Source organism: Erpetoichthys calabaricus, chromosome 4 (assembly GCF_900747795.2).
Source record: "Erpetoichthys calabaricus chromosome 4, fErpCal1.3, whole genome shotgun sequence".
In the NCBI taxonomy this organism is placed as follows: domain Eukaryota; kingdom Metazoa; phylum Chordata; class Cladistia; order Polypteriformes; family Polypteridae; genus Erpetoichthys; species Erpetoichthys calabaricus.
The window spans coordinates 1,980,886-2,228,587 of NC_041397.2; the positions used below are offsets into that span (position 1 = coordinate 1,980,886).

At 44.3% G+C, this 247,702-nt stretch overlaps 3 protein-coding genes across 6 annotated transcripts; all 3 read right to left on the reverse strand.

The window, feature by feature from the left end:
- Nucleotides 1–13,867: 13,867 nt before the first annotated feature.
- LOC114641480 (interferon alpha/beta receptor 2-like) lies at nucleotides 13,868–119,780 on the reverse strand. 4 transcript variants are annotated; one of them, XR_007934757.1, is made up of 10 exons: nucleotides 119,421–119,780; nucleotides 107,121–107,268; nucleotides 103,166–103,272; nucleotides 101,145–101,268; nucleotides 93,623–93,798; nucleotides 87,788–87,942; nucleotides 76,280–76,451; nucleotides 44,560–44,675; nucleotides 38,712–40,083; nucleotides 13,868–14,091 (listed from the first exon to the last, which is right to left on the reverse strand). XR_007934757.1 is itself a non-coding variant. In XM_028790508.2 (9 exons), exons 3-9 carry the CDS (start codon nucleotides 103,215–103,217, stop codon nucleotides 39,424–39,426), a joined length of 1,455 nt encoding a protein of 484 aa, XP_028646341.2. In that variant the 5' UTR covers nucleotides 103,218–103,272; nucleotides 107,121–107,268; nucleotides 119,421–119,780; the 3' UTR covers nucleotides 35,624–39,423. The 4 variants fall into 4 exon arrangements, 3 of the variants coding, with proteins under 3 accessions (XP_028646341.2, XP_051782311.1, XP_028646342.2); XM_028790508.2 differs by lacking the exon at nucleotides 13,868–14,091 and having other exon boundaries at nucleotides 35,624–40,083; XM_051926351.1 differs by lacking the exons at nucleotides 13,868–14,091; nucleotides 119,421–119,780 and adding an exon at nucleotides 118,781–118,807 and having other exon boundaries at nucleotides 35,624–40,083.
- Nucleotides 119,781–129,056: 9,276 nt separating this feature from the next.
- On the reverse strand, nucleotides 129,057–175,153 carry LOC114641482 (interferon alpha/beta receptor 2-like). The gene is made up of 9 exons (XM_028790512.2): nucleotides 174,892–175,153; nucleotides 162,514–162,625; nucleotides 156,356–156,479; nucleotides 155,747–155,928; nucleotides 151,114–151,253; nucleotides 148,948–149,107; nucleotides 143,693–143,808; nucleotides 130,989–132,948; nucleotides 129,057–129,488 (listed from the first exon to the last, which is right to left on the reverse strand). The coding sequence occupies exons 2-8, from the start codon at nucleotides 162,572–162,574 to the stop codon at nucleotides 132,316–132,318; spliced, it is 1,416 nt and encodes a 471-aa protein (XP_028646345.1). The 5' UTR covers nucleotides 162,575–162,625; nucleotides 174,892–175,153; the 3' UTR covers nucleotides 129,057–129,488; nucleotides 130,989–132,315.
- Nucleotides 175,154–183,257: 8,104 nt separating this feature from the next.
- On the reverse strand, nucleotides 183,258–216,894 carry LOC114641452 (uncharacterized protein C21orf62). The gene is made up of 2 exons (XM_051926377.1): nucleotides 216,757–216,894; nucleotides 183,258–184,541 (listed from the first exon to the last, which is right to left on the reverse strand). Exon 2 carries the CDS (start codon nucleotides 184,525–184,527, stop codon nucleotides 183,862–183,864), a length of 666 nt encoding a protein of 221 aa, XP_051782337.1. The 5' UTR covers nucleotides 184,528–184,541; nucleotides 216,757–216,894; the 3' UTR covers nucleotides 183,258–183,861.
- Between the last annotated feature and the right edge of the window lie 30,808 nt (nucleotides 216,895–247,702).

Genomic DNA, 247,702 nt, shown 5'->3' on the forward strand with positions numbered 1-247,702 from the left:
GATAGAACATCTGCAGCATCTTACTGCAGATGTTGAAGGATGCCAGTCTTCTAAGGAAGTACAGGCGGCTCTGTCCTTTCTTGCACAGAGAATCAGTATTGGCAGTCCAGTCTAATTTATTATCCAGCTGCACTCCCAGGTATTTATAGGTCTGCACCCTCTGCACACGGTCACCTCTGATGATTACGGGGTCCGTGAGGGCCTGGTCCTCCTAAAATCCACCACCAGTTCCTTGGTTTTGCTGGTGTTCAGGTGTAGGTGGTTTAAGTCGCACCATTTAACAAAGTCCTTGATGAGGTTTCTATACTCCTCCTCCTGCCCACTCCTGATACAGCCCACGATAACAGTGTCGTCAGCAAACTTTTGCACGTGGCAGGACTCTGAGTTATATTGGAAGTCCGATGTATATAGGCTGAACAGGACCGGAGAAAGTACAGTCCCCTGCGGCGCTCCTGTGTTGCTGACCACAATGTCAGATCATTCTTTAATTTAATATTATTTATTGTATCAGTATGCTGCTGCTGAAGAATGTGAATTTCCCACTGGGATTAATAAAGTATCTATCTATCTATCTATCTATCTATCTATCTATCTATCTATCTATCTATCTATCTATCTATCTATCTATCTATCTATCTATCTATCTATATAATTATTTAACGGATTGAAGCAAAAATGGTGTCCTTATGTGTGCTTATTATGTAACTAGTCATTTGTAAAGTTTGCATTTGTGTCTGCAGTATATTCAGAAAGTCTTTAGACCCCTATACGTTTTTCACATTTTGTTTTGTTACAGGCCTATGCGAAAATCATTTAAATTCATTTTACCCTCATCAAGCAACACTTAATATCCCAGAATGACAAAATAAAAGCAGGATTTTAGAAAAGTTTGTAAAGTTATTAAAATTAAAATGCTTACATTTTACAATGATACATGTAATCAGACCCTATGCTCTGATACTGGAAATTTGTATCAGGTGGATCCCATTCTAATGATCATCATGTGACATCAGACAGACGAGCCCCTCTTCTGTTTACAAGGCCCAAAACGCCAGTGATCCTTACTCTCTGTAGCACTAGACATTCTGTGCATTGGTTGTCAGCTGTCAAACCCCCTGCCACTATCCACCACCATCACCGCCACCATGGTTTAAAAGAAAATCCAACCTGCTTGATGGGGGAGTAGCAGACTAGGTGGACTGAGTTTCAGAATACACGACTGTGTTTTACCAGAGCACGCTGTAATCCCCCCCCAACTCTCTAAGATTATGTAAATGAAGTCTGTGACTGAAAATCACTGGAAAACTTGTGTAATGAGACATGGCCTTAACGTGTACAACTTAAGGATGTGGGAAGAAACCCACGCAGGGCCGGATTAAGACCTTTAGATGCCCTAAGCACTAAGTAATTTTGGTGCCCTCTTACACTAGTAATTCAAAATATTAAAACAATAACAAACTAGAAAATAAAATTTTATTTTATTATCAAAAATTCTAAATTAAACAAAACATACTTATAGTAAGAAGGAAAATAATATTTATTTTTGTATGCTTCATTTTATTTTTATCTTAATAATTTTCTCCTACTTTTTTCCTTGAAAACTCTTTGCGTGTACGCCTGTGTGTGTGTGCATCTCTCTTTTGCGAGCCTGGAGCTCCTGTGTGTGTGTGTCTCTCTCTCGCACTCCTGTGTGTGTGCGCGTCTCTCTTGCTCGCTGCACAGGAAATGCTCAGCGAGAGACTGAACACGTACAAACCGAAAGGGAAGCTGGCTTGTTCGTATACCGAGTGTGTGGTCGTGAACCGAGGCAAAAGTTTGGCGAACTTTTTGGTCGTAAAACGATTTGTACGTGTACCGAGACGTTCGTGAACCGAGGTCTCACGATAATAAGGTTTAATTCTTTAATTAAGAATGTGTGTAAAAGATTTGCTAAATAATGAACGCAAAAGCCATAAGTAAATTAAATAATAAAAATGGTAAAAATTCATGACAGTTAAAGTCGTACGGCAATGTAATGCTGAGAGCGGTTATATGCACTAAAAACTGCAAAACTGCCGCCTCCATGTCGTAAACTAAACGACTTTAATTGTTATAGTACCGAGGGGCTGTGAAAATTGTCGTATCAAAATGAGACTAGGACCAAAATTTTCGTGAAAATCTCTAGTTTTTGATGAAGCAAACCAAATTCCAAAATATCAATTAGCGCAGATTTTGTTTCAGCTTTTTTGAAATTTTTTACATCTCATATTTAAGGATGTTTTAGGTCTCAAAGTGACTGCAAAGTGGCTTAAATGGCTCCAAATATTAATTTTATCTGCCATTTATTCTACGGACTACAAATTATCCAATCTCCTGCCAAAACCTGTAGAAATTGACTTTAACCCCAAAAATTGATTTAAAAATGTATTTTGTGCAGCACTGCTTTTCGATAAAGATCTGATCGCATTTTAATCATTACTTGAGGAGAAAATGGCATCCGAAATTTTACAAATTTTAACGTTTGGGGTCGATTTTAAAGGTTTTTTTTAAATGTAGATTTACCATTTTGATTATTAAATTTATTTATGGCTTTTGTGTCAATTTAGCAGATCTATTTACACATATTCTTAGTACAAGATTTGAAGAATATTTTGTGAAATTTTTGTTAATAAATCTTTATTAGTAAAAAAGTTATAAACAATTTTATCCAATAGTAATCAGCTGTACGATTTTCACTTTTACATAATGTAAATGAATTTAAAAATATCCAAGAATAGAATTAAATAGACTTACCAGAATATTTTTTCCTCAAACTGGGACGATTTTTTGTTTTTGCTTAAAACAGAAAATAACGCTTTCTATGCACTAGAAATTTATTTTAAGTTAAATAACAGATAATTCACGAAACACAACAATTACGTGATAATAATTTTTAATCAACTATTAACTATCCATCCATCCATCCATTTTCCAACCCGCTGAATCCGAACACAGGGTCACGGGGGTCTGCTGGAGCCAATCCCAGCCAACACAGGGCACAAGGCAGGAACCAATCCCGGGCAGGGTGCCAACCCACCGCAGGACACACACAAACACACCCGCACACACTAGGGCCAATTTAGAATCGCCAATCCACCTAACCTGCATGTCTTTGGACTGTGGGAGGAAACCGGAGCGCCCGGAGCAAACCCACTATTAACTATTATTTAAAAATATAAAAACATATTGTTTTGAAGCAAATTATTTTCACAATATTTTGACATAACATGGCGTTTAAGGGAATCACCATGAAACGGGAATTCCCCATTGTAGATGGCACCAGTATGCAGAACGCACCGTGTAAGGCGCCATCTACAAACAGTGACAGCGTAGGGAGGTACAGGGAGGGGTTATTCATTTTTCATTAAATTTTGAAAATGGCTATACATTTAATTAATTTAATAATTTATGTGATAAATTCGGCCATGAAAAATTTTTGTGGTGCCCCCTTTACCCTTGATGCCCTAAGCATGTGCTTACTTTGCTTATATGGTTAATCCAGCACTGAACCCACGTGAGGCCATTCGGATCTTAATGCTATTGATCATCTTCTACACCCAATCCATGCGTTCTGGAAACTTCTAGCGAAACATATGAGGCTTTTGCCACATTTTTTTAACCACAAAATGAATGAAATTAGAAATAACCTAATATGAAAAATGAATCTTGTGGAACCTCAGCCTGATCTTTTTTGAGAAGTAAATCCCATCAGTGGAATCGGTTTTCCTGAAGTCTGTTGAATAATCGAACAACTACAACTCCTCACTTGTGCCCTTGACCAGTCCAACAGGCCTTTTTAAAGAAGTCTCAGACATGCTTCTTGATGGAGTACTTGACATAAGTGAACTCATTAGGAGATACGGGGGTCTTCTCAGACTGTCTAGAGGATGCAGTAGTTAAACCCCTGCTCATGAACTTGTACTTGACAACTTTTGACCAATTTCTAACCTGTCCTTTTTAAGTAAAATTTTAGAAGAAGTGATTTTTTTTTGTCAATTCAATGACCATTCAAATAAACAATAAATTCTTGATACGTTTCAGTGGGGATTTTGAACAAATCCTACTACAGAAACTGCACTGACTTGTGGGGTCCTGAGGACACAGGTCATATGTCTGTTCTTATTCTCTAAGACTTGAGTGCAGCATGTGACACCATAGACCACAGTGTTCTTATAAATTGCATTAGTAAATGGGGCGTCTCTTAGGCAGGGTCTTAAAATGGATTCAATCTTATTTAACAGATACTTAAATTTTCTATTACAGTAGATGTGGTGAATGTAGTTGTGGTTGGTGACCCACAAGGATCTGTTGTATTTCCGTCTTGTATTTCTGAATGGATAAGCAGTACTTTCTTCAAGCTAAATAAGAAAAAAAACTGAACTATTAGTTGTTAGTAAAAATGACAATATGAGGGTAATTGAAACAAATGTGACTTCTTAGAATTAAAAGTCAAGGTGGAAATAAAGAATTTAGGAGTAATCAAGGACTCTGCCCTAAACTTTAAATTACATGTCAACCAGATTACTAGGACTGCATATTTTCATTTAAGGTACATTGCAAAAGTTAGACCTCTTATAACACTGCAAGATGCTGAGAAATTACAGTAATTCATAGTTTTGTTTTTAGTCAATTAGATTATTACTGTAATGCACTCCTAACTTGCCTACCTAAGAGAGACGTCAATGACGTCAGAATAAAAGAGAAAGAATTTTAACCAGAAAAAGAAAATCTGAGCACATCTCACCAGTCTTCGCGTCATTACCATGGGTTACTGTGTGCTTTAGAAGTTACTTTAAAATGCTACTTATGTTGCCTTAAATAATCTGCTCCTTGTTTTATTTTGGAGTGCCTGTCTCCCTGCACTCCAAGTCGTAATTCCAGATCTTCAAATGGTGGTCTGCTTATTATATTAAGAGCCACGTATAAAAGAAGAGGTGAGGCAGCTTTTTGCTCTTAGGCACCAAATATCTGGAATACGTCACCAGTTGAGATATGCCAAGCCAACCCTGTGGATCATAAAAAAAAAAAACTCCTAAAAATTAATTTTTCATTTGTCCTTCTCCTAAGTATATTTTATTTCTACCCATAAAAACTATGGGCAGAGTGGTGGTTCTGTGGCTAGGGATCTGCACTGGCAAGGTTGCCAATGAGCAAGGCCCTTAACTTGCAATTGCTCCGTCCTGGGTATGACGTTAATCTGCACCCATCCCTGCATGTCGGCCCTCCAACCTGCAGGGAAAAACTTGGGGGTTGGTGGCAGAATTGGCACTCCAGCCACCATAACAAACCTCCGGCTGTTCCACTCCATCTGAACTAGTGTGGTGCTGAGCTGTCACCCATTGCATGGCTGCACTCGGGTCCTAATCTGGATCCTGAGTTGGTTTGTCGTGTGGTGGGTGTGGCAATGCGCAGTATCAGCGTGTGCTTCTAACCTCTCATAAAAACTACACATGCATAGAATTATGAATCTGCACTTTCTATTAATCTTTACTCTTCTCTGTTTTCTTTTGTGGTTCTACTGGTGCCACCACCATCAGATCAAAGTCCTGTTGGAATGAAAGTGGACACCCCAACCTGCCATTAGACCAACAAAGAATGACTTAAGAACATTTATGTTAGGCAGAATGCCCACTGGGGGCTGGCCGCTATTTTGCCCTGCCAGACCCCTCCTACAGATCTTTTTTTTTTCTGTCCACCGTGGCCAACTGACCTCATCACTGGACTGTCATTTAGAGACTTAAAAAAATCTCCATTTAAGGACTCAGTTTCTCATAATTACAGCTCATCTGGAAAGTATTCCCAGCGCTTCATCACTTTCTCCACATTTTGTTATGTTACAGCCTTATTCCAAAATGGATTAAATTCATTTTTTTCCCTCAGAATTCTACACACAACACCCCATAATGACAACGTGAATTTGAGGTTTTTGCAAATTTATTAAAAATAAAAAAACTGAGAAATCCCATGTCCATAAGTATTCACGGCCTTTGCTCAATACTTTGCTGATGCCCCTTTGGCAGCAATTCCGGCCTCAAGTCTTGTTGAATATGATGCCACAAGCTTGGCACACCTATCCTTGGCCAGTTTCACCCATTCCTCTTTGCAGCACCTCTCAAGCTCCATCAGGTTGGATGGGAAGTGTCGGTGCACAGCCATTTTAAGATCTCTCCAGAGATGTTCAATCGGATTCAAGTCTGGGCTCTGGCTGGGCCACTCAAGGACATTCACAGAGTTGTCCTGAAGCCACTCCTTTGATATCTTGGCTGTGTGCTTAGGGTCGTTGTCCTGCTGAAAGATGAACCGTCACCCCAGTCTGAGGTCAAGAGCGCTCTGGAGCAGGTTTTCATCCAGGATGTCTCTGTACATTGCTGCAGTCATCTTTCCCTTTATCCTGACTAGTCTGCCAGTCCCTGCCACTGGAAAACATCCCCACAGCATGATGCTGCCACCACCATGCTTCACTGTAGGGATGGTATTGGCCTGGTGATGAGCTGTGCCTGGTTTCCTCCAAACGTGACACCTGGCATTCACACCAAAGAATTCAATCTTTGTCTCATCAGACCACAGAATTTTCTTTCTCATGGTCTAAGAGTCCTTCAGGTGCCTTTTGGCAAACTCCAGGTGGGGTGCCATGTGCCTTTTACTAAGGAGTGGCTTCCGTCTGGCCACTCTACCATACAGGCCTGATTGGTGGATTGCTGCAGAGATGGTTGTCCTTCTGGAAGGTTCTCCTCTCTCCACAGAGGACCTCTGGAGCTCTGACAGAGTGACCATCGAGTTCTTGGTCACCTCCCTGACTAAGGCCCTTCTCCCCCGATCACTTAGTTTAGATGGCCGGCCAGCTCTAGGAAGAGTCCTGGTGGTTTCAAACTTCTTCCACTTACAGATGATGGAGGCCACTATGCTCATTGGGACCTTAAAAGCAGCAGAAATTTTTCTGTAACCTTCCCCAGATTTGTGCCTTGAGACAATCCTGTCTCGGAGGTCTACAGACAATTCCTTTAACTTCATGCTTGGTTTGTGCTCTGACATGAACTGTCAACTGTGGGACCTTCTATAGACAGGTGTGTGCCTTTCCAAATCAGGTCCAGTCAACTGAATTTACCACAGGTGGACTCCAATGAAGCTGCAGAAACATCTCAAGGATGATCAGGGGAAGCAGGATGCACCTGAGCTCAATTTGGAGCTTCATGGCAAAGGCTGTGAATACTTATGGACATGGGATTTCTCAATTTTTTTATTTTTAATAAATTTGCAAAAACCTCAAGTAAACCTTTTTCACGTTGTCATTATGGGGTGTTGTGTGTAGAATTCTGAGGAAAAAAATAAATTTAATCCATTTTGGAATAAGGCTGTAACATAACAAAATGTGGAAAAAGTGATGCGCTGGGAATACTTTCCAGATGCACTGTATATCTCTTATGTAGGTATACATTATTAATTTACCTTTGGTACACTAATCATGCACTATTTTTACTTTCTCGTATACAAAGTATAGGGAAAGTACTGTAATTGTCCAAAAATTCAATGAATCTTGACGTTTTAGACCTCCCTGAGTTTGAAAACACCATTTTTGAAATTATGTGTTTGTGTGTCAACACGATAACTTGAGTATGCTTTCACTTTGGTCAACCAACTTTCGCATACAAGCATTTGGAAAAAAAACAGGTTTCTGTCATCTTTTCGGCTATTTCCGCTACCAGGAAGTTGTACTTTTTTTATTCATGCAGCTGCAGAGTCCGATTTACTCAGCTTTACTTTTATAACAATTTTCCATCCATTATCCAACCCATTGAATCCAAACACAGGGTCACGGGGGTCTGCTGGAGCCAATCCCAGCCAACACAGGACGCAAGGCAGGAACCAATCCCGGGCAGGGTGCCAACCCACCGCAGGACACACACACACACACACCAAGCACACACACTCAGGCCAATTTAGAATCGCCAATCCACCTAACCTGCATGTCTTTGGACTATGGGAGGAAACCCACGCAGACACGGGGAGAACATGCAAACTCCACACAGGGAGGATCCGGGAAGCGAACCCGGGTCTCCTTTTATAACAATTTTTCAATATATTATTAATTTGTTGTTGATGGTTCTTTAATGTACATAATATAACAATCTAATCGTTGTCTTGAGGTTTACTCCTCAAATATCCATCCCCATATCTGAGTATACGAGAAAGTCGAGGGGAGACCACTCCTGATTTTTCTTATGTAATTTTAGTTTTTCTTTGCATGTAATTATTTTTGACATGTTGTAAAGCACTTTGAGCACATCCTTTGTTATGACAAAGTGCCAGAGAACTAAATGTTGTGGCTGTGGTGAGTGGTGAGGGCCCGGGCTGTGGTCGGAAGACACGACTCTAGTTCTGGCAAATTAAATTGTTGTGAACCTTACTGAGGCCTGTCATTCTGTTTATTATAAATTTATTTGGGAAATTCTGTGGAAACGCAATTAGGGCTGAAGCCAGGAAGATATTCTTTACTCAGACAAATTACTGAGAGGTGGACTTGAAGCAGAAACCTTTAACAAGGATGTGAATGAGGTGTTGGGACAGCTTAGCCATTAGCTAAACAGACGAGTGACAAGTGGACTGAATGGTCATCTGTCATTTGTCACATTTCTTATGTCCTTAAGTTCTAAATAAACAACAAACATCTGTATGGCATCAAGAAAGCTAAATCTGTTAGGCAGTTGTTGGTGAGCTAATGCACGCCTACTGACATCAGCGGGTACCGGGGGTCTCCGTTTAACTTTCAGTACCCCCTGAATTCGACAGCGGCGAATAGAAAAGGCACCTATTTCAGATTTACCTGGGCGGCTTCTAAGGTCCTAGTCTTTGTGCCGCAATAACGGGAAATTGTGTCAAATCAGGTTACGTGAGTTACGCACGCAGTTAAATCAAAAAAGACTGCAGTTTCTGTCGCCTCAAAAGGAGTCGTCGACCCGTAATGCGAGCCACCAGCGCCACGCCGTGCTGTGCAGCCAACTGAGGCGTTTGGCTACGGGCTGTGAAGGCGGCAAAGCGGCTCCCGGGTGGATATTCGCATATGTCCCATCACCCCCCGCGCGCGAGTGGCAGCTCTGCCGCCCAGCCGGCATATCTCGGGGTACGCGCGCGCGTGCGTGCATCTCTACGGGTCAAGAAAGGGCACAGAATGGCGACACGTTAATGACCCGCCAACCCACAGCCTACCGCCGCTGAGTCCACTTACCTGATCACCGGAGCTTCGGATGAAGACAAGTGAGTGGCGGGGGCGTCAGGCTCGGCAGTTCAAGAGGAGGATTTTGCTCAGTCATTTCGATAGTGAAAGTGCCGGCGCTGCGGTGAGGCTCAGCGTCTGTCGGGGCGATGCTGGGCTTTCCGGTGTCAGGCGCTGTCGGATGCGAGTGGTGCGAGGTGGACTGGGGGTCTATCAGCCGTCAAAGGAACGACTGGACCTTGGAGATCAAAGAAAGAAAGAAAGAAAGAAAGAAAGAAAGAAAGAAAGAAAGAAAGCGAAACTTTTGTAATTCAGATGAACCGGCGTCTGATGGGGTGGCACAGTGGTTAGAGCGGCACCTCACAGCTTCAGGGCTCTGGGTTCAGTTTCCATCCAGTTTATGCATCATTGACTTGACTGCTGTGAAAAAAATGGATTTTTAAATATTTTTGAATCCTGGTGTTTGGGCTTCTTCAGCTAACTGTCCTCTGGTGAAAAAACACTACCAGAGAAAAGTCTGAACACACCCAGAAGTGTTCATGTTTTTGATAGAAATTGATACCTTTTCATCAAGATATCATTAAACTGATTTAAAATACAGCCCGGACACCACTAGTGTTGCTAGTGGCTATTACTGCTCGCTAAAATGACTGATTTATTGTTCAGTCCATTTTCAGCAGCCATTCCTTCAGAGTCTGAATGGCCGGCTCCCCTCAGTGACTCATGTTTGAATGCTACTTGGTTATTAGAGAAACCTTTGCCATTGCATTTGCACCACTGACACCTGCTATTCTCTTCACTTTTGTTACAAGGTTCTGGCAAGTTCAGTTCTGGGATGAGAAATGGCCAAAATGAAACAGCTTTCTCAGGAAACATAGATAGATAGATACAGTGGTGTGAAAAACTATTTGCCCCCTTCCTGATTTCTTATTCTTTTGCATGTTTGTCACACAAAATGTTTCTGATCATCAAACACATTTAACCATTAGTCAAATATAACACAAGTAAACACAAAATGCAGTTTTTAAATGATGGTGTTTATTATTTAGGGAGAAAAAAAATCCAAACCTACATGGCCCTGTGTGAAAAAGTAATTGCCCCCTTGTTAAAAAATAACCTAACTGTGGTGTATCACACCTGAGTTCAATTTCCGTAGCCACCCCCAGGCCTGATTACTGCCACACCTGTTTCAATCAAGAAATCACTTAAATAGGAGCTGCCTGACACAGAGAAGTAGACCAAAAGCACCTCAAAAGCTAGACATCATGCCAAGATCCAAAGAAATTCAGGAACAAATGAGAACAGAAGTAATTGAGATCTATCAGTCTGGTAAAGGTTATAAAGCCATTTCTAAAGCTTTGGGACTCCAGCGAACCACAGTGAGAGCCATTATCCACAAATGGCAAAAACATGGAACAGTGGTGAACCTTCCCAGGAGTGGCCGGCCAACCAAAATTACCCCAAGAGCGCAGAGACGACTCATCCGAGAGGTCACAAAAGACCCCAGGACAACGTCTAAAGAACTGCAGGCCTCACTTGCCTCAATTAAGGTCAGTGTTCACAACTCCACCATAAGAAAGAGACTGGGCAAAAACGGCCTGCATAGCAGATTTCCAAGACGCAAACCACTGTTAAGCAAAAAGAACATTAGGGCTCGTCTCAATTTTGCTAAGAAACATCTCAATGATTGCCAAGACTTTTGGGAAAATACCTTGTGGACTGATGAGTCAAAAGTTGAACTTTTTGGAAGACAAATGTCCCGTTACATCTGGCGTAAAAGGAACACAGCATTTCAGAAAAAGAACATCATACCAGCAGTAAAATATGGTGGTGGTAGTATGATGGTCTGGGGTTGTTTTGCTGCTTCAGGACCTGGAAGGCTTGCTGTGATAGATGGAACCATGAATTCTACTATCTACCAAAAAATCCTGAAGGAGAATGTCCGGCCACCTGTTCGTCAACTCAAGCTGAAGCGATCTTCGGTGCTGCAACAGGACAATGACCCAAAACACACCAGCAAATCCACCTCTGAATGGCTGAAGAAAAACAAAATGAAGACTTTGGAGTGGCCTAGTCAAAGTCCTGACCTGAATCCAATTGAGATGCTATGGCATGACCTTAAAAAGGCGGTTCATGCTAGAAAACCCTCAAATAAAGCTGAATTACAACAATTTTGCAAAGATGAGTGGGCCAAAATTCCTCCAGAGCGCTGTAAAAGACTCATTGCAAGTTATCGCAAACACTTGATTGCAGTTATTGCTGCTAAGGGTGGCCCAACCAGTTATTAGGTTCAGGGGGCAATTACTTTTTCACACAGGGCCATGTAGGTTTGGATTTTTTTTTCTCCCTAAATAATAAAAACCACCATTTACAAACTGCATTTTGTGTTTACTTGTGTTATATTTGACTAATGGTTAAATGTGTTTGATGATCAGACAAACATGCAAAAGAATAAGAAATCAGGAAGGGGGCAAATAGTTTTTCACACCACTGTAGATAGATAGATAGATAGATAGATAGATAGATAGATAGATAGATAGATACTTTATTAATCCCAAGGGGAAATTCGCATGTCCCGGGAACGAATCCACATAAAAGAAAGTGATAGGAGTGATCAATGAAAAATAATAGAAAAAATAAAAGGTAGAAAAATAAAGTCGTACACGTGAGAAAAAGCGCTATATAAATGTAAAGAATTATTACTATTATTAGTGTATCTTTCTTTTTTTACAGAATGAAAGTCATTCCATGTGACAGACTGCCAGGTGATGTCTTCATTAACTATACGCCAAATCCCAGTGTCATATGCAACAAGAGAAGATAAAGGGAAACAGTAGCATTATATCCAGAACTGAGCTACTCTAGGAGTTACAGAGCATGTCTACAGCTGACTGTACATGGGGCAAGCCTGGTAGCATGTGGCTAAAGGGAGGACGTTTTTTAACAAACAAATTCGCATGTGACCATCAGTAGGCTTTGCGCCGTAGGAACCAAGTTACCCGAACTATTCTATAACATTTCAGTAATTCTTTAACACTCTGATGTTATTTTTTCTGATCATAAAATAGCTCATTACGATAGTAATTGATGGGAAGGATTCATCATTAATTGCAGAATTACGGTATTTGAGGGTCCCTCTAGAGTGCCTCTTCCTCTTGCACAATTTGTCTCAAAAATTAATCAGCACATTATCATCTCATAAGTTTGGTATTTTTTCCATCCAGCCATTTTAGCTCTAGACCGTCATCAAGAAACTGTGACAGACAGACACACCGCCATCATCAATGTTTTTGGTATCAGGGTACCCTAAAACATCGAGATCCATTGAAAACTGCAGATCAAAATTTTTGACGAATCTAAAGCTCTTCCCCCCTAGATGATAGGTTATGGTGAGGGAGAGTGCAAAGCAAAAAAAAAAAAAAGAAGAAAATGAGAATTCTTTGTTGGGAAAAGTTTCTATTGAGTTTTCTTTTGGATGGAGCAAGCAGAACAAATGATAGAAAAGAAAAGATGAAAAAGGGCGGGGGGACTGTGAGGGCCGTGGCCAAACTGTCAGCTTGTGCCTCTTGAGGTATTCCATTGTAGATTTGGATGTGTGTTTTAGGTCATTATCTTGTTGTAGGACCCATCCTCATTTTAACTTCAGCTTTTTTTTCTACAGATGGTGTGATGTTTGTGTTATATCTGTGGGCAATAATATTGTACTAATAAAAAAGAAAGAAGACGGAGACAGGTTCATAGTGATAAACTTTCACAGGTCCTTTTACTAAGATCGTTTCAGAGTACACATCACACAGCCTTATAATTATTATATACTTTCTAATAGCTCCCCAATACCCATAATTCCTTATTACTACGGAATCCCCAAAGTCCAGACTTACAATATACTACAGTTTCCTTCCAGAATTTGCTTTTATTACTTGACTCCATTCCTCCCTTTACCAATGACATGCTCCCTGTGCCACTGGCTGCAACACAAACTCATGGCCTGACTGATCCACCACCATGCTTTCCAATCAGTTAGAACATTAGAATATTAGAACATTGTAGACGAGAACATGCCATTCAGCCCATCAGTCCTATCCACTTATTTCTTCCAAGAAAACATCAAGTCGAGTTTTGAAAGTCCAACGTCTTACTGTCTACCACACTACTTGGTTGCTTATTCCAAGTGTCTATCGTTCTTTGAGTAAAGAAAAACTTCCTAATGTTTGTGCGAAATTTACCCTTCACAAGTTTCCAACTGTGTCCCCGTGTTCTTAATGAGCTCATTTTAAAATAACAGTCTCGATCCACTGGACTAATTCACTTCATCATTTTAAACACTTCAATCAGGTCACCTCTTAATCTTCTTTTCCTAAAACTGTAAAGGCTCAGCTCTTTTAATCTTTCCTCATAACTCATCCCCTGTAGCCCTGAATCAGCCTAGTCGCTCTTCTCTGGACCTTCTCTAGTGCTGCTACAGTATGTCCTTGTTGTAGCCTGGAGACCCAAACTGCACACAGGACTCCAGATGAGGCCTCACCAGTGTGTTATAAAGCTTGAGCAGAACCTCCTGTGACTTGTACTCCACACATCAAGGCGCTATATAACCTGACATTCTGTTAGCCTTCTTAATGGCTTCTCAACACTGGAAGTCGATAGCTTAGAGTCCACTATGACTTCTAAATCCTTCTCATAAGGTGGACTCTTGATTTTCCAACCACCCATTGTGTATTCAGACCTCACATTTTTACTTCCTATGTGTAATTCTTTACATTTACTGACATTAAATTTCATCTGCCACAAATCTGCCCAAGCCTGTCTGCTGTCCAAGTCCTTCTGTGATGATATAACGGATTCCAAATTATCTGCTCATCCACCTATCTTGGTATCATCTGCAAACTTAACCAGCTTGTTCCTTATATTCCTATCTAAATCATTTATATTTATTAAAAATAGCAGCGGCCCTAGCACTGACCCCTGTGGAACACCACTCTTAACATTGGCCAGTTCTGATGAGTTTCCTCGAACCATCACCATCGCAACCAGCAGTTATTTTCCTGGAATTCGGCCCCCTTTTTACATCATACCTTTGCACGTTGTGGCCAAAAAGTTCAATTTTGACTTCATCAGTCCTCAGGACTTCTTTCAAAAATGCATCAGGCTTGCTTAGAAGTTCATTTGCACACTTCAGGCCCTGAAATTTCTGGCTAGGATGCAGGAAAGGTTTTCTTCTGTTGACTCTACCATGAAGGTCCTATTTCTTCAGGTGTCGCTGCAGAGTAGAACAGTGCACCCACCACTCTAGAGTCCACTAAAACTTACTGAAGGTCTTTTGCAGTCAAACATCAGTTTTTATGTTTCCTTTCTATCAATCCAGTTCTTTCAGAAAGTTTCCTTGGTCTTCCAGACCTCAGCTTGACCTCCACCGTTCCTGTGTACTGCCATTTCTTAACATTACGAACTGAGGAAACAGCTACTTGAAAACACTTTGCTATCCTCTTGTTGTCTTCTTCTGCTTGTTAAGTGTCAATCCTTTTATTTTTCAGAGTGCTAGGCAGCTGCTTAGAGGAGCCCATGGCTGCCGATGTTGGGACAAGCTGTGAGGAGTCCTAACGATAGATAGATAGATAGATAGATAGATAGATAGATAGATAGATAGATAGATAGATAGATAGATAGATAGATACTTTATTAATCCCCAAGGGGAAATTCACAAACTCCAGCAGCAGCGTGACTGTGAACAAGGCATAGCCCCCTAATAAGCTAATGAAGGTCTGAGACCATCTTGAGAAAAAGAAGGTGAGACCTTAAATATCTTGGGGTGCCCAAACATTTTCATTAGGCCCCTTTTCTTTTTTCGCAGCTGTCACGCATGGGCGTCCGAGGGCTGGGGAAAGGTATGCAATAATTGGCTGAGACAGCAAGGGGTGGACTTTGTCCTGTTGTTCTTCTTCCCTCACAGCTCAGAGAAGCTGCCCAGTAAGGGCACTTAACCCCGCAACTTCCGGAAGTTTCGCTATAAAAGAAGCGCCAACTAAGAAAAAGGCATCTTTTGCCAGAATAAGCCACACAGTGGAGGACGCGACTCTTTAAAGTCCTTAAAGAAGGAGAAATCCCTGATCAGGAACAAGTATGATTTTTTGTTACTTTTTCATTTTTTGTTTGTTTCGTCTCACGACGATTAAAAGGGACTGCCTGGTTGGCGTCCCAAAATTTCGACTGTTTCCAGTCTGTCCTTCCACCGCCCGACCACACAGTGAAATTGTACAAAACTTAAACAACAACACACTAATCTTGTATAAAATGCTGAAATGAAATGTGTCATCTTGCCTTTTGGTGATCAGCTCATCTTCTGCTCCCTTAACTATTCACAGTATCAGACATTTTAAGCAAGGGGGGCCCAAACATTTGTATGCCTGTCTATGCTATATCTGTTAATGCCCTCCAGTCTCCACCTCCACATTTTCCAAATACATGTTTTGTAGAAGAAGAAATGCAAATAAATGCTGCTGGACTTTAATCCATCTGACCAGTTGAATTCCAGGATGGCTGCATGGAGAGATAAAAAAACAAAAAGGCAAATGTCTGAAGTTTAACATGCAAGTCATCTCAAAAAGAGCGAAGAAAACTGGAGGATAAAGGCAACGAGCACAGGAAGTGAGAGAGGAAAGTGCTCCGATTTTAAAAAAAGAAAAGAAACTAAAAAGCTTCTACTGGAAAGCCCCTCATCGAGGTGTTTGGGCTGAAAATAATCGTCTTGATTTGGCCCAGCCGTCTCCTGTAATGGAAGTCTCTTACACGAGTGCTTTCAAGAAGCGGAAATATTTTAAGGACTGGTGGTGAATCACCCAGGGTCCCCTCTTGGAGTTCTGAGCCGCTTGTTTTCCAATGAGGACAGATGACCGAGAGCCATTCAATGGGCTCATGTACATCATCGAGTACCCTCGAGTTCTTAAGGAGGCTAGCGAGTACAGATATAAACCCTTGACACATATTTTTAGGATGTCACTGCGCACTGGAGAGATTCCGAAGGACTGGAAAATGGCAAATATCTGACAGGGCAGATCCAAGCAACTGTAGGCCAGTAAGCTTAACATGCATCAGAGGAAAATTAATAGAAGGAATTATTAAGGATAAGATTGAGCAACACATGGCAAGGACAGGACAGTCAGCATGGGGTCAGAAGAGGGAGGTCGTGTTCTACTAACAGGCTGGAATTCTATGAGGAGGCAACAAAAGGATACGACCAGAGTGGAGCAGATGATATTATTTATCTGGACTTTCAAAAAGCATTTAATAAGGTGCCACATGAGAGAGTGGGCATCAAACTACAAGAAGTGGCAGTTCAGGGTGTGGAGTGTACATGGGAGCAGAACTGGATCAGACACAGGAAGCAGAGGGTCATGGTGTGAGGAACCTCATCAGAACTGGAAGAGTGGTGACCAGCAGGGGGCAGTGCAGGGGCCACTGCTTTTTTTTAATATATATAAATGATTTAGATAGAAATATAAGGAACAAGCTGGTTAAGTTTACAGATGATACCAAGATAGATGGATTAGCAGATAATTTGGAATCCGTTATATCATCACAGAAGGACTTGGATAGCAGACAGGCTTGGGAAGATTTGTGGCAGATGAAATTTATTGTCAGTAAATGTAAAGAATTACACATTGGAAGTAAAAATGTGAGGTTTGAATACACAATGGGCAGTCGGAAAATCGAGAGTCCACCTTATGAGAAGGATTTAGGAGTCATAGTGAACTCTAAGCTATCGACTTCCAGACAGTGTTGAGAAGCCATGAAGAAGGCTAACAGAATGTCAGGTTATATAGCGCCTTGATGTGTGGAGTACAAGTCACAGGAGGTTCTGCTCAAGCTTTATAACACACTGGTGAGGCCTCATCTGGAGTCCTGGGTGCAGTTTGGGTCTCCATAAAGACATAACAGCACAAGAAAAGGTCCAGAGAAGAGCAACTCGGCTGATTCAGGGCTACAGGGGATGAGTTATGAGGAAAGATTAAAATAGCCGAGCCTTTACAGTTTAAGCAAAAGAAGATTAAGAGGTGACATGATTGAAGTGTTTAAAATTATGAAGGGAATTAGTGCAGTGGATCGAGACGGTTATTTTAAAATGAGTTCATCAAGAACACGGGGACACAGTTGGAAACTTGTTAAGGGTAAATTTCGCACAAACATTAGGAAGTTTTTCTTTACACAAAGAACGATAGACACTTGAAATAAGCGACCAAGTAGTGTGGTAGACAGTAAGAGTGTTTCATATGAGAAGAGCTCCATGGACCAGCAGGTTTACACAGCGAGCCTTTGAGACCCGCTGATATGCAATTACTGCATTGCTATAAAGGCCTGGCCTGCTCTTTCACTGACCACCTAACATTTTGTAGGGACCGCTGCTGGCCCTGGTGGTTGACATTATATGTTTAATATTCTGACACACGGCACGACGTAACAGGCCGTGGCACAGGACACCCTCTGAATGGCTGTGCCTGTCATTTGAAGAGCTTCATTTTGAGTTCTTTTGAGTTTATGTAACGTGAAAATTTCAAATAAGGAGAAAAAAGCATGCAAATAAATGCTGAAATCAAGTTTATAAATCAAACTGTTAAATACGTGTTTAAATATTTCCAATTTTCCAGTTCTTTTATTTCACAGGCCTCCTGCTTGAAAGAACACTAAACAGAACCCAGGATGCACTGGCATAACAGAGGATTATGGGAGATGTAGTTTGTGTTTGTTTGCAGCTTTTTTATTTAGTCAGTCAGTCAGTCATTTGCTAACCCGCTAAATCCTGAACAGGGTCACAGGGGGTCTGCTGCAGCCAATCCCAGCTAGCATACAGTGCAAGGCATTATAGTTTGGGTTTAAACAATTGTATATTGTATGTTTGTGTCTGCATGTATTGATTTAAGTTTAAGTAATTTAGTTTTTAGTAATTCACAGTGTTAATGGTCAAAGGTTACAGGCAAAGAATATTTCAACCCTGCACTTAATCCATGGCGGCAGCATTTGTAGTGACTTCGTCTGTGCCGAGCAAAGTGACACCTCAGCACTGTCTGGTGCCACAGTTAACAAGAATTCTTTTAATTTCCCAACATGCCTTTCACATAAACCTATAATAATAATAATAATAATAATAATAATTGTTTGCATTTATATAGAGCTTTTCTCACTACTCAATCCGCTCAGCAATTGCAGGTTTAAGGGCCTTGCTCAAGGGCCCAACAGAGCAGAGTCCCTATTGGCATTTACAGGATTCGAACCGGCAACCTTCTGATTACCAGTGCAGATTCCTAACCTATCTATCTAATCCTGCCAACTACGCTAAAACATCATCTATCTATCTATCTATCTATCTATCTATCTATCTATCTATCTATCTATCTATCTATCTATCTATCTATCTATCTATCTATCTATCTATCTATCTATCATTTACAAAAGGTGGAAAAAGTGATGCGCTGGGAATACTTTCCGGATGCGCTGTAGATAGATAGATAGATAGATAGATAGATAGATAGATAGATAGATAGATAGATAGATAGATAGATAGATAGATAGATAGATAGATAGATAGATAGATAGATAGATAGATGTTGGATTTTCTTCTATACATATAAACTGGCCGTCCCCCGCGGCTCTGCCTGTGTAGCAGTTAAACAGGACAAACAAACGGGTATCGCTAGCTGAGCGCAGGCTAAGTTCTGCTCCAGAACGTGGCGAGAGGTGGACCGACTTGAACGGAGGCTGGCACGCGAGTGACAAGGGTCCTGCCAGGCTCCCCACTCCTGACGTCACACTCCCCCCAACAAGCCTGCAGCCTCTCTCAGATTCGAGTAAATAAACCGGTACCACAAGCAGACTCTGATCCTTAGAATAATGAGAGAAGTCGCAAAATCAACCAGAACGTTCAAGCAAATTCTAGAAAAATCTGTGAAGTAATTCTCTCATGAAAAGTGGACAGACAGACAGACAGACAGACATTGGATTTTATATCCATAGAGATGCATGCGTTAATCTTAAAGTATGACAGTAGACCAACCCGGTCACGAACTTGATGAGTACGCTTACCTTTAAAGAAAACAGGCAAAGGGTAAGTAGAGGGACATACGACCATAACACAATGCCCAGTGGGCTTCCACGTGTCTTTTACTTCTGTCTGGCCACCGTGTGGATGTTTCTTTCATCTCCACTCAGGCTCTCTGAAGCCCCACCATGGTGACCACCAGGCTCTTGGTCACTCGTCTTACCAGGACCCTTCTCCCAGAATTGCTTAGTGTGGTGGGCTGGCCAGCCAGCCAGCTCCAGGAAGAGTCACAGTCGTTCCAAACGTCTTGCCTGTAAGAATTACAGAAGTCCATAATGCCGCGGCCTTCCCCAGGTCTGCAGATCTGCACCACAATTCTGTCTCTAAGCTCTGCTGGCAATGGACCTTCTATGGACTCTCCCCTTTTTAAAGCAGCTGCTTTCCAGTTTGAAGCCATCTGGCTCCCCCATTGATGTTGTCCCTCCTTGACTTCTTAAGGAGGTCTTTTCTACCGTGGGTCCTTCTATTCTTACTATTATTAATGGTAGTTTAACCTCTAGGGTGGTGCCTACAAATTTTAAACATGCTGTTGTGCTGAAAAAGCCGGGACTGGACCACTCTGTCATGTCTAACTTTAGGCCTATTTCTAAACGACCTTTGTTGTCCAAACTCTTGGAAAAAGTCATCTACACCCAACTGAAGTCCTTCCTGGACAAACAGTCGGTTTAAAACTCACCCCAGCACTGAGTCCTCTCTGTTTTTAATGATATTCTCTTAACAGTGGACTCTGGTGACTGTCTGCTAGTCGTGCGGCCTTTGACGTGATAGACCATCAGATCCTCATCTCCAGGCCAGAGCAGTGGGTGGGCATCGGGTTCAGCTCTCCAGTGGTTTAGGGTCTTATCTCTCAGATCAGGGACGTTCTTAGGCTTCTGCGTAGGGCCCTGACCGTGAGGGGGGCCACCGGGATGGCCCCGACTTAGTTTTTTTTTTTTTTTTTTGTCGTTCGGATTCATTCAGAGAGATCCACACATAAAATCATGAAATACCCCAATATTACCGGCCTTTACCAGATCAAGAACAAAATCAATATGTGACCACTCTGCATAGACACAAGTGTACATGTAGGCCTACTGGTCATCTAAGGCCTTTTCCGGATGTTTCATTAGAACACCTTCCTGAGCTACAGGGGGGCTGTGCTCCCCCATTAGCCCCCCCCCCCCCCAACCAGAGGCTTGCACATTTCTGAACTGCGCAGGACCCCCATACTGCTAAGAACGGCTCTGCTCAGATAGACGTTTTGGTGTCAGCATTGATGATTTGACCTCCACCTCTGTTGCCCTCCCCTGGTGGCTACCGCAGGGCTCCATCTTTGGACCTCTTCTGTTCTCCTTGTACCTGCTGCCACTCGGCGCTATTTTCCGTAAACACGCTATTTCCTTTCATCTTTATGCAGACGACTGTCAGGTTTATTTCACTCTGAAGCTCCCTCCCTGGTCCATGTTCTGCCCAGCCCCTGCTTGTTTGCCTTATTGATATATAATACCATTTATTATTGAGGAGCCCAAAATTACACAAGAAGTGCCGCAATGGGCTTTAACAGGCCCTGCCTCTTGCCAGCCCCCCAGCCTCGACTCTCTAAGAGGACCAGGAAAGACTTCCAAAAAAACTCTTGACGGGAATAAATGGAAGAAACCTCAGGAAAGGCAGTTCAAAGAGAGACTCCTTACCAGGTAGGTTGGGCGTGCAGTGGGGCATAAGGAGTTGGATGGCATTACATTTTAGACCCAATGGCACCAGCGGGACCCCCCACATCGGACCTTTCCACTGTGGTTCACTTTGAGAAATCCATGATCATAAATTTAGGTGTGAAAATGGATTCCACTTTAAAACTTGATAGTTGTGTGAACGCAGTGGTATAAATCTCGCTTTTTCCAGTCTGTCCAAAATCAAGCCTGTTTGGTCTAAACACACCCTTGAAACGGTGACACCGGCTTTTATAACGTCTCTCGTCTAGATGACTGCAATGCGCTTCTTTATGGAATGAGCCAGGCCTCCATTGCTCGCTGACAGTGGGTGTAAAATGCTGCTGCTCGATACAAGAAAGCGTGAGCACGATACCCCGATTGTGGCTTCCCTTCACTGCCTTCCAGTTTGTTTTTGAATCCATTTTAAGCTCCTCGTATTTGTTCTTAAATCCTTTCATGGTTGTGCCCCATTTTATCTGTTGGAACTGCTGCCCTGTTATGTCTCGTCACGCCCTCTCAGGTCAGCAGACCACATGCGTTTACGTGTCCCTAAAGCACGAAGCAAACTCCGAGGTGAGTGGGCTGTTTCAGTTGCAGCTCCAAAACTTGGGAATGATTTGGCGCTGCACGTTAGTCAGGCCCGTGACCCTGTAGTTAGGACATAGCAGGTTGGATAATGGATGGCTGGATGGATGTTAGTCAGGCTCCTTCACTCGCTGTCTGTAAATCTTACTTAAAAACGCACTTTCACCCCGTGTGAGACGTTGACTATCTGGGTACTTTTTATTGTGAATCTCTTCAGCTCTTATGGGTTTCTGTTTCTTTTACCCTTTGGTTATTGTGTGTCTGATATTTGATTGTACAGCACTTTGGTCAGCCAGTGCTTTAGAAATCAATCAGTCAGTCAATCAATCAGTCAGTTAGTCAATCAACCAACCAATCAATCAATTAATTAGTCAGTCAATCAGTCAATCAATTAATCAATCAATCAGTCATTCAATCAGTCAGTCAACCAACCAATCAATTAATTATTCAGTCAATTAATCAGTCAGTCAGTCAATCAGTCAGTCAGTCAATCAATCAATCAGTTAGTCAATCAACCAACCAATCAATTAGTCAATTAGTCAATCAATTAATCAATCAGTCAGTTAGTCAATCAACCAACCAACCAATCAATCAATTAGTCAATTAGTCAGTCAATCAACCAACCAATCAATTAATTAGCCAATCAGTCAATCAATCAATCAGTCATTCAGTCAGTCAGTCAATCAATTAATCAATCAGTCAGTTAGTCAATCAACCAACCAATCAATCAATTAGTCAGTCAATCAGTCAATCAATCAATCAATCAATCAATCAGTCAGTCAGTCCATCAGTCAATCAATTAATTAGTCAATTAGTCAGCCAATTAATCAATCAGTCAGTTAGTCAATAAACCAACCAATCAATCAGTCAATCAATCAATCAATCAGTCAGTCAGTCCAGTCACCTGAACTGACCACAGGTGGTCTTCAAACATCTCAATGATGACCAATGGAGTGGGATGCACCTGAGCCAAAGCCAAAGTGCCGCACACTCGTGTCGATGGGACATTTCAGCTTTTTATTTTGAATACATTTGTAGAAATTGCTAACTGCTATGCTGCTCTCGCTTTGTGAGTCTGAGGTGTTGTGTGAGGTGAGAACAAAAGAACTGAAACAATTTTAGCACAAAGCTGCGACATCAGAAATGTGTAAAGAGTCGTTGTGAAGGTGGTGTCTCTCTCTGTTATATAGCGCCTTTCACATCCGTTACAGAGCCCTAGCAGCAGCAGCAGCCGTCTGTCTGTCTGTCTGTTCGCTTTGCCTTTGCACCCAGCAGACCCCACAAGGCCCAGGGTGGCTCACAGTGTCATCACTTACAGCCTCGAGGCTCGTCCTGCTCTCTTCACGACTAAATGCTTTTCTTTTGCAGTCGTCTTCCTTTGCTGGCTGCTGCCCTTCCGCCGTCTCACCGCACATCAGGAAGCGGAGCTCTGGACGGGCACACACACTGGCGCACTCGTTGGTTACGTCATTAATGTTAACGGCAGCATCCAAATCTGAACTCCGTGAAAAAAAAACTTCTAAACCCACCCAGAGTGTCAGGGGGGGCTCATTGCACCCTTCAGCAGTCGTCACATTGGTGACATGGGACGGGTCACACGAGAACCCCCGGTAGAAAGGAGAGGTTTGCCAGGATGACAAATACAAACACTGTGTGAGGGGGTTGTCTGCCCAGTGTCCTCTTCAAATGAGCCCCCATTAGAAGCTGCAGCAGAGGGATTAGCATCTCGAAGGGGTCCGGCTAACTCAGAAACAAACACAAGAGCTTCACTGTGGCGTTTTTCTGTATAGCGCCCTCTCCATGGAGCTCAGGCTCAGAGTCTGCGACTGCCGTGGACTTGGAGTCCCACAACACGTAAAACCCAACAAGTTCAAAAAGCACTGGAGGGGGATGTCACTGTCAAACCCCGGCTAGTAGTAAGGGCCAGTGCCGAAACGTCACAAAATGAAAGACTGAATCTGCTCACAAGTATTCCAATCATTAAGAAGCTCTGTGGAGCACAAAGGCAAAAAAGGCAATCTGAGCGAGCAAAGTCCCAAAAACGGAATCCAAAGGAGGTCACACACGAGCGCATGGGAGGCAGCTGAATGAGAGTAATTCCACGCCAGACCAGAGGGTGGCGGTGTGCACAGACTCTTTCTCTCACGTCTCCGCAGACCAGTTACAGGGAATTCCCCCTTGGCCCCGATGACATCACTTCTGGTCCCGGCACCACAGATGACATCATTTCCGTTTCCAGGTCTATCGATGACATCATGTGCCCTTAAAACCGCCATCTTTATGACAAGCAAATCAGTTCTGTTCTGGACTCTCATTCATTTCATTTCAAACAGGTGGCTGCCCCAAACCTTTTTTGTGGCTTTTGTCGATTTTTGTGACCCAAACCGTATAACAAAGCACAAATAAACTCACCAACTGTGCCAGGAATTGTGGGAGACCCCCCCCCCTCCCAGATTTAAAGGGCGGAGGGCAGTGATTGGCAGATGGCCCCACCCCTTGAGGAACACAAGAAAGGCAGCTGACAGACGAGAGCAATGCACACAGTCAATGCAAGCGACGTGAACAGAAATAAACGACACAACCGTGAACACAAAACGAGACCCTGAACCCCAGCCATGGACGGGACAGTGACAAGTTCACAGGGGGACACGACTGCCAGCGGACAGACCCAGTGAAGCAGAGCAGAGCCATGTAACCCGAGGACACCTAGTGGAGACTGAGGGGAAGTGCACTTCTTTACTCAGAGAGTTGTGGGACTCTGAACGACTGACTGAACCACAGAGTTGAAGCCATTAGGGGGGACCTGGAGGAGAAATCGGGACTCTTCGCTAAACCAACAGGGGCCAAGTGGACTGAATGGACTCCCCTCGCTTGCCTTTTGTGTGATTAACATTAATGGAGCCTCGTAGGGTCTGTCAGCTTGGGACCAGAGCATGAAGTCAAACCAAATGACGGCGATACGATCACAACAACAGATTTGTCCCCCCCTTGGAGCTTGGATGATGATGATGATCTGCTCCTGTCCATCACAGAAGACACTCTTATACAGTCAACTGTCACTTAGTCCCAAGAGGCCACCACAAAGAGGACACAAACGCTCCACACAGAATCAAACTGGGGGGGTCCGAGGGTCCACATGGACCTGGGTGCTCAGTCTCGGTCCCGGTGGGCTGTAGTTTTTTGCTCTAACCCATTTCATTAGAAGTCAGCTGCTGCCCTGGTGACACGTCTGGGTCCCATCTTCATGTGAATGGGGTCTTTGAGTCCCCATTTTAACTGCTCCTCGGTTTTCTTGGCCAGCAACTCCGAACTTTCAATCCAAACATCAGAAGGGAATGGAAAAGTGCAGGATGGAGGATCACTGATCAGCTGGTGCCCACCAAACATCTGGATGACATCCTGGGAATGAAAAAAAACTGGACATGCCAGCATTAAGATGACAATAACATCAGTTGAGTCATCGACAAGGGTGGGCTTCTAATTAACAGACTGGGCTAGGACCGTGGGGACCCCTGAGTGCAATGTCCTCTTACATGTAGGCATCATATGATGGTAGTAAGCTAACAGCGGTCATCGTCACTGTAAGGCGCCTCATCCTCCCTGCCGTGCTCATCAGGACCAGGAGTGGAGAACGTGACCTTCACCAACTGGAATGCTGCTGCTTTGGTGATGCTGACCAGACTGGAGGGTCCGGCTAAGACCATCACTGTGTGGTCACCATACTGGACAGTGGTGGGCGAGCTGCTCAGAGCCACTTCAGAGTTTGGCAGAGGGTACCACCCGACAAGTGGACACGTCCCGAATACCAGTCACACCGTACCACCCAGCTGACCTCACCAGAAGTGGACGTGCTGCTCAGAGCCGCTTCAGTGTGAGGCTTCAATTACGCTGACCAGGCTGACCAGGATGGAGCACAATGTAACTGGATGGGTCCTAGCTAAGGCCAGGGGCATGGGGTCAAATGGGCCAACAAGTTACAAACAGAGAAGACCCCCCACTGGACAAGGGCCTGCTGCAGTTGACCTGAACAGAAGTGGATGTGACCCTCAGAGCTGGTGACGGTGGCACAAAGGACAAGTGGACAGGGTCCGGCTAAGATCCGTCAGCGTGTGGGTAGCGGAATGAGTGGATGACTTCACCATGCTGGGCAGCTCTCATCTGTGCTACTCGGAGCAGCTTCAGTGTTAGCTCAGCAATATATAAAGAGGACTCAAGTTTGAGACCCCCATGACCAGACCACCAGTGGACTCCAATCTGAGCTGCACTTCTTCTATCAGCCATTTAAAATTTCCCTTATAAGGTCACTGTGTTGCATGTCTGCGTCATCTGTTGGAATGACAAATGCCCTGCACGTCATTAGTACCCTTGCCAAAGAGATGAGCCCAACTACAGCTCACAATATTTATGCCGTCAGTCACAAAACGTCCTCTGTTGTCACTCTGGACACCTCGCCCATGTCACTTGGCTCGCCCGACAGTCGTTGTTATTTGCGCCACATTACTCTCCCACAACCCTACTCCTGACCACAGTGTATAACCCAGCGCACCTCCTAACCTCGCTCTGCAGGTTGGCAGCTTGGCTCCACTGACACGTGAGGGACGTTTTCATGGCTCACGTCTCGGGTATCACAGGCTGCAGTTGCACTCTGCTGGGCAAACAATGAGCCCTTAATGTGGGACTCGGGATGGGGCGGAGACTGACATAGAAGGGAATAGGATGTCAGACAAAAGCCCCCCCCCCCCCCCCCGATAATGTCCTCGTTTGCATGGTGACATGTGGGCGGGTCAGAGCAAAGAGAACACAGGTCTGACCCCGCCCCATCCTGCATTTCCTTGTTTTATACAGAGGGCACACTGGCCTAACCGAATCCTGAGCTCAAGACCCCCATGGTCAGACCACCAGTGTGAGAGTCAGTGGACAACAATGTGATCAGTACTTCTTCTCATGGCCATTTTATTGCCTTTTTTCCAATTTAAATTTCCATCATTAGGTCACAATGTCAGCTCTGTGCGCCACATGTTGGAATGGAAAATGCACTGCACTTTATTAGTACCTGCAAAATATAGCGGGTTGGATAATGGATGGATGAAAAAAACTCATTGGAATGGCAAGAGAGTGCTTGTGGGTGGGTCTAAAGGTGAGATAACTGTCAATCAAAGTCATCTTCAGCAAATCACATTGATGGGCGTGTTGTGAGTGACATCATAAGTCTGGTGGACTGCACTTCCTCTGTTCAATTCATTCCAATGTATTTAAGTAAAGCACCGGACCCATAGGTCACCACTGATCATGTGACCACTGGCAAGTGGACTGTGTCACTGAGGGTCATACAGGGAGTCAGTGGGGGTCCCTTTCAAGCAGACATGACATACTCCCAAGGTGATTCACCCGTACTGAAGGACCGTTTCCACAGATCTACCACAGAAGTGGACCTGCCATGGTGAGGCCCGATGCTATTTAGTGGCTTTTCACGCAGCACATTCCATATTTCTGTGCCTAGCAGGTGATCAAAATCACCGAGGGTCCAAAGGCGAGTCCGTGGCGGGTGTTGAACCAGAAGCCATCTAATGTTATATAGTGCCCGTCCATAATGAATTTGTATGATGTGAACAGCAGAATGGTTTCCTTATATCTGCACTGTGAAGACGAGGAAGTGAAACGACTCACTGAAGACAAAGAGGCAGTAGGAGGGACGGAGACAGCAATATATAGTGCCTGCCAATTGCTTCCATATTCCCACAACATGTGGCCTGGCAGGTGACCTAATGCCCAGAGGATCCGACAGGTATCGAGCCCGCATCTCTATGATGCTATATAGCGCCTTTCCACAGTAAACACTTTCAAGTTGCATTATTGGATCCGTTAAATTCCTTTACTAAGACTGACGGAGGGGCAGCGGGCAACGATGGGGAAGGAGCCAGAAAAAGTACACCTTTATATAGCGCCTTTCTTTAGGGAACACCATTCCAATGGGTGTCACCTGCACAGTACAATTGTTGCCATACTTCTACCACCTCATATTCACGGAGGGTCCCATGGGGGTCTGTGGTGGGTGTAAAACCAGTTGCCGTTTAAGCTTTTATAGTGCCTTTCTATAATGGACGCCATTCTAATTTGCATGTCTGTCGTGTGACAAGCAGCACGTGAAGTGACGGGAGGAGGATTAGAAAGTGGGTGCTGCTATATAGCGCCTTTGCATCCCAAGTTTCACCCATGCAGTACAAAGTGAGCTCCACTAAGGGTCCAATGGGGAGCCAGCGGCCCGTGTTGTACCAGCATCTTCAGAATCCTATATATAAATGTAAAGAATTACTGTATTATTATTATATAGCGCCTTCCCTCGGCACATGGCATGTCAAGCCACTTTACAGGTGCAGTAAAATTCCTTCCTGAAGACTTGCAGGGGAACAAACTCACTGAGGATCGGGAGACAATGGTGGGGGACGAGACACAAAATGGACGCTGCTATATAGCGCCTTTCAGTATCGTTAAAGTGTTTCAGCCACGGCAGGCCTAGCAGGTGACCTAATTCACAGAGAGGGGTCAATGGTGAGTGGTGGGTGTACGGCCGGCAGCCATCCCTTGTTATATAGCGCCTTTTCAATTTTAATTTACATGTCGGCTGTGTGAAGACTGGCAGGTGAATGGACTCGCCGAGGATGAGGAGTCTCAAAATGGATGATTTTATATAGCGCCTTTCAGCCACCAACACACTTTCAGAAGTGGTCTCCTTAGCTCACTGGAGGGGTGGGGCAATAAGAGTCGGTATTCAGCCAGTCATATAGCGCCTTTCCACAGCGGACACAATTCTGGTTCCTACCTGGTCACCCGACTCTGTTACAGTCGTTATGGAATTACTGGTGGGACGGAGCCAGCAGCCATAACCAGTAAGCCACACAATCAGTGAAAAGTGTGAGTGACGAGCGTGTGGCTGTGTACTCAGTGATGTGGGACGCTCAGCTGCCACCGCGGGTGGTGACGAGGACAGCTGTGCACCCTTTGGCCCCTTTTCGTTTCCTCTTTTTCTTTGCAGAGCCTTGTAGACGATGGCAGGAGTTAAAAACGGCGCAGCACATTCACTTTTACTTCCTCAGGGGTGCCCAGGGGTAACTTCTCAAAAAGCCCACCGGCCGTTGGTTTCCTGCTCGTGTTTTTTATTTTTTCCTCTTTTCCAACTTCTGCTTGCTCTTTCGTGTTCTCCGTCGGCCCCCACTGGACCCTCACAGTGAGGTCTGCTTTGCAGAGCGCCCTCTAGTGGCGAGTGCCACGTCACAATGAACTGAGATGAGAAGGAAACCTCGACTGGACGTCACGTCCGCTGCACTGCACTGGACTCCTGTGTCTCCATCGTGACAGCTTTATATAGCGCCTCCCACTGGACAGTGACTCTAAGAAAACACCTCGGCCCCCCGCTCTCCGTGTGCTTCACCACCAGTGGTCTCTTCTCTGTGTAGCGGCTATTTGCTCTGCCCCAGTGAGTGGACAGCACTGGGCTCCACAGGGACACTCGGTGATCAGGCTGTTGACCACTTTTGAGTTGATCTGATGGTCACAAAAATCCTCTTTAAATGTTCCAGTCACGTGGCACTTTAGAGCAAACGTCCATTTTATAGTTTCCTGTCCTACGCTAAGCTTACAAACGCAGTGCAGCAACTACAAATCTGTGGTGACCTCAATGTCGTGGCACAGCCACTCGGAGAGACCAACAGGACCAAACCGCCCCGAAGAGTGCGGCACACGGACCACACGTCCACTCCATGTAAAAGCTGCACTGGTGAGAACTTCTGTGAAATGAGGAAGATGAAGGAGTTTGATATGCAAGTGAGATGTTTCCACAAATAACTGAAGGCAACCTGAAGGAGCGCCGGGCCGACACATCATCAGTGACCAGCGGAGTGAAGAGCAACAGTCGCGGCCAAAAGTGCGGAGAAGGACCTGAGTGTTGGTGTTCACAGAGTCTGCTGCTTCAGTGTCTTTAGATCTTTCTGTCAGATGTTTCTCTGGTCTACTGAAGTAGAATGACAAGCAGCTCCAAAGTTTCAGAGGCTTTGATTGACAATGACATGACGTTTATGTGGCGTAGAGTCCAGATCTGCAGTGTTGGCCCTTCTTTCTTTCTCAAGACCTCTGTCTTTAAAGTGACCTGGCCAGTCCATGACGGACACACTGCTGATGTGCCCAGGAGGTCACTACAGACCCTCGCCAGCCCAGACACTCAGACTCCTCGCTCAGAGCCTCCACTGAAGATCACAGCATCGTCAGCAATGTCCAGATCAGCGAATCTCTCTTTTGTGTCTGCTCATCCGCCCCAATCACGGATATTGGTGAGTTCATGATTTTTTTGTAGCCTGTCACCCACCAGACAGTAGAAGAATAAAGCCCAAATACCTTTTAGGACAGGACACTGTAAAGAAGATCGTCACACGTCACCCCGAGTCTAACTGAGGCCTAACCGTATTTACAGAACATTCGGAGCTCAAGTTACATTCAAGGTTACAGCCGAGGAGGTTAAGAAGGCCAATGCGCTCATCAACTTATTTTTTGGTCTTTTCTTAGTTGATATCAGCTACGGTGGGATGATAAAGTATTGGACCCCCTCTGGAAGGCCACCGTGTTTCCATCTTACTTCCTCTGAACCTATAAAAATCACAAACGCAGAGTATCACGGTGACCTTTTATTTCTCTGTGTTCGTATTTTTGTCACATTTAGAGCTCGGTGAACTAAACAAATGCAAATTGACGGTCATGTTGGGAAAAACGCTGTTGAAAAAGTAATGGACCCCTTGACGTGACAACCAGTCAATACTCGGCAGCAGCACCAATAACTGCTCTCCATCACTTTGGATCGCCATCTACAAGCTTAGCACGTCTGGATGGAGGCCGCTGTTCCCATTCCTCCTTACAGAACTGTCTGAAGGCTTTCGTTTGTGAACTGCAATCTTGAGGTCACGCCACTCTGGATAGGCCTCTGCAAAACCTGGATGTGCGTTTTGTCAAACCCTGCTTGGGTTACTTTTGCCCACTGTTTCGGGTCACTGTCCTGCTGAAAGTGCTAGCGGCATCCGGGTCCCAATGCCATGGCTGACGTTTGAAGGTTTTCTTCCCAAATCTGGATATACTTCTTACTATCCGCTCTTCCTTCAATATGGACGAGGGGACCCAGTGGCTGCCCTGGAGAAGCAGCCCCAAAGAACGCCATGCTTGATGGTAGGTATGGTGTTTGGCAGGCCCTTCCACCCACCAGACCAACACCTTTGTGTTGAGGCCAAAAAGTTCATCTCATCAGACCAAAGTACACGACTCCAGAATGCAGGACTCTGGTCAAGATGTCTGTTAGCGAATTCGAATCGAGCTTTCAGATGGCATTTTTTTTTAGTAGTGGCTTTGTTCTGGCAACTCTGCCATGCAGCCCCTCGATATTGTAGTCTTGTGCCCATCCACTCCAGCTGCTGGTCACTGAGAGTCACCTTAGGATTTGCTTTTACGTCTCTGACTGGTCTTCTTGACATTTTCTTTGTTATTTTAACAGGGCGGCCTGACCTACGCCACTTCACGATGCTATGATGGCCTTCACGGTGGACACACTGAGGCTAAGGAGCTTGGCAGTCTTCTTGGCACCACTGCCATCTTTAAACTTCTTAATCCCAGTGGTGCCCTCGTCTTCATTTTTGAGGTTTCACCAAATCAAGCCACTGTTTTACCTATAGGGGGCTATGGAATAAGTTCTTTGTAATTGCAGTGTTTTAAGTAACCTGAACCTAAATAGTGTGGCGGGCGACCAGGTCCCATGCCCCTTCTATTGGGTGGTCCAGATCTAACTATGCAAATTTTAATGCAATAATTGCATAGTTAGATCTGGACCACCCTGTACTTATGTTCTAGGGGAGCAGCCATGGTGTCCTCAGTAACTCCCCTGGGACACTTGGTGGCTGATGATGGTGCCTCAGTTTCTCGCAGGGTTCCTTGTGAGATGGAGTTCTCCACAACCCTGTGTGGATCTGGGGTGGCCGCCAGGGGGTGCTGCATGGATCCCAGAGCCCACCTGGACATCTCTACAGGTCCGGGTGGGCTATAAAAAGGACCGGCAACCACCACTCGGGGCCAGAATTGGGAGGAAGAGGACAAGGTTGCCTGGGAGGAGTGGTGGTGTCAGAAGAAGGGTTGTTGCTTGTGTTGGTATTCCTGTGCTTGGCACTGTGTTGTGGCGTGAGGGTTCACGGGGAAGACGTGCCCTCCAGCTGAAGAAAAAATAAAAGTCCTTTGTGTTTTTACACGTGCCAGTCTGTGCCGGGTCGGGCGCTATAGCGGCCCATTTCACAATAGATACATTATAACGAGGCGATACCCTCTCTTAGTAAGAAATCACATACGAGAAAGTAACTTCGCTTTCTTTAACGACGGTTTACGTGCCATTACAGCCATGACAAGACCTTTGTGTAGAGTCTGCCATGTTCGTCACTGCGCTGGAAGGATTTTCAGGATCGGATGACGTTACCTCCCATCTGTCCGTCAGCTTCATAGGTGTGCCAGGCAATGTGCCCAGGCTTTACACCCCTTTCTCCACGTGCAGACCCCCACTTTGGTGAATCCTGCCATTCCAAACAAGGCAAAGAGAGGACCCAGTGTCACGCTGACTGTGACGCACACACACAGTCCACGTCGCCCACTTCACAGTTGTCCCTGTCTTGTCTTCTAATGTTTGCCTAGCAGTTCTAAATGCTGAGCCGCTGGGCGCTAAATCTGGCCTTGTGTGAGCTGTCCATGGGAGAAGAAGCAGATTTATCAAATATCTGCACAGAGCACAGTGACAGTAAACTTAAATTCTGATTACAGCCACTTGTACGCATTTCTCAGTCGTGTGTTCCCAAGAGCGGGCCTGAAGAATCACTCAGAGACCCGTCGGCAGGCCCCGAGGATTAACGGCTCGTCTGTTTACGCCTCTTCTCATTCCCCTTATTGCATTGTTAACAATCACACTTAGGGCTCCAATACTTGAATTCAACAGCAGACTTCACTCACATGTTGCAGCATAATTTGATTTTCAGGATTTTTTAGATGAAAATTGATTGTCCAAGAGGCCCTCATTTAACTGTAACGGTAGGAAAGAGAAAATATTACAGGAAAAGGAGACCCGTGTGGGTTCGCTTCCCCCCTGCGTGGAGTTTGCATGTTCTCCCCGTGTCTGCGTGGGTTTCCTCCCACAGTCCAAAGACATGCAGGTTGGGCGCATTGGCGATTCTAAATTGTCCCTCGTGTGTGTGCCCTGTGGTAGGCTGGCGCCCTGCCCACGGTTTGTTTCCTGCCTTGCGCCCTGTGCTGGCTGGGATTGGCTCCAGTGACCCTGTGTTTGGATTCAGTGGGTTGGAAAATGGATGGATATCACAGGAAATTTAAACTTTGTCTTGGGGCTCAACCCACCGTTCCCGTTGTCACTTCTCAGGATCAGAAGCCACTGTCGTCCCTTCTTGTCTTTAACTGCGTGAAGTAAAAGCCCTGGTGTGATTCCAGAAAGTTCTAAATCTCCCATCTTACAGCCCACTCGTGGCCTGATGCTTTGGCACAGCATGGCTTCTTCACCACACAATGGTCACATACAACGGGAACAAGTCCAGATTTTTCTGCCCATAATGATGGCTGGCTAATGAGCGGATTGCCACTCTCTTGTGCAGCGTGTGCAGAATTGGACCCCCGGATTAGAAAGATGGACTCTGCTTCTTCATGTGCAGGTTTTAACAACGGTGGGCTTTCTGGCAAGAGGCACCAACCAGAGGTAACTGGCATTTGGGTCAGGACTATCTCAGCCAAGCTTCATCTTCATCACGTCCCCCATGCTGGAAGCCATTAAGTGACTGATGAAGTGCTACATTTCAGTCTCCGTATGCTGTGGGCATAGAGACCAACATTAAATGGCAGCTGGCAGCAGTGTCAGGTTTTCCTAATATAATCGGAGTAACTGACTACCAGTCGTATTCCAATAAGGGTGGCGCGTGAGAATCACGCTGCTTATGTTAACTGTAAGCAACGATATTCCATTAACCCACAAGTCACCCGCCATGCCAAGATGAGACTGGCAAACGTCATGGTTCAGTGGCCTTGTGACAACCCGTGATTCATTTATTTTGAGGCAAAGTAGCTTAGGCAGAGGTCTTTCTTATGGTGCTGTACGTGAGGGGGGGGTAACTACCTGTGCCCTCAGATTTTCACGTGGGCGCTGCAATAGCAATCATGGCATTACATGTGCCAGGTGAAAGGGGCTACCCGCTCAGAGGCACAGCACGGCAGAGGAGAGGCACTACAGGGTGGTCCAGATCTAATTATGCAACTGATCGACTGACCACCATCTCCACGCCATTTTGGAATGCAGGGCAGGTGCTGTGAATTCTCTATGTAATAAACAAGTTATAGCGTAATGAAGATTGCATAATTAGATCTGGACCACCCTATACAATGCCATGCCATGCCATTCACACCCTTGTGGGCGCAGCTGTGGAGCTCAGCATAGGAGTCCTCAAAGGCAGGAGGGATGAGGTGGGGGTCACGACTGCCTGCATAACAATCCTCTACCCTGAACTCACTAATAAGGAGCTCTCTACCCACCTCCTGATGCCCCTCTCCATGCTGCACTAAAGCATACGTCAAGTGTTTCACCCGATTCCACAACAGCCACCACATCTCAGTCTCCAGACTTCATCTCAGATTACAAACAGAAAGCCATCCTTGTAGATGTGGTTTTTCCCCGTCCTGTTGCACTCACATCTACCGGTGACAAGTAAACTGCTTCTTCACGACGTGCGGTCAAACCATTCTCTAAATTTGATTTTGAGCCCAGCGTGTATTTCTAGTGACGGTAAGATGCTGCAGTCCACAGATTTGTGTTTCCTGGTGACACCCACGCTTGGGCCACCAGTAAAGGTTCTCTGCGTGCCTCTACTTTAGAGGTGACACCTTCTGTCTCATACCCTCCCTTTGGAGTTTGCATTTTTTGTTGCCCTTCTCCTGTAGCCTTCGTCTCAGCTTACATGGAAATCTGTTCATTACAGAAGTAGGAGTTTGATTAGCATGGCTGGTTCACGGTGGCCAGCAGGGTTAGGGTTAGGGGATGAGAGCCTTGCAGGTTTGGATATTTACAAGATTATAAATTGTGTATAAACGTGCATACGCCACATTTTATACATCTGAATTTTACTTTTGTTGTACGCATTTTCCTATTCTTTGTTGTATAAACACTTTCATGCATGAATCCATGCCAAACTTTATAAATGAGGTGGCAGAGCCGCACACAGTACTCTATATGAGACTTCATGAGTGCTGTGATATATGGCCGGCAGTTTATCCCGGCCAATACCTCCAAGCCGCCAGATGGAGCCCTCCCTGCAACATGGAGGTGCCCCGAATTCCAGCAGGGCATCATGGACCTTGGAGTTTTAATTCACAGCCCTGCTGGATACCATGGGGGCCGCTGCAGGAGTCTCAGGGACTTACATTTTCCATATAACCCGGAAGTACTTCCCAGTCATGGGAACAGAGGAAATGACGTACTTCCGGGCTGAAGAAAAGAAGAAGTTTTCATCTGACCTGGAAGTGCTGGGAAATCACACGGACTGAGGGATAGAAGCACTTCCGGGTCAGGAGATACAAAAGGACTGTGGGAAACCCCAGCAAGCTGAGCCGAGTTGGGTGGAAGGGTGACTGAGCTGCTGGGAGTGGAGGATTTGTGATCGATTAGTGTATTTGTTATTATTGGAGTATTGTGGAGTGGAGGGTGCTTTGTGCACATTATTATTATTATAATAAATAACATTATTGGATTTTACCTGGTGTCTGACGTTTGGTCTGAGGGTTCAAGGGGACGACAGCGCCCCCTGTCACAGTATGTTTTATAATGTAAGCCTTGTACCGCTCCCTCGGCATCGGACTCTACATCGGAGTAGCAGCATGATCAGCACTTGAATCAGAAGACTGATGGGGGCTCCGTGACCAACCCTTGTCCCCATTAACCCACCTCACTAATAATCTCAGCCCAGGCCTCGGAGATCAGTAATATAAAAAATGAGTATATTAACAACATGATTAACGACATACAGTACACAATTCACAGATATGTTACAAAAGCGTGTGGATGCTACACAGAGAAATCACCAATACAACGAAAAACAAATGTAAACTCTGACCTTACAGCCCAAATCCAAAGTTTCACTGACCTGAAGGACGTCACCAGCAAGCAGCCACAAATATAAAAGGCTGTTTGGTAACACGCCATCAGCCTTACACTTTCTCCTGCCACGTAATGGCCGTGCACTCCAGACCAGCACCGACACACACCTGCCTTCAGAGGTCTTGCGTCTCTCTTATGATTCCAGGAAGAACATCAGACTCCCAGCAGGAGCCTCACCTCTGCATTTCTAGCACTGGTTGGTCGCTCACTGCTTCTCCTCCTGATGTCCCACTTGTCCTTGGAATGCACGCGTGTCCTCCTTTAAAGCGTAGCTCCGCATTTTTCCAGTAAAATCCAACATTAAACAGCATAAACATTAAAGAGTACAAAATCGAAGGCAAGGCTGACTATAAATGCTTACCTTCCTTGACTTGTTAGCACTTGTTAATGGACTGGTCACCAATCTGGATGTAGATTGGTGACCAGTCCATTATGACTACCAGGCTCTTCTCATAAAGGCTGCTTTCAAGTTTCAGACCCCGTCCATTGTGTATTCAAATCTATCATTTCTACTTCCTATGCATAACACTTGACTTTTACTTATAAGCTGTCCAAGTCCCACTGTAATGGCTCATCTGATTCTTCACGATCTGCCATCACATCTAGTTGAGGGTGATCGTCAGACTTGGTCAGTTCGTTATTTATATTCCTATCCAAACCAAAAATGTATATTAGAAGTAGCAGCCTTCTCCAGCACTGCCCCCAGTGGACACCACGTCTAACACCACCTAATCCTGAGAAGTTTCCCTTTTTATTTTGTGAACATGAACCTCTCTCATCAAAAGCTTTCTGAAAATCCAGATCAACAATCCCATACGCACTTTTCTGATTGTTGGTTTTTGTTGCCTACTCATTGAGTTCCAGTCATGTTGACTGCTCATGAAGACACTTTCCCTTGACACATGATGCTCGATCTTTTTTAATTCATATTCATTAAAATTTCATTTATATAAGAGAATCCTATTTCCTAGTATCCCCCTTATGCGGTCATTTTTGAGAAGTACATCTCAATGATTTCTGTTTGTTCTCACTAACCCTCCTCCCTGATGAAGGTTACCTGGTCCTGGCCTTTCTAATCTAAGCAGCTCTTCTCTCTCTACAATTTCCAAACAGCTCAGTACATCCTTAGTGATCCCTGTTACTGTTGGAGGTAAGCAACTTCTTCACACAAATTCACGACTGAGTGAGTTACACGTAGACACAGATAAAGGAGTAGAAGTGCCGTATCAAACTCTAACACCTCCATGTTCAGCTCATTTCAGCGGCAGATCTCATACAGTACCTGCTGTACTCCACAGTCTCCCTCCCGATTAACCAGGCCTGGCAGCACCAATGCCACAGACTCAGTCTCCACTTTACCCGCAGGCCTAATCAGCAATTGCTTTAGCTATCTGCTGTCCATAAACGTGTGATGGGACGTCACCCACAAGGCCACGGAGCTTAGTTTCCATACGCTTGCTCTGACACTCCCACCGAGTCACTTGTAGCCTACATGTCGAAGGTAATAAGAGATAATGAATTGTAGGGATGACAGTTAAAGACCAGAGGTGAACGTTAAGACAGCGGGTGAATTACTTCTGGTCCAAGATAATCAACAAAGAAACGAATATTGTGTCTGCCGTTCATCTCGGAACTTGAGTTTGAGGTTTTCAAAAAGGCACTCCTTAACGTGCAATGTATCAAGGAGGTCTGCAAACTCTCAATTGTCCCCCATGACCTCCCAAACTACCATACAACTCCCCAACATCAATCCTCCAATGACAGGCCCCATGCTCAGTTGTGTGTTTCGCATATAGGAATATTGCATGGTGTATAGTGCAATATTGTAAAGCAAAAAACAAAACCGGAGACTGAAAGAATAGAAATTCAAGAGATGGAAATGCTGTAATGGATGCATAAGTTGAACAAAATATATTTAGTAGAAAAAAAGTAAATTGGAGGAGCTAAAAGCTTAGAGGGATATGGTAGATGATGAAGAAAAGGCTGAGCTGAACATCTGCAGAAACCATGAAAAATATTGAACTAAGGAGTGTATTGCAGATAGAGGTGATAGGGTAGAGAGAAAAAGGGATGTGATAGAGAAGGACATTAGAACAGTCGAGACGAGAACAGGCCATTCAGCCCAACAAAGCTCGCCAGTCCTATCTACTTATTTCTTCCAAAAAAACACCAAGTCGAGTTTTGAAAGACCCTAACGTCTTACTGTCTACCACACTACTTGGTAGCTTATTCCAAGTGTCTATCGTTCTTTGAGTAAAGAAAAACTTCCTAATGTTTGTGTGAAATTTACCCTTCACAAGTTTCCAGCTGTGTCCCCATGTTCTTGATGACCTCATTTTATAATAACAGTCTTGATCCACTGCACTAATTCACTTCATCATGTTAAAGACTTCAGTCAGGTCACCTCTTAATCTTCTTTTGCTTAAACTGTAAAGGCTCAGCTCTTTTAATCTTTCCTCCTAACTCAACCCCTGTAGCCCTGAATCAGCCTCGTTGTTCTTCTCTGGACCTTTTCTTGTGCTGCTATGTCCATTTTGTAGCCTGGAGACCCAAACTGCACCCAGGACTCCAGATGAGGCCTCACCAGTGTGTTATAAAGGTTGAGCAGAACCTCCTGTGACTCCACACATCAAGGCACTATATAACCTGACATTCTGTTAGCCTTCTTAATGGCTTCTCAACACTGTTGGGAAGTCGATAGCTTAGAGTCCACTATGACTCCTAAATCCTTCTCATAAGGTGGACTCTCCATTTTCTGACCGCCCATTGTGTATTCAAACCTCACATTTTTACTTCTTATGTGTAATTCTTTACATTTACTGACATTAAATTTATCTGCCCAAGCCTATCTGCTATCCAAGTCCTTCTGTGATGATATAACGGATTCCAAATTATCTGCTTATCCACCTATCTTGGTATCATCTGCAAACTTCACCAGCTTGTTCCTTATATTCCTATCTAAATCATTTCTATATATTAAAAATAGCAGTGGCCCCAGCACTGACCCCTGCTGGTCACCACTCTTAACATCACCCAGTTCTAATGAGGTTCCTCGCACCATCACCCTCTGCTTCCTGCATCTGAGCCAATTCTGCACCCATCTAAAAACATCACCCTGAACTGCCACTTCTTTTAATTTGATGCCCAACCTCTCAGGTGGCACCTTATCAAATGTTTTCTGAAAGTCCACATCAATAATCTCATCTGCTCCTCTCTGGTCGTATCCTTTTTGTTTCCTCCTCATTGAATTCCAGCCTGTTAGTAAAACACGACCTCCCTCATCTGACCTCACGCTGACTGTCCTGTCCTTGCCAGGTGTTGCTCAATCTTATCATTAGTAATTCCTTCCATTAATTTTCCTGTGACGCACGTTAAGCTTACTGTCATATAGCTGCTTGGATATGCCTTATCCCCCTTTTTATATGATGGGATGATATTTGCCATTTTCCAGTCCTTCAGAATCTCTCCAGTGTGCAGTGACTCCCTAAAAATATGTGTCAAGGGTTTATATCTGCACTCGCTGGCCTCCTTAAAAACTCAAGGGTAAATATTATCTGGTCCTGGTGATTTGTTTGTTTTCAAGCGATTTTTTAAGCGATACAGAAACATGTAGTGTTGATCAGGACGGAGCAACCAAACGAGCCATATAACCACTGGGCTGACCGTCATCTGGCTCATCTTCTGAAGAGTACCACAGGTCACCAGCACCTCCAGCACCAGTGACAGACCCCTCTGTTCTGTAGTCTGTACCAGTCACAGTCTCTCCGAGAAGTGACGCTTGCTCTGACGGGAGAACATTGTGATCGCTCCTTTCACTGTTCCCATTACATGCTTTTTGACCAGAATCTATTACGTCCTTATCAACATCTTCCAGGATTACTGAAAACAAAGGAACGTCCTTGAATGCCGTTATATCCTCACAGCTGGGCTGCTCCGGTTGCAGTTCCTGTTGTGCTAAATGGCCTTCTGACTTGTAGTCAACATTTGGGCTTGGCTGTTCTTCAGGCCTATGTAGCTCACAGAGGTTCTCAACCACCACAGAGAAGGTGCCAGTACTGTCGTCTCCATCTTCTGTGTCCACGGGCTCCATTTCCGAGGCCCTAAAAGCACGGTTTTCATAGCAGTCCTCCTGGTCACTGATGGCCTCCTCCCCATCACTGCTCTCCGTGGCCCAGCTGGCTCTCGGCTTGCAAAAATAGGAGATCTTGGAAATACAGGTGTCCTCTCCTATCAGGCATCTTTGCTGGTCGTTCTCATTTTGTGAAACCTGCAATGACACCTGAAGGGAAAAAAAAAGAAGAAAAAGCAAATTAAAGTCATCATGTCAGCAGCAGGCTGCAGTCCTCGAAAGAGAAGCAAGAAGAAGAAGAATAGAAAAGGGGAGAGACGGAGAGACAAGTGTGTGTCAAGTTAAGAGCAGAACCTCCAGTTATGTACCTTCAACTTCATACAATCTGCCAGCACTTTGTCAAGAGAGTGAAAACGTCTTACATTGTCGTGGCACAGATTGTGCTTGAGGGTCTTCTCGTACTGTCAGTCGGTCCCGGTCACTGCAGCATGGCAATTTGTTCCCCGGCTTATGCTGCTTTTCTCCTTTTGGTTATTTATTATTTTAAATTATATTTATGGTTGTTTTTGTTTTGATGTAATTTGTGTTAATATTCTTGTTTTTGCGTATTGTGTATTTAGGCTGTTTACTCAGGTTCATTGTTTTCTTTGGGTGCATCCCAAGATGTCACTGCTATGGAACCACCCTGAGCCTTTATATTTCAGGCTGGATGGGTAGTCTGTCCCTCAGAGGTAGTGATGGGCATTTTGAATTACTTTATTTGGTAAAGTGAGGAGGGGCGTGGCTCAAGGAGGGGGTGTGGCAGTGTGGCTGGAGCAGTTCCTGGGCATGAAGCAGCCTAAGTGCACAGGTGAGCGATCACCTGTGCCCATAATTAAGGCTGGGAGCTGCTAATCGCCACACTGGTGCCACGTCCCCCCACATGCAAAATGAGAAGCGCGAGTATGAGGGGGGGAGAAAAAAGAAGATGGAAAGGAACAGAGAAAAGGAATGGAGGTTAAAAGAGTGCTGAAGAGCAGCCTCGGTGAGGGCGATGTGGCCACATAGAGGGGAAATGCAGCACAAACAGGGGCCCCTCGAAGAAGAGCAGGTTGTGGCGCTCTAGGGGGCTGGGCTGGCCCCACTGATCACTGGTGTGGAATGGGATGAGCGGATGACCTCCCCAGGGATCTGAGGTACGACTGCGGGTGCGTGAAGGATGATGGGAGGAGTGCCAACCTCGGGTGGTCTGGCAGCGCTGTGAGGGGGTGCAGCTAGACCACCCGAGGTTGGCACTCCTCCCATCAGGGAGGAGTCCGGGGGCGGAGGTCAGGGGATGAAGTTCATGGCTGCAGAGTCTCTGCCGACTTTACCAGTTATGGGTGAACCAGGGAGTCAAAGAAGGAGGTGGGCTGGGATTTGAAGGAGCCAGTGACTGCATTGTTAACCTTCACTTTGAATGGATTTATTGATTGTGTTTTTAGATAGATAGATAGATAGATAGATAGATAGATAGATAGATAGATAGATAGATAGATAGATAGATAGATAGATAGTGTGGCACCCGGCAGGGGTTCATGCCCGGCCGGGATGCCCAGGAGGACCGGAGGAGGGCTCATGCCTCCTCCAGAACACGAGGGGGCGTCCGCCCTGGTTGCTTTGGGGGCCATGGGTACAGAGCTTTGAAGCTCTACCCTGTAGGGGCCCTTGGTCACCGCCAGGGGGCGCCCCGATGCCTTGGGAGCCCTGGACCTCAGCACTTCCGCCACACCCGGAAGTGCTGGAGGGAAGAGGATTGGAGACACCTGGAGGACTTCCGGATATGCCGCCAGAGCTTCCGCCACACAGGGGTGTGGCTATAGAAGCTCCTCCGGATACACCTGGAGTCCATCCGGGGTGGATAAAAGGGGCCACCTCCCTCCAGTCGGGGGCAAGAGTCGGGAGGAAGAAGGACGAAGCTTGGCGGAGAGTAGTGGAGGTTGGACCAGAGACTATTAAGGCATTGTGTTGTGGCCAAGGACTTGAGAGGTGATTGGTGCTGCGGCACTGGGATTGTGCACTGTAATTACAGTAAATATGAATAATAAACGTGTGTTGGGTGATAACATCTTGTGTACCTGTCTGTGTCCGGGCTGTTCCCCACAATAGATAGATAGATAGATAGATAGATAGATAGATAGATAGATAGATAGATAGATAGATTTTAATTTTAGTATAGTCGGCAGGATCATCTACATAGATAGATAGATGAAAGGCACTATACAATAGATAGATTTTAATTTTAGTATAGTCGGCAGGATCATATAGATAGATAGATAGATAGATAGATAGATAGATAGATAGATAGATAGATAGATAGATAGATAGATAGATAGATAGATAGATAGATAGATAGATACTTTATTAATCCCAATTCACATACTCTAGCAGCAGCATACTGATAAAGAACAATATTAAATTAAAGAGTGATAACAATGCAGGTAAAACAGACAAAAACTTTGTATAATGTTAGCGTTTACCCCCCCGGGTGGAATTGAAGAGTCGCACAGTGTGGGTTTATCCCCCACTATTCACTTGTTTTTATGGATTTATTTATTTATTTATGGACACAGTTTTTGGTTCTGTTTTGATTCTTTTTAATAAAAGCATGGGACACTTCTTACACCATCCCCTTGCTCCATGTGGGTTTTGTCCCCATCTGTCAGCTCATTCAGTCCTAAACTATCGACTGTGGGGGGTTCAAGAGGCACCCAAACTGGAAGAGGGAGTGTGTAGTGGACCCGCACCGCCACACTATCCTACAGTCACGTCACTGTCGAGTGTACCACGTTTTCATCTAAACAGTGGCCCACAAGCAGGAGCACTTTGTCATAAAAGAAGAATCACAAGGAAGTGTGAAGAATTCACAGAATCGGCTGTACATGTCAAGCTATGAATTTCATATGAATGGTTAAAGCAGAAAAGTCGTCTGTTGTCACATATTTGGCTCGATTCTTGCATTTAGGGAACTGCAAATTTTGCAGCTAGTAAGAAGAAAAAGCTGGACAGTTTGGTTTGAAATACAATACTGGTCAAAACTTATAGAAGCCCTAGTTTGTTGTTTTTTTTTTATGGAAATGCACAGAGCCTAATGTGTTAACGTTTCATGACGTCAAAGAACAGAAGAGATAAAAAATGTCAAATAAAAATATACGTCAAGGAATCGTTAAGTGTACAACATTTCCTTCCCATTTCTGATTCATCAAAGTAGCCTGCTCCTTATACTGATGTAACAGCCAAACTGTTTGGATTTCAGAATGCCAGTCACCAACTCTGTCTCCAGCCAAAGAACCCCAGACCTTCACACTTCCTCCTCCATGTTTGACAGTTGGTGTCACACACTGAGGACCCATCACCATCATCAACTCAACGGCGTACAAACACCCTGCATGATGATCTGAAGATTTCACATTTGGATTCATCAGTCCATAAGACTTTCCTCCAGTCTGCAGTGGTCCACAGCTGGTATTTCAAGGCCCCGGTTTGTCCTTTAAGGAATGGCTTTCTTCCTGCCACTCTCTCCCTGTCACACCTGCAACACAAAGTCTCCTCTTCACAGGACAAACTGAGACTTGTGTGCTTGAAGCTGTTGTGCTGTGAGGCGCCTGTGATCACACAAGACGGTGACCCTCAGAAACGAGTCTTTTGACTGGCTGGTGACTTTGGCTCTGCCAGACCTCTTATATCAGAGTTGCTTCCAGTTTCCCATTGCCTTTGGATTGCATAGGACTCCATTGTCCTCACCAACACTTGGATTGTTTTTTTATTTGCAATTTTTCTAAATGAAAGGCCTACCCTTCTAAGGGTGATGATGCTCTGTCTTATTTCATTGCCATTTTCTTGCCAATATCACTGGACTATTGCACTTCAGTGGGTGTAGTAACACAGTAGTCTGTTCCACCTCTGCTTTAAGACACACAGAGGGTTTTGAAGTAATCAACACAAGTTGGGACACCTGTGCAAATTGTGTGCTTCAACTTGCAAGGTCTCATTTACCTTAATGGTGGCAGAACATCTGTAGGTTGGTAACCTTTTAGTTGCTCCCTGAAGAAGGCCCATTTGGAATATTCTGATATTTCCTTTTTTCCAGTTTTTGCTAACCTAAACGTTAAAGTTAAACCTCTGGCAGTTTATGGCTTACATTTTAACTATTTTAGATCATTCCTCCCATTTCAACCAATTAAATTTGAAGAAAAACTGAGATGTTCTAAAATGTTGGACAGAAAATGTACAAATAGTTTATCTAACTATGTCTGGATGGCCTTCATACTGATATTAGCATCTGACTGCGATATTCACACATGTCTGAATCCAAAAGGATTAGACACTGAGGTAGGCTGGCACCCTGCCCGGGGTTTGTTTCCTGCCTTGTGCCCTGTGTTGGCTGGGATTGGTTCCAGCAGACCCCCATGACCCTGTAGTTAGGATACAGCGGGTTGGATAATGGATGGATGGAGGATCAGACACACACAGCAGCATCAGACTAAATGTGATGTATCTCTTCACACGCAGGGGGTGAGAGACAGAAAACTCAAGATGAAAGTGCGCCACAGTTCACTTGGCACTTTTTTAAAGCCATTACAGAACGGAGATTTTTCTAAGGTGGTGGTACATCTGGAACATGGAGGGCAGTGTACAGGATGTCAAAGACAAGAAACAATTTCTTACCAGCACTTGAGGGAGAGCTGCTCCGTCTTGACACAGGTAGCCACAATAGACAAGGGCTGCTATGAGCAATACGGCCAAAATAAGCAGGACAGCCAGTGAAGTCAGAATATAAGGAACTGCAAACAAACACATAAAAAAGATTAATATGAAAGGAAACGTCAGTGACAGCGTAAAGGTTCTGCAGTATGGTGGCCCCTGTGCCCTGCACTGCTTCAGCAGACTCCAACAACGACCCATCTGTGGTGCCCTGTTGATCTTTTGGGTAGCATATCTCATCACAGCACAACGGCTAAAATGATGTCAATGACCTAAAAATTAATTGTATATCCCAATAAAATGAACCAAGCACAGAGGTCAGAAAGAGTCCCAAAGGTTTGGGAGAGCCAAGGAGTCCTTTTGTAAGGTTCAAACTCATCCTAAAGTCCTTCTACCTTGGAGCAGGGGTAACAGAATTTGTAAACCTTACAGCAGAAAGAACCTTTGGGACCACCATGATAGTGGAGGACTCTAATAATGGACGGTGACCCTGCAGTCAAAACGAACCCCATTCTGGTATACAGCCACACTGGACAGCTACTGTATGCAAACTTCTTTATGCACTGAAACAAACGACAAGTACACGAAAATAACAAGAAGTAACCAAGTAAATAAGATAAACGTGCTTACCTACTGTACAATCAACTTCAACTTGCATGCAATCTGATGTGTTACGCTGCAAGGACATGACACAAGCAGAGAAGGCACCTGATGTCCTCCATTGACAAGTCTGCTACTTTGTGAAAGTTTTCTAGCTGTGATTTTATGCTTCAATAAATAGGAATCTCTGGCAATAAATCACTTGGAACAAACATACAGGCAAAAACGGTCCCATGTTTGTCAATGCTGTTGTTTTTGAATTATTTCTACTGCGTGATCATCTTGTTAGGAGCCCATGCTGACACAGCGCATTGCCACTCCATCACACAGCAAACCAACTCAGGATCCCAGATTAGGACCCGAGTGCAGCCATGCAACGGGTGACAAGTTCAGATGGAGTGGAGTAGAAATAGTATTTAGTATTTAAGTATTTTGTATATTACTTTTAGAATCAAGGACTTTGTTAAATGGTGCGACTCAAACCACCTACACCTGAACACCAGCAAAACCAAGGAGCTGGTGGTGGATTTTAGGAGGCCCAGACCCCTCATGGACCCCCTGATCATCAGAGGTGACTGTGTGCAGAGGGTGCAGCCCTATAAATACCTGAGAGTGCAGCTGGATGATAAACTGGAACTGGACTGCCAATACTGATGCTCTGTGTAAGAAAGGACAGAGCCGACTATACTTCCTTAGAAGGCTGGCGTCCATCAACATCTGCAATAAGATGCTGCAGATGTTCTATCAGACGGTTGTGGCGAGTGCTCTCTTCTACGCGGTGGTGTGCTGGGGAGGCAGCATTAAGAAGAAAGATGCCTCACGCCTGGACAAACTGGTGAGGAAGGCAGGCTCTATTGTAGGTACAGAGCTGGACAGTTTGACATCTGTGGCAGAGCAGACTCCTGTCAATCATGGAGAGTCCACTGAACAGGATCATCTCCAGACAGAGGAGCAGCTTCAGAGACAGACTGCTGTCACCGTCCTGCTCCACTGACAGAATGAGGAGATCGTTCCTCCACCACACTATGCGACTCTTCAGTTCCACCCGGGGGGGTAAACGTTAACATTATACAAAGTTATTGTCTGTCTGTATACCTGCATTGTTATCACTCTTTAATTTAATATTGTTATTATCAGTATACTGCTGCTGGAGTATGTGAATTGGGATTAATAAAGTATCTATCTATTATATAGTGCCTGTCACATCTATCTATCTATCTGATTATTGTCCTTGTGCTTTATGACGTCACTGCCCTCAGCCTTCCTTTATATTCATGGTGAGGAGTTCGATCCCTCAGTAGGTCACGGTGTGGTAGAAAATTCGGATCATTGTGTAAATACGGTTTAGAGATTTTCTGGTTATTGGATTTTAGCTTCTGTTTTTGTGGTTACAGTTTCTGCACTTTTTTGCTTTGCCTTTTAGGTCCTATTTTTGATTTTTCATCAAATTTATATAAATAAATGATTTATTTATAAAAAATACTTCATTTACACTTGTCAAGACACAGCATTACAGTTTCTCTTTCCCTTGAAGGACATTTTTGTTTATTAAGAGTGTTCTTTGAACTTGAATAGATTTAGCCCTAGTTTGGGACTATGCTGGGATGAACGTGTTTTCAGGAACCTCTTGAACTTGGAACCATCGCTAGACGTAAACTGAGATGAGCCAGGCAGAAGAGGACACACATGCACAGTCAGCAAGGAGTTGGTGCAAAGTGAATCAGGGCTGTTATTAAAAACCACAAAGTGTCCAAAAAGTGCTCTGCGACAATAAATAATTCATAAAATCCAGTGTAATTTGGAGGATAAAAACAAATCAAAAATCCAGATAAAACAGTCACTCAGGTCCTGGTAAAACCATATCTGGGTTAAGTTCCACACGTCTCCCCAACTCACCCCAGAGGGCCTTTCAACTGGTGGAGACGGTGACAGTTACTAACTCCTCTCCTGACTCCCGTCTCACCTGCCTCCACCGGAATCCATCCGGGACGTGAAAAGCCAAACATCTACTGTACCATAAACCATCGCAATGCTAACCTGGATGTCTGGGAATTTTGTTTGCCACCCAACTCCAGCACTTATAAATGGGGACTAATGATGAGCGAACTCCACTGCTTTCGCTTTGCCTCAAGTTCAGAGAAATCAGGGAATCGTTTGTGTGACGACGCGGGTTCTGCTCCATGCTCCCACTTCCTTTTTGGGAGCTCTTGAACCCAACACCATCGGTAATGTAACCGGATGAGCTGGACAATGAGGACACCAAACGAAGCAAGGAGACGGTGCAAAGTGCATACCGTGCTTTTATTAAAACAAACAAATCCAAACAAAACCAGTGTCCATAGGGAAGTTTCCATAAATAATCCATAAAACCAGTGAAACATGCAAACGTTTAAAACCAGACTAAAACGAGATTCAAATCCTGTAGCAGACATTTGGGGTCACACCAGCCAAGCACAGCTGTCCTTCCCAGTCTCTCCAGCTCGCCTAAGGCATTCTCAGCAGGAGAGACTTCAGCCGCTGCTGTCCTCACACTACTGACCCCAGCCAGAATCTTCCAGACCACTCAGGGTTGGTTGTCCTCTCGTCTTCCTTCTCACACTCATAGTCGTCTCTCGGATCCCTAGGGTGGACTCCTCCACGACTGTACCCACTCTACCATTGATCAGTAGGTATGATCTGTCCCTCGAGCGCCGATCCTTCTCTCCATCCGGGACCCCTGACCGCGCTGACCTCTCTCAACAACTAGCTGGCTTGCTTGCTCGTCCACTCTCACTCCCCAAGCCTTTTCTCATTTCTTTCCTTTCTGTTTCTCTCTTTCCCTCCTTCTGTGCCGGCCCATTCTTATATGGCTCCGTGTGCCTCAATCACGCACTGCAGGAAGCTAATTACACAATTGAGAACGATTGCTCCCTCACGTGCAGGTGCAACTCACCCCAATTACCTCTTCAACTCCCCGCGGTGGCACAATCGTGCACAGGGAGACTGACACGGCCAAATGGATTATTTAAAATCTGGCCTCTCTGTTGAAGCTGCGGACCCGCTATACCACAGTTTGCGAGTTTGAAGTCAATGGGGAAGGACTAACTGAAGTAGATTTGACAGGATTATAACAGTGCAATCATCTTTAAAGTGGGCTAAGGAAACATCTGCCAACTATAGTGGACCGATTAATGTGGCCAAAAAGGTGACCTCAGCAGTAGTGCCAACCACAGCACCATCGTGGGCATGTGAGATCAAAGAAGAAAGAACGCAGTCAGAGACGCACAGCTACTTATTTCATCAGAGCAAAGCAGAAATCGCAGTCAAAAGTCAGTTTGTTAATGGCAGAAAATTCAAAGAGGCGCGTCACGATTGAAGCCGCTGGCTCGTGAAGTCGCGCTGAATGCTCTCCAAACGGTCTGTGCTGATGCTTTGTACTTTTTCTTCTATTAAAAAGATAGAAATGTTTTGTAAATTGTTAATAAATCTTTTGTTTTTATTGTTATTTCATGGAGTCTCCTGTGTTTTTTGGGGGTCAGACTGCTTCAAGGTTAGTTATCATCATCTCCATGTGGCTACGCAAGCACAGGGCACACGCCTCCTACTCTTATACTGACGAGGAACTCAAAGATCAACCTGCACATTTGGCAACAAGCAGAGATGACTCGTTACGTATGCTGTATATATTTCTTACAAATAAAATTTGAGATCCTGCATTATTTACTTATCTCTTCTACTACTACAGTACTGTGCAAAAGTTTTAGGCAGGTGTGAAAAAAAGCCGTAAACAAAGAATGCTTTCAAAAATGGAAGTGTTAATCATTTATTTTCATCAATCAACAAAATGCTGTGAATGAACAAAAGAGAAATCGAAATCAAATTAATATTTGGTGTGACCACCCTTTGCCTTCAAAACAGCATCAATTCTTCTAGGTACACTTGCACACAGTTTTTGAAGCAGCTTGGCTGGTAGGTTGTTCCAAACATCTTGGAGAACTAACCACAGATCTTCTGTGGATGTAGGCTTCCTCACATCCTTCTGTCTCTTCATGTAATCCCAGACACACTCGATGATGTTGAGATCAGGGCTCTGTGGGGGCCATACCATCACTTCCAGGACTTCTTGTTCTTCTTTATGCTGAAGATAGTTCTTGATGACTTTGGCTGTATGTTTGGGGTCGTTTTCCTGCTGCAGAATAAATTTCGGGCCAATCATACACCTCCCTGATGGTATTGCATGATGGATAAGTATCTGCCTGTATTTCTCAGCATTGAGAACACCATTAGTCCTGACCAAATCTCCAACTCCATTTGCAGAAATGCAGCCCCAAACGTTCAAGGAACCTCCACCATGCTTCACTGTTGCCTGCAGACACTCATTATTGTACCGCTCTCCAGCCCTTCGACGAACAAACTGCCTTCTGCTACAGCCAAATAATTTCAAATTTTGACTCATCAGCCCAGAGCACCTGCTGCCATTTTTCTGCACCCCAGTTCCTATGTTTTCGTACATACTTGAGTCACTTGGCCTTGTTTCCACGTCGGAGGTATGGCTTTTTGGCTGCAACTCTTCCATGAAGACCACTTCTGGCCAGACTTCTCCGGACAGTAGATGGGTGTACCTGGGTCCCACTGGATTCTGCCAGTTCTGAGCTGATGGCACTGCTGGACATCTTCCGATTTCAAAGGGGAATAAGCTTGATGTGTCTTTCATCTGCTGCACCAAGTTTCCTTGGCCGACCACTGCGTCTACGATCCTCAACGTTGCCCGTTTCTTTGTGCTTCTTCAAAAGAGCTTGAACAGCACATCTTGAAACCCCAGTCTGCTTTGAAATCTTTGTCTGGGAGAGACCTTGCTGATGCAGTAGAACTACCTTGTGTCTTGTTGCTGTGCTCAATCTCGCCATGACATGAAACTGTCTTCCACAACCTCACCTTGGTAGCAGAGTTTGGCTGTTCCTCACCCAGTTTGAAGCTGTTTCTGTTTCAGTTAATGACTGTGTTTCAACCTCCGTGTGACATTGATGATCATTAGCACCTGTTTGGTAGAATTGGTTGATCAAACACCTGACTAGAATCCTACAAAATCCCTGACTTTGTGCAAGTGGACCTATAAGAATTGATGCTGGTGTGAAGGCAAAAGGTAGTAACACCAAATATTGATTTGATTTAGATTTTTCTTTTGTTTGCTCACTTTGCATTTTGTAAATTGATAACAATAAACAATCATTATTTATATTTCTGAAAGCATTCTTTGTTTACAGATTTTTTTTACACCTGCCTAAAACTTTTGCACAGTACTGTAAGTCCCAGTTAGAGAGTCTCTAATGTAAATGATCAGTATTATATACCGAGTGGGTGGTCTCACCCAGTGTTTACTGTTACAGCTTTGGGGGATGTTGTGCTGCCCTTGCAAAGCATTATGGGGCACTGGGGGGAAAAAAGGTCTCCTAAACCAGCCAGATTATCAGTAAATAATTTGACTAACAAGGGTGAACGTGAATGCAGCAGATTTGCTACAAATAACGCTTTGGTGAAATTCTAATGGGAACACTCCACTGAGCGCCATTCACATGGCTCCACTCACTAGGCCCGGCCACTCCTCTCTAATGCTCTCATGCTGCTGTTGCCTTCTGGTTTCCTCTCTAACTGTTCGATTCCCCAGCTAGACTCTGGATGGTCTTTCTTTCTTCTCCAAATCTCTTCCCATCGCCTCCCTCTCTGCTATGCAGGCTCCCTTTATAGACCCGATGTGTTGTCCTCCACCTGATCAGAAGTGTGAATAAAGCACGTGACTGACCCGCTGACATTTGCTTCCTAATTTGCAATCAGCCAAGCAGCCCTATAAACCTTGGAGTAATGTGTGCACATTTAGATGTGTACTTGCACCCGTTTGGAGGCTGCATGCTCCAGGACTCACGATTATTTAACATCGTTCTTATCACAATGAGAACTTACCTTTTGTGTTTGGGGTCAGGCTGCCTGGTATGAGGCTCCTTTCTGAAATACTGGTCTCGCTGTTATGGTATTTTGGGATCTGAACCCCTTTTTGCATGCTTTATGCTGCTCTATCACAACACTCTGGATGCCAGAGCCACACAAATAATGTATCGCTGTCATTGGGGGGCTGGAAAATCCACAAGCAAGTGTTGCATATTCTTAAAAAGCTCTGAATGTCTGCTTTTACATGTAATTGGAAATGTCATTATTACAATAACCTTGACAAGTGAGGGCCATTTGAGGTCAACAAGCTCACCAATCACATTCACCTCGCTTCTCCAAAATAATATCAAGTCGAGATTTGAGCGTCCTGCTGTCCAGCACAGTACTTGGTCACTTATTCCATTACGTTTATGATCCTCTGCGTCAAGAAAAACATTGTAACATTTGCGTGAAGTCTTCCTTTAGCCAGTCGGCATCTGTGTTCCCATGTTCATGTTGAAGATGTCATTTTAAAGCAACAGCTTCATAATTTTAAACAGTTCAATAATGTCTCCTCTTAATCCCCATTTGTCTAAACTGTATACAAAGGGAATACAGGTCAAATTCTGTTACAACGAAGTGCCAGGGACCTAAAATTTTTTTGTTGTAATCAGATTCTAGATTTGTCTCTATAGTGTTCGATTTAACTTGCGTCCAGGCGTTTGCAATCATTTCAGTTGCTTCTTTCACATTAGTTTCCAACTGTCTACAAGTTATGCTGACGAGAATTTTTATCAGCATTTCCTTGTGATAATACACTTTCAGGGTGCGAATGATGCCCAAATCCAATGGCTGAAGCACTGCCGTGCAATCGGGTAGGAAGAATTCAACACAAACATTATCTAAAAGTGGAAGCAGGCTGTGGGCAGCACTGTTATCAATCAGGAGCCGAATCATCCTTTTCATCTTCATATTGTGAGGTTTCTGAAGCGTGACTGCCACGTCTGTGGAGATTGCTTGCCTGTTGCCAGGGCAGAGCAACCTCAGGCTCCCAGAGCTGCAGCAGAGCGCTGTGGAAGAAAATCAGAAAACATTGCGGTCACGCTATAAACCAGGTTAGTGGCCAAGTAATACTGTTCCCTGCATCACCCATCGAGATCTTTTCGGAGTTGCATTGGCGGCAAGCCGCTGCAGCACTGTGAGCCTGTGGTTGTCCCGATAAACAGTCTTCCACAGACGTGGTGATCACACTTTGGGATGCTCTTCGGCATGTTGCCCTGTTGGGGGAGGTCCCAAAAGAGTTTAGAAACCTCACAACAGTGACTTTGCTTTTTCTTGAATGAGTGGCGCACAAATAGGAATGTTTCTTGAATGAGCATCTGCCATTTCTATAGGAGGGAGACAATGAGCTAAATTCTAATATTCATTCTTCTAGTGTTCAGAAGCCATTAAGAAGGCTAACAGAATGTCAGGTTATATAGCGCCTTGATGTGTGGAGTACAAGTCACAGGAGGTTCTGCTCAAGTCCTTATAACATATTGGTGAAACCTCATCTGGAGTTCTGGGTGCAGTTTTGGTCTCCAGGCTACAAAAAGGACATAGCAGCACAAGAGAAAGGCCAGAGAAGAGCAACTCGGCTGATTCAGGGCTACAGGGGATGAGTTATGAGGAAAGACTAAAAGAGCTGAGCCTTTACAGTTTAAACAAATGAAGATTAAGAGGTGACCTGATTGAAGTGATTTAAAATGATGAAGGGAATTAGTCCAGTGGATCGAGACGGTGACTTTAAAATGAGTTCATCAAGAACACAGGGACACAGCTGGACACTTGTGAAGGGGAAATTTCACACAAACATTACACAAAGAACGACAGACACTTGGAATAAGCAACCAAGTAGTGAGGTAGACAGTAAGACTTTAGGGACTTTCAAAACTCGACTTGATGTTTATTTGGAAGAAATAAGTGGACAAGACTGGTGAGCTTTGTTGGGCTGAATGGCCTGTTCTCATCTCGAGTGTTCTAATGTTTTTCAAATGTTGACGAGCAATAAGCAAAAAGGTATCACCAATAACCAGAGAAAGCAAACAAAGCAAAATAAACAGTATGAGGAAAGTTCGAAGAAAAAGAAAAATGTACAATGTGTGTGTTCGGGGATCGTTGTGCACCACTGAGCTGCGATCACAGAACTGACTGCTCTATGGACGATTCACTCAGGCATTTCAAGGTCTTTACGGCACTTCGTTGTAATGAAAGTATCTGCTGAACGTATTTCGTAGTAACAAAATTTCTATAGACTCTGTCAGATGGGGAAATTGTCGGGACCGTAAAAGTGCTTTGTTGTAATGGAAATTTCGCCATAACGGAGTTTCACCTGTATTTGATAAATAATAGAACGATAATAAATGTAATGCAAATCAGTGACATTAAAAGAGTTGCCACCCCGATCTGTAACATGGAACACACACGCACACACACACACACACACACAAGGGTTGCAAGTCTTTGAAAACTGAAGATTCATTCACAAGAAAATTGAAACATCCTGACACTTAAAACTGACCTACAAATAAATGTGTGGAGGTAAAACGCAGTCCACTGCCAGGGCACTGGGACTAAACTTTGTAAGTGACATTTCCATTATGCACTTTTGGAGACTGTTTGCTTGATGCTTGAGTTACTTAAAAAAAGGTTTTTGAAGATTACTGAATTATTTTCTGATATATTTGGTTTTATTTTCTTTTTCTGATGGCACTTTGTTTTCCACAGATGCCAACATTTTGTGATAAAAATAAACTGAAAGTTAGTGGCATGTGGTGACATCAAATGCACGGGTGCTGTAAAGGATGGTGCTGTGCACATTCACGTTGTCAGAGATTGTGAATTTTAAAAGCTTTGGTTTGTGCATTTCCTTGTAAAAGTTCTCCTCGTTAAAAATTCCTCTAGTGTACTTCACCGACTACAAATTTGGTTCAGGGTATTGTCCATCTTTTAGTGCAACTGATTACACTGGTCTACAAAAAATACTTTTTGTTTGCTATTAAGTTTTTTACACTGAATTAAGTTAGCACATCAGATTTTTGAGATACACAGCATTGCTGTTTTGACACTTTTGAATATCAATATATCAACACGATATCTGGAGTTTGAACTCTGTCCCACCAAAATTGTTTCAATGTGTTTATTCTGAAAACAAACCAGAAGACGATACCAGAGACACGTTAAAGAATATTTATGTCAATTTACCTCAATATAAAAGTGAGGTCAGCGTGCCCAAAAATGTCTGAGGCCCTCGCTTTTGTGCTTGTACTGCACATCCGTCTCTCTTTGCAAGAACCAACAGTAGTCACCCATCATGCTCGGAGTGAATTTTCCCCGATATCGGTTTTCCATCACCTTTATATCTTGATGAAATCTTTCCCCGTACTCATCTCTGACATCGCTTAGATTTGGTGGAAAAAAGTCGAGATGAGAATGTAAAAAATGCGTCTTCAGTGACACTCTGACACCCGTAAGCTGATACACTTTCAGCAGGTTCTCCACAAGCTCAGTGTAAATCTCTCAGTATAATTCTGGACAACCTGAGGGTGCTGATTCATGGGGCTTCAGTTTCCTTTTGAATTCATCGTCAAGCATCAGTTCATGGATTTCAGGGCCAACAAAAACACCTTCCTTAATATTGGCTTCACTTTCCTCAAGTCCAAACTTATTTCTTAAATGCTGAAATGCATCACCTTTACTGTCCAGTCACCCTAGTGGTCCAAGACCTGGAACATCATAACTAAAAAAAGAGACGTGCTGGATGAAAACAGTTTTCAGATTTGGAGTCAGCAAGTGAAATTTGTTAAAGGAGAGATGGAAGAATCCCAGTAGCAAAATGCTTGTTGACCAGTGTTACTGGTTTAAAAATTTTGACCATTTTTTGGACTTTGACTTTATCTTCTGGTCCTTATTCTAATTCCATTACAACTTTTTACCTTCAGCAGAATAGATTTCTACAAGGTGACATGGTGCACACACAGCAGTAGCACATCACTGAAAACACCCAACACCCCGCTGTTTAAAAGGAATTGAAGTGTCTTTGATATTCTAAGGTGGCCTTCAATGAAAATAATCATTTTAAGAAGGGGCTGGCAGACAATGAGGATGCGTTGGCTTCGATTTGCTTAGTCCAGGGGTGGCGAACTCCAGGCCTGGAATGCCACAGTGGCTATAGGTTTTCATTATAACCCTTTTCCTAATCAGTGACCAGTTATCACTGCTAATTAACTTTTTTCCCCATCACTTTAACAGCCCTGTTAGAAGAGTTCAGCCCTCTGAATTGATTCCTTTCTTCATTAAATGACAGCCAAGCAGAAATGAGATGTGAAACGAGCTAACAGATGACCAGCTAAACTGGGGCTTCAAACTCCAACCAATTTCACTCCAATCACTTTCTTAACGAGAAGCTGGTTCTTGCTGTTAATTAGATAGATAGATAGATAGATAGATAGATAGATAGATAGATAGATAGATAGATAGATAGATAGATAGATAGATAGATAGATAGATAGATAGATAGATAGATAACTTTATTAATCCCAAGGGGAAATTCACAATTCACAACTTCACAATTAAACCCGTTATTTAATTCCATGACTTGTTGCTGCTCTCATTCTGCCACACCGTTGTTTTTGTGTTCTTTCTAAGAGCACCGTCAAAATGTTTCGTGACCTGAGAGATCACCCTTACCAAGACCATCACCTCTCTTTAATTTCAGATATTGTGTGATGGGCACAGGGGAGCTGGTCATGTGGAGGCTTGTTTTGTGTCTCATTATTGTTTGGCTGCTAATTAAAGAAAAAGAAACAACTATGGGGCCTGAGTCAAGTGAATTAAAAGAAGTAATCAGCAGCAAAAACTGGTCACTAATTAAGAAGACAGTAAGAATGAAAGCCTGAAGCCACTGCGGCACTCGAGGCCTGGAGTTCGCCACCCCTGGCTTAGTCAGTAAAGGTTAATAAATCCTGTCATTGACTATGTCTCGATATGCTTCAGTCATCACTAGGTATTCCTGAACAAAGTGCATCACAGTTTCAGGAGGCGAATCCCAGAGCCACCATGGTCTGTGTGGCATTTCCACGATATCCTCTGGGTAATTGGGCTGCCTCCCACAACTCCGTGCTGTGCACGTTTGGTTAACCGCGAGTGCAAATTGGTTTGGCGTGAGTGAATATATGCTGGAATGTGTCATGTAATGGGCTGATGCCCACCCAGGCTTAGTGCTGCCTGGAACATTAAAACTCCATTAAATGTGGTTAGCATATTTGGATGGAATTTAGCATAAAGATTTTTAAATGTCACTTGTAGTCCTTTATGCCAAGAACTCTGTGTGAAGTGATACGATGCAACACGTCTGGGCATATCAAAATAAAAAAGCACAATTTCAATGGAGCCTTTATAGAGTAATACCCTGTATAGTGCTTGTGGTGTTGTGGGTCCACAGCCCTCTCAGTAAAGGCCAGTTTTTAAATGAATAATCACCGCGCTCGCGGAGTAGCGAGGAGGCGTGGTAGTGTGGCTGAAGAGGTTCCCGGGTGGACTCGTGCTGCGGCCGTTTCTCACGTAAGTGCACAGGTGAGAGACGGTCCGCAGCGTAATTGTTCCCGGGAGCTGTTGATTGCCACAGCTGCCACGTCCATTATATATAGAGAAACCCGAGATGGTTAAGGTAAAAGAGAACAAGAGAAAGAAAAAGAAAAGAGAAGGAAACGGAGGTTGCAAGAGGAAGCAGTGAGCGAGAAAGCCAGTGCTGGAGAGTGAGCGTGAGTGAGCAGGCTTGGGGCAGCTGAGCAGACAGCCTGGGTGTTTGGCCGACACCTGGGGGAGTAGTAGATGTGGTCGCTACGTTGAGATTACTTCGGAGAGCAGGAGTGACTGAAAGGTGGGAGACTCTGTGCGTGAGGCCGTGGGACTCGGGACTTGCGACGTGGTCTCCCCAGCGTGAGAGCCTTGGTCGTTGGGGAATCCCAAGTCACTGTCAGGAGGGGCCGACTGGAGCGGCAACTGACAGCAGAAGCAGACACTGAGAAGATCAGCTGCAGAGAGAGCGTCTCGCCTGTTGCAGGGCCCGCATTGGGAGAAGCAGGTGAGACGCTAGTTTAAAAGAAGCACCGGGCTTGTCATTGTTTTTTAAAAGACTGCTTCCTGCATTGCATTTTAACTTCGATTTTTAAAGGACTGTTTTGCCATTGGGGCGGCACGGTGGCGCAGTAGTAGCGCTGCTGCCTCGCAGTTAGGAGACCCGGGTTCGCTTCCCGGGTCCTCCCTGTGTGGAGTTTGCATGTTCTCCCTGTGTCTGCGTGGGTTTCCTCCGGGCGCTCCGGTTTCCTCCCACAGTCCAAAGACATGCAGGTTAGGTGGACTGGCAATTCTAAATTGGCCCTAGTGTGTGCTTGGTGTGTTTGTGTGTCCCCTGCAGTGGGTTGGCACCCTGCCCAGGATTGGTTCCTGCCTTGTGCCCTGTGTTGGCTGGGATTGGCTCCAGCAGACCCCTGTGACCCTGTGTTCAGATTCAGCGGGTTGGAAAATGGATGGATGGATGTTTTTTCTATTGTTTTACCTCCACATTTTGTTTTATTGGATTATTTATTTACTGAACTTTTGACACTGCACTGTTGCACTTTGATTTTGTTGTTTGTTGAATAAAGCAGTTTGCACTTTTATACATCATTCCCTTGCTGTTGTTGCCTCACTGTCTAGCTCATCTCGGTTATAACTATCGACGGTGTAGGGTTCAAGGGCTTCCGAACAGCGGATGGGAGCATGGAGCCAAACCCGCATCGTCACAGTGTTTCACTCGGCTTATCCACACTTCTAATACAGCATTACAAAAAAATAAAGATGAGGGACGTTCACACTGCACACCATTCTCATCACCTACCTTGACTTCCCCCTAGTGGCACAACGTAAAACTCCTGATAAAAGCTCAAGGCAGATCATTTTAGCTACACATTCTTTAAAACTAAAGCCAGCAGTTTTTTCCTAAACACAGAGTTGTGGGAAAGTGGAATAAACTAGCGAGCCACATAGTTGAAATGGAAGCCGTGACAATCTTTAACACGTTAATGAAACAGATTACCTTCTAGCTAAACAAACAAGTTTGATGAACAGAATGGTCTCCTCCTCTTGTTAAACGTATTCCATAAAAGGTAAGCAGATTTAATTATTAGACTGCCGAGAACAGACAAGCAGAATATTCATAAATCAATTGTTTGAATCCCCTCTACATACCGAGTGGTCAGAGCTGTTCACTTTCTCGTCGACTTGAAGGCTACCTACGATCTGTGAGGTACACCAGGACCCAGTGTCTTCTGGCAAACCCCAAAGATTACTGAATCCCAGAGGTCTACGTTGTATTTTAGCCAGGGTTCCTCTCCTGCTCAGGGTTCAAATCCTTGTTTTATGTTCTTTTTGTTAATTTTTAAATCATTTCTTTATATTAAGGTTTCTTTTGTTAATTATCTGCATTGTGTTCCACCACCGTGTGGAACTGCCCTACGCCCTATAAATCCAGAAGGTCTCCCCTAGTTCTTGGCGGTTCATTGTGAATGCACTCTGAAGTGGGTGAGTTCTTGTTTTTGTACATTTTTTGGGTTGTGCACCAAGTCTTTACAGTCATTTCACTCCCTTGTCTTGCTATATGGCTGCGAGACATGGATGCCATCCAGTGACCTGAGACGAAGACTCCTTCACTACTGTGTCTCTTCAGGGAATCCTTGGGCACCACTGGTTTGACTTTGTGTTGCTTACAAAGTCCCAAATGAGGTACATGACCTCCATAGTGAGCGGGCGTCAGTTACTGCACTACAGCTGTAGCTGCGTTTTCCCAAAATTACCCAAGTTGAGCAGCTCTAACATAAAAAATGGGATTCAACAAAATCCTGACACGTCAAACTGATTCTACAGACAAAATATCTTCGTTTTTAAAAGTTAAAATTTAAAGTAAAACAGTTCACACAAAAAAGAGAAAATTGAAATAGCAAAAACAAAAGAAAAGTTCTGTTCAAAGCTTAAATCTCGTTACATTTCAAATTGTTACAAATCACTTCAAAGCGTTTCTGAACCATTTCAAAACGGTCAGAAAACTGTATGCCTGTCCCGTTTCTATGTTGAAAATGGGTCTTTAAGTTTCTGAGTACTGGGACCACCTGCTCTAAACAACAACTGACTCAGTTGTCACACTGTATCTCAGTTATAGCAAGAAAGATCTCTCTCAGAATCAGAATCTCTTTATTAATAATAATAATTCATTACATTTATATAGCTCTTTTCTCAGTTCTCAAAGCGCTATCCACACAGGAAGGAACCGGGAAGCGAACCCACAATCTTCCACAGTCTCCTTACTGCAAAGCAGCAGCACTACCACCACGCCACCTGTATTGTCATTGTAACAAATACAATGAAATTAGGTGCAGTCCCTGCGGTGTCAAAATATAAATACAGGTGCTGGTCATAAAATTAGAATATCATGACAAAGTTGATTTATTTCAGTAATTCCATTCAAAAAGTGAAACTTGTATATTAGATTCATTCATTACACACAGACTGATGTATTTCAAATGTTTATTTCTGTTAATGTTGATGATTATAACTGACAACTAATGAAAGTCCCAAATTCAGTATCTCGGAAAATTAGAATATCAATTAAGACCAATGCAAAAAAAGGATTTTTAGAAATGTTGGCCAACTGAAAGGTATGAACATGAAAAGTATGAGCATGTACAGCACTCAATATTTAGTGGGGGCTCCTTTGGCCTGGATTACTGCAGCAATGTGGTGTGGCATGGAGTCGATCAGTCTGTGGCACTGCTCAGGTGTTATGAGAGCCCATGTTGCTCTGATAGTGGCCTTCAGCTCTTCTGAATTGTTGGGTCTGGCGTATTGCATCTTCCTCTTCACAATACCCCACAGATTTTCTATGGGGTTAAGGTCAGGCGAGTTTGCTGGCCAATCAAGAACAGGGATACCATGGTCCTTAAACCAGGTACTGGTAGCTTTGGCACTGTGTGCAGGTGCCAGGTCCTGTTGGAGAATGAAATCTGCATCTCCATAAAGTATGTCAGCAGCAGGAAGCATAAAGTGCTCTAAAACTTCCTGGTAGACAGCTGCGTTGACCTTGGACCTCAGAAAACACAATGGACCAACACCAGCAGATGACATGGCACCCCAAACCATCACTGACTGTGGAAACTTTACACTGGACCTCACGAGACATGGATTCTGTGCCTCTCCTCTCTTCCTCCAGACTCTGGGACCTTGATTTCCAAAGGAAATGCACAATTTACTTTCATCAGAGAACATAACTTTGGACCACTCAGCAGCAGTCCAAAGGCGAGACGCTTCTGACGCTGTCTCTTGTTGAAGAGTGTCTTGACACAAGGAATGCGACAGCTGAAACCCATGTCTTGCATACGTCTGTGCCTGGTGGTTCTTGAAGCACTGACTCCAGCTGCAGTCCACTCTTTGTGAATCTCCCCCACATTTTTGAATGGGTTTTGTTTCCCAATCCTCTCCAGGGTGCGGTTATCCCTATTGCTTGTCCACTTTTTCTACCACATCTTGTCCTTCCCTTCGCCTCTCTATTAATGTGCTTGGACACAGAGCTCTGTGAACAGCCAGCCTCTTTAGCAATGACCTTTTGTGTCTTGCCCTCCTTGTGCGAGGTGTCAATGGTCGTCTTTTGGACAACTGTCAAGTCAGCAGTCTTCCCCATGATTGTGTAGCCTACAGAACTCGACTGAGAGACCATTTAAAGGCTTTTGCAGGTGTTTGGAGTTCATTAGCTGATTAGAGTGTGGCACCAGGTGTCTTCAATATTGAACCTTTTCACAATATTCGAATTTTCCAAGATCCTGAATTTGGGACTTATTAGTTGTCAGGGGCGGCACGGTGGCGCAGTGGGTAGCGCTACTGCCTCGCAGTTGGGAGACCTGGGGACCCGGGTTCGCTTCCCAGGTCCTCCATGCGTGGAGTTTGCATGTTCTCCCCGTGTCTGCGTGGGTTTCCTCCCACAGTCCACAGACATGCAGGTTAGGTGGATTGGCGATTCTAAATTGGCCCTAGTGTGTGCTTGGTGTGTGGGTGTGTTTGTATGTGTCCTGCGGTGGGTTGGCACCCTGCCCAGGATTGTTTCCTGCCTTGTGCCCTGTGTTGGCTGGGATTGGCTCCAGCAGACCCCCGTGACCCTGTGTTTAGATTCAGCGGGTTGGAAAATGGATGGATGGATGGATTAGTTGTCAGTTATAATCATCAACATTAAAAGAAATAAACGTTTGAAATACATCAGTCTGTGTGTAATGAATGAATCTAATATACAAGATTCACTTTTTGAATGGAATTACTGAAATAAATCAACTTTGTCATGATATTCTAATTTTATGACCAGCACCTGTAAATATAATTAAGAAAAGGATAAGAAGAAATAAGGTGGAACACAAACATTCAACATAAGACCTTAATTGCACATGAACACTATTGCACAAGATGTCATCTATTGCACTGCTGCACTGGAGGTGATTAGGTGGCAATTCTCATACTAACTTACAGGGGGAGAAGACAATACCATTGTCTAGGACAGGGGTCCTCAATCAGGGTCCTGGAGGGCCGCAGTGGCTCCAACCCAATTGCTTAATAAGAAGCCCTTATTGCTCAAGTAACAATCCTGCTTCACTTTAGTTGTCTCGCGTGTTAAGATTTTGAACCCTTATTGCTTATATTAGTCTTAAACAGCTGTAGTCTCGGTTTTTAATTGCTCTTTATTAGCAATAACATGCAAATGACAAAAGAGACCAGCATTTCTCCATTTAGCTTGTTACCATTTACACCCGTGTGTATTTATCACACACTATTGGGTTTAATTAAATACTTGGAAGGAAAGTGAAGAGAAAAATGTGAAGGACTGAGAAGCATTTTAGCCTTCAAATCATTAGGATGATATCCTTAGAAAGGGGAAGAAAATCTAGGATACGAGAATTACCTGACATAGCAGAGTTAAAGCACTAACAAGCCATGAAATTAAATTATTGGCAAGAATTGCTTTCTAATTAAGCCACCGGGTTAGAACAAAAACCTGCAGCCACTGCGGCCCTCCAGGACTGTGATTGAGGACCCCTGGACTAGGACTACAACTAATACTGTATGAATTTAACTTAACTTAAAGCTTTAACTTTCTAAGACTGACTCTTACAATGGCCATGTGGCGCGATTACCCGAGGGTGATCTGGCTCACAGGGTCATCATTTTGGAGGACCGGAGTGGCTGGACCAGGCCAAGGGGATGCCCACATAACACCTGGTCATTTCTGGAGGGTGGGCCTGGACCACATGTCTGCCTGTGCCAACTGAGATCCTGAGCTGTTTTGTCGTGTGGTGGCTGTGGCAACGTGCTGTACTAGTGTAAGCTCTGAACCTGACCTGACCTGGGATGTGCCTTGTGCTTTTTTGTGAATGTCTGGATTTTTCCTCAAGTGACATTTGGATGCTTCATTTTAGTGGTCTCGTTTGGTAAGGTTCCCCAACCTTAATTGTTTATCTCAGTCTTAAACAGCTGAATTCATTGTTTTAATGACTCCTTAGTAGCAAGAAGATGCAAACCTACAAAGAAGCCAGCAGATCTCCACTGAACTTGTTTCCATTTACAATTGTGTGGATTCATCCTAGACTGTGGAGTGGTCTGCCAGCAACTATAAGAGATGCCCCTTCAGTCTCAGCTTTCAAAGACTCTCTACTTCAGTTTAGCACACCCTGACTAGAGCTGCTGATTAACTGTATAGACTGTATCTCTGTTATTAGTCATTAGCACTAAAACATAAGCAACATGAGAGTTCTAATTTGTTACTAACCCTCACCTATTCTCTTTCTCTCCTTGATACTCAAATGTGGCACTTGGTGCCACGGCCTACCTGCCAAGTTGGTAGAGGGGTCCTTTCATCGGATTAGCGCTGTTTCAGCCGTGGAATGGCCAAATGGGGGAGGCAGCTTGATGGCCGAGATCTCCAGGACTCTGAACAAATCCAAATTCTATTATGCGATATCATCTACTGTTAAATTCTGCTCCGTACTTGTAATATTTCTATTGTATTGAGGGTTACTTGTGTAAGAAGAAGGGCTGTTCTGTGTATTGTGTTGTGTTGTATAGACCCTCTTCTTTTGACACTCACTGCACACCCAACCTACCTGGAAAGGGGTCTCTCTTTGAACTGCCTTCCCCAAGTTTTCTTCCATTTTTTTCCCCCTTTTTTGGGAGTTTTTCTTTGTCTTCTTAGAGAGTCAAGGCTGGGGGGCTGTCAAGAGGCAGGGCCTGTTAAAGCCCATTGTGGCACTCCTTGTGTGATTTTGGGCTATATAAAAATAAATTGTACTGTATTGTATCCTGCACTGTTTGACCTATTAAAAATTTAATAGAAAAATGTGACAGATTGAAAATGATTGTTTTAGGCTTCAAATCATTTGGATGATATCCTTGGAAAGGAAAAAAAAATGACAATATAAAGTACCTAACATTGCAAACTAACACACCATGACATTAAATAAGGTCTGAGATAGGCAAGGATTGGTTTCTAATTATGTAACTGGGTTGGAACAAAAACCTGCAGCCGCTGCGGCCCACCAGGACTGACATTGCCCACCCTGCCCCAGGCCCTTTTGGGTGTCTAGTGGAGGATTTTTGATGGTTTTTCTCCCCCTAGTGGGCATTAATGGAAATGCTTTAGGAACATTTGGCACTCCAGTTCATGACAGCCTAAGCCGTGCCAATAATGTACAATTTGGGCTGCCTGTTCTTTTAAATTGATCAGCGTCAGTCGCAGGTCTCCTTGGCAGTGTCTGCCATATTTATAAGACTTCTTTTCAACTATAGAGTTGACACTCATTTTCTTACACTGGCCTTTCCAGAGAATTACCTTCTAAGACTCACTACAAAAACGGAGCTTACCGCCATCAGGTATCCCCCGTTTATTGAAAAGTAACTGCGGGTCGTTCAGTTGCAAGTGTTTGCTTCGTCCCAACTTCCCTTCATTTTCCTTCCTTTCACCCTCATTCCTAATCACGTTTTACTTTTGCCCTGAGACTCCTTTCTCAAACTTGAAATCATTAACTATATGAAATAATATAAACACACACAAACAATTAATAAATCACAGTTTATTCAAAATGATCGACATCATTTTTAAAATAAAACACCTTGGTGTTGAAAATGATTTTTTTCCATTGCTCAGAGACACCGGAAGGGTGCAGCTGGATAGTCAAGGGTGTCATTTTTTTGCAGAGAAAATGGACGCTGCTTGCTTTAATTTTAATTGTGACTTTGGAAGAGGGGCTCACCCTTTTGCTGAATGTGAAAACCAACACACAAGAATCAGGGTGACCACTTTTTTTTTTGCCGTTTTCAACACAACACTCATCAGTATGCGTCTTCATTTGACCAACACGTTAAGATCTGAAACCCTGGACTTACTTTTCTATACTGTGGTATATTATGGGGCAGTTTAGTAGTCCGCACTTCTGCATTACGGGTTTGGATTTCTGGGTTCAAACCACTCCCTGTGCGGAGTCTGAACATTCAGTTTATTTTTGTACAGAGCTCTTCTCTTAATCCGTCCATGTTATCTGGGATTCTGCTTTTCCTGACACATTCCAAATGCACACTTGACAATCTCAGGAATTGAAATTATCCTTAACATTTACATTAAAAAAAAAAAAAAAAGTGACATGGACTTGTGTCTACCGACGATTCCTTCCCTGCTTTCAATGCTGTTGGGCAACAATTCCTATAAAAAGTATTCACCCCCTGAACGCTTTCACATTTTACTGTTGCACAACACTGAAAATTTGTGGCTGGACTTGATAAAAGCTGCTCCCTCATCGTCACCATACCACGTGACAGAGCTTGAGCAGTTCTGCAAAGAAGAAGGGCAAAAAAAATAAATGACAGAACTGATCGAGAGAGACCTGTGCACACAAACTCCAGGCTGTCATGGCGGCCATCCACTACCTACCTACCAACTTGAAGGGGGTAAAAAACCTCTGTGGCTAATTATTATCTGTTTTATTATTGTAATTACTGTATATACTCGCATTTAAGTTCTCCCATGTGTAAGTCGGGAGTTGATTTTACCGTATAATTTCCTGGTATTTTATAAGTCAAATGCGTAAAACTCACGCTATTGGTCCAAGAGATTACGATATGCCAACGCCCACCTGAGAGAGTAACCACGGAGCACACGTCTTTTATTTCTATGTACTGTGCCTACCTGACCACACGGTAACACCTGAACTATTCTGCAGCGACATTTGTACCGCTTCGTGTATCTCACACCCTCATACACCTTTATTGTAAGAGCATCCCTTATCTACGATGGAGTGTTCGATCAGAAGAAAATATGAAGCTGGTTTTAAATTAGAAGTTGTTGAAGTGGCGAAAGAAATTGGTAACTGCACTGCTGCAGCAAACTTCGATGTGTCTGAGAAACTGATGCGAGAGATTGGAGGAGGCAAGAAGATGTATTTCTGAACGGGCATATAAGTCGGGGTCTGATTTTATGATCGATGTTTCGAATTTCAATATGCAACTTATACACGGGTATATGCGGTAATTATGGCCACTTTGCAGTGATCTCCTTTCACTTTAATGTTAATCTTTTTCTGCTCATCAGTGTCAAAAAAGCCAAAACAAGTGCATTTGGATTCAAATTTGTACAACAATAAAATGTGAAAAGGGGGTGAATATTTTTTTTTTTTATAGGCACTGTGAGTTCTGGCCATAATTTGACCCTCACTTGGACCACAAGAGTTTCTGAATGGTGTATCCTTCATCTTGCCTTTCATGTTCCCCGTTGCATAACATCTGAAATTATCGGGTGGTAACTTGAACCCATTGTGCAAGTCTGCTGCTGTACTTTTTAACCTTTCTGGCCTTTACTCTGGGCTCAGTAGGGGGGTCTCTCATCTCAGTAGTCCTGTTCTTGAACTTTGCTGCATTTGTTGACTACGCTTTGCCTAAAGAGATTGCATGCGTTTAGCACATCTGGACTTTGCCGGCGATATTTTATTTTTGCTCATGTTGTAGCCTCCATCTCAGTTTGGTTTACTTTGAAAGGGAAACAGAACACCAGTCAGTCTGGCAATTTTACCCCTACGATTTTTGAGGGGTCAAAAAAACACAACACCCTGGCCTACTAGCAAAGCTCATTCTAAGAACCGATAAAATGGACTGGAATGACTCAAATATCAAACAAACAAAAACTAAAAATAATAAACTAAATTAAATTGACATTTGAAAATGTAACCATTAAGATGAATGATTTAAGAAGTGAGCTAGAGATGAGCATCAAGAAGTTCAACTGAAACAATCAGTCTGATTATAAAACAACAAAGACAACTTTATTTGGGGGGCTGCAGTTTAAGTGGACCTTTAATATGCTATCAAAATGTCCTGCTATGGCATGATTAGCTAATACAAAATATGAATGCTTTTAAAATAATGATAAAAGTATTCAAGGAGTGGATGTAGGGGTGGTCCACTCCTAAAAGTACTTGGGGGTCCACATCAATGGCAGGTTGGATTGGTCACGTAACACAGAGGAGCTAAAAGAAAGGGCAGAGAAGGCCCTTTGTCCTTAGGAGACTGCATTCCTTTAATTCACATCTTCTACAACGGTGTAAAAATGTGAGGTCCAAATACACAATGGGAGGTCGGAAAATCTAAACTCCACCTTATGAGAAGGATTTAGGAGTTGCAGTGGACTCTAAGCTATCAACTGCTAGATGGATGAAGGCTAACAAAATGTCAGGTTATATAGCACCTTGATGTGTGGACCACAAGTCACAGGAGGTTCTGCTCAGGCTTTATAACACACTGGTGAGGCCTCATCTGGAGTCCTGGGTGCAGTTTGGGTCTCCATAAAGACATAGCAGCACCAGAAAAGGTGCAGAGAAGAGCAAACAGGCTGATTCAGGGCTACAGGGGATGAGTTATGAGTGAAGATTAAAAGAGTTGAGCCTTCACTGTGATGAAGAGGAGACCTGACTGAAGTGTTTAAATTGATGAAGGGAATTAGTCCAGTGGATTGAGATGGTGACTTTCAAACAAGTTTAACAAGAACACGGGGACACAGAAGCTTGTAAAGGGTGACATTTCACACAAACATTAGGATGTTTTTCTTTACACAGAGAACCACAGACACTTGGAATAAGCGACCAAGTAGAGTGGTGGACAGGAGGACTTTCAAAACTCAACTTGATGTTACTTTAGACTAGCTGTGCCCCTCGGCTCTGCCAGCGTCATAGTGAAAAAGGACAGTGAGGAGGGTCCTGCCCAGCTCTCCACTCCTGATGTCAAGCTTTCCCCTCCACTCAGACCCGCAGCCTCTGTCTCAGATTAGCGCAAATATAAATCGCTCCTGCAAGTGAACTAGAATTCTTAACACAATGAGAGAAGTCGCAAAATCAATCGGAACATTCAAGCAAATTATAGAAAAAAACCCGATCTAAATCCATTAAGTAGTTCTCTCGTTCGCAAGCTAAGCAGAGGTAAGGAACGCTCCAACACGTGGCGAGAGGTAGAGCGACTCGAATGGCCCCGCCTCCCTTCCCTTCGGCCACTGTGTGTCTCTCGGATTTGTGCAAATAAATCTATAGCGCAATGAGAGAAGTCGCAAAAATCAACCAGAATGTTCAAGCAAATTCTAGAAAAAAAGCCATTCAAAATCCATGAAGTACTTCTCTCGTGAAAAGCAGGCAGACATATACACAGAGAGATGTTGGATTTTATATAATATATATATATATATATATATATATATATATATTGGGTTGGACGGCCGGCATTTCAGTCTGGCCAGGACATCTCTAAACAGAAAGGAGGAGGAAGAGCAGGCTTTTTAGGACACTGCATCCCCCGGGACGCTAGGTGGCAGCTCCCCTGGATGGCAACAGTTCCCCAGATTCCCTCAAAGCATCCTGGGATGTGGAGTCTGTTTCCTCAGCCCTGTTGGGTGCCGTGGGTGCTGCCAGGGGGAGCTCACAAAGAACCTGGAGACTCCTACTATTATGACAACCCGGAAGTACTTTGGAGTCATGAGGACAGACTACTTGAAGGATAATGTGGCATTTGACCTGGAGAAGGAATACTTCCTGGTCATGGACTATTTAAAGGACTGGTCAGAACCCAGCAAAGAGAGCCGGAGTTGGGTGGTAGAGTGACGGAGCTGCTGGGAGGAGTGGAGGATTGATTGATTATTGTATTGATTATTGTTTATTATTATAAGTATTGGAGAACTGTGGAGTGTGTGGTGCTTTATGCACTGTATTGAAGAATTTATTAAAGAAATCTTCTTGGTGTTTTTACACGTGTGTCCTGGACGTCTGTCTGGTGGGTTTAGCAGGGCAGCAGCGCCTCTAGCGTCCACACTATGTGTGTGTGTGTGTGTATATATATATATAATTAGAGAAGAATTAAGTGGATAGCAGCAGTGAGCTTTGTGGTGCTGAATGGCCTGTTCTTGTCCACATTGTTCTAATGTTTCAACCTGGCAGTGAACTTAAACAGAACGATCCTCAAACATGTCACAGTGTGAGGGAAGGGAGAAATCTAGCAAGTGAACTGGGTCTGAAGGTGCCTTCTGGGTAGCGGACTCATTATTATATTAATAAATATCAAGTTAAGAGAATAATGGTGTCTTGACAGAATTACTGCTAGGGTTCAGTAGCACTATTAGGTGGTAATGGAGTCCCACAAAAGGTTTCAGGGGAAATTCAGAAATTGAGGCAGGAGAACAACTCCTGAATCAGCTCAGTGAGGAACATGGACCGCAAATTATGGGCCATGAAGAGAGATCCCTATGTGGGTGCATTTCCAAGACAATGTCAGGTTATATAGCGCCCTGATGTGTGGAGTACGAGTCACAGGAGGTTCTGCTCAAGCTTTATAACAGACTGGTGAGGTCACATCTGGAGACGGGGACACAGAAACTTAAGGGTGACATTTAACACAAACATTAGGACGTTTTTCTTCACACAGAGCACCACAGACACATGGAATATATGACCAAGTAGTGTGGTGGACAGGAGGAATTAAGGGCCCTTCAAAACTCGACTTGATGTTATTTTAGGAGAATTAAGTGGATAGGATCTGTGAGCTTTGTTGGGCTGAATGGCCTGTTCTTGTTCTAATGTTCAAATCTTTTGGCCCTTAGCCTGGAAAAGAGAGACAAGTAACCTGGGTGTCCAGTTCTAGACATTGGTTCACTATCACACAAGAGCTCTACCCAAAACAGGACTCTGTGTGTGAAAGGACCACCTTTATATTTGGGACACTGGAAAGCTCACCCAAGAGGCTGCTCCAAGACACCCAGTCCAGAAAGGAACAGAGAACCTCCACTCCGTAATTTAAAGGTGGCTTCCATTCATTGGGCGTACCGTGTTAAAGACTAGTAGATTACTACACTCATCCTAAAACACAAACAAAAACCGTCTTTGTAATGTGGATTCACGTTATCCTGTTTATTATTTTTGTGACTTTGCCAAAAAGACCCAAGAGTATTTCAATTTGTACTGCTCTATAAACACTGATCTCTACTTAAGACAAATCTGCTTACGAGAGTAGACAACATTTTTGCACTAACACCTTCACATTTTTCATCAGACGTTGTGTACAACATAAAATAGAATCTTTGTTCACTGGGTACTATTGCGATAGTGGAAAAAGTATGCCACCTACATAAAAACTGTACCAGTGAAAAAATAAAGATAGATGGAAATGCTGAAATCCTATACAGAATCAAGCATTTTAGTGGAAGCAAACTCCAAATCATGGAACCATTGATATGTGCTATGTAGACCTCAGTCCTGTTCTTGACATTTGCAGCAATGTACCCCATGATAGAGTGGCTTCTCATTCATAACATGCTCCTTTGCTTTTTCAGGGCAACCCTGTAGCTTCGTGGGGTTAATGGGGGTCACTATTGATATTCAGCAGGTTTAATAAATGCAAGGAGGAATGAAGGAGTCACATTTAATTAACTGACCATAACGGGGAAAGCTCTGGCCCAACTACCTCTTCTACTGAAGTTTCTGAGGAATTCCTCCACTTTTTCCATAACAAAATTAAAGATCTAAATAATTCAACTAACATAAATACGTCATATGTTTATCTCTGTTCTCCCACTCCATCCAGCTCCTTCTCTAAGTTCTCACCAGTCACATCTGCGTTTGTTAATAACCTGCTTTGTAAGATGAGGCCGGCCACTTGTGTACTGAACCCCATCCCCACCACACTACTTCAATCCTGCCTTCATGCCATAATCCCGACTGTTACAACAATAATAAACTCATCCCTTGACACTGGCTCTGTGCCGCTCACTTTTAAAATCACTTCTGTAACCCCAATGTTGAAAAAGTCTGGTCTTGATGCTGACAATCTTAACAATTTCAGGCCTATTTCCCACTTACCTTTCCTGTCAAAAGTTCTTGAGCGTGTTGTAGCTTCCCAACTCACCAATTACCTAACCTCTAATAACTTGATGTTACCCTTTGTCTGGTGTCAGGGCACAGCACAGCTGTGAAACTGCTCTGCTATTGGTAATCAATGATTTGATTATGGCAGCAGACTCTGGACAGACCAGCATATTAATTCTGTTAGACCTCAGTGCAGCATTTGACACTCCGGTCAGACATGAAATCCTACTGTCCAGAATGGAGAACATGCTGGGTATCTCTGGCACTGCCCTCCAGTGGTTCAAGTCCTACCTGACTGATAAGCAAGAGTTTGTTAGTCTTGGTGACAGCAGGTCCAGCTCAGTGCCAGTCACACAAGGAGCTCCTCAGGGCTCTGTCCTCGGCCCTCTTCGCTTCTCTATTTATAGTCTTCCCCTTGGCCATATTATCCGTAGCTATGGAGACTGGGTTATCATTTTTATGCAGATGACACTCAACTCTACTTCGATGTTAAAAGTGGAACTTCATCAGAGCTTTCTCAGCTCACAACCTGCCTTAGTGAAATTAACACCTGGATGGAGCCGAACTCTTTAAAATTAAACTGCAATAAAACTGAACTCCTGCAAATTGGGACTAAAATGCAACTTAATAAAATGAGCTCCTTCCCAGTCCATCTTGGCGGTGATCTCATCAGACCTGCCTCTACTGTAAAAAATCTTGGTGTCATTTTTGATTCCTCCCTCTCTTATTCCGCCCACATAAATCACATTAAGAAACTTTCTTACTTTCACCTCCGTCACATATCCCGTGTTCGCTCCTTCCTCTCCTTCTCTAATGCTGAGAAACTTGTCCCTGCTTTTATCACATCCCATATTGATTATTGTAATTCCCTACTGGCAGGTGCCCCTTCTAATGTTCTATCACAGCTCCAGCGTATTCATACTCAGCTGCAAGAGTCCTTACTCGAACCAGCAGCAGCGAGCACATCACACCATCCTGCTCCGTCTTCACTGGCTCCCTGTGTCTTACAGAATCGAATAACAAATCCTACTAATAACCTACAAAGCGTTAAATAACATCACACCAAACTACATCAGTGACCTTCTCCATCACTATGTGCCTGTCCACCCACTAAGGTCCTCTGATTCTGGCCATCTTGTTGTGCCCCACACTAATCTACATTCCATGGGTGACAGCAGGGCCTTCAGCTGTATAGCACCCAGACTCTGGAGTGACCTACCGAAATTAATCAGGTCAGCTGACTCCATGAATTCTTTTAAAACTCATCTGTTCAGGAGCTTTTAGCTCTATTTGACTTTATTACCCTTCTCTCAGTTTGCCTCGATGTCAAGATGCTCATGTAACCTCTGTGTGTGTGTGTGCGAGACCACCATTGATGTTGTCTGTTAGGCTTTTTTTTCTCTGAATTCACGGTCGTAATCTTCTTTATTTATTTATCTGGTTTGTACAATGCTATATACTGTATACCCCGCCGTTCTTTCTTATATTCTGTAAGTGCCTTGAGCATGGGAAAGGCGCTATATAAATAAAACGTATTATTATTATTATTGTTTCAGGGCGGCACGGTGGCGCAGTGGGTAGCGCTGCTGCCTCGCAGTTGGGAGGCCTGGGGACCTGGGTTTGCTTCCCGGGTCCTCCCTGCATGGAGTTTGCATGTTCTCCCCGTGTCTGCGTGGGTTTCCTCCGGGCCCTCCGGTTTCCTCCCACAGTCCAAAGACATGCAGGTTAGGTGGATTGGCGATTCTAACTTGGCCCTAGTGTGGGCTTGGTGTGTGGGTGTGTTTGTGTGTGTCCTGCGGTAGGTTGGCACCCTGCCCGGGATTGGTTCCTGCCTTGTGCCCTGTGTTGGCTGGGATTGGCTGCAGCAGACCCCCGTGACCCTGTGTTCGGATTCAGCGGGTTGGAAAATGGATGGATGGAACTCGCAAATGCATTAAAAAAAAAAAAAGTTATGCTAATTTGAAGATGACCCAGGTCTCTACTTTAAAATAGTTATCCTAGGCTAGGCTAACACAAAGAAGAAGCTAACATTGCTCCCTTGTGTGTTGAGGTACAAGCTTTTACACTATGACCGATGAGGAAAAAATTAGAAAGACGTTGCTTTATTAAGTATATTATAAATACAGTAATATGAATTGCTGTGAACTGACATATGGAAAACTTGGGGTGGAATGGCCAGAAATGTGGCCTGGCAGCCCCAGAAGACCATCTGTGAAGCACAGCTCACCAGTGTGTGTGTGTGTGTGTGGAGTTTCATGTTCTCCTGTGTCAGTGTATGGGAGATGCTTTAACTTTTGCAGCTGACAGACTGCAGGTAACATGGTTAAACAGAAGCACAGTGCATTCTGGACAAGTAGAGCAAGATTCTGATCATTTTGCGGAGTTGGAAAGTGCAGTGTTTGATTCCCATGGGAATCAGCCTTATTTAGTTCTAATGCATTAAGGACATTCCTGTCTATCATCCTGGCAGAAAGAAGGCCAAGTGTGTGCACTGGAGCAAGAACAAAGTGGGGAGACGCAGTGGGAGCCTTTTTTCAAAACCAGTTGACTCAGTTTTAGTTTTTAGTTAATTTGCTGCCTTGTTGCAAAAATGAAACCTTTGTCTTAGCCAAGACAAACACTTAAACAGAGTTCAGTGATCGCTAGGGCTTCCTTTCACAGACTTTGCTGCCTGCTATTCTCTTGGTCATTTTCCAAAGAGATCTGTCAGCAGCAAGAAATCTTTCCTTTCATTTTTCACTAGAATTACCAGAGCCTGTTATATTTGTACCTTTTGTGAAAGTGTTTCTTTGATATTTGGACTTCAGGCTTCATACATTATATAGTTTATGCCTACATTTTGTCAGTTACTACTACAATATGAAAAACATTTCTGTTTTAACAATGTGTTTACACAGATTACTGTAGAAACGGAACACACATGAATGCGTGTGTTCCAAATAACGATTTATTATTTCCACTCTAAAACTCCACTTCACTCCCAGATAATCAATCAAGGCCTGAGCTGGGAGAAGTTCATGCATGTTCTAAGTCGGTGGGGGGATAGAATAGCCGGCTGCTGGCAGCTTGTCTTTATCTGCAAATTTAGAGGACAAAGGACGCTGGCGGAGAGGTGCGAACGGATTAAAGAAGCGGTTTAAGGTGGGACGGATCTACAAGTTTTTTCGTAGGCTCTGGTAATTCTAGTGTTAAGGCTATCTGGGACTAAATGAAGACTGCATGAACCCACCCACCCAGGTCATGTAATTCTTTGTATTGCTTATGTTTGCCAAGACTGGTTTAAGTGCAAAGTCAACGCCTTTGTCTTAATTATTACCAGCGGGGCCGAGTGCTTTAGCTGCATTCCCCCTTAAGGGCACTTGTGGATAGCTGGGTGAATTCCTCTATTTGTAGTAAAAGCAGGTAGAAGTAAACCACTGAATGGAAAGACAGTCCCACTCAGCAAGCAACCTGCCATCAGAGGCCCCTCAGAGGGTTGACTAGGTGGGGTACAATACAGAGAGTGAGACAGGTAAGAAGTTATACAGTGCATCCAGAAAAGTATTCCCAGCGCATCACTTTTTCCACATTTTGTTATGTTACAGCCTTATTCCAAAATGGATTCAATTCATTTTTTTCCTCAGAATTCTGCACACAACACCCCATAATGACAACGTGAAAAAAGTTTACTTGAGGTTTTTGCAACTTTATTAAAAATAAAAAAAATGGATAAATCCCATGTCCATAAGTATTCACAGCCTTTGCTCAATACTTTGTCGATGCACCTTTGGCAGCAATTCCAGCCTCAAGTCTTGTTGAATATGATGCCACAAGCTTGGCACACCTATCCTTGGCCAGTTTGGCCCATTCCTCTTTGCAGCACCTCTCAAGCTCCATCAGGTTGGATGGGTAGCGTCGGTGCACAGCCATTTTAAGATCTCTCCAGAGATGTTCAATCGGATTCAAGTCTGGGCTCTGGCTGGGCCACTCAAGGACATTCACAGAGTTGTCCTGAAGCCACTCCTTTGATATCTTGGCTGTGTGCTTAGGGTCGTTGTCCTGCTGAAAGATGAGCCGTCGCCCCAGTCTGAGATCAAGTGCGCTCTGGAGCAGGTTTTCATCCAGGATGTCTCTGTACATTGCTGCAGTCATCTTTCCCTTTATCCTGACTAGTCTCCCAGTCCCTGCCGCTGAAAAACATCCCCATAGCATGATGCTGCCACCACCATGCTTCACTGTAGGGATGGTATTGGCCTGGTGATGAGCGGTGCCAGGTTTCCTCCAAACGTGACTCCTGGCATTCACACCAAAGAGTTCAATCTTTGTCTCATCAGACCAGAGAATTTTCTTTCTCATGGTCTGAGAGTCCTTCAGGTGCCTTTTGGCAAACTCCAGGCGGGCTGCCATGTGCCTTTTACTAAGGAGTGGCTTCCGTCTGGCCACTGTACCATACAGGCCTGATTGGTGGATTGCTGCAGAGATGGTTGTCCTTCTGGAAGGTTCTCCTCTCTCCACAGAGGACCTCTGGAGCTCTGACAGTGACACCATCGGGTTCTTGGTCACCTCCCTGACGAAGGCCCTTCTCCCCCGATCGCTCAGTTTAGATGGCCGGCCAGCTCTAGGAAGAGTCCTGGTGGTTTTGAACTTCTTCCACTTATGGATGATGGAAGCCACTGTGCTCATTGGGACCTTCAAAGCATCAGAAATTTTTCTGTAACCTTCCCCAGATTTGTGCCTTGAGACAATCCTGTCTCGGAGGTCTACAGACAATTCCTTTGACTTCATGCTTGGTTTGTGCTCTGACATGAACTGTCAACTGTGGGACCTTCTATAGACAGGTGTGTGCCTTTCCAAATCATGTCCAGTCAACTGAATTTACCACAGGTGGACTCCAATGAAGCTGCAGAAACATCTCAAGGATGGTCAGGGGAAACAGGATGCACCTGAGCTCAATCTGGAGCTTCATGGCAAAGGCTGTGAATACTTATGTACATGTGCTTTCTCAGTTTTTGTATTTTTAATAAATTTGCAAAAACCTCAAGTAAACTTTTTTCATGTTGTCATTATGGGGTGCTGTGTGTAGAATTCTGAGGAAAAAAATGAATTTAATCCATTTTGGAATAAGGCTGTAACATAACAAAATGTGGACAAAGTGATGAAGCGCTGGGAATACTTTCCAGATGCACTGTAGGTAACAGGTACATAGCCGCTTTTGACAGGTCTTCTCATTCCTTCATTAAGAAAAACAAACACAAAGAATATTAACTGGTACCTTTCATGTTAGGTGCATGTCACGGGTGATCTAACAACATGATAAAACAGTCTGTCGGTTATTGTCAAGCTAAATGTGCATGCCAGTGTGGCTGTACATTTTAAAGTGGTCTGCTATGGGTACAGGGATGTACCCCATGATAAAGTGGCATCTCATCCATAGCTCGTTCCTTTGTGTTTTCAGGGCAACCCTGTAGCTTCTAGGGGTTAATAGGATCATTATTGGTATTTAGCAAAGATTAATAAGTACAGGGAGGAATGAAGGAGTCGCATTTAATTAACAGACCATAAAGGGGAAGGCTTTCTCCTCTTTCACTTAAAATGAAAAACTTAAATATAAAACTCGAAAATGCAAAAAAATGTTAGAACATTGTTGTTTTCTCAGATACTTAAGTGAACAAAGCAGTTGTATAGAACTTCAAAAATCCCCACACCATATTTACCTTTGTCAGCTTCCTTCTCACTTGTGAACGCGCAGCTCCAGGATGAATTGGCAGCATTCCTGTTGGTATTAGTTGAGATTTGCACCAAAACACAGTATTCTTGTCCTGGTTCCAAGTTGTCAAATTCGGCAGTTTCAAAATACTTCCATGAAGGGTAAGTTTCATAAAATGTCTGTTGAAGAAAAAAGACAGCTAAGTGAAAAAAAATTGAAAATCATCAGGGTACTCGCCACACATTAACCTTTTGTGCAAGTGAGTGAGTGAGTAAATACTTAATGGGCATATTTATTTGGAGGTGTTGTTAGCTCTCTCATCCACGTAATAATTATGTTTGCTAATCATAGGACTTGTGTCAGTTCTCAAATCTAACAGCTAGTACATCCATCATCTTTTTAAATTAGATGTATAACAATAAATCAAAAATCATAACCACTTGTCAGGTTCAGTGCTAAACACATCATCATCTACATATCACCTATAAAGTGAGAAGGGAAGCTCGGTGAATGTGGACATGGAAGATAAGGTGTACTGTTTAGTCATCTGGCTCACAGTTTGAGGGTATAAAGAAGCCTACATGGTAAGATGATAATGGAGAACACACATTCAATTCTAGCTGGAGATCGTGACTGAATGCCCAATGTGCAATATAAGGCCCAGTTATTACCAGTTAATGAGCCAACAACACTACCAGGAACCAGAGAGAGACCCTCTATACATGGATGAGAGCATCCCATCCACTTAAGACCCTCCCAAACTGTAGAAAGTGAATGAGTGCACATTAATAACAACATCCATGCCAAAAAAGGTATTTTCTTTGTGTGACTCTGCATACCTAAAGAAGAATTAAATGCTTAAAATTTGTTGTTCAAATGTATTCATATCTGGATTAAACATTCTGGGGCTACGTGTACCACACATTCCTTTATGAGGTACATGCAAGTTGAAAGAAGCCCATTAATGTCCTTTTTTTGCAAAAAAATTAAATAAATTTTGCACACTCTTTGTTCGTATAGTAGTACAGACTGATAATACAGTCATATGAGAAAGTTTGTTAATCCCTCTCAGCCTGCATAATAATTGACTCTCCTTTCAACAAAAAACATAACGGTACGTCTTTCATTTCCTAGGAACATCCGAGTACTGCAGGGTTTTCCGAATAAAGATTTTTAGTGACGCAGTATTTAGTTGTATGAAATGAAACCAAATGTGAAAAACTGACTGTGCACAAATGTGGGTCCCCTTGTCATTGTGCTGATTTGAATGCCTGTCACTGCTCAATACTGATTACTTCGTTGATGAGCTTGTTAAGCCTTCATAGACAGGTGTGTCCAATCATGAGATATAAAGGTATTTAAGGTGGTCAATTGCAAGTTGTACTTCCTTCTCTTTGACTCTCCTCTGAAGAGTGACAGCATGGGTTCCTCAAAGCAACTCTCCAAAGATCTGAAAACAAAGACTGTTCAGTCTCCTTGTGTAGGGGAAGGCTACAAAAAGCCATCTCAGAGGTTTAAACTGTCAGTTTCAACTGTAAGGAATGGAATCGGGAAACGGAAGGCCACAGGCACAATTGCTGTTAAACCCAGCAGGTCTGGCAGGCCAAGAAAAATACAGGAACGGCATAAGCGCAGGATTGTGAGAATGGTGACAGACAACCCACAGATCACCTCCAAAGACCTGCAAGAACATCTTGCTGCAGATGGTGTATCTGTGCATCGTTCTACAATTCAGCTCAATTTGCACAAAGAACATCTGTATGGCAGGGTGATGAGAAAGAAGCCCTTTCTGCACTCGCGCCACAAACAGAGTCACTTGTTGTATGTAAATGCTCATTTAGACAAGCCAGATTCATTTGGAAACAAAGTGCTTTGGACTGATGAGACAAAAATGGAGTTATTTGGTCAGAACAAAAAGCGCTTTGCATGGCGGAAGAAAAACACCTGCTACCTACTGTCAGATTTGGTGGGGGTTCCATCCTGCTGTGGGGCTGTGTGGCTAGTTCAGGGATTGGGGCCCTTGTTAAAGTCGAGGGTCGGATGAATTCAACCCAATAGCAACAAATTCTTCAGGATAATGTTCAAGCATCAGTCACAAAGTTGAAGTTACTTACGCAGGGTTTGGATATTCCAACAAGACAATGACCCAAAACATAGTTGGAAATCTACAAAGGCATTGATGCAGAGGGAGAAGTACAATGTTCTGGAATGGCCGTCACAGTCCCCGGACTTGAATATCAGTGAAAATCTATGGGATGATTTGAAGCAGGCTGTCCATCAAATTGAACTGAATGGGAGAGATTTTGTATGAAGAATGGTCAACAAATACCTCATCCAGAATCAGACACTCATCAAAGGCTATAAGGAGGACAGCGTCCAGAGGCTGTTAGATTTGAAAAGGAGGCTCAACTAAGTATTGATGTCATATCTCTGATGGGGGGCCCACATTTATGCACCGGTCTAATTTTGTTATAATGCATATTGCATATTTTCCGTTAATCCAATAAACTTAATGTCACTGCTGTAATACTACTGTGTCCATAAGGCACGTCAGATATTAAAAGGAAGTTGCTACTTTGAAAACAAAAATCCAAAGAATTAAGAGGGGTTCCCAAACTTTTTCATATGACTGTATATAGCAACAAATACACAATTTATTTGCATACAGGATAAAAATTCAGTGTTAATTACATTTACTTAAAGGATTTTATTTGTTGTGTTATGGGTGGGTTCATGCAGTCTTCATTTAGTCCCAGATGGCCTTAAGTGAAAAATGAAAAGAAAGATTTCTTACTGCTGACAGAGCTCTTTGGAAAGTGACCAAGAGAAAAGCAGGCAGCAAGCTCTGTGAAAGAAGTCCTAGCGATAACTTAACTCGATTTAACACTGGAATCACCAAAGCCTACAAAAAAACTAGGAAACCTGGCCCACCTTAAATCCATTTGCACCTCTCCATCAGCGTCTTTTGTGTTGTAAATGTGTCAATAAGCACAAGCAGCTACCACCGCAGGAAGGGCAAAAAGCTCTCCCAGCTCAGGCCTTGATTATCAGGGAGCGAGGTACTGGGAGCTGTAGAGGGTAAATAATCTAGCGTTATTTGGAACACATGCATTTCAGGTGTGTTCCATGTCTACAAAGATCTATGTAAGTGTAGGATGACAGGAAATGCAAAAAATATTGAACACATACCTAAAAGACACAACTTTTTCATGTTTTGGTACTAACAACAAAATTTTAACATGAAGTGTATAATGTGTGTGTAAGGCATACAGGTGAAAGATGGCACCGTTTGGATGCAGCAAGAGGACGGGCGTCGTCCTGACAGTCAGTCTGCCCCACACCTGTCCTCCAACGAAGCTGCACGGCTTACAGAGCTCGACAAGGTATCGGGCAAAGTCTTGTTTGTGATTATATTTTGTGATGGTCTTTATATAAAAACATTTATATCTATAATAATAAAAGGCAAAGCCCTCACTGACTGACTCACTCACTCACTGACTGACTGACTGACTCATCACTAATTCTCCAACTTCCCGTGTAGGTGGAAGGCTGAAATTTGGCAGGCTCATTCCTTACAGCTTACTTACAAAAGTTAGGCAGGTTTCATTTCGAAATTCAAAGCGTAATGGTCATAACTGGAACATATTTTTTGTCCATACACTGTAATGGAGGAGGCGGAGTCACGTATCGCGTCATCACGCCTCCTACGTAATCACGTGAACTAAAAACAAGGAAGAGATTTACAGCACGAGTCACACGCGGGAACGAAGGTAAATGACGTTAATTTTTGACTGTCTTTTAATACTGTGTAAGCATACATATTAACACATGTGCAATTAAACGTGTGCATTTACGGGGTGATTTCTCAGGCTTAAAAGCTCACCTTTTATCAAACGCGGGAACAAAGGTAACTGATGTTGTTCACTGTCTTTTAATACTGTGTAACCATACATATTAACAACACATGTCCAATTAAACGTGTGCATTTACGCGGTGATTTGTCAGGCTTAAAAGCTCGCCTTTTACTAAAAAAGGTAAATGCAAAACTATTTTCAATCAGTTTATTGAAACGCTCCCGCTGCTGATTGCAATAACATACTCGCGAGATAAAAGTTTAATGAGAACACACGAGGTATAAACGAACCACACGCCGTGGCGCAACGTTAGGGGCAACAGTTTCAACCATTCTATGATCTGCTTCTCGCAACTGAAAGACGGCACATGGCGGATGTTAGCCGACTTGCTGACCGCAATGTTAGGGGCTTCAACTATGGCGCTGACGCCACATCTCAGTGCCAACACTTTGCAGACTCTACTTAAAAGACACGCCCTCCTCACTGGACAGTTAAAAACACCAATCAAACTAACGATGACATCAAGTATTACCCAATCAAAAGTAGGAAAGGAGGCATCTTCATAAAATGCGTGTGGGATGATTTGCATGAGACGCTGCTTTAAAAAAAAAATGATAAAAAAAATACGGGATAAATCCCGTCCAGTATTGATTCAAAACGGGACGCGCAATTTCATTCTCAAACGCGGCACGATTCTGTATTTTAAAGGACGGGTGGCAACCCTACAGTGCCAGGTAACCACCCATACAATCAGATTGTCATTCAGACTAGGAATGCAATGAATGTAATTACCCCGATCTACATACAAGGCGAAAGTCTTGCAACATTCAAAGATGATGGTTTGGGATAAGTACACCATACAACATAAAAGAGCTTATGAAGCCTTGAACCGAAAAAAGCAAGATCTCACAGATCGTAAAAAAAAAAATAGGAGGTAATGTCGTTTTACTCGCTGTACATTTTAGTCAAACATTACCAGTTATTCCACGAGGGAGACCAGCAGATGAACTCAACGCGTGTTTAAAATCCATGCTTCTCCCACGCTCGGTTATATGTCGCGTCTTCTCCGGTAGGTGCACCAAAAAATGTATACATTTAAGCATGTAATGGGCAAACAAAAAATGAGGTATACCCGAAGGCACTGCAGTAGTACTTAATGTAACTTTACTTCTTAAATGTTAATGTTTTACTGTTTAATAATTTATACGCTTCTTATATGTTGTTCAAATTCTTTTATCAAAATACCACTGACAGCGCAATGCACGATAACATGGAGTGAATACACCATACGCATCCGCCCACGGCTGCCCTGCTGTGCGCAGATAGGAGTTGATTCTACAATAAAATAAAATAAAGATAAAAAGAGTAAAACAATCATCACCCATAAAGCGTGTGTGTGTGTATATATGTGTATATATATATGTTGATATGTGGATGTGTATATGTATATATATATATATATATATATATATATATGTAGATATGTATATATATGTGTATATGTATACAGTAATCCCTCCTCCATCGCGGGGGTTGCGTTCCAGAGCCACCCGCGAAATAAGAAAATCCGCGAAGTAGAAACCATATGTTTATATGGTTATTTTTATATTGTCATGCTTGGGTCACAGATTTGCGCAGAAACACAGGAGGTTGTTGAGAGACAGGAACGTTATTCAAACACTGCAAACAAACATTTGTCTCTTTTTCTAAAGTTTAAACTGTGCTCCATGACAAGACAGAGATGACAGTTCAGTCTCACAATTAAAAGAATGCAAACATATCTTCCTCTTCAAAGGAGCAAACAAATCAATAGGGCTGTTTGCTTTTAAGTATGCGAAGCACCGCGGCACAAAGCTGTTGAAGGCGGCAGCTCACACCCCCTCCGTCAGGAGCAGAGATAGAGAGAGAGACAGATAAAAAAATCAATACGTGCCCTTCGTGCTTTTAAGTATGCGAAGCACCGTGCTTCATGTCGCTTCACGAAGCAGCTGCACAGAAGGTAGCCAACGTGAAGATAATCTTTCAGCATTTTTAGACGAGCGTCCATATCGTCTAGGTGTGCGAACAGCCCCCCTACTCAATCCCCCTACGTCAGGATCAGAAAAAGTCAGCGCAAGAGAGAGAGAGAAAAGTAAGTTGGGTAGCTTCTCAGCCATCTGCCAATAGCGTCCCTTGTATGAAATCAACTGGGCAAACCAACTGAGGAAGCATGTACCAGAAATTAAAAGACCCATTGTCCGCAGAAACCCGCGAAGCAGCGAAAAATCTGCGATATATATTTAAATATGCTTACATATAAAATCCGCGATGGAGTGAAGCCGCGAAAGGCGAAGCGCGATATAGCGAGGGATCACTGTATGTATATATATGTTTATATGTGTGTGTGTGTATTTTATATATATACAACACAGCAACACTCATAACAATGACAACACAATTACATTGACAATCATGTTACGTTATTTTTAAAATGTTTCCTTTTTTTTTTCATAACCTCTTTAACACACTACTCCGCTGCGAAGCGCGGGTATTTTGCTAGTGTTACATAAACGCTAGATCGAATGTTATTTACCTTGATTTATTTACGTATCTTCCTACAGCGTAAGGTCACAAGTAGAATGCAGAGCTTGCTGTGTTTGATCGACACAGGCACGCTGACGCAGTACAGGTGTACTGAAGTGACTTCAGCTGCAATGTCACAAGGCTTGAGCTGGGAGAGATCTATGCCCTTCCTGCAGTGGTGGGGCGATGGGATAGCAGGCTGCTTGCTGCTGATCGACACATTTACAAGACAAAAGACGCTAACGGAGAGGTGCGAGTGGATTTAAGGTGGGCTGAGTTTTTTCATAGGCTTTGGCAGTGTTAAGTGTTAAGCGTAAGACAAAGGCTCATTTTTGCAACAAGGTAGCAAATGAACTGAAAGGTAAAAATGAATAAACTGTGTATGAAAAAAGTCTTATTTAAAAAAAAAAAAAAAAAAAAAAAAAAAAAAGACACCCATTGCCTTTCCCCCTGGATTTTCACTCCTGGAAGGTGAACTTCTTGGTTGGCTGGGAGACCACAGCGAACACGGCACACTCAGTTAACATGTTCTCTCACTTGGAGGACTTGTGTGATGTTCAGGTAAGAGTTTCTTAAAAATATCATTAAGATTTTAGGACTGTTCACAATTCTTCTCCTGGATGTACGGGTGCACTCCTCCTATCACACAAACAGTAGTTTTGTTAGTCCAAATGCTTTCCTCTTGCTTTGGGATTACCTTTAATGCCAAGTGTCTTGTGCCCTGCTTTACAATTTGAGGCTCTGTCATTTGTTAATGGCCTAGTTTCCTGCTAACCTCTCACACATATCCTTAGTACTAGGGTGTTGTATCGTGTTAGCCATTATGAATGTAGTGAGAGGTCAGGCCCAATGACCCCTTTTATTGGCTAACTAGAAAGATTACAATATGGAGGCTTTCCAGGCAACTCGGGCCCCTTCTTCAGCCAAGAAGTAATTATCCTTGTAAGGATAGTAATGTCAATCCACTCTCTGAACAGCAAAATAAAACATTTATTGCATCTGTGTTTCTTTACTAAAACACATAAAAACGCCAGTTTATTAAAGATGATAGTGAAAGTGAAGTGACATTACATACATGTTATAACTTCAGGTGGCACACAGACAGAGAGACAGAGACAGACAGAAGCAGTTACCATCAACAAAAATGGAATAAATGACAACTTTGTGTTAAGAAGTCACTTGTGCAGTCCAATGTCATTTCACTAGTACTTGAGATGTATTGATAAGGGGGATGAGGCAGAGGAGGAACTTTGAGAAATGACTGCACCTTAGGATCAGCAAAACCAAAGAACTGCTTATTGACTTACAATGCAACAGAGAGCCTCTAAGTCCAGTCACTGTTCAAGGAGTGAATGTCAAGGCGGTCCACTCCTGCAAGTACTTAAGTGGTCCACATCAATGACAGGTTGGACTGGTCTCGGAACAAAGAGGAACTATAGAAGAAATGTCAGAGCAGGCTATTTTTCCTTAGGACACTGCATTCCTTTAATGTGGGTAGTGCCATCCTTCACATCTTCTACAACTTCGTGATGGCTAGTGTGGGGTGCTGGGCTGGTGACATCACGTCAAGAGAAGACCACCAAATCAACAAGCTCATTAAAAAGGACAGGCTCAGTTAAGGGATGCACTGTGGACCTCGTGGAGCAGAGAATGTAGTACAAACCAAGTGCCATTATGAACAATGCTGCACATCCTCTCTCTGACACATCAGCACGGAGGTCTTTCAGTCAATGAATTATTCAGCAGAAATGTGTCAAGAAATGTGACTGGCATCCTTCATACCAACCACAATATGCCTGTATAGTGCCACACTGTGTCAGAAGTTTTCTTTTTATTTTAAATGTTTCTTGTTTTTTTAGTTACTCTGTTGCGTGTTCAGACCTTAGATAAATATATATACACACACACACACAAACACACACTATCTGTTTATGTATTTATTTATTTAAAGAGCTTCTGTAAAAAGCCAAATTTGGGGACAAATAAAGTTCTCTCTATCTCTATCGATTTCTCCTACACCAAATTTTACACAGTGAAGTTGTGGTGAATTTTGTGAAACAGACAGAAAGACACCCATAATGTCCAATATGTGCTTCTCCACTTTCCTTAAGATTCAATCACATTCTGGCACATGTGGAGTTTTCAAAATCTGCCTCTGCATAAAGCCATCGGGTGTTACTCTGCCTGTACTCTCAAGTTCAGAGATTATAAAGCGACAGTACATGCTCTCTAGTAAAAAAGGATGAGTTCATGTAAGCCATAACTGGGCTCGACACAGCAGCACATTTAAAAAAAGAGAGGCGTCTCGTTCTTACTCACTGGACAGACGGCTGACCATTACAATGTTAAACAATAGCAGCTTTCCAACCAAAACACAAGCAGAAGCCATTTCATGGAGTGACGTCTATTTGAGTGATAGTAAGCTGAAAATCCTACAGTGTTACACAGTAACATTGGGATAATGCAACAATAAAAGACAGTTGAATTTTTTAAAAATATTTGTATTTGTAATACAGTGGTGGCCGAAAATGTTGAGAAGGACCCAAGTGTTGGTTTTCACAAAGTTTGCTGCTTCAGTGTTTTTAGACCTTTTTGTCAGATGTCTCTCTGGTGTACTGAAGGTGAATTACAAGCAGTTCAGAATTTTCAAAGGCTTTTATTGACAATGACATGACGTTTATGCAAAGAGTCCAGATTTGGCCCTTCTTTCTTTTTCAAGACCTCTGCAATTCACCCCGACAGGCTGTCAATCAACTTCTGGGCCCAATCCTGACTGATGGCAGCCCCTTCTTGCATAATCAATGATTGGAGTGAGTTTGTCAGAATTTGTGAGTTTTTGTTTGTCCACCCGCCTCTTGACCACAAGTTCTCAATGGGATTATGAAGGTCTGGGGAGTTTCCTGGCCATGGACCCCAAATTTCAATATCTTGCTCCCCAAGCCACTTTGGCCTTTATGGCCCGGTGCTCTGTCATGTTGGTCACTAAACTGTTCTTGGATGGTTGGGAGAAGTTGCTCTCAGAGGATGTTTTATTCAGGGTTGTGTTCTTAGGCCAAATTGTGAGTGAGAAGCAACCCCACATGACACGAATGGTCTCAGGATGCTTTACTAATGGTAGTGCCGCTCACCTTTTCTTTTTTCCCAGATGCCCCAAACAATCGGAAAGGGGATTCATCAGAGAAAATGACTTTCCCTCAGCAGTCTAATCCTTGTACCTTTTGTGGAATATCAGTCTGTCCCTGATGTTTTTCTTGGCTTCTTTGCTGCCCTTCTTGACACCCACCAGGCCATCCTCCAAAAGTCTTCACCTCACTCACACCTGCCTGCTGCCATTGATTCCTGAGTGAGCTCTGCCCTGTGGTGGTGGTGCCCGCAGCCGAATCTACTTTAGGAGACTGGCCTGGCACTTTGCTGGACTCTCTTGGGTGCCCTGAAGCCTTCTTCACCTCTCTATACTAACTCAATCAGCGTGACAGAGTGACCTCCAGCCTTGTCCTCGTCATCACGCTCACCCGTGTGAACGAGAGGACCACTGAAATGACATCAGCAGGTCCTTCTGTGGCATGGCTGACATGCAGTGTTTTTTTGGGGATGAAGTTCATTTTCATGGCAAAGAGGGACTTTACAATTCAGTGCCATTCATCTGTTCACTTGTCAGAACATTTTGGAGTCGCTGCAAAAACGGAGGCAGCAGACTTTGTAAAAAATTAATATTGGTGTCATTCTCAAAACTTTTGGCCAAGACTGTACACAGTTCAAAGTATCTGAAATTCAGATATGAGCATGACAGCCCTGATGTGCCTGTGACTTCCATCAAGTAGGAAAGACTTCACCTACGGCAGGTGACAGCACTCTGCTGATGGTGTCCTCGCTTTCTTCCACTACATGTCAACAAGGTGATGTAGTTACAGTTGACTTCACTGAATATTATTAAAAATGGACTTTTGTAGCACTGCCGACATTGAACGCATATGTTAGTATTCCTCCAATTTATAGCTTGTTCTTACAACTCTCCCTCTAACAGAATACAATACAATAGAACACTCTAGACGAGAACAGGCCATTCAGCCCAACAAAGCTCGCCAGTACTATCCACTTATTTCTTCCAAGAAAACATCAAGTCGAGTTTTGAAAGACCCTAACGTCTTACAGTCTACCACACTACTTGGTAACTTATTCCAAGTTTCTAACGTTCTTTGTGTAAAGAAAAACTTTCTAATGTTTGTGCGAAATTTACCCTTAACAAGTTCCCAACTGTGTCCCTGTGTTCTTGATGAACTCATTTTAAAATAACAGTCTCGATCCACTGCACTAATTCCCTTCATAATTTTAAGCACTTCAATCAGGTCACCTCTTGATCTTCTTTTGCTTAAACAGCTCTTTTAATCTTTCCTCATAATTCAACCCCTGTATCCCCTGAATCAGCCTAGTTGCTCTTCTCTGGACATTTTCTTGTGCTGCTATGTCCTTTTTGTAGCCTGGAGACCAAAACTGCACACAGTACTCAAGATGAGGCCTCACCAGTGCATTATAAAGGTTGAGCATAACCTCCTTGGACTTGTACTCCACACATCAAGGCGCTATATATCCTAACATTCTGTTAGCCTTCTTAATGGCTTCTGAACACTGTCGGGAAGTCGATAGCTTAGAGTCCACTATGACTCCTAAATCCTTCTCATAAGGTGTACTCTCGATTTTCAGACCGCCCATTGTGTATTCAAACCTAACATTTTTACTTCCAATGTGTAATACTTTACATTTACTGACATTAAATTTCAAAGACATTGAAATTCTAGTCTAAATTGAAGTCTAACAAAGAGGTGACGACCCCAGCAATACTTTAGCTATAAAACTAGTTTTAAAATAGCAAGGAATTTATTTTTATTTAATGTGTTTGTGCTTGGAATAAAAATTCAGTTGTTGCCAATATGGGTGACTGCAACTCTGAAATAAACCTCACCTAAACAGTGGAAGGCAGAGCCACTGAACAACATACAAACAGGCAACAGGACATGAGATCAATCCTGAGTAGGAAGTGGTCTTGCATACTGTATGGAAATAACTGCAGTGAAACGTATACGTATTAAATGTATGCTCACCTTTTCTTCTCCACTTTTCCTCCAATATACCGTGTAGTCGATGCTGTAGTAAGTGTCTTGAAGAGATTTCACTCCACTCCCTCTCGGAGAGGACATATTTAGGAGAAGACAACTTCCACATCCTGACAGAATTACAGAAGGTGGCCCCAAGATTGCTAGAGTAAAAATGTTACATTCAAGGATTAACAAGGTTGTTGTTTTTTTACTGCAGATTTTAATAAATTATTCATTGGTTCAAGAGATTGACTGCGTGTGGAATCAACAGCAGTACATCTGAACCACAGGCCAAGATTAAAAATCGGGTGTGGTCTCCCTTCGACTTTCTTGTATACTAAGGAGTAAACCGCAAGAAAATGATTATATTTTTATATTACACACATTAAAGAACCATCAACAACAAATCAAATTAATAATATATTGAACAATTGTTATTAAAGTAAAGTTGAATAAATCAGACTCTGCAGCTGCATGAATAAAAACTGAGTATGTGTTCAGGTAAAGTAGCACTTCTGGTTAGTGGAAATAGATTTCTGTCAACTTTTGGCCTATATTTTGTACCTAATACTTGTGTGCAAAATTTGGTTGACCTAAGTGACACCGTACAGAGGTTATCATGTTTACACACACATCCACACACACACACACAGATATACTGTAATTCCAAAAATGGTATTTTCGGACTCGGGGAGGTCTAAAATGTCGAGATTCATCAAAATCTCAACATCAAATTTTTGGAGGATTCCAATACTCTCCCTATACTTTGTATACGAGAAAGTAAAAAGCTCATCTCCACCGCAAAACTGCAGATTACTGTTTATTTGCCGTGCTGACCTCACCTATTAATAAATTCAAACTCTTCATTTTAATATTAAAAAAAATTGGACTGTTACAACAGAAAAACTCCTTTCCTTTATAATGGAGAGGTGATCAGAGAACTCCATGGGACCAGAATCTTCAGGGTTCTTTGTATGGAAGGTTACTCCTGAATCCCTAATAATTTACTTTAGAGGGCGCGCAACACTGGACTGAAGGCTCACAGATTTCACAGGAGCTAAGACACCGCCATGTAAAAAGGTAAGTACACCTCATGCATGAAGATCTACTGTATGCCTGTTCAAATATGTTAAAAAAAGTCAACAGTTCCTACATACTTTTGCATGTTATAAAGTAAAAGGGAACACCAGTGACAACAAGCCTCAGCTCTCATTTGGCATTCATAACATTTATAAATACAGTGGTGCCTTGGTTTGCAAGTATAATTCGTTCCGGAAATGTGCTTGTAATCCAAAGCACTTGTATATCAAAGCGAATTTCCCCATAAGAAATAATGGAAACTCAGATGATGATTCGTTCTACAACCCAAAAATATTCATATAAAAATGATTAATACAAAATATAAAGTAAAAATACATAAAACAAATGAAACTGCACTTTACCTTTGAAAAGAATCATGGCTGGTGTGAGGGAGACAAGAGAGGAGGAGGAAGAGGAAGAAGAGGGTTATTGTGTAGGACGACTTTCACTCTAACAGAATCGCTGTTATCTGTTGGCTCACTGGAATCTTTTTCTTTTTTTGTGACTTTAACAAGAAACCGATCCAATGACAGTTTGCTTTTGCCTCCTTTTGAGGATTTCGCGGAAATGTGACATTGCATTGTCGTTAAACAGATTCATCGTTCGCACACAAAATTAAAAAATGCTTTATGCACACACACGTAGTGACAATGCTGTAGTAAACAGGATACGCTCGTATGGATGTTGACTATACGACCGAGACCGAGCATGGGAGACAATTACCCACAATCCCGTAGTGAGAGAGAGAGAGAGAGAGAGAACCACCATCGGCTCAGATGTGATCACGTGATGCTCAGCCAACAAAACAAATATGTACTACTCATATTGGAAGACCTCACTCGTTTATCAAGTTAAAATTTATTAAAAATTTTTACTCATCTTGCAAAACACTCGCAGACCAAGTTACTTGCAATGCAAGGTTTTACTGTATCTTAAACACGGCCTCTCTTCCTGATTCACTGGCCCTGCCCGTCAATAGTCTTCAATTCAAAAGATCATTTCTGTGTGAATACACTTCTCTGATTTTCAGAATTGAATAAACAAACAGCATGCATTAACCCATTGTGAGCATACGACTGGATAACTTGTGGATTACGCAACACGAGTAATGTGAGATTTTTTTGATGGACGTTTTTATGTTGTTTGCTGTTAATCTCCACAGACACTCGTTCAATCAGAATGTTTGCCTCGTGTTGCCCATTCTCCATGTCAATATGAGATTAGATTTTCTTTCTTTGCCATTACTATAAGCAGCATGTGGTAAGTGACATAAACAATTTTTAGATTATTCCTTTAACAATAGATTAAACATGTTACAGTAATAAAACATTATTCTTGAGACAATGCACTTGTTCAAAGCCTCAGACACTGTCACACATTCACAAATCAGTAAAATACAAGTGAAGCAGCCATCTTTTACAGGATTTCCCAGACTTTTTCATGGCGAGCCCCCAAAGACTTTCAAAATGTGCTCGATGCCACAACACAGGGTATATGGCAACTACCCAAATAAATGTTTAACAGCCAGGGATGAAGTATACAGTGTGTATACAAATTGATAAACTGTGATTTTTTACAACACTAAGCCAATACTTAGGGTAAGAAATGAATCTAACTTACTTGGTCCTAGGATATGTTCAGAATTTGGATAGGACTGTCAAGCACTGTTGGTCAGAATGGCTTGTCATTTTCAGAATTTTTTTTTAATGTTCCAGTGTTCTAATAGAAAAATGGAGCTCTTATAAAAACAGTGCATCCAAATATGGAGAACATGCCAACTACACAAAGGTAATAACCAGGAACCCATCTGTCAAGAGTTGCAAGGCACAGAGCACAACAAGCTACCAATCAAATATCTGATTCTATGACACATTTTACTTTATTACAGGTCAGGTTGGAGTGCATGCACCGGTACAGCTCGTTGCTGCACCCACCACAAAACGAAACAACTCGAGTAACGGTCCAGTTCCACCCCCCGAAAATGACCATCTATCTGCCACAGTCAGGTGTTATGTCCAGCAGCTCGGGTCCTCAACCGTGAGGATCGTGTGAGCTGGATCACTCTCGGGTAATCACACCACATGGCCGTAGTGTCGTAACTGACGCTCACTCACAATGCCGGTAATGTGCCTCATTCGGGACTCCATGAGCAACTGCTCATTCAAGACAAAGCCAAACCAGCAGTACCCAAGGATTCTCTAAAGTGACACGCATGAAGGAGCCCAGCCTTCATCTCAGGTCACTGGATAGCGTCCATGTCTTGCTGAACAAGAAGCGCCAAGACTCTAAAGACTTGGACCTTTGTCCTTTTACAGAGATACTGGGAGCGCCACACACCCCTTTCCAGTGACCCCACGACCCCTCCATGCCAGGGGTGGCAAACTCCAGTCCTGGAGTGCCGCAGTGGCTGCAGGTTTTCATTCTGCCCCTTTTCCTAATCAGTGAGTAGTTTTCACTGCTAATTAACTTTTTACCCTTCATTTTAATAGGCCTTTGTTTAAGGATGCAGTGCTCTGAATTAATTATTTTCTTCACTGAATGACAGCCAAACGGAAATCAAATGTGAAACAAGTCAACAGCTGACCAGCTAAATTGGGGCTCCAAACTCCAACTAATTTCACTCCAACCAGTTTCTTAATGAGAAGCTAATTCTTGCTGTTAATTAAACTCATTATTTAATTCTATGGCTGGTTGCTGCTCTCATTCTGACACAGCAGACATCTCCATAACTGTTGATTTTCAGTTTTTTCTAAGAACATTGTCAAAATGTTTCGGGGACCTGAGAGATCAACCTTACTGAGACCTTCACCTTTCTTTATTTTCAGATATTGTGTGATGGGCACGGGTGAGCTGGTCATGTGGCATCTTGTTTTGTGTCTCATTGTTTGGCAGCTAATTAAAGAAAAAGAAACAACTAAGGGGCCCGAGTCGAGTTAATTAAAATTAAGGCAAAAGAAGTTAACAGCAAAAACTAATGAAGAAGATGGTTAGAATGAAAACCTGCAGCCACTGCGGCACTCCAGGACTGGGGTTTGCCACCCCTGCCCCATGCTCTCCCAATCCGTCTACTGGCTTCATAGGAAGAGTCACATGAATGTCACTGCCGAGGTAAGCAAACCTCTCGACGAGGTCAACACTCTCCTCAGACAGACACACTGCTGATGGCTAAGAGAGTCCCGATCAGAGCCTCCATCGACTCCGTGAAGATCGTCAGCAAAGTCAAGATCAGTGAATCTCTCTTCACCAACAGATGGGTCCACTGCCTGTGGGTCTCACGACCCTGGTCAACACCCAGTCATTGCAAGCAATGAACAGAGTAGGAGCCGAACACACCCCTGACAGACCCCAGAAACAACTGGGAAGAATGCAGAGGTCCACTCTGCACACCACAACACTCACAGTACCAGTGTGCAGGCCGGCCATGACATCAGCTACTTTGGCGGGGATCCCGCGATGTCTCAAGATGTCCCACAGGGCAGCTTGCTTAACTGAGCTGAACGCTTTACAAAAATCGACAAAGGCTGCAAAGAAATTCTGCCGATATTCGCGTTTGCACTCCATGAAAATTCTCAGTGCCAGGAGGATGTGGTTGATGGTTGACTTCTTTGGCGTAAAACCAGACTGCTCTGGTCACTGGTAGGTGAGCAAGTAATTACAGATCCTATCTAGGATAACCCTAACGAGGACCTTACCCAGCACCGAGAGCAGTGTTATCCCCCTGTAGTTGCCACAATCCAGGCAATCACCCTTCCCTTTCCAGATAGGGAAGACAAGTCCTGTTTTCCAGTCACTTGGGATTACACCCGATTCCCAAATGGAAGCAAAGATTGATTGCAATACCAGGAGGACAGCCTGACCACAAGCCGGGAGAAGTTCACCCCGGATACCACAGATCCCTGCAGCCTTCCCTACCCTCCGCTTGTTCACCACTTGTGCAATCTCAGTGATATGATCACAACTGCAGCGTCATCTGTAAGGACCGTTCCATGAACCTCTCTGACTGACTCTCCAGGGAACAGATTCGGAGGTGTGTAATGCTTCAGTTCTTCTGTAAGTAGCACGTGGGTCACTAGACCATAGATGGGGCGTCACCTGCTCACAGATTCCTCTATCTGCCCTGAAAGTCCTCCTTCTCAGTTCCCATCAAGCCATGCACTGTGACTCCTCTCGATGACATTCAGCGTGCCCTGCGAGATGAAACACCTCCTTCTGGGAACACCGGCAACACCAACACAACCATCATCAACCTTCAGGGTTCTTGTCACGGAAGGTCTCCCACATCACATTAGGACTGGCAGTCACACCAAAATCTGCAAGGTCCTCACATAAACTGCGTGAAGACTCATTAGAAACGGCCTGATCTTGAAGTCTGGTCAGGTCCAGCCTCATTCTCTTAGTAGATGGTCTCCTACTGGACCTAAGCTGGATCTTCAGAGTAGCAACACCAAGCCTGTGGACAGAATTCACAAACTAGCTACATCTGTAGACCCCACAGTTCTGTAGGAGTCTCCAGTGTCTGCCCACGAGGATGTGATCAATCTCCTTAACCGCACCACCAGTACTGGAGTACGAAGTCTAATTATTACACTCTGGCCGTTGGAACCAGGATCCAGTGATCTGCATCCCCTGACATTTTGCAAAGTCAAGGAACATGGAGTCACTTTCACCACGGACGCCAGACCCATGGGAACCCACACATCCTCATAGCCACTTTATCATAAACAGAAACAATATCTTGGCTGCCAATAACCCGTTACTTACTCTCTGATATGGGCTGAAAGGCGTCTGAATTCTTCCAGTTGGATTTGTGCGTTTTGTTAAATGCCTGAACACGACCTTTATAATATGACATGTCCTCAAGTCTTCCAGTCAGATTACATTCTGGCACATAGGTGACGTTCAGACAGTCTCCCACAAAAGACCAGTTGTTAAAGTCCCTATAAAAGATGAGCAACAATGAGGTTATTTATCACAACATTTTGCAAATTATAAAAGATATGCAGTTATATACAGTGGGTAGTGTCCTGTATTAAAGCACAAGTACTGAGAAAATGTTTAACGCTTTGCTTTTTATAAACTTGTTTATCTGTAATCACATATTTGGTTTGTTCAGGGTTTTGTGGTGTAAGCCCAGAAACTGCAGTCTGACCAATACAGTCAACTCACAATGAAAAGAGAACTGTATCTAAAGCAGCATACCACATCTGGAGGATGTCAGATTTGAGTGGCTTTCCACTGATGGATGTATGAGATCATCTAGAAAGCATTTTAAATGTCACTGACTATTGAGGTTTGTAAGACTACACACCCAGGACAGACATGCGCACCTCCCCAGCTAGGATTCAGATGATCCATGTACCAACAAAATGAATAAATAGATTAGCAATTTCTTTTGGCTTCCAATCGTATGCTACACCTCTTCAATTTATTTGCTCAGCAGATGCTTTTATCCAAAGCAACTGACAAAAGAGATGAACATAATGGGTTAAAAGATTAAAAGATAATATTCAACCACGCATCCCTTTTATCAATATACACAAAGAACGATAGATACTTGGAATAAGCGACCGAGCAGTGAGGTAGACAGTAAGACTTTAGGGACTTTCAAAAATCAACTTGATGTTATTTTAGAAGAATTAAGTGGACAGGACTGGCGAGCGTCGTTGGGCTGAATGGCCTGTTCTCATCTAGGCCAAATTGTGAGTGAGCCCACTCCCTCCTCACTCGTGGCTCCTTTGCTACCCTTCTTGACAGGCCATCCTCCAAAAGTCTTCGCCTCACTCACACCTGCCTGATGCCATTCCTGAGCAAGCTCTGCAATGGTGGTGCCTAAGAACACAGCCCTGAATAAAGAACCAAAGAGGGAGCAGCTTCTCCCAACCATCCAAGAACAGTTTGATGACCAACACGATGGAGCACCGGGCCATAAGGCAAAACTGAGAACTAAGTGGGTTGGGGAACAAAACATCAACATTTGGGGTTCACGGCCAGGAAACTCCATAGACATTAATCCCATGAAGAACTTGTGGTGTATCCTCAAGAGGCGGGTGGACAAACAAAAACCCACTAATTCTGACAAACTCCAAGCATTGATTATGCAAGAATGGGCAGCTGCCATCAGTCAGGATTTGGCCCAGAAATTGACTGACAGCCTGCCAGGGAGAATTGCAGAGGACTTGAGAAAGATAAAAGGGCCAACACTGCAAATATGGACTCTTTGCATAAACGTCATGTCATTGTCAATAAAAGCCTTTGAAACTTCTGAACTGCTTGTAATTCTATTTCAGTACACCAGAGAAACATCTGACAGAAAGATCTAGAAACACTGAAACAGCGGACTTTGTGAAAACCAATGCCAGATTAAGCAGACTTCTTGCATGCAGTGAATGCTATGAATCAAGCAGACGTCACACATATACACACATTTACTTTTAATCAGGTTATTAGTGCTGATATTTCAACATGGACGATGCTGTGGTTCAAGCTGGTGTCCCAGTCACACAGCATCATGAGCAGTGCCAGCCCACTTAATGTCTGCATGGAGTTTGCATGTTCTGCCCTCGTGCATGGTGTTAAGTGTGCAGAAATGTTGTTTTATAGTTGGATAGTTGAAGGGAATCTATAAACACTGAATTGCCAACATCTGTTTATTTCTACAAGCGTTGTTAAATTACATTAAGCCAATTTAGGGTCACAGGGACTTTCCCAGGTTTCGCATATTGTTCATTAAGTGAATGATCCAAGAAGTTGCTATAATAACGTTCAGTAATTTATGTATGTAATACGTTTGTCGAAAGTCACTATATATAGGTACATCGAAAAACTACCACCTTAATGAAAAGATAAGTGTCTGCCTGGTTGCTAACAAATATCAGAAACATTAGTAACGGTGCATTGTACAGCTACAAATGTTTGTGATGTGCCATCTGTTGGAATGACAAATGCAATGTGTGTTTTGCACACCTAGTGTGTCTCTCTGTCTGTTAATACTGTTATTAACACAGTTCAAGTAGGGACTTCAACAATACTTCCAAAAACAGTTTGGAAATGGGTAGATGTCATATAGTCAGCATTGGACAATATCTCTCTATTATAAAAGAAAATCTTGAGACAAGACAAGACTACTGCCAAGAGATTTTTTCAAGTCCCACCCTCCTCTCCACCATTTCTGGTTCACAGCCCACGCCCGCAGTCCTCTCACCTCTCATTCGCGTGAATGCTTTTGTCAGTCTCAGTTCCTGCTCTCTCAGCTCTTATAAATTTTTACATTTTCCTCACTTTAAGTCCCCAGTAAAAGAAGACTTATGTCCAAATCTTATTGAACAATTTCATCCTGAAGGGTTATCAACAGAAGAAATGAGTACACGGGCAATCCTAGCAGTGAGAAACGATGAAGTCAAACAAATTAATGCAAAAATTGGTTACACGTCAAACTGGTTAAATGTGTATCAAAAGACTGCTGAAACAGTTGGTAGTGATGGTGCAGAAGATGAAAACATCAACTTATAACATCACGAAGAAGATCTACAATCGTTAACACCGTCTGGTCTTACACCATCCGAATTACTGTTGAAAGAAGGACGCATCGTAATGTTATTGCGCAATTTATGTCTGAGTGATGGGCTATGCAATATGATGAGATTAGTTGTATTTAAAATTGGTCGAACAATTCTGACAAGTAAAATTTGAACAAGCGACAAGAAAGGTAATGTAGTACATCTTAACATGAGACACCAAAGGAGATCTTGATATGCCACTCATATTAAAACGTTTACAGTTTCCCCGTTAAAAGAGCTTTGGCTATGATAATTAACAAATCACAGGGACAAACATTTGAAAAAGTCGGTTTATTTATTAGAGAGAAAGAAACAAAATTCACTCACAAGCAGTTATACGTTGCATTATCACGATGCAACTCCAAACATGGAATCAAAATTAAATGCAATATTGACAAAGAGTTAATTCCAAAAATTGTTTTTTACTGAAGTTTTACAGTAAAAGTTTAAAAAGTATTTGCATGTTAATTTCAAAGCCAAGCAGAATGAAAATGTATAATGCAATTAATACCTCTAAAGCAACATGAAACATAATTTTCTTTCAATTAATTATGTTTTACTATTTTTTTTTACTCTAGTTAACTACACACTGTAATGTAAAATAGTTAGGTCTATTATGCATATGTAACAATTCCCATGAAAATAGCAATCTGTTTAAATTGTACATCCGCTTCCCCATACGCGAGTGGCAGAACTGTGAAGTGGCTGGCGAGCGAAGCAAGCAGGGGGCAGAGCCCCCTAGTCAATAATAAATATACTGTAAAGTGAGAGTATGTGTGTGTGTGTGGTGATCTTACCTCTTGCAAAGGGAAGCACATAAATGAAAATAAAAGCATTTTTGAAATTAAATAACCGTTTGCTTATCATTTATGCTGATCATAATATTTTATCATCAATTAACTCAGTTGGAATCCCCATTAATTATACTGAATCAGCCCGCAATCTAGGAGTTATCTTTGACTCTAGCATGTCATTTAAAGCGCATATTACAAAGTTGTCTAAATCAAGTTTCTTCCATCTTAAAAATGTTAGGAAATTAAGGCACTTTCTAAATAAACAGGATTGTGAGAAAATAATTCACGCATTTATTTCTAGTAGGATTGACTACTGCAATGCGGTGTTCACTGGATGTTCAAACTGTTCTCTATACAGCCTCCAGTTAATCCAAAATGTGACTGCAAGAATTATTACAAGAACAAGAAAATACGAACACATAACTCCAGTTCTTAAATCCTTACACTGGCTCCCGGTTAAGTTTAGGGCAGATTTCAAAATCCTTCTTTTAACATATAAAGCATTAAATGGCCGAGGTCCAGCTTACTTGTCTGAACTTATCATGACTTACAAACCCGAGCGCACATTAAGATCTCAAGATGCCGGTCTGCTTATGATTCCAAGGATTACTAAAATAACAGTGGGAGGTCGAGCTTTTATTTACAGGGCCCCTAAACTGTGGAATGGTCTGCCTGCTACTATAAGAGATGCCCCTTCAGTCTCAGCTTTCAAAGACTCACTACTTCAGTTTAGCACACCCCGACTAGAGCTGCTGATTAACTGTACAGACTGCATCTCTGTTGTTAGTCATTAGCACTAAAACATAAGTAACATAATCATTATAATTTGTTAGTAACCCTCACCTATTCTGTTTCTCTTCTCGGTACTCAAATGTGCCACTTGGTGCCACGGCCCACCTGCCAAGGTGTTTTGCCTGCCTAAGGTAAAATCATCTCTGATGGAGGATCGCAGGAATCGTGGGAAAAAGGGGTCTTTTCATTGGATTGGCTGGCCCAGCACTGTTTCAGCCATGGAATGGCCAAATGGGGGAGGCAGCTTGATAGATGAGGTCTCCAGAACTCTAAATATATCCAAATCTTCTTATGTGATATCATTTACTGTTAAATTCTACTCCGTACTTCTAAACTTTTTATACTGTATTGAGGATTTGTTCTGTTCTGTGTATTGTATTGTATTGACCCCCTTCTTTTTGACACCCACTGCACGCCCAACCTACCTGGTAAGGGGTCTCTCTTTGAACTGCCTTTCCCAAGGTTTCTCCCATTTTTCCCTACTAGGGTTTTTTTGGGAGTTTTTCTTGTCGTCTTAGAGAGTCAAGGCTGGGGGGCTGTCATGAGGCAGGGCTTGTTAAAGCCCATTGTGGCACTTCTTGTGTGATTTTGGGCTATACAAAAATAAATTGTATTGTATTGTATGGTGGTGAAAGTAAATGACATCAGAACATACTAACTGTTTGATTCTTCCATTTTTGAATATAGGAGACCCTTGAACGGTCACATTATCAGGGGAAAACTGAATTCTGTCAATGGCGGTAAAACTGTATGTATTAAGGTACAACATGAATGATAATTTGAGAGATTTAAACAAATCTGTGTTTCTAGACTTGCAACACAGTGTCTGTGTGGACATTTTTGGTTAGTAAAACAAAACTAAAAAAAAAAAAAATAAATAAAATTTTAAATAATTTTTATTGTAATCATTCCATACAAATAGATCAATTTATAACCAAACAAAATTGAAGACAGATCAAACCCCATCCCTGAGAAGGAGAGCTTAGCCGAAGGAGAATTGCTTAGGGTTTTTTAATAAGACAACAATAAGCAAAAGAAAGGGAGAAATAAATATATATGTAAATAAGAGACGGAGAAGGGAATTAAATGTGTTAATAGTTATGTCACTTATTCTAAAATAATATTGATCAGATCCTGCAAAACTAATAAAATCTGACAAAGAAAATAAAGAAATGAATGAAAAAGAATGAAACACTAAATAAAAACTAAATCTAGAAAATGGCAATAAACTTAAACTAAATAAAAATATCTTAAAAGTATAGAAAACCCTGCCTGAGGGAAACAGCCAAGTGCATAAAAAGTACTGCAGACCCAAATTCCTGAGAGATGGCACTCCGGTGGGGACCCACAGTGGGTTTGTAGTTGAAATTAACATATTATTTAAAGAATTAAACTTATCCTCTACTAGGACAGGTTTGATAAAACCTCTTTGAGTCACAAACAAGGCAGGAAGAAGCTTGTCCATTGTGCCTTTAATTACCTCTTTAGCAAATGCCGAAGAGAGAGCATTCACCACACTACTCTGTAACAGAATAGTCAAGGAAATCAGGGCAGAGGTCCATTTTGATAAACAACTGAATTTGCATAACATGTGCTGATTAACTCTTTAAGGGCGGATTTGGACTTTTATCGAAATGCAGGGACAGATGACAGTAATCAGCTGTAAACTGAGAAAATGAGCCATTACGCTTTAGTTTGACTCTCTTTGCTAGAATGAAAGTTAGCTTTGTTGATTTGACCTCAGTTCCCTGCACGTACCTGAGTAGCGAAGAGCAGACAACCTGTAAAATGGCATCTGCATCTGGCGTGAGACCAAAGCGAATGTGCAAAGCAAAATACTCCGTGGACAGCGTTTGGCATATTAATCGCTGAATCAGACTCCGATTTTCATGCAAGTGGTCTGGAAGTTGACATCAATAACAAAAGGGGGGTACCAGCATCAGCTGATCATGGTGCTGAACACGTTCGTGTTTCTGATGTGCCTACAGCATCATTCGCCTGGGTGGACTGCCACTTACGATAACAAGAGGTACAACCCAGATTGAGGTGCATTGTGACTGCCACCACTGCACCAAGACAGCCAGGCAGCTGGCCTGCCATGCATTCCTACTGGCCATCGAGCCGCCCCCATGCAGCTGCTGCAGCAAGAGATGCCAGAGATGCGTTGGCAGCAACAAACATTTATGCTGATTCACGTGCGACTTTTTTGGAAAACTATTCAGCCGTCAAAGAGTTAATTCATACATTTATGTTGATTGATTTGTTGATTTACACCCAAACGGCTTATTGACCTAAAAGTCTGCTGTACCACATTCTTGTTCTTCTCATATCTGTATTGTTCAGCTCGTACCCTTGAAATCTCTGCGTGTGGAACAACTGTCCAGTTTTATTGTTTACAGGACATCTGCTGATCTCTTAATTATACGCTTGGTGAATTACATCAACCTTCTCCTGGTACATCCTTGTCTTGGCTGTTCACTGCACCTTTATCTAGTGTCCTGATATGCCTGAACCCTTTTATATTTCCACGATGGATGCTATATTTCTGCGGTGGGTTGGCACCCTGCCCAGGATTGTTTCCTGCCTAATGCCCTGTGCTGGCTGGGACTGGCTCCAGCAGACCCCCCGTGACCCTGTGTTCGGATTCAGCGGGTTGGAAAATGGATGGATGGATGGATGCTATATTTTAATGTGGAATGCATAGCAAAATACTTAACTATTGTTACCTCCAAATTATTCCCTCACAGGTTCTAAGCAATGAATGGGACAAATGCTTCATACCAAATCATCCTAAACTTTTAATGACATGCAATTAGAATGACATATACAGTAATCTCTAAATTGAAAAATCTGCACAAAGACAATGAAATTGTGTCTATAAAGGTGCACATCCATTTGTAAGCCCAGTACAGTATCAGTTAAATACAAATAGAGCAAAGTCTAAAAATATGACAAAATTAAATTAAAATATGGGCAAAATTAAATAAATACACATATAGTGAAATGTGACAATAAATAAAAAAACGTTTAAATGTGTCATAAATTTGTATTGTATTTTATTGCTTGTGTGTATTTATTTAATTTCTTTCAGTAAGAACACACACACATACACGACAATGCCATGGAGAGCAAGGAGGATACCTTCGAAACTGAACTCTGTACTGGGTTGCTGCTGGAGTGCCTATGCCAGGATGCCATCTCAGGACATGTTCAAAGTTGCGAGAGTCAAAATACACATTAACCGGAGCTGGAAGTGAACCAAGTGCTAAAACATGAAAAAAAATACAGAGTTAATACCAAACAGAAATGTACACAATGAATCCACAAAAACATGCATGAGCATGAAGACATCTCTAGTGGAACTACACAAGGCCATACTGCTCCCAGTTAGATATCCTTCAAAGAAAAGACATCTGTACTTTTGCGTAAGGGTTCTGTGTGTAATGCTGCACTATTCTGCTTGATGACTTCGCTCCTGTCATGGGATAATCTGCCCACCTTCAAAAAAAAACCTGATCAATCCAAATCAAACTGAAAAAAGTGCCAGTTCAGGATGCAGTGTGTAGAGGAGTGCGAAGGAGAGGGCGATGGTGTGATGAACCTCATCAGAATTGGAGGATGTTGAGAGTGGTGACCGGCAGGGGGCAGTGTTGGGGCTGCTGCTAATTTTAATATCTATAAATAATTTGAATAGGAATATAAAGAACAAGCTGGTGAAGTGTGCAGATGACACCAAGACAGGCGAATTGGCAGATAATTGAGAATCCGTTAAATCATCACAGAGGGACTTGGACAGCAGATAGGCTTGGGCAGATGAAATTTAATGTCAGTAAATGTAAAGAATTACACATAGGAAGTAGAAATGTGAGGTTTGAATACACAATGGGACGTCTGAAAATTGAGAGTCCACCTTATGAGAAGGATTTAGGAGTCGTGGTGAACTCTAAGCTATCGACTCCCCGACAGTGTTCAGAAGCCATGAAGAAGGCTAACAGAATGTCAGGTTATATAGCGCCTTGATGTATGGAGTACAAGTCACAGGAGGTTCTGCTCAAGCTTTATAAACACACTGGTGAGGCCTCATCTGGAGTACTGGGTGCAGTTTTGGTCTCCAGGCTACAAAATGGACATAGCAGCACTAGAAAAGGTCCAGAGAAGAGCGACTAGGATGATTCAGGGCTACAGGGGATGAGTTATGAGGAAAGATTAAAAGAGCTGAGCCTTTACTGTTTAAGGAAAAGAAGATGAAGAGGAGACCTGACAGAAGTGTTTAAAATGACGAAGAGGAGTTAGTCCAGTGGATCGAGATCCTTATTTTAAAATGAGTTCATCAAGAAAATGGTGACACAGCTGGAAACTTGTGAAGGGTAAATTTCACAAACATTAGGAAGTGTTTCTTCACACAGAGAACGATAAACACTTGGAATAAGCTACCACGTAGTGTGGTGTACAGTGAGACTTTAGGGACTTTCAAAACTAGACTTGATGTTATTTTAGAAGAATTTAGTGGACAGGACTGGCAAACTTTGTTAGGCTGAATGGCCTCTGTATTCAGATTGTTCTAACATGTCAGTGAACTTAAACAGAACAATCCAAAAACATGTCTCAGTGTGAGGGAAGGGAGAAATCTAGCAAGTGAACTGGGTCTGAAGGTGCCTTCTGGGTAGCAGACTCATTATTATATAAATAAATATCAGGTTAAGGGAATGATGGTGTCCAATAGAATTATTGCTAGGGATGAACAGCGCTATCAGATGGTACTGGAGCCCCCCATAAAAGCTTCAAGGGAAATGCAGAAATGGAGGTATTAGGACAACTCCTGAATCAGCTCAGTGAGAAACACGGACTGCAAATTATGGGCCATGAAGAGAGGTCCCTATGTGGGTGCACCTCCATGGGCAGCAGGAGTTTATCCTAACATTTCTTACTTCACTGGTGGCAGTTTTGATGCTACCTGGAAGTTTTGGAAGTTTACTGACTTTATCAAAAACAAAACGTAACATTCTTAAACCTGCTAAATCAAATGTGTTGAATTCTGTCACAGGATTGTGTTTGTGCAGCGCTGCTGTTGACAAGGCAGGTCCGTCCACACCCATCAGTCAGACATTTGTCAAGTCATGTGTACACAGTAGGCTGGGACTGCTGCGATTTGAAATGCTTACCCACGGTTATGAAAGTCAATGAATGCACAAGAACTGCAATCAGGCTCTTCATTTTAGAAAGTGACTCTTCACTGTGACCGTCTCATGTCCCATTTTGTCAAAACCAACTATAATAACAAAACAATAAAATTAGTAAACACAAATATACTCTGAACCGAGTATTTCATATTACAACATAAAAGAAACAAGGAGAAACATACTGATGGCAATGAACTGAATTTTTAAGAACCGTCTTTGTCTTCTAAAGTACTTATCTTGAAAATGACCTTAAAACAATAGTACCAGATAGCAGTGTCGGGGGACGATACTATTAAAAGTAACATTTACATCACTCAGTACTGTACTTAAAAAAATTTAACTAAATATGTTACACAGTTACTTATTATAAAAGGTAATGTTTTACAGTTACTTTTGCTTTTCTTTTTCTTCTTTTGTTTGAAAAACTGTTCATTTCACAGTCCAGCATTTGTTATTAAATCCTAAACTCGTAAACCTTCATGAAACAGACCAGAAACGCAGCCAAATGTCATCCCTTTCTTGTGCTTCATAACGACAGCAGCATTCCTGGGTCCGGACCGGAGGAGGACAGGAATACCTGGAGAAGCAGTCTATAAAAAGCAGACCCCTGAGCTGCTCTTGGGGGAGCAGACACGGCACTTACAGAGCTGTGGAAAGCCCATCAGCTTCTTGCCTAATCACATATTAATCAGATTACTAGAACTGCATTTTTTCCACTTAAAAAATATAGCAAAAGTTAGGTCTCTTATAACTTTGCAAGATGCTGAGAAATTAGTTCATGCTTTTGTGTTTAGTTGACTAGATTACTGTAACGCACTCCTCTCAGGACCACCCAAGAAAGACCTCAATCCGTTACAACGAGTGCGGAATGGAGCTGCCAGAATCTTAACTAGGAAAAGAAAATCTGAGCACATCACACCAGTCTGAGCGTCACTACACTGGTTACCTGTGTCATTTAGAGTTGACTTTAAAATACGGCTGATGGCTTACAAAGCCTTCAATAATCTGCTCCATCTTATATCTCAGAATGCCGGTCACCTTACACTCCAAATCATTAACCTTACATCTTCAAATGAATGTCTGCTTAGAATTCGAAGAGCTAAACTCAAAAGAAGCCGTGAGGCAGCCTTCTGCTATTATGCATCTAAAATGTGGAATACCTGACCGACAGAAATTCGCCAGGCTAATACAGTGGAGCACTAAAAAAACTGATAAAAACCCGTTACCTGAACATGGCTTTCTCAGAGCTTCATTTTAGTGTAACCCTGATATTCTGATTATGCATGGAATTATCGTCTTTATCATGGATACGCTATCCATACTAACCTCTTATTTCTCTACAGTTCTTTTTTCAGTTTTCTGTGGTGGCACCTGATCAGGCCACCGTCCAGTCCTTACAATGATGGAATGAAGTCGGGGGTCTGATTTTATAATCAATTTTTCGGGTTTCAAGACCAGATTTATACGCGAGTATGTACAGTATCTATTCCTTCCTAATTCGTTTTTATATTTACTTACTTTTTGTATTATTCTTCTTTATCTTAACCAGTAACAACATTTATTTATATGGCACACTTTCATACAAAAAAGTAGCTCAAAGTGCTACAAGGTGCTCACAGAAGATCAGCCTCTTCTATGCCAACTGTGTTCTCCTGTTAAACAGCCCTGGACTAACCTGCTCTTACTCCTTTGCCATACCTTAGAGCTTCTCCCCATCCTCTGTGGCACAGATCCTACTCTGTCCCACAGACCCCATAAACCTGTGCTGCTCTATCCTACACCAAGAGCTCGCTCAGCAATGCATTAAACCCTTGGATCTCCTTAGCCTTAAAATGTGAGTGCGCTTTGGATAAGTTTTTTGGGGACACTTTAGAACAGGGGTGTCAAACTCTGGTCCTGGAGGGCCGCAATGGCTGCAGGTTTTCATTCTAACCACCTTCTTAATTAGTGACCTGTTTTTGCTGCTAATTAACTTTTGTGTTTGTTTTAATTAACTTCACTCAGACCCCTTTAGTTCTTTGTTTTTGTGTCACATTATTGTTTGGCTGCTAATTAAGGAAAAAAGAAACAAACAGGTGACCAGCTAACCACAATATCTGAACATAAAGAAAGGTGATGGGTCTCAGTAAGGTTGATCTCTCAGGTCAATAATCAGAAAATCAACAGTTTGGGAAATGTCTGCTGTGGCAGAATGAGAGCAGCAGCAAGCCATGGAATTAAACAACCAACAGGTTTAATTAACAGCCAGAATCGGCTTCTCATTAAGGAACAGCTTGGAGTGAAATTGGTCGGAGTTTGAAGCCCCAATTTATCTGTTGGGTCATTTGACGTCTCATTTCTGTTTGGCTGCCATTTTAGATAGATTAGATAGATAGATTAGATAGATTAGATAGATTAGATAGATTAGATAGATGTGAAAGGCACTATATAATTCTATATGATAGATAGATAGATAGATAGATAGATAGATAGATAGATAGATAGATAGATAGATAGATAGATAGATAGATAATGTTAAAGGCACTATATAATAGACAGACAGACACACAGACTAACTAACTAATCCCAAGGGGAAATTCACATACTCCAGCAGCAGCATACTGATAAAAAACAATATTAAAGAGAGTGATAAAAATGCAGGTATACACGAGAGGACTGAATCCTTAAAAACGGGGCTATTAAAATGAAGGAAAAAGAAGTTAATTAGCAGTGAAAACTGGTGAACTGCTAGAATGAAAACCTGCAGCCACTGTGGCCCTCCAGGCCCCTAGTTCGACACCCCTGCTTTAGAAGATTAATTTTTTACCTTTGGTTTTACAGGAGCTTTGTTTTTATATATAACTTATACAATTTTATATATTTGAGAAAGATTTTAAGTGAGTTGCATCACCATTTTAATAGTCACAGATAATAGGTAGCTGGGGAATCACTGACAGGGGTCTCCATCCTGACTTGCATCTCGAGGACACACATTCATAGTTACTCGTGCATCACAGAAGCCCCCTGGTCCGAGATAATTGATTTGATCAGTGAAGGTTACACACTCGTGGTTTTGAGACTCTGCTTTTTATTCACCGCTCTTTAGTCTCAGAAGTCTCAGAAGTCTCATTCAGCGATTCACACCCGTGACAAACATGCCTCTTCTTACATGGTCCTTCTGTGTCCACCCTTGTTCTCAAAGCATACACACCGCCTGGTCATGTGCCTGCTCGCAAGAGCAACTCACGGAGACCCACCCACCAACTCTAAGACCATGGCGTGTAAAACAGTTTGCGATGGTGGTGCGTGCGTCAAAACCGAAAAGAATAATGAAAAGTCAACGTGGCTCACAGGTGCATGTGGAGTCTAGCAGAGACGAACGCGAATGACACCCTGTGTTGTGAGGTGCAGCGTTCGAGGTGGTGGGTGTGGCTCTGCGAGTTTTCGTTGTATCTAATGCTGTAAGAGTTGGTGGGCGTGGCTGTCTTGCGTGCTTTCCATGGGTGGCTACTTGGCGGCGGCTTAGTGAATTATATATATATATATATATATATATATATATAGATATACAGCGGCTTGGTGGCGTAATAATAAGTGGTGCAATAAGGAGAGTGTTACCTGTGCAGAGCTTGCATGACCCTTCCCCACCCCCCCCGTATCCACACAATTAGGTGAACTGGTGTTGCTAAACTGGTCCCTCTGTGATGGGCTGGCACCCTCTCAGGTGCTGTCCATGCCTTGTACAGATCATTGCTGGGACAGGCTCCAGTTTCTTTGTGACTGTGCCCCAGATAAGCAGCTTAAGAAAAATCAATCTGCTCTCTGGTTTTTGCCTTCAAACCAACAACAGTCAGATGTTTTGCATGCACAACCATTTTTTCCACTGTCTGGTTCATGCTGTGTATTATCAACCCACTTGCAAAGCAAACTTCTAATAAATAAATGAAATGCAAATTACCTTTTTGTTTTCATTTTTCTTCCCATACATCACATTATAGGAAATGTCACCGCAGCGCTTCATTTGTTGTGGTTGAACTTTAACACGTTCATTTTTCCCCAAAATGCTTTGAACTGCAATGAAATGTTTGAAGGAGGCACAGATTTTGCTGAAAGAAACACAAAGAGAAAGAAATGTGGGTAAGCGCGAGTGATCAGTGCCAATGTTTCACAACACCCTTCAGGAGAGTCCCTGGCTTCTTATATTCATCCAAATGTCGGACTGTACAGGCAGGCCATCTTAATCACTGCAGACAAAGGCCACGTTTGTGATATTTGAGGATTACAAAAGCAGACTGGGCCAACCAAGACAAAAAGAAAAAGCAAAAGCAGGCACTTAACAGAAACCCGTAATTTAAAGAGCCCTATCTTTTACTAATGTATTGTGTTCAGCACTATGGGATGCCCAGGTTACGATGTACACCGTGCCTATACAAAGTCTTGGATGTTTCACATGCTATCGCTATAGCACTTTTAGAACATTAGAACACTCCAGACGAGAACAGGCCATTCAGCCCAACAAAGCTCGCCAGTCCTGTCCACTTATTTCTTCCAAAAAAAAAATCAAGTTGAGTTTTGAAAGACCCTAAAGTCTTCCTGTCTACCTCACTACTTGGTCGCTTATTCCAAGTGTCTATCGTTCTTTGTATAAAGAAAAACTTCCTAATGTTTGTGTGACATTTCCCCTTCACAAGTTTCCAACTGTGTCCCCGTGTTCTTGATGAACTCATTTTAAAATAACAGTCTCAATCCACCGGACTAATTCCCTTCATAATTTTAAACACTTCAGTCAGGTCTCCCCTTCATCTCCTGTAAAGGCTCAGCTCTTTTAATCTTTCCTCATAACTCATCCCCTGTAGCCCTGAATCATCCTAGTCGCTCCTCTCTGGACCTTCTCTAGTGCTGTTATGTCTTTATGGAGACCAAAACTGCACCCAGGACTCCAGATGAGGCCTCACCAGTGTGTTATAAAGCTTGAGCAGAACCTCCTGTGACTCGTACTCCACACATCAAGGCGCTATATAACCTGACATTCTGTTAGCCTTCTTAATGGCTTCTGAACACTGTCTGGAAGTCGATAACTTAGAGTCCACTGTGACTCCTAAATCCTTCTCATAAGGCGGACTCTCTATTTTCAGACCTAACATTTTTACTTCCTATGTGTAATTCTTTACATTTACTGATATTCAATTTCATTGTCCACAAATCTGCCCAAGTCTGTCCGCTGTCCAAGTCCTTCTGTGATGATATAACGGATTCCAAATTATCTGCTAATCCACCTACTGTATCTTGGTATCATCTGCAAACTTAACCAGCTTGTTCTTTATATTCCTATCTAAATCATTTACAGATATTAACAATAGCAGCTGCATCCACACTGCCCCCTGCTGGTCACCTTTCTTAATGTCATCCAGTTCTGATGAGGTTCCTCACACCATCACCCTCTGTTTCCTGTGTCTGAGCCAATTCTGCACCCATGAAAACATCACCCTGAACTGCAACCTCTTTTAGTTTGATGCCCACCCTCTCATGTGGCACCTTATCAAATGCTTTCTGAAAGTCCACATCAATAATCTCATCTGCTCCTCTCTGGTCATATCCTTTTGTTGCCTCCTCATAGAATTCCAGCCTGTTAGTAAAACACGACCTCCCTCTTCTGACCCCACACTGACTGTCCGGTCCTTGCCAGGTGTTGCTCAATCTTCTCCTTAATAATTCCTTCCATTAATTTTCCTGTGATGCCCGTTAAGCTTACTGGCCTGTAGTTGCTTGGCTCTGCCCTGTCACCCTTTTTATATAATGGGATGATATTTGCCATTTTCCAGTCCTTTGGAATCTCCCCAGTGTGTAGTGACTTCCTAAAGGCAAAGTGAATCCCAGTGGATCATAACTTGACTTTTCAATATTTGTTCATTTCAAAGTGAAAGGAGATCTCTACAAAGTGGTCCAAATGAATTACAAACCGTAAACATAAAATCACTGACATTGCCCTGAACTATAGTGTTGGAGAAAATGTTCAGAGGGTTTGCCGTTGAAGAAGACAGAAGTCCTGAGTTAAGTTTATTAGACTCGCTGTGTAAGAGCGGGCAGAGTGGTGGCTCTGAGGCTAGAGATCTGTACTGGCAATCTGAAGGCTGCCGGTTCGAATCCCGTAAATGCCAAAAGGGACTCTGCTCTGTTGGGCCCTTGAGCAAGGAAGGCCCTTAACCTGCAACTGCTCCGTCCTGGGTGTGATGTTAATCTGCATGTAGGCCCTCCAACCTCGGTTGGTGGTAGAATTGGCCCTCCAACCACCATAAAAAACCTCCCACTGTTCCACTCCATCTGAACTGGTATGGTGCTGAGGTGTCACCCGTTGTATGGCTGCACTTGGGTCCTAATCTGGAGTCCTGGATTGGTTTGTCGTGTGGTGCGTGCGGCCATGTACTGTATCAGTGCCTACTCCTAACCTGCGTAAGAGCCATCTGTTAGTTAGTTCGGTTATGTTCAATTGACAGAAATGTTCACATGTTTGCCTATGCTGTATATTAGTGCCTAGTTAATGGAAGGTTCTACTCTCACCTCCACAAACGAAGTTATCAACAGAATGTTCTAATTACTTCTTGCCACTCAGACTACAGAGGCCTCTTTCGAGTGAATCTCCCTGTACAATAAAACTCTTTTCACAATGCAGCCACTCGGCGGGAGTCTCACTCCTTCGGCCATGTTGGATAACAACACAGAATGCCACTGGTGAGAAGTAGGCAGTGTTTAGGAAAAAGGAATCCTAGCATTTGATTTGGTAGGACACGCCATGGCAGAACATAACCACAGAAGAAACAGAATCTTGGAAGTAAAAGTAGAATAAGCTGACTATTGCCTGGTGGGCTCGAGTAGCCAGTCGGCTGTTGTCGTAACTCCACCAATGATGCCCTCTGCAAGTGGACAAACAAGCCAGAAATGTCTCCTTACCTCAAGAAAACAGCACCAAGAATCTGTGACAGAATACGTTTTTCCAAGTTTACTTACGCTGTCACAATCACACTTCAGAAAAGCAGAAAGGCACATCGTCTTAAATCAAAAACTCTGCTACTGCTAAGTGAACGTATTCCGTATGGTCTGAGTTATTTTTTCCAAAATGGCACCCAGGTACCCAGTTGCTTCATTACAAAACACAAGGGCAGGCTAGTTCTTTTTAATCTATAAAATATCTTTCATATTACAACACAATTTCAAGAGGCAAAGAAATAACTGACTCGGAAAACACCAAACTTATTTTTAAGTCTGCTGAAGATCCCACAGAATCATCTCCCTATAATGTGTACATGTCAAGAAATTCAAACTTAAAGAAAAAAATGTACACAAACGCATCCCTGATAGATTTCAATAACCATATTCCAAATTGCAGGAACACACAAAACTAAACGGCAGCTGATAGTAAATCCCTTCTGTGGTGCCCACCATGAGAATCAGCCTTGTGCTGCAGGTGCTCCAAAAAGGTGTGAGGCTTCGTTCAAAACTGCCAGCAACCTTCTCAATGTTGAGGCCCCCAGTGCTAATGAACTAACTAACCGCTGTGCAGTCATCTCCTAATAAAACATCTGTTAACGCTCGAATACGCCAATAGCCTGCCACGTGAGAGCAGGGCACCGCCGGTTATCAGCTACAATACGCCCGCCCATTTCAGGACACCTTAACTTAAAGTAACACAAGCTTATCATCGTTACGCCACCAACACTGAAACATACCACACCAGCTTGGCGCACCCTTCTCTCCATTAATCTCCAGCTCTTTTCGTTAAATTTGCAGACTGCCCTTTCTCATCTGGCTTAAAACCAAAAAACTTACAAATAACTGGACTGCTTATGCTCTCCGCAAATAAATTAGCTGGCTAGTGACTGCCTTCATCTTGCCTACATCTAGAAATTAGTTCATTCATTCATTTTTTTTTGTCCCCCCTCACCTTTCCTCGATATGCGTAAGTAAGCATTTGCTGATCATCATTTCAAAGTGAAAAATATCATTATGGGCCAAGGCTGGAAAAATCACCATATTGCTAAAGACGAGCCTATCGGCAGATTCTGAACTGTGCTTTGTACGTGTAAATAAACAAAAGTGTGCTGCAGTACGAGGGTTTGTAAAATAAAAACATGTCTGTCGTGATAGATAGATAGATAGATAGATAGATAGATATGAAAGGCACTATATAACAGACAGATGCGAAAGGCACTATATAATAGACAGACAGACAGATGCGAAAGGCACTATATAACAGATAGATGCAAAAGGCACTATATAATAGACAGACAGACAGATGCGAAAGGCACTATATAATCGATAGACAGATGCGAAAGGCACTATATAGTAGATAGACAGACAGACAGATGCGAAAGGCACTATATAATAGACAGACAGATGCGAAAGGCACTATATAATAGATGCGAAAGGCACTATATAGTAGATAGACAGACAGACATGCGAAAGGCACTATATAATAAATAATAATAATAATAATAATAATAAAAAATTAAATAAAGGCACTATATAATAGATAGATAGACAGACAGATGTGAAAGGCACTATATAATAGATAGATAGATAGATAGATAGATAGATAGATAGATAGATAGATAGATATGAAAGGCACTATATAATAGATAGATGTGAAAGGCACAATATGAGAGATAGATAGATCGCTCTTTATTACACCCCCAGGGGGAATTTTTTTTTTTTTTTAAAAGAAGCTCAATAATAAATGATCATATTGTGTCAAACAGCCAACTCTTCACAAATACACACCATGATGACTAAAAAGGAAGAAAAAAATAAAAAGAAAAACTTCTGACTTGGCAGTCCCTGTAAGGCGATATACAGACATATTGCAGTTGATATATAAGGACCCCCAGTCATGTTTCTTAATAATAGTCATAATTAATTACATTTATATAGCGCTTTTCTCGATACTCAACCTGCTTTACACAGTGAATGGGGAGCCACCTCAACCTCCACTAATGTGCAGCATCCACCTGGATGACATGACGGCAGCCATTTTTGCACCAGTGCACTCACCACACATGAGCGGTTAGGTGGTGAAGCGGTGAGACAACATAGGGGATGATTAGAGGGTCAGAATGACTATGCCACAAAGGACAATTTAGCCAGGACATCAGGATACACCGTTCTTTATGAAGGGTGTCCGGAAATCTTTTGTGACCATAGAGAGTCAGGACTTCAGTTTTATGTCTCATCTGAAGGACAGTGGCTTATCTAGAGCGTGGTGTCACCATCACCGCACTTGGGCATTGGGCTCTGCATTCAGACCACAATGTAAGAGCCCCTTATTGGCCTTGCCAACACGTCTTCCAGCAGCAACCCAAGCTTTTCCCAGATGGTCTACCATCCAAGTATTGGCCGGACCCAAACATGCCTAGCTTCATGTGGATGACCTCTTCTGAAGTGCATGTGGTGTGTCTGCTGGTTGACACACTTCTGCAAAATCTGTTGGCTGAATGTCCTCGGCGTTAGTGTGCCAATTGAAAGAATGTGCAATGGCACTCGGTTTTGTCCTCATTCTCTAATCCTCTATTACCTGCAGGGGACCGAGAGTGTTTCCCATAACGGAGCCTACCCTTTTAATTAGCCTGTTAATTTGGTGGTCTTCTCTTGAAGTGCTCTGACCAGCCAAGCACACTAGAATGGCTACCACAGAGTTATAGAATATGTAAAGGATGTCAGGAATCTGCTCTTCTCCAGTGTGGCTACTAAGTCAGAAAGAGTCTGCACTGTCCTTTCTCCTCTTGTTCCTCAGTGTAACAAGCCCAGTCAATTTAAGTGGACCCCCAAGTACCTGTAGCAATGCACCACCTCCACACTCACCCCCTGAATAGACACAGAGGCTCTTTGGTGCGGTGAAAGTCAATAAGCAGTTCTTTGATTTTACTGATGTGAAGCTGTAGACCACAGGTGTCCAACTCTGGGCCTGGTGGGTCGATTTGGCTGCAGGTTTTCATTCTAACCCTTCTCCTAATCAGTGACCAGTTTTCACTGCTAATTATCTCCTTTTCTCTTCATTTTAATAGCCCTGTTTAAGGATTCAGTCCTCTGAATTGATTCTTTTTTTTATTAAATAGCAGCCAAACAGAAATGAGACGTGAAACGAGCCAACAGATGACCAGCTAAGTCGGGGCTTCAAACTCCAATTTCAAACCAAACAGTTTCTTAATGAGAAGCCCATTCTTGCTGTTAATCAAGCCTGTTATTTAATGCAAGGGCCACAGCAGACATTTCCAAAACTGTTGATTTTCTGTTTTTTCTAGGATGATTTGGTGACCTGAGCAATCAGCCTTACCGAGACCTCCACCTTTCTTGATTTTCAGATATTGTGCGATGGGCACAGGTGAGCTGGTCATGTGGCGGCTCGTTTTGTGTCTCCTTATTGTTTGGCTGCTCATTAAGGAAAAAGAGACAAGTGAATTAAAACAAAGGCAAACGAAGTTAATTAGCAACAAAAACTGGTCACTAATTATGAAGATGGCTAGAATGAAAACCTGCAGCCACCGTGGCCCACCAGGACTGGAGGAGTTTGACACCCCTGCTGTAGATGATTCTCAATTCAAACTCTCCTCAGACTCGTATCCCTTTATCAATGCATAATACAGACAGAGTGAAAGGCACTATATGATAGACTGATAGCACTTTATAGGTCAGTGAAGGAGTAGACACAGAGGCCTGTCAATAACCCCGCTGTCAAAGTAAAGGGGCTATATAAATAAGAGGTATTATTAAAGTGACTTTACCTTGTCCCCCTCGCCCCAGTGCTGGCTGCAGACACTGCAGGACAAGGCAGATTCTTTTATTTCCAGAAGAGTAAGTAAACACAAACCATTTCCAAATTATCAAAATAATCTAATGTAGTGGTCCTCAAGGTCAGTTTTAGGGACCCCCTATGTTCTAATTAGTTTTACCTCCAATTGATCTCATTTGATTAGCTGGTCATCTTTCCTCCTTTTCATTCTTCATTTAGAAAAGCACAGCACTGTGACTTTTACATTTATAAGGCATTTGAATGTATTTCTGTTTTTGCTATTGATGTAAACCCTTAATTCTTTTCTGATGTCTGCCTTTTTTCCTGTGTAGTTGCCCCCCTTTGTTATCCTAACTGTGACAACTGATTTGAAGCAGTGCGTAGGGCCCTACGATTTCTGCGATGCGGAAAACACGGATCACCGAATTAACGATTAAAAGCGGATTTTAGATTTAAAAACGGAAGGGGTGACCGTTACAAAACTTTCCAATAAATTAAACGATTGAATAATTTGTAGTTCTATCATTCAGGTGTTATTTTCTAGTTTGTTGTTTTTGAAGCGAATGCAATTCTTTGTAGAACTCCAGTCGTGCCCTCCGTCTCTCTGAGTGCCTCATTCCTGTATGTTTTCTCGTTAACGGCACGTGAATTGGCTCTCTGCACGAGACAGCAATGTCGACCCGAGCAGTATCAGATACCCTAACTATGTCTCAAAATCTAAAAAACGAGCTGACCTGCAAAATTGAGGGCACAACAACATCCCGGCGACTTTTACGAATATGGACACGTTTTACTGCAAGTTTTGCCAGCGTACCACAGACTGGACACGAAGATACGTGCAATGACCGGGTCAAATCTAAAACCCACTTCGAGAACAAGGTGCCGTTAAGATCAAAAAAGTGTCCCCCTTCAGGTAACAGCAGAGGAAACAACTAAATCGTCAGATACAAGACGTCAGTTTGTCCCCATGCGAGTCAGACATACCGCTCGAAAAAATGACGAAGACGCGTCCTTTCTTTATTAAGCATCATCGTAAACAAGGAGGCGCGCTGCCAGAAAATGAGAGCAGTCTTCGTCAAACTCATTGGCCCCGTGTCTTTGAACAACATATGGACGCCGTTCTTCGAAAGATTCATGGCAAGAAAATAAATTTATGTTGTAGTTAATGAGAGCACAGCGATAGGCGAGTAAACGTTTGGCTGTGTGGTGTAAGCAGTTCTAATTGTACGTAACGTATTTACTGTGAATCACTTAACCGATTCAATTATACAGTTAGAGTTGGACTCCGCCAGAGCTGCCCTTTGTCACCGATTCTGTTCATAACTTTTATGGACAGAATTTCTAGGCGCAGCCAGGGCGTTGAGAGGGTCCGGTTTGTTGGGCTCAGGATTGGGTCACTGCTTTTTGCAGATGATGTTGTCCTGTTTGCTTCATCAGGCCGTGATCTTCAGCTCTCTCTGTTTCGGTTCGCAGCCGAGTGTGAAGCGGCTGGGATGAGAATCAGCACCTCCAAATCCGAGACCATGGTCCTCAGCCGGAAAAGGGTGGAGTGCCCTCTCAGGGTTGGTAGCGAGATCCTGCCCCAAGTGGAGGAGTTCAAGTATCTCGGGGTCTTGTTCACGAGTGAGGGAAGAATGGAGCGTGAGATCGACAGGCGGATCGGTGCAGCATCCGCAGTAATGCGGGCGCTGCATCGGTCTGTCGTGGTGAAAAAGGAGCTGAGCCGCAAGGCGAAGCTCTCAATTTACCAGTCGATCTATGTTCCTACCCTCACCTATGGTCATGAGCTATGGGTAGTGACCGAAAGAACGAGATCGCGAATACAAGCGGCTGAAATGAGTTTCCTCCGCAGGGTGTCTGGGCTTTCCCTTAAAGATAGGGTGAAAAGCTCAGTCATCCGGGAGGGGCTCAGAGTAGAGCCGCTGCTCCTCCGCATCGAGAGGAGTCAGATGAGGTGGCTCGGGCATCTGATCAGGATGCCTCCTGGACGCCTCCCTGGTGAGGTGTTCCGGGCACGTCTAACCGGGAGGAGGCCCCGGGGAAGACCCAGGACACGCTGGAGGGACTATGTCTCTCGACTGGCCTGGGAACGCCTTGGGATTCTCCCGGAAGAGCTAGAAGAAGTGGCCGGGGAGAGGGAAGTCTGGGCATCTCTGCTCAAGCTGCTGCCCCCGCGACCCGACCTCGGATAAGCGGGAGACAATGGATGGATGGATGGAATTATACAGTTAACTAACCGCCGCAGAAAAATATTCGAGAACGGCACTGGTTGTTAACGGGTTAAAAATGATCAACGATGTTTCTGATTTAATAAACTTTTGGCCTGGCGGTGACGAGGCACGTGATGTCCACATTTGACTCTTCCGTTATAAACTCGGCCCTTCAGACCTGGGCAGAAGGGCAGGCGTCTCCTCTCCTCGGTCGCAACGAGCTCTTAAAAGCGGGTCTCTCTTTCGTTTTTCTAAAAGTGAAGTTCACCTTCATCTCAAACTATAGTAAGAGCTCTTACAACTCTGGAGGGGACTCACTGGCCTACTGCAATCTCAGCGTCATGGAGGATCTGGGCTCCTACCCGATGAATGGAACTGCAAAATAAGGTTCAGTTGTACTAGTGTGCCGTTTCATTAAAAGGAATGTAAAGTGCCATTTCATTAGGGTTTGTTTTGTTGTAGCTGCCGTTACTTCTTTCTTACAGTAAAACCCCAAAAATCCGAATTGAGGAAAAATAAAATGGTGAAAATCAAAAAAAAAAACGGAATTTGTGAAAAATCAAACGGATTCCATAGGACCCCAAGTGCAGACACCCAGGTAGATGACATGGAAGGCTTAACGGCTGCAGTCACTTGAGCCCCACTTTGGCGCTCACAGGTGTCGCAGTGGTAGTGCTGCTACTTTGCAGTAAGGAGGGTTCGCTTCCCGAGTCCTCCCTGTGTGGAGAGCGCTTTGAGTAGCGAGAAAAGCGCTATATAAATGTAAAGTATTATTAGTAGTAATGGATTTCCAGAGGTGGGCAACGTCGGTGGTCCTGAAGGTTTTTGTTCCAAATCAGTTGCTTAAATTAATAAACATTCATCCATTATCCAACCCACTATATCCTAACTACAGGGTCACGGGGGTCTGCTGGAGCCAATCCCAGCCAACACAGGGTGCAAGGCAGGAAACAAACCCCGGGCAGGGCGCGCGCATACACACACACACTAGGGACAATTTAGAAGCCGCAATGCACCTAACCTGCATGTATTGGACAGTGGGAGGAAACCCACGCAGACACGAGGAGAACATGCAAACTCCACGCAGGGAGGACCCGGGAAGCGAACCCGGGTCTCCTAACTGCGAGACAGCGGTGCTAAATTAATAAACAATGCCAGTCAATCACTGCTCTTAATTTCATGGCTTGCTAAGGTTTTAACTCTGCAATGTCAGGTCATTCTTATTATCGTGTCCCCCTTTCTAAGGATATCATTCAAATGATTTGATGCCATTTTCAGACCCTTCAGTTTTTTCGGTACTCGTGTTTTTATAACTCCGCCACTCAAACCAGATTGCGCTTCTCCGTTCACGGTGTTATACTTAACGATATTAGAAACTTCGCGACAGATATTTTAAAAGTAATTAAAAATCACATTTTACGTATTTTTGTTTTGTAAATAGGGTGGCGCAGTGGTAGCGCTGCTGCCTCGCAGTTAGGAGACCCGTCTGAGTTCGCTTCCCAGGTCCTCCCTGCGTGGAGTTTGCATGTTCTCCCCGTGTCTGCGTGGGTTTTCTCCGGGCGCTCCGGTTTCCTCCCACAGTCCAAAGACATGCAGGTTAGGTGGATTGGTGATTCTAAATTGGCCCTAGTGTGTGCTTGGTGTGTTTGTGTGTGTCCTGCGGTGGGTTGGCACCCTGCCTGGGATTGGTTCCCTGCCTTGTGCCCTGTGTTGGCTGGGATTGGCTCCAGCAGACCCCCGTGACCCTGTGTTCGGATTCAGCGGGTTGGAAACTGGATGGATGGATGGCTGTTTTGTAAATAAACTAATGTTAAAATCGAGGAGTGTTTTCTGTTGCTTGTGACGGGGTTATAGCACACGAGTGCCGCTGCTTCTGTTCAGTTTTCTTCCAAGTATTTCATTAAACCAAATAGCGCACAATGAATACACGCAGGTTTAAATGAAAACAAGTTAGCTTGGGGGGCTGCTGGTTCGGCTGTCGTTTACATCTTACTGCTAATGTAGCGGCTTTAGAATGGCTGCTGGTGATTTGGAAGAAGACAGACACAGCGATAGATAGATAGATAGATAGATAGATAGATAGATAGATACTTTATTAATCCCGATGGGAAATTCACATCCCAAATTCTGCCGTTTATTCTACAAAAGCGTCATCCACTTTTTTCTACAAGACAAGCAGTAAAGGGCACGGTCAGCACATGTAACGTTAGGCGCTCTCTGTCTCCTGCAAAAGCGTCCTCCAGCTTTTTTTTTTTTTTTTAATTAACCATATATACACAAATACGATAAATACAAATTTAACAATTGAATATAAACAGCAACAATGAAGGACAATAATTAACGTTGCAACATACCTACAAGACAAGCAGTAAAGGGCACAGTCAGCACATGTAACGTCAGGCGCTCTCTGTCTCCTGTAGCAAGCCAAACAAAATACCAATGAGGTTGGATCTCCGCTAAACCAAACACTTTTAAAATCCACTTCTGCCGACCAAAAGTGACAACAGACCCTCAAAACACATCAACAACCACGTGGTGTGATGTTTCCACTCAGTTTCAGACAGAAAAACACTCATTTAAAACTTGTCAGCTTATACAAGAGACGGAGAGCATTGAGAAGCACCTTACCTGCAAAAGCGTCCTCCAGCTTTTGCCAGGAGCCTGCTGTACGTCACATGTGCGTCCTATGGGTGTTACATTAATTAAAGCCCCCCCCCTGCTACAACAGACAAATAAGAACTATATACAACAGATACAATGATTACATTCACATTAAACAAAATTCACAATATATAAAACAGAAGAATTTCAGTATAAAAAAATATAGTTTTGAGAATGTTCACAATAAAACAAACTAACTCAGCCACACTAATAAGGAGTCTTTGAAGACAACAGAATGCAGCCGTTGAAGACTAAACTAAGCACTTTAAGGGATCGAAATCTTAAAAGAAGCAGAAAAACGTCACTTGGGCAATTAAGTTGTTTATCAGGAATGTCTGACTTCTCATTAAGCACTTTGTACGTTGAACACAGAAATTGGAAAATAATTACTGGCAAAAGAAGTTAGAATAAAAACCTGCAGCCACGGGGGGGTTTGGAACCCCAAGGATTGGGGTTAAGGATTGTATTATATGTGCATACAATCCCCAAGTTAATTAGGCAGCGCCCCGTCTACAAGTGCAGCAAGAGTCGGGTAATGCCCGTATTTTAAGTTCACGTAAGCCATTCGTTTCTTTCGAAAAGCAACAGCGATTTATCAAAAACGTACCTTTGTAATTATCCGGGCCGCAGCAGTTTCGCGTTCACTGCAATGCTGTCCTTAGCTGTCAGCCACACGCACACGGCGGCCTGAGTTTTGTGCCCAAGTCGCTCCGTCTCGTCTATGGCAGCTTGACGTGCTTGCAGACGAATCCCTTCAAGCCACTCGGGGTTCGCGGCGGCTGTTCACGAAGCATTCCAGGAGAAGTCGCCGCAGGTGGACACCATCGCCAAGTCGGCGCTCCCTCTGTCTCCATGCCACACGCACGAAATTGTTGTTTTTGTTTTCCTCTTGCAGCGCAGCTCACTGAAGCTCAGAAAATCAGCGGAGCGTCAGTCTAGGCAGGGCGCGCGTGTTGCGTCATCATCGCGGGGCAGGGCGCGCGTGTTGCGTCATCATCGCGGGACGGCGCATTCCCTCAAACCCGCGCACGTGAGGTCGAGCGGCGGCTGCTTCAGTTGTCAGTGTATGGAGGTCTCGGGCTCAGTAACAGAATAACGAGAGGCGCACGGTTACCTGCCTCAGTCCATACAACAGGCAAAAACAAAGCCGCACTGGACCGAGCAAAAGCCGGCGCACCGCTCGTAAGTGGGCGGAGCTGTCCTGGGCGTTCCCCTTCTTTCTCTGCGCCTCTCCTGGGGAGGGGGCGCGGTGTGAGCTGGAAAGCAACGTGACAGACGGGAATGGGAGCAGCGAGGGAGTCGCCAGCTTTCTGTTTCGATTCCCGCTCTGCTGCCTTCATTAACGTCCACTTGTCACACTCACGTTTGACGGGTTTGCAGCCCTTCGTATGTTGGCCTCCTTCATCACAGTTCCATGTCCCGACATACGCCTGAGAGTCACGGGCGTCCTCAGGAAATGACATTGTCTGTGACCCACAAAATGAAGGAAGGTTTATAGAGACTAATATGAACGAGAGGCACATTGAAACAGAATGTCAGGCTGGTAATATTAAAAGACAGACCTCAAGTTGGTAGAATTGGAAAGGCATCATTTTCCAGTAAGCAGGTCAGTTGGTGATGCACTGGCGTGCAAAAAACGGGCACCCCTAACTCAAATCGCTGTTACTGTGAATTGCTAAGCAAGTAAAAGATGAGCTGATTTCCAAACGGCATCAAGTTCAAGATGAAACATTTCTTTAATATTTTAAAGGAGATTTTTTTTATTATTATTTCCATCATTTACAGTCTCAAAATCACAAAAAAAGAAAAAAAGTTTGGGATCCCTGCATGGTCAGTACTTAGTAAGGACCCCCTTTGGCAAAGATCCCAGCCTGTAAACACTTTTTGTAGCCAGCTAAGGGTCTTTCATTTCTTATTTGGGGGATTTGCCACAGGCTTCTATTTCTGCAAGATTCTTGGGCCTGGAGGTGGGGCTCGGTGTCTGGGCCTGCACCCATGGGGCTCGGCCGGGCACAGCCCAAAGAGGCAATGTGGGTCCCCCTTCCCATGGGCTCACCACCTATGGGAGGGGCCAAGGAGGTCGGGTGCAGTGTGAGTTGGGTAGTGGCCGAAGGCGGTCCGATCATCGGCTACAGAAGCTGGCTCTTGGGACGTGGAATGTCACCTCTCTGAAGGGGAAGGAGCCTGAGCTAGTGCACGAGGTCGAGAGGTTCCAGCTAGATATAGTCGGGCTCACCTCAACGAACAGCATGGACTCTGGAGGCAGTCTCCTTGAGGGGGGCTGGACTCTGCACCACTCGAGTTGCCCCCGGTGAGAGGCACCGAGCGGGGAGGGGGTAGCCTCCCTCCGCCTTCGGGTGGGGGGACGGGTCCTAACTGTTGTTTGCACGCATGTGCCGAACAGCAGTCTGGAGTACCCACCCTTTTTGGAATCCCTGGAGGGGGTGGTAGAGGGCACACCTCCTGGGGACTCCCTTATTCTGCTGAGAGACTTCAATGCTCACGTGGGCAATGACAGTGAGACCTGAGAGGGCATGATTGGGAGGAATGCCCTCCCCCCCCAATCTGAACCCGAGTGGTGTTTAGTTATTGGACTTCTGTGCTCGTCACAGATTGTCCATAACGAACACCATGCTCAAGCATAGGGGTGTCCATTTGTGCACCTGGCACCAGGACACCTTGGCCCCAGTTCGATGATCAACTTCGTGGTTGTGTCGTCGGACTTGCGGCCACATGTCTCGGACACTCAGGCGAAGAGAGGGGTGGAAAAAGCTGAAAAGTAGGTTTCATCTTTAACTTTAGGCCTTTTGGGGATCAGCTCATCTTCTGCTCACTTAACTAATCACAGTAACAGAGATTTTGACCAGGGTGCCCAGACTTTTTCGTGCCGCTGTGCCCACCTTAATAAAAGGATAAGTGTCTGTGTGTCCTTCCGGTTGCTATGTCTCTGCCATTCAAACAAATGGTGCATTACAAACGTTTTCAGTAATAAAGTGAATTGCATTTTTTATTCCAACAGATGGTGCATCACAAACATTTTCAGTAATAAAGTGAATTGCATTTTTCCATTCCAACACATGGCGCATCACAAACATTTTCAGTAATAAATTGAATTGCATTTTGCCATTCCAGCAGATGGCACATCACAAACATTTTCAGTAATACAGTGAATTGCATTTGCCATTCCAACAGATGGCACATCACAAATATTTTCAGTAATAAAGTGAATTGCATTTGCCATTCCAACAGATGGAGCATCACAAACATTTTCAGTAATAAAGTTAATTGCATTTGCCATTCCAACAGATGGCACATCACAAACATTTTCATTAATAAAGTGAATTGCATTTTTTATTCCAACAGATGGTGCATCACAAACATTTTCAGTAATAAAGTGAATTGCATTTGTTATTCCAACAGATGGTGCATCACAAACATTTTCAGTAATAAAGTGAGTTGCATTTTGCCATTCCAGCAGATGGCACATCACAAACATTTTCAGTAATAAAGTGAATTGCATTTGTTATTCCAACAGATGGCGCATCATAAACATTAACACTGCTTTTATAAATCCCATGCCAAATGGCACATAATAGAGATATTGGCATTGCATGGTGCACTGCCAGAGTTAACACTGAGGTCTGCGTTGATTACATAGATTTCAACACGTCTGAGACGGGGAGCACCGCCAGTATACCAATAAAGTGACGAAGCCCAGGACTGTGAGGGCCCATAGAGTTCTATGGACTGTTATTTGAGAGTTCAGGTTCAGTTGCTTGTTCAGCAGTTGTAGATGGCCCTCATTTTGTCCAAACTTCTTAATAACTTTGTAGAGTCCATTCTTACCCTCAAGAATCTTAATTTAGTGAACACTCACCCCACACGCCCAGATCAATGTGCGTCTAATGTGTTTATCCTCAGCCATGTTTGTCTCATTGTGTTAAATGACCTTCATTCACGCAGTGTTCACGTGTAATATTACAGCAATAAAAATGCGGCTTGTCGAACACCAAAAAAAAGCTCCATGCACTTCAGCGAGTCCACCGTCTGTCATTCACGTCTCTAAAGGTGGTGTTTGGAAACAATTGAAGACTGGGGTCGCTCTGTCATTTTGCTTGGTTAAACTTCAGGAAACGCTGCTGCCCTCGAAAGTCACTTATTGAGGAGGCCATATGGAGGATGAGGAGAATGCTACCCGTTTAAGCCACTCCCCACCTTTAATATTTGCCAGACAGATGCCCCCCCTTCCACACTTGCAGCCCATTTGACTTTCCCAATATGTCGACTCACATTTACTCAGAGCTCATCCTGGTGAAGCATCTGTGAATACAACTGCATTGTATGAAAGGGGGTCTTTGCAGACAGACATGCAGACCTACACGCCCTCGTAGAATTTCAAACTTAACACAAGCCTGCTGAAGTTGCTTTCATGCGGACCGATGGTAAAAGACCCCCAGTTTGTGTTTGCCTTTGTTTGAAGGTGACCTCGGACCCCCTTAATTTACAATGCTGCTGCTCTAAGTTGCGGGATGCAGGGAATTGCAATGGGTGACCACTGTGGGTGTGAAGCTCTGCAAAGCCCCAGTGTTGAGATGCTGCCAACTCCATCATGATAAACGGTAGGGACGTGTGCCATTTGTCATCTCCTGCCACTCCTAAGCTTGGAGTCTGAGTGACATCATTGGGCATCACAACATCAGGACAGATGGCTCGTATCGTCCTATCAGTAACTGTGGGTGCGGCCCCCATGATGGTGGCAGTATCATTGACTTGTCCAGGATGGGCTCAAAGTTCTTGTCGGCCACTTGGAACCCCAGCTTCTTGCACGTGACCCAGTAGATGTAGCTGGCCACCTTGTTGCAAATGTAAGTATACTCAGATAGCGTGAGTGTTGTGTAACCTTATCATCATCATCATTTTTATTTTTAGTCAGTGTCTTTATAACGCTACTGGAAGAAGAATCTGAGGTCTGCAGATCCCAAGATGTTCTAACAAAAGCCAAGCACGCGCCTTACCCCGTTGTCACTTGGACAATCTGTCCCTTGCTGATAAAGTAGTGACGTGGGACACCCCATCCGGTCTTTGACTTCTCTCCCCGGGAAGAACTTTCTTGTGTGATTACCTAGAAGATCAGTAAAAGAGGCACCCAGGTGTTGGTGTTGGTGTTACTTCTCTTTAGGCTCTCCTTTATATACGACTACCAGCCTTAAAAAATCGGAATGCATTAACCATGAAAACTGGGCTGTAGTGGAGAAAACCCGATTGGCAGATGACTTCTTTTTTTTATCGTCGTCTGTTCTTACTAGCGTTGTACATCTGGCTGATGCCTTCAATCAAGGAAACTTTGCAGACATTTTTACAAGTGGCGCACACACTGATCAGCCACAACATTCAGACCTCCTGTCCAATACTGTGTAGGCCCCCCTCGTGCTGACCTGTTGAGGCGTGGACCCCACAAGACCCCTGAAGGTGTCCGGTGCTATCTGGCACAGCAGATCCTTCACGTCCTGTAAGTTGCAAGGTAAGACCTCCAAGGATTGGACTTTTAGTTCCAGCACATCCCACAGATGCTCCATCAGATTGAGGTCTGTGGAACTGAAGGCCAAGTCAACCCCTTGAACTCTTTGTCTTGTTCCTCAAATCATTTGCAGTGTGGCAGGACGTGTGATCCTGGTGAAAGAGGTCCCTGCCATCAGGGAATCACATTGCCATGAAGGGGTGGACGTGGACTGCAACACTCTTTAGGTAGGTGGTCCGTGTCAAAGTAACATCCACATGAATGCCATGATCTGAAGTTCACCAGCAGGACTTTGCCCAGAGCAGCACATTACCTCTGCTGACTTTCCCTTCTACCCATAGTGCACCCTGCTGCCATCTCTTCCCCAAGTTTACCATGTGCTGCTCTGGGCAAAGTCCTCAGATCCTGGCATTCATGTGGATGTTACTTTCACACGGACTACCCATCAGAAGAGTGTTGCAGGCCACGTCCACCTCTACATGGCAGCAGTATTCCCCGATGGCAGGGGCCTCTTCCAGCAGGATCACACGCCCTGCCACACTGCACATGATTTGAGGAACAGGACAAAGAGTTCAAGGTAAACCTGGGGAAAGAGGACGGATTCATCAGAGCAGGCCACCTTCTTCCATTGCTCCACGGTCCAGTTCTGACACTCACGTTCCTGTTGCAGGTTCTTGCAGGCCTGGATGGATAGGGGGTCAGCATGGGCCCTCTGAGTGGTCAGCATTGCACTGTGTGTTCTGATGCCTTTCTCTCATGGCCAGTATTATGTACAGTAGCTCTTCCATGGAATTGGACCAGATAAGCATCAGTGAGCCTTGGACCCCCATGACCCTGTTGCCAGTTCACCAGTTGCCCATCCTTGGAGCACTTTTGGTAGGTACTGACCACCACATACTGGGAACACCCCAACCTTCCCACTGCCCACCCAGTCATCCAGCCATCACAGTTTGGCCCTCGTCAAAGTCGCTCAGATCCTCATGCTTGGCCAACACATCACCTTCAAGACCTGCTTGTTCACTTGCTGCTGCCTAATATGCCCCACCACTTGACAGGTGCCATTGCAGCGAGATCATCAATGGTCTTCACTTCACCTGGCAGTGCCTTTAATGCTGTGGTTGATCAGTGAATGTGGGTTAAATGAGAAATTGTTAACACATCCATCCACTCATTCCTCCATTTACGTTCTCAACTTGTTTATTCCAATAGTGAGACCAGGGCAGCAATGGGCACAACACAGACGCCAACTTTGGGTTGGGGCGTCAGTGCATCACAGGGCAGACATCCAATTTTCAATGGTTTGACCAGTATTGGCCTTCTGTGGTCACTGCTATTGCACTGTCAACTGTCTGTGGTCCTTCTGTCTTTCCCACTTAACAGATGGCACAATCAGTGGTGTCACCATATTTTAAACAGGTAGGTCCATGCCAGTGGAGCACATGTGCGTGCCGTGCTATTTAGAGAGCTATTTGAGGGGCTTTGAGTGTGTCTGGTAGGGGGCGCCACACTCCTCAGTGGCCCTGCTAAGACTTTTATTCACACTTGGCACTGGTGACTTACAGGTGGGCACTGAACTGGCAGCCTTGAGGTTTACAGGCCAACCCCCTAACCGCTAAGCACTGTAAGCACCTACAGCTGAGAAGGTGGCTTCAAGTCCTGTTTGAAAGTGACAGACATTCATCCTATGTGCTCCACATTTGTATTTTGCTTTGGTTAAAATTGTAGTATAAGGTGCCTTATCATATTAATGGGATTTTGAGTGGCATGAAAGGCACTATAAAAACTGACATTTGTTGGATTGAGTAGTGAGGCGACCACATGGACACTTGCGTTTCATTCAGTCTGCTCCTTATTGTCACGTGACACTCGAGGTGCCCACTCGCCTACCGGTAACGGCGTCACATGGTCTGAGGTGACTGTTCCTCTGGCATTGCGTGACTCCGGCCTGAGAATCTGCCGCTGCCTTTTCTGTTAGTTTGCATAACGCCACATTTTTCTCATAAAACTTGAAAGCGGGCCGCCTGCGCCACCCACCCTTGCCTGCCGTTTCGTGGTTGGCATTTACAGTTTTGACTCATAAAGTGTAACGGCATCGTGGGGGCCGCTCAGAGGCACAAACAAAGAGGAGGAAAAGTGAGAGAACACTAACCTGTGACATCTTAAAAATGTGAAAATCAAAAAACAGTGCAGTACGATTACCACCATGTTTAGTGCCGCAGTTGTGGGTCAGCAGGGTATAAAGTAAGCTTAGGGGCGTAGTGGTGGCTCTGAGGCTATGGATCTGCGCTGGTATCCCGAAGGTTGCCAGTTCAAATCCCCATCACTGCCAAAAGAGATCCTACTCTGCTGGGCCCTTGAGCAAGACCCTTAACCTGCAATTGCTCCAGGGGTGCCGTACAATGGCTGACCCTGCGCTCTTACCCCAAGGGGTATGCGAAAACTAACAAATTCCTAATACAAGAAATTGTATAAGGCAAAATAAACAACAAAAAAAAAAAAAGTAGTGGGCTTGGCACACAGCCTGGTGATGCCCCAGGATTCACAACGACGGTGTGGACTGTGGGTCCTTACAGCTTAGGGTACTGTATGTTGGTCCAAATGTCTATCCACCTTCTGCGGTTTCTCTTGGTGCAGGGCAGCAGTCAAAGCACCGATGCCCAGACGTCCTTTTTCTGCTCCAACTCCTCTGAGGGGATACGGAGGTGTTTGCAGGCAATCCAAGAGATAAAGTCTCTCCAAGGTGTCCTGGGTCTGCCCTGAGGTCTTATTCCAGTTCCCAAGAGAGACACCCAGCGGACATCCTGATCTTCTTGAATGTCTGCGCTCCTCACCCTCTGTCTAAGGCTGACCTCAAATACCCCGTAAAGCAGGGGTCTCAAACTCCGCTCCTGGGGGGGCCCAGTGGCTGTAGTAAACCTTTTCTTAATTAGTGACCTGTTTTCAACATCATCTGCACACATGCTGATTCCGCCGGTGACAGAAGACGTTCCAATAAGTGGAATCAAAGAAATCCTACCATCTTGCTCCTTCTGTGCCCGTGTTCACCAAGGGTCTCACAATCACCCCTAGGCATTGTCAGAAAAGTCAGACAAGGATAAGAATTGTGATGAAGAGTCCCAGCCAGGAGTAGGAGGCCATGTTTGAGAACAAATGATGACACGATGTTATGACACCCAAGCCACAGAATGGCACTCATGATGACATTTTGTACTTTTCTGACACTAAGACTGAAGCTTCACCACACAGATAACAATAAACAATTATAACAATTCTCAAAGTAAAAGAGGAAGAAGGCAGACACAATATGGTGAGATGTTGGGCTAAGCTGCACATAACTGCTTCCAGTGGCCAAACTATGGGAGGGGGTCCCTAGACAAAACCCCCCCCAAACATGTTTCTATTTGATTTATGTTAAGTATCAGTTATTAATCATTTGAGCCACAGCCCTCCAAGTGGTCCTCACCCCAATGAACCTTACATCGATTTTGAAAATCTCAAGCAATGCTAAACTTCAAAATGGAGCCCCCCAGACAAAGCCCACAAAGAGTTTTACAATTTAAAAATGGCTGACGGCTTTGCCCACCCAGTTACTTCCATCCGCAGATACTTTGCAATTTGTGGCTTCACCGCTGCCAGCAACATCAAGAATGACACCGTAACGAGGACCAAGACGCACACACACACACACACAAGTTACGGGCAGTGAGTGACCCACAGCCATACGCCCAGGAGGATCAGCTTCTCACTCATACGCCACGGGAAGCCCCTCATAAAGTAACGGTTACCAATCAGCCGTGTCTATAAGTCACACTCACTCTTCCAGTGTTCCGGAAACATCTTCCAGAGTCGTGTGCCGTGATCCCCCCTTATCTCCTCTGCTTATCCAGTGACTTGGGTGGCTCTGCCTACTTTCTTGAACCCTCGTAGTCTCGTAAAGTGGAACGTGAAAGTTCCAGGGGTTTGCGGATGGCAGAGCTCAGTGCACCTGTGTGACATTTCGCTGTCAATCACCCATCCTGCTCCACCCATCTTCAAGGTGACACACCACACATCCACACTTGGGGAGATGATTTACACGAATGGAGTTTGCTTTAACATGACCTCGTGTGGCCTGATGGGCAAACGTATGAATCTACATCTTACCTCACGGGCTGTAGGGGCCTACAAAATTTGGGGCAGTGTTTTAAAAAAATGTTTGGTTGCGGCCTACACAAATCACTGCTATTGCAGAGTTGCAGTTTACCTGTGGCCAAAAAAAAGGAATAGCAGCAACACTTCCATTCTGTCTGCCATCACATACTGTATCTTCTTCTTGTAGACAGAACAATCACAAGCCATACAAGATCTGTTACGAACATTACTCCATGTCTGTCAGATCAACACGTCTGAAGGAGTTCATTGTTGTCCGGCCTTTCCAAATCATTCCACCTTTCACCAGGATGTGCGTGTCGATCTGTGCCTGAACACCACCTGCTGGTGACTCCTAGTCTGTTAGGACACATCAAGTGCTCACCTAAATCCTGGTGAGGTTTGGAGTAGCATCCTAAATTAGGAAAATAGGTCAAGTGCTTTTAGTGCCAGTCCTAAGGGTACCACCTGGTTTGCGTCACACTGAGTTTTTTGAGCCACTTCTGATTGTTTTCCAGCTCCGAGACGCTCGATAGACGCGGGCGCTGGCCGTGCTTTTATTTGTCTGCTGACAGATTGAGATGGCTTCAGAAGTCAGTGGCAGTTGAAGTCCATTTAAAGGGGTGCCTCGCTGCCTGTAGCGGGTAGTCAGCATTGTTAAACTCTGACGACCCCCCCTTGATGTACTTGTACTTTCATTAATGGCACCCAGTGGGTAACAGTGGCCACTCAGTATCATCAGAGTTTGATGATCTGGGGGTCTCCCTCAGTGTTTGGAGTGCATGCCTCTTTCATAAATGGTGCCCCCCAATGACGGCACCCTAGGCAGCTGCTTATGTCACCTAATGGATTGGCAGAAGGGAAGAACAGCAAAGAGATGTTGTTAGACGTTCCTGGATGGGGTTTGTGGTACAACCTGGAAGGCATCTTCATAGTCCAATAACTTTTTCCGTCTGCTTGATAGAATTTAGGAAGACCTGTCCTAAGATTGGCCTAGTTAAAATAGGCTCCACCCCCTGGGCTCCACCCCTCCCTCACTCCAGTATTCCCAGCGCATCACTTTTTCCACATTTTGTTATGTTACAGCCTTATTCCAAAATGGATTAAATTTATTTTTTTTCTTCAGAATTCTACTCACAACACCCCATAATGACAACGTGAAAAAAGTTTACTTGAGGTTTTAGCAAATTTATTAAAAATAAAAAAACTGAGAAATCCCATGTACATAAGTATTCACAGCCTTTGCCATAAAACTCAAAATTGAGCTCAGGTGCCTGCTGTTTCTCCTGATCATCCTTGAGATGTTTCTGCAGCTTCATTGGAGTCCACCTGTGGTAAATTCAGTTGAGTAGACATGATTTGGAAAGGCACACACCTGTCTATAGAAGGTCCCACAGTTGACAGTTCATGTCAGAGCACAAACCAAGCATGAAGTCAAAGGAATTGTCTGTAGACCTCCGAGACAGGATTGTCTCGAGGCACAAATCTGGGGAAGGTTACAGAAAAATTTCTGCTGCTTTGAAGGTCCCAATGAGCACAGTGGCCTCCATCATCCGTAAGTGGAAGAAGTTCGAAACCACCAGGACTCTTCCTAGAGCTGGCTAGCCATTTAAACTGAGCAATCAGGGGAAAAGGGCCTAAGTCAGGGAGGTGACCAAGAACCCGATGGTCACTCTGTCAGAGGTCCTCTGTGGAAAGAGGAGAACCTTCCAGAAGGACAACCATCTCTGCAGCAATCCGCCAATCAGGCCTGTATGGTAGAGTGGCCAGACGGAAGCCACTCCTTAGTAAAAGGCACATGGCAGGAAACCAGGCACCGCTCATCACCAGGCCAATACCATCCCTACAGTGAAGCATGGTGGTGGCAGCATCATGCTATGGGGATGTTTTTCAGCGGCAGGGACTGGGAGACTAGTCAGGATAAAGGGAAAGACGACTGCAGCAATGTACAGAGACATCCTGGATGAAAACCTGCTCCAGAGCGCTCTTGACCTCAGACTGGGGCGACGGTTCATCTTTCAGCAGGACAACGACCCTAAGCACACAGCCAAGATATCAAAGGAGTGGCTTCAGGACAACTGTGACTGTGAATGTCCTTGAGTGGCCCAGCCAGAGCCCAGACTTGAATCCGATCGAACATCTCTGGAGAGATCTTAAAATGGCTTTGCACCGATGCTTCCCATCCAACCTGATGGAGCTTGAGAGGTGCTGCAAAGAGGAATGGGCCAAACTGGCCAAGGATAGGTGTGCCAAGCTTGTGGCATCATATTCAACAAGACTTGAGGCTGGAATTGCTGCCAAAGGTGCAACGACAAAGTATTGAGCAAAGGCTGTGAATACTTATAGACATGGGATTTCTCAGTTTTTTTATTTTTAATAAATTTGCAAAAACCTCAAGTAAACTTTTTTCACGTTGTCATTATGGGGTGTTGTGTGTGGAATTCTGAGAAAAAAAATTAATTTAATCCATTTTGGAATAAGGCTGTAACATAACAAAATGTGGAAAAAGTGATGAAGCGCTGGGAATACTTTCTGGATGCACTGTATAAACATTAATGCAAGACAAATACACTGCAGCCCTCAAATGAACATAAAACACTGAGAATGATCACAGCAGGCTTCCACGGCCATGAAAGTGGCCTTTTTTATACCTCCTTGCAGCATTTAAATACAGGAACACAATCCGAGGGTATGGAACTGGATGAAGAGCGCGGACACTGCACTTACTTCACATGGGTGCAAATAAGCAAAAGTTTTTGAAAGTCAAAAGTGAGGGGGTGACACCCCCTTTGATGCCCCTGTGACACTGGGGCTGTGCAGCAGTAGATGCTGGTAATGGCACTTGTGAAGGATATGCTATATTATATTATATAGGCACTAGCACCTGTCATGTCATGACCAACAGGGGGCACTATGAGGGGCCAGGACTGTAATGAAGAAGCAGGAATCCAATTATCATGTTTTAAGATCCCCCAGCCACTAGGGGCAGTATATACTAACCTCACATGGCTACTGCTGTGTTCAGCCGGCCTGGACCTCACCAGATTATGTCTATGTGCAGAAACACTTGGTGCCACTAGAGGGAGCTTCACCAATAGAACAGCAGCAGGGATTTGTGAGGTAATCCAAGACCCCCAGAAGTAGCTCCAGTGGTCCATCCACCTTGCACACAGCCTTACTAATTCCCCCATATTTGGAGTCATTATAGTCACGTGTGGGGTGGTCCGTCAGCCTAACAGCATGATACTGGACTGGAGGTCGCTCAGGGGTCTTTGGCTCTACCTTAAAAGGCCTTCCATCCCCTTGTTGTTAGGATGTAGCAGCTGGCATGAGGTCAACTGACTAGCATGAAGGAAGGTCAGTCTGGTGGAGAGTGGTGGTCCACAGAGAAGGTAGGAGACTAGGGGTTGGGATTACCTCACAGCTCGTGGCAGATGTTAATATTCCTCCCCTCCTACCTCATCATCACTTAATGTAATTATCTTCTCTTTCTTTATTAAAGCTGCCTTTCTATTGGGCTACTGCATCTCCCGTCTCTGTCTTTTGGTTTCAGGGTCTGCTCTTGAGTGCCCCCTGCAGTCCACACAGTATATAAAACAAGGAGAGGCAGCCCTCATTCAAAGGTGACAATGCATTTGTGGAGGCCGTCCTTCATAACGACGATTGATCCTTCTGCTCAAAAGATGGCTGCACGTTTAACTCTCATTTTAGTTCTCAGACATAATGAAGGCTGACAGAGTGGCTGATGGGTGGTATAGACAGGCACAAGACCAGCAAACACACTCCTGGCACACTGATGGCACCAATTCACCCCGAAGTCTGAAACACAAAGTCTGTCCAGATACTGGACACCACATTAACGGCTCATGTAACCTGAAGGTTCAAGGTCCTCATCCTCATCAGACGACGAGTCCCAGCGCTTGCCATCTTTAGTCCAGTTTCTTTGCATGGATGTCCCCACATATGGACGCTCAGTAAGAGTTTGAACTAGAAGAGGCTGCTGCTCCTCGAGAGGAGGCTCATTGATCTGTGGCCGAGTGTCCCACACAGGAGTGGTGATGAGGGGCTGGCCAAGGTCCATCAGCATCACTGAAAACAAGGGGACATCTTCTTGTGTTTCTTCCTTCTCTTCAGAGTCTCCCTCCACCGGTGTGCATTCGGTCTCCTCTGCTGTCAGCTCCTCCACCTGCTCCACTGAGCCACCTGCTGAAAGTGTTGTGAGGCACGGCCAGGGCGACACTCCAGCCCCTTTGTCATAGTCCACCACTTCGATGGTCACGGAGCTCTTTGAATGGGAGCCTTCGGAGTCGCATGTCCTGAAAGCATGGATCTCATAACCCCCCTCGTCCTCGCCATCTGTGTCCTCATCATGGCTGTCATTCGTGTGCTGCTCACCACAAGCATTACGTCCCCACAGAACGCACACAGGAGACAAGTCTCCATCCTTCAGCAGTAAACACACTTCAGTATGTCGAGCAGCAAAAGACACCTGAAAGGGAATAAAGACGCCAGGGTTAGTGGGGGGCAACTCACAAGGTGTAAGCAGAGGCCACCAGGCCATTAAAGATGTATCCCTTAATAGTAACGGCGAGGGCGCTGCGTCTTCTGGCACGTCAGTGGACAATGAAGGACACCCAAATTAAAAAAAACGGTAGAACATGCAACCTACAGAGAGGGGGCGCCACAGTCATTCCATCCAGACAAGAGAAAAATAAAATAATCTCGGAAAAATGTGGAACCAAACCCAAGGGGACAACTGAAGGGCTGCTGGGCCCCCAGGGTTTGGAGGGTTTCACTTTTTTAAAAAAAGAGTCTGTAGGTCACTTAGTCTTGCTGGCCAGTTGTGGGGAGCAGGAGGAGGATTCTATAGAAGAGCCTCAGCACATCCCACCATTGTCAGACTGAAAGTGAAGAAAATGAAGGAGCCAGGAAAGGGGCAGGAGAGATGAGACCTGAAAAGAGCGACCCACCCGAGGAGTCCAGGCAGGGAGTCATTAGGACAATCTGGATGAGAACAGGCCATTCAGCCCAACAAAGCTCACCAGTCCTCACCCCTTCATTCTCCTCAAAAAAACATCAACTCAAGTTTTAAAAGTCACTGAAATCCTCCTGTCTACCACTTGACTTGGTCGCTTATTCCAAGTGTTGGTCATTCTCTGTGTAAAGGAAAACGTCCTCATGTTTGTGTGGAATTCCCCATTAACAAGTTTCCAGCAGTGTCCCCATGTTGTTTGATGAACTCATTTTAAAGTCACTGCCTCGATCCACTGTACTAATTCACTTCATCATTTTGCACACTTCAGTCAGGTCTCCTCTTCATCACTCTGAAGGCTCATCTCTTTTAATCTTCCCTTATAACTCATCCCCTATAGCCCTGGAATCAGCCCATTTGCTCTTCTCTGGACCTTCTCTTGTGCTGCTATGTCTTTATGGTGACCCAAACTGCACCCAGTACTCCAGATGAGGTCTCACCAGTGTGTCATAAAGCTTGAGCAGAACCTCCTGTGACTTGTACTCCACACATCAAGGCTCTATATAACCTGATAGTCTGTTAGCCTTCTTAATGGCTGCTGAACACTGACTGTAAGTTGATAGCTTAGAGTCCACTATGACTCCTAAATCCTTCTCATAAGGAGGACTCTCGATTTTCCGACCCCCCATTGTGAACTCAGACCTCACATTTTTACTTCCTATGTGTAATTCTTTACATTTACTGACATTAAATTTCATCTGCCACAATCTGCCCAAGCCTGTCTGCGGTCCAAGTTCTTCTGTGATGATATAACGGATTCCAAATTATCTGCTGATCCACCTGTCTTGGTATCATCTGCAGACTTAACCAGCTTGTTCTTTATATTCCTATCTAAATCGTTTATATATATTAACAAATCAGCAGCCCCCACACTGCCCCCTGCTGGTCACCACTCTTAACATCGGCCAATTCTGATGAGGTTCCTCACACCATCACCCTCTGCTTCCTGTGTCTGAGCCAATTCTGCACTCAACTCGCACATCACCCTGAACTGCCACTTCTTTTAGTTTGATGCCCAACCTCTCATGTGGCACCTTATCAGATGCTTTTTGAATGTCCAAATCAATAACATCATCTACTCTACTCTGGTCGTATCCTTTTGTTGCCTCCTCATAGAATTTCAGCCTGTTAGTAAAACACGACCTCCCTCTTCTGACGCCATGCTGACTGTCCTGTCCTTGCCAGATGTTGCTCAATCTTCTCCTTAATAATTCCTTCCATTAATTTTCCTGTGATGCCCGTTAAGCTTACTGGTCTCTAGTTGCTTGGATCTGCCCAGTCACCCTTTTTATATAATGGGATGATATTTGCCATTTTCCAGTCCTTCAGAATCATGTCTAGAACAACCATGCTGGCTTGTCATTAATGCAGTGCTGAAGGTACCTGGATTATGAAAATCATTCCTTTCTAAAATCAAATTATTTGAGGACTTCTAACCCCACAGTAAGTGGAATGGAATGGAGCCATTGACAGAGTAGAAGGTCAGCACTCTGCAGTCCAGCAATGACACCAACTGACCTGATGCCCGTTTTGACACTCTTAACAGGGGAGCTTCTCCTTCCATTGTGCCATCTGTAGGACAGCAGACCCTCATTATCTTCAGCATCACCAGGCGAGGTGCATGCTGCAGAAAATCGATGCCAGTAAAGCAGCGGGTCCAGATGGAGTGCCCAGCTGTGCATATGAGCCAACAGAGATCTTTGCTCACATATTCAGACTCTCATTGCACCCAGCTGCTGTTCCAACGTGCCTTTAATCCTCCAACATCTTTGCAGTGCCCAAGAAGTCAGTAGCAGAGTGAGGATCTCCTTGTGACCCGCTTGTGACTATTGCTGTCAGACCGATAATTATGAGGTGCTCTGAGAGACTGGTGATCTCACACATCAGATCCACCATCCCACCAGCGCTGAACCACCATCAGTGTGTCTACTGCGGAAACCGATCAACAGAGAATGGATCTGACACAACTAGAACAGCCAAACATCTATGTGAGGATCCTATTTGTGAACTTTAAATTTGCATCTAATCCTCATAAACTGGCTAGTAAATTGGGCAGCATAGGTGTGGACACCTCGCTGTGCTCCTGGGTAACAAGTGGACTTTCTCTTGAACAGAGCACAGTACATCAGGATTGGAAACCACACTTCTTCTACTCTGACCCTGAACCCACCAGGGCTGCGTTTTGAGCCCCAAGATGCTCTTGACGCCCTTTACCCCCTGACTGCACTCTCATTCGTCTATCCAATGCCATAACTAAATTTGTGGATGACTCCACCATCGTTGAACTCATTTCAGATGGGGAAGAAGTGTCCCACAGCAATGAGATGAAACACCTGGCTGAGGGGTGCAAGGACAACAGCCTCGTCCTAAACACCACCCAAAACAAAGGAAATCATCAGAGACTTCTGAAGAACTGCAAAGACAGACCACCTCCCCCTCCACCGAGTAATAAGGTCAAGATCCTTGGAGTTTACAGAACAAAATGGCCGACACAGTCCCCTAAAACCTCTTACCTGGAGAAAAAGGGCTCAACAGAGACCCTACCCTACCCTACAGGCCTGACCTCCTCAACAAGTCCTGGTGAGGTTCGACCACAGCACTGTCAAGAGCATCCTCACCCACTGCAGGACTTACTATTCATCATCTAATTCCTTCACGTGAAGCCTGAAAACCACGAGGACTGATTGAGATCATTGATGGGAGGTAGAATGGGGGCTGGGCAGGGGGTCTCATGGCCTCAGAACCCCTGCAGATTCTTTTTTTTTGTTTTTTCTGTCCCCCTGGCCATTGGACCTCACTTTATTCTTTGTTAATAAGTATTACCTAATCTTATTTTTATATTTTTCTTTCTTCATCTTGTAAAGCACTTTGAGCTCCAGCATTTGTATGAAGATGTGCTCCGGAAATAAATGTTGTTGCATTTGCACAAGTGTACTCCAATAAAACAAGAAGACTAAACGCAATTAGCTGAAACGGGTCAATTAGGACACTATTAAAAAAAGAACAACTGAGAAGATCAGTGGACAAGAAAATCTGGACTCGCGGAACACCACAGAAAGAAATGAAAAAGAGCGTTGGAAAGGTCCAAAGAGAAACGGCTGGTGCGGTGAAAACAGGTGGAAAGCAATTCTTTGAGTGTGACTCCAGAAAAAAGGACGACAAAAGAGAATTAGGAAAGTTCAGGGGACACAAAACGGAGGAATCATTGGAAGTGAGAAGGGAACAGCAAATGAACTAAATACATATTTCACCTCAAGGTTTGTAAAGGAAGAAACAAATGGGATGAAGAAGCAAGAAGAAGCTCAGACTTCATAGATTTTAAATTAGAAGAGTCAGATGTGCTTTAAGCCCTCGATGCACTGAAGACTAATAACACCCCCAGATAAGGCCAGATTAAGACCCCCACAAGCACCCTGGGTGACTTGGCTCCATAACAGCGAGTTGATGCTTTTAACAATGCAGAGTGCAGACGTTTTAATCGTCTTCAATACAGCTCAGAACGTCTCACATTTGATTTGGGCGCAAGACTCTATTGCCTCATTGGTCCCCTGGGGGTCTCCATTGATCATTTTGACTTGAAAGAACTCAAATCATTTAAATTGAGGAGGGGAAGGGTCTTGGTGAAAAGTCCCCTTGCTGTCACAGGCCCTTGGGCAATACCCAGAACACCCTGATGGCAGATCCACCCTCCAGCCCCGATGGGAGTTTATCGATTTTACTGAAAGACATGACAAACGCCATCTCTAAACCCTTGTGAGGAACATCTGAGCAGTCACTTGTACAACGAGAAACACCCGAGAAGTGGAAAGCTGCAAATGAGACTCCAATCTTCAAGCACCGACATAAAATGGATCCTGGGTATTACAGACCAGTCAAGTCTTACTTCTGTGCCATGCAAAATTATAGACACTATAACAAGAAATAAATTAGAAAAGTACCCGTGTGAAAATAATGTACTGAATGACAGTTGGCATGGCTTCATTGGCTTCCTATCCATCTCCGTATCGAATACGTTTATTCACCAGTGTATCCATGGAAATGCTCCACAATATCTTAAAGAACTCCTTATATTACAATCCACTACAAGAAACCTCTGTTTTACAAACACCCACCGCCTTCGCCCCCCTGTGACCAAACTTCATACAGCTGCTGCTCCACGACTCTGGAATGTTCTACCAGAGAGCCTGAGAACACAGCAGATTGTAAAAAACAGCTAAAGACTTTTCTATTTAGGAAAGCTTATTAACAAGAATGCTATCATTATTGTTGTTTTATCTGTTTTTATCTCGCCTTGCCTTTGTTTAATCTTTTTATGTTGCACTTTGAGATTTACTGCTAATGTAAAGTGCCCCTATAAATAAAATGCATTAAAATTTACAAGAGGAAGATCCTGCTATACAAACTTTTCTGATTTTTTTGAGCAGGCAACTGCAATGGTTGACAAAAGCAAAGAATACGACAGAAATGACTTTGACTTTTAAAGTGCCTTTGACGCGGTCATCGCTCAGTGAAGACGAATTGTGAAACTCAAAGCTGTGGGCATCAAAGATGACAGCAAAACTGGACGTCCAGAGGGGTAACCAGCAGGCGACAAAGAGGACAGAGAAGAGGAGGGAGTCTATCGGGGTCTGTCCTTGGACCCTCCAAGTTTTGGTTTTACTGCATCACGTAGGAACTCTGACAAATCGACATTTATATGTTTACTGACAATAACGTATTTAGTCACATTTGTGTTTCACATAAGCTGTTACATTCAACAGAATTCAAAGTGTTTTGTTCCTGATTTTCTTTTGTATTCAGTGTCTGGTGCATCACGTTGCAGTGTTCAACAGTAGTCAGCAAGAATTGATGGATTCCAGTTGCCCTGGTATCGTCTCTCCATCGTAGCAATGTCCTGGTGAAACCTTTCACTGCGTTCATCACTGACAGCACTGAGATTTGCAGGGAAGAAGTCCAAGTGTGAGTGAAGGAAATGAATCTTGAGTGACATGTTGCACTTCATTGTCTTGTATGCTTTGAGAAGTTTGTCTACTGTGTACTTTGGGGCTCTGTAATTGCCCAGAAAAATTGTCAACAATGTCTTTGAAGGCTTTCCAGGCCCAACTAACAGATCTTCAAACTGCTCGTCACTCATAACATGTCTGATCTGGGGGCCAACAAAAATGCCCTCTTTGCTGTTGGCGTCAGTTATTCTTGAGAACATCCGTCTTAAATAACGAAAACCTTCGCCTTCCTTGTTCAGTACTTTCACGAAATTCTTCATGAGTCCCAGTTTTATGTGAAGAGGAGACAAAAATATTCTTTGCCGGGTCGACAAGCGATTCGTGTGCCACATTTTTCTGTCCTGGAACTAACTTTTTACAGAGTGGCCAGTTCTGTCGACTCTTTGGCACAGCTGTCCCATTCACAGATGAAACAACAGTACTTTGTATAGCCGAGCTGCAGTCCTAGTAACAGAGCAACGACTAAGATCTCCACAGATCTTCCAGTTGGACCTGCTCTACTGGATGTGCTTCAGCCACAGTTCCATATTCTCATACGTTTCTTTCATGTGTGCTGCATAGCCAACAGGTACTGAAGGATAAACGTTGCCATTGTGTAGCAGAACAGCTTTCAGGCTTAACATTGATGAATCAATGAAGAGACGCCACTCTTCTGTTGTGATCACAACTCAAGGCTGAGAACAATCCTTCAATGCCACAACAGAAGCAGAGACTTTCGACTTGTACAAAAAATTTGGTTATATCACGATGTCGGCCTCGAAACACAGACATTTTCATACCTGGTGACAGCAAACACCATTCCGGCAGTCTTGAACCCAGCAGCTCGACTTTTGCTTTTGACAGACCCAAATCTCTGACCAAATCATTCAATTCGGACTGTGTTATCAGATGTGGATCGCCTGATGACTGCGGTTCAAATTCCGGCTCACTGTCAGTACACTGCATTGCAGTTTCTTCATTGGGTTCGTCTAAAGTCCAATCCTCTGGTGGTTTCGGAATTGGAAGACTGTCATCATGTGGCACGGGTCTCATTGCTGAAGGCAGATTAGGAGATCCAATTGATGAGAAACCAGACACATTAGTCAAACAGAAGTAACAGTTCGTCACATGGTCTTTCTGTTCTCGCCATATCATCGGAACAGCAAACGGCATCGTCTTTCGAGGGCCTCTGAGCCAGGCTCTCAGACTGACAGCACATGTCGCACAGCAAATGTCAGGCACCCATTCCTTGTAATGATCACCAGCTGAAATACAGATGATAAGCTTTCTTCACAAGAGCAGTCATCCAACGTCTCTGAGGTGCAAGTAGATATTCACCACAGATATAGTAGAATGTATCGCGGCTGTGACGACATTGACGAGACACCAAAACGTCTATAGCATCAAGCTTACTTACTGTTATATTGCTACAGATACTCTAGTTTACTATACTGATGCTAGACATACACACCGACTATCGATATTAACCCAATGAGCAGGATCGGTGTATGCCAGCCACCTTTATAGCGTGCTGTGACAGCATCAAGCTCCTTCAGACCTGCCCAGGATGTCAACTTCCACAGAACGGCTCTGATTCCATGGCTGGACATGCCCAGGCTGCACAAACCGTTGTTGATATGTCAGTTACGGGAGTGAAAATGTTTGGATAGAATTATAAGAGAAAATCAGGACAAAACTGAAATGGTACGTGATGGGAACACATTTTGATGTGATATTCGTGATCAGCACCCAAAAATCTATAAGAAACGCCCGACAGCGTTGAAGAAGCAAAAATTTTGTTGTGCAGTGTAATTTATCTACCTCAGTAAGAAAGGAGTTTTAAAAAAAAAAAAATGTGGGTTTTATTTTTCAATATCGTCCCCCGAGAGCTCCATGCACTTCATCAACTTTTCCCACAATGACTTTAACCTCTTTGAAAAAGAAATCTTCTGTTTGACCTGCAAACCAGGACATCATGGCTGCCTTGACGTCTTCATCACTTGAAAACCGCTGTCCACCGAGAGATTCCTTCAAAACTCAGAACAGGAAATACTCTGAGGGCACCAGGTCAGGACTGTAGGGTGGGGGCTTCAGATGCTGGAGCCCACCTTCTCAGATGGCAGCCTGTGAATTGGCGGGTTCCTTGCCATGAAGAAGCTTACTTGATTGGCACAAGGACTCTCCTGATCTCCTGTCTCTAAGAATGTTAGACTCGCACTGAGCCACAACTGTGCAGGAGGAGCCTTGAGTCGTGTCACAGCCTCCCCAGACTTGTTACTTGCTACTTTCTTCCATACTCTGGTAGATAAATTATTGAGCACCCCTCATACATTAAATGGTACTAATTTTGGTGCACTTGCAAAGTTTGCAGGCGACACTAAAATTGGTGGCATGGCCGACTCTGAGGCGGCACCAAGAACAATCCAAGATGATCTGGTCGAGATTCTGAGTGAACACTCGGAAAATGGAGTTGAATGCAGAAAAGTGAAATGTGCTACATGTGGGTAAAAGAAACATCAGTTATATATACACATGGTGTGTGTGGGGGGGGGGGGGGGTACAGAGTTACAGGAAGGGGGGCTTAGGGGTTTGTGCTGACAAAGTGTTCATAATCTAAGCAATGCACAAAAGCGATTAAAAATGTTAGGTTATATCATAAAAAATGCTGAACATAAATCAAGGGAGCTTATGCTCAGGCTGTGTAACACATCTGGAGTGTGGTGGACAGTTCTAGTCACCACATTACAAGAAACACAGACGACAACATCCAAGTGCATCATGGGACTGAAAGACGTGTCCTACTGTGACAGACTCAACCAGTTTACTCTGAATAGAGACTGCAAGGGGACCTCACTGAGGGCCTTAAAATCCTCCAAAGACATCGAAAAACTAAACGGTGAATCGCACACTCGAGGACACCTAGTGGAGACGAACGGGAAGTGCATTTAGGACTAAAGCCAGGAAGTCCTTATTTCCTGGAAGAATTGTGAGAATCTGGAACAAACTGCCAAGACATGGAGTTAAAGCAGAAACCTTGAGAACCTTTAAGAAGGATGTGGATGAGATACAATATGGGGGCAGCTTGGCTATGAGATAAACAAACGAGTGACAAATTCTCTGAATGGTCCCCTCTCATTATTTTACATTTTTAGGTTCTTATATTATGCCAGCTGCATGGCTGCCAAGAGGATGGATCAGTATTGTGTGGTGAAGGTGGCTCAGGGAATCATTGGGGTGGGCCTCTCACACCTGGACAGTGTCTGTCTTAGCCAACTGAAGAGGGTGGCTGGCACCATCAGCAGACACACCATGCACCTTGGGCATTCCCTGTTTGACCCGCTGCCACCAGGAAGGTGCTATTGGGCAATCAACAGACGAAAAACTGGAGCTGTGGTCTCCATCATGCCACAGTCCAACCGATGAGAACGGATTTAATGCCCACCTTGGACTGGTATTACACACACACACACACACACACACCCCAAAGGCTCAATCTGATGACCTACTGCTAGTTTTTAGTTTACTGCTCGCTCTTTTGCTGCTTTTATGAGAGACGTCATATCAAATTTCAATGTGCACAACTATGATGACACATAAAGCGTTTTATTTTTATTTAGTTTGGTGACAGTGCCATTCCCCTTTCCTGATATCCTCTATTATTATACTGGTGCATTTGTCACAATCTTTAGACAAGAGCGATGTTTACTTTGGTCTCCTTTATGACTATGCCCAACGCCATTTCTACGCTGGTAAGGCCTAACGTTATCTAACACCTTTATTGCCCCTTTAGATCCTCACTGAAATGACCCCGACCTGCTCACCGTGCGTGTGTGTTTGTTTAGTTGGTTGATTGATGGGAACTTCTGGAACTTTAACAGACTGTGCAAAATGGCAGACTCTCACCCTTCCCAGCTCTGCCACTTACCATGCCCCTGATGCTACCAGCTTAAGCTTCTGTTTTCCATTGCCCTCCGCTGGAACAAGTGGGTTCAAAAAATAAATGGATGGCACCACACCTCATGTCTTCATGTCTTTTCTTTCCAAAGATTAAGTAGAAGCGCAGCTGAGCCTATCCTGGGAGCACAAGGTGCTCAGCAAGAAGCAGGCCTGCAGAGGGGGCATCAGCTCATTGCAGGGCACACTCAAACTGACTTTGAGGTTGGGGGGGCAACACGACAACAGGCAGGCAAACTTCACACAGACTGAGACCTGAACTCTTGTCCTGAAGCAGAGCTTAACGCTGGGCCACCATCCATTAATTTGCAAACAAGTTTAAAGCTTGGCAGGCTACAGCCTATCCTCAGCATGTTAGGTACAAGGACCCTGTGGTCTATTAACCTCCTCACTTATATGAAAAGGACGGTCAACAGATAAACCAACACAAATGGGCATGAAGAAAAAAAATAAAAATCCACAGGGACACCAAGAGAACACGCGGGATCCACCCAGAGTGGCCAGCACTAACCGATGTGCCACACTGCCACCCAAATCACAGAGACCTGGTAGAATGTGCAAACTTCATGCAGGCAACTGAGACTTGAACCCACATCACTGAAGCTGTGAGGCGGCAGGGCTGACCACTGGGATCACCTGTGAGAGGAGGATTTCCTTATTTTACATACTCAGAATTCTCACAAAATTAGAAATACATAAAGAAATAAAATATAAAAAGGAGACAGGCCCTCGTCAACATGGCAGAGGTCACTACAGTCCTATCAACTGAACTCACGACAGAGGAGCAGCTCGGTGCACACCTTTATATAGCGCCTTTCACCCCAGGCTGGCTCAGATCACTGCCCTGATTTTCAAACGGCTTACTGTCCTCAACACTTGAATTGTGGGCTTTGATTGGAATGCGGTGTAATGAAAGGCGCTATACACTTTCTTTGACGTATACACAGTACAATGTCTGGTGGCCTTTTGTTTTACTGAGATGAGCTTTAACTCCTCAAGGCCTTGCAGTGTGGACTGGATGGACTGCTAGGCTATTGGCCCGCTAGTGTATTGTCACCCAGTGTCATGTAACGTCCTCAGGGTGCAACAGAATGGGCTGCCCACCATCTTTATCACCTGCAGGGCAGGGATTTGCTTTTTAGTGTAGCACAGGCCAGCTGCAGGTGTGGGACAGCCAACTGCCATTTGTAGTCGCAGGACACAGTTGGAATGAATATCAGGGGGGCAGCTCGGCCATTGCTAAGTACAGTAAGCGGCTCTCTTACCAGCACTTCAGGAAGAGGGTCCCTCGGTTTGCACAGAAATCCACTGTAGGCCAGGGCCGCCAGCACAAGGCCGGTGCAAAGGAGAGCAACGCACAGGAAGGACAGGAGGACGGTCACTGCAAGAGAAAGAAAGAGAGACAGGAGTGGGACAGCATAGGGACAGTCAGGACGCACAATGGCGGACTGAACGGCTGGGAGCTCAGATTAGTGGGGGGTCGCATACAGAACACACACTAATGACACCCAACTGAATGAATTAAACGAACAGGAATACGAATGTCGACGACAACGAGAGAAATACGTCAGCGTGACGTAACATTCAGGTGCCTCCTGGTCAGCTGGCTTGAGATTTGGACCCGCTTTCCATTTTCTAGTCACTTCAGAGAGTTTCTTTTATTTTTATAGCAGCCAAGCAAGCGAATGTCAGGACGCGCACATCAAATAGGCCCCCGTGTTTTAGTCCCATTCTCGAGTACCGCTTGACTCGGGTTGCGACTCCAGTGACGCGAACCGCTCTTAGCAGGGGTATGAAGAGGCTTCATGACGTATCGGAGTTCGGATTTATTAAACGAAACCCTCATTTCTAAAACCAAAAAAAAAAACCCGCTGGAGATTTTAAATCGGTGCTCACATCTCAAGCTCCAAGTGTTGGCCGCATCGGATCACTACAGAGTGAGGACCCTCGTGACGCTTTGCAGTTAAATGACAGCGTCTGAGTTCATGTCTAGTTACTGTTGGAAAAAGTGTCACCCGGCCGTCAGTCGTACAATTCCCCCTTAAGTTAGGGGACTTTGGGCAAAAACTTTGTCTGCTCCTGGTAAAAATAATGATCCGTTCATCTGTCGTTAGCGGCCATCACTGCACAGAACAGGGACGTGCAGTCAGGCGACTCATCATGAAAAGTACAAACAAACACAAAATAAATGTGTCCACTGGTCTGTGCTATAATTTTGATAATTTTTACATTCAAAATCACTGAATTTAATAATAATCCATCCATCCATCCATCCTCTTCCGCTTATCCGAGGTCGGGTCGCGGGGGCAGCAGCTTGAGCAGAGATGCCCAGACTTCCCTCTCCCCGGCCACTTCTTCTAGCTCTTCCGGGAGAATCCCGAGGCGTTCCCAGGCCAGCCGGGAGACATAGTCCCTCCAGCGTGTCCTGGGTTTTCCCCGGGGCCTCCTCCCGATTAGACATTCCCAGAACACCTCACCAGGGAGGCATCCTGATCAGATGCCCGAGCCACCTCATCTGACTCCTCTCGATGTGGAGGAGCAGCGGCTCTACTCTGAGCCCCTCTTGGATGACTGAGCTTCTCACCCTATCTTTAAGGGAGAGCCCAGACACCCTGCGGAGGAAACTCATTTCAGCCGCTTGTATTTGCGATCTCGTTCTTTCGGTCACTACCCATAGCTCATGACCATAGGTGAGGGTAGGAACATAGATCGACTGGTAAATTGAGAGCTTTGCCTTGCGGCTCAGCTCCTTTTTCACCACGACAGACCGATGCAGAGCCCTCATCACTGTGGACGCTGCACCAATCCGCCTGTCGATCTCACGCTCCATTCTTCCCTCACTCGTGAACAAGACCCCGAGATACTTGAACTCCTCCACTTGAGGGAGGATCTCACTACCAACCCTGAGAGGGCACTCCACCCTTTTCCAGCTGAGGACCATGGTCTCGGATTTGGAAGTGCTGATTCCCATCCCAGCCGCTTCACACTCAGCTGCGAACCGATCCAGAGAGAGCTGAAGATCACGGCCTGATGAAGCAAACAGGACAACATCATCTGCAAAAAGCAGTGACCCAATCCTGAGTCCACCAAACCGGACCCCCTCAACGCCCTGGCTGCGCCTAGAAATTCTGTCCATAAAAGTTATGAACAGAATCGGTGACAAAGGGCAGCCCTGGCGGAGTACAACTCTCACTGGAAACGGGTTCGACTTACTGCCGGCAATGCGGACCAAGCTCTGGCACTGATCATACAGGGACCGAACAGCCCTTATCAGGGGGTCCGGTACCCCATACTCTCGGAGTACCCCCCACAGGATTCCCTGAGGGACACGGTCGAATACCTTTTCCAAGTCCACAAAACACATGTAGACTGGTTGGGCGAACTCCCATGCACCCTGCAGGACCCTGCTGAGGGTATAGAGCTGGTCCACTGTTCCGTGACCAGGACGAAAACCACACTGTTCCTCCTGAATCCGAGGCTCGACTATCCGACGGACCCTCCTCTCCAGGACCCCCGAATAGACTTTTCCAGGAAGGCTGAGGAGTGTGATCCCTCTGTAGTTGGAACACACCCTCCGGTCCCCTTTCTTAAAGAGGGGGACCACCACCCCGGTCTGCCAATCCAGAGGCACTGTCCCTGATGTCCATGCGATGTTGCAGAGGCGTGTCAACCAAGACAGCCCTACAACATCCAGAGCCTTGAGGAACTCCGGGCGTATCTCATCCACCCCCGGGGCTCTGCCACCAAGGAGTTTTTTGACCACCTCGGTGACCTCAGTCCCAGAGATGGGGGAGCCCACCTCTGAGTCCCCAGGCTCTGCTTCCTCATTGGAAGGCATGTTAATGGGATTGAGGAGGTCTTCGAAGTACTCCCCCCACCGACCCACAACTTATTTAATAAATTTTATATATATAAATTTTATAAATGATTTAATAATAATAATTCATTACATTTATATAGCGGTGTTCTCAATACTCAAAGCGCTATCCACACAGGGAGGAACCGGGAAGCGAACCCACAATCTTCCACAATCTCATTTCTGCAAAGCAGCAGCAATTTGTGCATTTCCTGTTCAAATACTGGGGAGAAACACGAGCCTCACCTCCCCTCGGACTGCGCTGTCCCTCACACACTGACGTGGTTGATCCACCACACAATTGGCGCGTGCCCGTCGCCATCTCTCTGTCGCCAATGTAATGTCTGTTTACTATACACCCTGGCTTTCCACAGTCTGCCTAATATCTTGAATGAATGTGTTAGACATACAGTATTTAGTCTTGCTGATCGGACATCAAACCGCAGCGAGAAGGCACAAGGCGTGGCAGACAGTACCGTGGCGCCCTGAAGCCCAACAGGTGCTTGTTGCTGCTGTTCTTCTACGCCACGGGTGTCAAACTCCAGCCCTGGTGGGCCGCAGTGGCTGCAGGTTTTCATTCTAACCATCTTCTTAATTAGTGACCTGTTTGTGCTGCTAATTAACTTCTATTGCTTTGGTTTTAATTAACTTGACTTGGACCGCCTAATTGTTTCTTTTCCCTTAATTAGCAACCTAACGATAATGAGACACAAAACAAGACACCGTGTGACCAGCTAACCACAATATCTGAAAATAAAGAAAGGTGAAGGTCTCAGTAAGGTTGATCTGCTCAGGTCACCAAGGCATCTGTTATAACATATATGTTATAATATTAAGTTTAATGTCACTGTCTCTGTGCACACTGTTATGGATTCATTCACACAGGCAGACCAAGTATGGTACGCAGGGGCTCAGCATTTAGAATTGCTGAGCCAAGCACAGGACTAGAGCGCCAAAGACAACTGGAGGATTGTAGAGTCAGCCTACAGACAGACTAGGATATTTCTGTCCTCTGTCAGCACACCATCCTCTTGCCTTGTTGGGAGAATGAGAACTGTATGTAGGCATTGTGCTATTCCTGTATTTTTTGAAGGTGGGGTTTGAGTCCTTTACTGTCCTTGTTTGGAGACCAGAAAGAGAGCCTGCATGTGGAGCAACCAGTATATAAGGATGGACCTACGGCCAAGACACTTTGAAGCTGCCGGGCGGAAGATTATGTCATCCGTCCGGAAAATCCTTTTAGCGTGGTGACGAAAGATGGCAGACTGCATAGATCAAGACTCCCACACCTTGATAGAGTCTGTCATAAGCTTCTGCGTAAAACTTTCAGTAAAGTAAGCTAAAGTATATCTTTTTCTCATGTGATTTTTGTACCGCCATAATCACTATGGGAGGGATAATCGCCTTTTATGTCATATTTCTATATGTTTCAGTTACTTAACTTGCCGCAATTTCAAAAGAACACATTTCCGGAGAGCTAATGCCTCCTAAGGAAACAGCATCTTGACCGTGTTCTTAGATAAAAAGGAATATCCACAGTTTTGGAAGTATCTGCTGCTGTGGCAGAATGAGAGCAGCAACAAGCTATGGAATTAAATAACGGGTTTAATTAACAGCAAGAATCGACTTTTGATTAAGAAATTGGTTGGAGATTGATGCTCCAATTAGTTGGCTCATTTTATGGGTCATTTCTGTTTGACTGCCATTTAATGGACAAAAGAATCCATTTAGAGGACCAAAACCTTAAAAACAGGGCTGTTAAAATGAAGTTAATTAGCAGTGAAAACTGGGCACTGATTAGGAAAAAGGGGCAGAAAGAAAACCCGCAGCCACTGCGTTCCTCCATGCCCAGAGTTCGACACCCCTGTTCTATATGGAGGCGCCAATAAGTTAGCAACACCAGAAAGTCAAGGGCACTGCAGCGGGTCGTTTATTTTTATTTTTTGTTCTGACTGACTGCCAAAATGAAAGATTAAGATTATTAAAACAAAAGGAAAATAAGGAGGACTTTTACAAGAAAGTGACGGAGATTTTCATAGAGAAGGATAGACGCATGGACTTCATTTACAAATAAAGGTTAAGACTGTGAATGGTTTTCAATTTTATAAAAAAAAAAAAATGGGATCAGACTAACATAACAACAATCTAAATAGTTAAAAACTTAATTTTGACCTTAAATAAAATATTCTTTGGTGTTTCTTGTTACCCTTTTGTATTAAAATTGATTAAAGCATCAGAATTAAACGCTTTTAAAAACAACTAAATATTTCAATTGAGGTCAAAATTGAAATCTATTTTTTTTTTTGCACACCACCCTATACTTTCATTTGTATTGAATGAGTTTGAATTGTGGAATCGCGACAGCAAATTTAGAACACGTGGAGGGTGAGGAGCAAATGTGCTCTCCCTCTGCCGCTATAAATGTCACGTTCTTTCTTAGCCAAATATACGCCTTACCTGTCTGTGTGTGTGTAAAGAATGAGATATGAAACATAACCAGTAGTCAGTGTGCCAACTGAATAGTCAAGAAGAAACTCTTTGGGGTTCCTATATTTGTAAGTCGGACTCTGAAGGAGTCACCAGCCACGAACCTCACCACACGTCACTGGCCCAGACGTCTATAAAAAGAGAGAAAATGAAGGATTGATAAAGGAGATGGCATACCGTTAAAGACATCTGGTGAGCTGGAGGACTGGCACTGCCATCGGGAGGGCACCGCGTTACTGTTGGAATTGACAGACATGCGCACCATGATGCAGTAGGTTTTGCCAGGGGTTAAATTTGACATTTTGTAGCGATTTTGTGTTGTTTCATGTGTGGCCACCTTAAAGGGAAAAAATAAATATTAAAACAACCATAAGACTACTCAGGAGCAGACATTCACAAATCCATCATCAAAGCTGTTTAATCTGTCCGCATCAGGGTCATGGTGCCCAACCACATTACACACGGCAACAGGACCAACCCTGGACGGTACGCCAGCCATTCACAGGGCCCACATGTCCTCAACAGGACAGTTTAAACGGAACCAGAACATCCCCTATTGAGGAGAAAAAGAAAACTTTAATTGACTTCTGGAAAATAGAAAAAAGAAAAAGAAATTGAGGGAGACTCAAGGCACTATAAAATAGAAAAAAAAATTTAAAACGCAAGATAGATGTGAAAGATGCTATATAACAGATAGAAACATGTGAATGGTACTTTATGATGGATAGGTCCATGTGAAAGGTGCTACATAACAGAAAAAGACACATATGGACGGTGCGATATAATGGAGAGTTAAATGTGAAAGGCTGCGGTGGGCTGGCACCCTGCCCAGGGTTTGTTTCCTGCCTTGCGCCCTGTGTTGGCTGGGATTGGCTCCAGCAGACCCCTATGACCCTGTAGTTAGGATAGAGTGGGTTGGACGATGACTGACTGACTTTCAGAGATATATTATTTATTATATATATATATATATATATATATATATATATATATATATATATATATATATATATATATATATATATATTATATATATTCACGGCATTCGAAGTCTGTGTCACAATCCGATAGTGTGGGTGGTTACCTACCAGGTAACGCTTTGTGGTTGGCCAGCAATCTGCTAACATCCGCCACGGTGCCCTCAGTTTGTGAAGAGCAGATCATAGAATGGTTGAAATAGTTTACTGTCGAACCACACGCCGTGGCGCAACGTTAGGGGCATCGCCTCTGACGCTGACGTCCGAGGTTCGATTCCCGAGAGGGAGTGCAGTGGAGTGTGTACACCTGATGAGCCCAGAATGAGGGCAAAACACGTGTCGTGTACTCTTTGCATTTATTTGACAGTAAACTATTTCAACCATATATATATATATATAAATAAAATTTTCATTGCATTTGTGGTCTGTGTCACAATCTGATTGTATGGGTGGTTACCTACCAGGTAACGCTTGTGGTTGGTCAGCAAGTCAGCTAACATCCGCCACGGTGCCCTCATTTCAGTTGTGAGAAGCAGATCATAGAATGGTTGAAATAGTTTACTGTCAAATAATGCAAAGAGTACGCGACACGTGTTTCGCCCGTCGCGTACTCTTTGCATTATTTGACAGTAAACTATTTCAACCATTCTATGATCTGCTTCTCACAACTGAAATGAGGGCACCGTGGCGGATGTTAGCTGACCAACCACAAGCGTTACCTGGTAGGTAACCACCCATATAATCAGATTGTGACACAGACTACGATCGATCGATAGATACTGTATATTATATACATATACATACTTGTAAGGAGACCCAGGTTCGACTTCCCAGGTCCTCCCTGTGTGGAGTTTGCATGTTCTCCCCGTGTCTGCGTGGGTTTCCTCCCACAGTCCAAAGCCATGCAGGTTAGATGCATTGGTGATCCTAAATTGTCCCTAGTGTGTAGGTGTGTGTGCCCTGCGGTGGGCTGGCGCCCTGCCCGGGGTTTATTTCCTTCCTTGTGCCCTGTGTTGGCTGGGATTGGCTCCAGCAGACCCCTATGACCCTGTAGTTAGGATATAACGGGTTGGATAGATAGATAGATAGATAGATAACAGATAGATGGATGGATGGATGTGAAAGGTGTAACATAAGAGTGTCAGATGTGAAAGGTGTTATATAACAGACAGAAAAGCCACCAGGATAAAAGAAACGATATGCGAAAGGTGCTATATATTCAAATAAATAAAGGGAGCAGATTCAAACTCCCCATCAGCCAACTGATCTCCAAGCTTCACACACTTCAGGTGGACAGATGGCTCCCACCGACTGGCACCAGGGCTGACCCTGACGCCCCCCCATATCCACGTCCCCCAGTAATCACCTCGCCTTTGCTGCTCTCGTTGACTGTTATCTTATAGGTGATGACAGGATACACTTTTTCAATGGCGCTGGGTGGCCTCATGTCTACGATGAGGTGGTCTTCATGGCTGCTCAGAGTCACTTCAGGTGGGCCCAGGAAGGCTGCAACATTGCAGGTTTAGTGTCAGATAAGGAATGTGCAGGAAAAGGGGGGGGGGGGGGGAGAGAAAAGTTTATACCTGTGCTATAAATAAAAGAAGCGGTGTGACCCCCCCCCCCCCCCCCCCGCCATCTTGGTTTTCACTGTGGGTGCAGCCTTTTATACTATTGCAGATGTGCACAGATGTCCACCACACCTGTGGGCTGCTACCTGTTAAGGGGTCTCACTGGTAACCTTAACATAACTGACAAGTCAATGAAATGAACAGAAGGAACCCAAGCTACAGAACAATTAAAACACAAAGGAAAAAGTAACAGAGAAAAGAAATAAAATGGGGAAAACACAACACACCCTCATGAAACCCGTGACAGAATCATGGCAGCAGTGGCACCTGAGCTGGATGTGCCACCTTGTGCCACCAGGGGGCACATGGCTTCATTCAATATTCCTGAAATGTGAGCACCAACATCCTGGACAAGCCACCGGACCGGCGTAACTGGTGGACATCAAATGACAATCTATGCGTTTCCAGGTACCAAGGACCGGAGTTTTGGGGTCTGGTAGCTGCACTTGGTAATGACGGCAGCAGAAATCGGTGACATGTTTGTATGCCGATTAGCACGTGTAAAGAACAAGAAGGACCCTTGAAACCTACAAGAGATTTGAATTTGATGGACCGAGTGAAAGGCAGGCACTACATAAGCAATGGGATTATATAATGGTGGGAGTTCAGAGCAACGACTTATTTCAGGTGAGGAAGACAGAAGTTTTCAGGTCAGGCAGCTCCACTCAGTAAATCTGGAACAGACAATGGGGGGACTTCATCTGAGCAGTAAGGACCCTGGAAAGAAACCTCACACCACAGCCACTAGGGGGAGCGCTACCTCCACAATGAAAATGACCTCTGCAGATGTTACACACTTTGGGGGGGGTCTGTGTGTAAAGAGGGGAGACTGCAATATGGCAACTGAGCCCGCCACTTATCAGAGGGTCAAATCAGAGAAAGAAAGAAACGCATTAAAGATGGACGTGGGTTAATAAAGAGTTAAAAAAGAAGCTGCAAAGGAAAAAACAGACGAGTAAGACGTAGAAGATGAATAACACCAAAGAGGCACATGAGGGCAACCATTCAGAAGGGCATTAGGGAGACTAAACAACAGTTAGGGAGGAATACAGCGGATAAGGCGAAAGACGACCCAAAGAGAATCTTTCAGTATTTTAGTAGATGGATATGAAAGGCGCTATATTACAGAAGGATAGATGTTGGCCGCATATGCCAATAGATTTACCATGCCAAGTGATAGAAGTGACAGGTGGAGAGGAAAGACCAGCAAGAAAACTGATAAGTGACATACCAGGGGGAGGACAGACTGCTGGGTGCCTTTGCACTTTCTCTCATAAGAAGTCAGGAAGTGACAAACGTGTAGGACATTAGGACAATCTGGACGAGGACAGGCCATTCAGCCCAACACACCTCGCCGTTCCTCTCCACTTCATTCCACCCAAATAGCATCAAGTCGAGACTTGAAGGCCCCTAAAGTCCTCCTGCCTGCCATGCTACTTGGTCTCTTATTCCAAGTGTCTATTGTTCGTTGTGTATATTGATAAAAAGGGATGCGTGATCAGATGTGATCTTTAATTTTAATCTTTCAACCCGTTATATTCATCTCTTTTGTATGTTGCTTTGGATAAAAGCATCTGCTGAGGAAATAAATTTCAGTTTAAGAGGTGTAGCATACAGTCAGCAGCCAAACACTGCTAATCTATTTATTCATTTTGTTGGTAGATGGATCATCTGAATCCTAGCTGGGGAGGTGCACATGTCTGTCTTGTGTGCAGTCTTACAGACCCCATGTTTGTGGGAAATTTTACCAAGTTTCTGACTGTCCCCGTTTTCTTGATGGACTCATTTTAAAGTCACCGTCTCAATCCACTGGACTAATTCCCTGCATCATTTTGCACACTTCAGTCAGGTCTCCTCTTCATCTCCTGTAAAGGTTCAGCTCTTTTAATCTTTCCTCAGAACTCATCCTCTGTAGCCCTGAATCAGCCCAGTCGCTCTTCTCTGAAACACCTCTAGTGCCGTTATGTCTTTATGGAGACCAAAACTGCACACAGGACTCCAGATGAGGCCTCACCAGTGTGTTATAAAGCTTGAGCAGAACCTCCTGTGACTTGTACAGCAAACATCAAGGCACTATATAACCTAACATTCTGTTCGTGTCTCCTCTTCATCTCCGATCAGGCTCAGCTCTTTGAATCTTTCTTCATAACCCGTACCTTCATTAATCAGCCAAGTTGCTCTTCTCTGGACCTTCTCTAGTGCTGCTATGTCTTAATGGAGACCCAAACTGCACACAGGACTCCAGATGAGGCCTCACCAGTGTGTGTTATAAAGCCTGAGCAGACCCTCCTGTGACTTGTACTCCACACATCAAGGTGCTATATAACCAGACATTCTGTTAGCCTTCTTAATGGCCTCTGCACACTGTCTGGAAGTCAATAGCTTAGAGTCCACTATGACTCCTAAATCCTTCTCATAAGGTGGTCTCTCGATTTTCAGACCTCCCATTGTGTATTCAAACCTCACACTTTTCCTTCCTGTGTGTAATACTTTACATTTATTGACATTAAATTTCATCTGCCCAAGCCTGTCTGCTGTCCAAGTCCCTCTGTGATGATATAACGGATTCCAAATTATCTGCTAATCCACCTATCTTGGTATCATCTGTAAACTTAACCAGCTTGTTCTTTATATTCCTCTCCAAATCATTTCTATATATTAAAAATAGCAGCGGCCCCACCACTGCCCCCTGCTGGTCACCACTCTTAACATCACCCAATTCTCATGAGGTTACTCACACCATCACACTCTCCTTCCTGTGTCTGAGCTAATTCTGTCCCCATCTACAAACATCACCCTGAACTGCCACTTCTTTCAGTTTGATACCCACCCTCTCAGGTGGCACCTTATCAGCTGCTTTCTGAAAGTCCACATCAATAATATCATCTACTCCACTCTGGTCGTATTTTTTTGCCTCCTCATAGAATTCCAGCCTGTTAGTTAAACACAACCTCCCTCTTCTGACCCCATGCTGACTGTCCTGTCCTTGCCAGGTGTTGCTCAATCTTCTCCTTAATAATTCCTTCCATTAATTTTCCTGTGATGTTTCATGTTAAGCTTACTGGCCTATAGTTGCTTGGATCTGCCCTGTCACCCTTTTTATATAATGGGATGATATTTGCCATTTTCCAGTCCTTCAGAATCTCTCCAGCATGCAGTGACTTCCTATAAAATATGTGTCAAGGGTTTATATCTGAACTCGCTAACCTCCTTAAGAACTCTGTGGTAAATCTGATCTGGTCCTGGTGATTTGTTTGATTTCATCTTATTTAATCTCAGCAGCTCTTCTCTCTCTACAATCCCTCAGTACCTCCTTAGTAGTCCCTGTTACTACTCTGAGGTTATTCACTTCCTCACACCTCAGACAAATGTGAGTTTAGAGCGTCTGCTATTTCACTGTCGGTATCTTTTACTCTCCCTGATGCACTTCACCTCCTCCTTGACGGTTCTCTTACTATTTAAAGACTCTCTTGGGGTCGTCTCTTGCCTTATCTGCTCTATTCCTCTCTTTTTCAGTCTCCCTGATATCGTTGTTAATGATGGCCCTCATGTTCTCATACGCCTCACATTGGAGTTATTCGTCTTTATACACCTTACTCGTCCCCCTTTCCTTTGCAGATTTTTATTTGAACTCTTTATTAGCCCCCTAGTTTGTTAAAGGACAGGCCTGTTGCTCACGTGCTCAGTGGCCCTCACGACTGCTCATAATGACAGACGGTGCCACACTCCTTAAATTCTGGAGGTTTCTCTCCGCACTTCTCTAATATCGTGGTTTCCTACGCAGTCCGTCAACGGGGAGGCAGTCGCACAGTCAAATCCCCTTTCCAGCTCCGCGTCTCTCTACTTCACAGCGGCTGTCGGGGTTATGAAGCAGCGGACGTCTCTTTTCCTTCTCTCAGTTTCTGTTGAATATCCTTTTGCCAGTCCTGCTTTTGAATACGCCGTCCTCTCTATGAATGTCATTTCTTTATTTGTGATGTTGCCTGTAAATCCATTCATTCTTGCCGGCTGCCATTTTTTTTTATGTCTATTTTGTGTCTCCCACCAGGTTGCCAGCTCCAGCCTGTCACTGCTAGTCTGCCACCTCCTCTGTGCTCACATGGCAGGAATATGAAAACAAGCGTATGGCCACCCTGTGCTGGAATGCAAAGGCACTATAAAAGACTTGGTTTCCATTCACTCCTCCATGCTGGGTTCTTTCTCTCAGCTCCATTTTAAATCTTTTATTCTCCTGGCTCCCCCTTTATAACCTTTGACCCTGCTCTTGTACCTTTTCTTCACCACACCCCACCGCACAGATCACCGAGTCACCAGAGTGGTAAGGTGACACCTGACAGACCAGAATTACCACTGGGAGGCGCATTTACTCACTTTGGGCAAAGGGCCTGAACTTGCTGCTGGTCTCTGTCCAGTTGGAACTGGTGTAGTTCTTCCTGTAAGCTTGAACCCGGGCCTTGTAGTACTCGTAAATGTCGTTGAAGTTCTTTGTTAGATTGCACACTGTGGGCTCAGTAATACTGCTGCAGGACTTGACAGACCGCCATTTATTAATCCTTTAAGGGGTGGAAAAGGATAAAAAGTAAACAGTCATGCCAATCCAAAAAAGAAAAAAAAAAAAAAAAAAGAAAAAGGCCTTGGACTGCCCGTCACGTTGGCACTCTCCCCAAGAAACTAAAGTCCCACATAAGAGCAGTGCCAAAGGGGAGCCAGCTGATATATAGGTAGTTGAACGTCCTAAAGGGAAGACCTCCCACGTGGACATTACAGAATTGTAGGGGGCGCTCTAGAGCAGAACCACCCCAGCATGTCCACATCAACACAGAGGACATAAAGCCATTGTGTTGTCCCCAGCTGTACAACATTCTGCTCCAGTGCCCTACTTGGTACAACCCGAGCGAGAAACTAGAAAATGGCTGGGAGACACTCATGACGCACTTGAGCCTTTATTTCAAACCGTTTGTTACCACAGGTTGGACCTACTTGAACCACTGAACTCGGTACCGAGTACTCTCCGGAGTGTTTCTTCCAGGTTCCCACCGCAGGATGTGTTCTAAGTTTCGGGAGTCAATGGACACCTTCACCGGGGCAGGAAGAACGGCAAGTGCTGGAAAAAGAAAACATGAGACGTTGGTCCAGATTTAATCACAAACGGCCCCGGCCACACGGGCAAACCATCCTGTTGCAGCAGGTCTTGTGGGGCCATCATCACTGCTTGGGACAGGGGACTTCACTCCTCAAGTGGTGGAATTGGCTAACTGTTCAGCTCTGACGGGTAGAGCTGTATGCCCGGGTCCTTGTCTGTGTGCCATCTGCTTGTTCCAACTGTGTTTGTATGGTTGGAGCGGACCCCACATGTGCTGGCAAGGATTTCAGAATACCCACCATCTCCAGTTGAGTTTTTTCCTGCAGAGTTAGGATGTCAACGGTTGTAACGTTATGGTCTGTGGCTCAACGGGATCGCCTCGCTGTTTAGGGGGCAGCTTGTGAGCGCTGGGCTGCACTGCTCGTCTGTCTTGAGGTAGGACCACCACAGTCATAGTAGTGTGTAGAAAGTGAAAGGGTCTCTGTACTGTTTGAACCTTCTGTCCTTGGCTCACTCAAGCTAAGGGTCTTGTATTGATGCCCACCACGGTGGCACCAATGTCTTGAATGAACTGTGTAATCGATTACAGAGTCAGCATCGCTGCTGTGCATTTAAATTCTTTAGTCATCCAAACTTTATTCAAATAGCTGTCGTTACTTTGAGTTGATTAAGAATTCATTTGCTTTAATTTTGGAAATTCACTTTGACGTGTGTCCACCCTTCACATCTGGTTTGGACAACGGATCCGAAAAAGAGAAACATTCTGCACAACTTGAATTACGGCTGATTTGCTCTTTCTGATTTAGGCACTGCAGCTGGTATATTATATATATTTAAAATATGTACACGTCCGAGAGCAGCGTCTGTCGACACACAGACACCCCAGTAGGCAGTCTGAGCATTTCAAACAGCTGTAGCACCTGGGCTGACAGCACAAAGACTGGTGTGGTGGTCTGAGCAAATCTCCATCACACACACACACACACACACCAAAATATTAAACCAAGTCCAGGCAGGTTAGGGGGCATACACTGGTATAGCGCATTGCCATACCCACCACCCGACAAAACAGCTCAGGATTCTGGTTGGCAAGGGCAGACATGTGGTCCAGTCCCACCCTCCAGAAAAGACCCTCTATCTGCGGCAGCCAGGTGTTACGTGGGTGTCCCCTTGACCTCGTCCAGCCATTGGGGTCCTCAACAATGAGGATCCTGTCAGCCAGATCACCCTCGAGGCTGTAGTGCAGTGACTGATGCCCCCTCACAATGCAGGTAATGGGCTTCACTTGGGACTCCATGATACCCACTGCACGCCCAACCTACCTGGAAAGGGGGTCTCTCTTTGAACTGCCTTTCCCAAGGTTTCTTCCATTTTTTCCCTACAAGGTTTTTTTTTTGGAGTTTTTCCCTTTTCTTCTTAGAGTCGAGGCTGGGGGGCTGTCTAAAGGCAGGGCCTGTTAAAGCCCACTGTGGCACTCTGTTATAATATGTTTTATTATTAAGTTTTATGTCACTGTTCTCTGTGCCCACTGTTATGGACTCATTCATACAGGCAGACCAAGTATGGTACACAGGGGCACAGCATCCCTTGATTTTTTGTATCAGTAAGGTACTGCTGGAGAATGTGAGTTTCCCCCTTGGGATTAATAAAGTATCTATCTATCTATCTATCTATCAGCATTTAGAATTGCAGAGCCAAGCACAGGACTAGAGCGCCAAAGACAACTGGAGAACTGAATAGTCAGCCTAAAGACAGACTAGGATATTTCTGTCCTCTGTCAGCACACCATCCTCTTGCCTTGTTGGCAGAATGAGAACTGTATGTAGGCATTGTGCTATTCCTGTATTTTTGAAGGTGAGGTTTGAGTCCTTTCCTGTCCTTGTTTGGATCCGGAGCCAAGAGCCTGCACATGGAGCAACCCGAATATAAGGATGGACCTACGGCCAACACTTTGAAGCTGCCGGGTGGAAGATTATGTCTTCCGTCCGGTGAAAATCCTTTCAGCGTGGCGACGAAAGATGGCAGACTGCGTAGGTCAAGACTCCCACATTGCTTGACATGTCTGTCATAAGCTTCCCGTCTGTAATACCGCGTGAACCCGTCAATAAAGAGCTAAATTATCCTCTATACTTCTCATGTAATCTTGTAACCGTCTTATTGGATGCGGGGGGTTGGGGGAGGGGATGGGGTTTGGATAATACCTTTTTTATTTATAATTATTTAAATTCAGGTTAATTATAAAGCCGCAGTTGAAAAGAACACATTTCCAGAGAGCTAATGCCGCTTAAGGAAACACACTCCTTGTGTGATTTTGGGCTACCTAAAAATAAATTGTATTGTATTGTATGAGCAACACAAAGTCAAACCATTGGTACCCAAGGATTCTCCAAAGAGACACACATGAAGGAGTCGAGTCTTCATCTCAGGTAACCTTGATGGCATCCATGTCTCGCAAAACAGGGAACACCAGGACTCTAAAGACTTGGACCTTCGTCCTTTTGCATAGACATCTTGTATTGAGATGTATTGAGGATTTGTTCTGTGTATTGTATTGTATTGTATTGACCCCCTTCTTTTTAACACCCACTGCACGCCCACCCTACCTGGTAACAATAATAATACATTTTATTTATACAAGGCGCCTTTCAGAGAACTCAAGGACACCGAACAAACAATAAATAAATAAAAGACACAATTATAAACAACTTAAAACATCAGAAAATCTAAAAATTAAAACCAAACAAAACCACTGTAATCAGAAGGAAAAACAAAAAGCCATTTTAAACAGATGTGTATTAAGTTTACATTTGAAGGATGAATATGATTTGATGTTTTGGAGCTCCGCAGGTAATGAATTCCAGAGCTTGGGAGCAGAACGGCTGAATGCTCCGCTCCCCATGGTGGTTAGATGGGTGGAGGAAGAGGATCTAAGGTTACGGGATGGAATGGCAACATGAAGAAGGTCAGATAGATATGGAGGGGTGAGGTTATGGATGGCCTTAAATGTTAATCTCAAAATCAGTTCGAAACTTGATCGGGAGCCAATGAAGCTGCTGCAAGACTGGAGTAATATGGTGAATAGATGGGATTTGAGTGATGATACGTGCTGCAGAATTCTGGACTAACTGAAGCTTATGAAGAGATTTATTAGGGAGACCAAAGAGGAGTGAATTGCAGTAGTCCAGCTGAAAAGTAACAAGACTATGAACAAAAATGGCAGTGGTATGAGGAGTGAGGGAGGGGCGAATGTGATTAATATTACGTAGGTGGAAGTGAGCAGACCGGGTGATGTTATTAATGTGACATTGGAAAGATAGAGTACTGTCGAGGATGACACCCAGACTCTTAACCTGAGGTGATGGGGAAACAACAGAGTTATCAATAATAAGAGAAAGATTATTGGTTTTGGCAGTGGTAGCGCTGCTGCCTCGCAGTTAGGAGACCTGGGTTCACTTCCCGGGTCCTCCCTGCGTGGAGTTTGCATGTTCTCCCCGTGTCTGCGTGGGTTTCCTCCGGGTGCTCCGGTTTTCCAAAGACATGCAGGTTAGGTGGATTGGTGATTCTAAATTGGCCCTAGTGCGTGCTTGGTGTGTTTGTGTGTGTCCTGCAGTGGGTTGGCACCCTGCCCGGGATTGGTTCCTGCCTTGTGCCCTGTGTTGGCTGGGATTGGCTCCAGCAGACCCCTGTGACCCTGTGTTCGGATTCAGCGGGTTGGAAAATGGATGGATGGATGGATTATTGGTTTTGGATAATGATGATTTTGAACCAATGAGGAGAAGCTCAGTTTTGTCATGGTTTAATTTAAGAAAATTCAAAGAAAACCAGGATTTAATTTCAGCAATGCAGTCAATAAGCGAGGGTGGTGGAAAAGAGGAGGTGGGTTTACCAGCAAGGTAGAGCTGGGTGTCATCAGCAGAACAGTGAAAATGAATGTTATATTTGCGAAAAATATTGCCAAGGGGGGAAGAAGGTAAATAATAAAAAGAAGAGGCCCCAGGACAGAGCCCTGCATCACACCATAAGTAACAGCGGTGGGCTGGGATGTGAAGGTTTTAAGCTGTATGAACTGAGTGCGGCCCGAGAGGTAGGATCAAAACCAATCAAGTGGAGTGCGGGTAATGCCAGTCAAAGATAATCTGTTAAGGAGAGTGATGTGACAAATACTATCAAAGGCCGCACTCAGATCAAGGAGGGTGAGAATAGTGATTAGACCGCAGTCAGCAGCCATAAGGAGGTCATTGGGAATTTTAACAAGTGCCGTTTCTGTACTGTGTAGGGGGCGAAAACCAGACTGGAACTCTTCATATAGATTATTGTGAGATAAGTGGGTGTGAGGTTGGATGGCTACTATTTTTTCAAGAATTTTGGAGATAAAGGGCAAGTTAGAAATGGGGCGAAAATTATTGAAATTAGTAGGATCAGCACCAGGTTTTTTTTTGGTAAGGGGTCTCTCTTTTTGAACTGCCTTTCCTGAGATTTCTTCCAGTTTTTCCCTAAAAGAGTTTTTTTGGGAGTCTTTCCTTGTCTTCTTAGAGAGTCGAGGCCTGGGGGCTGTCAAAAGGCAGGGCCTGTTAAAGCCCATTGCGGCACTTCATGTGTGATTTTGGGCTCCACAATAATAAATTGTATTGTATTGTATATCGGGAGCACCACACACCCCTTTCCAGCGACCTCATGACCCCCCCATGCTCTCCCACTCCGTCTAATGACTTCATAGGAAGAGTCACCAGAGACATGAATGTCACTGCTGAGGTAAGTAAACCTCTCAATGACGAGGTCGACACTCTCTCTGCAGACAGACACACTGCTGATGTTTGTGCCCAAGAGCTCATTAAAGGCCTGGCTCTTTGGTTCTTATCAAGACCCTCGCAAGCCCAGACACTCAGACTCCTCACTCAGTCTCTCAAGACTCCCAATCAGAGCCTCCATTGACTCCGCAAAGATCACAACATCGTCAGCAAAGTCAAGATCCGTGAATCTCTCTTCACTAACAGATGCCCCTCAGTCGCTGGACCCCACAACCGTGCCCAACATCCAGTCCATGCAAACATTGAACAGACCCCCATATTAAACTGGGAAAAATACAGAGGGTCCACCTCCACTGTGCACAGCACTCACAGTACCAGTGTACAGGCCGGCCATGATATCCAGCAACCTACAGGGGACCCTCAGGATGTCCCACAGGGCAGCTCAATCAACTGAGTCGAACGCTTTACGAAAATCGACAAAGGCTGCAAAGAAACTCTGCCAATATTCGCGTTTGCGCTTCCTGAGACCCCTCAGTGCCAGGATGTGGTCGATGGTCGACTTCTTAGGTGTAAAACCAGACTGTTCTGGTCGCTGGTAGGTGATCAAGTGATCACGGATCCTATGGAGGACAATCCTAGTGAGGACCTTACCCGGCATCGAGAGCCGTGTTATCCCCTTGTAGTTGCTGCAAATTCAGGTGGTCACCTTTCCATTTCCAGAAAGGGACGACAAGTCCTGTTTTCCAGTCAGTTGGCATGATGCCAGTCTCCCACATGGAAGCAAAGATTGTTTTTAATGGAAATAATAAAAATAAAAAAAAGATAGTGGTGTGTCTTTGATGAAGTAAAATCAAAAACCCTTCGTCATGGTGAACCCAATCTCTAAAACGCACCCAAATGTGACACCATTCACGTGTTTTCTAACTTGATATTTTGCCACAATTGCAAGAAGTAAACAAACTCAAAAGTCTGAATGAGTGAGTGGCACCAATGCGGGTGCTCATCAAAAATGCAATCATTGACTTCAGGAGTTACAAGGGCAAAGTGTGCCAGTTTGACTTCCAGCTGGCCGAGTGCGGAGAGATGAAGGGAAGACGCCGTCCTTGAAGGAGATGGGAGAAGATTGGGTCTCAGCTCAAATGGTCCTGGACTGTGGAGAGCGGAGGAAAAGGAATGGGGGGCAACCGGCTAACCAGGGTCAACCTGGATACCGACCATTGAACCAGTGATGATGATCATGATAATAAAATGATGGATTTTGAAACCACAGAAAGTAATCAAATGGAAAAAGATGAAGTTGAACTCACCGACATAAGACAACTTCATGATGAGGACGAGGAAGTGAGTTTTCAATGGAAGGATCATCATTTTTCAAAATGGCTTCTCGTTGTTGTTGCCATTTCTTCCATTTTTTCATACCTTTCCAAAAACAAATAAAATAAATAAATAAATGCCATTGACTAGTTCCAAGATTTTAATTGAGTGCTCCCCAAACTGATATGTTACTTTAGTTCATCCGAGTTATGAACACAGACACACAGGACACTGTGATGGTGCACAGCCACTCCATTTGGAAGAAGGGCAGGACCCTCATTATCAGCCATTTTATTTTACTTTGTTAGGTGACTTCTTTGTTAAACTGAAACGGGCCGACTGCTGCCACTCATCATGCTAACTGTAAGGTGGCTGATAAAAGGACAGGACATCATCATCACTCTCTGAAGACCCCTCTGTGTGTCCCCTTTTTGGAACAATCAGCTCTGACAAGCACGTGAATAAGGGGGGTGGGTCTGTGTGGAGATTTTTAAGTAACACGATTTTATTCAAAAATGCACTAAAAATTAAAAATATATATTATTTCTTATACAAAGATTTTGTTGGTAATGAGTGACTAAAAATAAAAGTTGTTAGGCACCCATAAAATAATTACATTTAAATCAATTAAAATACAGATTTGCTAAACTGAAATTTCTAACCAGTTTAACTATGGAAAGAAAATGACACGTCAAATGAAAGTCTATGCATTTTAATCACCAAATCACAGAAAAGTGTATCTCGTCAAATTTGGATATCTGCTTCTTTCAGCTGCTCCCGTTAGGGGTCACCACAGCGGATCATCTTCTTCCATATCTTTCTGTCCTCATCATCTTGCTCTGTCACCCCCATCACCTGCATGTCCTCTCTCACCACATCCATAAACCTTCTCTTAGGCCTTCCTCTTCTCCTCTTCCCTGGCAGCTCTATCCTTAGCACCCTTCTCTCATTATACCTAACATCTCTCCTCTGCACATGTCCAAACCAACGTAATCTCGCCTCTCTGACTTTGTCTCCCAACTGTCCCAACTTCAGCTGACCCTCTAATGTCCTCATTTCTAATCTGTCTGTCCATCCTCATCACACCCAATGCACATCTTAGCATCTCTAAATCTGCCACCTCCAGCTCTGTCTCCTGTGCCATCGTCTCCAGCCCATACAACACAGCTGTATTAACTGCTGTCCTGTAGACCTTCCCTTTCACTCTTGCTGATACCTGTCACAAATCACTCCCGACACTCTTCTTCACCCACTCCACCCTGCCTTCACTCTCTTCTTCACTTCTCTTCCACAATCCCCATTACTCTGAACTGTTGATCCCAAGTATTTAAACTCATCCACCTTCACCAACTCTACTCCCTCATCCTCACCATTCCACTGACCTCCCTCTCATTCACACACATGTACAGCGTGTCACTTTTTCCACATTTTGTTATCTTACAGCCTTATTCCAAAATGGACTAAATTCATTTTTTTCCTCCGAATTCTACACACAACACCCCATAATGACAACATGAAAAAAGTTTGAGGTTTTTGCAAATTTATTAAAAATAAAAAAACTGAGAAATCCCATGTACATAAGTATTCACAGCCTTTGCCATAAAGCTCCAAATTGAGCTCAGGTGTATCCTGTTTCCCCTGATCATCCTTGAGATGTTTCTGCAGCTTCATTGGAGTCCACCTGTGGTAAATTCAGTTGACTGGACATGATTTGGAAAGGCACACACCTGTCTATAGAAGGTCCCACAGTTGACAGTTCATGTCAGAGCACAAACCAAGCATGAAGTCAAAGGAATTGTCTGTAGACCTCCGAGACAGGATTGTCTCAATTTACAAATCTGGAGAAGGTTACAGAAATATTTCTGCTGCTTTGAAGGTCCCAATGAGCACAGTGGCCTCCATCATCCATAAGTGGAAGAAGTTGTAAACCACCAGGACTCTTCCTAGAGCTGGCCTCCATCTAAACTGAGCGATCAGGGGAGAAGGGCCTTAGTCAGGGAGGTGACCAAGAACCTGATGGTCACTCTGTCAGAGCTCCAGAGGTCCTCTGTGGAGAGAGGAGAACCTTCCAGAAGGACAACCATCTCTGCAGCAATCCACCAATCAGGCCTGTATGGTAGAGTGGCCAGACGGAAGCCACTCCTTAGTAAAAGGCACATGGCAGCCCACCTGGAGTTTGACAAAAGGCCCCTGAAGGAGTCTGAGACCATGAGAAAGAAAATTCTCTGGTCTGATGAGACAAAGATTGAACTCTTTGGTGTGAATGCCAGGCGTCACGTTTGGAGGAAACCAGGCACCGCTCATCACTGGGCCAATATCATCTCTACAGTGAAGCATGGTGGTGGCACCATCATGCTGTGGAGATGTTTTTCAGTGGCAGGGACTGGGAGACTAGTCAGGATAAAGGGAAAGATGACTGCAGCAATGTACAGAGACATCCTGGATGAAAACCTGCTCCAGAGCGCTCTTGACCTCAGACTGGGGCGACGGTTCATCTTTCAGCAGGACAACGACCCTAAGCACACAGCCAAGATATCAAAGGAGTGGCTTCAGGACAACTCTGTGAATGTCCTTGAGTGGCCCAGCCAGAGCCCAGACTTCAATCTGATTGAACATCTCTGGAGAGATCTTAATATGGCTGTGCACCGACGCTTCCCATCCAACCTGATGGAGCTTGAGAGGTGCTGCAAAGAGGAATGGGCCAAACTGGCCAAGGATAGGTGTGCCAAGCTTGTGGCATCATATTCAACAAGACTTGAGGCTGGAATTGCTGCCAAAGGGGCATCGACAAAGTATTGAGCAAAGGCTGTGAATACTTATGGACATGGGATTTCTCAGTTTTTTTATTTTTAATAAATTTGCAAAAACCTCAAGTAAACTTTTTTCACGTTGTCATTATGGGGTGTTGTGTGTGGAATTCTGAGAAAAAAAATGAATGTAATCAATTTTGAAATAAGGCTGTAACATAACAAAATGTGGAAAAAGTGATGTGCTGGGAATACTTTACGGATGCACTGTATATATTAGATTGGTTTACTTATTTAAGTAGTTTATTTATTTCATATTCCCGTTTAATGTTCTAGAAATGCCTCTGTATGGAGATAATCCTGAGTGTAGAGTGCCATCTAGTGGCTGGTTAATGACACGGTCTCCTAATAACTTTTTAAAAAAGTCGTATAATTCAACAGAGAGAGAGAGAAACTAAGAGCTAATTTATATTTATTTTCCCTTCACAATTATATAACTTTGGAAGGATCCAATAAACAGATTTTGGACATCTTCATTTGTCTCTGACCGGATGGCCTTAGTAGCTGTGATTTAATTCTGGACACCAACATAATCCTTCACAACAAATGCACTTCCTGGTAAGACTTGCTATGAAGGGTACTCTACAAACACTGCCCCCTGTCTTATAGCGCCACACACAGTTAGCCTCAGTGGTTGGACCCCGGCCCCTAAACCCCCCCCCCCTTCCCCAAGGTGTCTCCCTGGATGACCACTCAGGTTGAGGGCCCTTTGCTCCTCCACTTAGCCTTTTTTTTTTTTTGGAGTGAGACTTTGTGACACGGCCTTACTGTGAATTTTATGATCCACCAATTCGCTAAAATCTTTGGTGGCAGGCCTTGAAGACAAAAACCAGAAAGAAAAAAAAAAGAAGAGAAAGAAATCAGCCAGGCCATAAACTCAAGCAGCAGGCTTCAGTGCCTACCTTTCTCTTCACAGATTTGATGATAAGGACCGGGAGATGAACGCAGAGTGCAGAGCCATCTAAGGTGGGTGCCAAAGAGCAGGCCAACCAGAATCACTAACTGAAACTCAAAGAGCAAAAACCAGAAAAACAATTTAAGATTCTTACACAACGATTCACCCGTCAATTTTGGGCACTGTAGAAATGTCACATGGGTCACACATTCCAAGGCATTCTGGGGAAAGAAAGATCGCCCTGAAAACACCCGATGCCTTTGCTCTGAAATGGTGGCACCCACAGTGTAGTATAACATGGATGTTGTTGCCACATCCTCTTAAATACTTTCAATTTTTCCAAATTCCAAAATTCAATTTTCTTTGGGCAAATGAAATTAAGACCAATATGTACCAGAATGATGGAAAGAATAAGGAGAAGAGAAGGAACAGCACATCATCTGTGAAACATGGCGGAGGCCGTGTTATGGCCTGATCACGTGTGGCTGCCAATGGAAGTCGGTCACTGGTGTTTAGTGACGATGTGACTGGTGACAGAAGGCGCAGGATGAACTCCAAAGTGTAGAGGGCGCCAGACAAACGCTACAAAACTGACAGGACGACACTTCACAGTACAGATGGACAACGAGCCAAAAACATACTGGGTCATCAAACTAAGGGCAGTGGAATATTCTTCAACGGCCAAGTCCATCAACTGACCTCAACCCAACTGGACATGCAGTTCACCTGCTGAAGACAAAACCGAAAGTCCAACGAACAAGCAGCACCTGAAGATCAGCGGCAGAACATCACCGGGGTGGACACCCAGCACTTGGAGAAGGCCGTGGGCTCAGACTTCAGGCAGTCATTGACTGCAAAGGATTTTTATCCGAATAGTAAAAATGATCATTATATTTGGGGTGGCACAGTGGGTAGCACTGCTGCCTCGCAGTAAGGAGACTCGGGTTGGCTTCTCGGGTCCTCCCTGCGTGGCGTTTGCATGTTCTCCCCGTGTCTGTGTGAATTTCCTCCCACGGTCCAAAGACATGCAGGTTAGGTGCATTGGCCATCCTAGAGTGTGTGCTTGGTGTGTGTGTGTGTGTCCTGCTGTGGGCTGGCACCCTGCCCAGGATTTGTTCCTGCCTTGTGCCCTGTGCTGGCTGGGATTGGCTCCAGCAGACCCCCCTGTGACCCTGTGGTTGGATAATGGCTGCCGGACTGACTGACTGATTGTTATATTTATAATTATGTTAGCCTGTCCAAATTCTAAAAATTGAGGAGGGGGACCACGTATACAAATGGCTGTCATTCCTAAACGGCTCACGCTATTTTCGTTAAACCCCTTGAATGAAAACACTTCAATCCTGTAACGATTCATTTCAGATCCATTGTTGGGGGGCACACAAAGCCAAAATGATGAAAACCCTCGTGGAGCCGACTGTATAAAGACGTCCTTCTGGAACATTCATGAAGGCGCCGAGCCTGCTGCACTGGGGAGAAGTTGATGTCAGCAGATGAAGCTGAGCGGGCGAGAAGTTCAAAACTGGAAGTGCGACTCTGAAGCAGGTGCTCGCTTGGTCAAGGAGGAGTTGTGTTCATCTACAGTTCCCACAGTGCTCTTTAGGTGGCAGGATGTTTTTAGGGCTTCAGCAAAAACAGCACAAGCATTTAAACAGAGTGCCAAGAGCGACATACTCCGAGGGGGGCCGCCCCCCATGTGGTTCCCCTTTTAAAACCCGATTCCACAATTCGACTGTGTGGTGAGTACACCAAGTCACAAAATCCAATTCCCAGAGTTGAGGACTGCCTGGCAGTGTTGGCAGGGACGGACTGAAATTTACTAAGCTGGACTTGTGCCATCCTGACGAGTTTATGAGTAACTCGCACTGCTTAAAAAGTTCAGAAATGTCTGACCATAAAGGAATGTGTTTACCCTCTCGGACTTCCCTCTGCTCCTGCCACATTCCAGTGAAATATGAAGAAACGCGTTGCAATGAGTGCCACCTCCATCCATCTTCTAAGCCTGCTGATCCTACACGGGGTTACGAGAAGCTGGAGCCTCTCCCAGCCAGAAGGTTGGCATCTTGAGGTGGTGAGAAGAAGCTCTGTGTGTGTAAATGGCAGACGGGCAGCGCTGGAGATGCTGTGGAAACAAACCTGAAAAGCTCAAGGTGAAGATCTGCCACCTAAAATATTAGAGCGCCAAACGAACACTGGGCGGGTGGGGGGGCCGAAGTATGGCGGTGGTTTCAAGGCGTCTCATGTAGGTAACATTTGGATAAAAACGACCCCGTCGCGTGTTCAGCTCCAGTGTCCGAGTGTCAGGTTTCGTGTCCTCTCTGCCTTCGACTTTGCGTCTCGCTTTGTTGTTTTCATTTCTGCCCGTTTGCTCTCTTTGAACGTTTCTAATTCTCACGTCTTCATCTCCTGGCGATTTCCCTTTGCCCCCTCAAATTCTCACAATAATCCCATTGGACATGAAGTCTTGTAACGCCAGCATGCGGTTTGTTTGGCCTTCACGAGGACAGCGTCACTTCGGTCAAACGTGTGGCTGTCTTTTGACACATCGCTTGTGTCGTCTCTCTTGGGTTTCCCAACATTCCCAGCTCTTCATGTAAAATCGCACCAAGCATTGCTGTGTAAAACGCTGAAGTACGTGCGGTCTGCCCGTCAGCATAACGAAGCCAGCGGACTGCGTCTGATGCCCTCCACTCCTCTAATAAGTAGACGTCGCCGTATGTGATGGAAGCCCACCCCGATTTATTTTTTATTAATTATTATTCTTACCGAATTCTATTTATTTTTCCTCTTTTCTCGTAATCATTGCTTTGACATTTTGTAACGCGCATTGGGCTCCACCCTGTATATGAAAACGTGCTACAGAAAGAAGTGCCGCTGTTGTCATCTGGAAATGCAAGCAGCCATCGTCACGTGCCGAATGACACACTGGGGTTTGACTGGTTTGGGGTGGGCGTCGATGACTTGTGGGCACGTTTGCTGGGAATGTCCACAATGGTGCGTCTTCATGGAGATGACAAGCAGCAGGTGACATTTAAAAAAAAATAAATAACCACAAGCACTGTGGTCTCCACGGTGTGATGAAGGGGAAACATGGAACTGGTGTGACTGGTGTGCTGTGGAGCACCAGCATGACACACATAACCAATCAGCGTGAATCACAACAATGACATGAGGACAACTACCCAAAATAAGACCCTGGCGGGCCTCACGGCTCAGATGGCCCACCTCCACCTGGCACACACACTCACACATTAACAACATCAGGTATGCCAATCATAACATCAGGCCAACGCCACCTTCCTTTTCTGCTCATTTGTGTATTAGAAGGAAGGCAACAAACACACCGACGAGTGCAACACAAGCCCCCCATTAAGACCTCCAAACCCCACAGGCCTCCTTAACAGAGAGCTGATCAGACTTTTAAGAATGCAGAAACCTGATAATTTAATACTGTGCCATATTTCCCAGTCATGTCTTCGTGCCCCTTGTTTGTCACAGACCCCTGGGCGCACACTCAGAATGCCCTGCTGGCTCAAGAGACAGCGTGTTGTGGATGCGGCAGGCTTGATTGGATAGCAAGACCTTAGGTGTTGAGGGTACAAAGCTGAAGCTACCTGCCCGTACTCTACGACAGGGGTAGGCAACGTCGGTCCTGGAGTGCCACAGTATGTGCAGGTTTTTGTTCCAACCCAGTTCCTTAATGAGAACTCAATTATTGCTGATGAAGCACATATTGCTTAAGTGACATTTTAATGCTTCATTTTAGTGGTCTCGCTTGTTAAGGTTCTCCAACCTTAATTGCTTATTTCAATCTTAAACTGCTGCATTCCGTGTTTTAATTGCTCCTTATTAGCAATAAGATGTAAAACAGGGGTAGGCAATGTCGGTCCTGGTGAGCCGCAGTGGCTACAGGTTTTCATTCCAACCCAATTGCTTAATTAGAAACCAATCATTGCCAATCTCAGACCTTATTTAATTTTATGGCTTGTTAGTCTGTGCAATGTAAGGCTTTTATATCGTAGATTTTTTTCCTTTCCAAGGATATCATCCAAATGATTTGAAGCCTAAAACAGATCATTTTCAGTCTGTCACATTTTTCTATTAAGTGTTTTATTAAATCAAACCGTGCATGATGAACACACACAGATGTAATTGGAAAAAAGCTAGCTGGAGAACTGCTGGCTGCTTTGTCTTTTACATCTTATTCCTAATAAGGAGCAATTAAAACACTGAATGCAGCAGTTTAAGATTGAAATAAGCAATTAAGGTTGGAGAACCTTAACAAGCGAGACCACTAAAATGAAGCATTAAAATGTCACTTAAGCAATATGTGCTTCATCAGCAATAATTGAGTTCTCGTTAAGGAACTGGGTTGGAACAAAAACCTGCACATACTGTGGCACTCCAGGACCGACGTTGCCTACCCCTGCTCTACGAGACCACCCTCCTGACCATGGCAGCTTGTTGTTGTGACATCGTGCATTGAAAAGAGCAGGAGTTGTGTGCCCCTTTTCTTTTGTTGTCAGTCGCCATGGTGACCTAGTAATAATGTGCCCAGGTCTGCATCATGTTACTTCAATGCTGACAGGCAGACCCACCCCCACCTGTCAAATATCACAAGTTCTGGTACCCACCCCCAAGTCAGGGGGACAAAACCAAAAAAACTGAAGGGACGTTCAGAAGGAATTCTAATGAGCAGAGCTTGGTGTAGAAATGGGACCATCTAGGAAAGGGTACAACAAAGGGTGCCAAGTGGGCCCAGCTGAAAGCTTTCCCCCTCCTTTACCACTGGGCTACTAAACCACACAGACTGGCGGATTTAGGTATAGGCAGGGGGTAGAATCTTGCCAGGGGTGGCATGGGGTGCCCACATTATAAAATCCAGAATGGCAGCTACATCCAGAGCTGGGCCACTCCAATACGTACACAAGGGGGCGCTGTTCATGTAACTGAAGTGGCAGGCCTGCCAAACCTCAGTCATTGAAGTCTAATATGGATTACCCACTATGGACACTGAGGGGTCCCGTCCTCAAAACCCACCTAGGGCTCCAAATGGGCTTTGACCGGCACAACCTCACATTTGATTCAGATTTGCATTTCATTTCAAAAAGAAACTCGTCTTTAAATGCGAGAGCAGAGTCCGCGGCACAGAACTCACCCAACCAACCAACTTGTAATCCTCCAGAAACTCCCTCAAGCGGTCAGCAGTGTGGGGTGGCAGGAGAGGACGGGTGCCTTGGAGATTCAATTCGTTTTTTTTATTGGAAACACATTAACTTGAAATGCCAAGGATGAGGGTCTCTCCGATGTATTTGAACGCATGTTCTGCTCGGTGTTTGAAGATACAGCGGTGGGTGTGCTGGGTGTCTACACTGTCGACTCTGGCACTGACAATGACGATGACACGCATCATTAAGGTGGTGGCTCTCTGGCTAAAGGACCTGGGCTGGTTAAACTTGAAGGTTAGCAGTTCAAATCCTGGCAGTGAGCAAGACCCTTAACCTGCAATTGCTCCGGGGGGGTGCTATACAAATAACTGACCCTGAACTCTGTGTGTGTCTCTGGAGAGTAAGTATGCGGAAAATGATAAATTCCTAATACAAGAAATCCATCCATCCATTTTCCAACCCGCTGAATCCAAACACAGGGTCATGGGGGTCTGCTGGAGCCAATCCCAGCCAACACAGGGCGCAAGGCAGGAACCAATCCTGGGCAGGGTGCCAACCCACCGCAGAATACAAGAAATCGTTTATGGGAAATAAAGTAAATGATCAATTACAACTTTATTAAACACCAAACGCTTCCAGAGTGCTGGAAGGGCATTTCTCAAACCATTTGGTGTCCATTAGTCTTTTTACTTGTATGTGTGAGACCCACTAGCCCCCTTAACCCCTTGGTGAATCGAGCACATTCGTTAGGGGGCGAGCGCGATGCTCAGAGCAGCGACCCACTGTGACCCAATAGCAGTTATCAACAATAGCAACTCGCGACCACCAAAGTGGTGACTGACGATCGCTGCGCTGTAATTCTGTGCTGAGCGCGCTCCTCGCGCGAGGCCATTTTGTTTTATGTTTGTCCCCCTACTGGCATCGGGTGGTATTGCAGAGCGTTGAATCTTTTACGGTCTGTTGAGGGCACCATAAGTTTCACCGTCGGTTGTCTGACCTCAACGGCGCGGGGCTCTGCGGTGCCACACGGACAATATTTTTGGTTCCCAAAAGTGCCATCCTATGAAAATTCCAGAAAGAAGCTCGCTTTTCATTTATTTATTTAGCTCCACAGCCTCATTTCATAAATAACTACGAACAGATGATTTGTGAAACAGCAACGGATTCGCGCGATTTTAAAATCACACACTAAAATCAGGATTTCTTGACCGGCCAGAGTCCCGCCTGGTGGCCTACTAGACGTCACGATTTCTGCTTTTGTCCAAAAGAGCCAACTTCAAATGCAAAAAGGGGCGACACTCTTAAAACTAAAAGGTGCCTGCGCGGTCCTTCAGCGCGATGCTATAGGTCAGCGTTTCTCAACTTTTAAGTATTTGCGACCCGAGTTTTCATAACAGTTTTAAATCGCGCCCCCCCCCCCCATGTTTTTTTGAAAGGAGCACACTAATACCAATTTGTTCTTTTTTAATTAATGATATAGATGCATATTTTATTATACCTACTTAACTTTTATCGACATGTATCTAACTATATTTAATTTTTCTAGCATCAGAATGTAGTTTAAGTTCATTTGTTTTGGTTTTCAATAGATGTGGTTTTTCCCTGCGGTGGGTTGGCACCCTGCCCGGGATTGGTTCCTGCCTTGTGCCCTGTGTTGGCTGGGATTGGCTCCAGCTGACCCCCGTGACCCTGTGTTCGGATTCAGCGGGTTGGAAATGGATGGATGGATGGATGGATATATTTTTCATATTTTCAATTCTTGTTTACTTTTTTTTTCACATCTTCACGCCCCCTAGGGGGGCCCACCCCACAGTTTGAGAACCACTGGCATAGGAGAAGTATTTTTTGGTCCTCAAAAGACCCGTCCATATGATGGTCCCAGAAAGACCCTCCATAAATAACCATGAAGAGACGGGAACAGATTTGTGAAATACCAACGGGTCCTCCATCTTAAAAGAACTCTCACCGCAGTAACACAGAACACGTTCAGGTTTTCTTAATCTGTTAGTGTCCTGCAGCCCACCATACTTTAAAGATTTCAGTCTTTTATAAATATTTGAATGTTTTTCAAAGCACAAAGAAGCAACTGCACGTGCAAAGAATACGAGAATGAAATTGCGCTTGGTGAAGCAATGGAGCCCCGAGGAACCTGCGCACAGTGAAGAACCATCAAGTGCCATTAAAGGAGCAGCAAAGGCACGACCCTGATCTGGATAAACGGGTTTGGGGGGGTTAGTGTCGTGTGTAGTGTTTTTAAACTCACTCGCCGAGTGCCCAGCACTTCATCCGCTCCTCACTCTGCACGGTGAACTGAAGCTCAAAGCTCCTGCCATTAAACGTGTCGCATCGCACGATCGTTTATTACAATCGGCATTTATAAAAAGACAACTTTCACAACGACTCTTCAGAGCAAAACATTAGAATAAAACAGAAGAGCAGTTATTAGAAGGACACTGAATAAATATAGTCAGTGCCATCGTATCTTAAGAATACCTCGTGTGAAAAAAATGAATACACACCAAACATAACAATGAACAACAAAAATGGCAAATTAAAATGAGAAAAGTGAAACGAGCACAAGAAAAACGCGACAAGTGCGGAGATGACAAAAAGGACCTTACAGTAAGAAGAACGAAACATTTGAAAAACATTAGAAATCACCTTTAAAATGGATTTTAAAGATAAAAATAACCCCAGCATGCTTAACTTGACACTGTGGACTTTTTGTCCTCCGCTCACCCGCTGACGTTAACTCTGAACGCTCTCCACAGCCCACCGAGTTTTCCATGGCGATATTGGGCTGCAAATCTAAATTAATTTATTTAAATATTTTAAAGTATTTACATTTACATCCATTTATATAAAAGATATTGAAATTACCTCACAAGTGGTGTTATCCCTTTATTTCACTTTATTTATTTGCCCACCATATATAAATATTTGCAGACGCTAAGGCTTTCCCTTCAAAATCAAGCACAAGAGGGAACGCCAGGGCACACGAAGGAGGAGATCTTAAATATAAAGTCATGCGAATATCGCACCTAATAAATAAATAATAATTTTATTTACAAAGTAATGGCGTATCGGCTTTTGTACACTTCGATCGTGCATCGCGTAGAAATCAAACGGGAATCCATTGCTCATTGCCTCGCGGTTATAATTTCATTAATTTTGAAAACTCTGCTCTGCATCCGGTAAAATCGCCAGTGTTACACTTATTAATAATAATTATTATTATTATTATTTCTACCTCAAGTGCGACTTTATTGTTCGCTCCTTCGTCTCCTCCTCCTCCTCGGCTCACACAGTTCAAAATGACACTTGCGCAACTGTCGCTTAAGCGAAGTGTCACAAAACAACAATCTGACACGTTTAAAGCCGAGCGGAGTCACAGACCGAAACGTCCCGTGCCATCGGTATCATGTCGCCGTTTAACACACTCCACACCACTTAAGACCCGTAGTTTGGTGACATGCACGCCTAATTATCAGCGCTGCTCACCTGCTTTCTCGTATCTCTGATGGCCAATAAGGAAGTTTCGAATGCCTGCAGTCCGAGTCCAAGAAGTGTCCCTCTTTGTCACTCGCTCTCCTGCTCAGACTTGCTCGCTCAGGTAGAAGCCGCAGACCGGACTCGACCATCGGTACCCCCTTTGTGGGCTTCCCTTTCACCCACTACTCGAGTCCGCGTCTTCTGGTGGATCGAGAGGCCCACCGCCTCTCCTTGATCGCCGGCTCGGGTCACGTGCTTTCTCCTAAAGCTAGGAGGCGAGCTCAGGTAGCTGCGTGACGTCACTCACGGGCGAGGCTTGTGCCTGACTGACTGTAAGACGGCGGCGATTACGATCAAATCACGGAAACGCTTCGGGTTAGGACTCGGGTTACTTTCGAAGCGCAACAGGCTGTTTAAAAATTGTTTTTGAGATTGTATACAAATGAACGCATAACAACAGCCGAGAGAACTTCACATATTATCTTCGGTAATCTTTTTACCTCAAACAATTGGCCATTGACACTGTCCATATCAGGCAGCGGACAAATCCATCCGTCCTGCTATCATCCATCCAGTTAGTCAGTCATTTTCCAACCCGCTATATCCTAACACAGGGTCACGTGGGTCTGCTGGAGCTACACCCAGCCAACACAGGGCACAAGGCAGGAACAAACCTCGGGCAGGGCGCCAGCTCCCATCATCCAAACCTGTTTTATCTTAAGCGGGATCGCGGGGAAGCCGGAGCCAGACCCAGCAGACACATCGCACAAGGCAGCAGCCGTCCGTGGACAGTGAAACGACTTAACTCTGAAAAGCAAATCCAAGCGCTCCGGTCAGAGGAACCTGCGTTCCTCTGTCAGACACATCCCACCCCTTTAGTTAATAAGTGGTCAAGTAGCGGGGTGAACAGGACTGGGGGGCTCGTTGAGCTGAATTCAACTCAAGTACGATGCAATGACTACTTGACGTAATGACTAATTACATAAGGCATACGTATAAAGACACGGGTGTGTTTAAACGGACAGGAAAAAAATGTAGTTAATAAATAATGAACGGAAACCAGCAGTATCTGTCCATTAACATTATAACGAGCTTTGACAGGTTAAACGACGTGGTGGGCGTGGCGTAACATTCCGGGGCGTTCGATGATGAATTTAACTGATATGAACGTCGGAGCGTTCACGTTTCTTATTTACTGACCACATTGCTGTTTATGAAATAGTATTGTAACAATGAGTCATATCCAAAAATATCTATATTACTAAACGAAGGTTGTATATATGCACGGAGGCAGGACGCATGGAAGCGCACGCGCACTGCGACTCAGCGGCCCAACAGTCAAACCCAGCGGCTTCCCAAAGTCAGTAAGTGGCGCCCAAACAACACAACACAACACAACCTGTAAACTAAACTTGACGTAAAGCATGCAGGCCAACAAGTTGCCATGGTGACATATCCATCCATCCATCCATCCATCCATCCATCCATCCATCCATCCATCCATCCTCTTCCGCTTATCTGAGGTCGGGTCGCGGGGGCAGCAGCTTGAGCAGAGATGCCCAGACTTCCCTCTCCCCGGCCACTTCTTCTAGCTCTTCCGGGAGAATCCCAAGGCGTTCCCAGGCCAGTCGAGAGACATAGTCCCTCCAGCATGTCCTGGGTCTTCCCCGGGGCCTCCTCCCAGTTAGAAGTGCCCGGAACACCTCACCAGGGAGGCGTCCTGGAGGCATCCTGATCAAATGCTCGAGCCACCTCATCTGACTCCTCTCGATGCTCTACTCTGAGCCCCTCCCGGATGACTGAGCTTCTCACCCTACCTTTAAGGGAGAGCCCAAAGTGAGATTGAGACAAAGTGTGGTTCAACACAACCTCTTATGACGAATAAAAACTTTGGACGACGTTTTCACTCGCCCGGACGCGGGTCACTAGGGCCCCCCTCTGGAGCCAGGCCTGGAGGTGGGGCTCGATGGTGAGCGCCTGGTGGCCGGGCTTACACCCATGGGGCTTGGCCGGGCACAGCCCAAAGAGGCAACGTGGGTCCCCCTTTCCATGGGCTCATCACCTATGGGAGCGGCCAAGGAGGTCGGGTGCAGTGTGAGTTGGGTGGTGGCTGAAGGCGGGGACCTTGGCGGTCCGATCCTCGGCTACAGAAGCTGGCTCTTGGGACGTGGAATGTCACCTCTCTGAAGGGGAAGGAGCCTGAGCTAGTGCGCAAAGTTGAGAGGTTCCGGCTAGATATAGTCAGACTCACCTCAACGCACAGCTTGGACTCTGGAACCAATCTCCTCGAGAGGGGCTGGACTCTGTACTTAAACATAGACATAGAAGAACGAGACGCCTCATGACTAGCAGAATCGTACGTCAACGTCGCCGCCATATTGTGAGTGGTACTGCTGTGGAGTGAAGTAATGAAAAATGTGCTGCTTGGGATTGTACAAACCGCTGTACGCCCCAAACCAGATCCCGGGGGATTACATTTCATAGGTAAGGCTGAACAATTGTTTTGGTTATATTTGGTTACATTAGAAAATCCCGTTTTACAATCTTAACTTTAGCTACGCCAGGCTAAGCTAGCAAAGCTATGCATTTATGTGCTGAAATGAGCCTCCAGATAACATTTTGGCTAAATGTATTTAGTCACTAACTATGTAGATTGTTGTTAGCTGTTAACATTTCTCAAACTTTGAAGGTTTCCCAAAGAAATCCACCTCAGGAAGCAGTGAGAGGTAACCCTTAGACAGGATTTGGAGAAAGCTGTTCTGTGATGTGTGCCGTGCTAGTTTGGTAGCAGATGCTGTACCAGCATCATATGATCAAAGCTACCAGTCACTCACATTAAAAAGCAAAGAAGGTCTGATGATTCCTTCTGAGGGTACAGTCAAGGTGGTCAAAGTAGATGAGCGTGTTATCTGACAGTCGACATTAGGGCAAGCTGTCAGTGTATCTTTGATCAATCCGTTTGTTTGGGCTGAGACTGGTTCAGATGATGTGTTTTTTCTCAAGGAGCACATCGAGGAAACACAGTTTGAAATTGACAACCATCATTTTCTGCTCATGTCTTTAGTTGTGTCTGTCTTCTACAAACTAAGGCTGCACCATATTGTCAGACTGAATACTCTCAAATTACAGGATCTGAGTGAGCGAGAGGGAGTGTAAGTCTGGAGGAGATCAGTGAGGTAGGAGGGAGCTTTAAATGTTCAGAGCGGGATTTAATTTTGTATTCTGTAGTGAACAGGGAGCCAGTGAAGATGAGAGAGAATCAGTGTAATATGTTCAGTGGATTTACAACAGCAGGTTATTATCCTTGAAGCAGAATTTTGAAGAAGCTGTAAGCAATGGATACGTTTTTGTGGGATGCCAGATAGAATAGCATGCCAGTAATCTATACGTGAGGTGACTCGGGCATTAAACAATACTTCAGTACTGTGTTGCATAAGAACAGGACGAAGTCTAGAAATGTTACAGAGATGGAAGAAGGCAGTCTGAGAAATGTTATATGGGAGGAATGGTTAATAATAATTATAATTATTATTATTTAATAATTCCCATTATTAGTGTATAAATGGATATAAATAATTGCATTTAAACGATTCGCCAAAATCTGTTGTATGTAAACGATACTGTTTAAAACGTTATTGTTTTTTCATCAGAAAACCCAGTGTCCACATCTACCTGTATTAGTTTAAGTGGCACTTTTGCCACTCGCAATATGGCGGATGCGCTGACGTATCGTGTCTACTGGGAAACACAGTGAATGCAGCGTCTATCTATATATGTGTATGTATTTAAACTTGAGGTAGTGGTGACTACTGACAGTGCCAGCAGTCAGCTACTCCACAGTGCCAGCGGTCAGGGGTTCAATTAGGATTCCTAACAGCAAACGACTTCTAGCTAACAACACACCCATAGAAAAACAAAAACGAGACTGCATGGATAAAAACAATGAACGCAGGCGCCTACAACGTGCTTCTGAAACACCACAACCAAACGAGTCATGACTCCAAAAAGAAACAGCTTTACTACAAATATATTTATTTCATTAAATGAAAACTTTCCCCTGCGGTGGGTTGGCACCCTGCCCAGGATTGGTTCCCTGCCTTGTGCCCTGTGTTGGCTGGGATTGGCTCCAGCAGACCCCCGTGACCCTGTGTTCGGATTCAGCGGGTTGGAAAATGGTTGGATGGATGGAAAACTTTCCCACAACGCCTCTACCCTCCATGATCTTACATCCCTACAAAGATTGAAGGAAACAGAAAGTATTTGCCATTCTTGGATTTGTGATTCTTTAGGGTTTACTGGTTTTTATAGAATACACGATCTTCACTCGGTAGACAGGATCAGGAATGCGGATATCAGAGGGACAACACAGGTACGACAGTTTGGTGACAAAGTGAGAGAGGCGAGAGTGAGGTGGTCTGGGCACACACGATGAGGGGGACATCGGGAAAAGAACGAGGATGATGGAACCGAGCAAAAGAGGAAGGCCAAAGAGGAGGTTAATGGATGTGGCGAGGGACGACATGAAGGCAGAAAATGATGTAAAACATAGAAACAGACGGAGACGGGATGATCCGCTGTGGCGACCCCTAAATGGTAGCAGTCCGAAAAAAAAAAATAGAAGAAGAAATCGTATTTGTAATATTCTTTATTTGCTCTGGAAGCTTCCGTGAATGATTTAGTGCAAGGCAGATGGTTCTCTACATCTACTCTACAAAAGACACCCGTCTCCATTACTCTCCGTTACTAACTACTCCCCCTTATTTATTCATTGGTTATCTGGCTTATAACAACTTTATTTAAAACTTTAATTCACAATATACCACAGTATTCAAAAATAGTGATAAAAGAATGCAATGCCAAGTTTCAGGACACGACATTAAGCACGTGGCACTTTACAGCGAAGTCACAATCGGGACACAAGGAGGCTTGTGGCGGCTCAGTGACTTTCGTACACAGCAGGCTGCGGTTCAGGTGATGTGACAATGGCATCGATGACGTATGTTTTGGGTCTGTCACTAATTGTTGTTCAATCTTCTTAAACCGAACATTTTTGAAAGTAGACTCGATAGAGTCGTATCCAATAATTAACGACTGAAAAACAGCCATTACTACAAAATGACCAGTAAATATTACCCCAAAGCAACTGAAATAACTTCCCTGTGTAGCTGCTGATATGAGTTAAAACACAGTCATTTGTTAAAATTGTATAAATACAGTAAGTAAAAACTAGGAATGGAACCGATTTATTGTATAACGGGAATACGAAGGGTGCCAGTAATCTTAACAAGGCTGAACAATAAGCTGCCAATAAGTCGCAACTCACGTAATCTTAAAATATTTGAATTCCAGCCTACAGATATTGTCACGCATGCGCGTCAGGGGGTCACATTCTGGGCTCGTCGGAGCTGAGCACTCCCACCCTCGGACACCAGGGGGTGCAATTGCTGAGTTTTTCTTCTCTCTCTTTTTTTCACCAGTAGGCCCTCATGGAGGGCAGCTGGCCCCGCCCCTTATGGTTCAAGAGCTATAAAAGTAGGGTGCGCCTGGAAGGAGGTGACTCATTTGGGTGAGACGCCTGCACTCCAGAGCTCCGACCCCGACCTCAACCCTTCCTCAGAGCCTTTAAAATGCAGCCTGCGGCTACAGTTTGGTTTATTTATTGTGCTTTACTTCATTTGAGCCAACGTATTATTTTGAGTAAGCATTTCATCTTGACTCCGGACATTTGGGAGACAAAGCTTGCTGAGGAGGAGTGGAAGAGAATAAGAGAGAGATGAAGAAGGAAAAAGTTTTGAGTTTGTGCTTTGTGCTTGAGATTGTGGGGTGCCTGTGGGAAACGAGGAAAGTGTTTCCCATGAGGTGACGAAAAATAAAAAAACTTGTGCTTTTTATCAGTGTGCCTCCTGCGTCTGTCTGTGTCGGCTTGGGTGGCTGGCATGCCCCCCAGTAGAGTTGCCAGTTCGAATCCCATAAGTGCCAGAAGTGACTCTGCTCCATTGGGCCCTTAACCTGCAATTGCTCTGTCCCAGGTGTGACGTTAACCTGCGCCCAGCCCTGCAAGCAGGTCCTCCAACATGGGGGTTGGTGGCAGGATTGGCACTCCAGCCATTGTAAAACAAGTCACACTATCCCAGTGTGGTGCTGAGGAGTCACCTGCTGCACTCGGGCTCCAATCCTGGTGGTTTTCATCATGTGGTGGGTGTGCTATCAGTACATGCGTCCAACCTCGGGGATACCAAACCCTGGCCAAGCCATTTCACACACAAATCTCCAGCAGATTATCACCAAGCCATCCATTCATCCATCTGTTCATTGACGTTTCAATGTGTCTCTCCTTTCTTTGAACCACTCTGACCGCCAAGTAGGTCCACTTTCTCTAGTGGTGGAGCAGAACGTTCCATCCGCTGTAGGCGACGCCATTCAAGGCCAAGCTGAACTGCAGGGCTCAAACTGTTAATGCTGGGCTGCCCAAGTTGAAGCTGGTGGACTGCAGGGGGCGCTCTTGATCTGTCTCAAACCTCAACTAACAACCAAAGAGAACAAAAATTCCAAACCAAGAAGAGTTTAACTTTTAAAGGAGGATAACAGAACAGGGAGAAGATGATAAATAACAAAGGCCAAATGTCCCCCAAGGCCTGCTTGTCTATACCGGTCCAGCTACCCATAATCCTCCCTGCTCACCTAAGTCACTAGACACCATCTCCACACTCCCTGCAGTCGAGCTCCTTGCCAAGCAGCCACATCCCAACTCCAAGTTCACCAGACTTGAGACCAGAAGGTTCTTGTATGCCCCGGTCAAGTGCTATGTCTTGGTAGACCTCTAGTAGACAAGCATGGCGACGTGAGCAGTTTTGTAATTTTTCACGTGTAAAATCTAATTTTTACATTTGTTTTATGTTTCAAATCAAGTCATAATGTTTCCCATCTTGTTTCTCATGACTCGGTCTTATGATTACGTTATTGCGCTTGTGACATGACGAGTTGCCACCTTAAAATATGGCAGTGACAGAATATTCAGGCCATTTTGGACACAAAGACTTCGTGTTCTTCGGCGATAGTCGGCGTCTTAACAAGTCGCCACTCATCGCCACTCGTCTCAGGCCAAATTTGATCTTCTGGTTTTCAACTCTTTAGTCTTCGGCGATTCATTTTTGTCTTGCCCTTTGGTTGCCTGGTTTCTTTTTGCTTGTGCGTATTTTTCACTGCGATTTTTTTGGCATTCCCGCCATTGTCATGTCAGCGAGAGTTTGAGAGCAAAACACGAGAAGAGTGAAGGACAGAAAGAGGGTCCAAACTGGGAGATCAAGAGGCAGAACCATCGAGCCAAAAAACGAGAGACATAGTTTTCTTGTCAAAAATTTGTACGCCGAAAGTCAGAAGTCGCGTAGCAAAACAAAATGACATCATTTGGGGAAAAAAGGGGGCTTGGAAGAGGAAATGACCCTTCAGTTGACCCTTTCGTCCATTATGTTTGATGACCCTCGTGTTGTGATCTCTGTGGACATGCCCCTAGCAAACACCGAGATGAATACCATAAAAACAAAATGGCAGTCATAATGGTGCAAAAAATTAAGAAACTATTAAGTTATACGAAAAAAAAATGAAGGTCAGGATTGAATTGTGGACCTCAAAAAAATAAACATTAACCATAACGAGTGCTCGATCATCAAAAATTGTTGAGAGAAACCCATCCAAAGTACCTCAAGATTCCAAATCAGGGCTTTTTTTGTTCACAGTAATCCCCGTTGCTTTGCATGTCATAATGAGACCTCGGAGATCATTTGTGGGGTCCCAGATGTTGCACAGAAGTTCTGACCACCATAAATAAAGACATACGGAGCTCAGGCAGCCTGTCCACCTCAACTTCTCAGCAGGTCCCAGACACACTGCCCTCTAGTGATTTGGAGGGTTCCCAGTCCCCACTGACTCCTGTTAAGAAGATCAGGGCCCAATAAGATCCCACGTTCATCACCTGGAGGCACCCGTTTTTGGTCACCACCTGCGTTTCATTCTCAAGCTGAACTGTAGAAGTCAAAGAGCTGAATGTCGAAGCTAAAGGACCACTGGAGCAGAACCTCTGAGCTGTGAAAGCTGAGGCAGATTGAGCATTGAAAGTGCGCTGGTCCATCTCTTTACTTTCTGTTTATCCCTTAATGGGTTTCTCCCAGCAGCACTGGGCACAAATCAGGAACAGCATGCCAGTCCATGGCAGGTCACCAGTCTTTGGGATGTGGGAGTAATGGCATTAAAGGTAAGGCCAAACTGCCTGGTCCTGACTACTGAGACTAACCTTCAAAACTCAAACTATGGAGGTCCTGAAAGACCATTGGCATTGAATTAGAAATGCAAGAGCGAGCCATCCAGGGCTTGGGGGGTCGGCTGAGAATCAAGTTAGACTTTGGACGTTGAGGTCTTGAAGTCCTCGAAACAGAAATGTCGCTCGTGAACTTGAACAGGTCAAAGGACGAGGTGTCAAAGCTGGCCTGGAGCTTCTGCATGGGGGGCTTGCAGTGTTGAATATTTGGGTCCCAGGTGGGTCACTGAACCCATGCTAATGTTTCCAGTGGGTTTGTGGTGTCGAGGAGTCAGGTGGGTGAACGCCCATGTTGCTTGAGTGAACATCCATAAGTTTCCCAACGTTTCAATTATAAAAATTTGTTGTTTCCAACACTTTTATTATAAATCCGTATTGTGCATTGGAAAACGGGGGGCTGAATTCACAGCCAATCAGAGCACAGGGGGGCATCTTACTTGAATTATGGGCACCTGCTCTTTCATGTAGTTTTTTGCTATTGTCCTTTCATCAATATAGCGCCTTGTTGGTACACTTAACTCAGTAACACTACATTGACTGAGCCCGGTCCACCTGAGGACCTGACCACTGATCACAAGGTCTTGAGGTCACACTTTAAAATATGAACCCTGCTCTGCCGTGCCCCAGAGTGCCTTCTGCTGGCTACATAACCCCTGGCTGTCTTCTCAGTAGATGAAGGTAACCTGATATTGCCAGCTGCTCGTTGGCTCAAAGGCGCTTGGGAACAGGAGATTGGGGAAGTGCTCCTTGATGGCAGGCACGTCGCTCACGCTGTAGGCTTTCAGAAAGGAATCTCCACTGAGAAGGTTCAGGTCCAGAAAAGACACCCGGTGGGGCACACTGGGGGTCTCGAATTGCGCCAGAGGCATTTCCGAACAGTCAATGGTGATATCCTGTTTACTGAACGCCACTTCATGTTCTGCACGCTTGTAGACCTGCAACCTCTGGAGGCCAAACACCGTCAAGTAGTCCTTGGACAACATGCCAGGTCGGCAAGACGCCAGCCTCAGGTCCGTCACCACGCTGTAGTTAACCAGCTGACTCAGGACCCAGGGGTCCTCCATCCAGACTGTCAGGCCTCCATGGTAGGAATAGCGGAGGCTCAGGGAGTCGGCGCTTCTCAGGATGACCGTCTGACAGTTGCACAGGATGTTGGCCTTGGCGTAGTCGCAGGGCTCGATCTCCGTGGCACAGCTGCAGTTGCGAATGCTGCTTTCCAGTCGGTGATACAAGAGGGTGTTGTTGGGGCTTCTAGCTGTGGCGAGGGGAGTCAGGAGCAGACAGAGACTCGGGGCGATCAGGAGAGGCCAGCCGAACAGAAAGAAGGCCATTGGGAGGCTGGAATCTGACAAGAAGAAGGAAATAAAAAGTTCACATTTGGAGTGCAAGTCCGTGAAATTAATCAAACACAGAAACCTCAAGGGACCATAAAGGCTTCCACGAAACTTATAAGGGGCTTCACCACCAATGAGGCCAAGAAAAGACAAAGTAAGCCTGGCCCCCAAACTCAAGAAGAAGGCAGGGCAGCCTAAACAGTCCCAAAGGACACTAAGCTTGTGTGACTCAAAACAGCAGCACTGCCACCCCAGTTAGTTAAAAGTATGGAAGGCAGGAGCGGGTCACTTTGAGGGTGAAGCCAGTATGTCCTTGATTGTGAATACTGGCAATATCTCGGGATTAGTGACCGCCATCACTTGCCGCTATCCAGGAACACTGAGAGCAAGGCGGGTGCTTAATGGCTGTGTGGAGATCTAATTTATGGGTTTCTCTCGTCTTCCTCAGTCCCTCTAATCAAAAAATGGCTTTACCTTTCCTGCTGGATGAGCTACTGCCATTCAGACCTTGAATGCTGCCACTTAAGCCTCTAGCCCCGCCCTGCCTACTGCCAATCAAGTGTTTAGCACCTTCCAGCCTATTGCCTCTTAAACATCTAGCCCCACCCATCCCACCGCCATTCAAGCATCTGGCCCTACCCTGCCTAATGCCACTCAAGTGTCTACTGCCTACCAGCCTCTGGCCCCATGTTGCCCGCTGCCATATTAGTGTTCAGCAAATTAGCCCCGCCCATTAAAAATCCCAGGGTGACACAAACACACACGCCTATGGGGCGTGAGCTGAACTGGTTTTATTTTTAAAGCTTACACCCCCACCACAGACCTCTAGTGCCACTCTGCCCAGAGTGTAATTTGTGGTAGGCGAGTTTGGGGGCCTTCATCTGTCTACTTGGTTTAAGTGTGTGCAGTTCACTGCTTGAATCATCAATCCAGGTGGGCCATAAACTGGCCAGCTGGTCTGAGAGGGCAGGGCTGTCCAGCTGGATGGAATGGCTTGATGTTCAGCCATGAGGCCTGCTGAATATCAAGAAGTGGCACGAAGAGAGGTCTGGAGGACCGAGGATTGGTCACTAAAACTCTGCACCACCATGACGTGTGACATGAACTGGTACAGGACCAGTCTCTCTGCCTCTCTATCACTCACTCCATTCAGGAGCCATGCTGGACGATTCCGGACCACAGAATCATCAAACAGCGAGCCTCCCGGTAGCTTATTATCAGCCTGTAATTTGATTTATTAGACGCTCATTGAGCTCTGCTTCCTCATAATTTAGGCAGATGATTTATAATCCAGAATGAAATGGTCACTTTCACCAGCCTGTTCTTCTAACTCTTCTTAATTGCCTTGGGATTACAGATATAAAAGAAAATCGATGGGGTGGCGCTGCACTGCAGTATCTGACTGTGAGGTGAGAGTGTGCGATTTGAGGCATTTTGTTAAAGTCTACATATTAAAGAATATAAAGGGGAGGACAGGGATACCCTGAGACCTCCAACACAACAACGCTACTGCCATTCAAGCAACTAGCACTGCCTTGCCTATTGCCACACAAATATGTAGCCCCTCCCATCCAGCCTTTGGCCACTGAAACATCAAGCTCCGCCCTGTGTACATCTAGCCCCTCCCATCCCACTGCCAGTTAATGACAGAGCCCCACAGGGATGCATCCTCAGCCCCGTCCTCTACACCCTTGTTCACCACGACTGTGTCGGCTCCCACAAAGATCACGTCATCCTAAAGTTCGCAGACGACGCCACAGTGATGGGACGCATCACTGGAGGGGACGAGGTGGCCTACAAGAGGGAGGACAACAACCTCACCCTCAACACAGACAAGATGAAGGAGATGATAGTGGACATGAGGAAGGAGAGGAGACCTCACTGGCCATTGTTCATCCAAGGGCTTCAAGTGGAGAGGGTGAGCAGAATTAAATACCTGGGTGTCTACATCAGTGAGGACCTCACATTGACATTGCTGGTCAAGAGGGCTCAACAGCGTTTGTACTTTCTGAGGAGGCTGAGGAAGTTTGGTATGTCGACTAAGATCCTCGGCAACTTTAACAGCTGCATGGTTGAGAGCATCTTGACCAGCTGCATCACCGTGTGGTACAGCAACATCGTACACAGCCTTCAGAGATGATCACCAGGACCCCACTGCCCTCTCTGCAGAGCATCTACAACTGCAGAGTCCGCAGGAGAGCTGCCTCGATCCTCAGGGACCCCCCAACACAAACTGTTCACACTTCTACCCTCAGGCCGGGAGTATAGAGTATGAAATGCAGGACGTCCAGGCTAAAGAACTCTTTCTTTCCCAAGGCCATTAGACTCCTAAATAACTGACTGGAGTTTATAACCGTGGGCCACCTCATTCTATCGAGCTCACACAACTGTATTGGACTTGTCCATCACACACCTACCTGCACGTTACACTTTATATTTCTATTCTGTTTTTATACTTTATGCTGCCTCTGTTACTTATTATCTATCAGCTACTTATCATTTATGTTTATCTTTATACGTTGGTTTTGTCCTTTGGTGTGGACAGCAAAGACAGAATTTCATTGTACAGGGAAACGTGTTGAACTTGAAAAGGGGCAGTCTGCCAATTGCTGGAGGACGTCCTCACAAACCCTCTAACAGCAGTGCACATTTTAAAAAGATTCCTTTTAAGGGACCTCCCACAGTCTTCATTTTGGTCTTTCAGGGTGGTCCAAAGGGCTAATCTCCTCACCCATCTTCTTGGACCCCCTGAATTTCACATCTTGATATCTTCACTCTAAATGTGCCTCTCAGCCTGCAGTCTCGTTATTTGTTCCCCAGTGGGTTACACTGACCTGTTGGTAAGAAATGCTCTTTTTGGTTTAGAGGAAGAAACCAGGGCCTCATTTACATACAAAGCTCCACCCTCCCCTTGTGTTCATTGGCTGGTCACAAAATAAGGAGGGGCAAGTGGATGTGGCCTACATAAGAAAGAATGACAGCACATTGGCCGCACACGTAAGAAAGAGTCACAGGCTGACTAATTAAGAGAACACATCAGAAAGAAACAACTGATACACTGATGGCACTCTTTATGAAAGGCGCTATATAGAACAGGCTAGTTACTTAAAGTTTCAAAAAAAATCTCAAAACAAAGGGCTATCAATTAGATAGATAGATAGATAGATAGATAGATAGATAGATAGATAGATAGATAGATAGATAGATAGATAGATAGATTTTAGTATAGTCGGCAGGATCATCAAATTACATTAATAGATAGATAGATAGATAGATAGATAGATAGATAGATAGATAGATAGATAGATAGATAGATAGATAGATAGATAGATAGATACTTTATTAATCCCAAGGGGAAATTCACAATTAACTGTAAGAAAGAAGGAAAGGATATACTGATGGAAGGCACTATAATGAACAGATCAATTATTTAATGTACTGCTTTTACTGAAAGTGTAAGAAAGAAAGAAAGAAAAAATCCACTTGAACTTCTGACAACACCTCTTATGAAAGGCGCTATATAGATTATTTATTGTATGTTTCATAAAATGTTCATAACAAAGCATGATCAAGTATAATTAACTGTAAGAAAGAATAAATTACCTACTCGATATGCTGATGGCTTTCTTTGTGAAAGGCACTATATGGACAAGATCCATCCATCCATTTTCCAACCCGCTGAATCCGAACACAGGGTCACGGGGGTCTGCTGGAGCCAATCCCAGCCAACACAGGGCACAAGGCAGGAACCAATCCCGGGCAGGGTGCCAACCCACCACAGTGGACAAGATCAGTTGCTTTATTAATAATTGCTTAATTAGTTAAAGAAAACAATGCAAATTAATTATTATTCTTTATATAAGGCTCTATATGAATAGATTCATTGTTTAATGCCCTGCTTTTAAAACAAGTCTCTGAATAAAATGTTACAGGTACAATTGTAAGAAAGAAAGAAAGAAAGAAAGAAAGAAAGAAAGAAAGAAAGAAAGAAAGAAAGAAAGAAAGAAAGAAAGAAAGAAAGAAAGCTGTGGATGTTGTGACTGTTTGATCTTTTTCACGCTACAAGCAGCAGAGATCCTTTTAAATGAAAGGCACAGAAGAGTTTAGCAGATAGCAGAGTTTACAGTTGTGCTTGAAAGTTTGTGAACCCTTTAGAATTTTCTATATGTCCGCATAAATATGACCTAAAACATCATCAGATTTCCACTGAAGTCCTAAAAGTAGATAAAGAGAAACCAGTTAAGCAAATGAGACAAAAATATTATACTTAGTCATTAATTTATTGAGGAAAATGATCGAATATTCCATATTTGTGAGTGGCAAAAGTACGTGAACCTCTAGGATTAGCAGTTAGTTTGAAGGTGAAATCCGAGTCCGGTGTTTTCAATCAATGGGATGACAATCAGGTGTGAGTGGGCACCCTGAGTTATTTAAAGAACAGGATCTATCAAAGTCTGCTCTTCACAACACGTTTGTGGAAGTGTATCATGGCACGAACAAAGGAGATTTCTGAGGACCTCACAAAAAGAGTCGTTGATGCTCATCAGGCTGGAAAAGGTTACAAAACCATCTCTAAAGAGTTTGGACTCCACCAATCCACAGTCAGACAGACAGATTGTGTACAAATGGAGGAAATTCAAGAGCATTGTTACCCTCCCCAGGAGTGGTCGACCAACAAAGATCACTCCAAGAGCAAGGCGTGTAATAGTCGGCAAGGACCCCAGGGTAACTTCTAAGCAACTGAAGGCCTCTCTCACATTGGCTAATGTTCATGTTCATGAGTCCACCATCAGGAGAACACTGAACAACAATGGTGTACATGGCAGGGTTGCAAGGAGAAAGCCACTGCTCTCCAAAAAAAACATTGCTGCTCATCTGCAGTTTGCTAAAGATCACGTGGACAAACCAGAAGGCTATTGGAAGAATGTTTTGTGGATGGATGAGACCAAAATAAATGAAAAGCGTTATGTATGGGGAAAGGAAAATACTGCATTCCAGCATAAGAACCTTATCCCATCTGTGAAACATGGTGGTGGTAGTACCATGGTTTGGACCTGTTTTGCTGCATCTGGGCCAGGATGGCTTGCCCTCATTGATGGAAGAATGAATTCTGAATTATATCAGAGAATTCTAAAGGAAAATGTCAGGACATCTGTCCATGAACTGAATCTCAAGAGAAGGTGGGTCATGCAGCAAGACAACGACCCTAAGCACACAAGTCGTTCTACCAAAGAATGGTTAAAGAAGAATAAAGTTCATGTTTTGGAATGGCCAAGTCAAAGTCCAGACCTTAATCCAATCAAAATGTTGTGGAAGGACCAGAAGAGAGCAGTTAATGTGAGGAAACCCACCGACATCCCAGAGTTGAAGCTGTTCTGTACGGAGGAATGGGAGAAAATTCAGGACTGATCAACAGTTACCAGAAACGTTTAGTTGCAGTTATTGCTGCAAAGGGGGTCACACCAGATACTGAAAGCAAAGGTTCACATCCTTTTGCCACTCACAAATATGTGATATTCTATAATTTTCCTTAATAAATAAATGACCAAGTATAATATTTTTGTCTCGTTTGTTTAACTGGTTTCTCTTTATCTACTTTTAGGACTTGAGTGAAAATCTGATGATGTTTTAGGTCATATTTATGCAGAAATATAGAAAATTCTAAAGGGTTCACAAACTTTCAAGCACAACTGTAATAATGGAGGTGATTGAGGGTCAGCATACTAAAAAAAGGAGACCAGAAGAAGTTTGCTAGAAGAGTGAGGACTGAGAATTAGAATTTGACTTTGAATTTCTTTCCCCAGACAATTTCACAATGACATACAAGGTCCACCTTATAGGGGAACAGAGCGGAGGGAGGTGTCCAGTGGCCATCAGGGTGGGGCCCTCAAGCAGCTGCGGTCACTGTGTCCACACCAAGGACAGTTGAATTCCAAATGAGCAGCAGATGAGAGGGGGTGGGGAAAGGGGATGCTGCTGACAGGGCCTCATTTGCATACAAAGCCCCACCCCCTCAGCACATTGGCTGGTCACATAATGAAGAAGGTGGATGTCGTTGTTTTATTAAGAGAGTAGAAAGACAGAAACTGAGAGCCCCCTATGACAAGATGTCATTACACTAATGCTAAAAAATGTCAAAAATATCAATACAGTACAAAAAATGAAATCAAACAAAGCAAACAGACTTCTCACAAACTGAGCCCAAAATGCTCTGATAAGAACCAGTGATATACTTTATATAGCGCCTTTCACCCTGAGCAGTGTGCTAACCTCAGCTTGTAACTGGTTAATATAAAAGTGCCCATCAGTTGATCTTTTATGCCTGTAATGCCATCTTTCTGATTTCACCTACTTTTTCCTTTTCAGGTCGGTGGTGAGGCAGCCGAGCCTGGCAGTCGTGTCAGGTGGGTGAAGGAAGTAAGAAAAGTGTGTCTGGTTTCAAGGCTGCTTGGGTAACCGCAGAATCACAAGACGGTCCCATAAAAGAACAAAAGAGGAAGAGACATTCACACGACAGGAAACACAGAATATGTGAGGCAGGCACAGTGTCATGTCTTATAGAAGCATGTGGGTTCAAGGTAAAAGGTGAGTGCCCAGGACGTCAGGACCACCCTGCAAAGCACCCGACTAACTTTACACCTGAATGGGGACCAGGACATTGAAACAGTTGGGTACAAAATGACAAAGGAGCTGTGCTACAGTAGGAAGGAAGAGCAGGATCACTTGAAACCTTTGAGAAGCTTATCCAGGGAGAAGGCCAGAGGCGTGACAACATCAGAGATACATAAACTGCAAAAGGTGACAAGAGGGACACAATTTAGAAGACACAAACACAGAAAGGAGGAATATGTAGACACATCCCACTGAAAATCAAGTGGCTTCTTATTGTGTGCCTTTTAAAAACTTCTCGGGAAAGGTTGTCTATAAAACAAACCTTGATGAGGAGCAGACAGGTGACAGGTGAGGGCCCAAAAGTGACACCGGGCTGTGAAAGACCCAAAGAGCTGCAGGTGAAGCTCAGACAGTTCATCCAGGATTTGGGTTCATCTGTTTTACCCCCAGTTTCATATTTGGTGTTGAAGTCTGTCATGCAATCACAGTTAACCCACAATGGTCATTAGGCAATCAATCAATCAATCAATCAATCAATCAATCAATCAATCAATCAATCAATCAATCAATCAATCAATCTCTAATTTAGAATCTTTTACACTGATCTCATCACAGTTAATCAATATGTTATATAGCATCTTCTGCAGTGAGCTGTGTTACAAAGTCATCTTCAAATTAATATTCTGACATTTCATATAGCGCCTTTCACAAGGAGTGTGGTGCTAATCAAATCCCCTCCACAGTCCATTTCAGGTAATCTAATAATCAAGCAATCAATGCTATATGTAGAAAGTTTTAATGTCATATTACAATCATCCACAGCTGACCTAAGTGGTCCAGAAGGAGCAGAGGACCCCCATATGCAAAGGTGGTGACCCATCACACAATACCACACCTTATAAGCCGCTGGTGCATATAGCTGGTGGACATTCATGTGAGAACTTGCTAAAGATTCTCTCGGTATGTTGACATCTGGACAGGCATATCTTGTCCACCATCTTGATGTCATGTTTTGGTTTAGATGCTCATTCAGATGATCTTCTGCTTTTCAACCTTGAAGAGTTTATTGGCTTGTGCTCACCTTCTGATCATTAGGCTTCCCTAGTGGTCTGTCCACATTTCCATGAATACCATGAATCAAGGCGAAAAACACCGTGCATAAAGTTTTGAAACCTCAAGTCAAAAATGGAAGACTTCTAACCCCTCGAGAGAACATTGTGTCCTGATCCGGAATCTTGGACATCTAAGAAATGCACAACGCTGATTGTAAAATTACTTATTTTAAGTTCAAGAAGCAGACAACAATCAGGGGCCATAGAAAACCAAACTGTAATGACAGAAGGCAACAACAGCCCCCCCCACCTCCGGATGACCAACACCCCCCACAAGCAGGGCTGGTGCCACCATTAAGGCAAATTAGGGTGCAGATCATAAGTGGGGGGGGGGGGGGGGGGGACCCAGACACTTGGGTTTGCTACTGAACTGTAAGTTGGCAGACTAATAAGCTTGGCCTAGGGTGCAAAATAACCTGGCACTGCCCACAAGGCACCCACCCTCCCAACATTACCCTGCAGAAGGGGTCTGTATGGGATCAAAATATCCTGATGGCTGTGTAGACCCCAGAGAGAGAAGCCAGACAAACACAGTGAGCCCCAGAGGGGAGAGACGAATACAAAAAGGAGAGAATCAAGGATTAAGAGAAGTGGCAGGACGCGGACCCCCAGCCAGCCGCAAGAACAGCAGTGCTGCCATTTCCCTGTACTGAATAGAATAGAATGCCTTTTATTGTCACTATACACCTGTACAATGAGATTAAAAGCAGCTCCTTCAGTGCAAACATACTGTATATGTAGAACACAACAAATAAATAAACAAATGGTGCAAAAAGTTACAAAAAAGTTCTGCGACGCTATATACAAATGGAAGAATAATAACTAAATCAAGTTATTGCACATTATTTAGATACTGAAAAGAATAAATAACTATTGCACTATTGGGTTACTGCACATAATTTAAATATTGCACAATAATGCTGATCACGTGCAGTGAGTAGTGGCTGTTGGACCCTGAGAGTAATGATATTGTACAGTATACAGATATTATACAGTTATTATCAGTACCATTTAGATATTAGATATTGCACAGTTGATGGATAGAAGGAAGTCCAGGGGTTGGGGGGTTAGACTGTGTAGTCAGTGCACGTGTGAGTTTAGAAAGGTTATGGCTTGCTGTTCTTGAGTCTGTTTGTCCTTGTTGTGATGCCCCTGTAGCGCCTCCCTGAGGGCAGCAGGTCAAACAGATCAGAGCCAGGGTGGCAGCTGTCCTTGATGTTGTTTTTTGCTCTGCTGAGGCAGCGGGAGGTGTAAATGTCCATCAAGGAGGGGAGAGGGCAGCCGATGATCTTCTGTGCTGTCTTTACTACTCTCTGAAGTCTCTCCCTGTCTGCCATACCATACTGTGATACAATACGTCAGCAGGCTCTCGATGGACGAGCGGTAGAAGGTCAGTAGCAGGTTGGAGTCCAGGTTATGCTTTCTGAGGACCCTCAGGAAGTGTAACCACTGCTGAGCCTTCTTGATGACTGCTGTGATGTTGTCTGTCCAGGAGATGTCAGTGGAGATAAGGACGCCAAGAAACCAGAAGGTATGGACCCTCTCCACACACTCGCCGTTGATGTAAAGTTGGGCTAATTCGGCGCTGTGCCTCCTGAAGTCGACGATGATCTCCTTGGTTTTCCTGGTGTTCAGAGCCAGATTGTTCTTTGAACACCAGGCTGTCAACTTCAGGACCTCCTCTCTGTAAGCTGCCTTGTCTCCCTTTGAGATGAGTCCGACCACTTTGGTGTCATCAGCAAACTTGAAGATGAGGTTGTTGTTGTGGGCCAGACTGCAGTCGTGGGTGTAGAGACAGTACAGAAGGAAGCTCAGCACACAGCCTTGTGGGGTACCGGTCAGTGTGCGAATGGAGGAGTGGTGGGGTCCGAGTCTCACAGTCTGAAGCCGGTTGGTAAAGAAAGTGTTTCATCCAGACACATGTGAGAGGTGGGAGGCCAAGAGTGACCAGTTTGGTGATGAGGACGTCAGGAATGATTGTATTAAAAGCTGAGCTGTAATCCACAAAGAGCATCCGGACGTAGCTCTGCTGCTGCTCCAGATGGCTCAGCACAGAGTGGAGAGCTACAGCAATGGCGTCTTCTGTGGATCTGTTCGTGCGATATGCGAATTGGTAATGATCGAAGTCTTGGGGGAGATAGTCCTTGATGTGCTGGAGAACCAGTCCCTAACCCTAACCATCAGAATGATTGTGAGGAGAGAGGAGAGGTTGGCAGCATACACTGATACTGTGTTGCTGCACCCACCACACGATGGACCACCTGGATTGGGACCCGAGTGCAGCAGTTGGCACCTTGGCACCACACTGGAATTGGTGAATTCCTCACAGTTCACAGCCCCCTTTGAGAAGAAAATGTGCAAAGCAGGACCAGAGATAAATGAAGACAACCATAACATTGATATTCGCAGCAAACACCCTGTAGGGTCCTCGGAAAACAAACCCACCAAAGTAGCAGGTGAGTGTCATTCCGCCTTAATCCAATAGATGGCAGTGACGTCCCATTTCCCAATCTGACCTCGTGTGGCACTGGCAGGTCCTGCTGTTTGTCTTATTTACCAACTTGTGGGTGACCTTCTGAATCAGGAATGAGTAAGAATGCTGAAAACACAGAGAGCTCTGTGGTGAAAGACGAGCTCCGTCTCACCCACGAGTGTCATGGCGTCACTGCTTTACATTTCTCCTTCTTTTCTTTCAGACACAGCGGAGCCTTGTAGTCCGTCAGACCTGTTTGTTTACTGGCACATCCAGGCAGGTTACCTTCAAAGAAGGAAGTGGTCCTCAGCCACCACAGGCCTCGTTCATTCCATGAATATGAGCACAAGCCTGTGGTCTGAAGTGTGAGAAAGGAATTGAAAGAGGCCGGCTGGAAAGTCCCCTGGCAGCAAAAATAAAGACATCAAAGTAAAAAAAAAAAAAAAAAAACAGCCAAACAAGCCCACCTAACATGGCGGAGGGGGGGGGGGGGGGATTGGGGGGGCATGTCTGCAGAAACACTTCAACACGTCCGCAGCTCACCGTCAGCTCATTTACACTTCAGGACATAAGCAAGGCTTTGGGAGATGCAGTGCTGTGAAAAAGTTACTGCCCCCCTTCATGATTTCCTCCCCCTGCTCAAACCAGTGTCACGTCTCCCTTCTTGTCCAGTTTTGTGGACGATCTCTCCAAATGTACCTCCTGCTTTCCACTTAGTTAGTCAAACCCTTGGCTTTCTATCTTTGACAGCAAAGTTTGGTTGACATATTGGGTGTTACTGTTTTGATTCTTTTAGATTGTGTACAGTGTTGACCTCGGCTCCTCTTCTGTTTCATGTTTATTCTTCTATCTCTTACTCCTGTTCTAAATCACCTTTGAGGCCTAATATAGGCCAGTAAGCTTAATGTGCACCACAGGTTAATTAACGGAAGGAATTATTAAAGATAAGACTGAGCAACACCTGGAAAGAACAGGAGTTTAACTGAACAGTCAGCATGGGGTCAGAAGAGGGAGGTCGTGTTTTACTAACAGGCTGGAATTCGATGAGGAGGAAATAAAAAGATACGACCAGAGTGGAGCAGATGAGATTATTGACATGGACTTTCAGAAAGTATTTGATGAGGTGCCACCTGAGAGGGTGGGCATCAAACTAAAAGAAGTGGAAGTTCAGGGTGATGTTTTTAGATGGATGCAGAATTGGCTCAGACACACGAAGCAGAAGGTGATGAGGTGAGGAGCATCATCAGATTTGGGTGATGTTAAGAGTAGTGACCAGCAGGGGGCAGTGCTGGGGCCGCTGATTTTTTTAATATATTCATCCATCCATTTTCCAACCCGCTGAATCCGAACACAGGGTCACGGGGGTCTGCTGGAGCCAATCCCAGCCAACACAGGGCACAAGGCAGGGAACCAATCCCGGGCAGGGTGCCAACCCACCGCAGGACACACACAAACACACCCACACACCAAGCACACACTAGGGCCAATTTAGAATCGCCAATCCACCTAACCTGTATGTCTTTGGACTGTGGGAGGAAACCGGATATACAGTACATATAAATGATTTGGAGAGGAATATAATAATAATAATTCATTACATTTATATAGCACTTTTCTCAGTACTCAAAGCGCTATCCACACAGGGAGGAACCGGGAAGCAAACCCACAATCTTCTTACTGCAAAGCAGCAGCACTACCACTGTGCCACCTGTGAGGACTAATAATAATAATTCTTTGCATTTATATAGCACTTTTCTCACTACTCAAAGATCTTAGCAATTTCAGGTTAAGGACTTTCCTTGCTCAAGTGCCCAACAGAGCAGAGTCCCTTTTGGCATTTTATGGGATTCAAACTGGCAACCTTCCGATTGGCAGTACAGATCCCTAGCCTCAACAAGCTGGTTAAATTTGCAGATGACACCAATCTGGGTGGATTGTCAGATAATCTGGAATCCGTTGAATCATCACAGAAGGACTTGGACAGCAGACAGGCTTCGGCAGATTTGTGGACGATGAAATTAAATGTCAGTAAATGTCAAGAATTACACATAGGAAGTAAAAATATTAGGTCTGAATACGCAATGGGCGGTCTGAAAATCGAGAGTCCACCTTATGAGAAGGATTTAGGAGTCATAGTGGACTCTAAGCTATCGACTACCAGACAGTGTTGAGAAGCCATTAAGAAAGCTAACAGTTATATAGCACCTTGATGTGTGGAGTCCAAGTCACAGGAGGTTCTACTCAAGCTTTATAACACACTGGTGAGGCCTCATCTGGAGTCCTGAGTGCATTTTGGGTCTCCAGTCTACAAAAAGGACATAACAGCACTAGAAAATGTCCAGAGAAGAGCAACTAGGATGAGTCTGGGGCTACAGGGGATGAGTTATGAGGAAATATTAGAAGAGCTGAGCCTTTATAGTGATGAAGAGGACACCTGACTGAAGTGTTTAAAATGATGAAGGGAATTAGTCCAGTGGATCGAGACAGTTATTTTAAATTGAGTTCATCCAGAACACGGGGACACAGCTGGAAACCTGTGAAGGGGAAATTTCACACAAACATCAGGAAGTTTTTCTTTACACAGAGAATGATACGACACTTGGAATAAGCGACCAAGTAGTGTGGTAGACATTTAAGGCTTGAGGGACTTTTAAAACTTGACTTGATGTTATTTTGAAAGAATTAAGTGGATAAGAACGGTGAGCTTTGTTGGACTGAATGGCCTGTTCTTGTCCAGATTGTTCTAATTTTAATATCCTATTAGCCTTCTTAATGGTTTTTTTTCTCAGTGATTGCTCTTCAAGGTTCTGAATCAGCCCAGTTGCTCTCCTCTCTGAACTTTGCTGTATCTTTTTCTTTTTTTGTAAAATGGAGACCAAGTCTGCACACAGGACTCCAGTTGAGGTCCCTCTATGTACCTTAAGCATAACCGATTTTGTCTTCTTCTGCACACATCATGCGCTTATATAATCTTACTAGACAAAGAGCCCGTTTCAACAATGTAAGATGAAACGGGCACAAGTGGAATAGTATAATATATAATAAGTATAAGCACCACAAACCTGATATTGGTGTATTGAATGAATGCATCATTAGGCCTTGAGCTGTAGTCAAAATCGCCTTTCAGGCCTCTAGAGATTTAATCGAAGTCGCCTTTCTCTTTGAATTTTCGCAGCCGTAAATCCGCCGCCTGCCGCGATGTCGGTCTCGTAAGGTTTTTCGGGCAGCTGCGCAGAAGGCGACTGCGTATTTGGCTTCGGACAGACGTGAGTGAGTGAGTGAGTGAGTGAGTGAGTGAGTGAGTGAGTGAGTGAGGAGACTGGTGAATTACACTATGTAACAAATTTTTATTTTTATTTTGTTCCTGGGTACAAAGTGTGTTTTCCTAACCCGTTATGCCTAAAAAAAATAGAAAATAGCTGTTGTTCCACAAAAACTTTGCTTTTGTGATCAGGACAATGATATTTTGAAATTTGTCTGTTTTCGAGAAAATTCTCGATTCACATTCAATACTGAGTAGTCTTCTAGAATATTCTTGAACTGTTAGAATTCCAGAAGTTTCTAGAATTTTCCAGAATTATCTAGAACTTTCAAGAAATGTTTAGAACTTTCTAGAACGTTCCCGGACTGTCCAATAGCAGTCATACAAGTATAGAAGCACAGGTGACTCGAACCAACAATTCCATTCCATCCATCCATTTTCCAACCCGCTGAATCCGAATACAGGGTCACAGGGGTCTGCTGGAGCCAATCCCAGCCAACACAGGGCACAAGGCAGGAAAAAATCCTGGGCAGGGTGCCAACCCACCGCAGACCAACAATTCAGTTTATGTTATTTTTTTGATTTGATTTAGATGGCATCAAGAGGTTGCTTGCACCCAGCAGATGCATTTTGCTACGTAAGACAAGAGCGAGAAAGTATTCCGTGAAAGCATGTCGTAAGATGTGCGAGACCTACAAGGCATACTTCGGCATGCCTGTCGGGGATCAAGACAAGCCCTGGGCACCTCATTTCACATGCGAATATTGCAAGAAAACTCTTGAAGGTTGGTACAGGGGAGAAAAGAGAGCCATGAAGTTTGCTATCCTGCGAATTTGGCGGCAACCGACTGACCACTCAAGCAACTGCTACTTCTGCATGTTGGATCTTACCAAACGTCGCACTGGCAAGAATGCACCTCAAATCGTTTATCCAGACATTCCTTCTTCCATTGCCCCAGTACCACACTGCCCCGAGCTGCCCGTTCCCACTCCTCCGAAGAGGGATCAGCCATCTTCAGGAGACAGCAGTAAGTCAGACAGCGAGGAAGATATTGCAGATCCAGATTGCGGTTGCACAGATGCGGCTGAGGAGAGAAGGCCATACTTCCCTAACCAGAAAGACGTCAACGATCTGATCAGAGACCTTGGTCTTACCAAGTCCAATGCTGAGCTTCTGACATCCAGGCTCAAGCAGTGGAACTTGTTGGATGAAAGCGTGCAAGTCACAAATCAGAGAAAGCGTCACCAAACATTTTCCAACTTCTTCAGTCGGCAAGATGGGATGTGCTTCTGCAACAATGTGGCCGGTCTATTCGAGGCTATAGGTATCACCTGTAACCCGAGTGAATGGCACCTATTCATAGACAGTTCATCCCGGAGCCTCAAAGCCGTGCTGCTTCACAACAGAAACAACTACCCGACTCTCCCTATGACTCACACTGTGCATCTCAAAGAGGACTACACCAGTGTCAAGATGTTGCTGAGTGCCTTGAAGTATGATGACTATGGCTGGGAGGTCATCGGAGACTTCAAAATGGTGTCATTCCTGATGGGCCTTCAAGGCGGTTTCACAAAATTTCCTTGTTTTCTTTGCCTCTGGGACAGCCGTGACACTAAGGCGCACGATCACAGAAAGGACTGGCCACAGTGGACCGAGTTCTCTGTGGGGAAGAGCAACGTCAAGTGGGAGCCGCTGATAGAACCTCAGACGGTGCTGATGCCAACACTGCACATCAAGTTAGGCCTCATCAAGCAATTTGTCACGGCTCTTGACAAGGAGTCAGCAGCTTTCAAGTACCTCCAAGATCTCTTTCCAAAGCTGTCCGAGGCAAAGGTCAAGGCTGGTATCTTCGTCGGACCGCAGATCAAGAAAGGTCATAGAATGTGACGAATTTGCCAAGCTGTTGAACAGGATGGAGAAAACGTCTTGGAACAGTTTCATTGCAGTGGTTCACGGCTTCCTGGGTAATCACAAGGCTGAAAACTATGTGCAGTTGGTTTGGACTCTCATAAAGAATTACGCCAAAATGGGATGCAGAATGTCTCTCAAAGTCCATATCCTTGACGCTCATCTTGACAAATTCAAGGAGAACATGGGAGCTTACTCAGAGGAGCAAGGCAAGCGCGTTCATCAGGATATACTGGACTTTGAACGTCGTTACCAAGGACAGTATAACGGAAACATGATGGGGGACTACATTTGGGGGCTTCTTCAAGAAAGTGATTTGCAGTACAGTCGCAAATCTAGAACACCTACTCATTTCTGAACCTTTTTGAGTGGTTTTGACTGTCTTTGTCTATTTACCATGCAAGTGTTGTTCTTTATCAGATCGCATGAACGAAAAGATAAAAATTCCCTTGTTTTGTCACTATAAATACGAAATTTCCTGGGCTGTGGTCATAAAATCAAAGTTTGTGCTGAATGTAGTCGTTTTTCCATAGGCTTTAGACATAAGCAGTTGAAATATAACTCATGGAAGCCAGGAACAAAAATTGTGTGTTACATAGTGTTATGTATTAAGATTATCTTTCATAATGTCTTTCAGAGTGGTCACTCTCCATGATGACCGAATCATCCTACAATTCATCCAGAAAGTATTCCCAGCGCTTCATCACTTTCTCCACATTTTGTTATGTTACAGCCTTATTCCAAAATGGATTCAATTCATTTTTTTCCTCAGAATTCCGCACACAACACCCCATAATGACAATGTGAAAAAAGTTTACTTGAGGTTTTTGCAAATTTATTAAAAATAAAAAAACTGAGAAATCCCATGTCCATAAGTATTCACAGCCTTTGCTCAATACTTTGTCGATGCCCCTTTGGCAGCAATTCCAGCCTCAAGTCTTGTTGAATATGATGCCACAAGCTTGGCACACCTATCCTTGGCCAGTTTGGCCCATTCCTCTTTGCAGCACCTCTCAAGCTCCATCAGGTTGGATGGGAAGCGTCGGTGCACAGCCATTTTAAGATCTCTCCAGAGATGTTCAATCAGATTCAAGTCTGGCCTCTGGCTGGGCCACTCAAGGACATTCACAGAGTTGTCCTGAAGACACTCCTTTGATATCTTGGCTGTGTGCTTAGGGTCGTTGTCCTGCTGAAAGATGAACCGTCGCCCCAGTCTGAGGTCAAGAGCACTCTGGAGCAGGTTTTCATCCAGGATGTCTCTGTACATTGCTGCAGTCATCTTTCCCTTTATCCTGACTAGTCTCCCAGTCCCTGCCACTGGAAAACATCCCCACAGCATGATGCTGCCACCACCATGCTTCACTGTAGGGATGGTATTGGCCTGGTGATGAGCTGTGCCAGGTTTCCTCCAAACGTGACGCCTGGCATTCACACCAAAGAGTTCAATCTTTGTCTCATCACACCAGAGAATTTTCCTTCTCATGGTCTGAGAGTCCTTCAGGTGCCTTTTGGTAAACTCCAGGTGGGCTGCCATGTGCCTTTTACTAAGGAGTGGCTTCCGTCTGGCCACTCTACCATACAGGCCTGATTGGTGGATTTCTGCAGAGATGGTTGTCCTTCTGGAAGGTTCTCCTCTCTCCACAGAGGACCTCTGGAGCTCTGACAGAGTGACCATCGGGTTCTTGGTCACCTCCCTGACTAAGGCCCTTCTCCCCCGATCACTCAGTTTAGATGGCCGGCCAGCTCTAGGAAGAGTCTTGGTGGTTTTGAACTTCTTCCACTTATGGATGATGGAAGCCACTGTGCTCATTGGGACCTTCAAAGCAGCAGAAATTTTTCTGTAACCTTCCCCAGATTTGTGCCTTGAGACAATCCTGTCTCGGAGGTCTACAGACAATTCCTTTGACTTCATGCTTGGTTTGTGCTCTGACATGAACTGTCAACTGTGGGACCTTCTATAGACAGGTGTGTGCCTTTCCAAATCATGTCCAGTCAACTGAATTTACCACAGGTGGACTCCAATGAAGCTGCAAAAACATCTCAAGGATGATCAGGGGAAACAGGATGCACCTGAGCTCAATTTTGAGCTTCATGGCAAAGGCTGTGAATACTTATGTACATGTGCTTTCTCAATGTTTTTATTTTTAATAAATTTGCAAAAACCTCAAGTAAACTTTTTTCACGTTGTCATTATGGGGGTGTGGGCAGCACGGTGGCGCAGTGGTAGTGCTGCTGCCTCGCAGTTAGGAGACCTGGGTTCGCTTCCCGGGTCCTCCCTGCGTGGAGTTTGCATGTTCTCCCCGTGTCTGCGTGGGTTTCCTCCCACAGTCCAAAGATATGCAGGTTAGGTGGATTGGTGATTCTAAATTGGCCCTAGTGTGTGCTTGGTGTGTGGGTGTGTTTGTGTGTGTCCTGTGGTGGGTTGGCACCCTGCCTGGGATTGGTTCCTGCCTTGTGCCCTGTGTTGGCTGGGATTGGCTCCAGCAGACCCCCGTGACCCTGTGTTCAGATTCAACGGGTTGGAAAATGGATGGATGGATTATGGGGTGTTGTGTGTAGAATTCTGAGGAAAAAAATGAATTTAATCCATTTTGGAATAAGGCTGTAACATAACAAAATGTGGAAAAAGTGATGCGCTGTGAATACTTCCCGGATGTACTGTAGTTGCACTTATCTGCACTTTCTCTGGTGCTGCTTTGTCTTTTTTTTGTAATATGGAGACCAAATGTGAACACAGCACTTCAGGTGAGGCCATGCTAGTGACTTTTACAACTTAATTGTGACCTGCCTTGACTTGTATTTCACAGATCAGGATGCTATATCACCTGACATCCTATTAGCCTTCTTAATGGCTTTCTCCTTTTGTCTTAATTGTTTTCTCTCTGGTTGAGCTCCATGGTTCCGAATCTGCTGAGTTGCTCCTCTCTTGACTTTTTCTAGTGCTGTTTTGTATTTTTCTGTAATTTGGAGACCAGTCACGTCACCTCTTAATTTCTGCTTGCTTGGACCAAAAGCATTATTCAACACCAGTCCCACTGTGTGAGAAACTGATTGGCCGCAGCATTCTTATAAACTGCCTTAGCCAATAAGAGGGCCTCTCCGGCAGTGTCTTAAATTGAGTTCAGTCATACTTAATTGTTTGTTACCTGTGGTGATTGTGTATGGCGTACCACCAAGATCTTTACTGGGCCTGCTGTTATTTGTGACATATACGCATCCATTAGGCCACATTAGCCCAAAACACAAGGTATGCAGATGACACAGCAGCTTGACATTTTGTAAATCACTTTGTGCTGCGTTTTGTGTGTGAGAATGTGTTACAGAAATGAATGCTGCTGTTGTGATTTCCTGTGGATTAAAAGATCCCAACGAAAGAAGTTCAAGTGCCTGAAAACGGCCCGACCCGGCCGGACTCAGCCAGCTGTGCTCCATGCACACCTCACAGGTTTGGACTTTTCTCCTCAGCGTCAAGGTGCCACCACAAAAGTGCTACCTGTGACTACTACAAGGACATCAAAGGAAACGGTCACAAAAAAAAAGTCTCCTGATACGTGTCATCCTGAAACAAGAGGACTACACAACCACGGGTGAGGCTCGGGCACCGCAGCACCACCAAACACAAAGCATTTAGTGGAATAATTCTGATTCTCTTGATTGATTTATTATTAATATTATCCATCCATCCATCCCTTATCCAACCCGCTATATCCTAACTACAGGGTCTGTTGGAGCCAATCCCAGCCAACACAGGGCGCAAGGCAGGAAACAAACCCCGGGCAGGCTGCCAGCCCACCGCAGATTATTATCATTTTGATTCTCTTTAATATTTTATGAATTTCTTGACTGTTTATTTCAAGTTCTTGACGTCTTTTGGGGGTAGGGGTTGTAAAATGGAGAATTGTCAGAGATGATTTTGCTGTCAGATTTGATTGTGACTATTTGATTATTTCCTTTTTTATTATTAGCTTTTGCTCTTATAAAATCTTTTTAATGGAAGCCTCTTGGTCTGTGACCCAGTCCTGCTGCCACTCCAAGGTTAAGAAACCAGTGTAAGCAGCCAGAATAGCAGCCCTGCTGACTCCGAGGGTCTGTTTATCAGTAATTTGCACTAACCCTGTACTCCATTCTTTAGAGAGTAGCAGTCATCTCCATCAGGGTACTGTGGGGATCTCCACGCGCCTATCAGTCCTGGAAATGGCTTTTTGACTTTAAGTTTGACAGACGTCATATTTAAGGTTTGTTTGGTTGTTAAAAGTGCTAAAATATTTAACGTCTTGTCTCACCGTTGTGTTGTTTGTTGTGGCTGCTGCCATTTTGGACATAGCTTGTGGACGGCTGCTAGCCACATTGCTATGGAGGACAGGTGGAGGTCCTGACTGGTGATGTCACTGTATGGGGGGTATAAAAGGTTTAGGGGGTCATACGCTTCCTGATCATCAAAGATTACATTGAAACTGTAAAACTGTGAGAGTCTCCCTAACTTTTGTATTCCTCTTGGGTTCAGAATCCATGCCAAGGCCTTTTCATTCTGTGATTTGTCTGTGATAGATAGATAGATAGATAGATAGATAGATAGATAGATAGATAGATAGATAGATAGATAGATAGATAGATAGATAGATAGATAGATAGATAGATAGATAGATAGATAGATAGATAGATAGATAGATAGATAGATAGATAGATAGATAGATACTTTATTAATCCCAAGGGGAAATTCCCATACTCCAGCAGCAGCATACTGATAATAAAAATATTAAATTAAAGAGTGATAATAATGCAGGTATACAGACAGACAATAACTTTGTATAATATTAACGTTTACCCCCCGGGTGGAATTGAAGAGTCGCATAGTGTGATGGAGGAACGATCTCCTCAGTCTGTCAGTGGAGCAGGACGGTGACAGCAGTCTGTCTCTGAAGCTGCTCCTCTGTCTGGAGATGATCCTGTTTAGTGGATGCAGTGGATTCTCCATGATTGACAGGAGTCTGCTCAGCGCCCGTCGCTCTGCCATGGATGTCAGACTGTCCAGCTCCGTGCCTACAATAAAGCCTGCCTTCCTCACCAGTTTGTCCAGACGTGAGGCGTCCTTCTTCTTAATGCTGCCTCCCCAGCACAACAAAAATTTCATGGTTTGTGACTTCCATGTCGTCCCCTGTCTTGATTTAAAAGACATTTCTGCCTTTCCCCTCTTAAGGCATTGCATTTCGAGCAGAGCGGACTCTTCCCAAGAGTGGCCGGCCTCTCTCGATACAACTGCCAGTGCATTTCCAAATCAGAAAATCCCATCAGGGTCTCTCCAAGTCACGTCCTCAGCCTGTCCATCTTGTGATATCTGCTGATTTCTAATAAGCCAGTGGCTTCCATTTGCTGTCCCAGGGACCCCCATGACCACAGAGTTTTGCCCCACTCAGTTACCCAACCCGTCAGTCATTTTCGTCTTGAATTAATCTCATTGTTTAATTAGCTCATCTTTTTATCTGCATTTAGAAATGTGTGTTATCGATTTGGCACTATTTGTATTTACTTCTATATGTTCCCTTAAACATTTACTTAAAAAATAGAGAATGTCACCTGGGCAGCATCACCAACCTCTGGGTGGAACTGAAGAAGACACTGAGGCACAGAGCAGACTTTGGCGGATTTTGACGCCTCTGGCATTCATCAATTAACTGAAGAAACACCAAATCTGAGAATTCATCAAAGCAACGTTCTCTCTGTCCTCCTGTGTGGCTCAGAAGGTTGGCGTATCACCAAGGAGGGCACAAACAAGACTTTCAGGTATTTGTAGCAACTGCCTGAGGAGACTCATGGAGATCCACTGGCCAGCCACAACAGCCGACTCAACAATCTGTGCTTTTACTAAATTGGGAAACGGCGATGGAGGTGGCTGGGCATGTGTGCTGCGTTCCTTCCAGATATCCCACAAAGAAAAACAAAGTGAGGAAGACCAAGAGGAACGTGAAGATGCAGCTAGGAGGAAGAGTTGAAAACAGCTGGACTCTCCTGGAGAAATGCAATGAAGATGGCATGTGGCCTTATGTGCCACTGGGCACCAAGAGGACAATTGTATTTATAAATGGTCCTTTGTCCACTTTTAGGTTTTGTAGAATGGAGAGTCCACTTCTGTTGTTCTGTTCTTCATCTTTGGTGTCATTTTGAATGTGTTTGTTCATTTTCCACATCTTGTTTTGTTTCCTATGGGACCCCATTTGGTTTACACTGCGAGTGTTACCTTTGTAGCGGTGCTTGTTACCTGAGGACTGTATGTGTATTTATGGCCATCCTGTGAAGAAAGGCGCACTCCTGAACCCGTCCACTCATCTTATCTGCTCTTATCTATCTTTAAATTCCCCATCAATGTACGGATCTCTGGACTATTTATCTTCATCTTTATGTTACTTCTGCTTTTTATCTCTGTTTGTGAGTGTGTGATGGTCAGGCCAAGGCTGGGGGCATCCCTGGAATCTCCACTAAAAAAATAAATATATAAATCACTGTGTCTTCGACGGTGTGAATCTGAGCGGCACCGGACCGCTACACCTTGGTGCTAAGAAGGGGGTCTCCCTTCACACCTAGACCACACCCACCAGAAGTCCCATCACGTGATGTCATCAACCCAATGACATGCAGGTATCTCCAGCTGTTTGAAAGTTCAAGTATCCTAACTCAAAGTACCTGCTTTTGCTAACCAAAGAGGATTTTTCTTTTACAAAAATAAGTGAGCCGTTATGCAGGCAGCGTGCACCCCGAGCGCCGAGACTGGAGCTGGACGCCATACACACTTCCAAGCTCCATCATCCCGAGGTTGGGCTAACAGATGCGAACAACCCCAGTTTGAGGAGGTCTACACCAGGGGTCTTCTTGAAGTCCTGACCTCTTTGATCTGCATATGGATGTCTTGGGTCACTGGATAAATGACCAGTCCCCCCTGGTGCTGATGACATTGGGTTGTGTGGAGAGGAATTTGGAAGATGGGAGAAGGACTTTGAATGATGGAGGACTGAAGAAAAATAAGAGGAAGAAGAAGACAGAATATCTGAGGTTTAATGATGAGCAGGATTTAGAAGTGAGCCTGCATTGAAAAGAGTGGAGAAGTTTAAATATCTCATATCAGTAATAAACAGAGATCTGTCCGCACAGTTCGTTTTTTTGATGTGTTGAAATGTATTTCGCATATCTCAAATTAACCAGAATGTCATTTTAACATCCATTATCCAACCTGCTATATCCTAACTAGAGGGTCACAGGGGTCTGCTGGAGCCAATCCCAGACAACACAGGGCGCAAGGCAGGAAACAAACCCTGGGCAGGACGCCGGCCTACCGCAGGGCACACACACACCAAGCACACACTAGGGACAATCCAGAATCGCCAATGGACCTAACCTGCGAGTCTTTGGACTGTGGGAGGAAACCCACGCAGACAAGGGGAGAACATGCAAATTCCACACAGGGAGGACCCGGGAAGTGAACCCAGACGGGTCTCCTAACTGCGAGGCAGCAGCGCTACCCACTGCGCCACCGTGCCGCCCATTTTAACATTTAACTTTCAAATATTTCTAGATATCTGACAATGCATTTAGGATATGCTGACAAAAACGCTTAACGACATACCCTGAGTCCATTTCAAAATATCCAAAAATGCACATTAAAACGAAAAAGGCCAAAGACGGGCGGCGAGAAGACGCGCGCACCCGACAGAGCAGGCGGACTGACGAGCGCGTCGAGCCGGGCGCGCAGGGACTGACGCGCAGATCTCTACTGCCACCTCTCGACCAATCCTGTGTATTGCAGCAAGTCAGTTGCATTTTACTATGAATAAAATTTCATTAGATAAACTTCATTAATAATACTAAGGGGAAATTTAGATGCATACAGCGGCAGACACATAAAAAACAAGGACACAGACTCACAGGACAAATAATACAGCAAATCAATCAATATTGTGCAGAAATTTCAAAATGAATTTAAAGAATATGTCTGGAGGAAGAATTGAATTGCCTGACAGCAGTGAACAGAAAAGACCCTCAGTGGTGCTTCTTAGCACATCGTGGTAAAATGAACCAAGAGAACGCCTCCTGGAGGGGATGGGGAGGATTTTTTCACGATAGCATCCAGTTCTGCCACCATCCTTTTTTCCACATTCCACAAATGACAAGTTTTGGTCACAAAATCAAGTGGTGTCAGTTACTCCGTATTCACTGCCGTGTTTTGTCTTACAGACTCTCCAACACCCCCCCCAGACTTTATCATTATGGCACATTTATTAAAGGCGAAGAGAGAAATTACAAGACCAGGGCACATTACATTGGCTTCCATAATGACTGAAGCTCAAGAAGATTGGAAGCCTCTCAGTGTCCCATTGTGAGTGAGAGGTGGGGACTGAACTGACATCCTTGTGTTAAGCAGTCCGGTGTCTTCACCAGTAGGCCACACCAGCCTGCAGGCTCCTGCCTTCCCAGTACTGCCCCATTGGGCACCCCATTTTTAGGGAGCACGGAGGTGCAGTGGTTGGCACTGCTGCCACACACGTGAAGTGCCCTCGGTTTGAACCCTTTGCCTGTTTGTTTCCTATGTGGACTCCGCAGTGTTTGAGTGAGTTTTCATCCTAAATGGTCTGCTGGTAAGATCTGATTACTAATTCGACATGGACCGCTCTGTGCCACCACTCTTGTGCTTTTCTCAGGCTCTCCAGCAGGCGAAGGGCTGACACGACTGGCGTGAGGCGGAGAAGGACACAGAAAACAGAGTCACTCATGGAGGGGGGGGTGGCTTGGAGCATCGGGGTCCCGGACTGTTACACATTCAGAGGCCGCCGGCCCACCAGCTTACACGACTTGTGCAAGGGACAGCAGGCCAAGGCACAGTGTGGCCCCCTTGTGGCTCAGGACTGTCATTACAATCGCCCAGATCTGCAAAGCACACCTAACAGTTTTTGTTTTAATTCAAATAGCATTACAAATATTTGCTAATGATGACAAATAAATCAGACGCGACAAAAAAATATCTGGAAAATATTTATATGAAACTGACTGTTTTGTAAAAAATAAGATTGATTACCTATTACTAGAACTCTAGCTCACCACTCGACAAATGATTGTTTTATTTCATAAAGATATTGCCTCCCTGCCGCCAGTACCTTTGCACACACATATATGCTTTGGACCTTTTCTTTCTTGGCGTACCACCTTGACTTGTAGAGGGTCTGATGGGGGCTCTCGAGACACTGAGCGAGGGGTCTGAGTGTCTGAGCTGGCAAGGGACCTGATAAAAACCAAAGAGCCAGGCCTTTAATGACCTCTTGGGCACGGCCATCAGCAGTGTGTCTGTCTGCAGAGAGAGTGCCCACCTCATCATTGAGAGGTTTACTCACCTCGGCGGTGACATTCATGTGACTCTGGTGACTCGTCCTATAAAGTCAGTAGATGGATTAGGAGGGCATGGGGGGTCATGGGGTCCCTGGAAACGGGTGTGGTGGTCTTGATATCTGAGGTCCAAGTCTTTAGAGTCCTGGTGCTTCCTGTTTGTGAGACATGGATGCCATCCAGTGACTTGAGATGAAGACTCGACTCCTTCATGTGTGTCTCTTCAGAGGGTCCTTGGGTACCACTGGTGTGACTTTGTGTTGCTCACGGGGTCCCGAATGAGGCATATGACCTGCATTGTGAGGGGGCATCAGTTTTGGCACTATTGCCATGTGGCATGATTACCCGAGGGTGATCCGGCTCATTGTTAAGGACTCTGATAGGCTGGACCAGGCCAAGGCCCACGTGACACCTGACTGTGACAGATAGAGGGTCATTTCTGTGGGGTGGGACTGGACTGTGTGTCTACCTGGGGGTTGCCAACCAAAGCTGTTTAGTCGTATGGTGGGTGCGGTAATGTGCTCTACCAGTGTGTGCTCCCCAACCTGACCTAACCTGACCTTCAAGAATTTCAATGTTTCAAAATGTCACCATGGGTTTTGGTCTTAAATTGTTAAGTACTGGCGTCTTATTAGGCCCAAATCAAGGTGCCAGTGATTTATCTGCTCCACCATTCTTGACAGCCTTGTCCTCTCTGTCACATCATTAACGCCTCACTCAGCTCAGGCACATCTTCAGACATGCACTCCTCAAAAAACCAGACACTCGATCCTCCATCCCAAGTTAGCAGTCACAGGCCCTTCTCTCTCCTTTCTTTCCTTTCTTAAACGTGTTGTTTCTAATCAGGTCTCATCCTTCCCTGCACAGAACGAGTTGCTCGATAACAACCAAGAGGAACCACGTGACTGAGATGGCTCCACTAGCAGTGGTTGACCTGCTATGACTTGCTAGAGTCACCAACATGTCACTGGTCCTGATCCTTCTAGATGCCTTTGACGTGGTTGACTACGACATCCTTCTTGCCACCCTCTCTGACCCTGGCAGCACAGGGACTGCTCTCTGGTGGTCTGAGTCCAACATCTCAGGCAGATCCTACAGTGTGTCCTGATGAGGAGTGTTGTCAAAGGCCCACCAGACATGCACAGGTGTACCCCAAGGATCAGTGCAGATCCTCTACTCTTCTCTCTGTACACCACCTCGCTGGGCTCCATCATCCAGCCCCATGGTTTCTCTTATCAGTGCTAGGCTGATGACACACAGCCGTGCCTGTCATTCCCTCCAGAGGACAAAACAACATCAGCCAGAGTCTCTGCTTGTCTTACTGATATCTCAATCTGGATGAAGGACCACCATCATCAGCTCAACCTGGCAAAAACCGAGCATCCTGTGTTCCTGGACTGCCAGTCTGCTCATCTCCCCATCTCTGTACAGCTTGGCTCACCATCGCTAACACCTGCCAAGGCACTACGCTACCTTGAGGTGGTGATTGATGAGCTGCTGTCTTCTTCTGATCACATTTCTACTGTTTGTCGTTCATGCAGGTTCACACAATTCATATGACAGAGTGGGCCGCACAACTTCTGGTCCAGGCTTTGGTCTCGTCACATCTGGACTATTGCAACTTAATCCTGGCAGGAGTGCCAGCATGTGCTATCATGGCGCTACAGATGGTCCAGAATGGAGCGGCCTGTCTTATATTTAACCAGCAGAGACCGGCACACATTACTGATCTCTTCAGGTCGCTCCATTGGCTCCACTGCAGCAGCACACATTAAGTTCAAATCCCTGATGCTTACCTACAGAGTAGTCAGGGGGTCAACACCTGAGTATATGGAGACACTGCTGAGGTGCTGTGATCCTTCTCACCCACTCAGGTCTGCCAGGGAGCAGCGTCTGGTGATGCCACCTCTACGTGGTATCGAGTCTCAGTCCAGACTCTCCTCATGTGTAGTCCCTAGTGGGTGGAATGAGCTGCCCACCTCCATTCATACTGCTGATGTCCCCAATGCATTGAAGAAGCAACTGAAGACCCACCTGCTCTGTGGAGATCTTTGAATTGATAAGAAAAAACTTTGCTCTGTGATATTCTGTACTGTTGGTTGATTGGTTGTCACATTAAATTTATCAATTATAATCTATGATTGTAAAATTATTAGTTACTAGTCATTTAGCCCGTTACAATAACGGGCGCTAGAACAGTAGTCCATAAACATTAGTAGGAACAGTCTACATTAAATGGCAAGGGACTTTGACCTCATTCTGTTTGTTGGTCGTATTTTTCTTTCTTTCAGCCTTTCTTTTCTTGATGTTTACTTGCTGAGCTGACCGTTCTTCGTGGGCTGTCACCGTGTATTGTGTGTCTTTAATTTTCTGTGACAGTAATACTGTCTTGTACGGCTCTATTCAATAAGGGCGCGCACAAAAAGGCGAGCTTCAAAAGGGCGACCTCAATTGAGCAAAAGGCGTTCGTAGATAATTTAGTTCAAATGGCTCTGGAACATGTGAAGAGCAACAAAGGTGCAGATCTTTATTTATACGCGCCTTTATTCGCTGCGCCCAAATGAGGTCGCCTTTTTGTGCGCGCCCTTATTGAAGGATACCGTACGTCAGTAATATACCTTTAATTTTCTCTGGAGGTAATACAGGCGTGCGCGTCGGTAACATGATTTTAATCCCCTCTGACAGTAATACTGGCTTGTATGTGGCTGTAATATGCGTCACTGTATTGTGTACCTTTAATTTCCAATCGCAGTAATACTGGTTTGTATTTCCGTAAAATACCTGTAACTTTTTCTGACAGTAATATCGCGCATCGCACCGTGTCCAGCGCATGCGCACTTCACCAAAAGACATCCACACACGGACACCTGGACACACACAGGGATTTTATATATGTAGATTACATCTTTTCACTTGTGATATCAACGTCTGGCACCTGACTTATTGCAATTACTGAACACACAGGCCCAAACCTAATGTTACTTGTTTATGTTTATCTATCTTGTAAGTCGATTTGGATAAAAGTGTCAGCCAAGAAAATAAATGGAAATAGAAATGTATCAAGCTCCACCCCTTTTGTCACTCTCTCTCATAGGCTACATCCCTTTTGACTGTCTCTCCATCTGTTTCTAAGGTCCCACCCCTTTCAACAATCTCTCTCTATCTGTTTCTAAGGCCCCGCCCCTATTGACGGTCTCTCTGTCTGTTTCTAAGGCCCCGCCCCTATTGACGGTCTCTCTGTCTGTTTCTAAGGCCCCACCCCTTTCAACAATCTCTCTCTGTCTGTTACTAAGGCCCCACCTCTTTTGGCAGTCGCTCTCTATCTGTTTCTAAGGCCCCGCCCCTATTGACGGTCTCTCTGTCTGTTTCTAAGGCCCCACTCCTTTCAACAATCTCTCTCTGTCTGTTACTAAGGCCCCGCCCCTATTGATGGTCTCTCTATCTGTTTCTAAGGCCCCACCCCTTTCAACAATCTCTCTCTGTCTGTTACTAAGGCCCCGCCTCTTTTGGCAGTCGCTCTCTATCTGTTTCTAAGGCCCCGCCCCTATTGACGGTCTCTCTGTCTGTTTCTAAGGCCCCGCCCCTATTGACGGTCTCTCTGTCTGTTTCTAAGGCCCCACTCCTTTCAACAATCTCTCTCTATCTGTTTCTAAGGCCCCGCCCCTATTGACGGTCTCTCTCTGTCTGTTTCTAAGGCCCCACCCCTTTCAACAATCTCTCTCTGTCTGTTTCTAAGGCCCCGCCCCTATTGACGGTCTCTCTCTGTCTGTTTCTAAGGCCCCACCCCTTTCAACAATCTCTCTCTGTCTGTTACTAAGGCCCCACCTCTTTTGGCAGTCGCTCTCTATCTGTTTCTAAGGCCCCGCCCCTATTGACGGTCTCTCTGTCTGTTTCTAAGGCCCCACCCCTATTGACGGTCTCTCTGTCTGTTTCTAAGGCCCCACCCCTATTGATGGTCTCTCTATCTGTTTCTAAGGCCCCACCCCTTTCAACAATCTCTCTCTGTCTGTTACTAAGGCCCCGCCCCTATTGATGGTCTCTCTGTCTGTTTCTAAGGCCCCACCCCTTTCAACAATCTCTCTCTGTCTGTTACTAAGGCCCCACCTCTTTTGGCAGTCGCTCTCTATCTGTTTCTAAGGCCCCGCCCCTATTGACGGTCTCTCTGTCTGTTTCTAAGGCCCCACCCCTATTGACGGTCTCTCTGTCTGTTTCTAAGGCCCCACCCCTTTCAACAATCTCTCTCTGTCTGTTACTAAGGCCCCACCTCTTTTGGCAGTCGCTCTCTATCTGTTTCTAAGGCCCCACCCCTATTGACGGTCTCTCTGTCTGTTTCTAAGGCCCCACCCCTATTGATGGTCTCTCTATCTGTTTCTAAGGCCCCACCCCTTTCAACAATCTCTCTCTGTCTGTTACTAAGGCCCCGCCCCTATTGATGGTCTCTCTATCTGTTTCTAAGGCCCCACCCCTTTCAACAATCTCTCTCTGTCTGTTACTAAGGCCCCGCCTCTTTTGGCAGTCGCTCTCTATCTGTTTCTAAGGCCCCGCCCCTATTGACGGTCTCTCTGTCTGTTTCTAAGGCCCCACTCCTTTCAACAATCTCTCTCTGTCTGTTTCTAAGGCCCCGCCCCTATTGACGGTCTCTCTGTCTGTTTCTAAGGCCCCACTCCTTTCAACAATCTCTCTCTATCTGTTTCTAAGGCCCCGCCCCTATTGACGGTCTCTCTCTGTCTGTTTCTAAGGCCCCACCCCTTTCAACAATCTCTCTCTGTCTGTTTCTAAGGCCCCGCCCCTATTGACGGTCTCTCTGTCTGTTTCTAAGGCCCCACCCCTTTCAACAATCTCTCTCTGTCTGTTTCTAAGGCCCCGCCCCTATTGACGGTCTCTCTGTCTGTTTCTAAGGCCCCACCCCTTTCAACAATCTCTCTCTATCTGTTTCTAAGGCCCCGCCCCTATTGACGGTCTCTCTCTGTCTGTTTCTAAGGCCCCACCCCTTTCAACAATCTCTCTCTGTCTGTTTCTAAGGCCCCACTTCTTTTGACAGTTTTTCTGTGCAGAAGTGAGGGGAACCTGGAGACGAGCAGATGGAGCTTGTGGGACTTTAAGATATATTTTCAGCTATTAAAGCTAGTGCCCCCATTTTGGGGCCCAGTAGGTCAGCAGGTAGTAGTTGTGGGAGTAGTCAGCTGACTGAAATCGGATGTGGCCCTGGAGTGACAGCACCAGCTTGTCCCGTGTGCCTCTTATCATTTGTGAAGTGTCGGAGTGAGAGAACAAATGAAGGTCTTCAAATAATAGAGAGGAGTACTTGGAATTCGCAATGGCAAACTTTTCAATTTCAATTTGCAATTAGCACCAAAGTACAAAAAGACAACATCTAGTAAAATATTAGAACATTAGAACACTCTAGACGAGAACAGGCCATTCAGCCCAACAAAGCTCGCCAGTCCTATCCACTTATTTCTTCCAAGAAAACATCAAGTCGAGTTTTGAAAGACCCTAACGTCTTACTGTCTACCACACTACTTGGTCGCTTATTTCAAGTTTCTATCATTCTTTGTGTAAAGAAAAACTTCCTAATGTTTATGTGACATTTACCCTTAACAAGTTTCCAACTGTGTCCCCGTGTTCTTGATGAACTCATTTTAAAATAACAGTCTCGATCCACGGCACTAATTCCCTTCATAATTTTAAACACTTCAATCATGTCACCTCTTAATCTTCTTTTGCTTAAACTGTAAAGGCTCAGCTCTTTTAACCTTTCCTCATAATTCAAACCCTGTAAATTTGAATTTAAAGAAATTTAAATTAAAGAAGAAAAATGTGACCCCTCTAAAACCCCCAAGTCATGTTGGACGCACAGAGCCTGCAGACGTTTAAGAGAAAAAACACAATTCATGACAAGTAGCCCGCTGGAACTGGGACAGACTTGGGAGCGCAAATCCAGATGTCAGGATGCTGCTGGAACGCCCGGGCAATGACATACAGGGGTCATCTTAGGGGAGACAAGAGGAGGCGTCCAGTGGTCATCAGGGCGCGGCCCCCAAACAGCTGCACCCGCCGCCTCCACACCAATGACAGGAGAATAAAAAACGAGCAGCAGATGCAAACAGATGACAGGGCTGGGAGTGAGTCATTTACATACAAAGCTCCGCCCTCTTCAGCACATTGGCTGCACACGTAAGAAAGAGTCACAAGCTGACTAATTAAGAGAGCACATCAGAAAGAAACAACTGATACACTGATGGCTCTCTTTATGAAAGGCGTTATATAGAACAGGCTAGTTACTTAAAGTTTCAAAAAAAGTCTCAAAACAAAGGGCTATCAATTAACTGTAAGAAAGAAGGAAAGGATATTATACTGATGGAAGGCACTATAATGAACAGATCAATTATTTAATGTACTGCTTTTACTGAAAGTGTAAGAAAGAAAGAAAGAAAGAAATCCACTTGAACTTCTGACAGCACCTCTTATGAAAGGCGCTATATAGATTATTTATTTTATGTTTCCTATAATGTTCATAACAAAGCATGATCAAGTATAACTAACTGTAAGAAAGAATAAATTATCTACTTGATATGCTGGTGGCTTTCTTTGTGAAAGGCACTATATGGACAAGATCAGTTGCTTTATTAATAATTGCTTTATTAGTTAAAGAAAACAATGCAAATTAATTATTATTCTTTATATAAGGCTTTATATGAATAGATTCATTGTTTAATGCCCTGCTTTTAAAACAAGTCTCTGAATAAAATTTTACAGGTATAATTGTGAGAAAGAAAGAAAGAAAGAAAGAAAGAAAGAAAGAAAGAAAGAAAGAAAGAAAGAAAGAAAGAAAGAAATCCCACCCAATTTGATGTTGGCCATATGAGCTCCTGTAGAGAGTCATCAGTGTGAACTGAACTCGAAGGACTTTGTATTAAACTACTTTATTAAATTCATAATGAAGCACACTGAGAAAGGCACTATATCCAAAAGCCTTGGTCTGTAAATAATAATAATAATAATAATAATAATAATCCATCCATCCATCCATCCATTATCCAACCCGCTATATCCTAATAATAATAATAATAATACATTAGCTCCATTCTGGCTGAGCACTTTTTGTAAGAACCACTTTGTGACACACTATGAAAGTCGTTATATAATACAAGCTTTGTAAGATGGCACCATGAAACTCAAGATAAAGGTGCCCACAGGTTAAACAAAAGACAAGACGTTGCTTCTTCTTGTATGCCGCTGGTTGTATTTGACCCTCAGACCCCCCCAACCCTGAAATAGTGACCTACAGTACCCAGTATGTCATCTGTTCAAATGCCACCATTATGTCACCAGCCTTGCGCCCCAAATATATATAAACATGAAGGAATGTGCCAAGCCACAGACTGGCAGAATCAAGTGTGCAGTGCCCAGCGGTCCTGAGAGATCGTCACCCCCTCTCAGTGTTCCAAGTCACCAATGGACAGTGCAGCCTAATAAAGTGCCCACCTTACCTTAAGGTTGCCTTCTTTTCTCCTCTCCAGTTGTTTTTCTCCCTAAAAAACTGCAAAAATAATCAAAACAAAAACCAGGGATTTGAATTTTCGGGAATCATTGACTTGCGAAGCGAGTGCCGCTGGTGCGCCTGAGGAATCTCGGGATGGAATGCAGACTCTGCACTTGCTGCGCTCTGAAGCCCCTTGAGGGCAGTCAGAGGCCACCCCCGGCATCACCATAGTTACTACAAATAAAGCCTCCAGCCTGGTGATCCCATAATTAAAAGTGCAGGACAAGCTAAAGACCTCTGTGGGGGAGCGCCGAGCCACTTATAAAGGCGAGTCAAGGGGCCTTTCACCCCGACTTGGGGTCTAACCCGTGACAGCTTGGTGGTCTGCGTGGCACCCTGGCTCAGCCTGACACTGAGGAAGTGAAGAAAGGCAGGCATGGAGAATGTACTGGGGGGGGGGGCACACTCTGACTGGCACCCTGGGCACACCTCTGCTTTGAGGATATAAGACAACTGGCAATTGAGAGGAGATCATCTTGTCAAGACACGGATCAGGGTCTGGGTGGTCAAGAACTTGGGCTTCACTGGCCTTACTGGGGCGGGCATTTGGATATGCAGGGCGGGCAAGTGAATGACAAAATAAGCTAACATGTTATTTTAAACGATTATTTCATTGGGTGGACAGACAAACCTTTTGGGAGGCCAGCAGACACGTCCTTTCTGGACATCATTCAAGATGACATAACCATCATCATCCAGGAAATGACCATCCATCAGCAAGGCCCTCCTAGTCCAATCGCTGGCCATCAGTCTCCTTCAGCCCTCCTCTCATGCCTGGTCTCCCTGAGCTGGCCACAGAGCCCCTAGGAGATCACCAAGAGACCCCCATCTCACTGTATAAACCAGGCAGGTCACAGCGGTGAAGTCACCTCCAACTGCTGCAGCATCTCCAGAAGGTACCCGGATACCAGGTGCCCGACCTTAAGACAAGCAAGTCTTAAATTCTTCTGCAGTGACCGTCCTGACCGAAAGATTACAAGACCAGGGACACATGAGAGGTCCCTCAAGAGACAGGAGGGCTGGAGGACCACTTCCAAACTTCATCAGTGATGATCACCTGAAGCGGTAAGGAAACAAACAGTGATGGACAATAGCTGGGGTCATCAGCCTCTGTGGGCCCCTACTGACACAACAGGGGGCTTCATGCCCTCCGCTGCACTGTGCCGCCCTATCAGTTCTTTGACTTACGTTGCATGAATTCAAGCGTCCATCTGTCCATCCATCTTTTTAGGTCATTTCTCCATGTTTGAGCATCAGCACTTTACTAGGGGTTTTCGCTTTAATTTTTTGGTGTAATAAGTGAATTCAGCTTCACTATCATGGCCGTTATGAATATTCTACATATAGCGCCTTTATCTTGCATTAACATGTTGAAACACTTCAGTGACTCTGAACTGTGAGCAGGATGAGCCACGGGGTCACAAAGATGGCGATTCCCATGATGTACTTTATAAGGGGGTCTGCCAAGGCCAGCAGCGGGACTCGGTCGGGTGTTTTCTTTCAGTCAGGGTCCTCACGTGGGCTTTGGTTTATTTTTGGTGTGTGCTGATTATTGAGGCCTGTTAGTGTCTTCTGTTGTCTGCCCTGTCCCCTCTATGTGGAGCCACTCAGCTGGGGTGCTGCACACAGTGCTATAAACGGGGAGGCTGCTGTTCTCACCTTGCGTTTTTAGAAATTAATATGTTTTTTAGATTTGTTATTCTCATTTTTATCTGATTTTGAGACCTGGCTTTTGTTTAAAGGAATATGTCACCCATATATAATATATTTATATATTATCTGTTACTTATTTACTGTGATAGCCAAGAAAAATGTATAATCTAATATTTTCATGCAGAGCAGAAATAAAATAGTTTCTGATGTCATGAATGGGCTTCCTAAACGCAAAACTCCCTAAAATAACTCAAAATGCCAACTAGAGGGGGAAAACCATCAAACCCTGGCTAGTCACAAAAGGGCAAACCAGCAACTTTAGAAATAAAGAATTTATTTCCAACAAAAATGCTTTGTGATAAAAATAAACTCTGAAGAGCACAAAAGGCAAAAGGAGATGCCTGAAATGACAAATGCATTCCAAGACAAAAAAAGACCCAAACACGCAAATCCAGACGGTGAAGGCAAAAATGGAGCATAAGGTCAAAAATCCGGGAAATACACAAAAAGCACAAAATAACCACAGCAGGAACTCACCAACACCGGCGTGGTCAATGAACTGCAAAACACTGTGGGATACCTCAGCCTATATAGGGTAGGGGGCGGGACCATGAAGGAGATTGACAGGTGGCCCTGCCCCCTCGAGGAACCACCCACAAAAACCAAGTAACATAATGGAACAAGCATAAGCACATTAATACACACAACTAGTAAGAAATGCAGAATAACGCACAAAACATAAACAGAACAATCAAAAAAGACACGAAAAATAAATTGGAACCCCAGCCAGGGGGCAAACCCCACCTGAAAAATAACAATGGCAGCCCATGGTGACCAAGCATTATGAAAAATTTCCATGAAAACTCCACTTGTCTTGCTCATGATGTCCCAAACTTAAAAAAACAAACCACTTGCAGAATGTGCTCAAGTGTGACCTCCCGCCATTCCATTATGTTCATATCCACAGCTGGAATACCTCGGCACTCTGGGAATGTGATGGGTGAACTGACAGGCTGCTTGTTGAAGCAATTCAGATGTGCTCGAGTCTGAGGCACATTCCACTCCTGAGGATGTCTTCACTTGCTTTTCTTTAATTTTTAATCTTTAATTGTGCTTGTCTCTGTTAAGAAACTTGAGGGAACCCAAGCACAAATCCCAAAAATGCTCACTAGAGGGGGAAACTATCAAAAACCCCTGCACTTTATAAGGCTGAGAGCAGTCCCTTGATGATGATGGACAGGTGGCCCCGGCTCTAAGAATAACACCCACAAAACACATACATACATAGATAGATAGATAGATAGATAGATAGATAGATAGATAGATAGATAGATAGATAGATAGATAGATAGATAGATAGACATTTTTTATTTCTAAAATAACCTTTATTGTGAACATAAAAGAGAAAATATCAACATATCAATATACACAGTCAATGACAAAAGCCAAATTTCAGAAAAAACAAATGAGTCATACATTAGTTCACCACTACTCCCCGTTTACATTCCTCCTACTTTGCACATTAATAAGATCACGTTGTTGATGCCTACCAGTGCTTTCTCTTTATTCCCAGTTCAGCACCAGTTCACCCCCCCTCCATATTAATAGACAGATAGATGTGAAAGGCACTATATGATAGATAGATAGATAGATAGATAGATAGATAGATAGATAGATAGATAGATAGATAGAGAGATAGATAGATAGATAGATAGATAGATTGATTTTAGTATAGTCGGCAGGATCATCAAATTAAATAGATAGATAGATAGATAGATAGATAGATAGATAGATAGATAGATAGATAGATAGATAGATAGATAGATAGATAGATAGATAGATGTGAAAGGCACTATATGATAGATAGATAGATAGATAGATAGATAGATGTGAAAGGCACTATATGATAGATAGATAGATAGATAGATAGATAGATAGATAGATAGATAGATAGATAGATAGATAGATAGATAGATAGATAGATAGATAGATAGATAGATTTTAGTATAGTCGGCAGGATCATCAAATTAGATAGATAGATAGATAGATAGATAGATAGATAGATAGATAGATAGATAGATAGATAGATAGATAGATAGATAGATAGATAGATAGATAGATAGATTTTAGTATAGTCGGCAGGATCATCAAATTAAATTAATAGATAGATAGATAGATAGATAGATAGATAGATAGATAGATAGATAGATAGATAGATAGATAGATAGATAGATAGATAGATAGATGTGAAAGGCACTATATGATAGATAGATAGATAGATAGATAGATAGATAGATAGATAGATAGATAGATAGATAGATAGATAGATAGATAGATAGATAGATAGATAGATTTTAGTATAGTCGGCAGGATCATCAAATTAGATAGATAGATAGATAGATAGATAGATAGATAGATAGATAGATAGATAGATAGATAGATAGATAGATAGATAGATTTTAGTATAGTCGGCAAGATCATCAAATTAAATTAATAGATAGATAGATAGATAGATAGATAGATAGATAGATAGATAGATAGATAGATAGATAGATAGATAGATAGATTTTAGTATAGTCGGCAGGATCATCAAATTAAATTAATAGATAGATAGATAGATAGATAGATAGATAGATAGATAGATAGATAGATAGATAGATAGATAGATAGATTTTAGTATAGTCGGCAGGATCATCAAATTAAATTAATAGATAGATAGATAGATAGATAGATAGATAGATAGATAGATAGATAGATAGATAGATAGATAGATAGATAGATAGATAGATAGATATGAAAGGCGCTATATAATTCTATTGGGATTAGTAAGAATAAAGTAGATTTGAGTTTATTTAAATTAGACCCAAACACAGCAGCAAGAATTTGAACTTAAAAGACCAAACCTGAGCAGGTCCCGCCACTCTTAGTATCACTGCCCTGGCTCGCAGGTCCTTTAGGTTTGATTTTAATTGTCTCTAAGGCTCTAGATAACAGAGCACCTTCTGATTTTTTGGACTGGGTGGATTGCGTGTCACTACAGAAGCCCCCCTTTTTTTCTTCAGAGTTGCTGCTCAGGTCTGTAGCCCCCTTGTGCAGTTCATGGCCACCAGAGCAGCACGTCAGGCTGTGGTCCGGACCCTGAGGTCACATCCGTTGTGGGGGTCTGGCCTCCTCCCTGTATCCCCCTTAAACACTTCCTATGGAGATGAGGTTATTAATTCTTGTCATTGAATGTAATTCTAGTTGCTGTTTTTATAGGCTGCTCACTCATCCTTACTTTTGTGTTTTCATTTAATTCTAGTCCTCTGTGGTGGTCTGTATGCCCCTGCCCAATGCCCCCTGGATTAAGTATGCTGCAGTCACTGGAAATGCTGGGAAGATGATGACAGCTCCACATGAGTGTCCTGTTAATGGTGACACAATAATGGACTGCAGATTACCCCAGGGGGGTCTGGGTGGTCTTCTGGCCTTGGAACCCCGACAGGTTTGATTTCTCCAACATCCCACCAAGTGGAGATTTTATTTTCTGCTGCTCCTTGGTCATCAGAAGGTATGCCGGGCATTAAGACTCTCCTCTGTTCTTAATTTTGAATTTCTTTTTGTAGCTCTGCTATTGTGAAGCACTTTGAGTGACTTTCATGTATGGAGATCTGCTGGATGAGGAAATGGCTCTGCTGCTGCTGTTGTAAGGAAGCAAAAAAATCCCTGGAAGTACCCTGAACAGTCAGTTGGTGGTTTGCCAACACTGGCTTTCAATGTCATTGTGAGATTTTCCTTTGGAGAAAATCCAGCAGTGTGTACAGTTTTTCACTTTGTTGTGTCCATGTTACTTTTTTAACCACTTTGTTGTTAACCTCGAGTGTGACTGGGACTTGGAATTCTATCCAAATTAGTTTAATGGCCTGCCTTTCATTTTTAAGGCCAAATAACACCCTGGACTGCATTTTGCTGCCATCTAGTGGAGGAAATAACATAATGCTACAAAAAAAAAATCAGGGCTATTTCTAAGCATTCTGTCAATGTAAAGTAACTCATCAATATTCATGAGTGGGGCGGAGCCTCCAACCAAAAAAAACACAAGCGAAAAGCCAGAAAGGCAGCTGTAGAAAGAACTGAAACTGAACCGTTGCTCAGATGGAGTGACAGTGACGACAAAGACAATCAGACATTGACATGAAAAGTGAAGCTGAGTCACGATACGCCAATGCACGGCTGAGCCGCCATGATGTGCCCAGTGAGTTCAGTCTCATGAAGCTTCAGTGTGGTGTGACAGTAGCTGATTGATAAAGCGGCAATATGATTGTAATTGAGTGGAAAGACAATTGAGATGTTAGCCCCCTAAGCCCTGTTCACAATGTGGCAACTGTGTGGAAGCCACTAAGCCTGGCGCTGTGGTAGCCCTCAATAACACAAGGGGTACGTCGATCATGCAGGTCAGGTGTGGACATTCCACCCTCTCAAGTGAAAGGAACAGAAAAGACATAAGACATCACGTCATGCGGCGGACTCAGACGGAATTCAGAGTCCCTTTACTTTCTTGTGGTGCAGATTTCATTTGAAATGGACGTGTTGTTCCACGTTTGTCCATCACTCCACACTCAGTGACCCCGCATGACAAAGTGAAAACGTTTTCAGAACATTCTGGACATTTATTTAAAGAAAATCAATCCACAAACAGCCATAAAAATGGATAAGAACAAAAATCGGCCAGGGTCCTGGAGAGTAAAATCATCGTTTTTATCACAAGTTTTTAAATCTAAATGAGCTTATAAAGGAGCTCATTTAGAAAGGAATTCACGGGACCTTCATGTCAGTTTAACTAACTAACTGATTAACTATGTGATGTTCAGAGGCAACTTACTTGAAAAGCGTCCTCTATTGTTGACTAATAATTCAAGGCCCAAATACCCGTTGGTACGTTCTTTCTGTATTTTACCAGTCGTTTATAACTTTAATGCTTGTCTTGTTATCCGAGGAATTGATGGCACTTGTCGTCTAAAATGGGAAGACAAGGTTAATAACTTAATGATGAAAAGAACGGAGACAGCAAGAGAGGTTCCGGGCTTTTGGGCAGAGCCGTCCATCAGCAGCATAGCTTGCCAGTCACTTGTCTGTAATGTCACACGTTTCAGAGCGTCCACATGTGACGAATGGCCCACCCGAAAGGATAAAAACAACGACAGAGGAAGTGACATCAGAAAGAACGAGGGAGAGGATATCACAGCGGGACATTGGAAAGCATAATTCATACAATTTATTTTTGTATAGCCCAAAATCACACAAGAAGTGCCGCAATGGGCTTTAATAGACCCTGCCTCTTGACAGCCCCCCAGCCTTGACTGTCTAAGAAGACAAGAAACCCCTAGTAGGGAAAAAAATGGAAGAAACCTCGGGAAAGGCAGTTCAAAGAGAGACCCCTTTCTAGGGCGTGCTGTGGGTGTCAAAGAGAAGGGGGTCAATACGACACAATACACAGAAGAGAACACAAGTCATCCTCAATACAATATAATAATAATAAATATTACAAGTACGGAGCAGAACTCAACAGTAGATGATATCCCATAATAGGATTTGGATTTGTTCAGAGTCCTGAAGAACTCAGCCATCAAGCTGCCTACCCCTATTGGCCATTCCACAGCAGAGTCAGCCAATCCGATGACAGGACCCCTCTACCTGACGATTCCTGTGATCCTCCATCAGAGATGACTTTACCTTAGGCAGGCGGGTGGGCCGTGGCACCAAGTGCCACATTTGAGTACCGAGAAGAGAAACAGAAGAGGTGAAGGATAGTATCCATTAATAACTATCATGTTACTTCTGTTTGAGTGCTAATGACTAACAACAGAGATGCAGTCTGCACAGTCAATCAGCAGCTCTAGTCAGGGTGTGCTAAACTGAAGTAGTGAGTCTTTGAAAGCGGAGACCGTAGGGGCATCTCTTATAGTAGCAGGCAGACCACTCCACAGTTTAGGGGCCCTATAACTAAAAGTTCGACCTCCCACTGTTATTTTATTAATCCTTGGAATCCTAAGCAGACCGGCATCTTGAGATCTTACTGTGTGCTCAGGTTTGTAAGTCATGATAAGTTCAGACAAGTAAGCCGGACCTCGGCCATTTAATGCTTTATATGTTAAAAGGGGATTTTGAAATCTGCCCTAAACTTAACTGGGAGCCAGTGTAAGGATTTAAGAACTGGAGTTATGTGTTCTTATTTTCTCATTCTAATTCATGTGTCTCACCAACTGCTGAGTCACAAAGCCACCCAGGACAACAGCCACCTTTGACACTGTTGATTTTCAGTAAGCTTTTTCTACGACTTTATCCAGACTTTTACTTTCTGTTATACTTTCTTCTATTTGTGTTATTATACTCTAATAAATCCCATATTGCTTTTACATTAAAAAGTGATTGAAGTAATAAAGTAAATATTACGGTGCCTGCTGCAGGGGAGATTGCCATTTGCTCATCCCTGCAGGGCTGAGAGGTTGCACCCTGTGACCAGTAGGGGGCGCTGCAGCACCCCAGACTCCAGACACTGTGCACATACGCAGCTAAGGGTTCAAAATAAAGAACATTTTATTATACACCAAATAACCTTTTCAGGTCCTTTCTTCATACAGGTACCCTCAAGCACACTTCGCATATTAATTCTCCTCGAGACAAGCCTTGTCCTCCATATCCCGACTCCAGCTTCCCAGGATGCTGGGCTGAGCAGCTGCCTGTATGCCAGACCCTGAAAGCATCAAACAGAACCTCCTTAAAATGTGTGAGTCCTGCTCCCCACAGGTCCCTCTGGCAGCACCCACCTACCCCAACAGGACTACAACTCCCAAGATGCCCTGTGGGTGTGCAAGTGGGAGGACTACCATGTGGCGTATTGGGGGACTTCAAGACCCCAAGAGATGGTCCTTCCCTGTCCTTCTATTATATCTTCCCTGTGATGGTCTGGGTTGGCTTCATGCTCCTTGTCACATTTGGGAGCTTCATGAACCCAAACTGTTGATAGTCACGAACCAAGATGAGCTGGGAAGATGAGGGCACACACATGAAGAAAGGAGCTTCCAAAAGTCCTCAATAAATAAATAATCCAATAAAAAGAGTGTCATACGTGGAGGTTAAATCCATCAAATAAATATATTCTGTAAAGACAAGGGGAAAAATCCCACTGCAGTAATCAGGTCTAAAATCTCATCTCCTCTTGCTTAACCCACACAGGACCTTACAGAAGCGGGGCGACAGACAGGCTCAAGTTCCAGAATGGCACTGTGCTGGACCTCCGCTGCCAGTCCTCAGCTTTACATGAGTGGGCATCGGGCCACTATAAAACACTCAGCCGAGTGTCGGCCTTATGCTCCACTGAGGGGCTTTCCTCCTGGCTGCCTTCCTCCTCTCCTCCACACCCTAACATCTCATGATCCTGTCCACATCTCTATCCTCCATCCATCCATTTTAATCTCCACCTCTCTTTGCTCTTCTCAGGTCTGTTCTCTCTTTTCCTTTCTTTCTGTCCTCTGCTCCCCTTCTTATCTCCCGGGTGCGATATGCCACCACCTCTGAGGTGTGAATGACGCTCACTTTTGCACGTGTATGCGTGATCATCCTGGCACACCAACTAACCCCTGGCACACCTGCACCAAATGGGAGCCCACACTTCTCATGATGCAATTATTTATTTAAAATCTGTCCCATGCCACGGACCACTTATCACATTCCCAGCCAGATAAAGAGTATCTGCAACCACCCCCAGCCGGGACGCCTATCCATCCATATCCTTCCTTTATGGCCTCCCATCCAGGTAAGTAAATAAGTAAGTAAGTACAATTTATTTCTAAAGTGCCTTTCACGGACATGACATCATGACAAAGTGCTGTACAACAAAACACAGTAAAATGCCCCCCAAATATCTTCTTCTTCTTTCAGCCGCTCCTGTTAGGGGTCGCCACAGAAAGTCATCTTGTTCCACATCTTCCTTTCCTCATCATCTTGCTCTGTCGCACTCATCACCTGCATCCATAAACCCAGGGCCATCTTAACAGCATTATAGGCCCCTTGACAAAGAAGTGCACTGGGGTCCCTACCTACACAACCACTAAGCAAGTCACAACATACATGGCATGGCACCCCTATGATCAACTGCCCAGCGTGCCCATGCGTTAAGACGGCCCTCCATAAACCTTCTCTTAGGCCTTCCCCTGTTCCCCTTGCCTGACAGCTCTATCCTTAGCACCCTTCTCCCAGTCTGCTCAGCATCACTCCTCTGCCCAAGTCCAAACCAATGCAATCCAACCTGAGCTAATGTCCTCATTTCTAATCCTGTCCATCCTCGTCACAACCCCAAATATAACAAAATAAAATAAATTAAAAAGAATGACAAAAACAACTTAAAAATAAACAAAAAGTCCAAGCAGGGAACTCAGCTGTGTCCAGAAGCTTCAACAAAAAAGGCTTACGAGAAAGAATCAAGTGACTCTAACAGAAAGGAATCACTCTGCCTCTTGGTGGAGATGCCAGTCATCCACCTTGGCACCTCCAACTCCAATAGTCAGAACAAGTGTGAGAGAATTCAGAATTAGGGTTAGTTGGTAAGGACCTTCCTGTGTCTCGAGGACCACCATATGTGTTTGTCAGTACCGGAGGTAGCGAGTCCCGGTGGGGAGTGACTGGCAGTTAGACGTTACCCATTCTAGAACTTGAACGTGAGCTTCATTGCCAGGTACCACAGTTGCTAAGAACTTCCCTTGGTGGTCGCCCAGATTTAAACTGCACAACATACACCACAGGACACCATCAGAGCAGCAAATACAGCAAACCCAGAGAGGTTTATCCACCTCGGGAGTGACATTCATGTGACTCTTGTGACTCTTCCTATGAAGTCATTAGATGGGTTCGGAGAGCATGCAGGACCATGAGGTCACTGGAATGGGGTGTGTGGCACACCATGATATCTCTGTAAAAGGACGAAGGTCCAAGTCTTTAGAGTCCTGGAGCTCCCTGTTTGTGAGACATGGATGCCATCCAGTGACCTGAGATGAAGACTCGGCTCCTTCATGTGTCTCTTTTCAGAGGGTCCTTGTGTACCACTGGTTTGACTTTGTGTTGCTTATGGGGTCCCAAATGTGTCACATGACCTGCATTGTGAGGGAGAGTCAGTAACAGCACTACGGTCATGTGCCACCGTTACCTGAAGGTGATTCGGCTCATTGTTGAGAACCCGAGTGGCTGGACCAGGCCAAGGGGTCGCCCACGCAACACTTTCCTGCAGCAGATAGAGGGTCATTTCTGGAGGGTGGGACCAACCAGGATCCCGAGGTGTTTCATCATGTGGTGGGTGCGGCAACCTGACCCTAACCTGACCTGACCTGACCCCAGCCTGGTAATCCTACATCAAAGAAGCATCATTCATACTGAATGGAGGGCAATCAAGACGTGACAGATGGAGCCGAGACTGCACCTAACCAGAGTGACTGCGGTAGGACACACACTCGTCATGTGCCCAGTTCTTCTCACCCTTGGTGACCACCTGACAGAGATGGTTGCCTGGGTGGTCTTTGATTTTATTCCTGGCCCGTGATGTCCATTGGACCTCAGTGGTGTCCACTTTCAGGCCTGCAGTCTTCTCCTCTGTGGTTTGTGTTTCAAGTGCTCTGATGCTCTGCCATGCCAGACTGTCACAGAGAAGGTGAGGAGATTTTCAATGACCACTTTATAAAACTGGACCACCACTGACTTGTTTTATCGCGGGAGGGGGATTTGGGGGACTGTTTAAGTTGATGGAGAAAAAAAAACTCCATTGCTGAGCTATTTAGAGAAGACCAGTTAGACTTTCATCCCAGTTGATTATTATTTGGATTCTATCATTTTGCTCAGTTTCATTTTTGGACATATTTATTTGCCTCATTTTTATTATATAAAGTATATTTTCACTTGTCACACACCTCACTGGCTCTTTCGAGGTACATGATAATCCCCCCGGGGTGACAGGGGTCGCTGTCGCTGTTTCTCCTCCTTTTCTCCCAGTAGCTCTGAGAAACCACCCAGTGAGGACCACTTAGCCCCTCCCCTTCCAGTCCGGGTAACATAAGAAGCCCCCGGAGGGTTTCACAAGCAGAACAGACCCCCTGGACGGAGTTCCTGTGAAGGACCCTAATTCATGACGGCAAAGAGCCCAGTGTTTCTTTTTCTGATTTTGCCCTAACAGGGGTGAATATTGAAGCCAGAAAGGCGTCTATTTAAACGGGACGACCCAGTTGGCGTCCCAACTGCCATCCTCTTCACGAGCCGTCATTCCTCCACACTTACTGTAGAAGTAAAACTTGTTTTGGGTTTTCTTTTTGTTACCGTGGCCGAGCCGATATTATTTCTCTTTTGGGAAACCTTTTCATAAACATCACCTGATGGGACATTGTTTGGGGGGCAGAGATCACACGTCAGCAGAAGACCAGGGACTTCCCCGAGTGCACAGTTAGACATTCAAGTTGGACTTTATTGTCACATGGGTGCATTTCATTGACATCCCTACATTAAACTGGTGACATTAGATAAAGGCAACAACAGTGCTGCCTGTCCACATGAAACTTTGGGACGGACATTCAATCACCACGTGCCACCCCAAGATGCCAAGACCCCGTTGGACCACTCAGAGCACCATGTGGGGCCACAAAACCCAGCCTGGTCTTTGCTGCCATGTTAAAGTACGTTTTAATCTGCTGGCTGTCATCAATCTGCGTGATTCCAGTTCTGAGGACCGAACCGTGAAGCCGTTTGGGACGGTCAAGTGGGCTCCATTGACGCCCAGGGCTGAAGAACGCGGATTACGCTGTTGCTGCTTTTAGGCCGCTTTCCCAGAGCCCAGCAGCGGGTCATTTTTGTTTAATTTCATTTTAATGATTAACTGATCCGACTCCACTTGGTCAAATGTGACAACAGTTTCTCTGTGTTACTGTGGGCACTGGGCCCCTCCTGAGAGTGACACACACACACACACGCTGGGGGACCTCACCACTTCAGCAAGGGATGACAAAGCCCACCCTGTCAGGAGGCCATGAAAGATGGACCCTGTGTTTCTATGATTTACACGTCTGTTTAATACAAGTGTCTGTTGTTTGATTTGTTTCTGTTATTTTTTCATTAGCTTCTCTTTTTATGTGCGTGTGGGTCAGGTGACTCTTCGAAGCCCCCTGTGAGTGAGTGATGGACCACCACTGTGTTATATCCAGCGTCCTCAGAAGAGTGTTACTAACTCGGAAATGGAGAAAGAGGGTTAAACAATGAATGGACGGGTGGAGGGTTTAATTTATTTATTTAGTTTTAATGAAATCAGCAGCACATCACTTCAGAAAAGGAACTGAAATCTCCGCTCTGACTGCTGGGTTACGCAACGGCGTTTATGCAAATCTCACATGCCCCGTGCTTTTGACTTTTTTCCCCTACTGCCATGCCAAGGAATGTTTCCTTCTGCTGGCTGGTTGGCATTCAACAGGGTGCTGACTCACTGCCCTGGCGTTCTCATGGGGCAGAAAACTTAGAAGGCAGGACGTCTCTCACATTTACACAGGTGTCTCTGTCACAAAGGTTGGCAGAATTTCTCCAGATTCTTATCAAAGATCTGAACCCTTAACTTCAGAAATGTTACTCAAGTTAATGTACAAAAATAAAACATCCATCAATCTGTACATCCAAAGCAACTTTAGTAGAATCACAGGGAAGATGGAGCCGATCCCAGCAAGCTCAGGGCACAAGGGAAACACGTAAGAAAGTATCCAGCCCTCCATTTTCCAACCCGCTATATCCTAACTTACAGGGTCACGGGGGTCTGCTGGAGCCAATCCCAGCCAACACAGGGCACAAGGCAGGAAACAAACCCTGGGCAGGGCGCCAGCCCACCGCAGGGCACACACACAACAAAGCACACACTAGGGACAATTTAGGATGGCCAATCCACCTAACATGCGTGTCTTTGGACTGTGGGAGGAAACCCACACCAGACACGGGGAGAACATGCAGACTCCACACAGGGAGGACCCGGGAAGCGAACCCAAGACGGGTCTCCTAACTGCGAGGCAGCAGCGCTACCCACTGCACCACCGTGCCACCCACATAAGAAAGTATAATAATAATAACCATCATCATCATCATCATAATAATAGGATTCCTCTCCTTAGTGACTCATTGACTTTACTGGTACATTCATTTTTGTATGACATCCTTCACTGGGTGCAGGTGCAGTGCACTGGGACAAGTTAAAATAGATAGATAGATAGATAGATAGATAGATAGATAGATAGATAGATAGATAGATAGATAGATGACCCTTCTCGTTGTCCCTTTCTCTGTTTAATGGTGTGCCATCATACGATTGCCTCAGGATTTCTGTAAAACGGGCAGAGCAGCTGAGTCAGGGTCCATCTTTTTCATGTGGTGCCTTTCCATTGTGGTCAACAAGCTGGACCCTCTTTACAGGTGCAGGTCACTTCTTTCAGTGCCTGTCACTAGGTGTCCACTGGCAGGTGAGGTGACTTATTTGGGGTCATAGGAGTAGCTGGTTGCACTCTCCCACCAACAAAGCAAGGGTACATTGCAAAGTGCTCAGAGCTTTTATTAAAATCAATTCCACAAATCAAGATGTCCAAAAAATCAATAATCCGATTAAAAACACCAATTTGTGGAGGTTAAAATGGTCAAACAATCCATTAAAATGAGTTTAATAGCCCAGCAGAAAGTGGTCTATAAAAGTGCAGGATTCTCCTCGGCTTAACCCAACAGGGGCTCTTGCAGCCAAGGAGGTGCCCATCTAACAGACCAGCCCACCCTCAGTGCTGCTCCTATGCCCAGGCCCCTTATAGACCCCTCTGGCTGAAGGCAGGGCTCCCCATCGAGCCTCCGACTCCTGCTGCCAGGCTTGTACCCTCGTGGTCCATGGCACCACCCTCTCTCTCTCCGGTGGGATGCTACACTTGAGCAACGCATCGTCCACTGCAGCCCCCAGGTTACTGAGCCATCAGACCCCCTGAGTGCCATTCCTCCCGGCTGTCTGCCTTCTTCATCCCCGTCTCACAGATCTCACCTTTTCTTTCTCTCTCTCTCCTTCTTTTAACTTCCATCTTTCTTCTGATTGGTCTTTTTCTTTTCTTTCTTTTCCCTTCTCTTTTGTCTCCTGCCTGCACTCGCGCTTCCCTTTTAAAGTGGGGACGTGGCACAGCTGCCACAATCAGCAGCTCCCGGTGCCAATTAGAGTCACGGGCGATCCTGCACCTGTGGGTTAAGTGCAGGGCCATCCTGCCCCACATCGTGCACAGGAACCGCTCTCACCCCCAACCATGCCCCCACCTGAAGACGGAGTCTGACAATTATTTATTTAAAAGATGTCAATCAGCTCACTTAATCACACCAAAGACTCCAAACTCTTAGAATGCCCAAATGAAGCTTTGCCTCCTCAGGCTTCTTGGATGTCCAGTAAAAAAAGGGGCAAAACTCAAGGACTCCTTCATAATTCTTACAAATTTAAAAAAGGAGGAGAGGAAACAGGGAAAGCCTCTGGTCCAAAAAAAAAAAAAACTATCCAACAAATGACTTTACATTTTGTATTAATTTTAATAAAAAAACAAAACATATCAAGGAAAACAAAACAAATGGAAAGTCCAATCAAAAGGATGTGCCAGAGAAGACAACCCAAAGCACATAAAACCAGTCTGTGTAGCAAAGTCGCAATCTCAGTTCACAAGGATTGTAATCCCTAAAGCGCAGTCTGTTGAACAGGAAGGGGTTAAAACGAAGAAGTCACAAATGCCAGGACTCGACACGTTGGGGTCTCCAGCTCCATTCTGGCTTCGTCCTTGTTGGAGATGATGTCTCCTTTTTAATTCCACAGCCTCGTGGTGCTCTCATTCTGCCACGCCAGGCATTTCTAAAATGGCCTGAGAGCACCAGCCCCCGTGTTGTGTGTCCCGGAGCAGACTGAGATTTCTTAAACCCAGTGCCTGTTGAAGCCCCTTTTAGTGCCCCACGTATTGGGGGAGGGGCAGCAGCCCCCTGTGTCCTAGAGCGGGCAGTCAGTATTAGGGGGTCTGGAGTGTGTGACCTTTAACTTTCATAAATGGTGCCCCCATTGCATTGACTACTTTTTTTGGTATGGGTGCTCCTGGTGGATGCCATCCTGGGGGGCTGTCGGTGTCACCCATACAGGAATCTGCTATTGCTTAAACCTTCACTTTTTTCTTTTCAAATATTTCATTGAAGCAGATTTTGTGTTATGAATATCTCTTGGCGTCCTCTGATAAGGAAAAAGAAACAACGAAAGGTTGTGAATCTTAAGCAGCATTAAAATTAGGACAATAGAAAGAATCCTCTTTAATAAAATCCCTGTGTGCGTCCAGGTGTCCGTGTGTGGGTGTCTTCTGACGAAGTGTGCATGCGCTGGACACGGTGCGATGCGTGATGTTACTGTCAGAGAAAGTTAGAGGCGTTTTACAGAAATACAAACCAGTATTACTGCGAGAGGAAATTAAAGGTACACAATACAGTGACGCATATTACAGCCACATACAAGCCAGTATTACTGTCAGAGGAGATTAAAGGTATATTACTGACATACAAGCCAGCGGACGTACAAGACGGTATCCTTCAATAAGGGCGCGCACAATAAGGCGAGCCTCAAAAGGGCGACCTCAATTGGGTGCAGCGAATAAAGGCGCGCGTAAATAAAGATCTGCACCTTTGTTGCTCTTCACATATTCCAGAGCCATTTGAACTAAAATATCTACGAACGCCTTTATTTGCCACGCTCAATTGAGGTCGCCCTTTTGAAGCTCGCCTTTTTGTGCGCGCCCTTATTGAATAGAGCCGTACAAGACAGTATTACTGTCACAGAAAATTAAAGACACACAATACACGGCGGCAGCCCACGAAGAACGGTCAGCTCAGCAAGTAAACATCAACAAAAGAAAGGCTGAAAGAAAGAAAAATATGACCAACAAAAAGAATGAGGTCAAAGTCCCTTGCCATTTAATATAGACTGTCCCTACTAATGTTTATGGACTACTGTTCTAGCGCCCGTTATTGTAACAGGCTAAATGACTAGTTGGGTAATAATTAAGAAATTCGCTGAAACGAAACGTTGCCATCGCTGTAGCCCACCAGGATGTAAGCCTGACACCCCTGCCATAGACGACCGAACCTGAACAATCACCAGGATTGACATTCAATGTGTTTCATCTCCTGTTCTTACAGAGGAGACTGCTGTGAGCCCCGTTACCAGACTCTCTCTCAAAAAATCTAAAAACAAACAAAAAAATAATAATAACCCTAATGAATGGCGAATCCGTCACATCTGATGCACAACATTTTACAAGGTCAAAAGTAAATAGATAGATAGATAGATAGATACTTTATTAAATAACCCAAACCTGGCAATAAATTCTGAGTTTGGGAGTGTGGCGCTACAGAGTCCTTATGCCATCTTGGCGGATCTGACTACGGCTCGATTGGATGCCGGATTGATCAATGGGTGGCATTTTTTAACATGGGGGCTATGGGTTTAGGCTAGGGATCTGCACTGGCAAACGGAAGGTTGCCGGTTCAAATCCATCCATCCATCCATTTTCCAGCCCACTGAATGTGAACACAGGGTCACGGGGGTCTGCTGGAGCCAATCCCAGCCAACACTGGGCACAAGGTAGGAACCAATCCTGGGCAGGGTGCCAACCCACCGCAGCGGTGAGAATCCAGTAAATGCCAATAGGGACTCTGCTCTGTTGGGCCCTTGAGCAAGGAAGGCCCTTAGCCTGCAATTGCTTAGCGCTTTGAGTAGCGAGAAAAGTGATATATAAATGCCAAGAATTATTATTATTATTATTAATTATTATTTAAAAAAAAAAAATATGAAGGCACAACCTCACGTCAAGAAGGTGATCATCCTGAATGGCATGATGGAAAGTGCAAAGGGAGTGATGGGTGGTTTTGATAAAAAGATTACCCAGATGATTGGAGATGTCAGGAGATGTTTCCCCAATGCCTTTTGTTATTTCTCATTGATCCCACCGGCACCCAATTGTGACCAACGACACCTCATGGAAAATTTCAATCAGGCTTTGAATAAGCAGCTTAAAGCTCTGAATGTGGTGTTGTCAAACGCCCATCTCAATTTGGAGAGGGACAAGGATAACTACATTGTCTGGCAAGGGAATCGGCACGCTGCTTGCTGCAGTCGTGGATGGATTGGGTTTAGATTGGCCTACCCCTCACACAAACCCTAAACTTAAAGTTCATGGGGGTAAGGCTTTTCTTGTTTGTAGGTCCCTAATCTTAAAACCTAAAATTTGGGACGTCCAGCCCTAATGTTAGTCCCTTCCTCCTCCTTATGACAGTTTGAGACTAGCCTGCCACCACTGACAGCCCTAAAATTAAGATCAGTGGAGGCTAAGGGTGAAGTCCTAATGGGTCTTGGACGCCTAACCTTAAAATGTAAAAGGCGCCTAATCTTAAAATTGGCCACAACTTTTGACAGTTTTAGAGTCCCTGATGTTAAAATATTCCTAATTTTAAATTTTAAAACCCTAGGAGCACTAGTTAGTTTAGGTTTATAGTATAACCCTTGTAAAATCCATTTTATAGCTTTTACATACCTTATTTTATCCTGATGTTATTGCTTTTTAGATCTCATATGGAGTTTTTATAGTAAATTAATTTTAACTGTCTTAATTATGCAAATTTGAGCATTTATATTTTTATGCAAATTTTTACAGTTATTTATAATAAATTATATAAAAAAAATATTTAAGGAGATTTTTAGGCAGTTATCTGGGATGTTTTTAGGTATTTTTAAAAGCTGTTTTTATTCTTAGTAATAAGTGGTGAGGCACAGAGATAAAGTAAGTTATTACATCCACAGTCTGTGTACCAACACATTGTCCCCTAGGGCCACGCTTTTCAAACTGTGGTACGCGTACCACTGGTGGTACTTCAAGTCATGCCAATTGGTACTCGTGTGGTCCTTTATTTTCCACGAATCTATGTTGCTAGAATGCCAATATGTTGCATATAATCATATATAGTATAAGTATACTACTGTAAATGCATGGAAGACTCCAAGCTGGCTTTTATTAGGCACTTTAACGTCATAATTATAGTCATTTTAGTGATTATAGTGACTTTTTCTTCAAAACAACACGGGCGTAAATTAATGATTCATTGACAGTGGTACTTCAGTTTACTGGTCCTCGCGGAGTGGTACTTGTTCAAAAAAGTTTGAAAACCGTGGCCCTAGGGGACATAAATCTCTACAAACCCAAACCCGAACCTGAACAAACAAGATAAGGGTTGCAGTTCTGAAAACGACCAGCAGGGGGCGCGAGGTGAACTTGAATGGCAGACGGGTTCTTAACGACTGGCTGGCTCCGCTGCAATGGAGACCCCCGGGTCAAGGACATCACATGGTAAAAGGCAGTGTGAAAGCTGCACGCGACATCCTGAAAGTCTAGCGGTGAGATTGGGATGACCTTACTGGGGGTGCACTGGCGGACTGTCCCCAAGTCACATTACTGTAATGCCCGGAAGGTCGTGTCGTCGTGTCATTTGAGGGCCACTTCAGGCAGTTCATTTCCTGCGCCTGTACGTCCAGTGCACTGGAAATGCTGAACTCAACAGAGCGAGTCAGGAGACTCCAAATTAAAGACAGAAATGGCAGAACAGACAAAGGGGGCCGTCACTTCGCGACTGATCAGCACGAAGATCCACAGCCACTGCGGTCACTGATGGCAAAAACGGGAAATCCCCGCTTTGCTGTTCGTAGTGACATCGTGTCCTGGACATCACTTTCAGTCACACCAAGTGACAATGATGACAGAATCAGCTGTGAGGGGATCAGCAGAATGTCTGGAAAGTAAAAAAAAAATCTGTGCAAACACAGCGGAAATGTGCCAACTGCGATGGCGGCACGAGGTCTCTGTCCGGACTGGCAGAAGCGCTGAACACTGAGCCCCCGCACCTCCCGAATCTTCTGCAGTTACTTCCTATGCCAGTGGTTCTCAAACTGTGGAGCGGGCCCCCAAGTAACAAAAAGGGGGGCGCGAAGATGTGAAAAAAAGAAAGCAAGAATCGAAAATATGAAAAACATATCTATTGAAACCAAAACAAATTAACTTAAACTACATAAAAGTTAAGTAGGCATAATAAAATATGCATCTGTGATACAGTATATCCATCCATCCATTTTCCAACCCGCTGAATCCGAACACAGGGTCACGGGGGTCTGCTGGAGCCAATCCCAGCCAACACAGGGCACAAGGCAGGAACCAATCCTGGGCAGGGTGCCAACCCACCGCAGATCTGTGATATATCATTAATAAAAAAAAAAAAGGACAAATTGGTGATAGTGGGCTCTTTTAAAAAAAAACGTTAGGGGGGCGCGATCAAAACTGTTATGAAAACTCGGGTTGCAAATACTTAAAGGTTGAGAAACGCTGTCCTATGCCATTTAATGAATCGCTTTTTAATTAATGTGCGGATAAGAAATATTCACCTTTGTCTCCTTTAATTACAATTCTAATAAATTATTAAAATGAATTAATAAAATTTTAATTAAATAATAATTAATAAAATAATAAATAAAATATTAAAATTAATTCTATTTATAAAGTATCTATCTATCATATAGTGCCTTTCTTATCTATCTATCTATCTATCTATCTACAAAGACACGAGCAGATCTCTATGTTATGGTCTTCGACCGTAATTTTCAGGGCACCCTGTGGTTGGCGCTGCCGCCTCACATATCGAGCACCCGGGGTTCGACTCGCGCACTTTTGCTTGTTGTCTGCATGTTCTCGCTGTAGATTTTATTTTCTGGCGATCCGGTTGCCAATCCCAAAGACGCGTGTGTCGAGCTAGCTGGTAATTCTAAGTGGGCTTAGACACGAAATAGCCCGGATGATGACCGCTGTAGCGCTCGGTGGCCGCCCCTGCTTGTGCTCAGTGCTGCCATTGCAGCCGGTCCTCCCTGCAGCCACTGCGCATTGTGGCGATAAATGAAATCAGGCAAACCCGCGGCGGTCCATGCAGGTAAGCCATATGGGTGCACAATAAAATGAGCGAAAGCGCCAGCTTGGAAATGGCAGAGCGCAAAATACGGAAAAGAAGCGAAGAATGAATTAGAAAGGGAAAAAAACTTAATAAAATGTCGATAAAATAAATACACATTAAAACTGTAAGTGTAACAATAGAATAGGGGGGCACATTTAACGCAGTTCTAGAAGAATCCACGAAGAGACCCCGCTTTACGTGCCTTGGCGTAGCGGACTCCCCGACACTTGGAGTAGTGAGAAAAGCGCCATATAAATGGAATGAATTATTATTATGACTAATCAAACTACATTAAAATATCAAATACATTACTGTACCACGATATTAAACAAACACTACCAACAAAACAGTATCCTATATTAAAAATAATAATTACATGTCAGTTTTAACAAAAAGAGCCCAGTTGAACACGATGGCAAAAACAAACAAATAAAAAATGCCAGCCTCCCGTCAGTTTGCACTTCAATTACAAAATCGGAAAAGCGAATTAAATGTCAAAAAAATAAATATCATCTTATTGAAAACTAAAGTGTAACAACGGATTAATGGGGTCCATTTAACATTTCAGTGTTTATTTGAGCATTTCTTGCACTGAGCTGCACTCTCCACTTTGTATGCATATGTATAATGGACTCCAGCAGACCCCCGTGACCCTGTGGTTAGGATATAACGGGTTGGATAATGGATGGATGGATAACTATATACTGTACAGTATATATTACATTCTCTGTCTTGTTATTTTTTATCTCAAGTGTGTGATTAACTGCTGTTTGTGTTTGTCGATTATGTAATTTATTATCGGAGAGTCACCTACTCGGCCAATAAATCTGATTTTGATTCTATAAAATAATTCATATCAAGAGTCCCCAGTTTACTTGCCCCTTCTCAGCCCACCTTAGTGCCGACACATTCATCGTTCTGCATTACAAACATTAAAATTCTAACAATATATAAAACAACTTAAGAACACATTGTCGCATATTAAACTACAATCCGTTTTAACAAAATGACAAAATCGAACAAATTCAAAGTGCCGGCGCGCTGTCAGTTTGCACCTGCTGGGCACGCAGGCGTAGAAAAGAAAGGAATAATAAACACAAACGGAAAGGCGAAAGAAAGTCAAAAATTTAAAGAAGAATACAATCTAAAAATGATTTAACTCTTGTAAGCTTCACATCAGATTAGCGGTGTGTGTAAAATCGTCCATTCGGAGCTCCCGCGTCACGAACCTCTCATCGGGGACTGAAGAAAAGGCGCGCAAAACTCACAGAGAACACAACGTCTGTATGGGGCAAAGGTCACCGAACAAAACAAAGCACCTTTATGACAAGTTAAATTTAATGTCATAAATAATGAGGGACTTTAAACACATGAAATCAAATCGTGCTCCACCAGGATGGCTCCTAATTTGATTCAGCAGATTTGAGGAAGTTTTGTTAACTCTGAGCTGCATTCAATGTACGAAATATATTACTAAACCACTACTCCCAGTCCAAGTCCATTTCCTTGTCATGTGGACTCAGTACAATGAAATTCTTATTGGCACATTGACTCGAGCACCAGAGTTTCACATTTAGACTTCGTCCCTGTGTGGTTTTTACATGTTCTCCCTGTGTCCTCCTGCTGTTCTGGGTTCCACCCACAATCCAGAGACGTGCCGGTTAGGTGGACTGGGGATGTTAAATTGTCCCTGAAGTGGGGCTCCTCTCTGGCACCCTGTCCAGGGATTTTTTCCCCAACATGTCTTCTGGTCAGGCGAGTGTGTGTGTGTGTGTTTTTCAGTCAATGGTATCAATTCCTTCATCCTCCAGCAACTGCCTGCATACTCTCACCACATGAGGCTGGGCATTGTCGTTCACCAGGAGGAACCCAGGAGCCACTGCACCAGCATAGGGTCTGACAATGGGTCCAAGGATTTCATCCCAATACCTAATGGCAGTCAGGGTGCCCACTGTTGTCTAGCCTGTAAAGGTCTGAGCGTCCCTCCACGGATATGCCTCCCCAGACTGACCATCACTGACCCACCACTAAACCAGTCAGGCTGAACGATGTTACAGGTAACATAACATTCTCCACGGCTTCTCCAGACCCTTTCACGTCTGTCACATGTGCTCTCATCTGTGGAAAGCACAGGGCGCCCACCAGTGGTGGACCTGCCAATCCTGGTATTCAATAGCAAATGCCAATCGAGCTCCACGGTGCCCACTAGAGGACAACGGGCCCAGAGGCCACCCTCATGAAGTCTGTTTCTGATTGTTTGAGATGGCAGAGACATTCACACCAGTGGCCTGCCTGCCTGCCTGCTGGCGGTCATTTTGTAGGCCCTGGCAGTGCTCATCCTGTTCTTTGTTGCCCAAAGGAGCAGATAGTGGTGGGTCCTGCTGATGGGTTAAGGACTTTCTATGAGGGGCCCTGTCCAGCTCTCCTTGAGTAACTGCCTGTCTGTATCCTGGAATCTCCTCCATGCCCTTGAGACTGTGCTGGGAGACACAGCAAAACTTCTGGCAATGCCACGTATTGATGGAGAAGTTGGACTGCCTGTGCCACCTCTGTAAGATCCAGGTATGGCCTCATGCTACCAGTAGTGACACTGACCGTAGCCAAATGCAAAACGAGTGACAAAACAGATGAGGAGGGAAAAATGCCAGTGGCCTTCCTCCACCTGCTAAACCACAATATATATATATATCCATCCATCCATTATCCAACCCGCTATATCTGAACTACAGGGCTACGGGGGTCTGCTGGAGCCAATCCCAGCCAACACAGGGTGCAAACAAACCCCGGGCAGGATGCCAGCCCACCACAGGGCACACACACCCACACACACACACCAAGCACACACTAGTGACCAATGCACCTAACCTGCATGTCTTTGGACTGTGGAAGGAAACCCATGCAGACACAGGGAGAACATGCAAACTCCATGCAGGGAGGACCCGGGAAGCAAACCCAGGTCTCCTAACTGCGAGGCAGCAGCGATACCCACTGCACCACTGTGCCGCCCTATATATATATGTAATGAAGCATAAAGAGCTGGAGCACCAGATGGGGAACTGCATTTAGTGGCAGGTTGAAATGCTAAGAACAAAAAGACAAAACTGAAGAGGAGTTTTCAACATACAGTTGATGTTGGATGTCTTTTTCAGACCACCTCCATCCATCTGTCCATCCAAGCGGGTTCTTCTATGGGTCCCGTGCAGGCGGAAGACTTCTGGTTGAACGTGGCAGTGACGTCAGAGGTCCTAAGGCTGATGCCTGTCAGATGTCAGATGCTCCCCTTAGAGCGCTCACTCCACACACACAAGTCCACCTGTGCTGTTTTTAGTTTCAGATACCTACCTCCAGCCATGGACCCCAATGTGCTTCATCGCACTTACACATGTCTGAACACAAATAAATATAAATAGAGATTGTAGAACAAGACGCAGACACGGATAAAAGTTTAGGGCACACCTGTGACCCCATATAAGACAAAGAAATGAAAAAAGAGCGCTCTTTTTAGAAAGACACCAATGACATCTTTTCAGAGAGAGCCTGATACTTAACTGACTCAAAGACTGCTGGTCACATGGTTTTCCAGGCAGGAAGGGGCGGGTCCAGGAGGACAGACAACAGAAGTGACATCAGAGGTGGAACAGGCTGTCGATCTTCTGTTCCTCAGAGAGAGAGAGAGAGAGAGAGAGGAAGAGAGCAGGCATTAGAAGACAGCGCCATCTGCTGGTTAGAAGTGTAACTACCATCCCCTGGTTTGCTCTTAAGCTGCCTGTCAAGAGCACACGTGTGACAAGAATACATAGATATGTCCATTAAAAAAAAAAAAAAACGGTGTAAGTTGCAGTGTTTCTTACAATATTTGATATTGTGACTGGCCTTACAGTGATGATGTCGGGTGTTTATGGAAGAACAGACTGGCACCTCAGACCACATTGGCAGTAAGTGGCTCTCAGAATGACGGTTGGCTCCTCTGACCCCTTCCTCAGTGCTGTTGTCACCGTTCTGTTCTTCCATGGCTCCTTCCATATGGCCTTATGGACTCTCATCTGTCTTCTCCCCTGTCTCATGCCCTCAGCTCCACCACTCAGAAACAACACTCTCTGCCTCACTTTCCCCAAAATCTGTGAGCAGATCCAAGCCAGGAGCCTTCATAGACGTACTGCTGGCCACACATCCAGGCCAATGGAGTGCTGGAAATGAAGCTTTCTCTTTTTGTACCACCATGTGCACGTCCTGCATGGGCTTCCCAGACGACTCTGCTGCTTCTGATAGTGTGGATGTCTGCACAACTGGAGGCACTTGTCTCATGCTTGCTCCACAGATATTAAATTATGATAATTACGCAGATCATTTCAGTTTATTTGCTATTGTTCATTTAAATTCTTCACGACAGTCCTTCAGATGAAAGCTCTTTGCAGTTTCTGAGGCCGCCCTTTCTACACTGAAAAAAGTGTAACATTGATGTTGTTCATTCAACGTAAATTTTCTCTTTCAAGCAACTTAAAATTAGTCATTTAGTGTTGTAGCTTGAAATATTTGGATTCAGATCTCAATCAAAGTAAAAAAAATTGGTTTCTACCAAAGTAAGTTATGGTGGAGGGAATAAACATAAAAATCCTATTTCAGTTAACTTAATATTTTAGTTTGTTTGTGTGCTGTGTTTGAGCTGCCGTTTGTATATTCTTCCAGTCGAAATTTCCAGCGTGATGGCTTTCCAACTGCCAAAAAAGAACAACTTAAAAAATAGATTCACTTGTTTTATTCTTAATCACTCTAAATGATTTGCCTCAACTTAAAAATTGTAGGATCAATTAGCTAAAAAGAATTATATTGGTGAATCATCACTTTTTTTTTCAGTGTACCCCAGGGCTGCAGAGAGCTCAGTCAAAATCACTGGGTCACACCTGTGGGATGAATCCGGAGGACCTGCAGAGAAACACACAGGCTGAGACTGGACTGGTGTTCTGGCTTTGTGAGGCAGCGGTGCCCGCCACTGTGCCCTAATGCCACCAACCAAGGGGAGGGGTGTTGTAACCATCCAGACGGACTGAATGGTTAGTTTTGGTTGATATTTGCATATCTGCGTAAACAGCTTATGCAAATGAAAGGCGTCTACGAAGCGGGCGTGTGTCACGTGACCAGCGGAATCCCAAAAGGCCCACGTGTGTCGGCTCTCTGTGGGCGGTGCCGCCTCCTGCGCGTGCGTGAACAGATGGTGACAAGCACTCAGAACGCCACTCTTTTTAATTTACAGCTATCATATCTTGATCTGTAGTACTAGGGTGTTGTACCGTGTTAGCCATTATGAATGTAGAGAAAAGCCAAGCAAAATGACACCTTTTATTGGCTAACTAGAAAGATTACAATATGCAAGCTTTCGAGGCAACTCAGGCCCCTTCTTCAGGCAAGATGTAATCAATATTGTAATATTGTAATATCTTGATCTGAAATCTAAATCGTATTGATTTAAAAGGAATTACTACACCCGAGGTTTCATTACAGGACTGATTGCACGAAGGACTCCAGAGTTCCCCTTACATGACTCGGCAGACCTCTCAGAAATGTTTTCATCCAAGCAGCTTTTCATTCCAGATCGGGTTTCCCCTTCTTTGTTTCATGTGGTCTCTTTGGGTTACAAAACACAAAACATGATTTGGTTGCACACTAAGATTCCAGTGGCTTTATTAAAAAAGGTCCGCCCATCGGTACTCTATATAGTGCCTTTAATATCTATCTATCTAATGGCACAGGAAGGACACAGAGCATTCTGCACGGAGTTTGAGGACGTAGTCCGTCAGTGTTGGAGGTCATTCAGTTACGCTGACCTTTGTATAGCGCCTTTCAGATGAGAGCACGGGCTGCACCAATCAAACCCTAAATCGTGTATGCATTCAACTTTATTAATTCATTTTAGCTACTCGATTGTGCCACCGGATTGAGTGGAATTGAAAATGAAAATGTGCGGCAGCCTGGATAGCCATTTGTATTGTGTGTGTGTCTCTGCTCGAGTTACGAGACGTGACTTGTGGGCTTGAAATCTCTGCCTCCATGGCATCATCTTGGTTGTCTTCGAATTTTCAATAGTGTAGGATTATGAAGTCTTCCTGGTGTCGAAGGACAGAGAAATCGTCTCTGGATGAGAAGCAGTGGGCGATGGTCCTGAATTAAACTAACAATTGGGGTACAGCGAGTGACAGACGTCCAACTAACCGTAAAACACACGCGACAAACGGGACGCGGCGACACCAGCAGGGGACTTGCGGACAAACGGCAGGCGTGCGAAAGGAGCGACCTTTAGTTTAAGTAGCGCGGCCAAGCGTGCTTCACTCCATATAGCGCCTTTACAATGCACACCATGACGACCCCCTTTACAATGTAAACAGGAGGACAACGGAGAGCGCGAGGGGACTCATCTCAAGGAAATAAATTGGGAAGCGTTAGGAAGACGAAGTGAGGCACCGCTAGTTTGGGACAACACTGCACGGACGCCGAAGGTGTGAGTGAGGGTGGAGTGGCACGTGCATGGGCATCAGCAGCACTTCATCACCCCTGAAAGGGCCTTTAATTGTTTTGTGACGGGCAAAACGAATAACTCCTGCTTTTAGGAGCTTCGCCATCTGCATATGCTACGTGCCCACCACACAGTGTGCCATCCTTTTACTTCTCGCACAGTCTGGCCCAGCCACTTTATACATACTGGCGTAGCACACGTGGGTCCGTCCCACCACATTCTTAACAGACCCTCACCCGTCTAAAGCAAAGTAAGTTTACTGTGCAAGCATCAAGAGATGTTTGCATTTACATCAATCAATCAATCAATCAGTCAATTAATCAATCAATCAATAGCAGTCGTATACCCGCACCCAGCATGTACTGATGAGCCCCGCTACACAAGAGACCGTTCACGGTGGTCACCACGGGCTTTTTTTGCGGTACTTTGGCTTCTTTCCCATGCAGGGCTGGCTTTGCTATTAGGCTGCTGTAAGCGAAATTGTAAATGGCCAACCAGGTCAGTCATATGACCCAAACTGAAGGAAACGCTTATGTGATGGCATGTAGGATTATTGGTGACTGTTCATATTAAATTTATCTAAATAACCGTTCACTTGTAATGAAGGCTGAATCGATTTATACATTCACAGTCACGGCTGTATTCTGTGTGGCTTAATGAATTTCACAAATAGGGCGGCACGGTGGCGCAGTGGGTAGCGCCGCTGCCTCACAGTTGAGAGACCTGGGGACCTGGGTTCACTTCCCGGGTCCTCCCTGCGTGGAGTTTGCATGTTCTCCCCGTGTCTGCGTGGGTTTCCTCCCACAGTCCAAAGACATGCAGGTTAGGTGGATTGGCGATTCTAAATTGGTCCTGGTGTGTGCTTGGTGTGTTTGTGTGTGTCCTGCGGTGGGTTGGCACCCTGCCCGGGATTGTTTCCTGCCTTGTGCCCTGTGTTGGTTGGGATTGGCTCCAGCAGACCCCCGCAACACTGTGTTCAGATTCAGCGGGTTGGAAAATGGATGGATGGATTTCACAAATACACAAATGAACTAAGTGCCTTGAGCATGGGACAGGCGCTATCCAAATAAAATTTATTATTATCATTACAATTGTGGGTAAGTGATGACAAAGAAAACTAGAAAATGTAATACAAAAATGAGGTAAATGAATAAAATTTGAATTAAAATTATACAAATGGGTTTATTTAATTTATTATGGATAATAAATTAGTTTAGGATAATAAATTAGTCTCTTTAGTTTACTGTGCTTGTATTCCAAGTAGCTTGTATGTTTTAACTTTTCCCTTTTTGGGTATCATCATTAGATAATAGCAGCCACACCACATGCTGCTATTGTTTTGACCAGCCATACCACGGGCACTTCAGAGCAGGTCAGCCACCTGAAGCTCAGCATGTGCAGGCCTGGCCAGGACTTTGATGGGAGGACACCCAAGAAAAGCGTGGGATGCTGCTGGTAAGGTCAGTGGGGGGGCATTTACCCTGCAGTCTGAATTTGTATTCCAATACCACAGTGCAGTGATGGGCATGCTGTGCTGTAAAAATAATACCATCTTTCAGATGAGAAGTCAAATTGGAGTCCTGACTCTTTGTGGTGATTAAAGATCCCTGGGCATCCTTTAGTAAAGAGTAGGCCTTGTCTGAAGTGTGTGTGACTTTGTCCACTGAGTGGACACCTTGCCTCTTGCCTTGCTTGCTCTGATTTAAGTGAGTTCACTTTATGCCAGCGTTTCTCAACCTTTAAGTATTTGCAACCCAAGTTTTGATAACAGTTTTAATCACGCTCCCCCCCCCCCCAACTTTTTTTGAAACCCTAATAAAATGTATTCCTATATTTTTTGCTGCCGATACACTGCTACAAGTTTAAAATTTCCCTACAAATCGTGAAATTATGCCACATATGGCAACATTCGTGCCCCCTTTTTTGTTACTTGGCGCGCCCCACAGGTTGAAAACCGTTGCTTTAGAACATGTCATCAATTTTAATTAAAACTGACCGTTTGGTCCAAAAAACTTGCTAGTCCTATTCACCTGTTTTCTCCCAAATAACATAGAGTGGAGTTTTGAGGGTCCCTAAAGGCCTTCTGTCCACCAGAATGAGCTCATTCCATCCACCTTAATAAAAGGACAAGTGTCTTGTCTGCGTTCTTGTCCAGTTGCTCTGTCTCTGTTATATGCCATTTGTATAGGAGTCATAAAAGCAGTGCTAATGTTTGTGATGTGCCATGTGTTGGAATGAAAAATGCAATGTATGTATTACAAAATACATTCCAATAGCTGGTACACTGCAAACATTAATGCTGAATAGCAGCACTTGAGGTGCATTATTTGTATGAAAATGTACTATATAAATAAATGTTGTTGTTGTTGAATAGATTCAATGGAGAGTAACTGCCAGAAGAGCAGAAACCAGCTTATCTACCTAGTAAAAGAACAAGTGTCTTTTCTGTGTGTCCGTTCAGTTATGTCTCTGTAATATGCTGTTTGGTATAGGATTTGTAAAAAAAGGGCTAATGTTTGTGATGTGCCATGTGTTGGAATGAAAAATGCAATGTATGTATTACAAAATACATTCCAATAGCTGGTACACTGCAAACATTAATGCTGAATAGCAGCACTTGAGGTGCATTATTTGTATGAAAATGTACTATATAAATAAATGTTGTTCTTGTTGAATAGATTCAATGGAGAGTAACTGCCAGAAGAGCAGAAACCAGCTTATCTACCTAGTAAAAGAACAAGTGTCTTTTCTGTGTGTCCGTCCAGCTATGTCTCTGTAATATGCTGTTTGGTATAAGACTTGTAAAAACAGGGCTAATGTTTGTGATGCGCCATGTGTTGGAATGAAAAATGCAATGTATGTATTACAAAATACATTCCAATAGCCGGTACACTACAAACATTAATGCTGAATAGCAGCACTTTGAGCTGTATTATTTGTATGAAGATGTGCTATATAAATAAATGTTGTTGCTATTGTTGAATAGATTTAATGGAGAGTAACTGCCAGAAGAACAGAAACCAGCTAATCTACCTTACTAAAAGAACAAGTGTCTTTTCTGGGTGTTCGTCCAGTTGATATGTCTCTGTAATATGCGGTTTGGTATAGGATTTGTAAAAGCAGGGCTAATATTTGTGATGCATTTTACATTCCAACAGATGGCGCAATGCAAATATCATAAAATACATGCCAATAGATGGCACACTGCAAATGTTAAAGCTGAATATGTCCAATGGAGTGTTACTACTGAAAGGACAGAAATCAGCTTATCCACCATAGTAAAAGGACAAGTCTGTGTTTCTGTCTGGTTGCTGTATCTCTATTATAGTATATTGGTATGGGATTTGTAAAAGCAGTGCTAATGCTTGTGATGCACCATCTGTTGGAATGAAAAATGCAGTGCTTTTATTTAATGCACGCATTATAAAATACTTTCCAGCAGATGGCGCACTGCAAACATTAACGCTGATTTTGCTGAGGTCTACATCGATTGCTTCAGTTTGAAACCATCTTAGATTTGTAGCACAGCTAGTGTGTCTATAATTCTGCGCGATGTGGGACATTCTGCTTAATTTGCCTTAAATATACTCACATTTTGAATTTATCTTCTCCAGATGCTGCTGTCTGAATTTTGTTTTCCTCTCTTTCACTGCCAACC

Bases quoted from the DNA above. Each gene is read 5' to 3' on its own strand.
- LOC114641480 (XM_028790508.2), bottom strand. From the start codon at position 103,217: ATGAAGAGCCTGATTGCAGTTCTTGTGCATTCATTGACTTTCATAACC. The intron at 101,269-103,165 runs GTAAGCATTTCA...TTCATGTTTTAG, and splicing joins ATTGACTTTCATAACCGTGG to CACTTGGTTCACTTCCAGCT. The intron at 87,943-93,622 runs GTAAGTAACGGG...TTTTTACTCTAG, and splicing joins CTTTCAGCCCATATCAGAGA to CAATCTTGGGGCCACCTTCT.
- LOC114641482 (XM_028790512.2), bottom strand. From the start codon at position 162,574: ATGATGATCCTTCCATTGAAAACTCACTTCCTCGTCCTCATCATGAAG. The intron at 149,108-151,113 runs GTGATTACTGGG...TTTCCCTTTAAG, and splicing joins ACGAGAGCAGCAAAGGCGAG to GTGGCCACACATGAAACAAC. The intron at 143,809-148,947 runs GTATGCCATCTC...TTTCTCTTGCAG, and splicing joins CTCACCAGATGTCTTTAACG to TGACCGTCCTCCTGTCCTTC.
- LOC114641452 (XM_051926377.1), bottom strand. From the start codon at position 184,527: ATGGCCTTCTTTCTGTTCGGCTGGCCTCTCCTGATCGCCCCGAGTCTC.